This window comes from Dermacentor variabilis, chromosome 10 (genome assembly GCF_050947875.1).
Source record: "Dermacentor variabilis isolate Ectoservices chromosome 10, ASM5094787v1, whole genome shotgun sequence".
NCBI lineage: Eukaryota > Metazoa > Arthropoda > Arachnida > Ixodida > Ixodidae > Dermacentor > Dermacentor variabilis.
Genome location: NC_134577.1, coordinates 13,188,686 through 13,440,590, shown reverse-complemented (window position 1 = coordinate 13,440,590; position 251,905 = coordinate 13,188,686). Strand labels below are relative to the sequence as shown.

Genomic DNA, 251,905 nt, shown 5'->3' with positions numbered 1-251,905 from the left:
TGACGTTAAGGTCGGACTGGAGAGCGCGAGAATCAGCGTCGTCAGTAATAGGACGATAGATTACACAATCATCAGCAAATAAACGAATTTTGGAAGAACAACCTATCGGTAAGTCGTTAATGTATATTAAGAAGTGTAGTGGCCCCAGGACTGTGCCTCGTGGCACGCCGGAGATGACGGGTGATAAGGTAGACGAGCATTGGTTAGCGTAAACGAACTGCTGACGGTTAGTGAGAAAGTTGCGTATCCACTGGAGAACACAAGGGTTAAGATTAAGACATGATAGTTTTAGAAAGAGCCGTTCATGAGGAACCTTGTCGAAAGCCTTTTGGAAATCTAGAAAGAGGGCGTCTATGGGTATGTTTTGATCAAGATGCGAGCTGATGTCATTAACGAATAGAGCTAGTTGAGTCTCGCAGGACAAGCATTTCTTAAAACCGTGTTGATTAGGATTAAAGAAATTAGAGGATGTTAGGAAGTTTTCAATATGAGAATAAATTATATGCTCCATTAGTTTAGAACAAACACTGATGTGGGAAATTGGACGGTAATTGTGGCATGATGACGATGATCCTTTTTTTGGTACTGGAATTATCTTACCTATTTTCCAGTCTTGCGGCACCACTCCAGATGGTAATGATTGCTGAAAGATGTGGCATAAAAATACACTAGAGATGTGCGCAGTGTTCTTAAGCATTTTGGAATTGATTCCATCGGTGCCGGCTGAGGATGTTAATTTGAGGGATTCAATTAGCTTGGTGATACCATGTGCTTCGATTGTTATGTCTGGCATGGTTGGGTTGTTGAGGTAAGGACAGTCTGGGAGGTCAGCGTTAAGTTCAGAAGTGAACACGGAAGAAATGACAGAGTTTAGTACTTCAGATACTTTATGGTCTGGAACACGGTTATTATCGTTATCATATAATAATAATGGTTTACGGTTATTTGGGGTAATGTATTTCCAGAATTGTTTGGGATTGTTTTGCAGCATGTTAGGGAGTGTAGTTGAGTAGAAGGTTCATTTATCTGTGGCGGCCAAGGAATCAAACTCCTTTTTAGTGACGTAATATTTTGCCCAGGCCGGAGCGGTATTGGAACGCTTTGCTTTACGAAACAATCTTTTCTTTTTATTGTTTAGTCGTTTTAATGTGTTGTTGAAACATGGAAACGAAGGTCGCTCTGTTAAAATGATAGTTGGTATGTAAGTCGTAGGGAGTTCGATCATTTTATTTTTAAAAAGCGTCCAGTTGGCGTCTACTGTGCGCCTCGGGAAATCTATAATGTACCAGTTGTAAAACTCGGTTAGTGCATTGTTGATGCTGATGTAATCACCTTTATCGTAGAGTGTTATTTTCTTTGATTTTTTGCACTGAGGTAGCTGCCAGGATAATTCTGCATGCAGTATGGGAAAGAACCAAAGTTATGTATTATGGGAAAGAAGCAAAGTTATGAACAGTGGAGATTACGTTCCCCATGCTGCATTATTAGTGAGACCAGTGTATCGTAAACATACTGTTTCCACCTGTGTCTGTTTCCCTCGTGGGCGATCCTTGAAACATTTCTTCCTTGTGCGATATGTAACTTCTGTCTTACGTTCACTTCTGTTTGTGGCTTTGGGGAACTCGGTTTACACTTCTCTCATCACGTAATTTTTGTAAGTTAATTGTGGACTGCAGGTATTTTTGTTACATTTAATTATAAACATGTAATAATAATAATAATAATAATAATAATAATAATAATAATAATAATAATAATAATAATAATAATAATAATAATAATAATAATAATAATAATAATAATAACAATAATAATAATAATAATAATAATAATCAGTGATGGCGACATGCGTTGCCCGGCAACGACAAGATTACAACGCAACGACGTTGACATAACGACGTGACAAGGTGGCATGACCACTTAACTGCTGATGCAGGGAAACGTTGCAACTTTAAATTTGTACAGAGCGTGCGTCGTCATTGAAGCATCGGCGCAGCAGCGCGCACCGTGATGTGTCTGTGGTTGCGCCTTCTAGCGAAAAGCTTTTCAGGGCCTTGGAACTTTTCAGGGACTACTCAGTGTATTGAAATATCAGGAGTAGAAAGCAGACCGTTACATGTGGCCTTTTTAGACATTACAAGAGCCTATGACAACGTAGACCGCAACATTTTGTGGGATATTCTGGAAGGGAAAGGCTTAGGTAACGATTGTCTACAGCGTTTGAGAGAGATTTACCTAGAACATACCGTTCGCGTTGAATGGGAAGGGATGAGGCGCGAGGAGAAACTTCATATCAACAAGGGACTGAGGCAGGGGTGCCCTTTATCGTCGCTGCTGTTTATGATGTACATGGTGAGGATGGAGAGTGCGCTAGAAGGAAGTAATATCGGGTTTAATCTCTCATACAAACAGGCGGGTACAGTAGTAGAGCAGCAGCTTCCAGGTTTATTTTATGCGTACGATATTGTGTTGCTACCTATCAAGCAAAGTGATTTGAAACGTCTGGCTAATATCTGTGGGCAGGTAGGCAACAATTTAGGTTTGAAAATTAGTGTTAGAAAATCAGGTGTTATGGTATTCAATCAAAACAGTGGACAGTGGCGATACAGGGCCAGGAAATACCTTGGGTAAAAGAACATAAATACCTTGGTATGTGAATAAACGAAGACAATAGATGTATAGAAAACAGGAAAAAACAATAACAGCAAAGAGGAAGAGAAACGCAGCCCTAATGAAGCATAGATCGCCATAGGGATACAATAGGTACGAGGTGCTCAGGGGTATGTGGAAAGGTGTAATGGTTCCAGGACTAACCTTTGGAAATGCGGTTGTTTGCTTGAAATCAGACAATCAGGACTCGGTGGAAACCAAAGGTCAGTGGGACGCCTCGCATTGGGCGCTCACGGGAAGACTAAAAATGAAGCTGTACAGGGTGATATGGTCTGGACAAGTTTTGAAGTGAGGTAAGCTCACAGTAAAATTAATTGTGAAGAGTGACTGAGGAATATGGAAGAAAGTAAATGGGCTGGGATAGTGTTCAGATATTTCCAGAGAATAACATTGATTCATAGTGGAGAAAAAGAACTAGGAAGCTTACCAGCAAATAGGCTGCCTGTAGGGTGAGCAACATGGTAACAAAGAACGTGAAGCTGAAAGACAGGGAGGCTGAAATTATGTCATGGGTGGCGGCAATGGAAAAGAAGCCTGCCATGAGTAATTGCTTGAGGAAAAAAATGAAATTAGGAAAGAAACAGTTTATAATAACTGAAAGGGACGCTCATTACTTTTCGAAGCAAGATCAGGATGCCTTAGAACGCGCACCTATAAAGAGATATAAGAAGGACGAAGAAGCATGTGCTTGGCGGTGGTAAAGCTAGGGAAACGATGGAGCATTTTTTATCAGATTGTGAAGATATCTGCCCTGCTGTCGATTAAGGCACCCCTGGCCTCCTTGAAGCCCTTGGGTTCAGCGAGAGCAGGGGGAAAGTAAAGATATCCGCAATAGAGATTAGTAAGAGACAATTGGAAGAGGGGCGGAAGATAAGTAGGGAAACGACAAAAAACGGGAGACGTACAAAAGTAAAGTTCTCAATAGGGGGCCAGAAAATGTGGTTGTGGGTGTTGATAGTGTTTTTTTCTTCTTTTTTATCTTAGGTAGGACATTAGGCCGTATAATAGAAAGAGATTGGTAGTGCAGCCCACTGCCCCGTTCCAAAGGGGATGTTAATAATATCCATCCATCCATCCATATTTGATCTATAAACGCGCATACAAAAACTGACAACCATAGTTAACATGCCATTTTTTGCAAAATAAGCAGGCTACTGATTTTGTTAGAGTTCTATTATTATAGTCTATGGCTTATTACTTGAATAAAGGTTTTGATACCTCACTGGCGTGTGATAAGCAGCAGCTAATTGGTATCGATTGCAGTCCGGGACGCTTATGGATTCAAATCGCACGGCAGTAATATTTGTGAACGGGATGTTCGTTTCCTTTGAGCAGCATAATGCAGGCTCGTTTGAAAGAAGTTTTCTGTAGATGAGAGTAATACCTCAGTCAGTTAATGCGTCTAGCATTCGATAGCCGCCACCAAGCGATAGCCGCCACCATTTCAAAGAATATGAATATTATCAGCTGCGGCGTTTCACTGACATAACGGCCACACGTTTTCCATGGTTATTCATCTGCCGCGTCTGGCGGCATAATGACATATTGATAAAAAAAAACACGCTAGCTAGTGCAGAAGTTCATCACTGGAACCGAACGCAATTTGCTTGGAGACTACCTTGGAGACGAAAGCGGATTAACCTTGCAGCCTTTGGCCGTGTGCATCGGTGAGTAAAAAAACAGTGCTTCGCTTTTTCAACCTTGAATTTCTTTGTATGCGAGAGGATATGCGAGAGGAGAGACGGATAAAACAGATGGCTGTAGTCATTTCTTAAAAGTGCGAGATAATAATAATTACATAATTATTGCTTTCCAAAAGTAATTCAAATGAGGCTTTTGTTATTTTGCAAGATTGCTAAAATTTCTAACATGGAGTACAGTGTAAATAATAGATAGTTAGGATGTTTCTTCATAAATGTTACACAACGATAAATTCAATGCGCATTAGTGGAAAATGTACTTCTGGTAGAAGAGTTAGATTGATTGCATTTTATACATAATTAAATATTACTGGTATCTGGCAGAAACAATTCTAATCTGATAGAGGCTTGACTAAGCGCAGCCGAATCAAGTGCACCTTTAAAACAAATGTACGCGCAAAACAGTGTTGTGTGTGCGTGTGCTTTTCTGTCATGGAGCGTTTTCTTCATCGCTCTCAGGGATACATGGATCACAAACTCACCCACACTTCCACTATAGTAATTGAAGCTTTTCCTTCCAACACCAGCCTCCAAGTCGCTGCTGATATTTGTTCACCCCTTTGGATTTTATTGTCTCCGGACATACAATTGAGAATGTGTAACCACTGGAATTAACAAGGGCCAAAATCCTGACAAGGTGCGTTTCTGTACACTTCACCTAGAACCGTGATTTGTTCATTTATTGGAAACACATTTGTTTCATAATTTTTTTGCTTGCATATTTGTCATGGCTTCATTATTTTTCAGGAAGACTGACAAAAGAGAGATGATTGGTGTGCCAGCTGCCCACGCCAATCCATCAGAAGCTTAAGGGTCAACATAATGACAACGGGTCCTCTTGAACTGTGCCTCAACATGAAATGTTTGCAAGTTTAAAAGAGTGCAAGTTTGCACCACCACCTTGCAAATTTGCAAGATGAGGAAAGAAGCAGTCTACAGTTTTTTTTGTCGTACCGAGAGGAAATCTTAAAATGTGAAATACAAGCTGACTTGCTTTTAAAGCCGCTTGATGACAAACGAAACAGTAACACGTTGGGTTCGAAGTTTCTTTTTTTAGTCAGAACCACGAGAAGTAGAACAAAACAAGATAGAAAGCTCGTACTTGCTAATGCACAAACTCTGTTATCTGCTCTTTGCAAATTAGCTTATCTGGCAATAGCATCAACTATTACATGCTTCAGCAAAATTTTACACTGCGCGATGAAGACAGGAATTGAACAGAGACACAGACGTACAGATTAAAATTCGTCTTATCGCGGTCGTCTTGTTGACATCATCGCAGTGTTCGGGCTATCAATGTCAACAATACGTCCTCGCCATTTGTGCCATAGTTCGATGCTGTTGTCATCGTTTAATATGTGTGGTCTTCGTTAAAGCTTTGTCATCTCAATTTGTGTTTCCTTATCTCTTTCTCTCTCACACGCACACACGTGCACATGCATACACAAATTCACCTTACTCTAAGAAGTTGAATCATCTAGTAACACGGCGAATGTCTACCTACCTAGGTGCGAGACAGGTAGACATGCAGACGGCTATCCGCACAGTGGAGACTAGTGTAACGATCACGTGAACAACCTCAATAGTGTAGTAAGACCAACCTTTACATGCGCAATCCACGATAAGTGTGTAGATAGGAGTGTGAATTAAAGTGGAGCTTTCTTCGCCTTCCATGCCGTGTTTGGTGCGGCTGCTGCTGCTGGGTCGTTCGGCTACTCGGTGTGTGTGTGTGTGTTTATATATATATATATATATATATATATATATATATATATATATATATATATATATATATATATAAACACAGACGTCCTAATGAATGAGCCCATAATGATAAACTGATTCTTTACTGCACTTGATTTTCTTTGAATTAGCCGTTCGGTATGTTCCACTGCGTATGTCACTGACACTAGCAGTACAGAATACTAAACGTATCTAGACATGCGCCATACTTTTCTGTGCATACACCTGTCATCGCCATTCTTGCATCGCCAAGCATCATAAGTTGCTTTTGTCCACGTGACATCTCAGCGTAAATTTCTAATACTCCGTAGCAGCCTGATTCGATGTTTGAGTTTGGTCATAGCTTCTGAATGGTGTTGTCTATAGAAATAAAATATTGCACGAGATTGAAATTGTGACCACTGTGGTCGATAAACATAAAGTATATGGGATTAAATGCCGCACAGGATAAAAGTAAGAAGTTTTATACATCGCCGTTCCATCTATAGCATTTAATTACATGCTTCACTTCAGCTTCGCTTGACATAGATTCCAAGATGTACATCGGATCTGCATTTTTTTTTTCGTCTCTCATGCATCAGACATTTCGGGGCGTGAATATGGGCCGATTGGTTCAATTCAGGTTGTACAACAGCGTGACAATTCAGGAAACAAATTTCGCCTCCAAAATATTGATTTACCTTTTTTTGTACTCTCTTACTTTTCATCTGCCGTGTTTTGTTTATTTATAACCCAATGACATTTATTCTGCACCGTTCTGAGCAAAACCACCAATGCCTAGTCAGAACATGCTTTCATTTCTTGCTGTTCATCTCGCCACACAAGAAACCACGTTATCGTACTTAATTCATGGCTCATCATTCATACTATCAGCGCAGCCAAGTAATCGATGGGGGCGAAATGCGAAAACACCCGTGTGCTTAGATTTAGGTGCACGTTAAAGAACCCCAGGTGGTCAAAATTTCCGGAGTCCTCCACTACGGCGTGCCTCATAATCAGAAAGTGGTTTTGGCAGGTAAAACACCAATTATTATTATTATTATTATTAGCCAAGTGATCGCAGTTGCGAAATTGACTGTCGAAAGCATAGAAATTTGTCAGGGGAATGAAACAGAAGTCTAGTTGCGCTTTTCACCTCTTGCGATATTGTAAAGCAGAAATTTTGGTCTATACATTTGGAGCGGTTTGTACGATGCATTAGAGTTTTCCTGATAGTCATGCAACACTGGGCTCTCTATTAGTCGAAATGGAATGACGCTGTCGCCATTTTCTTGAATAAAAACGTTACGACTTTGCAGGTTGGCTATGAAATACAAATATTCTGACAGTGCAAAAATGGACAAATGCAAGCGATGCGGACTAATTAACACAGCGCAATTTCGAGGCAAATAATAGAAAATGTAAAATGAGCCTACGTCATGATTATGGGTTACCATAACTAGTTATGCAATAGAGCCACATCTTCCACGCTCACGCACGACAAAACCAACCTGCATATCTCCTTTCTTTATGACCAATTATCGCTTTTCTTAGTTTTTTCTTTAACGGACTCCGTCGGTTCGTCTGGTTACCCATTACACTTCTTAGCGTCAGTTGCCGAAGGTGACCTTAAAGAATGGAATCAATATAGGAAGCGAGTCCCCAGATATATATTTATAGCTGTCATCATCAACATCGCTATGAGCGTGTTTACATTGTTCTACCAGCGTCTTCCCATAACCCTTATCTGGCGCCGTCTGATTACGTCTTATGTTTGCAAACTTCCTTACAGCCCTAATTCTCTGCAGTAAAAGACGTGTCGCGGTTGGGTTTGTCATGGGTTAGTATCGCATGAGTTCGGTTATACTGTCACGTCAGGAATTGCGGTGTCATGGAATGAATGGCCTTGGCCCTTCGATACAACCTACTATTTCGCGCTCTATTCCTCCGTTTTCATTTTTTCTTTGATGTGACATAGTACTTATCCTGGCCTATTCCTGAGTGATTCATTTGGTCGGAGTTGGCGCTATGTTTCTCTGCTTCACTTGCGTTTACCTGTGATTGTTTCGCAGTTCTTCATTAACTGTCCAGCAGCATATTAATGTGTAAAGTCTTGCCAGAAAGCACCACGGTCCATACATTTGCATTTAAGCTTACCTGATTGTATATGGGACAAGGTGTGAATGACTATCCTCGAGGCGCGGACAGCCAGTGGTACCGGAGCAACATCTGGGATGAGCACTACTCGAGCGATCACTTTCAGAGGCGGGAACACCGACTCTGTGCGAATGCACGGTTGAAGGCGTTTCTGAATTTGTGCCGAGTTCTCTGTCTGGTGGTGTACAGAAAAGACGCGTCGGGTCCTCATCTCTTCCACCGTGCTTCTCACACATGCATGCGATGTCTTTTTTTTTTTTTCATCGGCGCTGAAAACGAACCGAGCGAGATGTACATGGTCGTGTCCTGCACGCATCTTTCGGGCGAAGACGATGCTGGCTTTTCATGTCTTGCCTTTTAAAGAAACATATAATTCCCGAGCAGTTTCACATCAAGGAAAATCAAACAACTTGTTCTCATTTATTTCTGGCCATGGAGAGTACAGGTGCGGACAAAAGTAATTGAAACACGGGACCTGTGGTCGAACTGCGTCTCAATGCTCTCTAGCAGACTCATGGGAAAGCAAGAAATTGCATCACGCATGCTCGCGGCGATCGTAATAGTTCAATCCCAGTTCCCTCTAGCAGCTTTGAGGCTGCCGGAAGGTGTTAGGCATTGCAATGCAGTCGGCTGCAGCTCCTGTGTTTCAATTAGTTTTGTCCGCACATGCACGCTTGTACAAAAAGATTACAATGAAATGTTGTTCCTGCAAAATCCCACTTGGTATAGAATTATTTGTCGGTAATTTGCTTTTGCGCTTCCTGCAGCTGCAACCTTGCTCCAGCGAATTTTTAAAAAACCTTTGGAATGATTAAATACGCTACTATAGACTATAAGATAAGTTTCCCTTGACTAAATTAAAAATTTGACCTCCGAAACTTGACGTACTATAAAAATGCATTGGGTATTGCAGCGTTCAGGCTCACCTTCTGTAGAAGTGTAGGATCTAGGAGGTCTATTCACATCGAATCTTTCTTGGACAGAGCATATAACGTTAATTTCAGCTAATGCCTCCCAATCGTTGGCGTACTTGCGACGCAACTTAAGAAATGATCCTTCAAATGTTCGCAAGCTAGCCTACCTAACTCTCGTTCGTCCCAAGCTCGAGTATGCATCTCCCATTTGGTCCCCTCGCCAGAAATACCTAATTGAAACACTAGAACGGATCCAGAACGGAGCAAGCCGCTTCATCATAAACGATTACAGTTACCAGTCTAGTGTAACACAAATAAAACTTAAGCTTCCATTACAACCCTTGAACACTCGTCGAGACATTGCCATTTTATCACTGTTCCACAAATTCCTTCACTCCACTCGAACTGCTTGAAATGCATGCTTGAAATGACCCTACTCCACGTCACATAGGCTCCATAATCATTTCAGCTATGCCCGCGTTTACGGTTCTACAAAAGCATTCCATTATTTTGCTCTTCCTCGTGCTATCAGAATATGGAATTCGCTCCCGGACAGCATTGCATGCCAGTACAACTACGATTCATTCCGTGATGCCTTGACTGAATGCATGACTAAAGAAATGTGAAGTTTTACTTTGTCGCACAATGCTTTCTATACTTGCACTATCTTTAACAGCTTATTGTTGCATTATTACCGTTATGTCGCTATGTTACCGTTCCGTTGGAATGTCGCGTCCGTAACTTTTCTGTTATTTCTTTTCATTGTTACTGTTTAACACTCTCATGTTAATTACACTAATTAACTGAAAGTAATCTGTGGGATTTATTCCTTGTTACTGTATTATGTTTTCCTCTTTTCCCTAGTGAATCGTGAACTAAATCATTCTTTTTTCATCTCGGTTGCACTTGCGGTTGTAGGTTGTAAACAGATACGGTTTATAGATGTCTTGTATTCTATGTATTTTCTATGTACTGCCCCCCTTACTCAATGCCTCACTTTGAGGCCTGTAAGGTATTTTTAAATAAATAAATAAATAAATAAATAAATAAATAAATAAATAAATAAATAAATAATATAGGCAAGTCTCGCGAGCACCGACGCGCTCGCATTGGAGCGATTGATAAGATGGGGTGAACGGCGCGAACCGTGCACGTATATAAGATTGTGACAGCGGCCGGCTGACACGCAAGCGAAACCCGCGAGGGTGTTTTTCGTTATATGCATATACAATTATGTGTGGCCCCCTTCTCGGGAACGCCCTAGGTTCAAGCACGTTTGTCAGATGACGCTGATGGAAGGTGTCGCGTAATCTCGTTGTCTTCGAGAAAGTTCGAGACCTTTATAGTAACCACGCCCTAAGCACGAGGAGGGCATAGAAAATCGTGAGCGACTTGGTAATGTGGCGGCAGGAAAATTTGCTTCTTGCGGACGCCTAGTGCCTCCGTGTGAACTGTAGTACAGAAAAAAAAAAGAGGACGCTTAAGCTTCGCCTTTGCGAGTGGAACGCGATAGCCTTCAAAGATCCCTGACTGCTTCTTACGCTAACGGGTAAGTGCAGGTTATACGTAACCGTGATGTTTACCGAGAAACGCTGGTGGCGAAATCTATACACGAAGGCGAGCTTTCTGGTGGAAGCGCGGTCACTTGCACAGGCCGATATTCTGTTGTTGTTCCGCACTTTTGATATTTCCGTCTGAGAAGATTTAACGTAAAAGGGATGCGCTGTCGGTGTTTTGTTTCTTGGAATTTGTAGGCTGCCATTATCAAAATTCCGAGGAATAACTTTGTAAGGGCTCATTCACACTCATTCTCACTAGGCAAACACGACACTGATTTCGGTCTACCGACTGTCGGCGACAGCGGTTTTTCCTTCCTGACGGCGTCTTTGTCACATTGTGCCGACGCTGACTGTCCGCAGATTGTTGGCGTCGGTATAGTGTGACAGAGGCGTCGACATGAAGCAAAAGACGCCGTCGCCGACAGTCGGGAGACCAAAAACGGTGTCGTGTTAGCCTAGTATGAATGAGCCTTAAACAACGTAAGACAAGATATGGACAACTTTAGTTCCGTATAAAATATGCGTGGTTCGGGATGACTTTTTCGGCCGCGGACGTCGGCGCCGACGCCTACGCCCGATTTTCTGCGACAGGGGGCCCTCAACGCTGTCGCTTTAAAACGGCACCCGCCGAAACACTGTAGAGAACGATTTTTTCTCAAGAGCAACCAGCCGGCAAGTGCGTCAGTGAGGTGCATCTTTATGGTTTGAGCCCGCCTCTAAAAAGTTTGGCAGTATGTTACACTTCTGTGACACGTAAGGGTGAAAGCCTGTTGCTTACGTGGTAGTGCATTAAGTTATGCAATCGAAGGGGTGAGACTTCTTGCCAGACACAATGAGCCCCAATGTGAAGTAAACGTACGGCGCTGTAGGTCGACCTCCCCAACGACACATGCGAGCACCTAATGCAATAACTAAAGTTCTTTCATTCTTTCTATCGCTCTTTCTTTCCGCCTGTCCTTTCTTTCTTCGGGTCTTTCTTTCCTTCATTCTTTCGTTTCTTCATTCATATTCAGTCTGGTGTTGGGCTGCTGAGCACGAGGTCGCGGGATCGAATCCCGGCCACGGCGGCCGCATTTCGATGGGGGCGAAATGCGAAAACACCCGTGTGCTTAGATTTAGGTGCACGTTAAAGAACCCCAGGTGGTCAAAATTTCCGGAGTCCTCCACTACGGCGTGCCTCATAATCAGAAAGTGGTTTTGGCACGTAAAACCCCAAATATTATTATTATTATTCATATTCAGTCATTGCATCTTAGCTTGCTTAAGGCGCTATGAGCCATTCCTGAAGATATTCTTTGTCTCACTTGAAGCTAAACATTTCGATAGAATTACCTGTCTGCTTGGGTAGCCTTTGTCTCGCTGGACTACACGCCGCTTTTTTCGGATATATGCCATTTCAGAGAGGCACTTAAGGCTTTCGCCTTGAAATGTGGAAGAGAGGTGGCGATTTGCAAAATTTGCTCGTATAGGGACAGCTGTTAATTGCAGGCTGCTCTTAATTTGAAGAAACAAATAAATTGTTTTTCTTCGTAATGGCCAACCGAATGCCTAGTAAGGTTTGTGTATTCTGTTAGTGACTGGTCCTGAATAAGTATGCAGACCCATTCACCTAAGTGTATAAAGCGCGAGCAGCTTGCATTCAAACAAACTTACACAACTGCCTGGCCACGCATAAACATGGGCGCAGTTTGCAAATATAAGAACACTTCGCTGTCTTCCTTTCTTCTGTCCCTTTTCAAGAAATGTATTTTGCGCCACAAAGTATACCTAGGAAATAAAAACATGTGTACACTTCATTTTGTAAATATACAAAGAAATTGCCGAAATCAAACAGCGCGAAAAGGATGAAGAGAAATACGCTGATGTGTATGATTTTAGTCTAACAACGCACACGGTGTGCCGTTTTGAGAAAGAAAATGCAATAGAAAAAGAGAATGAAAGTATCTTTTGTAACGTTCGATTCCTTAGCGTGTACGTGACTTTGTGATGACCAGCAAACAAAAGACGCGTCTTATTTCTATTTTGCAGTACATAGTCGCCGCATCTTGTTGAATATAGGCCAACGAGCTTGTTTCAGATAATCGAAGTAGAATGGATGCAGGAAACCGGTTCTTACGCACTCTGTACACGCGTCTTCCCATATTTGAGTAGTGTACTACATACATAAGTGTGTGTGTTAAAGTGGCACTTTCTTCGCCTTCCACGCCATGTTTGGTGCGGCTGCTGCTGCTGGGTCGCTAGACTAGACACAAGGAAACAGAAGACTAGTTGTGCTTTTCACCTCTTGCAACATTGTAAAGCGCGTCGCCGTTCTAAATTGGTCGAATAAAAACGTTACGATATTTCTAGTTGGCTATGTAATAGAAATATTTTGACAGGGCAAAAAATGGGCTAATACAAACGATGCGTGCGAACACAGCGCAATTTTAAGACAAATAATTGAAAATGTATAAATAAGCCCATGTCATCATTCTGGGTTGCCATAACTAGTTATGCGATAGAGCCACGTATTCCACACTCACGTACGACAAAACCAACCTGCATATCTCATTTCTTAGTGAGCATTGGTCGCTTTTTGCTAGATCTTGTTCAAACTGACTCCCTCGGTTCGTCTGGTTAAGATGGTCGAGTTTCGTGTCCTCATCTCTTTCACCGTGCTTCTCACATAGGCATGCGATGTCTTTCTTTTTGTGTCATCGGTGCTGAAAACGAACCGCACGAGATCGACGTGGTCGTGTCGTGCACTCATCTTTCGGGCAAAGACGGTGCTGGCCTTTCACGCGTCATCACCGGGCCAAGCGTCAGTGCAACACGGTGACCTACTGCTCGAGTCGGCTCGCCAAGGTGAGCGCTACCAAGACGTGACGTATTGCATCGTAATCTTTCCATTGCCTTTCGCTCTGCCGATTGCCTATAAAACACTTTCACATACACTAAAATTGAGTACGCCAATGCTTCTTGTATTTCTTAGGAATGAAGTGTGAACAAGACGCTCTAAATAATAATTTTCTAATTTCTATACAAACATTGATCAAATAAATATGTATAACTAGCGATGCCACAATCGATCCACGTGAATACTGCTATTAATACCAAAAATTGCAGACAGGGTGAGCTTGAGCTCATCCAGTGAAGCAGCGCATCAAGAACAGGACATGAAGAAAGTAGATGTGCGCTGCCTAATAAATGAATGTTAATTGAAAAATAGCGTGAAAGCATCCGCGTCGTTTACAGCATATATGTGGTGCTGGTGTACGGTTAACTTTCGGTTACCAGCAAACGATCAACTGTTCCGTGTGCGCCGCTTCAATGACTACATTTATCACTCCATGGAGAGTCCCAGCACTGAAATCTCCATTGCCCACCCAATCCGCTTTCATGTCGTAGAACCTCTAGTCAAAATTAGTCCATATCTACCAAACGTGGCACTCCTAATAATTCCCGAGTTTTTTGTATATTATAGATTAATTTAAAGCGGCAGCAAAAAGGTAACACCTCAAGATATTCCAGGCTCGTGTCTGATCGGCGGTAACGTAAGCTCATTCGGCGTAAATCTGCCGCACGTGCTTGCCATCGGCATTTATACCGAACGAAGCTGCACATATTCAAATGAGAGAAGAATTAAGAGTACATGACTGTGGGGAATTGAGGCCCAGAGTAGTTTGAACTTAATGGCTCGCAAGTGATTGAGCCCACCGACTTAACACTGATAGTATTCTAAAGGATAACGGCACAACCGCGAGAATATTCCAGTTATTGCCCTCTAGTTGGCTACAATTGTACTCTCTAATGATTGCAGTTAGAATTCCTCGGTAACTTCACCACAGTTTTGGATATGTTTGTTTCTCTGTTCGTTTGTTTATCCATATATAAGCTGTTTTACACTTCCTTCTGTCCCGACAATCCGTAGTCTAACAGTTACAATAAATCGGTGCTGAGGGAACAGGGTTTGAAAGCAACCTTCGTTTCTGAGTGGTTGCTCATGAACTTGAATTGTGATATCTGCCAAAGACAACTTTTAAAGATTTTTGAAAGTGTTCGCTGAAACACCCTGTATATACGGTGCACCGTTTTGAACAATACTATCAGTTGACAGGCATCGGAAGCATGTAGTCTCTGCTCTTCGCCTTGCTATTCAAGAAGGCAAATTATCATACTCAATTCTCGGCTGCTTGTTCTTAGATTATACTTGTAATTATTTTTACTTATTGTACTTATTTCTTGTACTTTTCATTTTACAAGTGGCCAGTGGACCGCAGGCATGGGCCATTTCTCATTGAAGCCTGGCTGCGATATTCTGTGTAGACTGGTGCATCCGATCATAATGAATTATTCAAAGAAATTTGAATATCAAATTCTCGGATAATTTCTTTCCACGCACTACTACATTCAACTTGGATTCGAAATTTTGATTGTTCATGCACTCGCACAATATGAACAAGTGCTTGGAACACTAAAGGAGTAAAGTTGAATTGTTTATTGTCTATTGCTTTGGAAGCACTTGCAATTCAAAAGTAGGTGACTCTATCTTATATGAAGGTGGTTGCCGTAGCTGTGTAATCGCACAGTAGTGCAGAGAAGTCTCTTGGCGGCTAAAATAACTACGATCTTTGTCGACCCAGTACTGATGCGCGTATGTGGGAAGTAAATATCTTTATCACGCACACGCAAGAAAGCGTATCCTGACAATTCATAGATTCTCTATACAAGATCATGCAAAGTGTTCGTGAAGGTAGGTTTTACGGAAACGTTAACAAGGATTGTCACAAAGATCTGAGAGTCGGAGATCGCAGAAAGATTTTCATTATGAAAGCATTCACTCACGTCCGCAGCGCCAGCATCTGTCCAAAGAATCCCGCCCTGTACACGTCCGTGGGCGCGTTGGTCGGAGGGTCCTGGTCGGAGAGCCCCCATTGTCGGCACCGGAACGCCTCGACCAAGTTCTGGACTCGCTGCCTGTACTCCAGCATGGCATCTGGAGACATATTGTCCAGCGTGGCCAGGTGGACTGCGGTGTGCAAGGTATGCTGGAAAATCTTTTGTGCATCACTGTTTTACTTTAGCCTCGTTAATAAGTCTTCTCAGTTCTCCCCTCTTTCCTTCCTTTTCTTTTTTGGCTTTACTGCTATCATTCGCACTCATCAGTGAGCCCTGAGTAGGCGAATAAACTGCTTATGTTCTCAAATTGCTTCAGTTCAGCATTTAGTAATCAGAAATCTAAAGAGTGCAATGCAATCGCAGAAATTTAGGACTGTTTGGAATGTATTTGGATTTGAAGCCCACTCTCTAATAATGGTGAGAACAGGAGTTCCTCATTCGAGAACTATTCGAAAATTAGTCCATATTCAATTCCTTTCGCTTCTGACGCTATCTGATTCGTATTTGACTCGGTTTTGAAAATTACTGCTCACACACCCCAGTGAAAGTCGAATACAAGGAAAATAGTGAATGAGAAAGAAGGTGGGTGTTATGGTTGTCCCCAAGATATAGGAGGCATCCATCGTGTTCATTCAAAGCTCGTGCAACGACTGCCTATGACGTGGGGCGCCCTTAGGTTTTAGTGGCCCTAATTTCCAGAGATACATACTTTAATAGCGGGGAGCAACGTAGGCTCACAGTAATAGCCGGAGGGGTTCTTGAAAGCCGGGCAAGGAAAGTCTATGTAGGAGAAGTACGGGAGCAGGCAACGTCGCTTGACCGTGGTACATCATGCAACCGGTCGATATTGGGGCCACTGGAATATCAGAGACGGTAGCGATGTAGAACTTGACTTTTTTATTTTGTGAAATGGCTAGATTCAAACTGAGCACTGAGTAGCCATCTAAATATTGATGGCTGCTTGCGTCACTGAATTACATTTGGCGTTAGTACTAGTTGTAATACTGTGCGCAATTATATATACTGTTCGCCTTGCATGTGCTGCAAGACAAGACTGCAATTACACTATGTAGAAACTTTGCTGGCAGAGAAACATGACATGGTAACCAAACTTTATAATGACGTTTGGGGAATACATCATGTATACACCAACTCGGGTGCATTGTAAAATCGAATGCTCACTATGACTGGTCAGCCCATCGTTGAACTCGCAAGGCTACTTACAGATAGCCAATACGTATGTAAACAAAAAGGGAATTGATGCAAATGGCGCATAAGAGTGTTTCTTTTTGTTTTATTGTGCGATTTCTCGTTTCCACGTCAAATAAAAGTAATCTTGTAAAATAATATTAGCCGCACTTCACTAATGCGCCATCCTACATTTCGTGCAATCAGGTCTTTTGCAAATGAAGTTGATCATGGGCTATGACATGTAAAATGTCAGAATAGTACCCTATACTTTGAATGAAATGTTCACACACTGTGTGTTACGTCATTATGGTGTTATTGCATTCTGGTCTTCCATTTCTGTGTTGCTGTCACCTCCCTTCAGAAGAGCAGGCAGGCGTTGTGCCCCTTTCGGTGGCAGTTGCCAGCCTGCTCCTCGCTTTCCCTTTCCTGTTAACTGTGTATATGTGTATATGTGTTCAAAACAAATAATAATAATTGCAAATACTGTGAAAGCCGAGAACCATGAATAAATTACTTGTTCTGATTTCTTCATTTTCTAAAATTAAAAACCGATTTGCATTGGCAGAACCAGGAAATTTCCTTTCTTTATTTTTTTGTATCCTTTGCAGTATGTACCAATGAAACAGGAGATCCTCGCATACAATTGTTCTGGGTTTATATAGCAATTCTTTTCTGCGCATAGCTGGTTGGCGCTCAAGAAAAAGACCATTTGTTTCTGCAACTAAACATCAATGGGTGAAACATGTACTGGTTTTTTTTTTTTTGGCGTCAACAACAGATTGATTCAACGACTACCCATTCTTGAGTAATCGCCGCTACGAGTTACAATACTTCAGACAGCAACATCTCATGACTTGCAGTCTTTCAATAAAACTCGTCCAACTGAATTTAATTGCTTTATTCATAGCCGCAGCCTTATCTCTGCATACGATGCAGTCAAGGTTCTTTGCCCAATCGGCAACACAGTTGGCAGAGCATTACCGCCTTCTCCCGATATCGCATATTGCAGGTAATCTACACGGCTGTATGCTGCAGACGGCGATCTACCTTGTGCGTTCTTGATGAAGATCTCTTAGGTGGGTGGGTGGACATGGTCATGATGACGATGCGACCTCTGGCGGCCCACTGTCATAGACAGTCAATGAGGAAGAAGCTGTCGTGGATGTCTATGCCGAAAATGAACTGGTCTAGCAACACATCTGCATTAAGAAATGAAATGTTGCTGCGTGGACGATATAGACATTGCAGTTGATATGTGTGCTCTATCCGCAGTCATCTTCAGTGGACAACATTGCAGATTGAAAAGTGGGCGAGTTAGGACCTGTCCAATCTTGGCCATCGAACACACAAGCGAAGTACGAGAAAGTAGACAGGGCAAGCGCTATAGTCTAACGATTGAAAGGGTTCATTCCAAGAAAAAGGTTATATACTCAACATGGATGAAATGTAAAAAATCATCATACTCTCAGGAGCGATAACTGGACGTGATCTCTTCTTTTGATCCCTTTCTCGTATTTCGTTTGGGTGTGCTCTTCCTGAGACTGGAGTACGTATATTGCCAGGCAGGCAGCCCAGACTGTGAGCTGCTTGGTGTACCTCCATCCAACACGACCAGTGAATTTCCGGTAAGCACTGAAAGTTTTTTTCCCCATCTATTTCTCATTTCCTTTTTCACATTACTTTAGGTGCTGTTTTAATTCGCCGGAAATATATCCTGTATCTAGCCGCGTTCATGACCGCATGGGTACAGGAGACTACGAAATCACGATGTTAGAACCATTGAGAAATTATATGCCGTACCACCAGCCGCAATCAGCAAAACCCGTATACCGCGGGTAATTCAAGCATGTTTTCAGAAATTTGAGATAGACGAAATTAACTTACACTGACTCTACTGACATGCCTTGCGCTGACTTTCCAGTCAAAGGCTGCCCCCCCCCCCCCCCCCTAAAAAAGGATAAGTTCTCGCGCAAAAGAAAGAGAAAAAAGTGATGAGAAGGTTTTCAGTGTCGCGCAAACAATAAGAGAGTGAACTTTAATGAAAACCAGCAGTTTAGTCGGCTGGGCCTAAGCCCCCCAAGATGGGAACAATAAGAAACAATAAGAAAAAAAAAATAACGTAGCGACATTTGCAAAGTTTACATAAAGATTTTCATCAAGTAAAAAAGTCGTGGGTTGTGCCCATTTGTTTCTTCTACTCTTGCACCTATATATGTTTTCGCGGGTTTCGCTTTGTGCTCCTGTAGATCACGAGCATGTATTCATTACTGCTAAGTTGCAAGTATTGCAAGTGCGGTGGCAAGAGACATGCCGATAGCTTCCCCGCGCGAAGTGTACAAACAATGCATAACTGAGCGCAGACGCATACACTGTAGCTTAAAGCAGGCGTCGTGTAAGCGCTTTGCAACCATATTGCAAGGCCACTTCCAAGGTCGCCTATATTACGCGTGGCTCCGAACCATATTGTTTGGGGGCCCGTCTCGTCACTCTGAGGATTCGCCCTTTGAGCGAAGTCGCTGCCAATGCACCCTACTCACATGCGGCGCCTCAGCCTTGGGCGGCGCTTCGGTATCAGTTCCGTTTCGTTCGGAAAGACTTCTGCGACGCCTGAGTGCGGTTCTAAGTGCTGTTCGAGTTCGCATATCGTGTATCTCGGTAGGCGTTGAAACCTTTCCCCCTTTTCTTACTTTTTTTCACAAAAGTTTTAAGTGCTGTTCAAATCCGGCGAAAATATATCGTGCACCTAAGCGCTTTCACTGGCCGCTGGCGTGCGTGAGATTCGGGACCCACGGTATTAGGACCACTTAAATTTGACACTATATCGTGCAACATATCGTGCAACGTTGATTTATCCGCCGATGGCGGATAAATCAAAGGATCTCTTAGGCATGCAGACCCCTCTGGGCTGTACGTTTCGGCGATAAGGTAGCCTCGACGCCTGCGGGATTATCTGATTGAACTATGTCGAATCCTCGGTTGCGGTAGTCGAAAGCTCGAGGCCATCTATGACATTTTATTTAATCTGTCGATGGTGAGCCTGAATTTGTCCTCTTCCTGTGCACTACACATCTGCAGGCTTGGAGCGACGCCCCACACCCGCAAAAGATGCCGAGAGCGAGTGGAACTATACTTATCCAGGTACACCCAAATTAGGATGGCCCACTAAGCTTCAACAAGACACTCCCTCACCAGAACAGAAATTGGCCTCACTGGTGCGGTATTCGGCCACTCCCTCCTTCATGATTCCTACAAGTAAACCATGGCCCTCAGTCCAAAGCAGCTTCGGAGCACTTGACCAAGGCGGTGGTCAGACCTGTAACGCAGCAGAGGGTGCTTACAATCTCTGAACACGGTCAGGCCGCCGATGGAAACTGATCCTGGCAACCTTTAACAGCCGAACTCTGTCAAGTGAGGCTAGCTTAGCAGGACTCCTTGGGGAACTGTCAGACATTATTTGGGATATCATTGGCCTTAGCGAGGTTAGAACTGGTGAGGTTTATACAGTACTGACTAACGGCCATGTCCTCTTCTATAGAGCTCTTCCAGATAAGAAGCATTACGGGGTAGGATTCCTAATCCATAAGGACATAGCGGGAAGCATTGACGAATTCTACAGCATTAATGATTGTAGCAGTAGTCGTAATAAAACTTAATAAGAGGTATAGATTAAAGGTAGTACAAGCCTACGCTCCAACATCCAATCACGATGACGTAGTAGATTAGTTTTATGACGATTTTGAATTAGCAATGAGAAAAGTACAAACTCAGTATACTGTAGTAATGGGAACTTCAATGCATAAGTGTGGAAAAAGCAGGCTGGTGAACAAGCAATTCGCAACTACGGCGTCTATTATAGGAACACTAGAAGAAAGATTATGGTAGAATTCGCAGAAAGGAATAAGCTGCGAATAATGAATACATTATTCAGGAAGTGTAGCAACAGAAAGTGGACCTGGAAAAGCCGTAAAGGTGTAGCAAGAAATAAAATTGATTTCATAATTTCTGCCGTCCCCAGCATAGTGCAGGATGTAGAAGAGATAGGGAGGGTAAAGTGCAGTGATAATAGGCTAGTGAGGGCTAGGATTCACCTCAATTTCAAGAGAAAAATAGTAAAATTGGTCAAGAAGAAACAGGTCAACCTAGAGGCAGTAAGGGTAAAAGCAGACAAATTCAGGCTGGTACTTGCAAACAAATATGCTGCCTTAGAACGGAGAGATTAAGATGACATCGAGATAATGAATGAAACCGTAACTAGGCTGGCTTTCGAGGCAGTAATAGAAGTGGGATGCAAGGCATCAAGACAACCAGTAGGCAAGCTCTCGCAATGAACAAAGGACATAATAAATAAAGAAACGAGAAAGAATGAAAGTGTCTAACTCAAGAGGTAAGATAGAATTTGCGGAACTGTCAGAACTGATCAACAAGGCGAAAATAAGTGATATTCTAAATTATAACGTAAGAAAAACAGAAGCAGCCGTAAAAAATGGACGCAGCCTGAAATCAGGGAGAAGGAAACTTGGCCTAGGGCAAACCAAATGTATACACTGAAAGATAAGCAGGGTAATATCATCAGCAATCTCGAAGGTATAGTAAAAGCAGCGGAAGAAGTCTATATTGACCTGTACAGTACCCAGAGGACTCAGGATAACTCCACTCGAAACTGTAATGAACAGCATACAGAGACTCCTCCTATAACTAGCGATCAGGTCAGAAGGGCCTTGCAAGACATGAAACGGGGAAGAGCGGTAGGAGAAGATGGAATAACAGTCGCTTTAATCAAACATGAAGACAGTGCTTTGAAAACCGGCGGCACTGCATACGAAGTGTCCATCGACGGTAAGGGTCCCAGAAAACTGGAAGAATGCAATCATTACGCTAATCCACAAAAAGGGAGGCGTTAAAGAATGGAAAAATAATAGACCCATTATCTTACTCCCAGTATAATATAAAATATTCACCAAGGTAATTTCCAATAGAAGAAAGCCAACACTGGACTTTAGCCAAACAAGGGAACAGGCTGGCTTCAGGAAGGGATCCTCTACAATGGGTCGCGTTCCTATCATTAATCAGGTAATCGAGAAATCCGCAGAGTACAATCAGCCTCTCCATATGGCTTTCAGAGATTATGAAAAGGCATTTGATTCAGTAGAGATACCAGCAGTCATACATGCATTACGTAATCGAGGAGTAGAGACCGCATATGTAAATACCTTGGAAAATATCTACACAGATTCCATAGCTACCTTATACTACACAAAAAAAGTAGGAAGATACCTATAAAGAAAGGAGTCAGGCAAAAAGACACAATCTCTCCAATGCTATTCACTGCGTGCTTAGAAGTATTCAAGCTATTAAACTGGAAAGGCGTAGGAGTAAGGATCGACGGTGAATATCACAGCAACCTTCGGTTTGCCGATGACACGGTTCTATTCAGCAACAGTGCAGACGAAGAGAAGGAAAGCGCACTCAAGGATGAAACTGGAAATTCGCGGGCGCTAGTTGGAATGGGTTGGAGCAAGACAGGGGTGATTGGCCCATAGCTCGTGCGATTGTCTAGCATGGACTCCTGTCGTACGGCTCCCATTGCACAGCGGATATGTGGGTTGCATAGGCTACCCGCAGGTGTCCCACTTTACGTGTAGAATTGTATTTCTCTTCCCCTGCCCCCCGTTTTAAAGCGGATGCCAAATAAACGTCATCATCATCATGGTGGGCACCAGGGGCTGACACTTTTCATACCGGTTATGCTATAGAACACTAATGCCGATTCCAATGGCATAGGATAATCATGTGAAAGACAAAACTAAAGGTGAAGCTCTTTTGCACCAATTTTTATATGTGCCCTTCTTGCACCGTTTGCCAGTCAACGTATTAGCGCAGTGACAATTTGTTGTTTGGTCAAATGAATAAAGGAATGAAGGGCACGAAATTACTGCTGACTGCGCTGTAAAACGGCTGTAACTGTTTAGCAATGAATCAATAAACACATTAAGACACGTAGGCTGCGATTCTCACTCGGCCTTTGGTGTCCCTCCCAGGTCAAGCTGGTTCCTGGAGCAGCGAGGTAAACAGCATCCGCAGCCTCACGCTCATGTCATGCCACAGGTGCCAGTTGCGAGCAATGCAGGTGGCACAGTGCCTTGCCGGTGGCATGAACAGTCCGTTGAAGATGTCTCCGCGCAGCCGACCACACTAGCTGGGATGTCAGTTGGCGAAGATGTCCAGATGGGCGGAAACTTCTTGCTCTGCATGTCCAAGTGCAAAGATATGTAACGAACTATCGGATATAACAACTAATTGGATATAGCGAAGTGATTAAAATTCTCAAATTTTTTCGGCGTTATCAACGTGTATGCTTATAACAAATATCACATAAATGTGTTATGTCGGGTGGTACATTATGACGAGGTTCGACTATATCATACGACCACATTATTTGTAGAAGTCGTCACAATACTGTAATACGACATTGTCAATCATAATTTTTGCCACACACATTGTCATTGTTTTCCTGCGGGGATTCTATTAAAACAATCCAAAACCATTAGAACTTATAATGAATTTCTTTGAATATGATAAAAGTCAAGGCTCACAAAAATATTAGTACGCATTCCATAGCATATACGCTCATATAAGCAAAATAAGTAAATTTTAGACTTTCTTAGTCATATTCAATACAATAAAACCTTTCAATAGCAAAGGCGGAGGAAAAAGCAGAATTAATTTGTCATATCCACTATTTGGTCATATCAATGATAGCATGTACTTCAGTATGAATCTACAAGAAATTTCAAAGCAAATTTTCCTTCGTTATAGCCGTTATTAGTTCACTGTCACTTTGCTTTTTACAGCACACATGTATCATATATGTGTTCTTCTGCACTTGACCCTATGTTATCCTTAACAACAAAAAGCCTCCCTTACACTACCCTCCGATAAAGAGCATGTAATCTGCAAATAAATAAATAAATAAATAAATAAATTGTAGTATAGTTGAGATGCTGTTGTCGGCGTTCCGTAAGTAGCTTTAGAAACCGAGGTCTGTAAATTTCGTCTTCCCGCTGTCTGTAGCAGCGACTGTCTTTCGAACAGCATGCAAGTTGCTGAAAAGCGAGTCAAACATGCGACAACTACGTATTTCTGCCTGAAGGAGTTGCCAGCCCTCTCATATATTTGTTGCTTTTTTTCTTTTTCGACTATTCCAGGGCGACGTGCTCGCCGAAAGTGGCGATGATGGCGAGGATGTCCCCATCGCAGACTTCGGACGAGACTCCCTAGAGTAGGAGCAACTTGGTGCGCGTTCAGACCCACAGCCGCTGACCCAGGCTGTAGAGCTTGAGCCCTAACTTCAGGTCTCGAACCTGCGTCAGAGCAGCCACATTGTCATCATGACGACGTAGCCATTGGGACCATTGCCCGCAATTCTTGGCAAACGCGTACCTTGGCGTTTCTTGGCATTCTTGGAAAACGCGGCCCGCTGTCTTGCTGACTCCCCTGCGGACATGGAGGCCAGGCCATCGAGCACGATGGTGTCTGACGACCTGCCCTGCCAACCTGGTGGCCTGGTGTCCTGGTGCCCACCTGGTGGTCCTACTGAACAACTTGACGGTACGCCCAACATTTTTTTTGTCACCATCTAGTGACATGGTACCTCGCTTCCCGACCTGCTGAACTGGTGTCCAGCTATTCTATCTGCGCAATGTCTTGCTGCGCAGCCTGTAGACCTGGTGGTTAGCTGTTCTTCTCGCCTGCTAGGCTGCTGATCATAAGATCACGCGTGCGTGGAGGAATCACAGTTGGCAAAGGTTTTTTTCTACTACAATTTCATTGTCAAAAAGACAATTTGACAATTTGGGCGAGTTGTTTAACATACGAAAAATCAACATCTGTGTTCACTTCATTCTTTACGCGCTGTTTGATTTCTGCCATTACTTTGTATTTAAAGAATGTCTTCATTGCAATGCGGGCGATGTAGCTGCAATCGATATCGGGCGTTGATTTCGCGTTGGCTGTCATTTTGCCATTGACCGTGCATGTGGTTGCGCGAATGAGTGCTCACATCTTGTCATGAAAAGGTTTAGCCTTTAATGCGTTGACGTAACTCACGCCGTGTTTTTGAAGACACCATGAACTGGGTGCATCGATTCTCATTTATCTGTTATCTAGGACACATCCGTGGCTTTTTGTTTACACTACACGAGGACGTAGAGCCATGCCAAGTTCCTCTTCCTAGCAGACAACGTAAGCACCATCCATGCGTCTGTTTTGCGGCAATCGCGCAAAATACTTTCCGTTGCTGTAACTGCTTTCTTTTTTGTGCTCGTGAAGTTGGCGTATCTGTGATTAGACAAATGGACTACACCTGTTTTCTCAGTGCAGCACGTCCTTGAATAAGATGTTGCGCAGTGGGGCCGTGCCTGGTCCTATGGTGTGGCCTGCATCTAAGCTTGCAGTCCACAACAGTGGACATTAAAGTTTTCTCTCTCTCTCTCGTTGTTTAAAGAAATAATCGGTTTGTTCCTTGTTCGAAAACACAATTCAAAACTTGTTGATACATTATTATAGGAATATTTCAGGCAGGTTTAAATTTGCTGGGGTTTAACATTGTTTGTGATTGTTTCTCTCGTGGTAGCATCAGTGGAGAATAATGCTGACAGCACGCAGATGTTGTAATCGATTTGAAGCGAAGCTTTTTTTTAAATGACGATATGCAATTAGGGGCGATCTGCACAATTATTTTATTTCTTCCTATGGAACGCTATATCGATGCAATATTTACGCCCAGCCTTCTCCTTAAATTTTTAGAATATTGCGCTACACCGTTCAAAATCATAGCGGAATGCAAACGCAAATAAGGCGAATGCGCAGCATGAGACACCTGTGTAGCGATGTGACGAGTACGAAGACGATGTGTGATGTTTACTTAAGGAAAATTCTGATGACAGTTGTGTTCACGTGCAAGCAGGACGAATTGATAATATGTATTCTTTACATATCCGTGGAAATTGCAATCTTTAGAAAGCGCAGTTAGGGAGCTTTGTAAAGACAGTCACCGAGGGCCATGTACTCTCTGCTGTGGCGTCTACAACCTTATGTCCCTGAGTATCTGAAGAGCGATGGTATAATACGGGAGCATAGGATTTCCTCGGCGTTGGCCAAGGAACTTAATAAAATTAAGAAACAATCGCGTTTGCCGTGCCCACGCTGCATTATTAGTGAGACCAGTGTATCTTCTATCATTGTTACTTCCCGTGTATGTTTTTGTCTTTCTTTGTGGGCGATCCTTAAAAGTTTTCTTTGTGTGTGACATGTACAATCTGTAATTTCACCGCTTCTGTTTGTGGCTTTGTAGAACTCCGTTTTCACTTCTACTTTTGCTTCATGCTTTAGAGGTTAAATGTGGACTAAGAATTTCATAATAATGACAGTGTCATTCGAAGGACAAGGTTACGACACAACGACCTTGACATGAAGAAGTGATTATAACCATGTCAATGCTGGCATGACTACTTAACTGCTTTGGGAGGTTAGAGCTGGAACTCTAAACATGTTCGGCGCGTGCGTCGTCTTTGAAGTTGATGCAGCAGCGCGCTGTGCAATGCTCATGGTTGCAAACTTCTGAGCGAATAGCTTCTTGGGTTTTTTCGTCTGTTTTCGTCGTTGGTCGGTGGTCCCGCTCGGCAAGGAATTCTTCGTTTTTTCGTTCCATTGTCGTTCGTTGGCTCATTCGTTAGTTAATTCTCGGTGAAATCGTATATTCCTTCGTTCTTCCGCTCTTTCAGGCATTCGTTCGTTCGTTTTTGCTATTGGCTTACATTGAGACTCGTACAATTTTTTTGCGACAGCCCTTAAGTAGTCATGCCACCAATGTCATAGTTCACCATTAAACAGTCGTCGTATCGCTTTAGTTTTCAGTCTTGTGCTTGTCGGGCTGAGCATGTCGGTGTCGTCGTTATCCACCTGCCACTGTTGCCATGTCGTCATCGTTGTCGTATCTGACTGTCCTAGTTATTGTCCTGTCTTCATCGCAGGCCTGTAGGGCTTCTTCGTCACAGCCAAGTCAGCTTCACCGCAGTCATCACCTTCACGGCCGTGTCGCCGTTTTACCACGGTCGTCTTCGCAACATCATCGTAGTGTTCGTGTCGTCGCTGGCAGCATTACGTCCTCGTCTTTTTTGTCGCTATTCAACGTGGTCTAGTTGTGGTACCATTGCCTTGTGATTGTATCTTTCCTTTGCATGCACACGCGCACACACACATTTACCTGACAAAAAAGGATGAAGTATGTCGTAAGACGGTGCGGAGCTAGTGATTAGGGTGCGAGATGGGTAGCCAGATAGGTAGCCTCCGGCAGAGTGGAGAATAGCGTAACATTAGCGTAAGCCACATAACCAATATAACAGGGGCAGCTTTGATGAGTACACGCCACTGGTTTCTCAATTCTTAAGATACCTGTATGATTTAATTCGAAGCTTTGCTCACCTGCCTTGCCATGCTTGGCGTGACCACTACTGCTTCTGGGTCGGCCATTATCTCGGTGGATGCATTTGTGGATGTATATGCGAGGGATATATGCACTCCGAATGCAAGTACCTGTGACTGCGCTTGTTATAACACTTGTACACTGATCGACGAAGTAGTGCCAGTAGGCGCACCTGTCTTGTGCGTAATAAAAAAAAAAACAATTCATGCGTATCATATGTGAAAATAAGTACCTCTGAAGCGCAGAGGCGTCCTAGGAATTAAAACGTTCATAGCCATCCTGCGTGTTCCACTGGGTGTGCGCCTATTCTTCGCCGATTCTGCAGAAGGGTTAAGCACCAGGGTTACGAAATCCTAAATGTTATCTAAACACATATCGTACTTCTCTGTGCATATACTTGTCATCGCCATTCATGCATCGCTAAACATAGGTTGCCTTTGCCCTCATAACATCGCTTATGAATTGTGTAGTTTACAAATACGAGAAATTGCAAATACAGAAAATGTATGACCTTTGTGGTGGATAAACGTCGTATGGATTTAGACGCTCCAAACCATGAATATAAACATTTGTAGCTCTTAGTTGTATAGAACTTGAATGCACGCTTCATTTAAGGTTCGAAAATTCCAACGTGTGCGTGGGGTTTGCATAAATTTGTTTTCATGTGGCCTACGTCAGTTTTCTAATTGCTAATTTGGGCGAACTGAGACATTATAGGTTGTACAACAGCGTGGCGATATGGGATGCAAAACTGTTCTCCAGTCCATCCATTGACATATTGTGCTTCATTATTTGTCATATACCGTGTTCGTTCTTTCTAAGTCAATTATATATATGCTGCACCGTTTTGAACAACAGCATCAGCTGATGAGGTGTGCAGGCATTTAGCATCTTCTCTTCACCTTGCTATTCCAGATACCACGTTAACTTGGTAAATTTTTCACTCCATGTATTTACAATGTACTTGTACTTGCCTTCTTGCAAGTATAAAACTGCTGCTAAAGATATTTACGACTAATAAATGCAAGTACATGTAAGTAAATATAAAGAAAGTGCATAAATGAACTAATAGAAGCGAAGTACGCAAGCATAGCTGGATCTTCTATCAACATAAGTAAAAAATGCAAACACCATGCTATATGTCATCCATTCCGAGATATCATAACTCCTTACGCAGTAGCGCAACTAATGCAGCGCTCAAGCTCGATAAAAACCAACCGAAATATCTGTAATGTGGTGCCCTATCGGGGTCACTAAATTATAGCAAATGATATGTCCTTTCTTCTCGAGTGTGTATCGCTTAATTTTTTTGGTTATTGCTCCAACTTACCGCGTTTTTTTCGCTTGTTTACATGTTGCACTTCATTGCGTCTATGAGTGAATGTGACCCTAAAGAGTTAACGAAAAAAAAAGCTAACCTCACGAAAAAAAAACTCATCATCATTATCACCAGCAGTTTCCAAGAACATATACCAGCAATTTGCTATAATTTGCTATAGTTCCCTTGCCTTTCGGGAACTGATTTAACTTATGCCTGCCAAACTTGTATATTTAACAATTCACGTAATTGCCTACCGTCCTCGATAGCATTTTACTTGGAACCCATTGTGTAACTCGAATTAACCACCGGTTATCTGTACAACTTATTACGTGGCCAGCCAGCAGTATGTTTTCCTCTTAATGTCAACCAGAATAACGGTTAGCCCTAAAAATCCACTCGGCTGTCTTCCTGTCACTGAACGAGAGGTCGAACATTTTTCTTCTCAAGGTTCTTTTTTGATCCCAATATGTTAGCATCAGCAGAAAACAATGATGAACACAGTTTCAAGGTACCGGTAAGCTGCCGGTCATTAAAGAAAGCATTAAAGAAAAGAAATGCGCGCAAGGCATGGCGATTCTTGCTGTGGGACAAGGCAAGCCGCGATGGGTGCAAACTCTTTTACGAGAATGTGGTCATGGATGCCGTTGCCTGTAAGCCAACACGTTTCTAGCGACGATGTTTTGACAAATGTATCACTACGTACGCGTGTAGTTCCACTATGCATGATGACGCAATGTCATTTAGCTGATTAACAAAACAAAATACTCAAACGCGCACACCGAGTTAAAGCAAGTAGCAACCTCGTTAGTGTCTTCTTAGGACATCTTACAATGTACTCATTTCATCGCCAATTTTCAAAACAAATTAGTTTCGTCTTGGCCCATTTGCACTCGTTCCACAGAACGAAATGTGCCTGGTAGTGAGGCTTCACCGCTTCTAAATTTCATCACTAGTGACTGATTCGCATACATAGGCTGCATTCAGGCATCTACTCCAGTTTGTCCGACCATAAGTTGGTGTTGTAATATTTGGCCAAACTATGGCGCATCGCTATGTAATTTATCGCGAAAGTGTATACAATACTTAGATGCCGATTTACAACAAAGGTGTGGGGATGTGCGAACACGAACCACTTGCCCTTTCTTAGGCTACAGTGGCCAAAGCGTTCCAGTTCGAACAGGTCGTACGCGCAATGTCTGCGCCACGTTTTGCTAGCGATTGGGCATCGGAAGGCGTCACCGCGCGCGCCGGTTATCGCACGGTCATCGTGAAACGATACGCTGACAGCTAGCTAGGGCGGCGATGATTTGGGCTTGTTCAGTCTGCATGTTGCTATCGTGAACCAACGCGCGTATTATTTCAGTGAGCGAGCGAGACCCATCGCGAGTGCGGATTTCGCAGCCCCAACCTGCGTCGCTGCCTTATCAATTTCTCAGCGCAGCACCAGAGGCTAAAGCAACAGTAGTTCAGGTCCGTACGTCAAAAAGCATTGCGTTGGCGATGCGCCAGTTTTTCTTCGCAGGTGCTTACTATAAGCGTTTTTTTTTCTTCTTCTTTCTTTAGTGTAGCAACACTAAGCCGGTGTTGCTGCAAAAGCGGTTATTGGAATACGAAAACCGGATACCCGGAGTAATTGGTTACGCTGTCTCTCTTTGGCTGTAGTATTGGTATATCCCCTTCAGTAACGAATTACGTTTGACTTTCGATAAATGTGTGAAATTAACATAATTTTATGCCAAGGTGCTGAAGACTCCATAGAAAGCAATCCAAGGTGGGATACGAATAACTGTGCATTTTATAGACAGCCACCATAGTTACATAGTAATTAATTATTCATTTATTGCACACTCAGTCATGCTGCGTTTCTTCATTAAAAACCATGAATCAGCCGCCCGAATTACAAGCACAGGTTAGTTGTTGGGTGGAAGGATTGCAACGAGGAAAAATCTTTTGCAATCACTACCAAAACGCCCCACTTCATATGTCCCGTCAAACAGGCTAGTGCCTTCGCCAAAGCGGTCGTCTGAAGCAATAAAATTCTCTCAGAAGTGAAATGGGTGTACCTTAGGAAACCGGAATGTCCAATACACTCAAAACTTAATGTTGTTTGTCAATTACTTGCAACTAGTGCACAGTAATGGCAAAACTAAGTCGCGTCCACCAACGTGTACGCCATGACTGAAGGGGCTATGGTAACTTCCGTTCGTAGCATTCGGGAGTTTGGATTCACCTCATACTTTAAAAGTCAATTGTAGACCACAATTCTTTAATGCATTCTCCTAGCAACCAATAATAATAATAATAATAATAATAATAATAATAATAATAATAATAATAATAATAATAATAATAATAATAATAATAATAATAATAATAATAATAATAATAATAATAATAATAATAATAATAATAATAATAACAACAACAACAACAACAACAACAATAATAATAATAATAATAATAATAATAATAATAATAATAATAATAATAATAATAATAATAATAAATTCGGTGCTATAATAGCCGAGATAGATGTATTTCAGTGCCGCGAACCCATGATTTCAGGAGGCGAGCTCCACTACCAAGTGAGACACTCTCTCCACTCGCCCCGTCTAGCCTCCGCCAACGGAATTCCTTCCCATGCGTTTTCCCATACCGGGCCTGGAAGATCGCGTGACGCACACGTCACGTTCCCATCCTTCCTTTTTTTCCTCCTTCTTTCTTCTTTTTCTCTTTTTTTTTTTTGCGGCGTTGCACACTTCCGCTGATGGAGTTAGTTGCGCGCGTGCGGTTTTGATTACCTCGTTTCGCGCAGCACATGATTTTGCGCGCTGTGCACAACGACACATGATTACTGGTATAGTTCGGTGCTACACGAATACTGACGCAGAACAAGCGGATCGCAGAGCATGATCACGCGCTGGAACACGCTAGAAAATGGCAGTTTCGGTACTTGCGCACGTGACTGCATGACCTTGGGAACAAACAGACGAAGCGGAAGTACATCTCTCTCGCTTCGGTGCGAAGTAAAACAAAAAAAAAACATGGAGACATTCCGCTTGTGTGTTTTATTATTTCTCTGTACTTGAGTTCACCAAATCAAGCAACAGATCACACGAATAACAGATGTTGCCTTCAATAATTCTCGAAGTCACGTGTTACCACGAGCGACGTCACACGGCGGAGACGAGTACGTAGGCGCAGGGACACGAGTATGTCGCCGTCCGGCTTGGAGCGCGGAGGCCGCAAGGGAAACGGAAAACGGCGTTCGGATTAAAATTTCAGACTTTTCCACGGCGCTTAACGATGTAGTACTTTACAAACACAATTGTTAGCGCGCATTGTATGCACTGCTCTAGTCAGCTCAAGATGGCCGGACCTGGTCAGGGGCCCTTTACGCTTTCCTTGGCACCATATTTATGGGGAGGGTTCTTCTAAAGGGGAGAGGGGGTAAGGGGGTGGCTGAGGTACCGACCAAAGGTGTGTTAGCGCGAAGGAGGGGGGGGGGGGTGGGGGGACTGACTGCTTCGCTGGAGGTCAGTTAGCTATCGTCTCTCTGAAAGAGATTAACAGCAGGGGCAAAAAATTGTGCTCGTGGGACGAAAATTTCTGAAATGGAATGAATATATAAATTAAAATATAAAAGTTGGGAAGAAAAGAAAAAAACAAAAAATATCGAAACACTAAGCAACCAAATAAAAATAACTATTGTTACCTATAGCTTTGCATTTTGCATAGCAATAAGATTCTAACGATCCCTTTGAAAATGTTATACCTATTAGTTACAATGTCCTGAAATTAATTATGGGTGAGGTATGACTCGCTGCATTTTCCTTCTCACGCAGAAGGGAACCTGTAAGATGTGGCGCTTAAGTTCATCTAAGTTATGACCTTGTTGGTTGAAATGTTGGGCGACGGTTTTGGGAAGCTTTTTAGCTTTGTCCGTTTGATGTCCATTTAATCTGACGTTCATTCTTTTTCCCGTTTCACCGATGAATTGTTTCTAGGAGAGGGAACATTCAAGCATATAAAACATCCGAACTAGTACAGTTAAAAATAGTTTTCACTTAGTGTATATGATTTTTTGCGGTGCTTTTAATTGTAATGTCACATTGAAGGTGCCTGCATTTTTTGAACCTGGGACAACATGCTTTTATTATGGGGGAACGATGTTGGCTGACTATTTCCTGCACTAACATGTCTAAGGTTTCTGTTGGTGCGGTAGGTCACCCTTGGCCCCACCGGGAACGCTTTTCTCGGATGTTCGTTACCTTAAAATATTGGGTGGTATTTTCGTAGGATGTTTATGTTGGGAGTGCATTACAATATTTGGTTATAAAAGCTGGTGGTCTTTCATATTCTGGTGTATCCTGTTTCTTAGCTATTTCTGACGGCCTCTCCAATCTTGACGCGATGTCATAAGCTCTGTCTGAAGGAAATTGTTGATAGTTTCTTTTTGCTAGCGTTGCTTTAAGGTCATTTAGGTGGTGGATATAGTCGTTATCTTCGCTGCAGATTTGTCTTAGTCATTTCGTTTGACCGACAAAAATTCCTCGCATGCAGTGTCGCGGGTTATGACTGTGTTAGTCTAAAGATTTCTGGCTATGCGTAGAAAGTGTCGTTCTCAGTTTTCCATTTTCTTCGTAGACCGTCGTGTTGAAGGAGTTGATTTGTCTGGGAAAGTGGTGAGCAGTAAGTTTAATACTCGATTGAAAGCGGTTGAAATGCTTATGCCGTGTTCCCATATTATAATTATATCGTCAATGTAACGAAGATAGGTGTGCAATTTTAAATGGTAGGATTTCAACAGGTCTGCTTCAAACTGTCCCATGAAAATATTCGTATACGTGGGAGTGAATAGTGTTCCCATGCTAGTCCTGAAGTTTGCAGGTAGTGAATAAAATAGAATTCACGCCGATGGGAGGGTGGTGGGTGGCGAAATATTTGAGCGTGAGAACTAACCTAAGGAGTGACAGGTAAACTTCAGGAGTGTGCGCTTGGGGATTGACTGCGAGGGATTTCTATACAGCTTCAATTCCTTCACTCAGGTTGGTGTAAAGGGCAGAAACATGTAAAGTGACTAGAATAGCGCGGTCGGGAAGGATTTGGTTCGCATTAATGTCGCGGATAATTCTATGTAAGCGTGGCGTGTCTTGAACGAAAGATGGGAGGGTGGTGGGGAAGTTTGACAGGTGGTGATTTAGGAATTTAGATAGTGACTACATAGGCGTGTTGTTATTAGATCCGATAGGCCGACCTGCGATTTGTGCTCTATATATTCCTTCTGCGGGAACATTGCGTGTTTTAGGAAGGAGATAAAAACGGCCTGTTTCTTTGTTCTTCGGCATCGTGAAGCGATATTCAGACTGGGTGATGAGTGCGCTGGACAGGAGCTCCGCTATTGTTCTTTGCACAATATTGCTGTAGTCTGAAGTTGGCTTAGAGACGTGCTTCGTGTAATATATGTGGTTAATCTGTTGTTTTGACGCCTCATTCTTGTATTCTACAGGTCAGATTACCATACTGCCGTTTTTTGCCTGCTTCTTTTATTACAACATCATTTCTTTCCGCAAGTGCTTTAACAATTTGCGTGCTGAGCGCGGGGGTGAATTACTGTCACCTAAATGCGGAAGGAAATGTGGAAGCTTCCGAACAAACGCAAGTTGTTGACATTGAAAGCTGAATGATAAAAGAACAGCCTTCAATCGCGAGGATTATTGCCCTGTCGCTGCTGCAGCTATAATAGCTCTTTACGCAAACAATCACGCTGGAGACACCAATAAATGTAGCGATGTTTTTCCCGGTCGCGTTAAGACACGCCGAACGGCACCACGTGTTAAACTTATTTTCGTGTCCAGGGCTGTGCTTTTGACATTGGTTTATGCAATGGCCGAGTCCCTTATGAAGACAAGCTAGAGATGTTCTGGTCATTCAGAAGTTACGCTATATTATCACATTCGCCATTTTTCCTTGCGCGATTGGCTCATAGGGGAACTAAGCCCTCTCCGATTGGCCGAGAAAAAAAGGAATATTGTGGTGTTTGATGGTGTCCAGACTAGCAGCCCAGTGTCTCGTATCATCACATTTTTTTTTCGCCGTTCCTGTCACATACGCAAATCACGTTTTCTTTTGTTTTCTTTCGTTCATCACGGCCATGAATGGCCGGCACGAGGTGGACCCGGTCGTGTCGAGCATCCATCTGTCGGACAAGGACGACGGCGGAGTTTAGTGCTTCGTCACCGGGTCAAGCGTGGGAGGCAGCACCGTGGCCAACTGTACGAGCCAGAGCAGCAAGGTGAGGTCATCAAGAGGAGACTTTTCTTGCGTTCTAATCTATCCAACGCCTTTCGCTCTGCAAGGTAAATTGCCTGTAAAATTATTTCACAAGCTCTACACTCGAGCAGCATATCGTCACCAGGTCGACTGCTGTATGCAAGATGCACTGCGAAGTCCGTTATTTATCATTTCTTTACTTCAGCATCTTTAATGTGTCATGTCGTTCCTTCCCACTTTCCGTCCTTTTTTTCTAGGCTGCTGTCATTCGCAGTGATGAATTAATACTGAGCTTGCGAATGAACTGCTTATTTGCATATTGTTTCATTTCTGCTATTCATAAACTGCTCTTCAAAACGTGCAATCCAATGACAGTTTAGTAATGTTGTGAATATATTTGCATGTGAAGGCCGCTTTCTATAGGTGGTGAGAACGGAAGTTCCTGGTTCGAGAACTATTCGAAAATTATGCTATAGTCAAGTTGTTTTGCTTCTGACACTGTTCGATTGGCATTTGATTTGGTTATGAAAATTACTACTCGCACACCCCTAATGAAACTCAAATACAAGCAAAATAGCCAATGAGAAAGATCAACGTTGGCGTTATGATTCTCACCGAACGATAGGAAGTGCCCACGGTGCTTATTTCAAAGCTCGTGCAACGATTCCTTGTGATATGATTCGCCATTAACTTGCAGTCGTGCTAGCTTTCAGAGGAATATACTTTAAAAGTGGGAAGCAACGTTTGCGTAGGGTTTATCATCCACAGGGGTTCTTGAAAACCGGACAACGAAAGTCCATGTAGGAAAAATACGGAAGCAAGTGACGTGGCTTTCCATGGTACACCATGAGACCCGCCGATCACTCGACCACTGCAATAAGAAAAAGAGAAAGTTCTGATGTAGAACTTTTTTCGAGCCCGTTGGATAGATGCAAACTACGAAAGCACGTATTACCTATCTAAATATTGATGGCTGCTTGCGTCACTCAGCTACACTTTTCAATTAGTACTAGTTGTAAAACTGCGCGTAATGTATACAGGCTGTTTCATCGAACGCATTCAATAATTTTTGAAGTTTACCTGTGGAAGATGGCGCAATTCTGGTTCATGAGGTAGTCTACTCGAAGCGGTGGACACTGCTTGAGCAAAAAGAATGAAATGCATAATCATCTCGTTAACCAAATTAACTAATTAAATTTCGAAGTAGTTGCCTTATGACCCACATTGCAATTAACAAATTCTAGCCGTGGAGTTCGTGAGGCGGATCCACTTGGAGCGAATTCTCAGGATGAGACCAGTTACTTCTGTGCTTTAAATCCAAAAAAGGCGTTTTGTTAAGAAAGTAATGCATATAAATATAATGAAGGGCGCGAAATCGCTGTTCACTGCGATGTAACGTGACCCAAAGTGTTTTGCGCGGTCAACGAATCAATAAGCTCATGACGACACGAAGGATCCAATTCTCAGTCTGGCCTTGGTGTCTCTCCCAGGTCCACCTGGCTCCTGGAGCGGCGGGGTGAACAGCAGCTATTGCCGCACGCTCCTGTCAGGTCACAGGTAACAGGCGTGCAACTTTGGGGACACAGTGTTTCAGACTTTCCGGGGGAATGAACATTCCGTTGAACATCATGTCGCCGCGCAGCCGGCTACCCCACTTTGGGTGCCTGTTGGCCAGGATATCCAGCAGGGCGGAACCTTCTAGCACTGCCTGTCGAAGTGCAAATATATATAATGAATCATCAGTTATAACAAATTATTGGATATGACGAAGTAGGGAAAAAATGTTCGAAGTTTCTTCAACATTATCGACGTGTACGCTTATAACGAATGCATTGTGTTATCTGGTGGTACTTTGTTATGACGAGATTCGGCGGTAATATATGACCACAATAATTGTAGAGGTGTTCATACTGTGCTACGAAGTTGTATCAGTCACAACTCTGGCCACCATCATTATTGCGTTGTTTTACTAAAGGACTCTAATAAAACAATCAAAAACATGTTGTAAATCATAAATAATCCCTATAAATTGGCTAAAAATCAAGGCCTATAGAAAGGTTAGCATGCATGCTATAGCACAAATGCAAATATTGACAAAAATGATCAGTGAATTTTAGGCTTGCTTCGTCATATTCAATAAAATAAGAACCCCTCATAGGAAAGCTGGAGGGGAGACAAGGATTACTTTCTCATATCCATTACTTAGTCATATCAATTATTACATGTACTGCACTATGAATCTTTAGGGGATTTCAAGGGAAATTTCACTGAGTTCGTCACATCCATTATTTTGTAATATCTCGTTTCGCTATAACAAAATTTTACAATTTCCTTATGCCGTTATTCATTGTATCGAGGTTCAGCCGCACATGCTGAGCCACTAACTAGCACATTGTCGCTTGTTTTGTGTCCACTGGGCAGGGCGAAGGCCTCTCCCATCGATCTCAGATTAGCCCTGTCTTAAACTAGCTGATTCGAACTTGCGCATGCAAATTTCCTAATGTCACCAGCCCACATACTTTTCTGTTGTCCTCGACTTCGCTTTCCTTCCGTTGGCACCCATTCTGTAACTCTAATGGTCCGCCAGTTATCAACCCCACTCATTACATGGCCTCCTTAGATGCATTTTTTTTCTTAATGTCAACTAAAATATCGGCTATCCCCTGTTGCTCTCTGATTCGCACCGCTCTCATCCTGTGTCTTAACGTTACGCCTAACATTTTCCGTTCGATTGTTTCGCGTGGTCCTTAACTTGTTCTCAAGGTTCTTTGCTTACCTCCAAGTTTCTAACACATATATTGGCGCCGATACAATTCAATGATTGTACACTTTTCAACGACAGGGATAGGCTATTTTTCACCATTGGATAATGTGTACCGTATGCACTCCAACACATTTTTATTCTTGTGTAAGTTCTCGTCTCGTCGTTAGTGTCACCTGTGAGTAATTGATCAAGATAAATGTACTCCTTCACAGACTCTAAAGGCTGACTGCCGATCATAAATTCTTGTTTCTTTGCCAGGCTTTTTAACATTACCTTTCTCTTCTTATTATTAATCTTCAAACCCACTCTTGCACTCAAACTGATAAAGATGTCTTATTGCTTCCTCGTCATCTTCATGCAACCAGTGTGAAAAACTTGCGTAACTATATCAATCTGTATAACATGCCTGTGTCTTCTGCGCTCATGGTGCCTACACGTGAATATGCAGTTTCATTTTGTTCGTTTTGGGTTAGCTGTGGCAGGAAAAGTTTGCAACTGTTTTCACTCTTACAGAACCACTCCTACAGAATTTATGAGGGTTGTGCTTCTGATCTGGATATTCCTGTAGGAATTAGTAAGGAAATCATGCTGTAAATTACTTTTCTTTTTTGAGGTAAACATTTCCGGTATTACCCTGGGCATATTTTGCAAGTACTGAACACCATAAAGCACAACTGGAGGTATCATCAGCGTAAATTGAAGCATCAACCATCCTGAAAATATTACGACTTATTATTGCGTTGCCAAGTTCATCTGCATTTATAAATGTCGTCTGTAATGTAAATGCATGTAATGCACCTGTATGTAAATGTGTAAATGAGGTTCCAGAACGTACACTGGAGACTGCTAGTATATGCTTAAAAACTGGCTACAGCGCAATTAGAATGCATGACTAATTCATGAAGTCGCATCCTTAAGGCAGTGAAAATTCATACCCGTAACAGGCATTCTAGTCGGGTATTCCCGGGTCACCTTTTTATTTATGCTGACACTACAGTGATTCAAATGTGAATTTGTGTAGACCATTTGCAAAAATTAGGCCCTCATATTTACAGTATAGAATTGCTAGACCGCATATGAAATGCTTCGTTAAGCTAGCTTGATGTTGCAGCTGAAGTTATAGCAGCCTGGGGTGTTGCAGCCTGCCCTGCGAACCTGGTAATAAACCCGTCTAGTACGATGGGGTCTGGAAGCTCCGTGCTGTCTTGCTGGCCAGATTTTCCAGCAGCCTGGTGTCTTGATGCCCACCCGGTGGATCCACTGACCAGCTCACCTAGCGAGCTGGTATTTCGATACAGGCCCTGCTAACACGGTGGGAGCTCTTGTGGCCGCCGAGGCATCTGATGAGAAGATCACGCGTGCGTTACGGAATCACAAGAGGTAAAAGCTTTCTTCAAGCACAATTTCTTCGTGAAAAACACAAAACAAAAGTTGGGCGAGTTCACATACACAAGTTTAGCGCCTGTGTATACTTCGTTTTTTACTCGCTGTTTAATTTCACCCATTACTTTGTATTTAAAGATTGTCTTCAGTGCAATCACGGGAGATGTAGTCTGACTCGATATTGCGGGTTGATTTCGCATTGGCTGCCATTGGACCAATAACAGTGCATGGGGTTGCGCGAGTGAGTGGTCACAAGTTTTCCTGAATAACTTTAGCCTTTAACGCGTGAACGCAACTCGCCCCACTTTTCTGAAGACACCAAGAATTTGATCGATAAATTCTCACTGCTCATTAACATAGGATATCCCCATGGTCTTTGGTTCCGAGAGCACGGGACGTAACCCCGGGCAAAGTTCCATTTCCTAGCGTACGAGGTAAGCGCAATGGGTTATGGGCTGATGCTTTCAACCACAACAACTCATTTGGGCAAATTAGTTTTTCAGTCCTGTAAGTTAGCTTTTCAGATATATGAGTGAACAGCAGTGCGTTGAGATACGAACAGCCTATAGCTTGATGTTATTTTTGCGCCATAACTAATATGTGAATGTTCGTTTATCAATCGTTTAGGTTAGTGTCATCATATGTTCATTTCCACGGGGCGTAAAGATTGCGTAGAAATCCAGCTTTTCAGCAGGGAACAGGAGCGCGTCGAGGTTCTAATGGGTTATAGGCTGATGCTTTTAACCACAACAACTCATTTGGGCAAATTGGTTTTTCAGTCATGTAAGTTAGCTTTTCAGAGATATGAGTGAACAGCAGTGCGTTGAGATACGAACAGGCTATAGCTTGATGTTATTTTTGCGCCATAACTAATATGTGCATGTTCGTTTATCAATTGTTTAGGTTAGTGTAACCGTATGTTCATTAGCACGGTGCATAATGTATGCTTAGAAGCTCAGCTTTTCAGAAAAGTGAGCGAACAGGAGCGCGTCGAGATTCTAATGGGTTATGGGCTGATGCTTTTAACCACAACAACTCATTTGGGCAAATTGGTTTTTCAGTCATGTAAGTTAGCTTTTCAGAGATATGAGCGAACAGCAGTACGTTGAGATACGAACAGGCTATAGCTTGATTTTATTTTTGAGCCATACCTAATATGTGCATGTTCGTTTATCAATCGTTTAGGTTAGTGTCAGCATATGTTCATTTCCACGGGGCGTAAAGATTGCGTAGGAATTCAGCTTTTCAGCAGGGACCAGGACCGCGTCGAGGTTCTAGTGGGTTATAGGCTGATGCTTTTAACCACAACAACTCATTTGGGCAAATTGGTTTTTCGGTCATGTAAGTTAGCTTTTCAGAGATATGAGTAAACAGCAGTGCGTTGAGATACGAACAGGCTATAGCTTGATGTTATTTTTGCGCCATAACTAATATGTGCTTGTTCGTTTATCAATCGTTTAGGTTAGTGTAACCGTATGTTCATTTCCACGGGGCGTAAAGATTGCGTAGAAATTCAGCTTTTCAGCAGGGAACAGGAGCGCGTCGAGATTCTAATGGGTTATAGGCTGATGCCTTTAACCACAACAACTCATTTGGGCAAATTGGTTTTTCAGTCATGTAAGTTAGCTTTTCAGATATATGAGTGAACAGCAGTGCGTTGAGATACGAACAGGCTATAGCTTGATGTTATTTTTGCGCCATAACTAATATGTGCATGTTCGTTTATCAATCGTTTAGGTTAGTGTCAGCATATGTTCATTTCCACGGGGCGTAAAGATTGCGTAGAAATTCAGCTTTTCAGCAGGGAACAGGAGCGCGTCGAAGTTCCAATGGGTTATAGGCTGATGCCTTTAACCACAACAACTCATTTGGGCAAATTGGTTTTTCAGTCACGTAAGTTAGCTTTTCAGAGATATGAGTGAACAGCAGTGCGTTGAAATACGAGCAGGCTATAGCTTGATGTTATTTTTGCGCCATAGCTAATATGTGCATGTTCGTTTATCAATCGTTTAGGTTAGTGTCAGCATAAGTTCATTTCCACGGCGCGTTAAGATTGCGTAGAAATTCAGCTTTTCAGAAGGGAACAGGAGTGCGTCGAGGTTCTAATGTGTTATAGGCTGATGCTTTTAACCACAACAACTCATTTGGGCAAATTGGTTTTTCAGTCATGTAAGTTAGCTTTTCAGAGATATGAGTGAACAGCAGTGCGTTGAGATACGAACAGGCTATAGGTTGATGTTATTTTTGCGCCATAACTAATATGTGCATGTTCGTTTATCAATCGTTTAGGTTAGTGTCAGCATATGTTCATTTCCACATGGCGTAAAGATTGCGTAGAAATTCAGCTTTCCATCAGGGAACAGGAGCGCGTCGAGGTTCTAATGGGTTATAGGCTGATGCCTTTAACCACAACAACTCATTTGGGCAAATTGGTTTTCAGTCATGTAAGTTAGCTTTTCAGAGATATGAGTGAACAGCAGTGCGTCGAGATACGAACAGGCGATAGCTTGATGTTATTTTTGCGCGATAACTAATATGTGCACATTCGTTTATCAATCGTTTAGGTTAGTGTAACCGTATGTTCATTAGCACGGTGCATAATGTATGCTTAGAAGCTCAGCTTATCAGAAAAGTGAGCGAACAGGAGCGCGTCGAGATTCTAATGGGTTATGGGCTGATGCTTTTAACCACAACAACTCATTTGGGCAAATTGGTTTTTCAGTCATGTAAGTTAGCTTTTCAGAGATATGAGTGAACAGCAGTGCGTTGAGATACGAACAGGCTATAGCTTGATGTTATTTTTGCGCGATAACTAATATGTGCACGTTCGTTTATCAATCGTTTAGGTTAGTGTCATCATATGTTCATTTCCACGGGGCGTAAAGATTGCGTAGAAATCCAGCTTTTCAGCAGGGAACAGGAGCGCGTCGAGGTTCTAATGGGTTATAGGCTGATGCTTTTAACCACAACAACTCATTTGGGCAAATTGGTTTTTCAGTCATGTAAGTTAGCTTTTCAGAGATATGAGTGAACAGCAGTGCGTTGAGATACGAACAGGCTATAGCTTGATGTTATTTTTGCGCCATAACTAATATGTGCATGTTCGTTTATCAATTGTTTAGGTTAGTGTAACCGTATGTTCATTAGCACGGTGCATAATGTATGCTTAGAAGCTCAGCTTTTCAGAAAAGTGAGCGAACAGGAGCGCGTCGAGATTCTAATGGGTTATGGGCTGATGCTTTTAACCACAACAACTCATTTGGGCAAATTGGTTTTTCAGTCATGTAAGTTAGCTTTTCAGAGATATGAGCGAACAGCAGTACGTTGAGATACGAACAGGCTATAGCTTGATTTTATTTTTGAGCCATACCTAATATGTGCATGTTCGTTTATCAATCGTTTAGGTTAGTGTCAGCATATGTTCATTTCCACGGGGCGTAAAGATTGCGTAGGAATTCAGCTTTTCAGCAGGGACCAGGAGCGCGTCGAGGTTCTAATGGGTTATAGGCTGATGCCTTTAACCACAACAACTCATTTGGGCAAATTGGTTTTCAGTCATGTAAGTTAGCTTTTCAGAGATATGAGTGAACAGCAGTGCGTCGAGATACGAACAGGCGATAGCTTGATGTTATTTTTGCGCGATAACTAATATGTGCACATTCGTTTATCAATCGTTTAGGTTAGTGTAACCGTATGTTCATTAGCACGGTGCATAATGTATGCTTAGAAGCTCAGCTTATCAGAAAAGTGAGCGAACAGGAGCGCGTCGAGATTCTAATGGGTTATGGGCTGATGCTTTTAACCACAACAACTCATTTGGGCAAATTGGTTTTTCAGTCATGTAAGTTAGCTTTTCAGAGATATGAGTGAACAGCAGTACGTTGAGATACGAACAGGCTATAGCTTGATGTTATTTTTGCGCGATAACTAATATGTGCACGTTCGTTTATCAATCGTTTAGGTTAGTGTAACCGTATGTTCATTAGCACGGTGCATAATGTATGCTTAGAAGCTCAGCTTATCAGAAAAGTGAGCGAACAGGAGCGCGTCGAGGTTCTAATGGGTTATAGGCTGATGCCTTTAACCACAACAACTCATTTGGGCAAATTAGTTTTTCAGTCCTGTAAGTTAGCTTTTCAGATATATGAGTGAACAGCAGTGCGTTGAGATACGAACAGCCTATAGCTTGATGTTATTTTTGCGCCATAACTAATATGTGAATGTTCGTTTATCAATCGTTTAGGTTAGTGTCATCATATGTTCATTTCCACGGGGCGTAAAGATTGCGTAGAAATCCAGCTTTTCAGCAGGGAACAGGAGCGCGTCGAGGTTCTAATGGGTTATAGGCTGATGCTTTTAACCACAACAACTCATTTGGGCAAATTGGTTTTTCAGTCATGTAAGTTAGCTTTTCAGAGATATGAGTGAACAGCAGTGCGTTGAGATACGAACAGGCTATAGCTTGATGTTATTTTTGCGCCATAACTAATATGTGCATGTTCGTTTATCAATTGTTTAGGTTAGTGTAACCGTATGTTCATTTCCACGGGGAGTAAAGATTGCGTAGAAATTCAGCTTTTCAGCAGGGAACAGGAGCGCGTCGAGGTTCCAATGGGTTATAGGCTGATGCCTTTAACCACAACAACTCATTTGGGCAAATTGGTTTTTCAGTCATGTAAGTTAGCTTTTCAGAGATATGAGTGAACAGCAGTGCGTTGAAATACGAGCAGGCTATAGCTTGATGTTATTTTTGCGCCATAACTAATATGTGCATGTTCGTTTATCAATCGTTTAGGTTAGTGTCAGCATATGTTCATTTCCACGGGGCGTAAAGATTGCGTAGAAATTCAGCTTTTCAGCAGGGAACAGGAGCGCGTCGAGATTCTAATGGGTTATAGGCTGATGCCTTTAACCACAACAACTCATTTGGGCAAATTGGTTTTTCAGTCATGTAAGTTAGCTTTTCAGATATATGAGTGAACAGCAGTGCGTTGAGATACGAACAGGCTATAGCTTGATGTTATTTTTGCGCCATAACTAATATGTGCATGTTCGTTTATCAATCGTTTAGGTTAGTGTCAGCATATGTTCATTTCCACGGGGCGTAAAGATTGCGTAGAAATTCAGCTTTTCAGCAGGGAACAGGAGCGCGTCGAAGTTCCAATGGGTTACAGGCTGATGCCCTTAACCACAACAACTCATTTGGGCAAATTGGTTTTTCAGTCACGTAAGTTAGCTTTTCAGAGATATGAGTGAACAGCAGTGCGTTGAAATACGAGCAGGCTATAGCTTGATGTTATTTTTGCGCCATAGCTAATATGTGCATGTTCGTTTATCAATCGTTTAGGTTAGTGTCAGCATAAGTTCATTTCCACGGCGCGTTAAGATTGCGTAGAAATTCAGCTTTTCAGAAGGGAACAGGAGTGCGTCGAGGTTCTAATGTGTTATAGGCTGATGCTTTTAACCACAACAACTCATTTGGGCAAATTGGTTTTTCAGTCATGTAAGTTAGCTTTTCAGAGATATGAGTGAACAGCAGTGCGTTGAGATACGAACAGGCTATAGGTTGATGTTATTTTTGCGCCATAACTAATATGTGCATGTTCGTTTATCAATCGTTTAGGTTAGTGTCAGCATATGTTCATTTCCACATGGCGTAAAGATTGCGTAGAAATTCAGCTTTCCATCAGGGAACAGGAGCGCGTCGAGGTTCTAATGGGTTATAGGCTGATGCCTTTAACCACAACAACTCATTTGGGCAAATTGGTTTTCAGTCATGTAAGTTAGCTTTTCAGAGATATGAGTGAACAGCAGTGCGTCGAGATACGAACAGGCGATAGCTTGATGTTATTTTTGCGCGATAACTAATATGTGCACATTCGTTTATCAATCGTTTAGGTTAGTGTAACCGTATGTTCATTAGCACGGTGCATAATGTATGCTTAGAAGCTCAGCTTATCAGAAAAGTGAGCGAACAGGAGCGCGTCGAGATTCTAATGGGTTATGGGCTGATGCTTTTAACCACAACAACTCATTTGGGCAAATTGGTTTTTCAGTCATGTAAGTTAGCTTTTCAGAGATATGAGTGAACAGCAGTACGTTGAGATACGAACAGGCTATAGCTTGATGTTATTTTTGCGCGATAACTAATATGTGCACGTTCGTTTATCAATCGTTTAGGTTAGTGTAACCGTATGTTCATTAGCACGGTGCATAATGTATGCTTAGAAGCTCAGCTTATCAGAAAAGTGAGCGAACAGGAGCGCGTCGAGGTTCTAATGGGTTATAGGCTGATGCCTTTAACCACAACAACTCATTTGGGCAAATTGGTTTTCAGTCATGTAAGTTAGCTTTTCAGAGATATGAGTGAACAGCAGTGCGTTGAGATACGAACAGGCTATAGCTTGATGTTATTTTTGCGCGATAACTAATATGTGCACGTTCGTTTATCAATCGTTTAGGTTAGTGTAACCGTATGTTCATTAGCACGGTGCATAATGTATGCTTAGAAACTCAGCTTTTCAGAAAAGTGAGCGAACAGGAGCGCGTCGAGATTCTAATGGGTTATGGGCTGATGCTTTCAACCACAACAACTCATTTGGGCAAATTGGTTTTCAGTCATGTAAGTTAGCTTTTCAGAGATATGAGTGAACAGCAGTGCGTTGAGATACGAACAGGCTATAGCTTGATGTTATTTTTGCGCGATAACTAATATGTGCACATTCGTTTATCAATCGTTTAGGTTAGTGTAACCGTATGTTCATTAGCACGGTGCATAATGTATGCTTAGAAGCTCAGCTTATCAGAAAAGTGAGCGAACAGGAGCGCGTCGAGGTTCTAATGGGTTATAGGCTGATGCCTTTAACCACAACAACTCATTTGGGCAAATTGGTTTTCAGTCATGTAAGTTAGCTTTTCAGAGATATGAGTGAACAGCTGTGCGGTGAGATACGAACAGGCTATAGCTTGATGTTATTTTTGCGCGATAACTAATATGTGCACGTTCGTTTATCAATCGTTTAGGTTAGTGTAACCGTATGTTCATTAGCACGGTGCATAATGTATGCTTAGAAACTCAGCTTTTCAGAAAAGTGAGCGAACAGGAGCGCGTCGAGATTCTAATGGGTTATGGGCTGATGCTTTTAACCACTACAACTCATTTGGGCAAATTGGTTTTTCGGTCATGTAAGTTAGCTTTTCAGAGATATGAGTGAACAGCAGTACGTTGAGATACGAGCAGGCTATAGCTTGATGTTATTTTTGCGCCATAACTAATATGTGCTTGTTCGTTTATCAATCGTTTAGGTTAGTGTAACCGTATGTTCATTAACACGGTGCATAATGTATGCCTAGAAGCTCAGCTTTTCAGAAAAATGATCGAACAGGAGCGCGTCGAGATTCTAATGGGTTATGGGCTGATGCTTTTAACCACAACAACTCATTTGGGCAAATTGGTTTTTCAGTCATGTAAGTTAGCTTTTCAGAGATATGAGGGAACAGCAGTGCGTTGAGATACGAACAGGCTATAGCTTGATGTTATTTTTGCGCGATAACTAATATGTGCACATTTGTTTATCAATCGTTTAGGTTAGTGTAACCATATGTTCATTAGCACGGTGCATAATATATGCTTAGAAGCTCAGCTTCTCAGAAAAGTGAGCGAACAGGAGCGCGTCGAGATTCTAATGGGTTATGGGCTGATGCTTTTAACCACAACAACTCATTTGGGCAAATTGGTTTTTCAGTCATGTAAGTTAGCTTTTCAGAGATATGAGTGAACAGCAGTACATTGAGATACGAACAGGCTATAGCTTGATGTTATTTTTGAGCCATAACTAATATCTGCATGTTCGTTTATCAATCGTTTAGGTTAGTGTCAGCATATGTTCATTTCCACGGTGCGTAAAGATTGCGTAGAAATTCAGCTTTTCAGCAGGGAACAGGACCGCGTCGAGGTTCTAGTGGGTTATAGGCTGATGCTTTTAACCACAACAACTCATTTGGGCAAATTGGTTTTTCAGTCATGTAAGCTTTTCAGAGATATGAGTGAACAGCAGTGCGTGAAGATACGAACAGGCTATAGCTTGATGGTACTTTTGCGCCATAACTAATATGTGCATGTTCGTTTATCAATCGTTTAGGTTAGTGTCAGCATATGTTCATTTCCACAGGGCGTAAAGATTGCGTAGAAATTCAGCTTTCCAGCAGGGAACAGGAGCGCATCGAGGTTCTAATGGGTTAAAGGCTGATGCCTTTAACCACAACTACTCATTTGGGCAAATTGGTTTTTCAGTCATGTAAGTTAGCTTTTCAGAGATATGAGTGAACAGCCGTGCGTGTAGATACGAACAGGCTATAGCTTGAAGTTATTTTTGCGCCATAACTAATATGTGCATGTTCGTTTATCAATCGTTTAGGTTAGTGTCAGCATATGTTCATTTCCACGGGGCGTAAAGATTGCGTAGAAATTCAGCTTTTCAGCAGGGAACAGGAGCGCGTCGAGGTTCTAATGGGTTATAGGCTGATGCTTTTATCACAACAACTCATTTGGGCAAATTGGTTTTTCAGTCATGTAAGTTAGCTTTTCAGAGATATGAGTGAACAGCAGTGCGTTGAGATACGAACAGGCTATAGCTTGATGTTATTTTTGCGCGATAACTAATATGTGCATGTTCGTTTATCAATCGTTTAGGTTAGTGTCAGCATATGTTCATTTCCACGGGGCGTAAAGATTGCGTACAAATTCAGCTTTCCAGCAGGGAACAGGAGCGCGTCGAGGTTCTAATGGGTTATAGGCTGATGCCTTTAACCACAACTCATTTGGGCAAATTGGTTATTCAGTCATGTAAGTTAGCATTTCAGAGATATGAGTGAACAGCAGTGCGTGTAGATACGAACAGGCTATAGCTTGATGTTATTTTTGCGCCATAACTAATATGTGCATGTTCGTTTATCAATCGTTTAGGTTAGTTTCAGCATATGTTCATTTCCACGGGGCGTAAACATTGCGTAGAAATTCAGCTTTCCAGCAGGGAACAGGAGCGCGTCGAGGTTCTAATGGGTTATAGGCTGATGCCTTTAACCACAACAACTCATTTGGGCAAATTGGTTTTTCAGTCATGTAAGTTAGCTTTTCAGAGATATGAGTGAACAGCAGTGCGTTGAGATACGAACAGGCTATAGCTTGATGTTATTTTTGCGCCATAACTAATATGTGCATGTTCGTTTATCAATCGTTTAGGTTAGTGTCAGCATATGTTCATTTCCACGAGACGTAAAGATTGCGTAGAAATTCAGCTTTTCAGCAGGGAACAGGAGCGCGTCGAGGTTCTAATGGCTTATAGGCTGATGCTTTTAACCACAACAACTCATTTGGGCAAATTGGTTTTTCAGTCATGTAAGTTAGCTTTTCAGAGATATGAGTGAACAGCAGTGCGTTGAAATACGAGCAGGCTATAGCTTGATGTTATTTTTGCGCCATAACTAATTTGTGCATGTTCGTTTATCAATCGTTTAGGTTAGTGTCAGCATAAGTTCATTTCCACGGCGCGTTAAGATTGCGTAGAAATTCAGCTTTTCAGAAGGGAACAGGAGCGCGTCGAGGTTCTAATGTGTTATAGGCTGATGCTTTTAACCACAACAACTCATTTGGGCAAATTGGTTTTTCAGTCATGTAAGTTAGCTTTTCAGAGATATGAGTGAACAGCAGTGCGTTGAGATACGAACAGGCTATAGGTTGATGTTATTTTTGCGCCATAACTAATATGTGCATGTTCGTTTATCAATCGTTTAGGTTAGTGTCAGCATATGTTCATTTCCACATGGCGTAAAGATTGCGTAGAAATTCAGCTTTCCATCAGGGAACAGGAGCGCGTCGAGGTTCTAATGGGTTATAGGCTGATGCCTTTAACCACAACAACTCATTTGGGCAAATTGGTTTTCAGTCATGTAAGTTAGCTTTTCAGAGATATGAGTGAACAGCAGTGCGTCGAGATACGAACAGGCGATAGCTTGATGTTATTTTTGCGCGATAACTAATATGTGCACATTCGTTTATCAATCGTTTAGGTTAGTGTAACCGTATGTTCATTAGCACGGTGCATAATGTATGCTTAGAAGCTCAGCTTATCAGAAAAGTGAGCGAACAGGAGCGCGTCGAGATTCTAATGGGTTATGGGCTGATGCTTTTAACCACAACAACTCATTTGGGCAAATTGGTTTTTCAGTCATGTAAGTTAGCTTTTCAGAGATATGAGTGAACAGCAGTACGTTGAGATACGAACAGGCTATAGCTTGATGTTATTTTTGCGCGATAACTAATATGTGCACGTTCGTTTATCAATCGTTTAGGTTAGTGTCATCATATGTTCATTTCCACGGGGCGTAAAGATTGCGTAGAAATCCAGCTTTTCAGCAGGGAACAGGAGCGCGTCGAGGTTCTAATGGGTTATAGGCTGATGCTTTTAACCACAACAACTCATTTGGGCAAATTGGTTTTTCAGTCATGTAAGTTAGCTTTTCAGAGATATGAGTGAACAGCAGTGCGTTGAGATACGAACAGGCTATAGCTTGATGTTATTTTTGCGCCATAACTAATATGTGCATGTTCGTTTATCAATTGTTTAGGTTAGTGTAACCGTATGTTCATTAGCACGGTGCATAATGTATGCTTAGAAGCTCAGCTTTTCAGAAAAGTGAGCGAACAGGAGCGCGTCGAGATTCTAATGGGTTATGGGCTGATGCTTTTAACCACAACAACTCATTTGGGCAAATTGGTTTTTCAGTCATGTAAGTTAGCTTTTCAGAGATATGAGCGAACAGCAGTACGTTGAGATACGAACAGGCTATAGCTTGATTTTATTTTTGAGCCATACCTAATATGTGCATGTTCGTTTATCAATCGTTTAGGTTAGTGTCAGCATATGTTCATTTCCACGGGGCGTAAAGATTGCGTAGGAATTCAGCTTTTCAGCAGGGACCAGGAGCGCGTCGAGGTTCTAATGGGTTATAGGCTGATGCCTTTAACCACAACAACTCATTTGGGCAAATTGGTTTTCAGTCATGTAAGTTAGCTTTTCAGAGATATGAGTGAACAGCAGTGCGTCGAGATACGAACAGGCGATAGCTTGATGTTATTTTTGCGCGATAACTAATATGTGCACATTCGTTTATCAATCGTTTAGGTTAGTGTAACCGTATGTTCATTAGCACGGTGCATAATGTATGCTTAGAAGCTCAGCTTATCAGAAAAGTGAGCGAACAGGAGCGCGTCGAGATTCTAATGGGTTATGGGCTGATGCTTTTAACCACAACAACTCATTTGGGCAAATTGGTTTTTCAGTCATGTAAGTTAGCTTTTCAGAGATATGAGTGAACAGCAGTACGTTGAGATACGAACAGGCTATAGCTTGATGTAATTTTTGCGCGATAACTAATATGTGCACGTTCGTTTATCAATCGTTTAGGTTAGTGTAACCGTATGTTCATTAGCACGGTGCATAATGTATGCTTAGAAGCTCAGCTTATCAGAAAAGTGAGCGAACAGGAGCGCGTCGAGGTTCTAATGGGTTATAGGCTGATGCCTTTAACCACAACAACTCATTTGGGCAAATTAGTTTTTCAGTCCTGTAAGTTAGCTTTTCAGATATATGAGTGAACAGCAGTGCGTTGAGATACGAACAGCCTATAGCTTGATGTTATTTTTGCGCCATAACTAATATGTGAATGTTCGTTTATCAATCGTTTAGGTTAGTGTCATCATATGTTCATTTCCACGGGGCGTAAAGATTGCGTAGAAATCCAGCTTTTCAGCAGGGAACAGGAGCGCGTCGAGGTTCTAATGGGTTATAGGCTGATGCTTTTAACCACAACAACTCATTTGGGCAAATTGGTTTTTCAGTCATGTAAGTTAGCTTTTCAGAGATATGAGTGAACAGCAGTGCGTTGAGATACGAACAGGCTATAGCTTGATGTTATTTTTGCGCCATAACTAATATGTGCATGTTCGTTTATCAATTGTTTAGGTTAGTGTAACCGTATGTTCATTTCCACGGGGAGTAAAGATTGCGTAGAAATTCAGCTTTTCAGCAGGGAACAGGAGCGCGTCGAGGTTCCAATGGGTTATAGGCTGATGCCTTTAACCACAACAACTCATTTGGGCAAATTGGTTTTTCAGTCATGTAAGTTAGCTTTTCAGAGATATGAGTGAACAGCAGTGCGTTGAAATACGAGCAGGCTATAGCTTGATGTTATTTTTGCGCCATAACTAATATGTGCATGTTCGTTTATCAATCGTTTAGGTTAGTGTCAGCATATGTTCATTTCCACGGGGCGTAAAGATTGCGTAGAAATTCAGCTTTTCAGCAGGGAACAGGAGCGCGTCGAGATTCTAATGGGTTATAGGCTGATGCCTTTAACCACAACAACTCATTTGGGCAAATTGGTTTTTCAGTCATGTAAGTTAGCTTTTCAGATATATGAGTGAACAGCAGTGCGTTGAGATACGAACAGGCTATAGCTTGATGTTATTTTTGCGCCATAACTAATATGTGCATGTTCGTTTATCAATCGTTTAGGTTAGTGTCAGCATATGTTCATTTCCACGGGGCGTAAAGATTGCGTAGAAATTCAGCTTTTCAGCAGGGAACAGGAGCGCGTCGAAGTTCCAATGGGTTACAGGCTGATGCCTTTAACCACAACAACTCATTTGGGCAAATTGGTTTTTCAGTCACGTAAGTTAGCTTTTCAGAGATATGAGTGAACAGCAGTGCGTTGAAATACGAGCAGGCTATAGCTTGATGTTATTTTTGCGCCATAGCTAATATGTGCATGTTCGTTTATCAATCGTTTAGGTTAGTGTCAGCATAAGTTCATTTCCACGGCGCGTTAAGATTGCGTAGAAATTCAGCTTTTCAGAAGGGAACAGGAGTGCGTCGAGGTTCTAATGTGTTATAGGCTGATGCTTTTAACCACAACAACTCATTTGGGCAAATTGGTTTTTCAGTCATGTAAGTTAGCTTTTCAGAGATATGAGTGAACAGCAGTGCGTTGAGATACGAACAGGCTATAGGTTGATGTTATTTTTGCGCCATAACTAATATGTGCATGTTCGTTTATCAATCGTTTAGGTTAGTGTCAGCATATGTTCATTTCCACATGGCGTAAAGATTGCGTAGAAATTCAGCTTTCCATCAGGGAACAGGAGCGCGTCGAGGTTCTAATGGGTTATAGGCTGATGCCTTTAACCACAACAACTCATTTGGGCAAATTGGTTTTCAGTCATGTAAGTTAGCTTTTCAGAGATATGAGTGAACAGCAGTGCGTCGAGATACGAACAGGCGATAGCTTGATGTTATTTTTGCGCGATAACTAATATGTGCACATTCGTTTATCAATCGTTTAGGTTAGTGTAACCGTATGTTCATTAGCACGGTGCATAATGTATGCTTAGAAGCTCAGCTTATCAGAAAAGTGAGCGAACAGGAGCGCGTCGAGATTCTAATGGGTTATGGGCTGATGCTTTTAACCACAACAACTCATTTGGGCAAATTGGTTTTTCAGTCATGTAAGTTAGCTTTTCAGAGATATGAGTGAACAGCAGTACGTTGAGATACGAACAGGCTATAGCTTGATGTTATTTTTGCGCGATAACTAATATGTGCACGTTCGTTTATCAATCGTTTAGGTTAGTGTAACCGTATGTTCATTAGCACGGTGCATAATGTATGCTTAGAAGCTCAGCTTATCAGAAAAGTGAGCGAACAGGAGCGCGTCGAGGTTCTAATGGGTTATAGGCTGATGCCTTTAACCACAACAACTCATTTGGGCAAATTGGTTTTCAGTCATGTAAGTTAGCTTTTCAGAGATATGAGTGAACAGCAGTGCGTTGAGATACGAACAGGCTATAGCTTGATGTTATTTTTGCGCGATAACTAATATGTGCACGTTCGTTTATCAATCGTTTAGGTTAGTGTAACCGTATGTTCATTAGCACGGTGCATAATGTATGCTTAGAAACTCAGCTTTTCAGAAAAGTGAGCGAACAGGAGCGCGTCGAGATTCTAATGGGTTATGGGCTGATGCTTTCAACCACAACAACTCATTTGGGCAAATTGGTTTTCAGTCATGTAAGTTAGCTTTTCAGAGATATGAGTGAACAGCAGTGCGTTGAGATACGAACAGGCTATAGCTTGATGTTATTTTTGCGCGATAACTAATATGTGCACATTCGTTTATCAATCGTTTAGGTTAGTGTAACCGTATGTTCATTAGCACGGTGCATAATGTATGCTTAGAAGCTCAGCTTATCAGAAAAGTGAGCGAACAGGAGCGCGTCGAGGTTCTAATGGGTTATAGGCTGATGCCTTTAACCACAACAACTCATTTGGGCAAATTGGTTTTCAGTCATGTAAGTTAGCTTTTCAGAGATATGAGTGAACAGCTGTGCGGTGAGATACGAACAGGCTATAGCTTGATGTTATTTTTGCGCGATAACTAATATGTGCACGTTCGTTTATCAATCGTTTAGGTTAGTGTAACCGTATGTTCATTAGCACGGTGCATAATGTATGCTTAGAAACTCAGCTTTTCAGAAAAGTGAGCGAACAGGAGCGCGTCGAGATTCTAATGGGTTATGGGCTGATGCTTTTAACCACTACAACTCATTTGGGCAAATTGGTTTTTCGGTCATGTAAGTTAGCTTTTCAGAGATATGAGTGAACAGCAGTACGTTGAGATACGAGCAGGCTATAGCTTGATGTTATTTTTGCGCCATAACTAATATGTGCTTGTTCGTTTATCAATCGTTTAGGTTAGTGTAACCGTATGTTCATTAACACGGTGCATAATGTATGCCTAGAAGCTCAGCTTTTCAGAAAAATGATCGAACAGGAGCGCGTCGAGATTCTAATGGGTTATGGGCTGATGCTTTTAACCACAACAACTCATTTGGGCAAATTGGTTTTTCAGTCATGTAAGTTAGCTTTTCAGAGATATGAGGGAACAGCAGTGCGTTGAGATACGAACAGGCTATAGCTTGATGTTATTTTTGCGCGATAACTAATATGTGCACATTTGTTTATCAATCGTTTAGGTTAGTGTAACCATATGTTCATTAGCACGGTGCATAATATATGCTTAGAAGCTCAGCTTCTCAGAAAAGTGAGCGAACAGGAGCGCGTCGAGATTCTAATGGGTTATGGGCTGATGCTTTTAACCACAACAACTCATTTGGGCAAATTGGTTTTTCAGTCATGTAAGTTAGCTTTTCAGAGATATGAGTGAACAGCAGTACATTGAGATACGAACAGGCTATAGCTTGATGTTATTTTTGAGCCATAACTAATATCTGCATGTTCGTTTATCAATCGTTTAGGTTAGTGTCAGCATATGTTCATTTCCACGGTGCGTAAAGATTGCGTAGAAATTCAGCTTTTCAGCAGGGAACAGGACCGCGTCGAGGTTCTAGTGGGTTATAGGCTGATGCTTTTAACCACAACAACTCATTTGGGCAAATTGGTTTTTCAGTCATGTAAGCTTTTCAGAGATATGAGTGAACAGCAGTGCGTGAAGATACGAACAGGCTATAGCTTGATGGTACTTTTGCGCCATAACTAATATGTGCATGTTCGTTTATCAATCGTTTAGGTTAGTGTCAGCATATGTTCATTTCCACAGGGCGTAAAGATTGCGTAGAAATTCAGCTTTCCAGCAGGGAACAGGAGCGCATCGAGGTTCTAATGGGTTAAAGGCTGATGCCTTTAACCACAACTACTCATTTGGGCAAATTGGTTTTTCAGTCATGTAAGTTAGCTTTTCAGAGATATGAGTGAACAGCAGTGCGTTGAGATACGAACAGGCTATAGCTTGATGTTATTTTTGCGCGATAACTAATATGTGCATGTTCGTTTATCAATCGTTTAGGTTAGTGTCAGCATATGTTCATTTCCACGGGGCGTAAAGATTGCGTACAAATTCAGCTTTCCAGCAGGGAACAGGAGCGCGTCGAGGTTCTAATGGGTTATAGGCTGATGCCTTTAACCACAACTCATTTGGGCAAATTGGTTATTCAGTCATGTAAGTTAGCATTTCAGAGATATGAGTGAACAGCAGTGCGTGTAGATACGAACAGGCTATAGCTTGATGTTATTTTTGCGCCATAACTAATATGTGCATGTTCGTTTATCAATCGTTTAGGTTAGTTTCAGCATATGTTCATTTCCACGGGGCGTAAAGATTGCGTAGAAATTCAGCTTTCCAGCAGGGAACAGGAGCGCGTCGAGGTTCTAATGGGTTATAGGCTGATGCCTTTAACCACAACAACTCATTTGGGCAAATTGGTTTTTCAGTCATGTAAGTTAGCTTTTCAGAGATATGAGTGAACAGCAGTGCGTTGAGATACGAACAGGCTATAGCTTGATGTTATTTTTGCGCCATAACTAATATGTGCATGTTCGTTTATCAATCGTTTAGGTTAGTGTCAGCATATGTTCATTTCCACGAGACGTAAAGATTGCGTAGAAATTCAGCTTTTCAGCAGGGAACAGGAGCGCGTCGAGGTTCTAATGGCTTATAGGCTGATGCTTTTAACCACAACAACTCATTTGGGCAAATTGGTTTTTCAGTCATGTAAGTTAGCTTTTCAGAGATATGAGTGAACAGCAGTGCGTTGAAATACGAGCAGGCTATAGCTTGATGTTATTTTTGCGCCATAACTAATTTGTGCATGTTCGTTTATCAATCGTTTAGGTAAGTGTCAGCATATGTTCATTTCCACGGGGCGTAAAGATTGCGTAGAAATTCACCTTTTCAGCAGGGAACAGGAGCGCGTCGAGGTTCTAATGAGGTTATAGGCTGATGCTTTTATCACAACTCATTTGGGCAAATTGGTTTTTCAGTCATGTAAGTTAGCTTTTCAGAGATATGAGTGAACAGCAGTGCGTTGAGATACGAACAGGCTATAGCTTGATGTTATTTTTGCGCCATAACTAATATGTGCATGTTCGTTTATCAATCGTTTAGGTTAGTGTCAGCATATGTTCATTTCCACGGGGCGTAAAGATTGCGTAGAAATTTCGCTTTCCAGCAGGGAACAGGAGCGCGTCGAGGTTCTAATGGGTTATAGGCTGATGCCTTTAACCACAACTACTCATTTGGGCAAATTGGTTTTTCAGTCATGTAAGTTAGCTTTTCAGAGATATGAGTGAACAGCAGTGCGTGTAGATACGAACAGGCTATAGCTTGATGTTATTTTTGCGCCATAACTAATATGTGCATGTTCGTTTATCAATCGTTTAGGTTAGTTTCAGCATATGTTCATTTCCACGGGGCGTAAAGATTGCGTAGAAATTCAGCTTTCCAGCAGGGAACAGGAGCGCGTCGAGGTTCTAATGGGTTATAGGCTGATGCCTTTAACCACAACAACTCATTTGGGCAAATTGGTTATTCAGTCATGTAAGTTAGCATTTCAGAGATATGAGTGAACAGCAGTGCGTGTAGATACAAACAGGCTATAGCTTGATGTTATTTTTGCGCCATAACTAATATGTGCATGTTCGTTTATCAATCGTTTAGGTTAGTGTCAGCATATTTTCATTTCCACGGGGCGTAAATATTGCGTAAAAATTCAGCTTTTCAGCAGGAAACAGGAGCGCGTCGAGGTTCCAATGGGATATAGGCTGATGCCTTTAACCACAACTAATTTGGGCAAATTGGTTTTTCAGTCATGTAAGTTAGCTTTTCAGAGATATGAGTGAACAGCAGTGCGTTGAGATACGAACAGGCTATAGCTTGATGTTATTTTTGCGCCATAACTAATATGTGCATGTTCGTTTATCAATCGTTTAGGTTAGTGTCAGCATATGTTCATTTCCACGGGGCGTAAAGATTGCGTAAAAATTCAGCTTTTCAGCAGGAAACAGGAGCGCGTCGAGGTTCCAATGGGATATAGGCTGATGCCTTTAACCACAACTAATTTGGGCAAATTGGTTTTTCAGTCATGTAAGTTAGCTTTTCAGAGATATGAGTGAACAGCAGTGCGTGTAGATACGAACAGGCTATAGGTTAATGTTATTTTTGCGCCATAACTAATATTTGCATGTTCGTTTGTCAATCGTTTAGGTTAGTGTCAGCATATGTTCATTTCCACGGGGCGTAAAGGTTGCGCAGAAATTCAGCTTTTCAGCAGGGAACAGGAGCGCGTCGAGGTTCTAATGGGTTATAGGCTGATGCTTTTAACCGCAACAACTCATTTGGGCAAATTGGTTTTTCAGTCATGTAAGTTAGCTTTTCAGAGATATGAGTGAACAGCAGTGCGTTGAGATACGAACAGGCTATAGCTTGATGTTATTTTTGCGCCATAACTAGCATGTGCATGTTCGTTTATCAATCGTTTAGGTTAGTGTCAGCATATGTTCATTTCCACGGGGCGTAAAGATTGCGTAGAAATTTCGCTTTCCAGCAGGGAACAGGAGCGCGTCGAGGTTCTAATGGGTTATAGGCTGATGCCTTTAACCACAACTACTCATTTGGGCAAATTGGTTTTTCAGTCATGTAAGTTAGCTTTTCAGAGATATGAGTGAACAGCAGTGCGTTGAAATACGAGCAGGCTATAGCTTGATGTTATTTTTGCGCCATAGCTAATATGTGCATGTTCGTTTATCAATCGTTTAGGTTAGTGTCAGCATATGTTCATTTCCACGGGGCGTAAAGATTGCGTAGAAATTCAGCTTTTCAGCAGGGAACAGGAGCGCGTCGAGGTTCTAATGGGTTATAGGCTGATGCTTTTAACCACAACTCATTTGGGCAAATTGGTTTTTCAGTCATTTAAGTTAGCTTTTCAGAGATATGAGTGAACAGCAGTGCGTTGAGATACGAACAGGCTATAGCTTGATGTTATTTTTGCGCGATAACTAATATGTGCACATTCGTTTGTCAATCGTTTAGGTTAGTGTAACCGTATGTTCATTAGCACGGTGCATAATGTATGCTTAGAAGCTCAGCTTATCAGAAAAGTGAGCGAACCGGAGCGCTTCGAGATTCTAATGGGTTATGGGCTGATGCTTTTAACCACAACAACTCATTTGGGCAAATTGGTTTTTCAGTCATGTAAGTTAGCTTTTCAGAGATATGAGTGAACAGCAGTACGTTGAGATACGAACAGGCTATAGCTTGATGTTATTTTTGCGCCATAACTAATATGTGCATGTTCGTTTATCAATCGTTTAGGTTAGTGTAACCGTATGTTCATTAGCACTGTGCATAATGTATGCCTAGAAGCTCAGCTTTTCAGAAAAGTGATCGAATAGGAGCGCGTCGATATTCTAATGGGTTATGGGCTGATGCTTTTAACCACAACAACTCATTTGGGCAAATTGGTTTTTCAGTCATGTAAGTTAGCTTTTCACAGATATGAGGGAACAGCAGTGCGTTGAGATACGAACAGGCTATAGCTTGATGTTATTTTTGCGCGATAACTAATATGTGGACATTTGTTTATCAATCGTTTAGGTTAGTGTAACCATATGTTCATTAGCACGGTGCATAATCTATGCTTAGAAGCTCAGCTTTTCAGAAAAGTGAGCGAACAGGAGCGCGTCGACATTCTAATGGGTTATGGGCTGATGCTTTTAACCACAACAACTCATTTGGGCAAATTGGTTTTTCAGTCATGTAAGTTAGCTTTTCAGAGATATGAGTGAACAGCAGTACGTTGAGATACGAACAGTCTATAGCTTGATGTTATTTTTGCGCGATAACTAATATGTGCACATTCGTTTATCAATCGTTTAGGTTAGTGTAACCGTATGTTCATTAGCACTGTGCATAATGTATGCCTAGAAGCTCAGCTTTTCAGAAAACTGATCGAAAAGGAGCGCGTCGATATTCTAATGGGTTATGGGCTGATGCTTTTAACCACAACAACTCATTTGGGCAAATTGGTTTTTCAGTCATGTAAGTTAGCTTTTCACAGATATGAGGGAACAGCAGTCCGTTGAGATACGAACAGGCTATAGCTTGATGTTATTTTTGCGCGATAACTAATATGTGCACATTTGTTTATCAATCGTTTAGGTTAGTGTAACCATATGTTCATTAGCACGGTGCATAATCTATGCTTAGAAGCTCAGCTTTTCAGAAAAGTGAGCGAACAGGAGCGCGTCGACATTCTAATGGGTTATGGGCTGATGCTTTTAACCACAACAACTCATTTGGGCAAATTGGTTTTTCAGTCATGTAAGTTAGCTTTTCAGAGATATGAGTGAACAGCCGTGCGTGTAGATACGAACAGGCTATAGCTTGAAGTTATTTTTGCGCCATAACTAATATGTGCATGTTCGTTTATCAATCGTTTAGGTTAGTGTCAGCATATGTTCATTTCCACGGGGCGTAAAGATTGCGTAGAAATTCAGCTTTTCAGCAGGGAACAGGAGCGCGTCGAGGTTCTAATGGGTTATAGGCTGATGCTTTTATCACAACAACTCATTTAGGCAAATTGGTTTTTCAGTCATGTAAGTTAGCTTTTCAGATATGAGTGAACAGCAGTGCGTTGAGATACGAACAGCCTATAGCTTGATGTTATTTTTGCGCCATAACTAATATGTGCATGTTCGTTTATCAATCGTTAAGGTTAGTGTCAGCATATGTTCATTTCCACGGGGCGTAGAGGTTGCGTAGAAATTCAGCTTTTCAGCAGGGAACAGGAGCGCGTCGAGGTTCTAATGCGTTATAGGCTGATGCCTTTAACCACAACAACTCATTTGGGCAAATTGGTTATTCAGTCATGTAAGTTAGCATTTGAGAGATATGAGTGAACAGCAGTGCGTGTAGATACGAACAGGCTATAGCTTGATGTTATTTTTGCGCCATAACTAATATGTGCATGTTCGTTTATCAATCGTTTAGGTTAATGTCAGCATATGTTCATTTCCACGGGGCGTAAAGATTGCGTAGAAATTCAGCTTTTCAGCAGGAAACAGGAGCGTGACGAGGTTCCAATGGGTTATAGGCTGATGCCTTTAACCACAACAACTAATTTGGGCAAATTGGTTTTTCAGTCATGTAAGTTAGCTTTTCAGAGATATGAGTGAACAGCAGTGCGTTGAGATACGAACAGGCTATAACTTGATGTTATTTTTGCGCCATAACTAATATGTGCATGTTCGTTTATCAATCGTTTAGGTTAGTGTCAGCATATGTTCATTTCCACGGGTGGTAAAGATTGCGTAGAAATTCAGCCTTTCAGCGGGGAACAGGTGCGCGTCGAGGTTCTAATGGGTTATAGGCTGATGCTTTTAACCACAACAACTCATTTGGGCAAATTGGTTATTCAGTCATGTAAGTTAGCATTTCAGAGATATGAGTGAACAGCAGTGCGTGTAGATACGAACAGGCTATAGCTTGATGTTGTTTTTGCGCCATAACTAATATGTGCATGTTCGTTTATCAATCGTTTAGGTTAGTGTCAGCATATCTTCATTTCCACGGGGCGTAAAGATTGCGTAGAAATTCAGCTTTTCAGCAGCGAACAGGAGCGCGTCGAGGTTCGAATGGGTTATAGGCTGATGCCTTTAACCACAACAACTCATTTGGGCAAATTGGTTTTTCAGTCATGTAAGTTAGCTTTTCAGATATATGAGTGAACAGCAGTGCGTTGGGATACGAACAGGCTATAGCTTGATGTTATTTTTGCGCCATAACAAATATGTGCATGTTCGTTTATCAATCGTTGAGGTTACTGTCAGCAGATGTTCATTTCCACGGGGCGTAAAGGTTGCGTAGAAATTCAGCTTTTCAGCAGGGAACAGGAGCGCGTCGAGGTTCTGATGGGTTATAGGCTGATGCTTTTAAGCACAACAACTCATTTGGGCAAATTGGTTTTTCAGTCATGTAAGTTAGCTTTTCAGAGATATGAGTGAACAGCAGTGCGTGTAGATACGAACAGGCTATAGCTTGATGTTATTTTTGCGCCATAACTAATATTTGCGTATTCGTTTGTCAATCGTTTAGGTTAGTGTCAGCATATGTTCATTTCCACGGGGCGTAAAGGTTGCGTAGAAATTCAGCTTTTACGCAGGGAACAGGAGCGCGTCGAGGTTCTAATTGGTTATAGGCTGATGCTTTTAACCACAACAACTCATTTGGGCAAATTGGTTTTTCAGTCATGTAAGTTAGCTTTTCAGAGATATGAGTGAACAGCAGTACGTTGAGATACGAACAGGCTATAGCTTGATGTTATTTTTACGCCATAACTAATATGTGCACGTTCGTTTATCAATCGTTTAGGTTAGTGTAACCGTATGTTCATTAGCACGGGGCGTAAAGATTGCGTAGAAATTCAGCTTTCCAGCAGGCAACAGGAGCGCGTCGATGTTCTAAGGGGTTATAGGCTGATGCCTTTAACCACAACTACTCATTTGGGCAAATTGGTTTTTCAGTCATGTAAGTTAGCTTTTCAGAGATATGAGTGAACAGCAGTGCGTCGAAATACGAGCAGGCTATAGCTTGCTGTTATTTTTGCGCCATAACCAATATGTGCATGTTCGTTTATCAATCGTTTAGGTTAGTGTCAGCATATGTTCATTTCCGCGGGGCGTAAAGATTGCATAGAAATTCAGCTTTTCAGCAGGGAACATTAGCGCGTCGAGGTTCTAATGGGTTATAGGCTGATGCTTTTACCGCAACAACTCATTTGGGCAAATTGGTTTTCAGTCATGTAAGTTAGCTTTTCAGAGATATGAGTGAACAGCAGTGCGTTGAGATACGAACAGGCTATAGCTTGATGTTATTTTTGCGCCATAACTAATATGTGCATGTTCGTTTATCAATCGTTTAGGTTAGTGTCAGCATATGTTCATTTCCACGGGGCGTAAAGATTGCGTAGAAATTCAGCTTTCCAGCAGGGAACAGGAGCGCGTCGAGGTTCTAATGGGTTATAGGCTGATGCCTTTAACCACAACAACTCATTTGGGCAAATTGGTTATTCAGTCATGTAAGTTAGCATTTCAGAGATATGAGTGAACACCAGTGCGTGTAGATACGAACATGCTATAGCTTGATGTTATTTTTGCGCCATAACTAATATGTGCATGTTCGTTTATCAATCGTTTAGGTTAGTGTCAGCATATGTTCATTTCCACGGGGCGTAAAGATTGCGTAGAAATTCAGCTTTTCAGCAGGAAACAGGAGCGCGTCGAGGTTCCAATGGGTTATAGGCTGGTGCCTTTAACCACAACAACTAATTTGGGCAAATTGGTTTTTCAGTCATGTAAGTTAGCTTTTCAGAGATATGAGTGAACAGCAGTGCGTTGAGATACGAACAGGCTATAGCTTGATGTTATTTTTGCGCCATAACTAATATGTGCATGTTCGTTTATCAATCGTTTAGGTTAGTGTCAGCATATGTTCATTTCCACGGGGCGTAAAGATTGCGTAGAAATTCAGCTTTTCAGCAGGGAACAGGAGCGCGTCGAGGTTCTAATGGGTTATAGGCTGATGCCTTTAACCACAACAACTCATTTGGGCAAATTGGTTATTCAGTCATGTAAGTTAGCATTTCAGAGATATGAGTGAACAGCAGTGCGTGTAGATACGAACAGGCTATAGCTTCATGTTATTTTTGCGCCATAACTAATATGTGCATGTTCGTTTATCAATCGTTTAGGTTAGTGTCAGCATATGTTCATTTCCACGGGGCGTAAAGATTGCGTAGAAATTCAGCTTTTCAGCAGGAAACAGGAGCGCGTCGAGGTTCCGATGGGTTATAGGCTGATGCCTTTAACCACAACACCTAATTTGGGCAAATTGGTTTTTCAGTCATGTAAGTTAGCTTTTCAGAGATATGAGTGAACAGCAGTGCGTTAAGATACGAACAGGCTATAGCTTGATGTTATTTTTGCGCCATAACTAATATGTGCATGTTCGTTTATCAATCGTTTAGGTTAGTGTCAGCATATGTTCATTTCGACGGGGCGTAAAGGTTGCGTAGAAATTCAGCTTTTCAGCAGGGAACAGGAGCGCGTCGAGGTTTTAATGGGTTATAGGCTGATGCTTTTAACCACAACAACTCATTTGGGCAAATTGGTTTTTCAGTCATGTAAGTTAGCTTTTCAGATATATGAGTGAACAGCAGTGCGTTGAGATACGAACAGGCTATAGCATGATGTTATTTTTGCGCCATAACTAATATGTGCATGTTCTTTTATCAATCGTTTAGGTTAGTGTCGGGATATGTTCATTTCCACGGGGCGTAAAGATTGCGTAGAAATTCAGTTTTCCAGCAGGGAACAGGAGCGCGTCGAGGTTCTAATGGGTTATAGGCTGATACCTTTAACCACAACTACTCATTTGGGCAAATTGGTTTTTCAGTCATGTAAGTTAGCTTTTCAGAGATATGAGTGAACAGCAGTGCGTTGATATACGAGCAGGCTATAGCTTGATGTTATTTTTGCGCCATAACTAATATGTGCATGTTCGTTTATCAATCGTTTAGGTTAGTGTCAGCATATGTTCATTTCCACGGGGCGTAAAGATTCCGTAGAAATTCAACTCTTCAGCAGGGAACAGGAGCGCGTCGAGGTTCTAATGGGTTATAGGCTGATGCTTTTAACCACAACAACTCATTTGGGCAAATTCGTTTTTCAGTCATGTAAGTTAGCTTTTCAGAGATATGAGTGAACAGCAGTGCGTGTAGATACGAACAGGCTATAGCTTGATGTTATTTTTGCGCCATAACTAATATGTGCATGTTCGTTTATCAATCGTTTAGGTTAGTATCAGCATATGTTCATTTCCACGGAACTTAAAGGTTACGTAGAAATTCAGCTTTTCACATAATTGAGGGAACAGGAGCGCGTTGATGTTCTAATGGGCTATAGGCTGATGCTTTTAACCACAACTCATTTGGTCAAATTGGTTTTTCAGCTATGTTAGTTAGCGTGAGTGTTATCGCGTTTGCTGAGGCAGTGTTTTATGCGTCCAATTTGAGCTTTTCAGAGCTATGAGTAAACATCAATGCGTTGAAATACGCATTGATGTTTTTTTCACGCGATAACTAATATGTGCATGTTTCGTTATCGGTCGTTTAATTTAGTGTCAGCATATGTTCATTAAAACGGGGCGTAAAGATTGCGTAGAAATTCAGCTTTTCAGAGAAGTGAGGGAACAGGACAGCGTCAAGTTTCTAATGGGCTGTAGGCTGATGCTTTTAACCAGAACAACCCATTTGGCCAAATTGGTTTTTCAGTGATGTCAGTTAGCGGGAGTGTTCTTGCGTTTGCCGAGGCAGTGTTTTATGCGTCCAATTTGAGCGTTTCAGGGCTATGAGTGAACATCAATGCGTTAAGATACGCATTGATGTATATTTTTACGTGATAAGTAATATGTGCGTTTTCGTTTACCAGTCTTTTAATTTAGTGTCAGCATATGTTCATTTCCACGGGGCGTAAAGAATTCGTAGAAATTCAGCTTTTCAGAGAAATGAGGGAACAGGACCGCGTCGACGTTCTAATGGGCTATAGGCTGATGCTTTAAACCACAATAACTCATTTGGGAAAATTGGTTTTTCAGTGAGGTCAGTTAGCGTGAGTGTTATTGCGTTTGCTGAGGCAGTGTTTTATGAGACCAATTTGAGCTTTTCAGTGATATGACTGAACATCAATTCGTTGAGATACGAACAGGCTACAGCTTCATGTGTTTTTTACGCGATAACTAATATGTGCATGTTCGTTGATCGGTCGTTTAGGTTAGTGTCAGTATATGTTCATATCCACGGGGCGTAAAGATTGCGTAGAAATTCAGCTTTTCAGAGAAGTGAGGGAATAGGACCGCGTCGAGGTTCTAATGGGCTATAGGCTGATGCTTTAAACCACAATAACTCACTTGGGCAAATTGGTTTTTCAGTGATGTCAGTTAGCGTGAGTGTTATTGCGTTTGTTGAGGCAGAGTTTTATGAGACCAATTTGAGCTTTTCAGTGATATGAGTGAACATCAATTCGTTGAGATACGAACAGGCCATAGCTTGATGTTTTTTTACGCGATAACTAATATGTGCATGTTCGTTTATCGGTCGTTTAGGTTAGCATCAGTATATGTTCATTTCCACAGGGCGTAAAGATTGCGTAGAAATTCAACTTTTCAGAGACGTCAGGGAACAGGACCGCATCGAGGTTCTAATGGGCTATAGGCTGATGCTTTAAACCACAATAACTCATTTGGGCAAAATGGTTTTTCAGTGATATCAGTTAGCGTGAGTGTTATTGCGTTTGCTGAGGCAGTGTTTTATGAGACCAATTTGAGCTTTTCAGAGATATGAGTGAACATCAATTCGTTGAGATAAGAACAGGCTACAGCCTAATGTGTTTTTACGCGATAACTAATATGTGCATGTTCGTTGATCGGTCGTTTAGGTTAGTGTCAGTATATGTTCATTTCCACGGGGCGTAAAGATTGCGTAGAAATTCAGCTTTTCAGAGAAGTGAGGTAACAGGACCGCGTCGAGGTTCTAAAGGGCTATAGGCTGTTGCTTTTAACCACAACAACTCATTTGGGCAAATTGGTTTTTCAGTGATGTCAGTCAGCGTGAGTGTAATTCCGTCTGCTGAGGCAGTGTTTTATGAGACCAATTTGAGCGTTTCAGAGCTATGAGTGAACATCAATGCGTTGAGGTACGAACAGGCTATAGCTTGATGTTTTTTTACGCGAGAACTAATATGTGCATGTTCGTTGATCGGTCGTTTAGGTTAGTGTCAGTATATGTTCATTTCCACGGGGCGTGAAGTTTGCGTAGAAATTCAGCTTTTCAGAGAAGTGAGGGAACAGGACCGCGTCGAGGTTCTAATGGGCTATAGGCTTATGCTTTAAACCACAATAACTCATTTGGGAAAATTGATTTTTCAGTGATGTCAGTTAGCGTGAGTGTTATTGCGTTTGCTGAGGCAGTGTTTTATGAGACCAATTTGAGCTTTTCAGTTATATGAGTGAACATCAATTCGTTGAGATACGAACAGGCTACAGCTTAATGTGTTTTTTACGCGATAACTAATATGTGCATGTTCGTTGATCGGTCGTTTAGGTTAGTGTCAGTATATGTTCATTTCCACGGGGCGTAAAGATTGCGTAGAAATTCAGCTTTTCAGAGAAGTGAGGGAATCCGACCGCGTCGAGGTTCTAATGGGCTATAGGCTGATGCTTTAAACCACAATAACTCTTTTGGGCAAATTGGTTTTTCAGTGATGTCAGTTAGCGTGAGTGTTATTGCGTTTGCTGAGGCAGTGTTTTATGAGACCAATTTGAGCTTTTCAGTGATATGAGTGAACATCAATTCGTTGAGATACGAACAGGCTACAGCTTAATGTGTTTTTACGCGATAACTAATATGTGCATGTTCGTTTATCGATCGTTTAGGTTAGTGTCAGCATATGTTCATTTCCACGGGGCGTAAAGATTGCGTAGAAATTCAGCTTTTCAGCAGGGAACAGGAGCGCGTCGAGGTTCTAATGGGTTATAGGCTGATGCTTTTAACCACAACAACTCATTTGGGCAAATTGGTTTTTCAGTCATGTAAGTTAGCTTTTCAGAGATATGAGTGAACAACAGTGCGTTGAGATACGAACAGGCTATAGCTTGATGTTATTTTTGCGCCATAACTAATATGTGCATGTTCGATTATCAATCGTTTAGGTTAGTGTCAGCATATGTTCATTTCCACGGGGCGTAAAGATTGCGTAGAATGTCAGCTTTTCAGCGGGGAACAGGTGCGCGTCGAGGTTCTAATGGGTTATAGGCTCATGCTTTTAACCACAACAACTCATTTGGGCAAATTGGTTTTTAAGTCATGTAAGTTAGCTTTTCAGAGATATGAGTGAACAGCAGTGCGTGTAGATACGAACAGGCTATAGCTTGATGTTATTTTTGCGCCATAACTAATATGTGCATGTTCGTTTATCAATCGTTTATGTTAGTGTCAGCATATGTTCATTTCCACGGGGCGTAAAGATTGCGTAGAAATTCAGCTTTTCAGCAGCGAACAGGAGCGCGTCGATGTTCCAATGGGTTATAGGCTGATGCCTTTAACCACAACAACTAATTTGGGCAAATTGGTTTTTCAGTCATGTGGCGCTAATATTCTAAAGAGCTAATGCGTTCTGCTCCTAACGGGGAAACTTTTTTGCGCAAATTCGTTTTTTCTTCGCTTAAATAATTGCTTGAAAAAGGGACCTTAGGGTAGGAATGATCTATGCGTTGATTCGGCGCTGTTAGGAAAAGTGATAGAGGTCGCATTAATATTCTTTAGGGCTAGAGGCTTCTCCTTTTTACGTGGCAAATTATTTTTCGAAATTCGTTTGTTAGTCGACTAAATATTTGTCTCAGAAAGTGACTTTCAGGTGGGATTGATCTATGCGTTAAATCAGAGCTGTTAGGAAAAGCGATAGAACACATTGGCGCTGATATTCTAAAGGGCTAATGCGTTCTGCTCCTAGCGGGGAAACTAATTTGCGCAAATTCGTTTTTTCATCGCTTAAATAATTGTTTGAAAAAGGGACCTTAGGGTAAGAATGATCTATGCGTTGATTCGGCGCTGTTAGGAAAAGTGATAGAGGTCGAGTTAATATTCTATAGGGCTAGAGGCTTCTCCTTTTTACGTGGTAACTTATGTTTGGAAATTCGTTTTTAGTCGAGTAAATAGTTGTCTGAGAAAGTGACTTTCAGGTGGGATTGATCTATGCGTTGAATCAGAGCTGTTAGGAAAAGCGATAGAACACATTGGCGCTAATATTCTAAAGAGCTAATGCGTTCTGCACCTAACGGGGAAACTTTTTTGCGCAAATTCGTTTTTCCTTCGCCTAAATAATTGCTTGAAAAAGGGACCTTAGGGTAGGAATGATCTATGCGTTGATTCGGCGCTGTTAGGAAAAGTGATAGAGGTCGCGTTAATATTCTATAGGGCTAGAGGCTTCTCCTTTTTACGTGGTAACTTATTTTTGGAAATTCGTTTTTAGTCGAGTAAATAGTTGTCTGAGAAAGTGACTTTCAGGTGGGATTGATCTATGCGTTGAATCAGAGCTGTTAGGAAAAGCGATAGAACACATTGGCGCTAATATTCTAAAGAGCTAATGCGTTCTGCTCCTAACGGGGAAACGTTTTTGCGCAAATTCGTTTTTCCTTCGCTTAAATAATTGCTTGAAAAAGGGACCTTAGGGTAGGAATGATCTATGCGTTGATTCGGCGCTGTTAGGAAAAGTGATAGAGGTCGCGTTAATATTCTATAGGGCTAGAGGCTTCTCCTTTTTACGTGGTAACTTATTTTTGGAAATTCGTTTTTAGTCGAGTAAATAGTTGTCTCAGAAAGTGACTTTCAGGTGGGATTGATCTATGCGTTGAATCAGAGCTGTTAGGAAAAGCGATAGAACACATTGGCGCTAATATTCTAAAGAGCTAATGCGTTCTGCTCCTAACGGGGTAACTAATTTGCGCAAATTCGTTTTTTCATCGCTTAAATAATTGCTTGAAAAAGGGACCTTAGGGCAGGAATGGTCTATGCGTTGATTCGGCGCTGTTAGGAAAAGTGATAGAGGTCGCGTTAATATTCTATAGGGCTAGAGGCTTCTCCTTTTTACGTGGCAAATTATTTTTGGAAATTCGTTTGTTAGTCGAGTAAATAGTTGTCTCAGATAGTGACTTTCAGGTGGGATTGATCTATGCGTTGAATCAGAGCTGTTAGGAAAAGCGATAGAACACATTGGCGCTAATATTCTAAAGGGCTAATGCGTTCTGCTCCTAACGGGGAAACTAATTTGCGCAAATTCGTTTTTTCATCGCTTAAATAATTGTTTGAAAAAAGGACCTGAGGGTAGGAATGATCTATGCGTTGCTTCGGCGCTGTTAGGAAAAGTGATAGAGGTCGCGTTAATATTCTATACGGCTAGAGGCTTCTCCTTTTTACGTCGTAAACTATTTTTGGAAATTCCTTTGTTAGTCCAGTAAATAGTTGTCTCAGAAAGTGACTTTAAGGTGGGATTGATCTACGAGTTGAATCTGAGCTGTTAGGAAAAGCGATAGAACACATTGGCGCTAATATTCTAAAGAGCTAATGCGTTCTGCACCTAACGGGGAAACTAATTTGCGTAAATTCGTTTTTTCATCGCTTAAATAATTGTTTGAAAAAGGGACCCGAGTGTAGGAGGGATCTATGCATTGATTCGGCGCTGTTAGGTAAAGTGATAGAGGTCGAGTTAATATTCTATAGGGCTAGAGGCTTCTCCTTTTTACGTGGCAAATTATTTCTGGAAATATGTTTGTTAGTCGAGTAAATAATTGTCTCAGAAAGTGACTTTCAGGTGGGATTGATCTATGCGTTGAATCTGAGCTGTTAGGGATAGCGATAGAACACATTGGCGCTAATATTCTAAAAGGCTAATGCGTTCTGCTCCTAACGGGGAAACTAATTTTCGCAAATTCGTTTTTCCTTCGCTTAAATAATTGTTTGAAAAAGGGACCTTAGGGTAGGAATGATCTATGAGTTGATTCGGCGCTGTTAGGAAAAGTGATAGAGGTCGCATTAATATTCTATAGGGCTAGAGGCTTCTCCTTTTTACGTGGCAAATTATTTTTCGAACTTCGCTTGTTAGACGAGTAAATATTTGTCTCAGAAAGTGACTTTCAGGAGGGATTGATCTATGCGTTGAATCAGAGCTGTTAGGAAAAGCGATAGAACACATTTTCGCTAATATTATAAAGGGCTAATGCGTTCTGCTCCTAACGGGGAAACAAATTTGCGCAAATTCGTTTTTTCATCGCCTAAATAATTGCTTGAAAAAGGGACCTGAGGGTAGGAATGATCTATGCGTTTTTTCGGCGCTGTTAGGAAAAGTGATAGAGGTCGCATTAATATTCTATAGGGCTACAGGCTTCTCCTTTTTACGTGGCAAATTATTTTTCGAACTTCGTTTGTTAGTCGAGTAAATATTTGTCTCAGAAAGTGACTTTCAGGTGGGATTGATCTATGCCTTGAATCGGAGCTGTAAGGAAAAGCGATAGAACACATTGGCGCTAATATTCTAAAGGGCTAATGCGTTCTGCTCCTAACGGGGAAACTAATTTGCGCAAATTCGTTTTTTCATCGCCTAAATAATTGCTTGAAAAAGGGACCTTAGGGTAGGAATGATCTATGCGTTGATTCGGCGCTGTTAGGAAAAGTGATATAGGTCGCGTTAATATTCTATAGGGCTAGAGGCTTCTCCTTTTTACGTGGTAACTTATTTTTGGAAATTCGTTTTTAGTCGAGTAAATAGTTGTCTCAGAAAGTGACTTTCAGGTGGGATTGATCTATGCGTTGAATCTGAGCTGTTAGGGATAGCGATTGAACACATTGGCGCTAATATTCTAAAACGCTAATGCGTTCTGCTCCTAACGGGGAAACTAATTTTCGCAAATTCGTTTTTCCTTCGCTTAAATAATTGCTTGAAAAAGGGACCTTAGGGTAGGAATGATCTATGAGTTGATTCGGCGCTGTTAGGAGAAGTGATAGAGGTCGCATTAATATTCTATAGGGCTAGAGGCTTCTCCTTTTTACGTGGCGAATTATTTTTCGAACTTCGCTTGTTAGTCGAGTAAATATTTGTCTCAGAAAGTGACTTTCAGGAGGGATTGATCTTGGCGTTGAATCAGAGCTGTTAGGAAAAGCGATAGAACACATTGGCGCTAATATTATAAAGGGCTAATGCGTTCTGCTCCTAACGGGGAAACAAATTTGCGCAAATTCGTTTTTTCATCGCTTAAATAATTGTTTGAAAAAGGGACCCGAGTGTAGGAGTGATCTATGCGTTGATTCGGCGCTGTTAGGAAAAGTGATAGAGGTCGCGTTAATATTCTATAGGGCTAGAGGCTTCTCCTTTTTACGTGGCAAATTATTTTTCGAAATTCGTTTGTTAGTCGAGTAAATAGTTGTCTCAGAAAGTGACTTTCAGGTGGGATTGATCTATGCGTTGAATCAGAGCTGTTAGGAAAAGCGATAGAACACATTGGCGCTAATATTATAAAGGGCTAATGCGTTCTGATCCTAACGGGGAAACAAATTTGCGCAAATTCGTTTTTTCATCGCTTAAATAATTGTTTGAAAAAGGGACCCGAGTGTAGGAGTGATCTATGCGTTATTCGGCGCTGTTAGGAAAAGTGATAGAGGTCGCGTTAATATTCTATAGGGCTAGAGGCTTCTCCTTTTTACGTGGCAAATTATTTTTCGAAATTCGTTTGTTAGTCGAGTAAATAGTTGTCTCAGAAAGTGACTTTCAGGTGGGATTGATCTATGCGTTGAATCAGAGCTGTTAGGAAAAGCGATAGAACACATTGGCGCTAATATTCTAAAGGGCTAATGCGTTCGGCTCCTAACGGGGAAACTAATTTGCGCAAATTCGTTTTTTCATCGCTTAAATAATTGTTTGAAAAAGGGACCTGATGGTAGGAATGATCTATGCGTTGATTCGGCGCTGTTAGGAAAAGTGATAGAGGTCGCGTTAATATTCTATAGGGCTAGAGGCTTCTCCTTCTAACGTGGCAAATTATTTTTCGAAATTCGTTTGTTAGTCGAGTAAATAGTTGTCTGAGAAAGTGACTTTCAGGTGGGATTGATCTATGCGTTGAATCAGAGCTGTTAGGAAAAGCGATAGAACACATTGGCGCTAATATTCTAAAGGGCTAATGCGTTCTGCTCCTAACGGGGAAACTAATTTGCGCAAAATCGTTTTTTCATTGCTTAAATAATTGTTTGAAACAAGGACCTGAGGGTAGGAATGACCTATGCGTTGATTCGGCGCTGTTAGGAAAAGTGATAGAGGTCGCGTTAATATTCTATAGGGCTAGAGGCTTCTCCTTTTTACGTGGTAAATTATTTTTGGAAATTCGTTTGTTAGTCTAGTAAATATTTGTCTCAGAAAGTGACTTTCAGGTGGGATTGATCTATGTGTTGAATCTGAGCTGTTAGGAAAAGCGATAGAACACATTGGCGCTAATATTCTAAAGGGCTATTGCGTTCTGCTCCTAACGGGGAAACTAATTTGCGCAAATTCGCTTTTTCATCGCTTAAATAATTGTCTGAAAAAGGGACTTCAAGGTGGGAATGATCTTTGCGTTGATTCGGCGCTGTTCGGAAAAGTGATAAAGAGGTGGCGGTAATTTCCTAAAGGGCTAGAGGCTTCTCCTTTTTACGTGGCAAATTCTTTGTGGAAATTCGTTTGTTAGTCGAGTGAATATTTGTCTCAGAAAGTGACTTTCAGGTGGGATTGATCTATGCGTTAAATCTGGGCTGTTAGGAAAAGCGATAGAACACAGTGGCACTAATATTCGAAAGGGCTAATGCGTTCTGCTCCTAACGGGGAAACTAATTTGCGCAAATTCGTTTTTTCATCGCTTAAATAATTGTTTGAAAAAGGGACCCGAGTGTAGGAGTGATGTATGCATTGATTCGGCGCTGTTAGGTAAAGTGATAGAGGTCGAGTTAATATTCTATAGGGCTAGAGGCTTCTCCTTTTTACGTGGCAAATTATTTCTGGAAATATGTTTGTTAGTCGAGTAAATAATTGTCTCAGAAAGTGACTTTCAAATGGGATTGATCTATGCGTTGAATCGGAGCTGTTAGGAAACGCGATAGAACACATTGGCGCTAATATTCTAAAGGGCTAATGCGTTCTGCTCCTAACGGGGAAACTAAATTGCGCAAATACATTTTTTTATCGCTTACAAAATTGCTTAAAAAAGTGACTTGAGGGTAGCAATGATCTATGCGTTGATTCGGCGCTGTTAGGAAAAGTGATAGAGGTCGCGTTAATATTCTATAGGGCTTGAGGCTTCTCCTTTTTACGTGGCAAATTATTTTTGGAAATTCGTTTGTTAGTCGAGTAAATAATTCTCTCAGAAATTGACTTTCAGGTGGGATTGATCTATGCGTGTAATCTGAGCTGTTAGGAAAAGCGATAGAACACAGTGGCACTAATATTCGAAAGGACTAACGCGTTCTGCTTCTAACGGGGAAACTAATTTGCGCAAATTCGTTTACTCATCGCTTAAATAATTGTCTGAAAAAGGGACTTGAGGATGGGAATGATCTATGCGTTGATTCGGCGCTGTTAGGAAAAGTGATAAAGAGGTAGCGTTAATTTTCTAAAGGGCTAGAGGCTTCTCCTTCTTACGTGGCAAATTATTAGTGGAAATTTGTTTGTTAGTCGAGTAAATAATTCTCAGAAAGTGACTTTCAGGTGGGAATGATCTATGCGTTGAATCTGAGCTGTTAGGAAAAGCGATAGAACACAGTGGCACTAATATTCGAAAGGGCTAACGCGTTCTGCTTCTAACGGGGAAACTATTTTGCGCAAATGCGTTTTTTCATCGCTTAAATAATTGCTTGAAAAAGGGACCTGAGGGTAGGAATGATCTATGCGTTGATTCGGCGCTGTTAGGAAAAGTGATAGAGGTCGCGTTAATATTCTATAGGGCTAGAGGCTTCTCCTTTTTACGTGGTAACTTATTTTTGGAAATTCGTTTTTAGTCGAGTAAATAGTTGTCTCAGAAAGTGACTTTCAGGTGGGATTGATCTATGCGTTGAATCTGAGCTGTTAGGGATAGCGATAGAACACATTGGCGCTAATATTCTAAAAGGCTAATGCGTTCTGCTCCTAACGGGGAAACTAATTTTCGCAAATTCGTTTTTCCTTCGCTTAAATAATTGCTTGAAAAAGGGACCTTAGGGTAGGAATGATCTATGAGTTGATTCGGCGCTGTTAGGAAAAGTGATAGAGGTCGCATTATATTCTATAGGGCTAGAGGCTTCTCCTTTTTACGTGGCAAATTATTTTTCGAACTTCGCTTGTTAGTCGAGTAAATATTTGTCTCAGAAAGTGACTTTCGGGAGGGATTGATCTATGCGTTGAATCAGAGCTGTTAGGAAAAGCGATAGAACACATTGGCGCTAATATCATAAAGGGCTAATGCGTTCTGCTCCTATCGGGGAAACAAATTTGCGCAAATTCGTTTTTTCATCGCTTAAATAATTGTTTGAAAAAGGGACCCGAGTGTAGGAGTGATCTATGCATTGATTCGGCGCTGTTAGGTAATGTGATAGAGGTCGAGTTAATATTCTATAGGGCTAGAGGCTTCTCCTTTTTACGTGATAAATTATTTTTGGAAATTCGTTTGTTAGCCGAGTAAATAATTTTCTCAGAAAGTGACTTTCAGGTGGGATTGATCTATCCGTTGAATCAGAGCTGTTAGGAAAAGCGATAGAACACATTGGCGCGAATATTCTAAAGAGCTAATGCGTTCTGCTCCTAACGGGGAAACTTTTTTGCGCAAATTCGTTTTTCCTTCGCTTAAATAATTGCTTGAAAAAGGGACCTTAGGGTAGGAATGATCTATGCGTTGATTCGGCGCTGTTAGGAAAAGTGATACAGGTCGCATTAATATTCTATAGGGCTAGAGGCTTCTCCTTTTTACGTGACAAATTATTTTTCAAACTTCGTTTGTTAGTCGAGTAAATATTTGTCTCAGAAAGTGACTTTCAGGTGGGATTGATCTATGCGTTGAATCGGAGCTGTTAGGAAAAGCGATAGAACACATTGGCGCTAATATTCTAAAGGGCTAATGCGTTCTGCTCCTAACGGGGAAACTAATTTGCGCAAATTCGTTTTTTCATCGCCTAAATAATTGCTTGAAAAAGGGACCTGAGGGTAGGAATGATCTATGCGTTGATTCGGCGCTGTTAGGAAAAGTGATAGAGGTCGCATTAATATTCTATAGGGCTAGAGGCTTCTCCTTTTTACGTGGCAAATTATTTTTCGAACTTCGTTTGTTAGTCGAGTAAATATTTGTCTCAGAAAGTGACTTTCAAATGGGATTGATCTATGCGTTGAATCGGAGCTGTTAGGAAACGCGATAGAACACATTGGCGCTCATATTCTAAAGGGCTAATGCGTTCTGCTCCTAACCGGGAAACTAAATTGCGCAAATACATTTTTTTATCGCTTAAAAAATTGCTTAAAAAAGTGACTTGAGGGTAGCAATGATCTATGCGTTGATTCGGCGCTGTTAGGAAAAGTGATAGAGGTCGCGTTAATATTCTATAGGGCTTGAGGCTTCTCCTTTTTACGTGGCAAATTATTTTTGGAAATTCGTTTGTTAGTCGAGTAAATAATTCTCTCAGAAATTGACTTTCAGGTGGGATTGATCTATGCGTGTAATCTGAGCTGTTAGGAAAAGCGATAGAACACAGTGGCACTAATATTCGAAAGGACTAACGCGTTCTGCTTCTAACGGGGAAACTAATTTGCGCAAATTCGTTTACTCATCGCTTAAATAATTGTCTGAAAAAGGGACTTGAGGATGGGAATGATCTATGCGTTGATTCGGCGCTGTTAGGAAAAGTGATAAAGAGGTAGCGTTAATTTTCTAAAGGGCTAGAGGCTTCTCCTTCTTACGTGGCAAATTATTAGTGGAAATTTGTTTGTTAGTCGAGTAAATAATTCTCAGAAAGTGACTTTCAGATGGGAATGATCTATGCGTTGAATCTGAGCTGTTAGGAAAAGCGATAGAACACAGTGGCACTAATATTCGAAAGGGCTAACGCGTTCTGCTTCTAACGGGGAAACTAGTTTGCGCAAATGCGTTTTTTCATCGCTTAAATAATTGCTTGAAAAAGGGACCTGAGGGTAGGAATGATCTATGCGTTGATTCGGCGCTGTTAGGAAAAGTGATAGAGGTCGCGTTAATATTCTATAGGGCTAGAGGCTTCTCCTTTTTACGTGGTAACTTATTTTTGGAAATTCGTTTTTAGTCGAGTAAATAGTTGTCTCAGAAAGTGACTTTCAGGTGGGATTGATCTATGCGTTGAATCTGAGCTGTTAGGGATAGCGATAGAACACATTGGCGCTAATATTCTAAAAGGCTAATGCGTTCTGCTCCTAACGGGGAAACTAATTTTCGCAAATTCGTTTTTCCTTCGCTTAAATAATTGCTTGAAAAAGGGACCTTAGGGTAGGAATGATCTATGAGTTGATTCGGCGCTGTTAGGAAAAGTGATAGAGGTCGCATTATATTCTATAGGGCTAGAGGCTTCTCCTTTTTACGTGGCAAATTATTTTTCGAACTTCGCTTGTTAGTCGAGTAAATATTTGTCTCAGAAAGTGACTTTCGGGAGGGATTGATCTATGCGTTGAATCAGAGCTGTTAGGAAAAGCGACAGAACACATTGGCGCTTATATTATAAAGGGCTAATGCGTTCTGCTCCTATCGGGGAAACAAATTTGCGCAAATTCGTTTTTTCATCGCTTAAATAATTGTTTGAAAAAGGGACCCGAGTGTAGGAGTGATCTATGCATTGATTCGGCGCTGTTAGGTAATGTGATAGAGGTCGAGTTAATATTCTATAGGGCTAGAGGCTTCTCCTTTTTACGTGATAAATTATTTTTGGAAATTCGTTTGTTAGCCGAGTAAATAATTTTCTCAGAAAGTGACTTTCAGGTGGGATTGATCTATCCGTTGAATCAGAGCTGTTAGGAAAAGCGATAGAACACATTGGCGCGAATATTCTAAAGAGCTAATGCGTTCTGCTCCTAACGGGGAAACTTTTTTGCGCAAATTCGTTTTTCCTTCGCTTAAATAATTGCTTGAAAAAGGGACCTTAGGGTAGGAATGATCTATGCGTTGATTCGGCGCTGTTAGGAAAAGTGATACAGGTCGCATTAATATTCTATAGGGCTAGAGGCTTCTCCTTTTTACGTGACAAATTATTTTTCAAACTTCGTTTGTTAGTCGAGTAAATATTTGTCTCAGAAAGTGACTTTCAGGTGGGATTGATCTATGCGTTGAATCGGAGCTGTTAGGAAAAGCGATAGAACACATTGGCGCTAATATTCTAAAGGGCTAATGCGTTCTGCTCCTAACGGGGAAACTAATTTGCGCAAATTCGTTTTTTCATCGCTTAAATAATTGCTTGAAAAAGGGACCTTAGGGTAGGAATGATCTATGCGTTGATTCGGCGCTGTCAGGAAAAGTGATAGAGGTCGCATTAATATTCTATAGGGCTAGAGGCTTCTCCTTTCTACGTGGCAAATTATTTTTCGAACTTCGTTTGTTAGTAGAGTAAATATTTGTCTCAGAAAGTGACTTTCAGGTGGGATTGATCTATGCGTTGAATCGGAGCTGTTAGGAAAAGCGATAGAACACATTGGCGCTAATATTCTAAAGGCCTAATGCGTTCTGCTCCTAACGGGGAAACTAATTTGCGCAAATTCGTTTTTTCATCGCTTAAATATTTGCTTGAAAAAGGGACCTGAGGGTAGGAATGATCTATGCGTTGATTCGGCGCTGTTAGGAAAAGTGATAGAGGTCGCGTTAATATTCTATAGGGCTAGAGGCTTCTCCTTTTTACGTGGTAACTTATTTTTGGAAATTCGTTTTTAGTCGAGTAAATAGTTGTCTCAGAAAGTGACTTTCAGGTGGGATTGATCTATGCGTTGAATCTGAGCTGTTAGGGATAGCGATAGAACACATTGGCGCTTATATTCTAAAGGGCGAACGTGTTCTACTTCTAACGGGGAAACTAAATTGCGCGAATTCGTTTATTCATCGCGTAAATAATTGCCTGAACAAGAGACTTGAGGGTAGTAATCATCTATGCGTGGATTCGGCGCTGTTAGGAAAAGTGATAGAGGTCGCGTTATTATTCTATAGGGCTTGAGGCTTCTCCTTTTTACGTCGTAAACTATTTTTGGAAATTCCTTTGTTAGTCCAGTAAATAGTTGTCTCAGAAAGTGACTTTCAGGTGGGATTGATCTATGCGTTGAATCTGAGCTGTAAGGGATAGCGACAGAACACATTGGCGCTAATATTCTAAAGGGCGAACGCGTTCGGCTCTTAACGGGGAAACTAATTTGCACAAATTCGTTTTTTCATCGCTTAAATAATTGTCTGAAAATATGACTTGAGGGTGAGAATTATCTATGCATTGATTCGGTGCTGTCAGGAAAAGTGATAGAGGTCGCGTTAATATTCTAAAGGGCTAGAGGCTTCTCTTTTTTACGTGGCAAATTATTTGTGGAAATTTGTTTGCTAGTCGAGTAAATAATTGTCTCAGGAAGTGACTTTCAGGTGGGATTGATCAATGCGTTGAATCTGAGCTGTTAGGGATAGCGGTAGAACACATTGGCGCTAATATTCTAAAGGGCTAATTCGCTCTACTTCTAACAGGGAAACTAAATTGCGCAAATTCGTTTATGCATCCCGCAAATAATTGCCTGAAAAAGGGACTTGAGGGTAAGAATGGTCTGTGCGTTGATTCGGCGCTGTTAGGGAAAGTGATAATGAGGTGGCCTTAATTTCCTAAAGGGCTAGAGGCTTCTTCTTCTTACGTGGCAAATTATTTGTGGAAATTCGTTTGTTAATCGAGTAAATAATTGTCTCAGAAAGTGACTTTAAGCTGGGATTGATCTATGCGTTGAATCAGAGCTGTTAGGGAAAGCGATAGAACACATTGGCGCTAATATTCTAAAGGGCTAATGCGTTCTGCTCCTAACGGGGAAACTAATTTGCTGAAATTCGTTTTTTCATCGCTTAAATAATTGTGTGAAATAGGGACTTGAAGGTGGGAATGATATTTGCGTTGATTCGGCGCTGTTAGGAAAAGTGATAAAGAGGTTGCGGTAATATTCTAAAGGGCTAGAGGCTTTTCCTTTTAAGTGGCAAATTATTTGTGGAAATTCGTTTGTTAGTCGAGTAAATAATTGTCTCAGAAAGTAACTGTCAGGTGGGATTGTTCTATGCGTTGAATCTCAGCTGTTAGGGATAGCGATAGAACACATTCCCGGTAATATTCTAAAAAGCTAATGCGTTCTGATCATAACGGGGAAACCAATTTGCGCAAATTTGTTTTTTCATCGCTTAAATAATTGTCTGAATTCGGGACTTGAAGGTGGGAATGATATTTGCGTTGATTCGGCGCTGTTAGGTAAAGTGATAGAGGTCGCGTTAATATTCTATAGGGCTAGAGGCTTTTCCTTCTTACGTGGCAAATTATTTGTGGAAATTCGTTTGTTAGTCGAGTAAATAGTTGTCTCAGAAAGTGACTTTCAGGTGGGATTGATCTATGCGTTGAACCAGAGCTGTTAGGAAAAGCGATAGAACACATTGGCGCTAATATTCTAAAGGGCTAATGCGCTCTGCTCCTAACGGGGAAACTAATTTCCGCAAATTCGTTGTTTCATCGCTTAAATAATTGCTTGAACAAGGGACCTGAGGGTAGGAATGATCTATGCGTTGATTCGGCGCTGTTAGGAAAAGTGATAGAGGTCGCGTTAATATTCTATAGGGCTAGAGGCTTCTCCTTTTTACGTGGCAAATTATTTTTCGAAATTCGTTTGTTAGTCGAGTAAATATTTGTCTCAGAAAGTGACTTTCAGGTGGGATTGATCTATGCGTTAAATGAGAGCTGTTAGGAAAAGCCATAGAACACATTGGCGCTAATATTCTAAAGGGCTAATGCGTTCTGCTCCTAACGGGGAAACTAATTTGCGCAAATTCGTTTTTTCATCGCTTAAATAATTGCTTGAAAAAGGGACCTTAGGGTAGGAATGATCTACGCGTTGATTCGGCGCTGTTAGGAAAAGTGATAGAGGTCGAGTTAATATTCTATAGGGCTAGAGGCTTCTCCTTTTTACGTGGTAACTTATTTTTGGAAATTCGTTTTTGGTCGAGTAAATAGTTGTCTCAGAAAGTGACTTTCAGGTGGGATTGATCTATGCGTTGAATCAGAGCTGTTAGGAAAAGCGATAGAACACATTGGCGCTAATATTCTAAAGAGCTAATGCGTTCTGCTCCTAACGGGGAAACTAAATTGCGCAAATTCGTTTTTTCATCGCTTAAATAATTGTTTGAAAAAGGGACATGAGGGTAGGAATGATCTATGCGTTCATTCGGCGCTGTTAGGAAAAGTGATAGAGGTCGCAATATTATTCTATAGGGCTACAGGCTTCTCCTTTTTACGTGGAAAATTATTTTTGGAAATTCGTTTGTTAGTCGAGTAAATAGTTGTCTCAGAAAGTGACTTTCAGGTGGGATCGATCTATGCGTTGAATCGGAGCTGTTAGGAAAAGCGATAGAACACATTGGCGCTAATATTCTAAAGGGCGAACGTGTTCTACTTGTAACGGGGAAACTAAATTGCGCATATTCGTTTATTCATCGCGTAAATAATTGCCTGAACAAGAGACTTGAAGGTGGGAATGATCTTTGGTTTGATTCGGTGCTGGTAGGAAAAGTGATAGAGGCCGCGTTAATATTCTACTGGGCTAGAGGCTTCTCCTTTTTACGTGGCAAATTACTTGTGGAAATTCGTTTGTTAGTCGAGTAAATAATTTTCTCAGAAAATGACTTTAAGCTGGGATTGACCTATGCGTTGAATCTGAGCTGTTAGGAAAAGCGATAGAACACATTGGCGCTAATATTCTAAAAGGCTAATGCGTTCTGCTCATAACGGGGAAACTAATTTGCGGAAATTCGTTTTTTCATCGCTTAAATAATTGTCTGAAAAAGGGACTTGAAGGTGGGAATGATCTTTGCGTTGGTTCGGCGCTGTTCGGAAAAGTGATAAAGAGGTGGCGGTAATTTCCTAAAGGACTAGAGCCTTCTCCTTGTTACGTGGCAAATTCTTTGTAGAAATTCGTTTGTTAGTCGAGTAAATATTTGTCTCAGAAAGTGACTTTCAGGTGGGATTGATCTATGCGTTGAGTCTGAGCTGTTAGGGATAGCGATAGAACACATTCCCGCTAATATTCTAAAAGGCTAATGCGTTCTGCTCATAACGGGGAAACCAATTTCCGCAAATTCGCTTTTTCCTCGCTTAAATAATTGTCGGAAAAAGGGACTTGAAGATGGGAATGATCTTTGCGTTGATTCGGCGCTGTTCGGAAAAGTGATAAAGAGGTGGCCTTAATTTCCAAAGGGCTAGAGGCTTCTCCTTTTTACGTGGCAAATTCTTTGTGGAAATTCGTTTGTTAGTCGAGTAAATAATTGTCTCAGAAAGTGACTTTCAGGTGGGATTGATCTATGCGTTGAATCTGAGCTGTTAGGGATAGCGATAGAACACATTGGCGCTAATATTCTAAAAGGCTAATGTGTTCTGCTCATAACGGGGAAACTAATTTGCTGAAATTCGTTTTTTCATCGCTTAAATAATTGTGTGAAATAGGGACTTGAAGGTGGGAATGATATTTGCGTTGATTCGGCGCTGTTAGGAAAAGTGATAAAGAGGTTGCGGTAATATTCTAAAGGGCTAGAGGCTTCTCCTTTTTACGTGGCAAATTATTTGTGGAAATTCGTTTGTTAGTCGAGTAAATAATTGTCTCAGAAAGTAACTGTCAGGTGGGATTGTTCTATGCGTTGAATCTCAGCTGTTAGGGATAGCGATAGAACACATTCCCGGTAATATTCTAAAAAGCTAATGCGTTCTGATCATAACGGGGAAACCAATTTGCGCAAATTTGTTTTTTCATCGCTTAAATAATTGTCTGAATTCGGGACTTGAAGGTGGGAATGATATTTGCGTTGATTCGGCGCTGTTAGGTAAAGTGATAGAGGTCGCGTTAATATTCTATAGGGCTAGAGGCTTTTCCTTCTTACGTGGCAAATTATTTGTGGAAATTCGTTTGTTAGTCGAGTAAATAGTTGTCTCAGAAAGTGACTTTCAGGTGGGATTGATCTATGCGTTGAACCAGAGCTGTTAGGAAAAGCGATAGAACACATTGGCGCTAATATTCTAAAGGGCTAATGCGCTCTGCTCCTAACGGGGAAACTAATTTCCGCAAATTCGTTGTTTCATCGCTTAAATAATTGCTTGAACAAGGGACCTGAGGGTAGGAATGATCTATGCGTCGATTCGGCGCTGTTAGGAAAAGTGATAGAGGTCGCGTTAATATTCTATAGGGCTAGAGGCTTCTCCTTTTTACGTGGCAAATTATTTTTCGAAATTCGTTTGTTAGTCGAGTAAATATTTGTCTCAGAAAGTGACTTTCAGGTGGGATTGATCTATGCGTTAAATCAGAGCTGTTAGGAAAAGCCATAGAACACATTGGCGCTAATATTCTAAAGGGCTAATGCGTTCTGCTCCTAACGGGGAAACTAATTTGCGCAAATTCGTTTTTTCATCGCTTAAATAATTGCTTGAAAAAGGGACCTTAGGGTAGGAATGATCTATGCGTTGATTCGGCGCTGTTAGGAAAAGTGATAGAGGTCGAGTTAATATTCTATAGGGCTAGAGGCTTCTCCTTTTTACGTGGTAACTTATTTTTGGAAATTCGTTTTTGGTCGAGTAAATAGTTGTCTCAGAAAGTGACTTTCAGGTGGGATTGATCTATGCGTTGAATCAGAGCTGTTAGGAAAAGCGATAGAACACATTGGCGCTAATATTCTAAAGAGCTAATGCGTTCTGCTCCTAACGGGGAAACTTTTTTGCGCAAATTCGTTTTTCCTTCGCCTAAATAATTGCTTGAAAAAGGGACCTTAGGGTAGGAATGATCTATGCGTTGATTCGGCGCTGTTAGGAAAAGTGATAGACGTCGCGTTAATATTCTATAGGGCTAGAGGCTTCTCCTCTTTACGTGGTAACTTATTTTTGGAAATTCGTTTTTAGTCGAGTAAATAGTTGTCTCAGAAAGTGACTTTCAGGTGGGATTGATCTATGCGTTGAATCAGGGCTGTTAGGAAAAGCGATAGAACACATTGGCGCTAATATTCTAAAGAGCTAATGCGTTCTGCTCCTAACGGGGAAACTTTTTTGCGCAAATTCGTTTTTCCTTCGCTTAAATAATTGCTTGAAAAAGGGACCTTAGGGTAGGAATGATCTATGCGTTGATTCGGCGCTGTTAGAAAAAGTGATAGAGGTCGCGTTAATATTCTATAGGGCTTGAGGCTTCTCCTTTTTACGTGGTAACTTATTTTTGGAAATTCGTTTTTAGTCGAGTAAATATTTGTCTCAGAAAGTGACTTTCAGGTGGGATTGATCTATGCGTTGAATCAGAGCTGTTAGGAAAAGCGATAGAACACATTGGCGTTAATATTCTAAAGAGCTAATGCGTTCTGCTCCTAACGGGGAAACTTTTTTCCGCAAATTCGTTTTTCCTTCGCTTAAATAATTGCTTGAAAAAGGGCCCTTAGGGTAGGAATGATCTATGCGTTGATTCGGCGCTGTTAGGAAAAGTGATATAGGTCGCGTTAATATTCTATAGGGCTTCTCCTTTTTACGTGGTAACTTATTTTTGGATATTCGTTTTTAGTCGAGTAAATAGTTGTCTCAGAAAGTGACTTTCAGGTGGGATTGATCTATGCGTTGAATCAGAGCTGTAAGGAAAAGCGATAGAACACATTGGCGCTAATATTCTAAAGAGCTAATGCGTTCTGCTCCTAACGGGGAAACGTTTTTGCGCAAATTCGTTTTTCCTTCGCTTAAATAATTGCTTGAAAAAGGGACCTTAGGGTAGGAATGATTATGCGTTGATTCGGCGCTGTTAGGAAAAGTGATAGAGGTCGCATTAATATTCTATAGGGCTAGAGGCTTCTCCTTTTTACGTGGCAAATTATTTTTCAAAATTCGTTTGTTAGTCGAGTAAATATTTTTCTCAGAGAGTGACTTTCAGGTGGGATTGATATATGCGTTAGATCAGAGCTGTTAGGAAAAGCGATAGAACACATTGGCGCTAATATTCTAAAGGGCTAATGCGTTCTGCTCCTAACGGGGAAACTAATTTGCGCAAATTCGTTTTTTCATCGCTTAAATAATTGCTTGAAAAAGGGAAGTGAGGGTAGGAATGATCTATGCGTTGATTCGGCGCTGTTAGGAAAAGTTATAGAGGCCGCATTAATATTCTATAGGGCTAGAGGCTTCTCCTTTTTACGTGGCAAATTATTTTTGGAAATTCGTTTGTTAGTCGAGTAAATAGTTGTCTCAGAAAGTGACTTTCAGGTGGGATTGATCTATGCGTTGAATCAGGGCTGTTAGGAAAAGCGATAGAACACATTGGCGCTAATATTCTAAAGGGCTAATGCGTTCTGCTCCTAACGGGGAAACTAATTTCCGCAAATTCGTTGTTTCATCGCTTAAATAATTGCTTGAAAAAGGGACCTGAGGGTAGGAATGATCTATGCGTTGATTCGGCGCTGTTAGCAAAAGTGATAGAGGTCGCGTTAATATTCTATAGGGCTAGAGGCTTCTCCTTTTTACGTGGTAAATTATTTTTGGAAATTCGTTTGTTAGTCGAGTAAATATTTGTCTCAGAAAGTGACTTTCAGGTGGGATTGATCTATGCGTTGAATCTGAGCTGTTAGGAAAAGCGATAGAACAGATTGGCGCTAATATTCTAAAGGGCTAATGCGTTCTGCTCCTAACGGGGAAACTAATTTGCGCAAATTCGCTTTTTCATCGCTTAAATAATTGTCTGAAAAAGGGACTTCAAGGTGGGAATGATCTTTGCGTTGATTCGGCGCTGTTCGGAAAAGTGATAAAGAGGTGGCGGTAATTTTCTAAAGGGCTAGAGGCTTCTCCTTTTTACGTGGCAAATTCTTTGTGGAAATTCGTTTCTTAGTCGAGTGAATATTTGTCTCAGAAAGTGACTTTCAGGTGGGATTGATCTATGCGTTAAATCTGGGCTGTTAGGAAAAGCGATAGAACACAGTGGCACTAATATTCGAAAGGGCTAATGCGTTCTGCTCCTAACGGGGAAACTAATTTGCGCAAATTCGTTTTTTCATCGCTTAAATAATTGTTTGAATAAGGGACCCGAGTGTAGGAGTGATCTATGCATTGATTCGGCGCTGTAAGGTAAAGTGATAGAGGTCGAGTTAATATTCTATAGGGCTAGAGGCTTCTCCTTTTTACGTGGCAAATTATTTTTCGAAATTGGTTTGTTAGTCGAGTAAATATTTGTCTCAGAAAGTGACTTTCAGGTGGGATTGATCTATGCGTTGAATCAGAGCTGTTAGGAAAAGCGATAGAACACATTGGCGCTAATATTCTAAAGAGCTAATGCGTTCTGCTCCTAACGGGGAAACTTTTTTGCGCAAATTCGTTTTTCCTTCGCTTAAATAATTGCTTGAAAAAGGGACTTGAGGGTAGTAATGATCTATGCGTTGATTCGGCGCTGTTAGGAAAAGTGATAGAGGTCGCGTTAATATTCTATAGGGCTTGAGGCTTCTCCTTCTTACGTGGCAAATTATTTTTGGAAATTCGTTTGTTAGTCGAGTAAATAATTCTCTCAGAAATTGACTTTCAGGTGGGATTGATCTATGCGTTGAATCAGAGCTGTTAGGAAAAGCGATAGAACACATTGGCGCTAATATTCTAAAGGGCTAATGCGTTCTGCTCCTAACGGGGAAACTAATTTGCGCAAATTCGTTTACTCATCGCTTAAAAAATTGTCTGAAAAAGGGACTTGAGGGTGGGAATGATCTATGCGTTGATTCGGCGCTGTTAGGAAAAGTGATAAAGAGGTAGCGTTAATTTTCTAAAGGGCTAGAGGCTTCTCCTTTTTACGTGGCAAATATTTTGTGGAAATTCGTTGGTTAGTCGAGTAAATAATCGTCTCAGAAAGTGAACTTCAGGTGGGATTGATCTATGCGTTGAATCTTAGCTTCTTAGGAAAAGCGATAGAACACATTGGCGCTAATATTCTAAAGGGCTAACGCGTTCTACTTCTAACGGGGAAACTAATTTGCGCAAATTCGTTTATTCATCGCGTGAATAATTGTGTGAAAAAGTGACTTTCAGGTGGAAATACTTTATGAGTTGAATTTGAGTTGTTAGGAAAAGTGATAAAGGACTTTTCTAAAGGCTATAGGCGTATGCTTTTAAAGGGGAAGCCAATTTATGCAATTTCGTTTAATTGTCGCCTAAATATTTGTCAGTAAAAGTTTATTATCTGGGGGAATGATCTATGCTGTCAATCTTAGTTGTTAGAAGTTATAAAGCAAATGGAGAGATTACTCTAAAGGGCTATAGGATTCTGCTTTTAACACGGAAAGTGATTTCTGCAAATTCGTTTTTTTATCGCATAATTTTCAGTGAAAGTGCATTTACTGGAGGAATGATCTATGCGTTGAATCTGATCTGTTAGATTAATCTCTCCACCGTGTTTTAAAGCTTCTAAGGGGCTGTAGCTTCTTGTTTTAACGCGGAAAGTTATTTACAGAAATTCGGTTATTCATCGAGTAAATAATTGTCAGTAATAGATTATTTCCTGGGGAATGGTCTATGCGTAGAATCTGAGATGATGGAACTTTGAAAGTAAGCGTAAATATTATTCTATAAGGGCTATAGGCTTCTGGCTTTAACGTGGAAGGTAACCTATGGAAATTTGTTTTTTTTATCGCGTAGGTAATTGTCAGTAAAAGTGCATTTGCTGGTGGAATGATCTATGCTTTGAATCTTAGCTGTTAGAAGTTATAAAACACGGCGAAGAAAATATTCTCAAGTGTTATAGGCCTCTGCTTCTAAACGGAAAGTAATTTACGCAGAAGCGTTTATTCGTCACGTAAATAATTGTCATTAAAAAGGCATTTGCTGGTGGAATGATTTATGTATGGAATTTAGCTGTGAGAAATTATAAAGTAAGGCGGAGAGAATATTTAAATGCTTATAGGCTTTTGCTTTTAACGCGGAAAGTAACTTACGCAAATTCGTTAATTCATCGCGTAAATCATTGTCAATAAAATTTTTTTCCAGGAGGAATGATCTATGCGTTGAATCTGAGCTGTTTGATTTTATAAAGCAACCGGAGAGATTATTTTAAGGGCTATATGCTTCTGATGTTAAAGCGCAATGTAATGTACACAAACAAGTTTATTCATCACGTAATTAAAAGTCACTAAAAGTGTAGAAACGATATTCCCAGTAGACTTTCTCTTCTTTTAATCTTTCCGTCCCCTTTTCCCTTTCCCCAGTGTAGAGTAGCCAACCGGGCTCAGTCCTGGTTAACCTCCCTACCTTTCATTTATCATTTGCTCTCTCTATCTTTAGGGGGAATGACATTCACTCATGAATGAATGAGTGACATTGCATGTCATCTGACTTCTCTGTCTGTGAATTATTCTTTCGATAAAAATCGTCCAGCTAGATTTAATTGTTTAATTTTAGCCCTAGCTTTATGGGAGCATGTGATGCCGTCAACTTTCTTTGCCTATCCACCAACGCAGTTGGCAGTATATTAAAGTAGTGTGCCTATCGACACGGCTGTTTACTGCAGACGGCGATCTACCTCGCGTCGTTATGGTGAAGATGTCATAGTTGGATGGATGGACCGTCATGATGACGATGCCCGCCCTGGTGGCCTGTTGGACAAAATCAGTTTAGAACGTCAGTCAAAAATGGGTTGGTTTAGCAAGGCTACATCTGCATGAAGGAGATAAACATCACTGAAGTTAAATGTGTCATCAGCAGCAGGCATCATCATCAGTAGACATTTCGCCCGGAAATGCAATCCAATAGGCATTGGCAAGTGCTATTAGCAGTTAAGAGTAGGCGAGAACATATGGTGCCATTTATTGTCATGGAATGCCACTGACAGCTCTGCACAGAGGTCGGGGGTTTGCCTCGCATCGAGTCATGTCGTATAAAGAACAGCGGGTAGGTGGTTTGCATAGACTGCCCACAGGCGTCGCACCTATTACCTGGTGTATTGTAGGGCCAAAGTTGTTTCAAATGTTTCATGCTGGTTATGCTATATAACACTAATAACGACTGCAAAAGGTTTTGACAGTCATGTGAAAGACAAACCTAAAGGTATCGCTCTTTTGCACTAGCTTTTATATGGACACATACTGTAGTGTTTGCCAGACGATACAGTACCCCTGTGGTAATCCGTTGTTTATTGAAATAAAGGAATGAACGACGCAAAATTACTCCTGATTGCTCTCTAATGTGGCGGTAACTGTTTACCCTGGTCAATTATTCAATAAACTCAGAAAGACGAGTATATGTCATTCTCACTGTTGCCTTGGCATCATCCCAGGTCGACCTGACTTCTGCAGCAGCGAGTTGAACATCTCCTGCAGCATGCTCATCTCAAGCCACATGTTGCAGTTGCGAGCAACGTAGGTGCCACAGTGTTCACGCCACTGGCAAAGCTGGAGCACACTCTGCTGTCCTTGCGCAGCCGGATGCTCCACTTTGGACGTCGGTTGGCCAGGATGTCCAGCAAGGTTGAACCTTCTTGCTCAGCGTTTTTAAGTGCAAAAGTATTTTGTTTAATTGACTCGGCCGCTGATATTTGCAGATGTGTACGTTTTGCTACGTTTTCACATTTCATGTCAGCGATGCACCGTTTCTACATTTCACGCTAACAATCAACGACCCGTGGATGTAGATGTCAATGTAAACAAATGCACCGCTTCGGTTAATCTGACTCGCAAGGCTGCGCGCTAAGACTTATTCAATATGCGAAAGGTCTAAAGTATGTGTAAAAATTATACAGAGCGAGTTCCAACTGGTGAAATCAGCGACAACAAACTCTAAGGCAGCCGCGTCCACAGACGGAACTCGGCACGCCTTTAACGGCCGCATTGCTGGCACGAGAGCGCGCTCAGGCTTGCTCATCCGGTGGTCGATGATTGCGACGTGGCTTCCAGGTACGACATTGCTTCCATGAAGAAGCCAGTCGCGATCGACGAAACGCGTAACCAATGCAGACTCAACATGCGTGCAGCTCCACAAATCGAAGGGCGAAAGCCCCGGCTCCCTTCCAAAGCGTTGCCAGCGGCATGCGACAGAGCGCAGCACAGAAAAGTGAAAAAGTCGGATTAGAAACGAACGCATGCTGTAAACTACTTTTCCTTGGTGAGCTGAACATTTTCGGTCTAATCCTGAGCTTCGGAATAATTTGCTAGTACTGAAGCAAGTAAATCACAATTGGGGGCAGCATCAGCGTAGTTTCAAACGTGAACAATTCTGAAAATACTCGGGCATATCGTCCCGTTCCCAAGTTCACCTGTATTTGTTTATGCGATTTGAATTAAGACACCAAAACCTACACTAAAGACTACTGCTACATGCTTAAACAGAGGCTACATAGCAATTATATTCCATGTACCTACCTCACCAGAAATTCGATTCGGTTATTTTCTGATCAGGTTTGTATTTATGCTGATGGTACAGTGGTTCCGCATTAAAATCTAGTTAAAGCCCATTGGCTAAACTTAGGCCCTCAAGTTAACAGTGCGTAATTGCGGGTCTGCGTATGAAACATCTTCAGCTAGCTTAATGTGAGCCTTCCAATCGGAGCGGATAAGAAGCACTCGTTTCTGTATCGGAATTCGTACTCCGCCGATTCATTACTTGGACTCGTGCTTTTGACACACACTGGCTCGCTTCACAAATGAGCAGCGTGCCACTGACAGGTTCCTATTTGAAATATTCAGTTCTTTGCAATTAATAAGGCGGGCCATGAAATGGCGTATATATTCTGGCTGGAATTGTCCCCTATGTAGCACGTGGGTCGATCTGTGCTTTTGAAGCGAAACGCCGACTAGATGCATGCGCAACAGCACGAGAACGTTGTGGCGTTCAAAAGTTTAGATAATGTCCAGTCGTCTAGTTTATATGAACTCTGTTGTGTATTCGCTTGATGAAGAGCATTGGGATTGTATTATTTTTCGTACATAGCCAATATATGTATGTTTCTTTCAATACTCGTCACCATATTACTAACCACGTAAAGCCCCCTTACATATTGATCCGATCAGCAGCCTGTTAGATACTGCAAATAAATAAAAAATTAAATACATAAATAAAACGGACTATAATTGGGCTATATCCTGCGTAAGCGGCGCTAGGAAGCAGGGTCTGTAAATTTCGCCCTTCCACTTTCCATAGCACTAACTTGGCATCGAACAGTATGCGAATTCCTGACAACTGAGGAAAACACGCGGGAAACATTGATTTCTGCCTGAAGAAGTTGCCAGCCCACTCAATTTTTCTTTTTTTTTTGTTAGTTCCAGAGCAGCGTGCTCACCGGAAGTGGCGATGATGGCGAGGATCTCCCCACCACAGACTTCGGAGAATCCCTCAATCTGAAGCAACCTGGTGCGCGAGCCACCGAGCAGCCGCTGACCCAGACTGGGGAGGTTCAGCTCGAACGCCAGGTCTCGAACTCGCGTCAGCGAGTCCAGTTTCACTGTCACGATGACGTGGCCATTCGCACCGTTGCTGAAAAGTACGACAAGCGCTTGGTTCCGCACACACAAAAATAAAGTCTGAAAACACCGCAGGCCAAAAGGCCAGAAGACGACGACGATGGCGACGTTTAACGCCCATGACGTGCAAGATGTCTTACACTTCACGTACCACGACTCGAGCTAATAAGTGTTTCCGGGGTACGTCCTGGGTAGCTTGAGGTGAGTTACGGGCGGGTCTTCGAAATAGAGCACCGATAGCACGGCGGCTTACCGAGTTATCTAGTTGGTGAAGGGGGGAGGGGAAGACAAGGAGTGGAATGTTGGTGGAGTGCATGACTAGCTGAAATAACGAAAAACCCACGTACGACTGCAAAATTTGCCGGAGACTTTCGCGGTGGCGTATGTTAGTCGCCTACTGTTATTCAATAAGCGAAGAGCTTCGTTCAGGATCCTTTTTAACCCTGCAATACATAACGCAATGCAATGATTACTGCGCCGTTCGAGACTGAATTTCAAATTTCTGCACGTGAAAGAGAAGTAGCGACATATATTGCAGCGCTAGTTTCACACGTGAACAGCTTAGGAATGTAACTACTAGCTGCAGTGCTCGTTATGTTTGCTGAAGCTATCTTCAGTATAACTTTGCGCTCCATGGCGAGAAATCAAGTTGTACTTATTTCGTGTAAAGCGCTGTTTGGGCATTGCAGGGTTTAGTGCGCCCAAATACGTTTGGTGTCGGTGTTGTTGGATGCTCTGAACAGCGAACTCGTCGAAGTAAGTACTTGAAAAACTGTAGCAATGGATAGCGAAGCCTGAAAGGACACCACACCACGCTACTGCAAAATTTGGAGTTCGTCTGGGAGGCATACCGCAGGTTGAGTAGAATAGAAGACGTCGGGATAATTTATCACTCTGAACTGGCGCCTGTGTTGTGTAGCAGGCAAACTTACGCGTGACATTAGGATGTTAAGCAATCGCCGTATAAGAACGAAAAAGCTTGTTGAGCATCGGAAGTACTTTCGTGCTGTTCTGTAGTTTTTCGCGTACTTGTGTCTCGCGTTCCACAATCCTCGCGAACAGCCGTGCGCCGGGCTTATTAGCCGGAGGCAGAGTTTCTCACTATAACACCTAGAGGGTGATCTGGCGCCACCGTCTATGGGAGTTTCTTAAAGGGGCACCGTGCCGTCTGCGAGGCTGGTGTTGTCTGGTGTTGTAAGAGGCTTCGTCTAAAACGTGGATATGGCTACGCAAATAACGCGTTCTCCAAGTAAAATCTTCAAAATGTTTCCATTCACGCATATTACATCTGTACTCTCCCACGATGCATGACCAAGCGAAGAAAAGCAAGAACAGACGACGAACTGTTTCCAAGCGAGCGCGAACCTTGTCTGTCCAACTTTTGCGGCCCGCTGATACTTTTTTACGGAACATGTAGTCGTACGCACAATAACAAGTTCTCATAGTTAAACAAGACATGTTTTCGCGTAATAATAAAGCTAAAACAGCTTTTCACGTGCTGTTCTAGTAGAAAATCAATCGTGACAGACTGAACGGTACTTGCCAAGCGCATCTTCAAAGTGTCTTGCCTCTACGAGAACGATGCCAATCTGAATCCACAATATACAGTCATTCCCATGCATACCACAGCGCAGCAGCGCCAGATTTCCCTCTAGGTAATGTAGTGAGAAACTCTATGGCCGGAGGCTTCCGTTAAGCTGTTCCAAACGTACCTCTAGAATGGATTTCGTTTTCTCGCACAGATACAGCCTTCTGGGTTTTACGATCTCCAGGACTTCGGAATTGCCACTAAGAATTTGTGATAGTATTTGTTTTCCCCTGCCAGCGTTACTTTCTACTCCCGGCACCTGTCGTCCTAGTAGTGAATTCGATGTCATATTTGTGAGAAATTTGCACTTTCGGCGTCATGTGCGCGCATGTATACGGCGTAAATTAAGGTGAGAATGTTCGGTTTTTTATCGTGCCTCAATTTTGTTTTTACAGGGCCGGAGGAATGCTTTTTGCTGGTGTACGAATGGTTAAGAGCTTCGAAATAAAGTTACGGTGTGTGGAATTAACGCCCGTGCGTGTCTGGTCTCTTCGCTAGCATTTTCTTTCAGCGTGGACAAGCGTCCGAGTGTGGCCAGTCAATCGACAACTAATTCTGTCAAAGGGGGACGTGGGTCTTCTCATAAAAGGAATTGAACAGCTTGCTATAACCGCTCCTCGCAGTGCTACTAAACCGGGTCAAGGATTCAAATAACTACAGCGTGTTCAGTGACGCCGAATACAGTTCCGCTACGCTGCTGCAAAGTGTACACAGAGTGTAGCGTAATGCGCACATGAGCACGCGGATAGAGCATGTGGTATGTTGTCGGCAGAACGGACTATGTGAGCGTAGGCCGCGACAGCGGCCCAGCTGGCCAAGCTACTGGTCGACAAATAAACAGGGTTCGATGTGCCGTTCCGGTAGCCGAGCGGCTTGAGTGTTGAACTCGTATCCTTCAGGACGGTGGTTCGATTCCCGCTGCCTGCATCGCTGAAAAAAAAAAAGGCAGCGATGCGGATGCCGGGGCTCGAAGTGCCATCCATGAAGGTTCGAGGTGGACCGTTAAGGCTGGGTCTCGGACCCCAGAGGACCTCCTGCATCGTAGTACCGGCGTACGCATGGCCAGTGCGCGGATTGAAGGCGGTGCGGACGTCGGCACTATGAGGCAGGTGACCCCCTGGGAGTCACGGTGCCGTACAACTGGGTGCCGGAACTCCAAGTGCCGGAACTGGGAGTTCCGGCACCCAGCTGTGCTCTCGGCCACCGGAATGTGGCGGATAAGAGGGAGTTTTGTGTCATGGTGCACACTATTTCCTCTCGCTATCCCCCGGGTATCCTAAGAGGGTGGATACCTGTTGCTTTTGTGGGAAGTGCGAAGCGCACCCCACGGAGTACAACAGAAGAACACCCCTAGAGGAAAAACCCACCTGTAAGAGACCCCCCCCCCCCCAATAGAGAAAACCGACCCGGCTCACCTTTCGGATACCTAACCCCACCCCCTAGAGAAACCGCCGACCCGGCCCGACCGAACCCCCCCCCCTAGAGAAAGCCGACCCGGCTCCCACTTCTAAGAGAACCCCGGCTTCGCTCTTTTGCCGCGAGAGGAGCCCACCTCTATAGAGATCACGCGGCAAAAGAGGTCGGCTCCTCTCGCGGCAAAAGAGCGAAGCAGAGGTTCTCTTAGAAGTGGGCCGGGTCGGCTTTCTCTGGGGGCGGGGGGGTTCCGTCGGGTCGGCGCTTTCTCTAGGGGGTGGGGTTGGGTCTGTTAAAGGTGGGCCGGGTCGGTTTTCTCTATTGGGGGGGGGGGTCTCTTACAGGTGGGTTTTTCCTCTAGGGGTGTTCTTCTGTTGTACTCCGTGGGGTGCGCTTCGCACTTCCCACAAAAGCAACAGGTATCCACCCTCTTAGGATACCCGGGGGATAGCGAGAGGAAATAGTGTGCACCATGACACAAAACTCCCTCTTATCCACCACATTCCGGCGGCCGAGAGTACAGCTGGGTGCCGGAACTCCCAGTTCCGGCACTTGGAGTTCCGGCACCCAGTTGTACGGCACCGTGACTCCCAGGGGGTCACCTGCCTCATAGTGCCGACGTCCGCACCGCCTTCAATCCGCGCACTGGCCATGCGTACGCCGGTACTACGATGCAGGAGGTCCTCTGGGGTCCGAGACCCAGCCTTAACGGTCCACCTCGAACCTTCATGGATGGCACTTCGAGCCCCGGCATCCGCATCGCTGCCTTTTTTTTTTCAGCGATGCAGGCAGCGGGAATCGAACCACCGTCCTGAAGGATACGAGTTCAACACTCAAGCCGCTCGGCTACCGGAACGGCACATCGAACCCTGTTTATTTGTCGACCAGTAGCTTGGCCAGCTGGGCCGCTGTCGCGGCCTACGCTCACATAGTCCGTTCTGCCGACGAGATAACGCGTGCTCTATCCGCGTGCTGGCACCCGCTCATGCGCACCGGCCGCGGTCAGTCACGTTGGCTGCGCTGCGATGCTAGACTCTGCGTCCACATTGCAGTGGCTGAGAGTAATAGCGCCGCGCCTGGCATGCAGCCGAACCATTATACACGCTTGAATTATGTTGCAATTTGTGATCCGGTTTGGCACACTCCACAAACAGTTGCACCTATTGCGGTGTATGTTTGCCACACAAGAATTACCATCATTTGTATTTCCCGCATTTGTTTTCTTTAGCGCTGCGAGCCCAGTACTTGCAAGTTACGAACTGCATGCGCGTTGTCAGCCTGCCAGAGCGTTCTGGACTGGAAAGTAACGAGCGCAGCGTTTTCAAGAAAAGGAAACGCAACCAAGGCCGATGATGATTATTATTGTGTGGAAAATATACACACCAAAGGGTGCAAGTGTTCCTACATTGAAGTGCTGTGACATGCTGCCATGTTCGGTGATAAGGTGTTAGAACAGGTATCCCTTTGACAGAACAATTCATTTGTTTGCCCTCTCCGCTTGGCTGGTGCCATTTTGTCCACGCTTAAAGAAAACTCCACACGGAAACGTAAATATGAACGTGCTATTTTGTAGGTAGTGAACGGGTCCTTCGTATGAGATACTATTCGTGCGGAAAACGAAGTGAGAATGGACACGCACGGCCTTCATTCAACGAAATTTTATTTCCAAGCTCTTAAATGTATCGTTTGGACACATGCACACACAAAGCGAAGAGGAGGCCGCCTATAAGCAAACGAATCTTCTCACCCTTTACTTAATGCAGTGCACATGCGCACACGACGCAGCGAGTACGAAAATACGTTATGGATGTGATTTTGCGTCACGTACGTCGAAATTAACAATGGCACGGAAATCGAAACACTTTCAGAACGTCTTAGCGGAGACTCGTAAATCGTGAAGAGCGTCCGTAAGAGCATAAAGACGGTAGCTGCACGAGGGAAGGAAGCAGCGATTCTAGAGGCAGAAACTTCAAACAGCATTAGCGAAGCGTTGGGCTAATCACCACGCACACCTGTTCTTACCAAGAGGGTGGAGCACCCAAAAGAAAAGCACGCGATAAAACCACAAGACAGCCCGAAAGTACATGCAATGAAATTCGTGCATTCGAGTGGCTGAACCTTCAGGGGGCCAAGACCTCGTCAGGCTTTCTCGCCTTTAGTCTGCCTCCCGCAGGGAAATTGTGTGTACTTCCTGCAAGACAAGCATGTTTGATTGACTGACCGACTGACTGTTATACGGCGATTGCACATACGCCAGTTTGGAGCAGCACGCTCATAAGGCATCCCTCATTTTCTCTAACGTACCCATCCTGTGCCATGTGAAGGGACACCGTAAATACTGCAGTGGAAGTCACGTGTCTCACTCCAGGCTTCGTTGTCCATGGCTGCTGTTTTCAGATACCTACTTTGACGAGTTTGCTGTTCAAAGCACCAACCACTGAAACGAACAGTACTTGGGAGTACTTAAACCTGCACTTCTCAAAAACGGTTCTACATTCGTCGAATTTTGGTTTCACGCTATGTAGTGCAAACTTTTACTAAAGATAGTAGAATTTGTGAGTAAAGATAATTAGCGCTGTAGTTGGTAATTTCATTCCTGAGCTATTCAAAACCGAAACTTGGCTTCCACGAATATAGATTATAAAGTTTTACCTGCACAAATTTGAATTTAGAAGCCGCAAACGGCGCAGTATACAGAAGGTGCGTTATGTATCACAGGTTTAAAATGGTCCTGAACCACCTTGGTGGGTTTGCAAAAAACACAGCAGGCGAATAGCATGCGCTGCTGTGAACATCGCCAAGCTTTGCAGTCGTACGTGGTTTTCCGTTCAGATTATCATGCATTCCACCAACATTCCACTCCTTGTCGTTCCTCTCCCTCTACCCACTGTATAACTCTGTAAGCCGCCGTTATCGGTGCTCTACTTCGATGACCCACCCCAAACTCTGCTCAGCCTAGTCAGGACCTACCCCGCAGACACTTATTAGTTCGAGCCGTGGTGCGTGAAGTGTGAGCGATCTTGCACGTCATGGGCGTTACACGTCGTCATCGTCGTAGTCGTCCTCTTCTGGGCTTCTGGTCAGCGGTGTTTTCAAACTTTATTTTTGTGTGCGGAGCCACGCGTTTGTCGTAATTTTCAGCAACGGTGCGAATGGCCACGTCGTCGTGACAGTGAATGTGGCTGCTGTGACGCAGGTTCGAGTCCTGGCGTTCGAGCTGAACCTCTCCAGACTGGGTCAGCGACTGTTCGGTGGCCCGCGCATCAGGTTGCTCCAAATCGAGGGATTCTCCGAAGTTCGTGGTGTGGATATGTTCGCCATCATCGCCACTTCCAGTGAGCCACGCTGCTCTGGAACTGTAACAAAAAAAGAAAAGAAAAATGGAGAGGGCTGGAAACTCCTTCAGGCAGAAATAAATGCTTGCTTCGCGTTTTCCTCAATTATCAGCAATTTGCATACTGCTCGACTGACAGTCGGTGCTGCGGAGAGCGAGAAGAAATTTACGGACCCCGCTTCCTAGCGCAGCTAAAGTCGTATCTAACCTCAGTATAATTGACTAATTTATTTCTCGTCTTTCCTTTCTTTCTATATTTATTTATTTATTTACAGTACCTTACAGGCTCCTCACCGGAGTGATGTGTAAGGGGCCATTACATTGTTAATGAGAAGGTATGGTGAAAGGTACAGAAAAAAGATAACATGATACACAATGGGCGGTAAAAAGCCAAGTGATACTCAAACCACAACGCATCACAACACGCGAAAAATAAGCAAGAACGTCCCCTAGGCTGTCTACGAAAAAAAAAATATTTATAATCAGAATGCTCATCGTCAAGCAAGGATGCAAATAGAACAGTGCGTATCAACTAGACTAGACATTATAAAAATCTTCGAACGCTGCAACCCACGTGCTCCACGCCGGACAATTCTAGCATGGAAAGACAGGCCATTTTATTGCCCGACTTATTAACGGACAACTCGAAATATTTCATATATTTCCCTGTCAATGGCATACTTGTGCTTTGTCAAGGCAGCCGAAGTGTGTCAAAAGCATGAGTACAAGTAATGAATCGGCACAGTATGTAAATTGTGATACAGAGACGAGTGCTTGTTGTCTGCTCCAATCACAAGACACACATCAAGCTAGTTCAATGAAACGTTTCCTAGCCAGTGCAATAAATCCATAAAATTAGCATGAAGACCAAATTTTTACTACTGTGCAACGCTTCACATCTGAATCATTGCACCATCAGCATAAATAGAAACCGAGACACAATATAACCGATTGCCATGCCTGTTAAGGTAATTATGGAATCTAATTACTACGCAGTCAGTTTTAAACATGGATTAGTAGTACCTAGTGTACGTTTCGGACTCTTATGAAAAACACATTTACAAATGCAGGTGAACTTGGAAACGGAACAATGTTTGAATAATTTCAGGATTGTTCTCGTTTGGATTTGCGCTGATGCTGCCCCCAATTGTGCTTTATTAAGCTCGCTATTAGCAAATTATTCCCATGCTCATGATTCGACCGAGAATGTCCAGCCTACGAAAGAAAAGCAGTTTACATCATTCTTTCGTTACTAATCCACCTTTCTCAGTTTTATGGGCTGCACTCTGTTCCATGCCGCTGGAAACTTTTTGGAAGGGAGCCGGGGCTTAAACCCGTTGATTTGTGCACCTGCACCCATGTTGAATGTGCGTCGGTTACGCGTTTCGTCGATCGCGGCTGGCATCTTTGTTTTAGCAATGCCGTACCTGGAAGCTGCGTTGCACCCACCGACCACTGGATGAGCAAGCCTGAGCGCTCGGTTGTGCCAGCAGTGCGGCCATTAAAGGCGCACCGAGCTCTGTCCGCGAACGCGGCTGCCTTGGAGTTTGTTGTCGCTGATTTCCGCACTTGAAACTCGCTCTTTGTATCACTTTTGTACATACTTAAGGCATTTTGCATTTCCAATAAGTCTTAGCGCGCAGCCTTGCGTGTCGGATTAACCAAAGTGGTGCATTTGTTTGCATCCACATCTACATCCAGAGATCGTTAATTGTTAGCTTCAAATATCCTGGAAACGGCGCATCGCTGGCATAAAATATTGTCAAAAGGTAGCAAAAGATACATATCTGCAAATATGAGTGGCCGAGACACATAAACAATATATTTTTGCACTTCAGGATGCAGGGTAAGAAGGTTCGACCCTGCTGGACATCCTGGCCAACCAACATCCAAAGTGGAGCAGCCGGCTGCACGATGACAACAGAGTGTTCATGTCACCGGCAAGGCTGGAGCACTGTGTCGCCTACGTTGCTCGCAAATGGCACATGTGGCCCGACATAAGCGTACTGCAAGGGATGTTATTCACCTCGCTGCTACGGAAGTCAGGTCGACCTGGGATAATGCAGAGGCAACAGTGAGAATGACATATACTCGTCTTTCTGAGTTTATTGACTATTTGACCAGGTTAAACAGTTACAGCCACGTTAAACTGCAATCAGGAGTAATTTCGTACCGTTCATTCCTTTATTTCAATAAAAAATCGATTACCACAGGGTTACTATAAACTGACAAATACTATAGCATGGGTCCACATAAAGGGAAGTGCAAAATAGCGTCGCCTTAGGTTTGTCTTTCACATGAGTGTCATAAACTTCTGCAGTCGTCATTAGTGTTCTATAGCATAACCAGCATGAAACATGTGAAACCACCTTGCCCCTACCATACCAGGCAATAGGTGCGACGCCTTTGGGCAGTCTATGCAAACCAGCTATCCGCTGCACTCCATACGACATGACTCGATGCGAGGCAAACCTCCGACCTTTGGGCGAAAATGTATGTGGAATTCAATGAGATTAAATGGCACCATATGTTGTCGTCTACTCCTAACTGCTAAAAGCACTTTCCACAGCCTTATGCATTGCATTTCTGGGCGCAATGTTACCTACTGATGAAGCCTGCTGCTAATAACACATTTAACTTCAGTGATGTTTATATCGGTCAAGCAGCCACGTTTCGTTTGTTAATGCAGATATGGTATTGCTAGAACAGCCGATTTCTGTCTTGAACATCCTAGGCGGCTTCATGCTCATCAAGTATGTGCGACAGGCCGCCAGGACGCGAATCGTCATCATGACCATCCACCAACCCACATATGATATCTTTACCATGATGACACGAGGTAGGTCGCCGTGTGCAGTAAGCCGTGTTGAATGTCTGGAGTGTGCGATAACGGGAGAGTGAGGTAATATACTGCCAACTGTGCTGGTGAATGGGCAAAGAAAGTTGAGTGCATCACAGGCTGCGGCAACGAATAAAGCAATTATATGCAGTTGGACGACTTTTATAGAAAGACTTCATGTCATTAGCCTTCTCTGTCTGTTAACTAATCTCTCGCAGAACAGCGGATACCCGAGTATGGATAGTCAGTGACTCGATCTGCTTTTGTTACCTCGATGCGCCAGATCTCGTGTAAATACGAAGTCTTTGCTCAATGTCACTATTACTTTTGTTTGTCATGTCATGTTTGCCAGCAAAGTTTTCTCGTAGACGTCATTTTAGGCTTGTCTTGCAGCACACGCAAGGCAAACAGTATATTTACATTGCGTGTAGTATTACAACCAGTACTAATTGCGAACTGTAGTTCCGTGACGCAAGCAGCCAAGAATATTTGGATGGGTACTAAGTGTTCACCTAATTTGCATCTAATCGCGTGTATAAATAAAGAAGTGTCCAGTTCTACATCAGTACCTTCTCTTTCTTCTCTCCAGAGGCATTATGTTGATGGGTCGCATGGTGTACCACGGCAAGCAACGTGGTTTACTGCCGTAGTTTTACTACATTGACTATCCTTGTCCGGCTTTCTAGAACCCCTCCGACAACAACATGAGCCTACGTTGCTTCCTGGCTATTAAAATATATGCCTATCAAAACTAGTGCCACTGAAAGCTAATGGCACACCAGGTCACAGGCAGTCGTTGAACGTGATTTTAAAGAGCACAATAGGTGCCTCCTATATTTTGGGGACAATCATAACATCAGCTTTCATCTTTCTCATTCACTATTTTGCCTGTATTTAACTTTCAATAGGAGTGTGTGAGTAATGATTTTCAAACCCGAATCAAATACTAATCGAATAGCGTCAGAGTTGAAAGTAATTTAATATAGAATACATTACGAATAATTCTCTATGAATAATAAATAATTATTAATAGATACCTAATATTATAATAATAAAACTAATAATAGAGAACTTTATGAACAGTTCTATATTAACGATGAAAACTTCCGTTTTCAGCATTAATATGTAGTAGTCTTGACATCGCAATATATTCACGCCATTACTAAATTTGTGTGAACAGATTGCATGTTTCGAATTGCAGTTTATTAAAAGCACAAATAAAGCAACAAGGTCACATAGGCAGTTTATTATCATACTCAGGACTCTTAGATAAGTGGGGAAGATAGCAGTCTACCACAACAAAAAGGGAAGGAAAGCGGAAAGAAAGCACAAGACACATTAAAGAGGCTAAAGTAAAACAATGATGCATAAAGAATTTTACGCTATACCTTACACACCGCAGTCGACCTTGTGACGCTGGACAACATGCCACCAGAGGCGGTGTTCGAGTCCAGCCAGCGAGCCGAGAAATGTGTTGAGGCGCCGGCAAGGGACGCTTTCCCACCCGGATCTTCATGGCAATGTGCCCATGGACGTCTCCAGGGCGGGGTTCTTTGGACAGCTGCTGGCCCTGTGGTTATCAGTGCACGCTTTCATAATCACAATCTTTCTATGATCTTCTGCTCTCTGATCTTTATGAGAACCCTCGTTAACCTTTCCGTAAAGCCTGCCTTCCTGAACATATTAAATTATCTTCTATAAAAAATCTATAAAGGATTGTCGAAAGCTTTTTGTGTGAGAAAGATGTTTGGTTGCTGCTGGCGTGCGTCAGCACAAGGGTGACAAAGATTGTTAATACTTTTAGTCACCTAGGACACTTCAGATTCAGATTCAGATTTATTGGTTCCAAAAAAAAAAGAAGTAATTACATGACAAATATACAGACGAGGGTCCCAAAGTGAAAGAACTGTAGTGGGATCCTCGGTTAATAACAACATTGATGGTGATATCGACAGTCAGCAAATTAGCGTATTATAAACAACATCTACAGATTAAATACATCATTATACATGTCATTTACAATCAAATACGAAAAAGCACGTTATAAAAGAAAGTCGGAAGAAAGCATGGATGAAATACAAGAAATGTCATGCGAGATAAAAGTCAAAGGTACACCGCCAGATCTTAGTTAAGTTATCGCAGGAAATTATGCTTAAGGGGATGTTTAAAAATTGCAAGAGAAGTACAGGATTTTATGGTTCATGGTAATTAATTCCAAAGAGAAATTGCAGCGAAGGAAGATGCTTTTTTTTTTTGCCGTAATTGGTATGAACCATGGGTAACAAGAAATTGTTGTTAGCCTCAAATCTGGTCATACTTTTATTCTGCAAAAGGTCAGTTGCAATGAACGGGAACGTAAGGTTATTATGAAGCAACTTGTGGAGTAAGACGAGTGTGTTAAACTGGAACAAATTATTAATAGGCAAGATATTATACGCGCGAAGTAACAAAGAGGCATTGGATTGCATGGAGCTAGAAGTGATAATGCGTATTGACTGATTTTGGATATGTTGAATTGATGATAAGTGACAAGCATACGTGTTGCCCCATGAAACAATGCCGTAATTAATGTGACTATGAATGAACGCATAATACAACGCTAGCAGAGCCTCACGAGAAAAAAAAAGGCGAGCTTTGATTAATGCACGTATACCAAACGCAGTCTTGCGCTTGAGATGTTGGAAGTGAGAGCAAAATGTAAGGTTAGGGTCAAGATGTATGCCAAGAAAAGTGACATCGGTGCTAACGGGAATTGAATGAATTCCAAGCTTTACTTCAGGATTAGAAGTTAAGGCCCTTTGAGCACTTTTGAATAACATAAATTTAGTTTTTAAATGATTAAGAACTAAGTAATTGTTGCTACACCATTTTATAATCTTACTTGATGCAATATTTAACTTAGAAGTAAGAGTACTAACATATTTGTCAGATGAAGATGTGGTTGTGTCATCTGCGTATAAAATGCAATGAACGTAGTTGGTGGAGTTAAGAGAATCCGGAAGATCATTAATATATCAAAGGAAAAGCAAAGGGCCCAGAACTGATCATTGTGGTACACCTTGGTTAATACATTTTGTTACTGAGAAAGTATTTGCTGCATGTACTGTGTATGGCCGGTCAAGTAAATAATTTTTAAGAATGTTAGCACAGGACAGGTTATACCATCAAGTTTATTAAACAGGACTTGATGGTTAACTGTGTCATAAGCTTTACTGAAGTCTAAAAATACAGATCCGACTAAGTTTCCCGAATCAATACATTTTTTTATGTAGTCAATTAGAGATAGAACAGCTAGATTGGTGGAACTTCCTGGGCGGAAACCAAATTGATTGTTCTTTAGCAATTTAAACTTTGTTAAGTAGTTATTAAGACATTTAACAAATAATTTCTCAATGAGTTTACTAAGGCAGGAAATAATTGCAATTGGTCGGTAAGTATTAACTGTGTGTTTGTCGCCTTTTTTTAAAAACGGGAATAATCTTGGAATTTTTTTTTTTAAATGAAGGGAATGCACCTTCTTTGAACATAAGGTTGATAATATTACAGAGCGTGTCGCAAACTAAATGCGCAACGAGTTTTAAATGCCTGACAAAAATATTGTCTAAGCCAGGCCCTGTATTTTTAAGGTTAGCAATCGTGGAGCACACTTCATTTGGTGTAGCTGGTAACAAGAAGAATGATTGTGTCGTACGTCTCAAAGCATTATGCAACTGCGCATGTACGTTGTTATTAGCGTAAACAGAAGAAAAGTAGTCCGAAAAAGCATTAGCAATTTCGCTGGGCTCAGAAAGAGTGAGACCATTGTAATTTATTTTGGTTATAGAGGCATCAACAGACCATTTGTTAAGAAAAGAGTTCAGTAACGGCCATTGCTTTTGGGGGTCATCCTTATTCTGATAAAATTTATTTTCGTATTACTTATTTTTCGCCTGTTTAAGTAAAACATTCAGTAATTTACAGTACCTACTATAGCGCCTAGCTAGTCTAGTATTAAAGGGCTGACGTTTAGTTTTCTTGTACATGTTTTCCTTCTTTCTTAAACTTTCTAGAAGACCGTCCGTCATCCATGGGTTGCGCGGATATTTATACTTTTTCCCACATTGTACAGTGCGTGTGTTACTCGAAACGGCCAGTAAAAATAAAGTGCAGAATTTGTTTAGTGCTTCTTCGGGATCAGACATAGAATAAATTGGCGACCAATCAGTTTGACTGATGGCTTCAATAAAGGTATCTGCACTAAATACGGAAGTAAAGTAGCTATTATCGTTCTCTTGTATTTCATTGCTAAATGTAAGAAAAACAGGAAAATGATCGGTTATGTCAGTGTTAATAACCCGGGAGCAAGGCGATGGTGATATGTTAGATAACACGGGATCAATAAACGTACTGCTCCCACGAGAGGCTACCCTAGTTGGGCAGTCAATGAGTGATTCAAAACTGAATCCAGCAAAACAATCTGTGTAAGTTGTGTACGAGGTAGCTTATGTGTCAAGTAAGTTAATATTAATATCACCTACAATCACGACATTCTTATTTTCAAAAGCTAGCTTGGACAATACTGCATCAAGAGAAAGCAAGAAATCGTTAAGGGAAGATGACGGTGAGCGATAAATGCAACCAAGGATCAAGTTCTTATTGTTATTAAGGAATGACCGGTCGACTGCTGTCCACACTGACTCACAATAATTCACGTTAACTGCTAGATCAAATCTGCGAGCGTAGGTGACAGCTTGTGAAACAAAAATGGCAGCGCCAACATGACTGTTAGTTGGACGATGACAATACTCGGGTTGATAAGATGGAAAATCGCTCATGTTGTTGTCGGAATCGGAAAGCCAAGTCTCCGATATGCAGATAAAAGTGAAGACATGGTGAAGTGAGGCAATGAAGTTATTAATTCCATCTATTATAATGTGTTATTAGTGTGTTATTAATGTGTGCATTATTGTGCCATCAGACCACTCCGGCAACCACCTTAACCTACCATAGACTCATCACAGTTTGGAAATACAAGTGCTATTAAAGTCAAGGACAATAACCATTTCAGCTATACTCTAGTTTTTCAAGTACATGTTTATATTGTGCAAGTGCATGAAGCCCAAATTTTGAATCCAAGTTGCATGTAATACTGTGCCGAAACAAATTAAGCAATACGAGAATTGGGTATTGAAAATTTCTTTAAATGTTTCGTTAGGATCCAATGCAACAGTGCAAAGAAGTGGACAACATGAACGCCGTATCTGCACACGAATGCCTTGTCTGCACGCCTTACGCCTTTTTTGCTTATGAATCCTTACCAACTATATCAGCTTGCTGTCGTTCTAATGCAACAGTGCACTTAGAATATCGGAGTCCGACTTCCATAAAACTATGGTCCATGCCTGCGGTCTCCTAGAGTTTTGTACGTACAACCATTTCCAAGCCATCCATATATATTGAAGAGCTCTCTTTTTGCTCTTACATGATCTGCCTTTAACATACGTACTCTGCAATGGAATTTGTGGACATTTACTTTTCACATTGAAATTATTCAAGTTTCACCTACTCCATCCTTCTTAAGGGTGATCGCTTAGTAGTCATCAGAAAGTTCTGTTCAAACTCGACACTTCTGCAACAACCAGTTCTTTAAATCTGAGTACGTGTCCGCTTTGACATTGAAACCACCTGCCCGGCGTCATATCGCTTACACCACATCTAAGCTAAGTTGGCTTGTTAACGTGCTGGTCATTTATTTAAGATTTAGTGAAGGCGCTGCTGTGTCTTTTAATATGGAAAATGATATGCAAGGAAACAAAACTTCATTTTGTTAAGCACTCGTACTGATATTTTAGGCCTTAAATCTGTAGAATTAAAGGTATCTGAGAAACCTGTTTGGATATATAGGATCGTCTATTTTAATAGAAGCATAATTAAAGGTCCCTTGAGGTCTCAATTTTACCAAATCAGCTTAGATTATTTCATAGGTGGACAATACTTGCAATACAAATTTAAAAGCGATGTTAACTCATTACCAATACTTCACTTCCTGACTTTTAAGTTGTGAAGTTTTGTTGATAATGTTGGGATTGCCATTAGTCAGGTTGGTGAACTTTAGTACACAGTTTAAAATGAGAGATTCGAGCTTAACTGGAATAAGCAATATTTGAGCGAAACTTCGTTGCTTAGCAATCTGTTGTTAAATGAACTGGTGCTCCAGTTGACACTGTAAACACTGCATAAAACGGACTGTTTACAAGTTTCAACCAGACAATCATTGCATTTCACCACAGATATTTCTTAAGACTAGGACTAACCACTCGCGTTCACACTAAACTGAAGTTACTTCATACTTCATTACTTCCACTGATTAAATTCCACAAATAGGACATATATGCTAACATAATTATTTAACTTCAGTTATCCAATTTGGTCAGTTAATACCACTTTGAAATTTGTTTGGAAGTAGTATGCACCTCTTCAAGAAACATCGCCCATGTCACACAGGTCAAATATCCACCAGGTGGGATCGTTAATGAACTTGTTTACATTACAACAGGCAACCTGGCATACTACGGCGCTGTATGCGGCAGTCAGAGTGCAGCGCGCATCACGAAGAAAAGGACACAAATTGTTTGTTGTAACGACTACATTTACAATACTTTCCCGCCATTCTGACACAAGCTCTGAAAATTGACTTCCATGTCCATCACCTATAGCTGCAGTGTCTCAGACAAATGTCTGTTTAATTCCAGTTTGGCGAGAAAAGGTGTACGTGTCATGAGATATCGAGGAAAGGCTGTACAATAGCATTGCATACTTCATATCCAATCAAACAATTGTGCGGATCGCCATTGTAACGTCTATTAAAGGAAGCTTCGCCTCGAATAGAATATACGATCTGCATGTGGTCAACATTATTCGCCACTTATGGTGCCACGAGAGAAACATTCAAAAACAAAGTGAAACATTAGCAAATGTAAAGCTGGCTGCAGTATTTCTAGAATACTGTACCGCCAAGTTTTGAATTCTGTTTTGTGACAAGGAACGAACAGAGTATTTCTTTAAACCGCGCGGCAACAAATTGAAGGGCGTGCTGCCTTGAACAATACATGTAGGGCTTTTGTCAACCCACACATGGACGCCAACTTCCCGAGCACAAAATAGAGAGCGGTCACAACAAAAAGCAGTGGGAGGTACTTAGTGTGGTTGACACACCAAAAATTGATAAAGCGAAACTAATTCAAAACAGTCGGGAGAATTGGGATTACCTCGTCTTCCAGGAAGAGGAACTTCGCCCGACACTTCGTCCCCGCGTTGCTCGAACCAAAAGCCCCGGAGATCTCCTACATAAAAGAGAAGCGATCATTGTTTCTTCCAGTTCGTGGTGTCTGCAAAAACGCGGCGTGAGTTGCATCAACGCGTTAATGGCTAAAGCTATTCACGACAGCATGTGAGCATGTGTGCACAGTCAGTGGCATAATGGCAACCGACGCGAAGTAAACCAGGGACATCTTTCCGGCTAAATCACCCGCTATTGCAGCGAATCCAATATTTAAAGACAAAGTAATCGCAAATATCAGACAGGGCAAAAAGAACGAAGTTAACACAGACGTTCGTTTTGCGTTCGTTAAACAAGTCGCTCGTCTTGTCTCTTTGATAAACTGTAGCACGGAAGAAGTTTGGGCGTGTTGGTAGTTCACTCGTAAACTGGGATACCTAGCGCAAAAACCGACACAAGGACGAAGCAGGAACACGGGACGAGCACTCGTGCCGTGTTCCTGCTTCGTCCTTGTGTCGGTTTTTGCGCTGTGTATCCCAGTTTACGAAACAAACTGTGATGGGGAAAAAAATTTGCTACCAGTGATTCCTTCATGCACCAGTGATCTTATGATTAGCAGCTGAGGAGGCGACAAGAGCAGCTGGCTACCAGGTCTACAGGGTGCACAGCAGGACATCATGCATCTAGAATAGCTGGACACCAGGTCCGCAAGGCGGACACCGAGGTACCATGTCGCTAGGTCAGTAGATCCACAGGATGGGCATCAAGACACCAGGCTGCTCAAACAGCTTGCAAAAGGTCATCAGGGCGGGCTGCCAGACACCATCATGCTGGAAGGCCTGGCCACCAGGCCCGCAGGGAGGCAGCATGACAACGGGCTGCTATAGAACAGCCCAATGACCCAAGACAGTGTGAAAGAGAATCATTGTAATGCGGCGTCTACAGAGGGGTACATACCAAGTTACCGAAGTTTGGCCTTAAGCATATTGATTGAATGGCAGCACGCACGCAGCGGCACATAAAACAAATTGAAGCCTCGGCGTTTTCGTGCGGAAACAACCATATGATTGTGAGGTACGCCGTAGGGGGGGGGGGGGGGGGGTTCGAATTAATTTTGACCACCTGGGGTTAATAACTGTGCACCCAATGCACGGTTATCGCGAATGCATATCGTCCCCATCTAAACGTACTTTTCTGTGCCTTTACAGTGAGCAAAGTTGCTGTAAAATAGGTTTAGTGATGAGGGGCATGTACACAGTGACCCAAAATAGCACGAAAGAAGTTCATTGAGGTGTGTCACATACCGTCACATAGCCAGTTATCCAAGTTGGCACCGCAGCTCTCTACCCGATGTTCTACCCATCAGACCTAGGACTACCCCGTGACACAAGTAAGCGTGGAACAGGTTAGATACGGATAAAAAACAACAGACAGATAAACATACCACAAACACGTTGAAGTTAAGGAATACTAAGCGCAACAACTAAAAGGTACAATTGTAACGCGCAAGAGTGCAACTGCAATATTGTCATGTTAAGGCTTTGCCTTGTGTCGTTATCTCTTAGAATGCCATCAGTATTGAGTAGGCGGGTAAGCGACTTCCGAGTCTAACTGAAAACGACTCTGGGACCCAATTTACTGCAGTCATGTAATCTTCATTATTTTTCTTGATCGAAAATGTGCGGCTTTATTGAATATATTGACCAATGGCAAGCGTGGGTGGCAGATTTACGCGGAATGGGCTTGCGTTATCGCTTATCAGGGAAGTTCCCGGAAAACCGGAGGTGTTTACTTTTGCTGTACTTTACATATGCCTTTACTAGACGAAATGAACTCTGAGATTATGAGCGACGCCTTATTGTCTGGATAAGGGCTAATTTTACCAGATATTTTAAGGCGGGAAAGCGAAGCAGGTAGACGAAAGTCATTTCACTGCTGGAATTCTGCAATTACACAAGTAGCCATTGAAGCCGCACCCACAAAACTGCAAAAAAAAGCTATCGTTGATCATAATTACAGAAGCATTGGCGTACTCGAGTTAGCCGTGAAATTGTGTTATAGGCAACTGGCACTGCGAAAGGCAATGGAAAGATTACGATGCAAGATATTATTTATATATTTCCATGCGCTCACCTTTCTGAGCAGTTCGTACAGTCTGGCCACCCGCGTAGCGCTGCCTCCCACGACGCACCAAAGGCCAGCATCGTCTTTGCCCGACTGACGTAAGCACGGCACGACCACGTCGATCTCGTGCTGGTCGTGCTCGGCACGAACGAAAAAAGAAAAGACATCGCACGTGTATGTGAGAAGCGCGTTGAAATAGATGAAGACGTGAAACGTTGACCTCCTATTCTGTACATCATCAGATACTGAGCTTGGTACGAAGGCAGAAACGCTTTCGGCCATATACGCGTACACATCCGGTGTGATCGTCCCTCACGATGATTTCTAACCACTGGCTGTTTCACGCCTGGATGATAGTTTTAGACCCGCCGTGGTTGCTCAGTGGCTATGGTGTTGGGCTGCTGAGCACGAGGTCGCGGGATCGAATCCCGGCCACGGCGGCCGCATTTCGATGGGGGCGAAATGCGAAAACACCCGTGTACTTAGATTTAGGTGCACGTTAAAGAACCCCAGGTGGTCAAAATTTCCGGAGTCCTGCACTACGGTGTGCCTCATAATCAAAGTGGTTTTGGCACGTAAAACCACATAATTTATTTTTTTAGAGTCTGCACTGGGTTCCGTTTATCCAGGTCAGTTATTGACAGGTGAGCCTTGCCGTGGGAAGGAAACTTACACAAAAATAAAAGTGGGTTGTAGTGTATATGGTATGCATTATCAAATACTTACTGGGAGCTTACCACTGTCGTTAAATATAAGAAAATATGCAGAATCACTGAATTGTACGGGTGCTAACACGTGAGGCAGAAACTTGAAGGTTAACAAGGAAGCTCGAGAAGAAGTTAAGGACCGCGCAAAGCGATGGAACGGAATATCTTAGGCGCAACGTTAAGGCACAGCAAGAGAGCGGTGTGAATCAGAGAGCAAAAAGGGACAGCCAACATTCTAGTTGGCAATCTGAGAAAAAAATTACAGCTGGAATATTAGAGTTACAGAATGAGTTCCAGGGTAGAGAAGCGCAGTAGAGGACGGCAGAAAATTAGGTGGAATGATGACATTAGGAAATTTGCATGCGCATGCTGGAATTAGCTAGCGCAAGACAGGGCTAATCGGAGATCATCCGAAGAGGCAGTCGCCCTGCCCAGTGGACATAAAAATACGATGATGAACACGATCAGTTTGACGGTAGTAGCATGCACAACAAGTGAAAATGTGCTAGTTAGGAGCTCAGCATACACCTTTGAACCTCAATACAATGAATGGGGGTTCTGCTGCAGAAGTATAAGGAATAAGCAAAACTGTGTTATGACGAAACGGGGCATAACGAAATGATGGATATAACAAAGTTGGTCAAATTCCCCTTCAAATACCCAGGAGATTCGTAGTGCAGTACACGTAACAATCGATATGACGTAGTAATGGATTTAAGGAAGTAATTTCTTCCCCTTCCAACTTTGCAATAACTGGGTTTTATTGTATTGAATATGATGAAGCAAGTCAAATGTGCACTAAAAGTGCACTATTGGCATGTATGCTATAGCATACATGCTAATATAACAGCTTTTATTATATTCAAAGGAATTATTGATGGGTTTTAACAGGTTTTGGAATGTTTTAGTAGACTCTGTGCAGTAGAACAATGGCAACAATGTCGGTGTATGATCGATACAGCAACGTTATACAGTATGATCCCGGCCACAAATAATGTGGTCGTAAATTACAGTCGAACCTCGTCCTACCAAACCACCACCTGACACTACAACACAATTGTTATACATATGATAATCGCTATAAGCGTTCATAGCTTCGAAAAAGTTTAGAGCAACTTTTTTCGTGGTTCCTTATATCAAATATTAAGTTCTAGCTGATGACTCGTTATGTGTATTTGCACTTTGACATGCAGAACATGAAGGTTGCGCCCTGTCGAACATCCCTGCCAACCGACGTCAAACGTGGAGTAGCCCGCTGCGCGTAGACATCATGTTCGGCGGGCTGTTCATGCCACCGGCGAAGCTGAAGCACTGCGTCGCCTAGGTCGCTCGCCTGGCACATGTGGCCTGACATGAGCGTGCCGCAACGGATGCTGTTCACCTTGCTGCTCCAGGAGCCAGGTGGACCTGGGAGGGACACGGACGCCAGAGCGGGGATCTCAGCCTTCGTGTCTTCCTGAGCTCATGATTCATTGGCTGCGCTAAACAGTTGCACCGACGTTACAGCGCAGTCGGCCGCAATTTCCTGCCCTTCATTCCTCGACACGTTTGTTTAAATAAACGTATCGTCCATTAGTGTTCTATGGAATAACCAGTATGAAGGTTCTGGGCCCCTTGCCCCTGCAATACGAGAGGTGCGACGCCTGTGGGCAGTATATGCAACCTACCTATTCACTGTACAATGGGCACTATTCAAGCGAACTCCATGGAAGACAATCCCACGAGCTCTGGGCAAAGCTGTCAACGCTACTGCACATTCGTTGTCATTCACGGGCACCGTGTGTTCTAATATAATCTTATATGCAGCATATACTCGTATATGCTGTGGCCACTGCTCAGAGCACTTGCCACAACATTAGGCTTTGCTTTTCCAGTCTGGGAAGCAATGCTGCCTACTGATAATGTCCGCTGCTCACAACACATTTAACAACTGCAGTGATATTTATAACGTTCATGCAGGAACTTTTTACTTCTTAATGCAGATATTATATTGCTTGACAAGCCCGTCTCTGGCATGTACATCCTCCTCAGCTTCTTCCTCATCCACTATGTCCGATGGCGGACCGCCACGAGTAGCATCGTCATCATGACCATCCACTCATCCACTCACCAATGAGATCTTCATTATGACACGAGATAGATCGTCGTTTGCAGTATACAGCCGTGTGGACTATCCCCTACACGCGATATCGGGAGATTGTGGTAATATGCCGCCAACTGTGTTGCCGAATATGCAAAGAAAGCTGACCACCTCACTGGATCACAGACGCAGATGAGTCTGCGGCTGTGATTAGACGGCCAAATCACGTTGCACCAGCTTTACAAAAAGCCTCCATGTCATCAGACTTTTCTATCTGAATGGGATTCATAGCAGTTATCTTCCTTCTCCCTTAATCCAGTGGCGATCACATCGACACGTCGCATGGTGTACCAGGGCAAGTGACGGGACCTCCTTCAGTACTTCTCCTACAGGGACATACCTTGTCCGTCTTTCAAGAACCCCTCTGACTACAACAGCACGCCTACGTTGCTTCCCGCTATTAAAATATATGCCTCCGAAAACCACCGCCACTAAAAGCAAATGGCGCACCAGTCACAAGGAGTCTTTGCACGAACGTTGAACGAGCACGCTGGGCGCCTCCTATCCTTTGAGGATGAACATAACACCCACCGTAATTCTTCTCATTCAATATTTTGCTTGTATTTCAATCTCACGGTGTGTGAGTAGCAGTACTACAAAACTGTATTAAATACGAATCGAAAAGTGTCAAAAGCGAAACGAATTGAATATGGAATAATTTTCGAGTAGTTCTCGAACGAGGAACTGCCGTTCTCTCTATTAATATAAAGCATTCTTCACATCCCAAAATTCTCGAAACATTGAAATTTCAGTGATTATAATGCAAGTTTCGAAGTGACGCTTATTAAAAGCACAAATGATCGAATCGGAGCAAATAAGCAGTTTATTCGCATGCTCAGGATTCGTTGATGAGTGCGAACTATAGCACTCAAGCCAGGAAAAAAAAGCGAGTGAAAGAGGGAATAAACGACAAGATCCATTAAAGAGGCTAAAGTTAAAAAATGATGCGTAACAGACTTTGCAGTCGACCTACGCGGTCGACCTTGTGAAGCTGGGCTGCTCGAGTATAGAGGTTCCGAACTAATTTTACAGGCAATTTGCCGTGCAAAGCGAGAGGTATTGGAAAGATTTCGACGCAACAAATGTGTTCGAGGAGCTCACCTTGTTGTTCTGACTCGCACAGCTGCCCCAAGTGGTGCCTCTTGACCTGGTGACGAAGCACGAAACCCCGGCGTCGCCTTTGCCCGACAGATAGGTGCACAACACGACCGGGTCCATGTCGTGACGGCCGATAACGGCAGTGATGAACGAAAGCAAACAAAAGAAAACGTGGTTTGCGTATGTGACAGGAACGGGGAAAAATGTTTCATGATATGAGACACTGGGTTGCTAGCCTGGTCACCATCAAACTCAAGCTTGTTCTCAGGTTCCGTCATCTCCTTTCTTTTAATTGCGACAGCAATTACATGGACTCTACAACAGAAGTATTGCCATCGGTGGCACAAATGCACGTATATAGATACTAACTTACATAGTTGTTAAACTCATTTACGCAAATTACTTACAGAGCAAAAAAAAAACAAGCATTCAGCCAGTTAAAACCTACGCTACGTCGTGCTAACTCAGTTCTCCGTAACACTCAAACTCAACGCATCCATCACGCCCCTTACAACTACACGTGTGCAGACACATGAATGATAAATCAATTTGCGCAAATTACTTATCGAAGAAGAAATATCAGCCTGTAGCATGCCAAAACCGCAGCGACGTCGCGTTAACTCCACTGTAAAGCTTAAATTCGATCCATCCAACACTACCCCTGCACATGCACGTACACAAACTTGCATCAATATCAAAAGAATATGCGCAAGTACGCCATCACGGAAACCACGGCAGTCTACAGCCCGACAGAACGTCTGCGCTGTCGTGTTAACTTATCTGTAAAGCTGAAATTGCACACATCAATCACTCCCTCTGCAAATGCACATACACAGACGCTAACTACACGATTATTAGGCGAATTTGAAGACATTTGTTGTCGCGGAAAAGGGCATTCTCAGCCCATTCATGTTATCCATCACTCCCCCTCCAAACAAACGCACGCAGTTACTAAATTACATGCCGATAAGCTAAATTTCCGCAAATTACTTTTCTTGGGAAAAAAACGTAAACTAGAGCCAGTTAGAACCTCAGCCATGTCGTCTGAAACAAAATCTCTGAAAGGGTCAAATTCGACACATCCATCACTCCGCATGCAAAAGGCCGTATGCAGACACTAATATACATTAACATTAAACGAATATGCACAAATTTATATTCGCGGAAAGAACGTAAGTCTATAGCCCCATAGAACCCTTGCGCAGTCGTGCTAACTCACTTTTCTCTCAACCTGAAATTTGACGCATCCATCACTTCACCTCAATGCACGTACATAGACAATAAATGCATGATTACTAAGGGAATTTGCGCAAATTACATATTGCGGAAAAAACATCAGCCTCTAATAGTATGTTAGAATCTCAGCTCAATCCTGTTAACTCAGTTGTATGTGAAGCTCAAATTTCGCCCACCCCTCACTGCTCCTGCAAATGCACGCTTACAGACACTAACTTACTTGATTATTAAACGAATTTGCGCAAATATCTTATCGTCGAAAAAACATCAGCCTATGATAGTGTGTTAGAGCCTCAGCTCAGTCGTGTTAGCTCAATTCTATGTGAAGCTCACATTCAACCCATCCATCACTCTCCCTAGAAATGCGCGTTTATAGATACTAACTTGATTATTAACGAATTTCTGCAAATAACATATTGTCACCCAGCTATTGCAACTAAAACAGTTGACCACCGACAGATTGGGAAGAAACGTCTGCCTTTAGCGATGGCTGGTCCTCGGAGAGACAGCGCGCAACCACGAACTTCGTCGTTCTCGCCTTAAGGGTCCCGTGACAACACGTGCAAACTTATTTCGCGTCATTATAGCGTACAAAAACCTCAGCTTATAATAGTACACTTTAATATGAGGCTCAAGTTCCACCCATCCGTCACTCAACCCTCAAATGCACGATTACGGACAATAACTTACTTGATTAAAAAACAAATTTACGCAGACAACTTATAACGGACAAAAACATCAGCCTACAATAGTATATTTCTGTGTCAATCTCAAATTCTACACATCCATCACTACCCCTGCAAACATGTTTACAGATATTAGCTTAACTGATTAATAAACGAATTTGCGCAAGTAAATTATAGGGGAAAGAACATCAGCTTATAATAGTATAGTTCTATGTGAAGCTCAATTTCCACCCCTCCATCACTGCCCCTGCAAAGCGTGTTTACAGCTACTAGATTAAATGATTCATAAACAAATTAGCGCAAGTAAATTATAAGGAAAAGAACATCAGCTTATAATAGTATAGTTCTATGTGAAGCTCAAATTCCACCCATCCATCACTGCCGCTGCCAAGCATGTTTACAGATACTAGCTTGACTGATTAATAAACCAATCTGCGCATGTAACTTATAGAGGAAAGAACATCAGCCTATAATGGTATAGTTTCATGTGAAGCTCAAATACCACCTATTCATCACTTCCCCTGCAAAGCGTGTTTACAGATACTAGCTTAACTGATTAATAAACGAAGTTACGCAAGTAAATTATAGGGGAAATAACATCAGCCTGTAATAGTATAGTTCCATGTGAAGCTCAAGTTCCAGCCATCCACCACTGCCTATGCAAAGCTCGTTTACAGATACTAGCTTTTTTTGCTTAATAAACGAATTTCCGCAAGTAAATTAAAGGGAAAGAACATCAGCTTATAATAGTATAGTTCTATGTGAAGCTCAAGTTCCACCCATGCATCACTGCCCCTGCAAAGCATGTTTACAGATACTAGATTAACTGATTAATAAACCAATCTGCGCATGTAACTTATAGGGGAAAGAACATCAGCCTATAATGGTATAGTTCCATGTGAAGCTCAAATTCCACCCATCCATCACAGCCTCTGCAAAGCACGAGCATGTTTACATAAACTAGCTTAACTGATTAATAAACGAATTTGCGCAAGTAAATTATAGGGGACAGAACATCAGCCTATAATAGTATAGTTCCATGTGAAGCTCAAATACCACCCATTCATCACTCCCCTGCACAGCATGTTTACAGATACTAGCTTAACTGATTATTAAACGAATTTGCGCAAGTAAATTATAGGGGAAAGAACATCAGCCTATAATAGTATAGTTCCATGTGAAGCTCAAATTCCACCCATCCATCACTGCCCCTGCAAACATGGTTACAGAGACTAGCTTAACTGATGAATAAACGAAGTTACGCAAGTAAATTATAGGGGAAAGAACATCAGCCTGTAATAGTATAGTTCCATGTGAAGCTCAAGTTCCAGCCATCCACCACTGCATATGCAAAGCTCGTTTACAGATACTAGCTTTTTTGCTTAATAAACGAATTTCCGCAAGTAAATTAAAGGGAAAGAACATCAGCCTATAATAGTATAGTTCTATGTGAAGCTCAAATTCCACCCATCCATCACTGCCCCTGCAAAGCATGTTTCCAGATGTTAGCTTAACTGACTAATAAACGGATTTGCGCAATAATTGGGAAAGAACATCAGCCTATGATATTATAGTTCTATGTGAAGCTCAAATACCACCCATCCATCACTTCCCCTGTAAATGCACGTTTACAGATACTTACTTGAATAATAAACGAATCTGCGCAAATAACTTATAGCGGACAAAAACACCTGCCCACAATAGTATAGTTATATGTGAAGCACAAATTCGATCCATTCATGACTCCCCCTGCAACTCGTTAGAGACACTAACTTGATTCATAAACAAGTTTGCGTAAATAACTTATAGCGAAACAAAAATACATTAGCTTAGACGAGTATGTAAGAACCTCAGCTCAGTCGTGTTAGCTCAGTGTTATGTGGGGCTCAAATTAGACCCAGCCATCGCTCCCCGTGCAAATACCCGCTTAGAGACACTAACTTACTTGATTAATGAACGAATTTCAGTAAATAAGTTATAATGGGAGAAATCCTCAGCCTATAATAGTATAGTTCTATGTGAAGCCCAAACTCCCCCCATTCATGAATCCCCCCGCAAAGCATGTTCACAGATGCTTACTTGATTGATAAAGGAACTTGCGCAAATAAATTATAGCGGACAAAAACGCCAGCCTACAATAGTATAGTTCTATGTGAAGATCAAGTTCGACCCATCCATCACTCCCACTGCAAATGCTTACACACACTAACTTTATTCATAAAGGATTTTGCGCAAATAACTTATAGCGAAAAAAAGAACATCAGCTATGTTAGAGCCTAAGCTCGATTGCTTTATCGCAGTCCTTTGTGAATCTCGAATTCGGGAAATTGTGGTAATATGTCGCCAACCGTGTTGGCGAATATGCAAAGAAAGCTGACCACCTCACTGGATCACAGACGCAGATGAGGCTGCGGCTGTGATTAAACGACCAAATCACGTTCCACCAGCTTTACAAAAAGCCTCCATGTCATCAGACGTTTCTATCTGAATGGGATTCATAGCAGCTATCTTCCTTCTTCCTTACTCCAGTGGCGATCACGTCGACTGGCTGCATGTTGTACCACCGCAAGCGACGGGACCTGCTTCAGTACTTCTCCTACAGGGGCATACTTTGTCCGACTTTCAGGAAGCCCTCTGACTAAACAGAACGCCTACATTGCTTCCCGCTATTAAATTATGTGCCTCTAAAAACCACCGCCACTGAAAGCAAATCGCGCACCAGTCACAAGGACTTTTTCCACCAACTTTGAACGAGCACGCTGGGCGCCTCCTATCCTTTGAGGACCATCATAACACCCACCGCAATTCCTCACATTAGCTAGTTTGCTTGTATATGAATTTTGCTGAGGGTGTGTGAGTGCAATATGACAAAACTGAATCAAATACAAATCGAATAGTGTCAAAAGCGAAACGAATTGAATATCGAATACTTTTCGAATAGTTCTCGAACGAGGAACTACCGATCTCTCCATGAATATAAAGAGGTCTTCACATCCCAGTATACTCGAAACAATACCGAAATTTCTGTGATTATAATGCAAGTTTCAAAGTAAAGCTTATTAAAAGCACAAATGATGGAATAGGAGCCGATAAGCAGTTTTTTCGCACGTTTAGAACTGATTGATCAGTACCAACTATAGCATTCTAGCTAGAAAAGAAAAGCGAGTGATAGCGGGACGCAACGACAAAATACATTAAAAAGGATGAATTTAAAAAAAAATTATGCATAACGGCCTTTGCAGTATCCTTGCACACCGCAGTCGACCTTGTGACACTGCGCTGCTCGAATATAGAGCTACCGAAATAATTTTACAGGCAATTCACCGTGCAGAGCGAGAGGTATTGGAAAAATTACGACGCAAGAAAACTGCTCGATGAGCTCACCTTGTTGCCCTGACTCGTATAGATGCCCCCGGTGCTGCCTCCCACGCTTCACCTGGTGACGAAGCCGCAAAACCCGGCATCTTCCTCGGGCAGCAGATGATTGCACAACACGACCGGGTCCATGTCGTGCCGGCCGTTCTCGGCAGCGATGGACGAAAGCAAACAAAAGAAAACGTGGTTTGCGTATGCGACAGGAACGGGAAAAATATTTCGTGATACGAGACACTGGGTTGCTAGCCAAGACACCATCAAACTCGAACTTGTTCTCAGATTCCGCCATCCCCTTTCTTTTAATTGCGGTAACATTTATGTAGACAGTACATGACCATTATTAATATCGCTGGCACCAAATGCACCTATATAGAAACTAACTTATACGGTCATTAAACTCATTTGCGCAAATTACTTATAGAGCAAAATACAAGCATTTAGCCCGTTAGAACCTACGCTACGTCGTGCTAACTCAGTTCTCTGTAACGCTCAAGCTCAACGCATCCATCACGCCCCCTACAAATGCACGTGTCCAGACACGTAAATGATAGATAAATCAATTCGCAGAAGAAACACCAGCCTACAGCATGTCAGAACCTCAGCAACGTCGTGTTAACTCACTTCACCGTAAAGCTTAAATTCGAACCATCCATCACAACCCCTGCAAATGCGCGTATACAAACTTGCACCAATATTAAACGAATATGCGCAGTACGTCATCGCGGAAAGAACGTATGTCTATAGCCCGATAGAACGTCTGCGCTGTCGGAATTACTTATATATAAAGCTCAAATTTCACACATATTTCACTCCCGCTGCACAGCTAACTGCACGATTATAAAGCGAATTTCAAGAAATTATAGTTGTCGCGGAAAACTGCAACCAGCTCATTTGTGGTAAATCACCTCCATTAAAAGCTGAATCTCGACGTATCCATCACTCCTTCCGCAAACACACGTACGCAGTTACTAAATTACATGACTATTATATAAATTTGCAAAAATGACTAATTTCGGAAAAAAAATATAGAGCCCGACAGAACGTCAGCCACGTTGTCTGACCCAAATCCCTGAAAACCTCAACTTAGACGCATCTATCACTCCCCCTTCAAAAGCCCGTATGCTTACACTGACATCCGTTAATATTAAACGAATATGCACAAATTTCTGTTCGAGGAAAGAACATCAGTTTATAACCCATAGAACCTCAGCGTAATCGTGCTAACCTATTTTTCTCTGAAGCTGAAACTTGATGCATCCATCCCACCGCTTGAACGCCCGCACAAAGGCAATAAATACATGATTATGAAGCGGTTTTGCGCAAATTACATATTGCGGAAAACGCATGAGCATATAGAATGTTAGAACCTCAGCTAAGTCGTGTTGGCTCAGTTTTATGTGATGCTCAAATTTGACGCATCCAACACTTCCTCAGCAAATCTCCCGCTTACAGACAAACTCACTTGATTAATAAATTAATTTCCGCAAATATATTATAGTGGAAAAAACATCAGCCTATAATAGTATGTTAGAAACTGCCCACATTGGTGCAAGCTGAGATCTAAGTCACGCTCAAATTCGATCTATCCATTACTGATCCTGCAAATGCCCGTTTACAGACACAAACTTGCTTGATTACTTGATTAAAAACGAAGTTGCGAAAAAAATTATAGCGGAAAAAACAGCAGCCTATATTAATATGTTAGAACCTATGCTCAGTAGTGTTAGCTCAGATCCATGTCACGCTCAAATTGGATCTATCAGTCACTGCCCCTGCAAATGCACGCTAAGAGACACTTTCTTGATTAATGAAGGAATCTGCGCAAATAATTTAAAATGGTAGAAAACATCAGCCTCTTACAGTATAGCTCTATGTGAAGCTCAATTTCCACACATCCACATCTCTCCTTGCCCCCCCCCCCCCCACCCAAATGCCCACTTGCACACTCTAACTTACTAGATTTTCTGAAACGAATTTGTGAAAATAACTTATAGCCGAAGCAAACATCAGCCTATAATAGTATCAATCCTTGTGAAGCTAAACTTCTGCCCATTTATCACTCCCCCTGCAAATGCCCGCTTACACACACTAAGTTATTTCATTAAGGAACTAATTTGCGCAAATAAATTATAGCGGAAAGAACATCAGCCTATAATAGTATAGTTCTATCTGAAGCTCACCGCCCATACATCACTTCCCCTAAAAATGCACGTTTAAAGTGACATACTTGATTAATAAACGAATTTGCATAAATAAGTTACAACGGACGTAAAGATCAGCCCACAACAGTATAGTTCTGTGAAACTCAAATTGCACACATGCATCCCTCCCCCTGCAAATGCATGTTTACTTGTACGACCTTACTTGATCAACAAACCAATTTGCGAAAATAACTTATAGCGCAAAAACATCAGCCTATAATAGTATAGTTCCATGTGAAGCTCAAATTCCACCCCTCCATCACTGCCCCTGATAAGCGTGTTTACAGATACTAGCTTAACTGATTAAGAAACGAATTTGCGCAAGTAAATTATAGGGGGAAGAACATGAGCCTATAATACTATAGTTCTATGTGAAGCTCAAATACCACCCATCCATCACTTCCCCTGCAAAGCATGGTTACAGATGTTAGCTTAACTGATTAATAAACAAATTTGCGCAAGTAAATTATAGGGGAAAGAACATCAGCCTGTAATAGCATAGTCCCATGTGAAGCTCAAATTCCACCCATCCATCACTTCCCCTGCAAAGCATGTTTACAGATACTAGCTTAACTGACTAATCAACGAATTTGCGCAAGTAAATTATACGGGAAAGAACATCAGCCTATAATAGTATAGTTCCATGTGAAGCTCAAATTCCACCCCTCCATCACTGCCCCTGCAAAGCGTGTTTACAGAAACTAGCTTCACTGATTCATAAACAAATTTGTGCAAGTAAATTATATGGGAAAGACCATCAGCCTATAATAGTATAGTTCCATGTGAAGCTCAAGTTCCACCCATCCATCACTGCCCATGCAAAGCATGTTTACAGATACTAGCTTAACTGATTAATAAACAAATTTACGCAAGTAAATTATAGGGGAAACAACATCAGCTAATAATAGTATAGTTCCATGTGAAGCTCAAATTCCACCCATCCATCACTGCCCCTGCAAAGCACGTTTACCGATACTAGCATAACTGTTTAATAAACAAATTTGGGCAAGTAAATTATAGAGGAAAGAACATCAGCCTATAATAGTATAGTTCCATGTGAAGCTCAAATTCCACCCATCCATCACTGCCCCTGCAAAGCACGTTTACAGATACTAGCTTAACTGATTCATAAACAAATTTGCGCAAGTAAATTATAGGGGAAAGGACATCAGCCTATAATAATAGAGTTCTATGTGAAGCTCAAATACCACCCATTCTTCACTTCCCTTGCAAAGCATGTTTACAGACACTAGCTTAACTGATTAATAAACAAATTTGCGCAAGTAAATTATAGGGGAAAGAACATGAACCTATAATAGTGCAGTTCCATGTGAAGCTCAAACACCACCCATTCGTCACTTCCCCTGAAAACCTTGGTTACAGACACTAGCTTAACTGATTAATAAACGAAGTTGCGCAAGTAAATTATAGAGGAAAGAACATCAGCCTATCATAGTATAGTTCCATGTGAAGCTGAAATTCCACCCATCCATCACTGCCTCTGCAAAGCATGTTTACAGATACTAGCTTAACTGATTAATAAACAAATGTGCGCAAGTAAATTATAGGCGAAAGAACATGAACCTATAATAGTGCAGTTCCATGTGAAGCTCAAACACCACCCATTCGTCACTTCCCCTGAAAACCTTGGTTACAGATACTAGCTTAACTGATTAATAAACGAAGTTGCGCAAGTAAATTATAGGGGAAAGAACATCAGCCTATCATGGTATAGTTCCATGTGAAGCCCAAATTCCACCCATCCATCACTGCCCCTGCAAAGCATGTTTACAGATACTAGCTTAACTGATTAATAAATGAATTTGCGCAAGTAAATTATAGGGGAAAGAACATCAGCCTATAATAGTATAGTTCTATCTGAAGCTCAAATACCACCCATTCATCACTTCCCCTGCAAAGCATGTTTACAGATACTAGCTAAACTGATTAATAAACGAGTTTGCGCAAGTAAAGTATAGCGTAAACAACATCAGCCTATAATAGTATAGTTCTATGTGAAGCTCAAATATTACCCATTCATCACTTCCACTGCAAAGCATGTTTGCAGATACTAGCTTAACTGATTAATAAACGAATTTACGCAAGTAAATTATAGGGGAAAGAACATCAGCTTATAATAGTATAGTTCTATGTCAAGCTCAAATTCCACCCATCCATCACTGCACCTGCAAAGCGTGTTTACAGATACTAGCTTAATTGATGCATAAACAAATTTGCGCAAGTAAATTATAGGGGAAAGAACATCAGCTTATAATAGTATAGTTCTATGTGAAGCTCAAATTCCACCCATTCATCACTGCCCCTGCAAAGCATGTTTACAGATACTAGCTTAACTGATTAATAAACAAATTTGCGCAAGTAAATATAGGGGAAAGAACATCAGCCTATAATAGTATAATTCCATGTGAAGCTCAAATTCCACCCATCCATCACTGCCCCTGCAAAGCACGTTTACAGATACTAGCTTAACTGATTAATAAACGAATTTGGGCAAGTAAATTACAGGGGAAAGAACATCAGCCTATCATAGTATAGTTCCATGTGAAGCCCAAATTCCACCCATCCATCACTGCCCCTGCAAAGCATGTTTACAGATACTAGCTTAACTGATTAATAAATGAATTTGCGCAAGTAAATTATAGGGGAAAGAACATCAGCCTATAATAGTATAGTTCCATGTGAAGCTCAAATACCACCCATTCATCACTTCCCCTGCAAAGCATGTTTACAGATACTAGCTAAACTGATTAATAAACGAGTTTGCGCAAGTAAAGTATAGCGTAAACAACATCAGCCTATAATAGTATAGTTCTATGTGAAGCTCAAATATTACCCATTCATCACTTCCACTGCAAAGCATGTTTGCAGATACTAGCTTAACTGATTAATAAACGAATTTACGCAAGTAAATTATAGGGGAAAGAACATCAGCTTATAATAGTATAGTTCTATGTCAAGCTCAAATTCCACCCATCCATCACTGCACCTGCAAAGCGTGTTTACAGATACTAGCTTAATTGATGCATAAACAAATTTGCGCAAGTAAATTATAGGGCAAAGAACATCAGCCTATAATAGTATAGTTCCATATGAAGCTCAAATTCCACCTATCCATCACTGCCCCTGCAAAGCATGTTTACAGATACTAGCTTAACTAATTAATAAACAAATTTACGCAAGTAAACTATAGGGGAAAGAACATCAGCTTATAATAGTATAGTTCCATGTGAAGCTCAAATACCACTCTTTCATCACTTCCCCTGCAAGATGGTTACAGATACTAGCTTAACTGATTAATAAACGAAGTTCCGCAAGTAAATTATAGGGGAAAGAACATCAGCCTATAATAGTATAGTTTCAGGTGAAGCTCAAATTCCACCCATCCATCACTTCCCCTGCAAAGCATGTTTACAGATACTAGCTTAACTGACTAATCAACGAATTTGCGCAAGTAAATTATACGGGAAAGAACATCAGCCTATAATAGTATAGTTCTATCTGAAGCTCAAATTCCACCCCTCCATCACTGCCCCTGCAAAGCACGTTTACAGATACTAGCTTAACTGATTCATAAACAAATTTGCGCAAGTAAATTATAGGAGAAAGAACATGAACCTATAATAGTGCAGTTCCATGTGAAGCTCAAACACCACCCATTCGTCACTTCCCCTGAAAACCTTGGTCACAGATACTAGCTTAACTGATTAATAAACGAAGTTGCGCAAGTAAATTATAGAGGAAAGAACATCAGCCTATAATACTATAGGTCCATGTGAAGCTCAAGTTCCACCCATCCATCAATGCCCCTGCAAAGCATGTTTACAGATACTAGCTTAACTGATTAATAAATAAATTTCCGCAAGTAAATTTTAGGGGGAAGAACATCAGCCTATAATAGTATAGTTCCATGTGAAGCTCAAATTCCACCCCTCCATCACTGCCCCTGCAAAGCACGTTTACAGATACTAGCTTAACTGATTCATAAACAAATTTGCGCAAGTAAATTATAGGGGAAAGGACATCAGCCTATAATAATAGAGTTCTATATGAAGCTCAAATACCACCCATTCTTCACTTCCCTTGCAAAGCATGTTTACAGACACTAGCTTAACTGATTAATAAACAAATTTGCGCAAGTAAATTATAGGGGAAAGAACATGAACCTATAATAGTGCAGTTCCATGTGAAGCTCAAACACCACCCATTCGTCACTTCCCCTGAAAACCTTGGTTACAGACACTAGCTTAACTGATTAATAAACGAAGTTGCGCAAGTAAATTATAGAGGAAAGAACATCAGCCTATCATAGTATAGTTCCATGTGAAGCTGAAATTCCACCCATCCATCACTGCCTCTGCAAAGCATGTTTACAGATACTAGCTTAACTGATTAATAAACAAATGTGCGCAAGTAAATTATAGGCGAAAGAACATGAACCTATAATAGTGCAGTTCCATGTGAAGCTCAAACACCACCCATTCGTCACTTCCCCTGAAAACCTTGGTTACAGATACTAGCTTAACTGATTAATAAACGAAGTTGCGCAAGTAAATTATAGAGGAAAGAACATCAGCCTATCATAGTATAGTTCCATGTGAAGCCCAAATTCCACCCATCCATCACTGCCCCTGCAAAGCATGTTTACAGATAGTAGCTAAACTGATTAATAAACGAGTTTGCGCAAGTAAAGTATAGCGTAAACAACATCAGCCTATAATAGTATAGTTCTATGTGAAGCTCCAATATTACCCATTCATCACTTCCACTGCAAAGCATGTTTGCAGATACTAGCTTAACTGATTAATAAACGAATTTACGCAAGTAAATTATAGGGGAAAGAACATCAGCTTATAATAGTATAGTTCTATGTCAAGCTCAAATTCCACCCATCCATCACTGCACCTGCAAAGCGTGTTTACAGATACTAGCTTAATTGATGCATAAACAAATTTGCGCAAGTAAATTATAGGGGAAAGAACATCAGCTTATAATAGTATAGTTCTATGTGAAGCTCAAATTCCACCCATTCATCACTGCCCCTGCAAAGCATGTTTACAGATACTAGCTTAACTGATTAATAAACAAATTTGCGCAAGTAAATATAGGGGAAAGAACATCAGCCTATAATAGTATAATTCCATGTGAAGCTCAAATTCCACCCATCCATCACTGCCCCTGCAAAGCACGTTTACAGATACTAGCTTAACTGATTAATAAACGAATTTGGGCAAGTAAATTACAGGGGAAAGAACATAAGCCTATAATAGTATAGTTCTATGTGAAGCTCCAATTCCACCCATCCATCACTGCCCCTGCAAAGCATGTTTACAGATACTAGCTTAACTGATTAATAAACGAATTTGCGCAAGTAAATTATAGGGGAAAGAACATCAGCTTATAATAGTATAGTTCTATGTGAAGCTCAAATTCCACCCATTCATTACTGCCCCTGCAATGCATGTTTACAGATACTAGCTTAACTGATTAATAAACGAATTTCCGCAAGTAAATTATAGGGGAAAGAACATCAACCTATAATAGTATAATACCATGTGAAGCGCAAATTCCACCCATCCATCACGGCCCCTGCAAAGCACGTTTACAGATACTAGCTAAACTGATTAATAAACGAATTTGCGCAAGTGAATTACAGGGGAAAGAACATCAGCCTATAACAGTATAGTTCCATGTGAAGCTCAAATACCACCCATTCATCACTTCCCCTGCAAAGCATGTCTACAGGTACTAGCGTAACTGATTAATAAACGAATTTGCGCAAGTAAATTATAGGGGAATGAACATCAGCCTATAATAGTATAGTTCCATGTGAAGCTCAAATTCCACCCATCCATCACCGCCCCTGCAAACATGGTTACAGATACTAGCTTAACTGATTAATAAACGAATTTGCGCAAGTAAATTATAGGGGAAAGAACATCAGCCTATAATAGTATAGTTTCAGGTGAAGCTCAAATTCCACCCATCCATCACTTCCCCTGCAAAGCATGTTTACAGATACTAGCTTAACTGACTAATCAACGGATTTGCGCAAGTAAATTATAGGAGAAAGAACATCAGCCTATAATAGTATAGTTCCATGTGAAGCTCAAATACCACCCATTCATCACTTCCCCTGCAAAGCATGTTTACAGATACTAGCTTAACTGACTAATAAACGGATTTGCGCAATAATTGGGGAAAGAACATCAGCCAATAATAGTATAGTTCTATGTGAAGCTCAAATACCACCCATCCATCACTTCCCCTACAAAGCATGTTTACAGATACTAGCTAAACTGATTAATAAACGAGTTTGCGCAAGTGAATTACAGGGGAAAGAACATCAGCCTAAAATAGTATAGTTCCATGTGAAGCTCAAATACCACCCATTCATCACTTCCCCTGCAAAGCATGTCTACAGATACTAGCGTAACTGATTAATAAACGAATTTGCGCAAGTAAATTATAGGGGAAAGAACATCAGCCTATAATAGTATAGTTCCATCTGCAGCTCAAATTCCACCCATCCATCACCGCCCCTGCAAACATGGTTACAGATACTAGCTTAACTGATTCATAAACAAATTTGCGCAAGTAAATTATAGGAGAAAGAACATCAGCCTATAATACTATAGGTCCATGTGAAGCTCAAATTCCACCCATCCATCAATGCCCCTGCAAAGCACGTTTACCGATACTAGCATAACTGTTTAATAAACAAATTTGGGGAAGTAAATTATAGAGGAAAGAACATCAGCCTATAATAGTATAGTTCCATGTGAAGCTCAAGTTCCACCCATCCATCACTGCCCCTGCAAAGCATGTTTACAGATACTAGCTTAACTGATTAATAAACGAATTTGCGCAAGTAAATTATAGGGGAAAGAACATCAGCTTATAATAGTATAGTTCTATGTGAAGCTCAAATTCCACCCATCCATCACTGCCCATGCAAAGCATGTTTACAGATACTAGCTTAACTGATTAATAAACAAATTTTCTCAAGTAAATTATAGGGGAAAGAACATCAGCCTATAATAGTATAGTTTCATGTGAAGCTCAAATTCCACCCATCCATCACAGCCCCTGCGAAGCATGTTTACAGATACAAGATTAACTGTATAATAAACGAATTTGCGTAAGGAAATTATAGGGGAAAGAACATCAGTTTATTATAGTATAGTTCTATGTCAAGCTCAAATTCCACCCATCCATCACTGCACCTGCAAAGCGTGTTTACAGATACTAGCTTAACTGATGCATAAACAAATTTGCGCAAGTAAATTATAGGGGAAAGAAAATCAGCTTATAATAGTATAGTTCTATGTGAAGCTCAAATTCCACCCATCCAACACTGCCCCTGCAAAGCATGTTTACAAATACTAGCTTAACTGATTAATAAACAAATTTGCGCAAGTAGATTATAGGGGAAAGAACATCAGCCTACAATAGTATAATTCTATGTGAAGCTCAAATTCCACCCATCCATCACTGCCCCTGCAAAGCACGTTTACAGATACTAGCTTAACTGATTAATAAAGAAATTTGCGCAAGTAAATTATAGGGGAAAGAACATCAGCCTATAATAGTATAGTTCCATATGAAGCTCAAATTCCACCTATCCATCACTGCCCCTGCAAAGCATGTTTACAGATACTAGCTTAACTAATTAATAAACAAATTTACGCAAGTAAACTATAGGGGAAAGAACATCAGCTTATAATAGTATAGTTCCATGTGAAGCTCAAATACCACTCTTTCATCACTTCCCCTGCAAACATGGTTACAGATACTAGCTTAACTGACTAATCAACGAATTTGCGCAAGTAAATTATACGGGAAAGAACATCAGCCTATAATAGTGCAGTTCCATGTGAAGCTCAAACACCACCCATTCGTCACTTCCCCTGAAAACCTTGGTTACAGATACTAGCTTAACTGATTAATAAACGAAGTTGCGCAAGTAAATTATAGAGGAAAGAACATCAGCCTATAATACTATAGGTCCATGTGAAGCTCAAATTCCACCCATCCATCAATGCCCCTGCAAAGCATGTTTACAGATACTAGCTTAACTGATTAATAAATAAATTTCCGCAAGTAAATTATAGGGGGAAGAACATCAGCCTATAATAGTATAGTTCCATGTGAAGCTCAAATTCCACCCCTCCATCACTGCCCCTGCAAAGCACGTTTACAGATACTAGCTTAACTGATTCATAAACAAATTTGCGCAAGTAAATTATAGGGGAAAGGACATCAGCCTATAATAGTAGAGTTCTATATGAAGCTCAAATACCACCCATTCATCACTTCCCTTGCAAAGCATGTTTACAGACACTAGCTTAACTGATTAATAAACAAATTTGCGCAAGTAAATTATAGGGGAAAGAACATGAACCTATAATAGTGCAGTTCCATGTGAAGCTCAAACACCACCCATTCGTCACTTCCCCTGAAAACCTTGGTTACAGATACTAGCTTAACTGATTAATAAACGAAGTTGCGCAAGTAAATTATAGAGGAAAGAACATCAGCCTATCATAGTATAGTTCCATGTGAAGCTGAAATTCCACCCATCCATCACTGCCTCTGCAAAGCATGTTTACAGATACTAGCTTAACTGATTAATAAACAAATGTGCGCAAGTAAATTATAGGCGAAAGAACATGAACCTATAATAGTGCAGTTCCATGTGAAGCTCAAACACCACCCATTCGTCACTTCCCCTGAAAACCTTGGTTACAGATACTAGCTTAACTGATTAATAAACGAAGTTGCGCAAGTAAATTATAGAGGAAAGAACATCAGCCTATCATAGTATAGTTCCATGTGAAGCCCAAATTCCACCCATCCATCACTGCCCCTGCAAAGCATGTTTACAGATACTAGCTTAACTGATTAATAAATGAATTTGCGCAAGTAAATTATAGGGGAAAGAACATCAGCCTATAATAGTATAGTTCCATGTGAAGCTCAAATACCACCCATTCATCACTTCCCCTGCAAAGCATGTTTACAGATACTAGCTAAACTGATTAATAAACGAGTTTGCGCAAGTAAAGTATAGCGTAAACAACATCAGCCTATAATAGTATAGTTCTATGTGAAGCTCAAATACTACCCATTCATCACTTCCCCTGCAAAGCATGTTTGCAGATACTAGCTTAACTGATTAATAAACGAATTTACGCAAGTAAATTATAGGGGAAAGAACATCAGCTTATAATAGTATAGTTCTATGTCAAGCTCAAATTCCACCCCTCCATCACTGCCCCTGCAAAGCACGTTTACAGATACTAGCTTAACTGATTCATAAACAAATTTGCGCAAGTAAATTATAGGGGAAAGAACATCAGCCTATAATAGTAGAGTTCTATATGAAGCTCAAATACCACCCATTCATCACTTCCCCTGCAAAGCATGTTTACAGACACTAGCTTAACTGATTAATAAACAAATTAGCGCAAGTAAATTATAGGGGAAAGAACATGAGCCTATAATAGTATAGTTCCATGTGAAGCTGAAATTCCACCCATCCATCACTGACCCTGCAAAGCATGTTTACAGATACTAGCTTAACTGATTAATAAACAAATGTGCTTAAGTAAATTATAGGCGAAAGAACATGAACCTATAATAGTACAGTTCCATGTGAAGCTCAAACACCACCCATTCGTCACTTCCCCTGAAAACCTTGGTTACAGATACTAGCTTAACTGATTTATAAACGAAGTTGCGCAAGTAAATTATAGAGGAAAGAACATCAGCCTATCATAGTATAGTTCCATGTGAAGCCCAATTCCACCCATCCATCACTGCCCCTGCAAAGCATGTTTACAGATACTAGCTTAACTGATTAATAAATGAATATGCGCAAGTAAATTATAGGGGAAAGAACATCAGCCTATAATAGTATAGTTCCATGTGAAGCTCAAATACCACCCATCCATCACTTCCCCTACAAAGCATGTTTACAGATACTAGCTAAACGGATTATTAAACGAGTTTGCGCAAGTAAAGTATAGCGTAAACAACATCAGCCTATAATAGTATAGTTCTATGTGAAGCTCAAATATTACCCATTCATCACTTCCACTGCAAAGCATGTTTGCAGATACTAGCTTAACTGATTAATAAACGAATTTACGCAAGTAAATTATAGGGGAAAGAACATCAGCTTATAATAGTATAGTTCTATGTCAAGCTCAAATTCCACCCATCCATCACTGCACCTGCAAAGCGTGTTTACAGATACTAGCTTAATTGATGCATAAACAAATTTGCGCAAGTAAATTATAGGGGAAAGAACATCAGCTTATAATAGTATAGTTCTATGTGAAGCTCAAATTCCACCCATTCATCACTGCCCCTGCAAAGCATGTTTACAGATACTAGCTTAACTGATTAATAAACAAATTTGCGCAAGTAAATTATAGGGGAAAGAACATCAGCCTATAATAGTATAATTCCATGTGAAGCTCAAATTCCACCCATCCATCACTGCCCCTGCAAAGCACGTTTACAGATACTAGCTTAACTGATTAATAAACGAATTTGGGCAAGTAAATTACAGGGGAAAGAACATAAGCCTATAATAGTATAGTTCTATGTGAAGCTCCAATTCCACCCATCCATCACTGCCCCTGCAAAGCATGTTTACAGATACTAGCTTAACTGATTAATAAACGAATTTGCGCAAGTAAATTATAGGGGAAAGAACATCAGCTTATAATAGTATAGTTCTATGTGAAGCTCAAATTCCACCCATTCATTACTGCCCCTGCAATGCATGTTTACAGATACTAGCTTAACTGATTAATAAACGAATTTCCGCAAGTAAATTATAGGGGAAAGAACATCAACCTATAATAGTATAATACCATGTGAAGCTCAAATTCCACCCATCCATCACGGCCCCTGCAAAGCACGTTTACAGATACTAGCTAAACTGATTAATAAACGAATTTGCGCAAGTGAATTACAGGGGAAAGAACATCAGCCTATAATAGTATAGTTCCATGTGAAGCTCAAATACCACCCATTCATCACTTCCCCTGCAAAGCATGTCTACAGATACTAGCGTAACTGATTAATAAACGAATTTGCGCAAGTAAATTATAGGGGAAAGAACATCAGCCTATAATAGTATAGTTCCATGTGAAGCTCAAATTCCACCCATCCATCACCGCCCCTGCAAACATGGTTACAGATACTAGCTTAACTGATTAATAAACGAATTTGCGCAAGTAAATTATAGGGGAAAGAACATCAGCCTATAATAGTATAGTTTCAGGTGAAGCTCAAATTCCACCCATCCATCACTTCCCCTGCAAAGCATGTTTACAGATACTAGCTTAACTGACTAATCAACGGATTTGCGCAAGTAAATTATAGGAGAAAGAACATCAGCCTATAATAGTATAGTTCCATGTGAAGCTCAAATTCCACCCATTCATCACTTCCCCTGCAAAGCATGTTTACAGATACTAGCTTAACTGACTAATAAACGGATTTGCGCAATAATTGGGGAAAGAACATCAGCCAATAATAGTATAGGTCTATGTGAAGCTCAAATACCACCCATCCATCACTTCCCCTACAAAGCATGTTTACAGATACTAGCTAAACTGATTAATAAACGAGTTTGCGCAAGTGAATTACAGGGGAAAGAACATCAGCCTATAATAGTATAGTTCCATGTGAAGCTCAAGTACCACCCATTCATCACTTCCCCTGCAAAGCATGTCTACAGATACTAGCGTAACTGATTAATAAACGAATTTGCGCAAGTAAATTATAGGGGAAAGAACATCAGCCTATAATAGTATAGTTCCATGTGCAGCTCAAATTCCACCCATCCATCACCGCCCCAGCAAACATGGTTACAGATACTAGCTTAACTGATTCATAAACAAATTTGCGCAAGTAAATTATAGGAGAAAGAACATCAGCCTATAATACTATAGGTCCATGTGAAGCTCAAATTCCACCCATCCATCACTGCCCCTGCAAAGCACGTTTACCGATACTAGCATAACTGTTTAATAAACAAATTTGGGCAAGTAAATTATAGAGGAAAGAACATCAGCCTATAATAGTATAGTTCCATGTGAAGCTCAAGTTCCACCCATCCATCACTGCCCCTGCAAAGCATGTTTACAGATACTAGCTTAACTGATTAATAAACGAATTTGCGCAAGTAAATTATTGGGGAAAGAACATCAGCTTATAATAGTATAGTTCTATGTGAAGCTCAAATTCCACCCATCCATCACTGCCCATGCAAAGCATGTTTACACATACTAGCTTAAATGATTAATAAACAAATTTTCTCAAGTAAATTATAGGGGAAAGAACATCAGCCTATAATAGTATAGTTTCATGTGAAGCTCAAATTCCACCCATCCATCACAGCCCCTGCGAAGCATGTTTACAGATACAAGATTAACTGTATAATAAACGAATTTGCGTAAGGAAATTATAGGGGAAAGACCATCAGTTTATTATAGTATAGTTCTATGTCAAGCTCAAATTCCACCCATCCATCACTGCACCTGCAAAGCGTGTTTACAGATACTAGCTTAACTGATGCATAAACAAATTTGCGCAAGTAAATTATAGGGGAAAGAAAATCAGCTTATAATAGTATAGTTCTATGTGAAGCTCAAATTCCACCCATCCAACACTGCCCCTGCAAAGCATGTTTACAAATACTAGCTTAACTGATTAATAAACAAATTTGCGCAAGTAGAATATAGGGGAAAGACCATCAGTTTATTATAGTATAGTTCTATGTCAAGCTCAAATTCCACCCATCCATCACTGCACCTGCAAAGCGTGTTTACAGATACTAGCTTAACTGATGCATAAACAAATTTGCGCAAGTAAACTATAGAGGAAAGAACATCAGCTTATAATAGTATAGTTCCAGGTGAAGCTCAAATACCACTCTTTCATCACTTCCCCTGCAAACATGGTTACAGATACTAGCTTAACTGATTAATAAACGAAGTTCCGCAAGTAAATTATAGGGGAAAGAACATCAGCCTATAATAGTATAGTTTCACGTGAAGCTCAAATTCCACCCATCCATCACTTCCCCTGCAAAGCATGTTTACAGATACTAGCTTAACTGACTAATCAACGAATTTGCGCAAGTAAATTATATGGGAAAGAACATCAGCCTATAATAGTATAGTTCCATGTGAAGCTCAAGTACCACCCATCCATCACTTCCCCTGCAAAGCATGTTTACAGATACTAGCTTAACTGATTCATAAACAAATTTGCGCAAGTAAATTATAGGAGAAAGAACATCAGCCTATAATACTATAGGTCCATGTGAAGCTCAAATTCCACCCATCCATCAATGCCCCTGCAAAGCATGTTTACAGATACTAGCTTAACTGATTAATAAATAAATTTCCGCAAGTAAATTATAGGGGGAAGAACATCAGCCTATAATAGTATAGTTCCATGTGAAGCTCAAATTCCACCCCTCCATCACTGCCCCTGCAAAGACGTTTACAGATACTAGCATAACTGATTCATAAACAAATTTGCGCAAGTAAATTATAGGGGAAAGGACATCAGCCTATAATAGTAGAGTTCTATATGAAGCTCAAATACCACCCATTCATCACTTCCCTTGCAAAGCATGTTTACAGACACTAGCTTAACTGAATAATAAACAAATTTGCGCAAGTAAATTATAGGGGAAAGAACATGAACCTATAATAGTGCAGTTCCATGTGAAGCTCAAACACCACCCATTCGTCACTTCCCCTGAAAACCTTGGTTACAGATACTAGCTTAACTGATTAATAAACGAAGTTGCGCAAGTAAATTATAGAGGAAAGAACATCAGCCTATCATAGTATAGTTCCATGTGAAGCTGAAATTCCACCCATCCATCACTGCCTCTGCAAAGCATGTTTACAGATACTAGCTTAACTGATTAATAAACAAATGTGCGCAAGTAAATTATAGGCGAAAGAACATGAACCTATAATAGTGCAGTTCCATGTGAAGCTCAAACACCACCCATTCGTCACTTGCCCTGAAAACCTTGGTTACAGATACTAGCTTAACTGATTAATAAACGAAGTTGCGCAAGTAAATTATAGGGGAAAGAACATGAGCCTATAATAGTATAGTTCCATGTGAAGCTGAAATTCCACCGATCCATCACTGACCCTGCAAAGCATGTTTACAGATACTAGCTTAACTGATTAATAAACAAATGTGCGTAAGTAAATTATAGGCGAAAGAACATGAACCTATAATAGTACAGTTCCATGTGAAGCTCAAACACCACCCATTCGTCACTTCGCCTGAAAACCTTGGTTGCAGATACTAGCTTAACTGATTAATAAATGAATTTGCGCAAGTAAATTATAGGGGAAAGAACATCAGCCTATAATAGTATAGTTCCATGTGAAGCTCAAATACCACCCATTCATCACTTCCCCTGCAAAGCATGTTTACAGATACTAGCTTAACTGACTAATAAACGGATTTGCGCAACAATTGGGGAAAGAACATCAGCCTATAATAGTATAGTTCTATGTGAAGCTCAAATACCACCCATCCATCACCTCCCCTACAAAGCATGTTTACAGATACTAGCTAAACTGATTCTTAAACGAGTTTGCGCAAGTAAAGTATAGCGTAAACAACATCAGCCTATAATAGTATAGCTCTATGTGAAGCTCAAATACTACCCATTCATCACTTCCACTGCAAAGCATGTTTGCAGATACTAGCTTAACTGATTAATAAACGAATTTACGCAAGTAAATTATAGGGGAAAGAACATCAGCTTATAATAGTATAGTTCTATGTCAAGCTCAAATTCCACCCATCCATCACTGCACCTGCAAAGCGTGTTTACAGATACTAGCTTAATTGATGCATAAACAAATTTGCGCAAGTAAATTATAGGGGAAAGAACATCAGCTTATAATAGTATAGTTCTATGTGAAGCTCAAATTCCACCCATTCATCACTGCCCCTGCAAAGCATGTTTACAGATACTAGCTTAACTGATTAATAAACAAATTTGCGCAAGTAAATTATAGGGGAAAGAACATCAGCCTATAATAGTATAATTCCATGTGAAGCTCAAATTCCACCCATCCATCACTGCCCCTGCAAAGCACGTTTACAGATACTAGCTTAACTGGTTAAGAAACGAATTTGGGCAAGTAAATTACAGGGGAAAGAACATAAGCCTATAATAGTATAGTTCTATGTGAAGCTCCAATTCCACCCATCCATCACTGCCCCTGCAAAGCATGTTTACAGATACTAGCTTAACTGATTAATAAACGAATTTGCGCAAGTAAATTATAGGGGAAAGAACATCAGCTTATAATAGTATAGTTCTATGTGAAGCTCAAATTCCACCCATTCATTACTGCCCCTGCAATGCATGTTTACAGATACTAGCTTAACTGATTAATAAACGAATTTCCGCAAGTAAATTATAGGGGAAAGAACATCAACCTATAATAGTATAATACCATGTGAAGCTCAAATTCCACCAATCCATCACGGCTCTGCAAAGCACGTTTAGAGATACTAGCTAAACTGATTAATAAACGAATTTGCGCAAGTGAATTACAGGGGAAAGAACATCAGCCTATAATAGTATAGTTCCATGTGAAGCTCAAATACCACCCATTCATCACTTCCCCTGCAAAGCATGTCTACAGATACTAGCGTAACTGATTAATAAACGAATTTGCGCAAGTAAATTATAGGGGAAAGAACATCAGCCTATAATAGTATAGTTCCATGTGAAGCTCAAATTCCACCCATCCATCACCGCCCCTGCAAACATGGTTACAGATACTAGCTTAACTGATTAATAAACGAATTTGCGCAAGTAAATTATAGGGGAAAGAACATCAGCCTATAATAGTATAGTTTCAGGTGAAGCTCAAATTCCACCCATCCATCACTTCCCCTGCAAAGCATGTTTACAGATACTAGCTTAACTGACTAATCAACGGATTTGCGCAAGTAAATTATAGGAGAAAGAACATCAGCCTATAATAGTATAGTTCCATGTGAAGCTCAAATACCACCCATTCATCACTTCCCCTGCAAAGCATGTTTACAGATACTAGCTTAACTGACTAATAAACGGATTTGCGCAATAATTGGGGAAAGAACATCAGCCTATAATAGTATAGTTCTATGTGAAGCTCAAATACCACCCATCCATCACTTCTCCTACAAAGCATGTTTACAGATACTAGCTAAACTGATTAATAAACGAGTTTGCGCAAGTGAATTACAGGGGAAAGAACATCAGCCTATAATAGTATAGTTCCATGTGAAGCTCAAATACCACCCATTCATCACTTCCCCTGCAAAGCATGTCTACAGATACTAGCGTAACTGATTATTAACGAATTTGCGCAAGTAAATTATAGGGGAAAGAACATCAGCCTATAATAGTATAGTTCCATGTGCAGCTCAAATTCCACCCATCCATCACCGCCCCTGCAAACATGGTTACAGATACTAGCTTAACTGATTCATAAACAAATTTGCGCAAGTAAATTATAGGAGAAAGAACATCAGCCTATAATACTATAGGTCCATGTGAAGCTCAAATTCCACCCATCCATCAATGCCCCTGCAAAGCATGTTTACAGATACTAGCTTAACTGATTAATAAATGAATTTGCGCAAGTAAATTATAGGGGAAAGAACATCAGCCTATAATAGTATAGTTCTATGTGAAGCTCAAATACCACCCATCCATCACTTCCCCTACAAAGCATGTTTACAGATACTAGCTAAACTGATTAATAAACGAGTTTGCGCAAATAAAGCCTAGCGTAAACAATATCAGCCTATGATAGTATAGTTCTATGTGAAGCTCAAATACTACCCATTCATCACTTCCCCTGCAAAGCATGTTTGCAGATACTAGCTTAACTGATTAATAAACGAATTTACGCAAGTAAATTATAGGGGAAAGAACATCAGCTTATAATCGTATAGTTCTATGTCAAGCTCAAATTCCACCCCTCCATCACTGCCCCTGCAAAGCACGTTTACAGATACTAGCTTAACTGACTAATAAACGGATTTGCGCAATAATTGGGGAAAGAACATCAGCCTATAATAGTATAGTTCTATGTGCAGCTCAAATACCACCCATCCATCACCTCCCCTACAAAGCATGTTTACAGATACTAGCTAAACTGATTCTTAAACGAGTTTGCGCAAGTAAAGTATAGCGTAAACAACATCAGCCTATAATAGTATAGTTCTATGTGAAGCTCAAATACTACCCATTCATCACTTCCACTGCAAAGCATGTTTGCAGATACTAGCTTAACTGATTAATAAACGAATTTGGGCAAGTAAATTACAGGGGAAAGAACATAAGCCTATAATAGTATAGTTCTATGTGAAGCTCCAATTCCACCCATCCATCACTGCCCCTGCAAAGCATGTTTACAGATACTAGCTTAACTGATTAATAAACGAATTTGCGCAAGTAAATTATAGGGGAAAGAACATCAGCTTATAATAGTATAGTTCTATGTGAAGCTCAAATTCCACCCATTCATTACTGCCCCTGCAATGCATGTTTACAGATACTAGCTTAACTGATTAATAAACGAATTTCCGCAAGTAAATTATAGGGGAAAGAACATCAACCTATAATAGTATAATACCATGTGAAGCTCAAATTCCACCAATCCATCACGGCTCTGCAAAGCACGTTTAGAGATACTAGCTAAACTGATTAATAAACGAATTTGCGCAAGTGAATTACAGGGGAAAGAACATCAGCCTATAATAGTATAGTTCCATGTGAAGCTCAAATACCACCCATTCATCACTTCCCCTGCAAAGCATGTCTACAGATACTAGCGTAACTGATTAATAAACGAATTTGCGCAAGTAAATTATAGGGGAAAGAACATCAGCCTATAATAGTATAGTTCCATGTGAAGCTCAAATTCCACCCATCCATCACCGCCCCTGCAAACATGGTTACAGATACTAGCTTAACTGATTAATAAACGAATTTGCGCAAGTAAATTATAGGGGAAAGAACATCAGCCTATAATAGTATAGTTTCAGGTGAAGCTCAAATTCCACCCATCCATCACTTCCCCTGCAAAGCATGTTTACAGATACTAGCTTAACTGACTAATCAACGGATTTGCGCAAGTAAATTATAGGAGAAAGAACATCAGCCTATAATAGTATAGTTCCATGTGAAGCTCAAATACCACCCATTCATCACTTCCCCTGCAAAGCATGTTTACAGATACTAGCTTAACTGACTAATAAACGGATTTGCGCAATAATTGGGGAAAGAACATCAGCCAATAATAGTATAGGTCTATGTGAAGCTCAAATACCACCCATCCATCACTTCCCCTACAAAGCATGTTTACAGATACTAGCTAAACTGATTAATAAACGAGTTTGCGCAAGTGAATTACAGGGGAAAGAACATCAGCCTATAATAGTAAATGTTCCATGTGAAGCTCAAATACCACCCATTCATCACTTCCCCTGCAAAGCATGTCTACAGATACTAGCGTAACTGATTAATAAACGAATTTGCGCAAGTAAATTATAGGGGAAAGAACATCAGCCTATAATAGTATAGTTCCATGTGCAGCTCAAATTCCACCCATCCATCACCGCCCCTGCAAACATGGTTACAGATACTAGCTTAACTGATTCATAAACAAATTTGCGCAAGTAAATTATAGGAGAAAGAACATCAGCCTATAATACTATAGGTCCATGTGAAGCTCAAATTCCACCCATCCATCACTGCCCCTGCAAAGCACGTTTACCGATACTAGCATAACTGTTTAATAAACAAATTTGGGCAAGTAAATTATAGAGGAAAGAACATCAGCCTATAATAGTATAGTTCCATGTGAAGCTCAAGTTCCACCCATCCATCACTGCCCCTGCAAAGCATGTTTACAGATACTAGCTTAACTGATTAATAAACGAATTTGCGCAAGTAAATTATAGGGGAAAGAACATCAGCTTATAATAGTATAGTTCTATGTGAAGCTCAAATTCCACCCATCCATCACTGCCCATGCAAAGCATGTTTACAGATACTAGCTTAACTGATTAATAAACAAATTTTCTCAAGTAAATTATAGGGGAAAGAACATCAGCCTATAATAGTATAGTTTCATGTGAAGCTCAAATTCCACCCATCCATCACAGCCCCTGCGAAGCATGTTTACAGATACAAGATTAACTGTATAATAAACGAATTTGCGTAAGGAAATTATAGGGGAAAGAACATCAGTTTATTATAGTATAGTTCTATGTCAAGCTCAAATTCCACCCATCCATCACTGCACCTGCAAAGCGTGTTTACAGATACTAGCTTAACTGATGCATAAACAAATTTGCGCAAGTAAATTATAGGGGAAAGAAAATCAGCCTACAATAGTATAATTCTATGTGAAGCTCAAATTCCTCCCATCCATCACTGCCCCTGCAAAGCACGTTTACAGATACTAGCCTAACTGATTAATAAACGAATTTGGGCAAGTAAATTATACGGGAAAGAACATCAGCCTATAATAGTATAGTTCCATGTGAAGCTCAAGTACCACACATTCATCACTTGCCCTGTAAAGCAAGTTTACAGATACTAGCTTAACTGATTAATAAAGAAATTTGCGCAAGTAAATTATAGGGGAAAGAACATCAGCCTATAATAGTATAGTTCCATATGAAGCTCAAATTCCACCTATCCATCACTGCCCCTGCAAAGCATGTTTACAGATACTAGCTTAACTAATTAATAAACAAATTTACGCAAGTAAACTATAGAGGAAAGAACATCAGCTTATAATAGTATAGTTCCAGGTGAAGCTCAAATACCACTCTTTCATCACTTCCCCTGCAAACATGGTTACAGATACTAGCTTAACTGATTAATAAACGAAGTTCTGCAAGTAAATTATAGGGGAAAGAACATCAGCCTATAATAGTATAGTTTCACGTGAAGCTCAAATTCCACCCATCCATCACTTCCCCTGCAAAGCATGTTTACAGATACTAGCTTAACTGACTAATCAACGAATTTGCGCAAGTAAATTATACGGGAAAGAACATCAGCCTATAATAGTATAGTTCCATGTGAAGCTCAAGTACCACCCATCCATCACTTCCCCAGCAAAGCATGTTTACAGATACTAGCTTAACTGATTCATAAACAAATTTGCGCAAGTAAATTATAGGAGAAAGAACATCAGCCTATAATACTATAGGTCCATGTGAAGCTCAAATTCCACCCATCCATCAATGCCCCTGCAAAGCATGTTTACAGATACTAGCTTAACTGATTAATAAATAAATTTCCGCAAGTAAATTATAGGGGGAAGAACATCAGCCTAAAATAGTATAGTTCCATGTGAAGCTCAAATTCCACCCCTCCATCACTGCCCCTGCAAAGACGTTTACAGATACTAGCATAACTGATTCATAAACAAATTTGCGCAAGTAAATTATAGGGGAAAGGACATCAGCCTATAATAGTAGAGTTCTATATGAAGCTCAAATACCACCCATTCATCACTTCCCTTGCAAAGCATGTTTACAGACACTAGCTTAACTGAATAATAAACAAATTTGCGCAAGTAAATTATAGGGGAAAGAACATGAACCTATAATAGTGCAGTTCCATGTGAAGCTCAAACACCACCCATTCGTCACTTCCCCTGAAAACCTTGGTTACAGATACTAGCTTAACTGATTAATAAACGAAGTTGCGCAAGTAAATTATAGAGGAAAGAACATCAGCCTATCATAGTATAGTTCCATGTGAAGCCCAAATTCCACCCATCCATCACTGCCCCTGCAAAGCATGTTTACAGATACTAGCTTAACTGATTAATAAATGAATTTGCGCAAGTAAATTATAGGGGAAAGAACATCAGCCTATAATAGTATAGTTCCATGTGAAGCTCAAATACCACCCATTCATCACTTCCCCTGCAAAGCATGTTTACAGATACTAGCTAAACTGATTAATAAACGAGTTTGCGCAAGTAAAGTATAGCGTAAACAACATCAGCCTATAATAGTATAGTTCTATGTGAAGCTCAAATACTACCCATTCATCACTTCCCCTGCAAAGCATGTTTGCAGATACTAGCTTAACTGATTAATAAACGAATTTACGCAAGTAAATTATAGTGGAAAGAACATCAGCTTATAATAGTATAGTTCTATGTCAAGCTCAAATTCCACCCCTCCATCACTGCCCCTGCAAAGCACGTTTACAGATACTAGCTTAACTGATTCATAAACAAATTTGCGCAAGTAAATTATAGGGGAAAGAACATCAGCCTATAATAGTAGAGTTCAATATGAAGCTCAAATACCACCCATTCATCACTTCCCCTGCAAAGCATGTTTACAGACACTAGCTTAACTGATTAATAAAGAAATTAGCGCAAGTAAATTATAGGGGAAAGAACATGAGCCTATAATAGTATAGTTCCATGTGAAGCTGAAATTCCACCCATCCATCACTGACCCTGCAAAGCATGTTTACAGATACTAGCTTAACTGATTAATAAACAAAGGTGCGTAAGTAAATTATAGGCGAAAGAACATGAACCTATAATAGTACAGTTCCATGTGAAGCTCAAACACCACCCATTCGTCACTTCCCCTGAAAACCTTGGTTGCAGATACTAGCTTAACTGATTAATAAATGAATTTGCGCAAGTAAATTATAGGGGAAAGAACATCAGCCTATAATAGTATAGTTCCATGTGAAGCTCAAATACCACCCATTCATCACTTCCCCTGCAAAGCATGTTTACAGATACTAGCTTAACTGACTAATAAACGGATTTGCGCAATAATTGGGGAAAGAACATCAGCCTATAATAGTATAGTTCTATGTGAAGCTCAAATACCACCCATCCACCACCTCCCATACAAAGCATGTTTACAGATACTAGCTAAACTGATTCTTAAACGAGTTTGCGCAAGTAAAGTATAGCGTAAACAACATCAGCCTATAATAGTATAGTTCTATGTGAAGCTCAAATACTACCCATTCATCACTTCCACTGCAAAGCATGTTTGCAGATACTAGCTTAACTGATTAATAAACGAATTTACGCAAGTAAATTATAGGGGAAAGAACATCAGCTTATAATAGTATAGTTCTATGTCAAGCTCAAATTCCACCCATCCATCACTGCACCTGCAAAGCGTGTTTACAGATACTAGCTTAATTGATGCATAAACAAATTTGCGCAAGTAAATTATAGGGGAAAGAACATCAGCTTATAATAGTATAGTTCTATGTGAAGCTCAAATTCCACCCATTTATTACTGCCCCTGCAATGCATGTTTACAGATACTAGCTTAACTGATTAATAAACGAATTTCCGCAAGTAAATTATAGGGGAAAGAACATCAACCTATAATAGTATAATACCATGTGAAGCTCAAATTCCACCAATCCATCACGGCTCTGCAAAGCACGTTTACAGATACTAGCTAAACTGATTAATAAACGAATTTGCTCAAGTGAATTACAGGGGAAAGAACATCAGCCTATAATAGTATAGTTCCATGTGAAGCTCAAATACCACCCATTCATCACTTCCCCTGCAAAGCATGTCTACAGATACTAGCGTAACAGATTAATAAACGAATTTGCGCAAGTAAATTATAGGGGAAAGAACATCAGCCTATAATAGTATAGTTCCATGTGAAGCTCAAATTCCACCCATCCATCACCGCCCCTGCAAACATGGTTACAGATACTAGCTTAACTGATTAATAAACGAATTTGCGCAAGTAAATTATAGGGGAAAGAACATCAGCCTATAATAGTATAGTTTCAGGTGAAGCTCAAATTCCACCCATCCATCACTTCCCCTGCAAAGCATGTTTACAGATACTAGCTTAACTGACTAATCAACGGATTTGCGCAAGTAAATTATAGGAGAAAGAACATCAGCCTATAATAGTATAGTTCCATGTGAAGCTCAAATACCACCCATTCATCTCTTCCCCTGCAAAGCATGTTTACAGATACTAGCTTAACTGACTAATAAACGGATTTGCGCAATAATTGGGGAAAGAACATCAGCCTATAATAGTATAGTTCTATGTGAAGCTCAAATACCACCCATCCATCACTTCTCCTACAAAGCATGTTTACAGATACTAGCTAAACTGATTAATGAACGAGTTTGCGCAAGTGAATTACAGGGGAAAGAACATCAGCCTATAATAGTATAGTTCCATGTGAAGCTCAAATACCACCCATTCATCACTTCCCCTGCAAAGCATGTCTACAGATACTAGCGTAACTGATTAATAAACGAATTTGCGCAAGTAAATTATAGGGGAAAGAACATCAGCCTATAATAGTATAGTTCCATGTGCAGCTCAAATTCCACCCATCCATCACCGCCCCTGCAAACATGGTTACAGATACTAGCTTAACTGATTCATAAACAAATTTGCGCAAGTAAATTATAGGAGAAAGAACATCAGCCTATAATACTATAGGTCCATGTGAAGCTCAAATTCCACCCATCCATCAATGCCCCTGCAAAGCATGTTTACAGATACTAGCTTAACTGATTAATAAATGAATTTGCGCAAGTAAATTATAGGGGAAAGAACATCAGCCTATAATAGTATAGTTCTATGTGAAGCTCAAATACCACCCATCCATCACTTCCCCTACAAAGCATGTTTACAGATACTAGCTAAACTGATTAATAAACGAGTTTGCGCAAGTAAAGCCTAGCGTAAACAACATCAGCCTATAATAGTATAGTTCTATGTGAAGCTCAAATACTACCCATTCATCACTTCCCCTGCAAAGCATGTTTGCAGATACTAGCTTAACTGATTAATAAACGAATTTACGCAAGTAAATTATAGGGGAAAGAACATCAGCTTATAATCGTATAGTTCTATGTCAAGCTCAAATTCCACCCCTCCATCACTGCCCCTGCAAAGCACGTTTACAGATACTAGCTTAACTGATTAATAAACAAATTTGCGCAAGTAAACTATAGGGGAAAGAACATCGGCCTATAATAGTATAGTTCCATGTGAAGCTGAAATTCCACCCATCCATCACTGCCCCTGCAAAGCATGTTTGCAGATACTAGATTAACTGATTAATAAACAAATGTGCACATGTAAATTATAGGCGAAAGAACATGAACCTATAATAGTACAGTTCCATGTGAAGCTCAAACACCACCCATTCGTCACTTCCCCTGAAAACCTTGGTTACAGATACTAGCTTAACTGATTAATAAACGAAGTTGCGCAAGTAAATTATAGAGGAAAGAACATCAGCCTATCATAGTATAGTTCCATGTGAAGCCCAAATTCCACCCATCCATCACTGCCCCTGCAAAGCATGTTTACAGATACTAGCTTAACTGACTAATAAACGGATTTGCGCAATAATTGGGGAAAGAACATCAGCCTATAACAGTATAGTTTTATGTGAAGCTCAAATACCACCCATCCATCACTTCCCCTACAAAGCATGTTTACAGATACTAGCTAAACTGATTAATAAACGAGTTTGCGCAAGTAAAGTATAGCGTAAACAACATCAGCCTATAATAGTATAGTTCTATGTGAAGCTCAAACACTACCCATTCATCACTTCCACTGCAAAGCATGTTTGCAGATACTAGCTTAACTGATTAATAAACGAATTTACGCAAGTAAATTATAGGGGAAAGAACATCAGCTTATAATAGTATAGTTCTATGTCAAGCTCAAATTCCACCCATCCATCACTGCACCTGCAAAGCGTGTTTACAGATACTAGCTTAATTGATGCATAAACAAATTTGCGCAAGTAAATTGTAGGGGAAAGAACATCAGCTTATAATAGTATAGTTCTATGTGAAGCTCAAATTCCACCCATTCATCACTGCCCCTGCAAAGCTTGTTTACAGATACTAGCTTAACTGATTAATAAACAAATTTGCGCAAGTAAATTATAGGGGAAAGAACATCAGCCTATAATAGTATAATTCAATGTGAAGCTCAAATTCCACCCATACATCACTGCCCCTGCAAAGCACGTTTACAGATACTAGCTTAACTGATTAATAAACGAATTTGCGCAAGTAAATTATAGGGGAAAGAACATAAGCCTATAATAGTATAGTTCTATGTGAAGCTCCAATTCCACCCATCCATCACTGCCCCTGCAAAGCATGTTTACAGATACTAGCTTAACTGATTAATAAACGAATTTGCGCAAGTAAATTATAGGGGAAAGAACATCAGCTTATAATAGTATAGTTCTATGTGAAGCTCAAATTCCACCCATTCATCACTACCCCTGCAATGCATGTTTACAGATACTAGCTTAACTGATTAATAAACGAATTTCCGCAAGTAAATTATAGGGGAAAGAACATCAACCTATAATAGTATAATTCCATGTGAAGCTCAAATTCCACCCATCCATCACGGCCCCTGCAAAGCACGTTTACAGATACTAGCTAAACTGATTAATAAACGAATTTGCGCAAGTGAATTACAGGGGAAAGAACATCAGCCTATAATAGTATAGTTCCATGTGAAGCTCAAATACCACCCATTCATCACTTCCCCTGCAAAGCATGTCTACAGATACTAGCGTAACTGATTAATAAACGAATTTGCGCAAGTAAATTATAGGGGAAAGAACATCAGCCTATAATAGTATAGTTCCATGTGAAGCTCAAATTCCACCCATCCATCACCGCCCCTGCAAACATGGTTACAGATACTAGCTTAACTGATTAATAAACAAATTTGCGCAAGTAAATTATAGGGGAAACAACATCAGCCTATAATAGTATAGTTCTATGTGAAGCTCAAATACCACCCATTCATCACTGCCCCTGCAAACATGTTTACAGATACTAGCTAAACTCAATAATAAACGAATTTGCGCAAGTGAATTATAGGGGAAAAACATCAGCCCATAATAGTATAGTTCTATGTGAAGCTCAAATACCACCCATTCATCACTTCCCCTGCAAAGCGTGTTTACAGATACTAGCTTCACTGATTAATAAACGAATTTGCGCAAGTAAATTATAGGGGAAACAACATCAGCCTATAATAGTATAGTTCCATGTCAAGCTCAAATTCCACCCATCCATCACTGCCGCTGCCAAGCATGTTTACAGATACTAGCTTGACTGATTATTAAACGAATTTGCGCAAGTAAATTATAGGGGAAAGAACATCAGCCTATAATAGTATAGTTCAATGTTAAGCTCAAATACCACTCATTCATCACTTCCCCTGCAAAGCATGTTTACAGATACTAGCTAAACTGATTAATAAACGAATTTCCGCAAGTAAAATATAGGGTAACGAACATCAGCCTCTAATAGTATGGTTCCGTGTGAAGGTCAAATTCCACCCATCCATCACTGCCCCTGCAAAGCACGTTTACAGATACTAGCTTAACTGATTAATAAACAAATTTGGGCAAGTAAATTATAGGGGAAAGAACATCAGCCTATAATAGTATAGTTCTATGTGAAGCTCAAATACCACCCATTCATCACTGCCCCTGCAAACATGTTTACAGATACTAGCTTAACTGCTTAATAAACTACTTTGCGCAAGTAAATTATAGGGGAAAGTACATCAGCCTATAATAGTATAGTTCCATGTGAAGCTGAAATTCCACCCATCCATCACTGCCCCTGCAAAGCATGTTTACAGATACTTGCTTAACTGATTAATAAACAAATGTGCGCAAGTAAATTATACGCGAAAGAACATGAACCTATAATAGTACAGTTCCATGTGAAGCTCAAACACCACCCATTCGTCACTTCCCCTGAAAACCTTGGTTACAGATACTAGCTTAACTGATTTATAAACGAAGTTGCGCAAGTAAATTATAGAGGAAAGAACATCAGCCTATCATAGTATAGTTCCATGTGAAGCCCAAATTCCACCCATCCATCACTGCCCCTGCAAAGCATGTTTACAGATACTAGCTTAACTGATTAATAAATGAATTTGCGCAAGTAAATTATAGGGGAAAGAACATCAGCCTATAATAGTATAGTTCCATGTGAAGCTCAAATACCACCCATTCATCACTTCCCCTGCAAAGCATGTTTACAGATACTAGCTTAACTGACTAATAAACGGATTTGCGCAATAATTGGGGAAAGAACATCAGCCTATAATAGTATAGTTCTATGTGAAGCTCAAATACCACCCATCCATCACTTCCCCTACAAAGCATGTTTACAGATACTAGCTAAACTGATTAATAAACGAGTTTGCGCAAGTAAAGTATAGCGTAAACAACATCAGCCTATAATAGTATAGTTCTATGTCAAGCTCAAATTCCACCCATCCATCACTGCACCTGCAAAGCGTGTTTACAGATACTAGCTTAATTGATGCATAAACAAATTTGCGCAAGTAAATTATAGGGGAAAGAACATCAGCTTATAATAGTATAGTTCTATGTGAAGCTCAAATTCCACCCATTCATCACTGCCCCTGCAAAGCATGTTTACAGATACTAGCTTAACTGATTAATAAACAAATTTGCGCAAGTAAATTATAGGGGAAAGAACATAAGCCTATAATAGTATTGTTCTATGTGAAGCTCATATTCCAACCATCCATCACTGCCCCTGCAAAGCATGTTTACAGATACTAGCTTAACTGATTAATAAACGAATTTGCACAAGTAAATTATAGGGGAAAGAACATCAGCTTATAATAGTATAGGTCTATGTGAAGCTCAAATTCCACCCATTCATCACTGCCCCTGCAATGCATGTTTACAGATACTAGCTTAACTGATTAATAAACGAATTTCCGCAAGTAAATTATAGGGGAAAGAACATCAACCTATAATAGTATAATTCCATGTGAAGCTCAAATTCCACCCATCCATCACGGCCCCTGCAAAGCACGTTTACAGATACTAGCTAAACTGATTAATAAACGAATTTGCGCAAGTGAATTACAGGGGAAAGAACATCAGCCTATAATAGTATAGTTCCATGTGAAGCTCAAATACCACCCATTCATCACTTCCCCTGCAAAGCATGTCTACAGATACTAGCGTAACTGATTAATAAACGAATTTGCGCAAGTGAATTATAGGGGAAAAAACATCAGCCCATAATAGTATAGTTCTATGTGAAGCTCAAATACCACCCATTCATCACTTCCCCTGCAAAGCGTGTTTACAGATACTAGCTTCACTGATTAATAAACGAATTTGCGCAAGTAAATTATAGGGGAAACAACATCAGCCTATAATAGTATAGTTCCATGTCAAGCTCAAATTCCACCCATCCATCACTGCCGCTGCCAAGCATGTTTACAGATACTAGCTTGACTGATTATTAAACGAATTTCCGCAAGTAAATTATAGGGGAAAGAACATCAGCCTATAATAGTATAGTTCCATATGAAGCTCAAATTCCACCCATCCATCACCGCCCCTGCAAACATGGTTACAGATACTAGCTTAACTGATTAATAAACGAATTTGCGCAAGTAAATTATAGGGGAAACAACATCAGCCTATAATAGTATAGTTGTATGCGAAGCTCAAATACCACCCATTCATCACTGCCCCTGCAAACATGTTTACAGATACTAGCTTAACTCAATAATAAACGAATTTGCGCAAGTGAATTATAGGGGAAAAAACATCAGCCCATAATAGTATAGTTCTATGTGAAGCTCAAATACCACCCATTCATCACTTCCCCTGCAAAGCGTGTTTACAGATACTAGCTTCACTGATTAATAAACGAATTTGCGCAAGTAAATTATAGGGGAAACAACATCAGCCTATAATAGTATAGTTCCATGTCAAGCTCAAATTCCACCCATCCATCACTGCCGCTGCCAAGCATGTTTACAGATACTAGCTTGACTGATTATTAAACGAATTTGCGCAAGTAAATTATAGGGGAAAGATCATCAGCCTATAATAGTATAGTTCAATGTTAAGCTCAAATACCACTCATTCATCACTTCCCCTGCAAAGCATGTTTACAGATACTAGCTTAACTGATTAATAAACAAATGTGCGCAAGTAAATTATAAGCGAAAGAACATGAACCTATAATAGTACAGTTCCACGTGAAGCTCAAATACTACCCATTCATCACTTCCACTGCAAAGCATGTTTGCAGATACTAGCTTAACTGATTAATAAACGAATTTACGCAAGTAAATTATAGGGGAAAGAACATCAGCTTATAATAGTATAGTTCTATGTCAAGCTCAAATTCCATCCATCCATCACTGCACCTGCAAAGCGTGTTTACAGATACTAGCTTAATTGATGCATAAACAAATTTGCGCAAGTAAATTATAGGGGAAAGAACATCAGCTTATAATAGTATAGTTCTATGTGAAGCTCAAATTCCACCCATTCATCACTGCCCCTGCAAAGCATGTTTACAGATACTAGCTTAACTGATTAATAAACAAATTTGCGCAAGTAAATTATAGGGGAAAGAACATAAGCCTATAATAGTATAGTCCTATGTGAAGCTCCAATTCCACCCATCCATCACTGCCCCTGCAAAGCATGTTTACAGATACTAGCTTAACTGATTAATAAACGAATTTGCGCAAGTGAATTATAGGGGAAAGAACATCAGCCCATAATAGTATAGTTCTATGTGAAGCTCAAATTCCACCCATTCATCACTGCCCCTGCAATGTATGTTTACAGATACTAGCTTAACTGATTAATAAACGAATTTCCGCAAGTAAATTATAGGGGAAAGAACATCAACCTATAATAGTATAATTCCATGTGAAGCTCAAATTCCACCCATCCATCATGGCCCCTGCAAAGCACGTTTACAGATACTAGCTAAACTGATTAATAAACGAATTTGCGCAAGTAAATTATAGGGGAAAGAACATCAGCCTATAATAGTATAGTTCCATGTGAAGCTCAAATTCCACCCATCCATCACCGCCCCTGCAAACATGGTTACAGATACTAGCTTAACTGATTAATAAACGAATTTGCGCAAGTAAATTATAGGGGAAACAACATCAGCCTATAATAGTATAGTTCTATGTGAAGCTCAAATACCACCCATTCATCACTGCCCCTGCAAACATGTTTACAGATACTAGCTAAACTCAATAATAAACGAATTTGCGCAAGTGAATTATAGGGGAAAAAACATCAGCCCATAATAGTATAGTTCTATGTGAAGCTCAAATACCACCCATTCATCACTTCGCCTGCAAAGCGTGTTTACAGATACTAGCTTCACTAATTAATAAACGAATTTGCGCAAGTAAATTATAGGGGAAACAACATCAGCCTATAATAGTATAGTTCCATTTCAAGTTCAAAATCCACCCATCCATCACTGCCGCTGCCAAGCATGTTTACAGATACTAGCTTGACTGATTATTAAACGAATTTGCGCAAGTAAATTATAGGGGAAAGAACATCAGCCTATAATAGTATAGTTCAATCTTAGGCTCAAATACCACTCATTCATCACTTCCCCTGCAAAGCATGTTTACAGATACTAGCTAAACTGATTAATAAACGAATTTCCGCAAGTAAATTATAGGGGAACGAACATCAGCCTCTAATAGTATGGTTCCGTGTGAAGGTCAAATTCCACCCATCCATCACTGCCCCTGCAAAGCACGTTTACAGATACTAGCTTAACTGATTAATAAACAAATTTGGGCAAGTAAATTATAGGGGAAAGAACATCAGCCTATAATAGTATAGTTCTATGTGAAGCTCAAATACCACCCATTCATCACTGCCCCTGCAAACATGTTTACAGATACTAGCTTAACTGCTTAATAAACTAATTTGCTCAAGTAAATTATAGGGGAAAGAACATCAGCCTATAATAGTATAGTTCCATGTGAAGCTGAAATTCCACCCATCCATCACTGCCCCTGCAAAGCATGTTTACAGATACTAGCTTAACTGATTAATAAACAAATGTGCGCAAGTAAATTATAGGCGAAAGAACATCAACCTATAATAGTACAGTTCCATGTGAAGCTCAAACACCACCCATTCGTCACTTCCCCTGAAAACCTTGGTTACAGATACTAGCTTAACTGATTAATAAAGGAAGTTGCGCAAGTAAATTATAGAGGAAAGAACATCAGCCTATCATAGTATAGTTCCATGTGAAGCCCAAATTCCACCCATCCATCACTGCCCCTGCAAAGCATGTTTACAGATACTAGCTTAACTGATTAATAAACGGATTTGCGCAATAATTGGGGAAAGAACATCAGCCTATAATAGTATAGTTCTATGTGAAGCTCAAATACCACCCATCCATCACTTCTCCTACAAAGCATGTTTACAGATACTAGCTAAACTGATTAATGAACGAGTTTGCGCAAGTGAATTACAGGGGAAAGAACATCAGCCTATAATAGTATAGTTCCATGTGAAGCTCAAATACCACCCATTCATCACTTCCCCTGCAAAGCATGTCTACAGATACTAGCGTAACTGATTAATAAACGAATTTGCGCAAGTAAATTATAGGGGAAAGAACATCAGCCTATAATAGTATAGTTCCATGTGCAGCTCAAATTCCACCCATCCATCACCGCCCCTGCAAACATGGTTACAGATACTAGCTTAACTGATTAATAAACAAATTTGCGCAAGTAAATTATAGGAGAAAGAACATCAGCCTATAATACTATAGGTCCATGTGAAGCTCAAATTCCACCCATCCATCAATGCCCCTGCAAAGCATGTTTACAGATACTAGCTTAACTGATTAATAAATGAATTTGCGCAAGTAAATTATAGGGGAAAGAACATCAGCCTATAATAGTATAGTTCTATGTGAAGCTCAAATACCACCCATCCATCACTTCCCCTACAAAGCATGTTTACAGATACTAGCTAAACTGATTAATAAACGAGTTTGCGCAAGTAAAGCCTAGCGTAAACAACATCAGCCTATAATAGTATAGTTCTATGTGAAGCTCAAATACTACCCATTCATCACTTCCCCTGCAAAGCATGTTTGCAGATACTAGCTTAACTGATTAATAAACGAATTTACGCAAGTAAATTATAGGGGAAAGAACATCAGCTTATAATCGTATAGTTCTATGTCAAGCTCAAATTCCACCCCTCCATCACTGCCCCTGCAAAGCACGTTTACAGATACTAGCTTAACTGATTAATAAACAAATTTGCGCAAGTAAACTATAGGGGAAAGAACATCGGCCTATAATAGTATAGTTCCATGTGAAGCTGAAATTCCACCCATCCATCACTGCCCCTGCAAAGCATGTTTGCAGATACTAGATTAACTGATTAATAAACAAATGTGCGCATGTAAATTATAGGCGAAAGAACATGAACCTATAATAGTACAGTTCCATGTGAAGCTCAAACACCACCCATTCGTCACTTCCCCTGAAAACCTTGGTTACAGATACTAGCCTAACTGATTAATAAACGAAGTTGCGCAAGTAAATTATAGAGAAAAGAACATCAGCCTATCATAGTATAGTTCCATGTGAAGCCCAAATTCCACCCATCCATCACTGCCCCTGCAAAGCATGTTTACAGATACTAGCTTAACTGACTAATAAACGGATTTGCGCAATAATTGGGGAAAGAACATCAGCCTATAACAGTATAGTTTTATGTGAAGCTCAAATACCACCCATCCATCACTTCCCCTACAAAGCATGTTTACAGATACTAGCTAAACTGATTAATAAACGAGTTTGCGCAAGTAAAGTATAGCGTAAACAACATCAGCCTATAATAGTATAGTTCTATGTGAAGCTCAAACACTACCCATTCATCACTTCCACTGCAAAGCATGTTTGCAGATACTAGCTTAACTGATTAATAAACGAATTTACGCAAGTAAATTATAGGGGAAAGAACATCAGCTTATAATAGTATAGTTCTATGTCAAGCTCAAATTCCACCCATCCATCACTGCACCTGCAAAGCGTGTTTACAGATACTAGCTTAATTGATGCATAAACAAATTTGCGCAAGTAAATTGTAGGGGAAAGAACATCAGCTTATAATAGTATAGTTCTATGTGAAGCTCAAATTCCACCCATTCATCACTGCCCCTGCAAAGCTTGTTTACAGATACTAGCTTAACTGATTAATAAACAAATTTGCGCAAGTAAATTATAGGGGAAAGAACATCAGCCTATAATAGTATAATTCAATGTGAAGCTCAAATTCCACCCATACATCACTGCCCCTGCAAAGCACGTTTACAGATACTAGCTTAACTGATTAATAAACGAATTTGCGCAAGTAAATTATAGGGGAAAGAACATAAGCCTATAATAGTATAGTTCTATGTGAAGCTCCAATTCCACCCATCCATCACTGCCCCTGCAAAGCATGTTTACAGATACTAGCTTAACTGATTAATAAACGAATTTGCGCAAGTAAATTATAGGGGAAAGAACATCAGCTTATAATAGTATAGTTCTATGTGAAGCTCAAATTCCACCCATTCATCACTACCCCTGCAATGCATGTTTACAGATACTAGCTTAACTGATTAATAAACGAATTTCCGCAAGTAAATTATAGGGGAAAGAACATCAACCTATAATAGTATAATTCCATGTGAAGCTCAAATTCCACCCATCCATCACGGCCCCTGCAAAGCACGTTTACAGATACTAGCTAAACTGATTAATAAACGAATTTGCGCAAGTGAATTACAGGGGAAAGAACATCAGCCTATAATAGTATAGTTCCATGTGAAGCTCAAATACCACCCATTCATCACTTCCCCTGCAAAGCATGTCTACAGATACTAGCGTAACTGATTAATAAACGAATTTGCGCAAGTAAATTATAGGGGAAAGAACATCAGCCTATAATAGTATAGTTCCATGTGAAGCTCAAATTCCACCCATCCATCACCGCCCCTGCAAACATGGTTACAGATACTAGCTTAACTGATTAATAAACAAATTTGCGCAAGTAAATTATAGGGGAAACAACATCAGCCTATAATAGTATAGTTCTATGTGAAGCTCAAATACCACCCATTCATCACTGCCCCTGCAAACATGTTTACAGATACTAGCTAAACTCAATAATAAACGAATTTGCGCAAGTGAATTATAGGGGAAAAACATCAGCCCATAATAGTATAGTCCTATGTGAAGCTCAAATACCACCCATTCATCACTTCCCCTGCAAAGCGTGTTTACAGATACTAGCTTCACTGATTAATAAACGAATTTGCGCAAGTAAATTATAGGGGAAACAACATCAGCCTATAATAGTATAGTTCCATGTCAAGCTCAAATTCCACCCATCCATCACTGCCGCTGCCAAGCATGTTTACAGATACTAGCTTGACTGATTATTAAACGAATTTGCGCAAGTAAATTATAGGGGAAAGAACATCAGCCTATAATAGTATAGTTCAATGGTAAGCTCAAATACCACTCATTCATCACTTCCCCTGCAAAGCATGTTTACAGATACTAGCTAAACTGATTAATAAACGAATTTCCGCAAGTAAAATATAGGGTAACGAACATCAGCCTCTAATAGTATGGTTCCGTGTGAAGGTCAAATTCCACCCATCCATCACTGCCCCTGCAAAGCACGTTTACAGATACTAGCTTAACTGATTAATAAACAAATTTGGGCAAGTAAATTATAGGGGAAAGAACATCAGCCTATAATAGTATAGTTCTATGTGAAGCTCAAATACCACCCATTCATCACTGCCCCTGCAAACATGTTTACAGATACTAGCTTAACTGCTTATTAACTACTTTGCGCAAGTAAATTATAGGGGAAAGTACATCAGCCTATAATAGTATAGTTCCATGTGAAGCTGAAATTCCACCCATCCATCACTGCCCCTGCAAAGCATGTTTACAGATACTTGCTTAACTGATTAATAAACAAATGTGCGCAAGTAAATTATACGCGAAAGAACATGAACCTATAATAGTACAGTTCCATGTGAAGCTCAAACACCACCCATTCGTCACTTCCCCTGAAAACCTTGGTTACAGATACTAGCTTAACTGATTTATAAACGAAGTTGCGCAAGTAAATTATAGAGGAAAGAACATCAGCCTATCATAGTATAGTTCCATGTGAAGCCCAAATTCCACCCATCCATCACTGCCCCTGCAAAGCATGTTTACAGATACTAGCTTAACTGATTAATAAATGAATTTGCGCAAGTAAATTATAGGGGAAAGAACATCAGCCTATAATAGTATAGTTCCATGTGAAGCTCAAATACCACCCATTCATCACTTCCCCTGCAAAGCATGTTTACAGATACTAGCTTAACTGACTAATAAACGGATTTGCGCAATAATTGGGGAAAGAACATCAGCCTATAATAGTATAGTTCTATGTGAAGCTCAAATACCACCCATCCATCACTTCCCCTACAAAGCATGTTTACAGATACTAGCTAAACTGATTAATAAACGAGTTTGCGCAAGTAAAGTATAGCGTAAACAACATCAGCCTATAATAGTATAGTTCTATGTGAAGCTCAAATACTACCCATTCATCACTTCCACTGCAAAGCATGTTTGCAGATACTAGCTTAACTGATTAATAAACGAATTTACGCAAGTAAATTATAGGGGAAAGAACATCAGCTTATAATAGTATAGTTCTATGTCAAGCTCAAATTCCACCCATCCATCACTGCACCTGCAAAGCGTGTTTACAGATACTAGCTTAATTGATGCATAAACAAATTTGCGCAAGTAAATTATAGGGGAAAGAACATCAGCTTATAATAGTATAGTTCTATGTGAAGCTCAAATTCCACCCATTCATCACTGCCCCTGCAAAGCATGTTTACAGATACTAGCTTAACTGATTAATAAACAAATTTGCGCAAGTAAATTATAGGGGAAAGAACATAAGCCTATAATAGTATTGTTCTATGTGAAGCTCATATTCCAACCATCCATCACTGCCCCTGCAAAGCATGTTTACAGATACTAGCTTAACTGATTAATAAACGAATTTGCACAAGTAAATTATAGGGGAAAGAACATCAGCTTATAATAGTATAGGTCTATGTGAAGCTCAAATTCCACCCATTCATCACTGCCCCTGCAATGCATGTTTACAGATACTAGCTTAACTGATTAATAAACGAATTTCCGCAAGTAAATTATAGGGGAAAGAACATCAACCTATAATAGTATAATTCCATGTGAAGCTCAAATTCCACCCATCCATCACGGCCCCTGCAAAGCACGTTTACAGATACTAGCTAAACTGATTAATAAACGAATTTGCGCAAGTGAATTACAGGGGAAAGAACATCAGCCTATAATAGTATAGTTCCATGTGAAGCTCAAATACCACCCATTCATCACTTCCCCTGCAAAGCATGTCTACAGGTACTAGCGTAACTGATTAATAAACGAATTTGCGCAAGTGAATTATAGGGGAAAAAACATCAGCCCATAATAGTATAGTTCTATGTGAAGCTCAAATACCACCCATTCATCACTTCCCCTGCAAAGCGTGTTTACAGATACTAGCTTCACTGATTAATAAACGAATTTGCGCAAGTAAATTATAGGGGAAACAACATCAGCCTATAATAGTATAGTTCCATGTCAAGCTCAAATTCCACCCATCCATCACTGCCGCTGCCAAGCATGTTTACAGATACTAGCTTGACTGATTATTAAACGAATTTCCGCAAGTAAATTATAGGGGAAAGAACATCAGCCTATAATAGTATAGTTCCATATGAAGCTCAAATTCCACCCATCCATCACCGCCCCTGCAAACATGGTTACAGATACTAGCTTAACTGATTAATAAACGAATTTGCGCAAGTAAATTATAGGGGAAACAACATCAGCCTATAATAGTATAGTTGTATGCGAAGCTCAAATACCACCCATTCATCACTGCCCCTGCAAACATGTTTACAGATACTAGCTTAACTCAATAATAAACGAATTTGCGCAAGTGAATTATAGGGGAAAAAACATCAGCCCATAATAGTATAGTTCTATGTGAAGCTCAAATACCACCCATTCATCACTTCCCCTGCAAAGCGTGTTTACAGATACTAGCTTCACTGATTAATAAACGAATTTGCGCAAGTAAATTATAGGGGAAACAACATCAGCCTATAATAGTATAGTTCCATGTCAAGCTCAAATTCCACCCATCCATCACTGCCGCTGCCAAGCATGTTTACAGATACTAGCTTGACTGATTATTAAACGAATTTGCGCAAGTAAATTATAGGGGAAAGATCATCAGCCTATAATAGTATAGTTCAATGTTAAGCTCAAATACCACTCATTCATCACTTCCCCTGCAAAGCATGTTTACAGATACTAGCTTAACTGATTAATAAACAAATGTGCGCAAGTAAATTATAAGCGAAAGAACATGAACCTATAATAGTACAGTTCCACGTGAAGCTCAAATACTACCCATTCATCACTTCCACTGCAAAGCATGTTTGCAGATACTAGCTTAACTGATTAATAAACGAATTTACGCAAGTAAATTATAGGGGAAAGAACATCAGCTTATAATAGTATAGTTCTATGTCAAGCTCAAATTCCACCCATCCATCACTGCACCTGCAAAGCGTGTTTACAGATACTAGCTTAATTGATGCATAAACAAATTTGCGCAAGTAAATTATAGGGGAAAGAACATCAGCTTATAATAGTATAGTTCTATGTGAAGCTCAAATTCCACCCATTCATCACTGCCCCTGCAAAGCATGTTTACAGATACTAGCTTAACTGATTAATAAACAAATTTGCGCAAGTAAATTATAGGGGAAAGAACATAAGCCTATAATAGTATAGTCCTATGTGAAGCTCCAATTCCACCCATCCATCACTGCCCCTGCAAAGCATGTTTACAGATACTAGCTTAACTGATTAATAAACGAATTTGCGCAAGTGAATTATAGGGGAAAAAACATCAGCCCATAATAGTATAGTTCTATGTGAAGCTCAAATTCCACCCATTCATCACTGCCCCTGCAATGTATGTTTACAGATACTAGCTTAACTGATTAATAAACGAATTTCCGCAAGTAAATTATAGGGGAAAGAACATCAACCTATAATAGTATAATTCCATGTGAAGCTCAAATTCCACCCATCCATCATGGCCCCTGCAAAGCACGTTTACAGATACTAGCTAAACTGATTAATAAACGAATTTGCGCAAGTAAATTATAGGGGAAAGAACATCAGCCTATAATAGTATAGTTCCATGTGAAGCTCAAATTCCACCCATCCATCACCGCCCCTGCAAACATGGTTACAGATACTAGCTTAACTGATTAATAAACGAATTTGCGCAAGTAAATTATAGGGGAAACAACATCAGCCTATAATAGTATAGTTCTATGTGAAGCTCAAATACCACCCATTCATCACTGCCCCTGCAAACATGTTTACAGATACTAGCTAAACTCAATAATAAACGAATTTGCGCAAGTGAATTATAGGGGAAAAAACATCAGCCCATAATAGTATAGTTCTATGTGAAGCTCAAATACCACCCATTCATCACTTCGCCTGCAAAGCGTGTTTACAGATCCTAGCTTCACTAATTAATAAACGAATTTGCGCAAGTAAATTATAGGGGAAACAACATCAGCCTATAATAGTATAGTTCCATTTCAAGCTCAAAATCCACCCATCCATCACTGCCGCTGCCAAGCATGTTTACAGATACTAGCTTGACTGATTATTAAACGAATTTGCGCAAGTAAATTATAGGGGAAAGAACATCAGCCTATAATAGTATAGTTCAATCTTAGGCTCAAATACCACTCATTCATCACTTCCCCTGCAAAGCATGTTTACAGATACTAGCTAAACTGATTAATAAACGAATTTGCGCAAGTAAATTATAGGGGAAAGAACATCAGCCTATAATGGTATAGTTCAATGTTAAGCTCAAATACCACTCATTCATCACTTCCCCTGCAAAGCATGTTTACAGATACTAGCTAAACTGATTATTAAACGAATTTCCGCATGTAAAATATAGGGGAACGAACATCAGCCTCTAATAGTATGGTTCCGTGTGAAGGTCAAATTCCACCCATCCATCACTGCCCCTGCAAAGCACGTTTACAGATACTAGCTTAACTGATTAATAAACAAATTTACGAAAGTAAACTATAGGGGAAAGAACATCAGCTTATAATAGTATAGTTCCATGTGAAGCTCAAATACCACTCTTTCATCACTTCCCCTGCATAGTATGTTTACAGATACTAGCTTAAGTGACTAATAAACGAATTTGCGCAAGTAAATTATAGGAGAAAGAACATCAGCCTATAATACTATAGGTCCATGTGAAGCTCAAATTCCACCCATCCATCAATGCCCCTGCAAAGCATGTTTACAGATACTAGCTTAACTGATTAATAAATAAATTTCCGCAAGTAAATTATAGGGGGAAGAACATCAGCCTGTAATAGTATAGTTCCATGTGAAGCTCAAATTCCACCCCTCCATCACTGCCCCTGCAAAGCACGTTTACAGATACTAGCTTAACTGATTCATAAACAAATTTGCGCAAGTAAATTATAGGGGAAAGAACATCAGCCTATAATAGTATAGTTCTATGTGAAGCTCAAATACCACCCATTCATCACTGCCCCTGCAAACATGTTTACAGATACTAGCTTAACTGCTTAATAAACTAATTTGCGCAAGTAAATTATAGGGGAAAGAACATCAGCTTATAATAGTATAGTTGTATGTGAAGCTCAAATTCCACCTATCCATCACTTACCCCTGCAAAGCATGGTTACAAATACTAGATTAACTGACTAATAAACAAATTTGCGCAAGTTATAAGGGAAAGAACATAAGCCTATAATAGTATAGTTCCATGTGAAGCTCAAATTCCACCCATCCATCACTGCCCCTGTAAAGCATGTTTACAGATACTAGCTTAACTGATTAATAAACAAGTTTGCGCATGTAAATTATAGGGGAAAGAACATCAACCTATAATATTATAGCTATATTTGAAGCTCAAATACCACCCATTTATCACTTCCCCTGCAAAGCATGTTTACAGATACTAGCTTAACAAATTTGCGCAAGTAAATTATAGGGGAAAGAACATCAACCTATAATAGTGTAGTTCTGTTTGAAGCTCAAATACCACCCATTTATCACTTCCCCTGCAAAGCATGTTTACAGATACTAGCTCAACAAATTTGTGCAAGTAAATTATAGGGGGAAGAACATCAACCTATAATAGTATAGTTCTATGTGAAGCACGAATACCGCCCACCCATCACTTCCCCTGCAAAGCACGTTTACAGATACTAGCTAAACTGATTAATAAACGAATTTGCGCAAGTGAATTACAGGGGAAAGAACATCAGCCTATAATAGTATAGTTCCATGTGAAGCTCAAATACCACCCATTCATCACTTCCCCTGCAAAGCATGTCTACAGATACTAGCGTAACTGATTAATAAACGTATTTGCGCAAGTAAATTATAGGGGAAAGAACATCAGCCTATAATAGTATAGTTCCATGTGAAGCTCAAATTCCACCCATCCATCACCGCCCCTGCAAACATGGTTACAGATACTAGCTTAACTGATTAATAAACGAATTTGCGCAAGTAAATTATAGGGGAAACAACATCAGCCTATAATAGTATAGTTCTATGTGAAGCTCAAATACCACCCATTCATCACTGCCCCTGCAAACATGTTTACAGATACTGGCTAAACTCAATAATAAACGAATTTGCGCAAGTGAATTATAGGGGAAAAAACATCAGCCCATAATAGTATAGTTCTATGTGAAGCTCAAATACCACCCATTCATCACTTCCCCTGCAAAGCATGTTTACAGATACTAGCTTCACTGATTAATAAACGAATTTGCGCAAGTAAATATAGGGGAAACAACATCAGCCTATCATAGTATAGTTCCATGTCAAGCTCAAGTTCCACCCATCCATCACTGCCGCTGCCAAGCATGTTTACAGATACTAGCTTGACTGATTAATAAACCAATCTGCGCATGTAAATTATAGGGGAAAGAACATCAGCCTATAATAGTATAGTTCTATGTGAAGCTCAAATACCACCCATTCATCACTGCCCCTGCAAACATGTTTACAGATACTAGCTTAACTGCTTAATAAACTAATTTGCGCAAGTAAATTATAGGGGAAAGAACATCAGCCTATAATAGTATAGTTCCATGTGAAGCTGAAATTCCACCCATCCATCACTGCCCCTGCAAAGCATGTTTACAGATACTAGCTTAACTGATTAATAAACAAATGTGCGCAAGTAAATTATAGGCGAAAGAACATGAACCTATAATAGTACAGTTCCATGTGAAGCTCAAACACCACCCATTCGTCACTTCCCCTGAAAACCTTGGTTACAGATACTAGCTTAACTGATTAATAAACGAAGTTGCGCAAGTAAATTATAGAGGAAAGAACATCAGCCTATCATAGTATAGTTCCATGTGAAGCCCAAATTCCACCCATCCATCACTGCCCCTGCAAAGCATGTTTACAGATACTAGCTTAACTGATTAATAAATGAATTTGCGCAAGTAAATTATAGGGGAAAGAACATCAGCCTATAATAGTATAGTTCCATGTGAAGCTCAAATACCACCCATTCATCACTTCCCCTGCAAAGCATGTTTACAGATACTAGCTTAACTGACTAATAAACGGATTTGCGCAATAATTGGGGAAAGAACATCAGCCTATAATAGTATAGTTCTATGTGAAGCTCAAATACCACCCATCCATCACTTCCCCTAAAAAGCATGTTTACAGATACTAGCTAAACTGATTAATAAACGAGTTTGCGCAAGTAAAGTATAGCGTAAACAACATCAGCCTATAATAGTATAGTTCTATGTGAAGCTCAAATACTACCCATTCATCACTTCCACTGCAAAGCATGTTTGCAGATACTAGCTTAACTGATTAATAAACGAATTTACGCAAGTAAATTATAGGGGAAAGAACATCAGCTTATAATAGTATAGTTCTATGTCAAGCTCAAATTCCACCCATCCATCACTGAACCTGCAAAGCGTGTTTACAGATACTAGCTTAATTGATGCATAAACAAATTTGCGCAAGTAAATTATAGGGGAAAGAACATCAGCTTAAAATAGTATAGTTCTATGTGAAGCTCAAATTCCACCCATTCATCACTGCCCCTGCAAAGCATGTTTACAGATACTAGCTTAACTGATTAATAAACAAATTTGCGCAAGTAAATTATAGGGGAAAGAACATAAGCCTATAATAGTATAGTTCTATGTGAAGCTCCAATTCCACCCATCCATCACTGCCCCTGCAAAGCATGTTTACAGATGCTAGCTTAACTGATTAATAAACGAATTTGCGCAAGTAAATTATAGGGGAAAGAACATCAGCTTATAATAGTATAGTTCTATGTGAAGCTCAAATTCCACCCATCCATCACGGCCCCTGCAAAGCACGTTTACAGATACTAGCTAAACTGATTAATAAACAAATTTGCGCAAGTGAATTACAGGGGAAAGAACATCAGCCTATAATAGTATAGTTCCATGTGAAGCTCAAATACCACCCATTCATCACTTCCCCTGCAAAGCATGTCTACAGATACTAGCGTAACTGATTAATAAACGAATTTGCGCAAGTAAATTATAGGGGAAAGAACATCAGCCTATAATAGTATAGTTCCATGTGAAGCTCAAATTCCACCCATCCATCACCGCCCCTGCAAACATGGTTACAGATACTAGCTTAACTGATTAATAAACGAATTTGCGCAAGTAAATTATAGGGGCAACAACATCAGCCTATAATAGTATAGTTCTATGTGAAGCTCAAGTACCACCCATTCATCACTGCCCCTGCAAACATGTTTACAGATACTAGCTAAACTCAATAATAAACGAATTTGCGCAAGTGAATTATAGGGGAAGAAACATCAGCCCATAATAGTATAGTTCTATGTGAAGCTCAAATACCACCCATTCATCACTTCCCCTGCAAAGCGTGTTTACAGATACTAGCTTCACTGATTAATAAACGAATTTGCGCAAGTAAATTATAGGGGAAAGAACATCAGCCTATAATAGTAAAGTTCTATGTGAAGCTCAAATACCACCCATTCATCACTGCCCCTGCAAACATGTTTACAGATACTAGCTTAACTGCTTAATAAACGAGTTTGCGCAAGTAAACTATAGCGTAAACAACATCAGCCTATACTAGTATAGTTCTATGTGAAGCTCAAATACTACCCATTCATCACTTCCACTGCAAAGCATGTTTGCAGATACTAGCTTAACTGATTAATAAACGAATTTACGCAAGTAAATTATAGGGGAAAGAACATCAGCTTATAATAGTATAGTTCTATGTCAAGCTCAAATTCCACCCATCCATCACTGCACCTGCAAAGCGTGTCTACAGATACTAGCGTAACTGATTAATAAACGAATTTGCGCAAGTAAATTATAGGGGAAAGAACATCAGCCTATAATAGTATAGTTCCATGTGAAGCTCAAATTCCACCCATCCATCACCGCCCCTGCAAACATGGTTACAGATACTAGCTTAACTGATTCATAAACAAATTTGCGCAAATAAATTATAGGAGAAAGAACATCAGCCTATAATACTATAGGTCCATGTGAAGCTCAAATTCCACCCATCCATCAATGCCCCTGCAAAGCATGTTTACAGATACTAGCTTAACTGATTAATAAATGAATTTGCGCAAGTAAATTATAGGGGAAAGAACATCAGCCTATAATAGTATAGTTCTATGTGAAGCTCAAATACCACCCATCCATCACTTCCCCTACAAAGCATGTTTACAGATACTAGCTAAACTGATTAATAAACGAGTTTGCGCAAGTAAAGCCTAGCGTAAACAACATCAGCCTATAATAGTATAGTTCTATGTGAAGCTCAAATACTACCCATTCATCACTTCCCCTGCAAAGCATGTTTGCAGATACTAGCTTAACTGATTAATAAACGAATTTACGCAAGTAAATTATAGGGGAAAGAACATCAGCTTATAATCGTATAGTTCTATGTCAAGCTCAAATTCCACCCCTCCATCACTGCCCCTGCAAAGCACGTTTACAGATACTAGCTTAACTGATTAATAAACAAATTTGCGCAAGTAAATTATAGGGGAAAGAACATCGGCCTATAATAGTATAGTTCCATGTGAAGCTGAAATTCCACCCATCCATCACTGCCCCGGCAAAGCATGTTTGCAGATACTAGATTAACTGATTAATAAACAAATGTGCGCAAGTAAATTATAGGCGAAAGAACATGAACCTATAATAGTACAGTTCCATGTGAAGCTCAAACACCACCCATTCGTCACTTCCCCTGAAAACCTTGGTTACAGATACTAGCTTAACTGATTAATAAACGAAGTTGCGCAAGTAAATTATAGAGGAAAGAACATCAGCCTATAACAGTATAGTTTTATGTGAAGCTCAAATACCACCCATCCATCACTTCCCCTACAAAGCATGTTTACAGATACTAGCTAAACTGATTAATAAACGAGTTTGCGCAAGTAAAGTATAGCGTAAACAACATCAGCCTATAATAGTATAGTTCTATGTGAAGCTCAAACACTACCCATTCATCACTTCCACTGCAAAGCATGTTTGCAGATACTAGCTTAACTGATTAATAAACGAATTTACGCAAGTAAATTATAGGGGAAAGAACATCAGCTTATAATAGTATAGTTCTATGTCAAGCTCAAATTCCACCCATCCATCACTGCACCTGCAAAGCGTGTTTACAGATACTAGCTTAATTGATGCATAAACAAATTTGCGCAAGTAAATTATAGGGGAAAGAACATCAGCTTATAATAGTATAGTTCTATGTGAAGCTCAAATTCCACCCATTCATCACTGCCCCTGCAAAGCTTGTTTACAGATACTAGCTTAACTGATTAATAAACAAATTTGCGCAAGTAAATTATAGGGGAAAGAACATCAGCCTATAATAGTATAATTCCATGTGAAGCTCAAATTCCACCCATACATCACTGCCCCTGCAAAGCACGTTTACAGATACTAGCTTAACTGATTAATAAACGAATTTGCGCAAGTAAATTATAGGGGAAAGAACATAAGCCTATAATAGTATAGTTCTATGTGAAGCTCCAATTCCACCCATCCATCACTGCCCCTGCAAAGCATGTTTACAGATACTAGCTTAACTGATTAATAAACGAATTTGCGCAAGTAAATTATAGGGGAAAGAACATCAGCTTATAATAGTATAGTTCTATGTGAAGCTCAAATTCCACCCATTCATCACTACCCCTGCAATGCATGTTTACAGATACTAGCTTAACTGATTAATAAACGAATTTCCGCAAGTAAATTATAGGGGAAAGAACATCAACCTATAATAGTATAATTCCATGTGAAGCTCAAATTCCACCCATCCATCACGGCCCCTGCAAAGCACGTTTACAGATACTAGCTAAACTGATTAATAAACGAATTTGCGCAAGTGAATTACAGGGGAAAGAACATCAGCCTATAATAGTATAGTTCCATGTGAAGCTCAAATACCACCCATTCATCACTTCCCCTGCAAAGCATGTCTACAGATACTAGCGTAACTGATTAATAAACGAATTTGCGCAAGTAAATTATAGGGGAAAGAACATCAGCCTATAATAGTATAGTTCCATGTGAAGCTCAAATTCCACCCATCCATCACCGCCCCTGCAAACATGGTTACAGATACTAGCTTAACTGATTAATAAACAAATTTGCGCAAGTAAATTATAGGGGAAACAACATCAGCCTATAATAGTATAGTTCTATGTGAAGCTCAAATACCACCCATTCATCACTGCCCCTGCAAACATGTTTACAGATACTAGCTAAACTCAATAATAAACGAATTTGCGCAAGTGAATTATAGGGGAAAAACATCAGCCCATAATAGTATAGTTCTATGTGAAGCTCAAATACCACCCATTCATCACTTCCCCTGCAAAGCGTGTTTACAGATACTAGCTTCACTGATTAATAAACGAATTTGCGCAAGTAAATTATAGGGGAAACAACATCAGCCTATAATAGTATAGTTCCATGTCAAGCTCAAATTCCACCCATCCATCACTGCCGCTGCCAAGCATGTTTACAGATACTAGCTTGACTGATTACTAAACGAATTTGCGCAAGTAAATTATAGGGGAAAGAACATCAGCCTATAATAGTATAGTTCAATGTTAAGCTCAAATACCACTCATTCATCACTTCCCCTGCAAAGCATGTTTACAGATACTAGCTAAACTGATTAATAAACGAATTTCCGCAAGTAAAATATAGGGTAACGAACATCAGCCTCTAATAGTATGGTTCCGTGTGAAGGTCAAATTCCACCCATCCATCACTGCCCCTGCAAAGCACGTTTACAGATACTAGCTTAACTGATTAATAAACAAATTTGGGCAAGTAAATTATAGGGGAAAGAACATCAGCCTATAATAGTATAGTTCTATGTGAAGCTCAAATACCACCCATTCATCACTGCCCCTAAAAACATGTTTACAGATACTAGCTTAACTGCTTAATAAACTACTTTGCGCAAGTAAATTATAGGGGAAAGTACATCAGCCTATAATAGTATAGTTCCATGTGAAGCTGAAATTCCACCCATCCATCACTGCCCCTGCAAAGCATGTTTACAGATACTTGCTTAACTGATTAATAAACAAATGTGCGCAAGTAAATTATACGCGAAAGAACATGAACCTATAATAGTACAGTTCCATGTGAAGCTCAAACACCACCCATTCGTCACTTCCCCTGAAAACCTTGGTTACAGATACTAGCTTAACTGATTTATAAACGAAGTTGCGCAAGTAAATTATAGAGGAAAGAACATCAGCCTATCATAGTATAGTTCCATGTGAAGCCCAAATTCCACCCATCCATCACTGCCCCTGCAAAGCATGTTTACAGATACTAGCTTAACTGATTAATAAATGAATTTGCGCAAGTAAATTATAGGGGAAAGAACATCAGCCTATAATAGTATAGTTCCATGTGAAGCTCAAATACCACCCATTCATCACTTCCCCTGCAAAGCATGTTTACAGATACTAGCTTAACTGACTAATAAACGGATTTGCGCAATAATTGGGGAAAGAACATCAGCCTATAATAGTATAGTTCTATGTGAAGCTCAAATACCACCCATCCATCACTTCCCCTACAAAGCATGTTTACAGATACTAGCTTAACTGATTTATAAACGAAGTTGCGCAAGTAAATTATAGAGGAAAGAACATCAGCCTATCATAGTATAGTTCCATGTGAAGCCCAAATTCCACCCATCCATCACTGCCCCTGCAAAGCATGTTTGCAGATACTAGCTTAACTGATTAATAAACGAATTTACGCAAGTAAATTATAGGGGAAAGAACATCAGCTTATAATAGTATAGTTCTATGTCAAGCTCAAATTCCAGCCATCCATCACTGCACCTGCAAAGCGTGTTTACAGATACTAGCTTAATTGATGCATAAACAAATTTGCGCAAGTAAATTATAGGGGAAAGAACATCAGCTTATAATAGTATAGTTCTATGTGAAGCTCAAATTCCACCCATTCATCACTGCCCCTGCAAAGCATGTTTACAGATACTAGCTTAACTGATTAATAAACAAATTTGCGCAAGTAAATTATAGGGGAAAGAACATAAGCCTATAATAGTATTGTTCTATGTGAAGCTCCAATTCCAACCATCCATCACTGCCCCTGCAAAGCATGTTTATAGATACTAGCTTAACTGATTAATAAACGAATTTGCACAAGTAAATTATAGGGGAAAGAACATCAGCTTATAATAGTATAGGTCTATGTGAAGCTCAAATTCCACCCATTCATCACTGCCCCTGCAATGCATGTTTACAGATACTAGCTTAACTGATTAATAAACGAATTTCCGCAAGTAAATTATAGGGGAAAGAACATCAACCTATAATAGTATAATTCCATGTGAAGCTCAAATTCCACCCATCCATCACGGCCCCTGCAAAGCACGTTTACAGATACTAGCTAAACTGATTAATAAACGAATTTGCGCAAGTGAATTACAGGGGAAAGAACATCAGCCTATAATAGTATAGTTCCATGTGAAGCTCAAATACCACCCATTCATCACTTCCCCTGCAAAGCATGTCTACAGATACTAGCGTAACTGATTAATAAACGAATTTGCGCAAGTGAATTATAGGGGAAAAAACATCAGCCCATAATAGTATAGTTCTATGTGAAGCTCAAATACCACCCATTCATCACTTCCCCTGCAAAGCGTGTTTACAGATACTAGCTTAACTGATTAATAAACGGATTTGCGCAATAATTGGGGAAAGAACATCAGCCTATAATAGTATAGTTCTATGTGAAGCTCAAATACCACCCATCCATCACTTCCCCTACAAAGCATGTTTACAGATACTAGCTAAACTGATTAATAAACGAGTTTGCGCAAGTAAAGTATAGCGTAAACAACATCAGCCTATAATAGTATAGTTCTATGTGAAGCTCAAATACTACCCATTCATCACTTCCACTGTAAAGCATGTTTGCAGATACTAGCTTAACTGATTAATAAACGAATTTACGCAAGTAAATTATAGGGGAAAGAACATCAGCTTATAATAGTATAGTTCTATGTCAAGCTCAAATTCCACCCATCCATCACTGCACCTGCAAAGCGTGTTTACAGATACTAGCTTAATTGATGCATAAACAAATTTGCGCTAGTAAATTATAGGGGAAAGAACATCAGCTTATAATTGTATAGTTCTATGTGAAGCTCAAGTTCCACCCATTCATCACTGCCCCTGCAAAGCATGTTTACAGATACTAGCTTAACTGATTAATAAACAAATTTGCGCAAGTAAATTATAGGGGAAAGAACATAAGCCTATAATAGTATAGTTCTATGTGAAGCTCCAATTCCACCCATCCATCACTGCCCCTGCAAAGCATGTTTACAGATACTAGCTTAACTGATTAATAAACGAATTTGCGCAAGTAAATTATAGGGGAAAGAACATCAGCTTATAATAGTATAGTTCTATGTGAAGCTCAAATTCCACCCATTCATCACTGCCCCTGCAATGTATGTTTACAGATACTAGCTTAACTGATTAATAAACGAATTTCCGCAAGTAAATTATAGGGGAAAGAACATCAACCTATAATAGTATAATTCCATGTGAAGCTCAAATTCCACCCATCCATCATGGCCCCTGCAAAGCACGTTTACAGATACTAGCTAAACTGATTAATAAACGAATTTGCGCAAGTAAATTATAGGGGAAACAACATCAGCCTATAATAGTATAGTTCCATGTCAAGCTCAAATTCCACCCATCCATCACTGCCGCTGCCAAGCATGTTTACAGATACTAGCTTGACTGATTATTAAACGAATTTGCGCAAGTAAATTATAGGGGAAAGAACATCAGCCTATAATGGTATAGTTCAATGTTAAGCTCAAATACCACTCATTCATCACTTCCCCTGCAAAGCATGTTTACAGATACTAGCTAAACTGATTATTAAACGAATTTCCGCATGTAAAATATAGGGGAACGAACATCAGCCTCTAATAGTATGGTTCCGTGTGAAGGTCAAATTCCACCCATCCATCACTGCCCCTGCAAAGCACGTTTACAGATACTAGCTTAACTGATTAATAAACAAATTTACGAAAGTAAACTATAGGGGAAAGAACATCAGCTTATAATAGTATAGTTCCATGTGAAGCTCAAATACCACTCTTTCATCACTTCCCCTGCATAGTATGTTTACAGATACTAGCTTAAGTGACTAATAAACGAATTTGCGCAAGTAAATTATAGGAGAAAGAACATCAGCCTATAATACTATAGGTCCATGTGAAGCTCAAATTCCACCCATCCATCAATGCCCCTGCAAAGCATGTTTACAGATACTAGCTTAACTGATTAATAAATAAATTTCCGCAAGTAAATTATAGGGGGAAGAACATCAGCCTGTAATAGTATAGTTCCATGTGAAGCTCAAATTCCACCCCTCCATCACTGCCCCTGCAAAGCACGTTTACAGATACTAGCTTAACTGATTCATAAACAAATTTGCGCAAGTAAATTATAGGGGAAAGAACATCAGCCTATAATAGTATAGTTCTATGTGAAGCTCAAATACCACCCATTCATCACTGCCCCTGCAAACATGTTTACAGATACTAGCTTAACTGCTTAATAAACTAATTTGCGCAAGTAAATTATAGGGGAAAGAACATCAGCTTATAATAGTATAGTTGTATGTGAAGCTCAAATTCCACCTATCCATCACTTACCCCTGCAAAGCATGGTTACAAATACTAGATTAACTGACTAATAAACAAATTTGCGCAAGTTATAAGGGAAAGAACATAAGCCTATAATAGTATAGTTCCATGTGAAGCTCAAATTCCACCTATCCATCACTGCCCCTGTAAAGCATGTTTACAGATACTAGCTTAACTGATTAATAAACAAGTTTGCGCATGTAAATTATAGGGGAAAGAACATCAACCTATAATATTATAGCTCTATTTGAAGCTCAAATACCACCCATTTATCACTTCCCCTGCAAAGCATGTTTACAGATACTAGCTTAACAAATTTGCGCAAGTAAATTATAGGGGAAAGAACATCAACCTATAATAGTGTAGTTCTGTTTGAAGCTCAAATACCACCCATTTATCACTTCCCCTGCAAAGCATGTTTACAGATACTAGCTCAACAAATTTGTGCAAGTAAATTATAGGGGGAAGAACATCAACCTATAATAGTATAGTTCTATGTGAAGCACGAATACCGCCCACCCATCACTTCCCCTGCAAAGCACGTTTACAGATACTAGCTAAACTGATTAATAAACGAATTTGCGCAAGTGAATTACAGGGGAAAGAACATCAGCCTATAATAGTATAGTTCCATGTGAAGCTCAAATACCACCCATTCATCACTTCCCCTGCAAAGCATGTCTACAGATACTAGCGTAACTGATTAATAAACGTATTTGCGCAAGTAAATTATAGGGGAAAGAACATCAGCCTATAATAGTATAGTTCCATGTGAAGCTCAAATTCCACCCATCCATCACCGCCCCTGCAAACATGGTTACAGATACTAGCTTAACTGATTAATAAACGAATTTGCGCAAGTAAATTATAGGGGAAACAACATCAGCCTATAATAGTATAGTTCTATGTGAAGCTCAAATACCACCCATTCATCACTGCCCCTGCAAACATGTTTACAGATACTGGCTAAACTCAATAATAAACGAATTTGCGCAAGTGAATTATAGGGGAAAAAACATCAGCCCATAATAGTATAGTTCTATGTGAAGCTCAAATACCACCCATTCATCACTTCCCCTGCAAAGCATGTTTACAGATACTAGCTTCACTGATTAATAAACGAATTTGCGCAAGTAAATATAGGGGAAACAACATCAGCCTATCATAGTATAGTTCCATGTCAAGCTCAAATTCCACCCATCCATCACTGCCGCTGCCAAGCATGTTTACAGATACTAGCTTGACTGATTAATAAACCAATCTGCGCATGTAAATTATAGGGGAAAGAACATCAGCCTATAATAGTATAGTTCTATGTGAAGCTCAAATACCACCCATTCATCACTGCCCCTGCAAACATGTTTACAGATACTAGCTTAACTGCTTAATAAACTAATTTGCGCAAGTAAATTATAGGGGAAAGAACATCAGCCTATAATAGTATAGTTCCATGTGAAGCTGAAATTCCACCCATCCATCACTGCCCCTGCAAAGCATGTTTACAGATACTAGCTTAACTGATTAATAAACAAATGTGCGCAAGTAAATTATAGGCGAAAGAACATGAACCTATAATAGTACAGTTCCATGTGAAGCTCAAACACCACCCATTCGTCACTTCCCCTGAAAACCTTGGTTACAGATACTAGCTTAACTGATTAATAAACGAAGTTGCGCAAGTAAATTATAGAGGAAAGAACATCAGCCTATCATAGTATAGTTCCATGTGAAGCCCAAATTCCACCCATCCATCACTGCCCCTGCAAAGCATGTTTACAGATACTAGCTTAACTGATTAATAAATGAATTTGCGCAAGTAAATTATAGGGGAAAGAACATCAGCCTATAATAGTATAGTTCCATGTGAAGCTCAAATACCACCCGTTCATCACTTCCCCTGCAAAGCATGTTTACAGATACTAGCTTAACTGACTAATAAACGGATTTGCGCAATAATTGGGGAAAGAACATCAGCCTATAATAGTATAGTTCTATGTGAAGCTCAAATACCACCCATCCATCACTTCCCCTAAAAAGCATGTTTACAGATACTAGCTAAACTGATTAATAAACGAGTTTGCGCAAGTAAAGTATAGCGTAAACAACATCAGCCTATAATAGTATAGTTCTATGTGAAGCTCAAATACTACCCATTCATCACTTCCACTGCAAAGCATGTTTGCAGATACTAGCTTAACTGATTAATAAACGAATTTACGCAAGTAAATTATAGGGGAAAGAACATCAGCTTATAATAGTATAGTTCTATGTCAAGCTCAAATTCCACCCATCCATCACTGAACCTGCAAAGCGTGTTTACAGATACTAGCTTAATTGATGCATAAACAAATTTGCGCAAGTAAATTATAGGGGAAAGAACATCAGCTTATAATAGTATAGTTCTATGTGAAGCTCAAATTCCACCCATTCATCACTGCCCCTGCAAAGCATGTTTACAGATACTAGCTTAACTGATTAATAAACAAATTTGCGCAAGTAAATTATAGGGGAAAGAACATAAGCCTATAATAGTATAGTTCTATGTGAAGCTCCAATTCCACCCATCCATCACTGCCCCTGCAAAGCATGTTTACAGATGCTAGCTTAACTGATTAATAAACGAATTTGCGCAAGTAAATTATAGGGGAAAGAACATCAGCTTATAATAGTATAGTTCTATGTGAAGCTCAAATTCCACCCATCCATCACGGCCCCTGCAAAGCACGTTTACAGATACTAGCTAAACTGATTAATAAACAAATTTGCGCAAGTGAATTACAGGGGAAAGAACATCAGCCTATAATAGTATAGTTCCATGTGAAGCTCAAATACCACCCATTCATCACTTCCCCTGCAAAGCATGTCTACAGATACTAGCGTAACTGATTAATAAACGAATTTGCGCAAGTAAATTATAGGGGAAAGAACATCAGCCTATAATAGTATAGTTCCATGTGAAGCTCAAATTCCACCCATCCATCACCGCCCCTGCAAACATGGTTACAGATACTAGCTTAACTGATTAATAAACGAATTTGCGCAAGTAAATTATAGGGGCAACAACATCAGCCTATAATAGTATAGTTCTATGTGAAGCTCAAGTACCACCCATTCATCACTGCCCCTGCAAACATGTTTACAGATACTAGCTAAACTCAATAATAAACGAATTTGCGCAAGTGAATTATAGGGGAAGAAACATCAGCCCATAATAGTATAGTTCTATGTGAAGCTCAAATACCACCCATTCATCACTTCCCCTGCAAAGCGTGTTTACAGATACTAGCTTCACTGATTAATAAACGAATTTGCGCAAGTAAATTATAGGGGAAAGAACATCAGCCTATAATAGTAAAGTTCTATGTGAAGCTCAAATACCACCCATTCATCACTGCCCCTGCAAACATGTTTACAGATACTAGCTTAACTGCTTAATAAACGAGTTTGCGCAAGTAAACTATAGCGTAAACAACATCAGCCTATAATAGTATAGTTCTATGTGAAGCTCAAATACTACCCATTCATCACTTCCACTGCAAAGCATGTTTGCAGATACTAGCTTAACTGATTAATAAACGAATTTACGCAAGTAAATTATAGGGGAAAGAACATCAGCTTATAATAGTATAGTTCTATGTCAAGCTCAAATTCCACCCATCCATCACTGCACCTGCAAAGCGTGTCTACAGATACTAGCGTAACTGATTAATAAACGAATTTGCGCAAGTAAATTATAGGGGAAAGAACATCAGCCTATAATAGTATAGTTCCATGTGAAGCTCAAATTCCACCCATCCATCACCGCCCCTGCAAACATGGTTACAGATACTAGCTTAACTGATTAATAAACGAATTTGCGCAAGTAAATTATAGGGGAAAGAACATCAGCCTATAATAGTATAGTTTCAGGTGAAGCTCAAATTCCACCCATCCATCACTTCCCCTGCAAAGCATGTTTACAGATACTAGCTTAACTGACTAATCAACGGATTTGCGCAAGTAAATTATAGGAGAAAGAACATCAGCCTATAATAGTATAGTTCCATGTGAAGCTCAAATACCACCCATTCATCTCTTCCCCTGCAAACCATGTTTACAGATACTAGCTTAACTGACTAATAAACGGATTTGCGCAATAATTGGGGAAAGAACATCAGCCTATAATAGTATAGTTCTATGTGAAGCTCAAATACCACCCATCCATCACTTCTCCTACAAAGCATGTTTACAGATACTAGCTAAACTGATTAATAAACGAGTTTGCGCAAGTGAATTACAGGGGAAAGAACATCAGCCTATAATAGTATAGTTCCATGTGAAGCTCAAATACCACCCATTCATCACTTCCCCTGCAAAGCATGTCTACAGATACTAGCGTAACTGATTAATAAACGAATTTGCGCAAGTAAATTATAGGGGAAAGAACATCAGCCTATAATAGTATAGTTCCATGTGCAGCTCAAATTCCACCCATCCATCACCGCCCCTGCAAACATGGTTACAGATACTAGCTTAACTGATTCATAAACAAATTTGCGCAAATAAATTATAGGAGAAAGAACATCAGCCTATAATACTATAGGTCCATGTGAAGCTCAAATTCCACCCATCCATCAATGCCCCTGCAAAGCATGTTTACAGATACTAGCTTAACTGATTAATAAATGAATTTGCGCAAGTAAATTATAGGGGAAAGAACATCAGCCTATAATAGTATAGTTCTATGTGAAGCTCAAATACCACCCATCCATCACTTCCCCTACAAAGCATGTTTACAGATACTAGCTAAACTGATTAATAAACGAGTTTGCGCAAGTAAAGCCTAGCGTAAACAACATCAGCCTATAATAGTATAGTTCTATGTGAAGCTCAAATACTACCCATTCATCACTTCCCCTGCAAAGCATGTTTGCAGATACTAGCTTAACTGATTAATAAACGAATTTACGCAAGTAAATTATAGGGGAAAGAACATCAGCTTATAATCGTATAGTTCTATGTCAAGCTCAAATTCCACCCCTCCATCACTGCCCCTGCAAAGCACGTTTACAGATACTAGCTTAACTGATTAATAAACAAATTTGCGCAAGTAAATTATAGGGGAAAGAACATCGGCCTATAATAGTATAGTTCCATGTGAAGCTGAAATTCCACCCATCCATCACTGCCCCTGCAAAGCATGTTTGCAGATACTAGATTAACTGATTAATAAACAAATGTGCGCAATAAAATTATAGGCGAAAGAACATGAACCTATAATAGTACAGTTCCATGTGAAGCTCAAACACCACCCATTCGTCACTTCCCCTGAAAACCTTGGTTACAGATACTAGCTTAACTGATTAATAAACGAAGTTGCGCAAGTAAATTATAGAGGAAAGAACATCAGCCTATAACAGTATAGTTTTATGTGAAGCTCAAATACCACCCATCCATCATTTCCCCTACAAACCATGTTTACAGATACTAGCTAAACTGATTAATAAACGAGTTTGCGCAAGTAAAGTATAGCGTAAACAACATCAGCCTATAATAGTATAGTTCTATGTGAAGCTCAAACACTACCCATTCATCACTTCCACTGCAAAGCATGTTTGCAGATACTAGCTTAACTGATTAATAAACGAATTTACGCAAGTAAATTATAGGGGAAAGAACATCAGCTTATAATAGTATAGTTCTATGTCAAGCTCAAATTCCACCCATCCATCACTGCACCTGCAAAGCGTGTTTACAGATACTAGCTTAATTGATGCATAAACAAATTTGCGCAAGTAAATTATAGGGGAAAGAACATCAGCTTATAATAGTATAGTTCTATGTGAAGCTCAAATTCCACCCATTCATCACTGCCCCTGCAAAGCTTGTTTACAGATACTAGCTTAACTGATTAATAAACAAATTTGCGCAAGTAAATTATAGGGGAAAGAACATCAGCCTATAATAGTATAATTCCATGTGAAGCTCAAATTCCACCCATACATCACTGCCCCTGCAAAGCACGTTTACAGATACTAGCTTAACTGATTAATAAACGAATTTGCGCAAGTAAATTATAGGGGAAAGAACATAAGCCTATAATAGTATAGTTCTATGTGAAGCTCCAATTCCACCCATCCATCACTGCCCCTGCAAAGCATGTTTACAGATACTAGCTTAACTGATTAATAAACGAATTTGCGCAAGTAAATTATAGGGGAAAGAACATCAGCTTATAATAGTATAGTTCTATGTGAAGCTCAAATTCCACCCATTCATCACTACCCCTGCAATGCATGTTTACAGATACTAGCTTAACTGATTAATAAACGAATTTCCGCAAGTAAATTATAGGGGAAAGAACATCAACCTATAATAGTATAATTCCATGTGAAGCTCAAATTCCACCCATCCATCACGGCCCCTGCAAAGCACGTTTACAGATACTAGCTAAACTGATTAATAAACGAATTTGCGCAAGTGAATTACAGGGGAAAGAACATCAGCCTATAAAAGTATAGTTCCATGTGAAGCTCAAATACCACCCATTCATCACTTCCCCTGCAAAGCATGTCTACAGATACTAGCGTAACTGATTAATAAACGAATTTGCGCAAGTAAATTATAGGGGAAAGAACATCAGCCTATAATAGTATAGTTCCATGTGAACCTCAAATTCCACCCATCCATCACCGCCCCTGCAAACATGGTTACAGATACTAGCTTAACTGATTAATAAACGAATTTGCGCAAGTAAATTATAGGGGAAACAACATCAGCCTATAATAGTATATTTCTATGTGAAGCTCAAATACCACCCATTCATCACTGCCCCTGCAAACATGTTTACAGATACTAGCTAAACTCAATAATAAACGAATTTGCGCAAGTGAATTATAGGGGAAAAACATCAGCCCATAATAGTATAGTTCTATGTGAAGCTCATATACCACCCATTCATCACTTCCCCTGCAAAGCGTGTTTACAGATACTAGCTTCACTGATTAATAAACGAATTTGCGCAAGTAAATTATAGGGGAAACAACATCAGCCTATAATAGTATAGTTCCATGTCAAGCTCAAATTCCACCCATCCATCACTGCCGCTGCCAAGCATGTTTACAGATACTAGCTTGACTGATTACTAAACGAATTTGCGCAAGTAAATTATAGGGGAAAGAACATCAGCCTATAATAGTATAGTTCAATGTTAAGCTCAAATACCACTCATTCATCACTTCCCCTGCAAAGCATGTTTACAGATACTAGCTAAACTGATTAATAAACGAATTTCCGCAAGTAAAATATAGGGTAACGAACATCAGCCTCTAATAGTATGGTTCCGTGTGAAGGTCAAATTCCACCCATCCATCACTGCCCCTGCAAAGCACGTTTACAGATACTAGCTTAACTGATTAATAAACAAATTTGGGCAAGTAAATTATAGGGGAAAGAACATCAGCCTATAATAGTATAGTTCTATGTGAAGCTCAAATACCACCCATTCATCACTGCCCCTGCAAACATGTTTACAGATACTAGCTTAACTGCTTAATAAACTACTTTGCGCAAGTAAATTATAGGGGAAAGTACATCAGCCTATAATAGTATAGTTCCATGTGAAGCTGAAATTCCACCCATCCATCACTGCCCCTGCAAAGCATGTTTACAGATACTTGCTTAACTGATTAATAAACAAATGTGCGCAAGTAAATTATACGCGAAAGAACATGAACCTATAATAGTACAGTTCCATGTGAAGCTCAAACACCACCCATTCGTCACTTCCCCTGAAAACCTTGGTTACAGATACTAGCTTAACTGATTTATAAACGAAGTTGCGCAAGTAAATTATAGAGGAAAGAACATCAGCCTATCATAGTATAGTTCCATGTGAAGCCCAAATTCCACCCATCCATCACTGCCCCTGCAAAGCATGTTTACAGATACTAGCTTAACTGATTAATAAATGAATTTGCGCAAGTAAATTATAGGGGAAAGAACATCAGCCTATAATAGTATAGTTCCATGTGAAGCTCAAATACCACCCATTCATCACTTCCCCTGCAAAGCATGTTTACAGATACTAGCTTAACTGACTAATAAACGGATTTGCGCAATAATTGGGGAAAGAACATCAGCCTATAATAGTATAGTTCTATGTGAAGCTCAAATACCACCCATCCATCACTTCCCCTACAAAGCATGTTTACAGATACTAGCTAAACTGATTAATAAACGAGTTTGCGCAAGTAAAGTATAGCGTAAACAACATCAGCCTATAATAGTATAGTTCTATGTGAAGCTCAAATACTACCCATTCATCACTTCCACTGCAAAGCATGTTTGCAGATACTAGCTTAACTGATTAATAAACGAATTTACGCAAGTAAATTATAGGGGAAAGAACATCAGCTTATAATAGTATAGTTCTATGTCAAGCTCAAATTCCACCCATCCATCACTGCACCTGCAAAGCGTGTTTACAGATACTAGCTTAATTGATGCATAAACAAATTTGCGCAAGTAAATTATAGGGGAAAGAACATCAGCTTATAATAGTATAGTTCTATGTGAAGCTCAAATTCCACCCATTCATCACTGCCCCTGCAAAGCATGTTTACAGATACTAGCTTAACTGATTAATAAACAAATTTGCGCAAGTAAATTATAGGGGAAAGAACATAAGCCTATAATAGTATTGTTCTATGTGAAGCTCCAATTCCAACCATCCATCACTGCCCCTGCAAAGCATGTTTACAGATACTAGCTTAACTGATTAATAAACGAATTTGCACAAGTAAATTATAGGGGAAAGAACATCAGCTTATAATAGTATAGGTCTATGTGAAGCTCAAATTCCACCCATTCATCACTGCCCCTGCAATGCATGTTTACAGATACTAGCTTAACTGATTAATAAACGAATTTCCGCAAGTAAATTATAGGGGAAAGAACATCAACCTATAATAGTATAATTCCATGTGAAGCTCAAATTCCACCCATCCATCACGGCCCCTGCAAAGCACGTTTACAGATACTAGCTAAACTGATTAATAAACGAATTTGCGCAAGTGAATTACAGGGGAAAGAACATCAGCCTATAATAGTATAGTTCCATGTGAAGCTCAAATACCACCCATTCATCACTTCCCCTGCAAAGCATGTCTACAGATACTAGCGTAACTGATTAATAAACGAATTTGCGCAAGTGAATTATAGGGGAAAAAACATCAGCCCATAATAGTATAGTTCTATGTGAAGCTCAAATACCACCCATTCATCACTTCCCCTGCAAAGCGTGTTTACAGATACTAGCTTCACTGATTAATAAACGAATTTGCGCAAGTAAATTATAGGGGAAACAACATCAGCCTATAATAGTATAGTTCCATGTCAAGCTCAAATTCCACCCATCCATCACTGCCGCTGCCAAGCATGTTTACAGATACTAGCTTGACTGATTATTAAACGAATTTCCGCAAGTAAATTATAGGGGAAAGAACATCAGCCTATAATAGTATAGTTCCATATGAAGCTCAAATTCCACCCATCCATCACCGCCCCTGCAAACATGGTTACAGATACTAGCTTAACTGATTAATAAACGAATTTGCGCAAGTAAATTATAGGGGAAACAACATCAGCCTATAATAGTATAGTTGTATGCGAAGCTCAAATACCACCCATTCATCACTGCCCCTGCAAACATGTTTACAGATACTAGCTTAACTCAATAATAAACGAATTTGCGCAAGTGAATTATAGGGGAAAAAACATCAGCCCATAATAGTATAGTTCTATGTGAAGCTCAAATACCACCCATTCATCACTTCCCCTGCAAAGCGTGTTTACAGATACTAGCTTCACTGATTAATAAACGAATTTGCGCAAGTAAATTATAGGGGAAACAACATCAGCCTATAATAGTATAGTTCCATGTCAAGCTCAAATTCCACCCATCCATCACTGCCGTTGCCAAGCATGTTTACAGATACTAGCTTGACTGATTATTAAACGAATTTGCGCAAGTAAATTATAGGGGAAAGATCATCAGCCTATAATAGTATAGTTCAATGTTAAGCTCAAATACCACTCATTCATCACTTCCCCTGCAAAGCATGTTTACAGATACTAGCTAAACTGATTAATAAACGAATTTCCGCAAGTAAATTATAGGGGAACGAACATCAGCCTCTAATAGTATGGTTCCGTGTGAAGGTCAAATTCCACCCATCCATCACTGCCCCTGCAAAGCACGTTTACAGATACTAGCTTAACTGATAATTAAACAAATTTGGGCAAGTAAATTATAGGGGAAAGAACATCAGCCTATAATAGTATAGTTCTATGTGAAGCTCAAATACCACCCATTCATCACTGCCCCTGCAAACATGTTTACAGATACTAGCTTAACTGCTTAATAAACTAATTTGCGCAAGTAAATTATAGGGGAAAGGACATCAGCCTATAATAGTATAGTTCCATGTGGAGCTCAAACACCACCCATTCGTCACTTCCCCTGAAAACCTTGGTTACAGATACTAGCTTAACTGAAACGAAGTTGGGCAAGTAAATTATAGAGGAAAGAACATCAGCCTATCATAGTATAGTTCCATGTGAAGCCCAAATTCCACCCATCCATTACTGCCCCTGCAAAGCATGTTTACAGATACTAGCTTAACTGATTAATAAATGAATTTGCGCAAGTAAATTATAGGGGAAAGAACATCAGCCTATAATAGTATCTTTCCATGTGAAGCTCAAATACCACCCATTCATCACTTCCCCTGCAAAGCATGTTTACAGATACTAGCTTAACTGACTAATAAACGGATTTGCGCAATAATTGGGGAAGGAACATCAGCCTATAATAGTATAGTTCTATGTGAAGCTCAAATACCACCCATCCATCACTTCCCCTACAAAGCATGTTTACAGATACTAGCTAAACTGATTAATAAACGAGTTTGCCCAAGTAAAGTATAGCGTAAACAACATCAGCCTATAATAGTATAGTTCCATGTGAAGCTGAAATTCCACCCATCCATTACTGCCCCTGCAAAGCCTGTTTACAGATACTAGCTTAACTGATTAATAAACAAATGTGCGCAAGTAAATTATAAGCGAAAGAACATGAACCTATAATAGTACAGTTCCACGTGAAGCTCAAATACTACCCATTCATCACTTCCACTGCAAAGCATGTTTGCAGATACTAGCTTAACTGATTAATAAACGAATTTACGCAAGTAAATTATAGGGGAAAGAACATCAGCTTATAATAGTATAGTTCTATGTCAAGCTCAAATTCCACCCATCCATCACTGCACCTGCAAAGCGTGTTTACAGATACTAGCTTAATTGATGCATAAACAAATTTGCGCAAGTAAATTATAGGGGAAAGAACATCAGCTTATAATAGTATAGTTCTATGTGAAGCTCAAATTCCACCCATTCATCACTGCCCCTGCAAAGCATGTTTACAGATACTAGCTTAACTGATTAATAAACAAATTTGCGCAAGTAAATTATAGGGGAAAGAACATAAGCCTATAATAGTATAGTCCTATGTGAAGCTCCAATTCCACCCATCCATCACTGCCCCTGCAAAGCATGTTTACAGATACTAGCTTAACTGATTAATAAACGAATTTCCGCAAGTGAATTATAGGGGAAAAAACATCAGCGCATAATAGTATAGTTCTATGTGAAGCTCAAATTCCACCCATTCATCACTGCCCCTGCAATGTATGTTTACAGATACTAGCTTAACTGATTAATAAACGAATTTCCGCAAGTAAATTATAGGGGAAAGAACATCAACCTATAATAGTATAATTCCATGTGAAGCTCAAATTCCAACCATCCATCATGGCCCCTGCAAAGCACGTTTACAGATACTAGCTAAACTGATTAATAAACGAATTTGCGCAAGTAAATTATAGGGGAAAGAACATCAGCCTATAATAGTATAGTTCCATGTGAAGCTCAAATTCCACCCATCCATCACCGCCCCTGCAAACATGGTTACAGATACTAGCTTAACTGATTAATAAACGAATTTGCGCAAGTAAATTATAGGGGAAACACCATCAGCCTATAATAGTATAGTTCTATGTGAAGCTCAAATACCACCCATTCATCACTGCCCCTGCAAACATGTTTACAGATACTAGCTAAACTCAATAATAAACGAATTTGCGCAAGTGAATTATAGGGGAAAAAACATCAGCCCATAATAGTATAGTTCTATGTGAAGCTCAAATACCACCCATTCATCACTTCGCCTGCAAAGCGTGTTTACAGATACTAGCTTCACTAATTAATAAACGAATTTGCGCAAGTAAATTATAGGGGAAACAACATCAGCCTATAATAGTATAGTTCCATTTCAAGCTCAAAATCCACCCATCCATCACTGCCGCTGCCAAGCATGTTTACAGATACTAGCTTGACTGATTATTAAACGAATTTGCGCAAGTAAATTATAGGGGAAAGAACATCAGCCTATAATAGTATAGTTCAATCTTAGGCTCAAATACCACTCATTCATCACTTCCCCTGCAAAGCATGTTTACAGATACTAGCTAAACTGATTAATAAACGAATTTCCGCAAGTAAATTATAGGGGAACGAACATCAGCCTCTAATAGTATGGTTCCGTGTGAAGGTCAAATTCCACCCATCCATCACTGCCCCTGCAAAGCACGTTTACAGATACTAGCTTAACTGATTAATAAACAAATTTGGGCAAGTAAATTATAGGGGAAAGAACATCAGCCTATAATAGTATAGTTCTATGTGAAGCTCAAATACCACCCATTCATCACTGCCCCCGCAAACATGTTTACAGATACTAGCTTAACTGCTTAATAAACTAATTTGCGCAAGTAAATTATAGGGGAAAGAACATCAGCCTATAATAGTATAGTTCCATGTGAAGCTGAAATTCCACCCATCCATCACTGCCCCTGCAAAGCATGTTTACAGATACTAGCATAACTGATTAATAAACAAATGTGCGCAAGTAAATTATAGGCGAAAGAACATCAACCTATAATAGTACAGTTCCATGTGAAGCTCAAACACCACCCATTCGTCACTTCCCCTGAAAACCTTGGTTACAGATACTAGCTTAACTGATTAATAAAGGAAGTTGCGCAAGTAAATTATAGAGGAAAGAACATCAGCCTATCATAGTATAGTTCCATGTGAAGCCCAAATTCCACCCATCCATCACTGCCCCTGCAAAGCATGTTTACAGATACTAGCTTAACTGATTAATAAACGGATTTGCGCAATAATTGGGGAAAGAACATCAGCCTATAATAGTATAGTTCTATGTGAAGCTCAAATACCACCCATCCATCACTTCCCCTACAAAGCATGTTTACAGATACTAGCTAAACTGATTAATAAACGAGTTTGCGCAAGTAAAGTATAGCGTAAACAACATCAGCCTATAATAGTATAGTTCTATGTGAAGCTCAAATACTACCCATTCATCACTTCCACTGCAAAGCATGTTTGCAGATACTAGCTTAACTGATTAATAAACGAATTTACGCAAGTAAATTATAGGGGAAAGAACATCAGCTTATAATAGTATAGTTCTATGTCAAGCTCAAATTCCACCCATCCATCACTGCACCTGCAAAGCGTGTTTACAGATACTAGCTTAATTGATGCATAAACAAATTTGCGCTAGTAAATTATAGGGGAAAGAACATCAGCTTATAATAGTATAGTTCTATGTGAAGCTCAAGTTCCACCCATTCATCACTGCCCCTGCAAAGCATGTTTACAGATACTAGCTTAACTGATTAATAAACAAATTTGCGCAAGTAAATTATAGGGGAAAGAACATAAGCCTATAATAGTATAGTTCTATGTGAAGCTCCAATTCCACCCATCCATCACTGCCCCTGCAAAGCATGTTTACAGATACTAGCTTAACTGATTAATAAACGAATTTGCGCAAGTAAATTATAGGGGAAAGAACATCAGCTTATAATAGTATAGTTCTATGTGAAGCTCAAATTCCACCCATTCATCACTGCCCCTGCAATGTATGTTTACAGATACTAGCTTAACTGATTAATAAACGAATTTCCGCAAGTAAATTATAGGGGAAAGAACATCAACCTATAATAGTATAATTCCATGTGAAGCTCAAATTCCACCCATCCATCATGGCCCCTGCAAAGCACGTTTACAGATACTAGCTAAACTGATTAATAAACGAATTTGCGCAAGTAAATTATAGGGGAAACAACATCAGCCTATAATAGTATAGTTCCATGTCAAGCTCAAATTCCACCCATCCATCACTGCCGCTGCCAAGCATGTTTACAGATACTAGCTTGACTGATTATTAAACGAATTTGCGCAAGTAAATTATAGGGGAAAGAACATCAGCCTATAATGGTATAGTTCAATGTTAAGCTCAAATACCACTCATTCATCACTTCCCCTGCAAAGCATGTTTACAGATACTAGCTAAACTGATTATTAAACGAATTTCCGCATGTAAAATATAGGGGAACGAACATCAGCCTCTAATAGTATGGTTCCGTGTGAAGGTCAAATTCCACCCATCCATCACTGCCCCTGCAAAGCACGTTTACAGATACTAGCTTAACTGATTAATAAACAAATTTACGAAAGTAAACTATAGGGGAAAGAACATCAGCTTATAATAGTATAGTTCCATGTGAAGCTCAAATACCACTCTTTCATCACTTCCCCTGCATAGTATGTTTACAGATACTAGCTTAAGTGATTAATAAACGAATTTGCGCAAGTAAATTATAGGAGAAAGAACATCAGCCTATAATACTATAGGTCCATGTGAAGCTCAAATTCCACCCATCCATCAATGCCCCTGCAAAGCATGTTTACAGATACTAGCTTAACTGATTAATAAATAAATTTCCGCAAGTAAATTATAGGGGGAAGAACATCAGCCTGTAATAGTATAGTTCCATGTGAAGCTCAAATTCCACCCCTCCATCACTGCCCCTGCAAAGCACGTTTACAGATACTAGCTTAACTGATTCATAAAAAAATTTGCGCAAGTAAATTATAGGGGAAAGAACATCAGCCTATAATAGTATAGTTCTATGTGAAGCTCAAATACCACCCATTCATCACTGCCCCTGCAAACATGTTTACAGATACTAGCTTAACTGCTTAATAAACTAATTTGCGCAAGTAAATTATAGGGGAAAGAACATCAGCTTATAATAGTATAGTTGTATGTGAAGCTCAAATTCCACCTATCCATCACTTACCCCTGCAAAGCATGGTTACAAATACTAGATTAACTGATTAATAAACAAATTTGCGCAAGTTATAAGGGAAAGAACATAAGCCTATAATAGTATAGTTCCATGTGAAGCTCAAATGCCACCCATCCATCACTGCCCCTGTAAAGCATGTTTACAGATACTAGCTTAACTGATTAATAAACAAGTTTGCGCATGTAAATTATAGGGGAAAGAACATCAACCTATAATATTATAGCTCTATTTGAAGCTCAAATACCACCCATTTATCACTTCCCCTGCAAAGCATGTTTACAGATACTAGCTTAACAAATTTGCGCAAGTAAATTATAGGGGAAAGAACATCAACCTATAATAGTGTAGTTCTGTTTGAAGCTCAAATACCACCCATTTATCACTTCCCCTGCAAAGCATGTTTACAGATACTAGCTCAACAAATTTGTGCTAGTAAATTATAGGGGGAAGAACATCAACCTATAATAGTATAGTTCTATGTGAAGCACGAATACTGCCCACCCATCACTTCCCCTGCAAAGCACGTTTACAGATACTAGCTAAACTGATTAATAAACGAATTTGCGCAAGTGAATTAACGGGGAAAGAACATCAGCCTATAATAGTATAGTTCCATGTGAAGCTCAAATACCACCCATTCATCACTTCCCCTGCAAAGCATGTCTACAGATACTAGCGTAACTGATTAATAAACGTATTTGCGCAAGTAAATTATAGGGGAAAGAACATCAGCCTATAATAGTATAGTTCCATGTGAAGCTCAAATTCCACCCATCCATCACCGCCCCTGCAAACATGGTTACAGATACTAGCTTAACTGATTAATAAACGAATTTGCGCAAGTAAATTATAGGGGAAACAACATCAGCCTATAATAGTATAGTTCTATGTGAAGCTCAAATACCACCCATTCATCACTGCCCCTGCAAACATGTTTACAGATACTGGCTAAACTCAATAATAAACGAATTTGCGCAAGTGAATTAAAGGGGAAAAAACATCAGCCCATAATAGTATAGTTCTATGTGAAGCTCCAATACCACCCATTCATCACTTCCCCTGCAAAGCGTGTTTACCGATACTAGCTTCACTGATTAATAAACGAATTTGCAGCAAGTAAATATAGGGGAAACAACATCAGCCTATCATAGTATAGTTCCATGTCAAGCTCAAATTCCACCCATCCATCACTGCCGCTGCCAAGCATGTTTACAGATACTAGCTTGACTGATTAATAAACCAATCTGCGCATGTAAATTATAGGGGAAAGAACATCAGCCTATAATAGTATAGTTCTATGTGAAGCTCAAATACCACCCATTCATCACTGCCCCTGCAAACATGTTTACAGATACTAGCTTAACTGCTTAATAAACTAATTTGCGCAAGTAAATTATAGGGGAAAGAACATCAGCCTATAATAGTATAGTTCCATGTGAAGCTGAAATTCCACCCATCCATCACTGCCCCTGCAAAGCATGTTTACAGATACTAGCTTAACTGATTAATAAACAAATGTGCGCAAGTAAATTATAGGCGAAAGAACATGAACCTATAATAGTACAGTTCCATGTGAAGCTCAAACACCACCCATTCGGTACTTCCCCTGAAAACCTTGGTTACAGATACTAGCTTAACTGATTAATAAACGAAGTTGCGCAAGTAAATTATAGAGGAAAGAACATCAGCCTATCATAGTATAGTTCCATGTGAAGCCCAAATTCCACCCATCCATCACTGCCCCTGCAAAGCATGTTTACAGATACTAGCTTAACTGATTAATAAATGAATTTGCGCAAGTAAATTATAGGGGAAAGAACATCAGCCTATAATAGTATAGTTCCATGTGAAGCTCAAATACCACCCATTCATCACTTCCCCTGCAAAGCATGTTTACAGATACTAGCTTAACTGACTAATAAACGGATTTGCGCAATAATTGGGGAAAGAACATCAGCCTATAATAGTATAGTTCTATGTGAAGCTCAAATACCACCCATCCATCACTTCCCCTAAAAAGCATGTTTACAGATACTAGCTAAACTGATTAATAAACGAGTTTGCGCAAGTAAAGTATAGCGTAAACAACATCAGCCTATAATAGTATAGTTCTATGTGAAGCTCAAATACCACCCATTCATCACTTCGCCTGCAAAGCGTGTTTACAGATACTAGCTTCACTAATTAATAAACGAATTTGCGCAAGTAAATTATAGGGGAAACAACATCAGCCTATAATAGTATAGTTCCATTTCAAGCTCAAAATCCACCCATCCATCACTGCCGCTGCCAAGCATGTTTACAGATACTAGCTTGACTGATTATTAAACGAATTTGCGCAAGTAAATTATAGGGGAAAGAACATCAGCCTATAATAGTATAGTTCAATCTTAGGCTCAAATACCACTCATTCATCACTTCCCCTGCAAAGCATGTTTACAGATACTAGCTAAACTGATTAATAAACGAATTTCCGCAAGTAAATTATAGGGGAACGAACATCAGCCTCTAATAGTATGGTTCCGTGTGAAGGTCAAATTCCACCCATCCATCACTGCCCCTGCAAAGCACGTTTACAGATACTAGCTTAACTGATTAATAAACAAATTTGGGCAAGTAAATTATAGGGGAAAGAACATCAGCCTATAATAGTATAGTTCTATGTGAAGCTCAAATACCACCCATTCATCACTGCCCCTGCAAACATGTTTACAGATACTAGCTTAACTGCTTAATAAACTAATTTGCGCAAGTAAATTATAGGGGAAAGAACATCAGCCTATAATAGTATAGTTCCATGTGAAGCTGAAATTCCACCCATCCATCACTGCCCCTGGAAAGCATGTTTACAGATACTAGCATAACTGATTAATAAACAAATGTGCGCAAGTAAATTATAGGCGAAAGAACATCAACCTATAATAGTACAGTTCCATGTGAAGCTCAAACACCACCCATTCGTCACTTCCCCTGAAAACCTTGGTTACAGATACTAGCTTAACTGATTAATAAAGGAAGTTGCGCAAGTAAATTATAGAGGAAAGAACATCAGCCTATCATAGTATAGTTCCATGTGAAGCCCGAATTCCACCCATCCATCACTGCCCCTGCAAAGCATGTTTACAGATACTAGCTTAACTGATTAATAAACGGATTTGCGCAATAATTGGGGAAAGAACATCAGCCTATAATAGTATAGTTCTATGTGAAGCTCAAATACCACCCATCCATCACTTCCCCTACAAAGCATGTTTACAGATACTAGCTAAACTGATTAATAAACGAGTTTGCGCAAGTAAAGTATAGCGTAAACAACATCAGCCTATAATAGTATAGTTCTATGTGAAGCTCAAATACTACCCATTCATCACTTCCACTGCAAAGCATGTTTGCAGATACTAGCTTAACTGATTAATAAACGAATTTACGCAAGTAAATTATAGGGGAATGAACATCAGCTTATAATAGTATAGTTCTATGTCAAGCTCAAATTCCACCCATCCATCACTGCACCTGCAAAGCGTGTTTACAGATACTAGCTTAATTGATGCATAAACAAATTTGCGCTAGTAAATTATAGGGGAAAGAACATCAGCTTATAATAGTATAGTTCTATGTGAAGCTCAAGTTCCACCCATTCATCACTGCCCCTGCAAAGCATGTTTACAGATACTAGCTTAACTGATTAATAAACAAATTTGCGCAAGTAAATTATAGGGGAAAGAACATAAGCCTATAATAGTATAGTTCTATGTGAAGCTCCAATTCCACCCATCCATCACTGCCCCTGCAAAGCATGTTTACAGATACTAGCTTAACTGATTAATAAACGAATTTGCGCAAGTAAATTATAGGGGAAAGAACATCAGCTTATAATAGTATAGTTCTATGTGAAGCTCAAATTCCACCCATTCATCACTGCCCCTGCAATGTATGTTTACAGATACTAGCTTAACTGATTAATAAACGAATTTCCGCAAGTAAATTATAGGGGAAAGAACATCAACCTATAATAGTATAATTCCATGTGAAGCTCAAATTCCACCCATCCATCATGGCCCCTGCAAAGCACGTTTACAGATACTAGCTAAACTGATTAATAAACGAATTTGCGCAAGTAAATTATAGGGGAAACAACATCAGCCTATAATAGTATAGTTCCATGTCAAGCTCAAATTCCACCCATCCATCACTGCCGCTGCCAAGCATGTTTACAGATACTAGCTTGACTGATTATTAAACGAATTTGCGCAAGTAAATTATAGGGGAAAGAACATCAGCCTATAATGGTATAGTTCAATGTTAAGCTCAAATACCACTCATTCATCACTTCCCCTGCAAAGCATGTTTACAGATACTAGCTAAACTGATTATTAAACGAATTTCCGCATGTAAAATATAGGGGAACGAACATCAGCCTCTAATAGTATGGTTCCGTGTGAAGGTCAAATTCCACCCATCCATCACTGCCCCTGCAAAGCACGTTTACAGATACTAGCTTAACTGATTAATAAACAAATTTACGAAAGTAAACTATAGGGGAAAGAACATCAGCTTATAATAGTATAGTTCCATGTGAAGCTCAAATACCACTCTTTCATCACTTCCCCTGCATAGTATGTTTACAGATACTAGCTTAAGTGATTAATAAACGAATTTGCGCAAGTAAATTATAGGAGAAAGAACATCAGCCTATAATACTATAGGTCCATGTGAAGCTCAAATTCCACCCATCCATCAATGCCCCTGCAAAGCATGTTTACAGATACTAGCTTAACTGATTAATAAATAAATTTCCGCAAGTAAATTATAGGGGGAAGAACATCAGCCTGTAATAGTATAGTTCCATGTGAAGCTCAAATTCCACCCCTCCATCACTGCCCCTGCAAAGCACGTTTACAGATACTAGCTTAACTGATTCATAAAAAAATTTGCGCAAGTAAATTATAGGGGAAAGAACATCAGCCTATAATAGTAGAGTTCTATGTGAAGCTCAAATACCACCCATTCATCACTGCCCCTGCAAACATGTTTACAGATACTAGCTTAACTGCTTAATAAACTAATTTGCGCAAGTAAATTATAGGGGAAAGAACATCAGCTTATAATAGTATAGTTGTATGTGAAGCTCAAATTCCACCTATCCATCACTTACCCCTGCAAAGCATGGTTACAAATACTAGATTAACTGATTAATAAACAAATTTGCGCAAGTTATAAGGGAAAGAACATAAGCCTATAATAGTATAGTTCCATGTGAAGCTCAAATTCCACCCATCCATCACTGCCCCTGTAAAGCATGTTTACAGATACTAGCTTAACTGATTAATAAACAAGTTTGCGCATGTAAATTATAGGGGAAAGAACATCAACCTATAATATTATAGCTCTATTTGAAGCTCAAATACCACCCATTTATCACTTCCCCTGCAAAGCATGTTTACAGATACTAGCTTAACAAATTTGCGCAAGTAAATTATAGGGGAAAGAACATCAACCTATAATAGTGTAGTTCTGTTTGAAGCTCAAATACCACCCATTTATCACTTCCCCTGCAAAGCATGTTTACAGATACTAGCTCAACAAATTTGTGCTAGTAAATTATAGGGGGAAGAACATCAACCTATAATAGTATAGTTCTATGTGAAGCACGAATACCGCCCACCCATCACTTCCCCTGCAAAGCACGTTTACAGATACTAGCTAAACTGATTAATAAACGAATTTGCGCAAGTGAATTACAGGGGAAAGAACATCAGCCTATAATAGTATAGTTCCATGTGAAGCTCAAATACCGCCCATTCATCACTTCCCCTGCAAAGCATGTCTACAGATACTAGCGTAACTGATTAATAAACGTATTTGCGCAAGTAAATTATAGGGGAAAGAACATCAGCCTATAATAGTATAGTTCCATGTGAAGCTCAAATTCCACCCATCCATCACCGCCCCTGCAAACATGGTTACAGATACTAGCTTAACTGATTAATAAACGAATTTGCGCAAGTAAATTATAGGGGAAACAACATCAGCCTATAATAGTATAGTTCTATGTGAAGCTCAAATACCACCCATTCATCACTGCCCCTGCAAACATGTTTACAGATACTGGCTAAACTCAATAATAAACGAATTTGCGCAAGTGAATTAAAGGGGAAAAAACATCAGCCCATAATAGTATAGTTCTATGTGAAGCTCAAATACCACCCATTCATCACTTCCCCTGCAAAGCGTGTTTACAGATACTAGCTTCACTGATTAATAAACGAATTTGCAGCAAGTAAATATAGGGGAAACAACATCAGCCTATCATAGTATAGTTCCATGTCAAGCTCAAATTCCACCCATCCATCACTGCCGCTGCCAAGCATGTTTACAGATACTAGCTTGACTGATTAATAAACCAATCTGCGCATGTAAATTATAGGGGAAAGAACATCAGCCTATAATAGTATAGTTCTATGTGAAGCTCAAATACCACCCATTCATCACTGCCCCTGCAAACATGTTTACAGATACTAGCTTAACTGCTTAATAAACTAATTTGCGCAAGTAAATTATAGGGGAAAGAACATCAGCCTATAATAGTATAGTTCCATGTGAAGCTGAAATTCCACCCATCCATCAGTGCCCCTGCAAAGCATGTTTACAGATACTAGCTTAACTGATTAATAAACAAATGTGCGCAAGTAAATTATAGGCGAAAGAACATGAACCTATAATAGTACAGTTCCATGTGAAGCTCAAACACCACCCATTCGTCACTTCCCCTGAAAACCTTGGTTACAGATACTAGCTTAACTGATTAATAAACGAAGTTGCGCAAGTAAATTATAGAGGAAAGAACATCAGCCTATCATAGTATAGTTCCATGTGAAGCCCAAATTCCACCCATCCATCACTGCCCCTGCAAAGCATGTTTACAGATACTAGCTTAACTGATTAATAAATGAATTTGCGCAAGTAAATTATAGGGGAAAGAACATCAGCCTATAATAGTATAGTTCTATGTGAAGCTCAAATACCACCCATCCATCACTTCCCCTAAAAAGCATGTTTACAGATACTAGCTAAACTGATTAATAAACGAGTTTGCGCAAGTAAAGTATAGCGTAAACAACATCAGCCTATAATAGTATAGTTCTATGTGAAGCTCAAATACTACCCATTCATCACTTCCACTGCAAAGCATGTTTGCAGATACTAGCTTAACTGATTAATAAACGAATTTACGCAAGTAAATTATAGGGGAAAGAACATCAGCTTATAATAGTATAGTTCTATGTCAAGCTCAAATTCCACCCATCCATCACTGCACCTGCAAAGCGTGTTTACAGATACTAGCTTAATTGATGCATAAACAAATTTGCGCAAGTAAATTATAGGGGAAAGAACATCAGCTTATAATAGTATAGTTCTATGTGAAGCTCAAATTCCACCCATTCATCACTGCCCCTGCAAAGCATGTTTACAGATACTAGCTTAACTGATTAATAAACAAATTTGCGCAAGTAAATTATAGGGGAAAGAACATAAGCCTATAATAGTATAGTTCTATGTGAAGCTCCAATTCCACCCATCCATCACTGCCCCTGCAAAGCATGTTTACAGATGCTAGCTTAACTGATTAATAAACGAATTTGCGCAAGTAAATTATAGGGGAAAGAACATCAGCTTATAATAGTATAGTTCTATGTGAAGCTCAAATTCCACCCATCCATCACGGCCCCTGCAAAGCACGTTTACAGATACTAGCTAAACTGATTAATAAACGAATTTGCGCAAGTGAATTACAGGGGAAAGAACATCAGCCTATAATAGTATAGTTCCATGTGAAGCTCAAATACCACCCATTCATCACTTCCCCTGCAAAGCATGTCTACAGATACTAGCGTAACTGATTAATAAACGAATTTGCGCAAGTAAATTATAGGGGAAAGAACATCAGCCTATAATAGTATAGTTCCATGTGAAGCTCAAATTCCACCCATCCATCACCGCCCCTGCAAACATGGTTACAGATACTAGCTTAACTGATTAATAAACGAATTTGCGCAAGTAAATTATAGGGGCAACAACATCAGCCTATAATAGTATAGTTCTATGTGAAGCTCAAGTACCACCCATTCATCACTGCCCCTGCAAACATGTTTACAGATACTAGCTAAACTCAATAATAAACGAATTTGCGCAAGTGAATTATAGGGGAAGAAACATCAGCCCACAATAGTATAGTTCTATGTGAAGCTCAAATACCACCCATTCATCACTTCCCCTGCAAAGCGTGTTTACAGATACTAGCTTCACTGATTAATAAACGAATTTGCGCAAGTAAATTATAGGGGAAAGAACATCAGCCTATAATAGTAAAGTTCTATGTGAAGCTCAAATACCACCCATTCATCACTGCCCCTGCAAACATGTTTACAGATACTAGCTTAACTGCTTAATAAACGAGTTTGCGCAAGTAAACTATAGCGTAAACAACATCAGCCTATAATAGTATAGTTCTATGTGAAGCTCAAATACTACCCATTCATCTCTTCCACTGCAAAGCATGTTTGCAGATACTAGCTTAACTGATTAATAAACGAATTTACGCAAGTAAATTATAGGGGAAAGAACATCAGCTTATAATAGTATAGTTCTATGTCAAGCTCAAATTCCACCCATCCATCACTGCACCTGCAAAGCGTGTTTACAGATACTAGCTTAATTGATGCATAAACAAATTTGCGCGAGTAAATTATAGGGGAAAGAACATCAGCTTATAATAGTATAGTTTTATGTGAAGCTCAAATTCCACCCATTCATCACTGCCCCTGCAAAGCATGTTTACAGATACTAGCTTAACTGATTAATAAACAAATTTGCGCAAGTAAATTATAGGGGAAAGAACATAAGCCTATAATAGTATAGTTCTATGTGAAGCTCCAATTCCACCCATCCATCACTGCCCCTGCAAAGCATGTTTACAGATACTAGCTTAACTGATTAATAAACGAATTTGCGCAAGTAAATTATAGGGGAAAGAACATCAGCTTATAATAGTATAGTTCTATGTGAAGCTCAAATTCCACCCATTCATCACTGCCCCTGCAATGCATGTTTACAGATACTAGCTTAACTGATTAATAAACGAATTTCCGCAAGTAAATTATAGGGGAAAGGACATCAACCTATAATAGTATAATTCCATGTGAAGCTCAAATTCCACCCATCCATCACGGCCCCTGCAAAGCACGTTTACAGATTCTAGCTAAACTGATTAATAAACGAATTTGCGCAAGTGAATTACAGGGGAAAGAACATCAGCCTATAATAGTATAGTTCCATGTGAAGCTCAAATACCACCCATTCATCACTTCCCCTGCAAAGCATGTCTACAGATACTAGCGTAACTGATTAATAAACGAATTTGCGCAAGTAAATTATAGGGGAAAGAACATCAGCCTATAATAGTATAGTTCCATGTGAAGCTCAAATTCCACCCATCCATCACCGCCCCTGCAAACATGGTTACAGATACTAGCTTAACTGATTAATAAACGAATTTGCGCAAGTAAATTATAGGGGCAACAACATCAGCCTATAATAGTATAGTTCTATGTGAAGCTCAAATACCACCCATTCATCACTGCCCCTGCAAACATGTTTACAGATACTAGCTAAACTCAATAATAAACGAATTTGCGCAAGTGAATTATAGGGGAAAAAACATCAGCCCATAATAGTATAGTTCTATGTGAAGCTCAAATACCACCCATTCATCACTTCCCCTGCAAAGCGTGTTTACAGATACTAGCTTCACTGATTAATAAACGAATTTGCGCAAGTAAATTATAGGGGAAAGAACATCAGCCTATAATAGTAAAGTTCTATGTGAAGCTCAAATACCACCCATTCATCACTGCCCCTGCAAACATGTTTACAGATACTAGCTTAACTGCTTAATAAACTAATTTGCGCAAGTAAATTATAGGGGAAAGAACATCAGCTTATAATAGTATAGTTGTATGTGAAGCTCAAATTCCACCCATCCACCACTGCCCTTGCAAAGCATGGTTACAGATACTAGCTTAACTGATTCCTAAACGAATTTGCGCAAGTAAATTATAGAGGAAAGTACAGCAGCCTATAATAGTATAGTTCTATGTGAAGTTCAAAAGCACCCACACATCACTCCCCCGCAAAGCACGTTTACATATACTAGCCTAACTGATTAATAAACGAAGTTCCGCAAGTAAATTATAGGGGAAAGAACATCAACCTATAATAGTATAGTTTCATGTGAAGCTCAAATTCCACCTATACATCACGTGCCCTGGAGAGCACGTTTACAGATATTAGCTTAACTGACTAATAAATGGATTTGCACAATAATTGGGGAAAGAACATAAGCCTATAATAGTATAGTACCATGTGAAGCTCAAATTCCACCCATCCATCACTGCCCCTGCAAAGCATGTTTACAGATACTAGCTTAACTGATTAATAAACAAGTTTGCGCATGTAAATTATAGGGGAAAGAACATCAACCTATAATATTATAGCTCTATTTGAAGCTCAAATACCACCCATTTCTCACTTCCCCTGCAAAGCATGTTTACAGATACTAGCTTAACAAATTTGCGCAAGTAAATTATAGGGGAAAGAACATCAACCTATAATAGTGTAGTTCTATTTGAAGCTCAAATACCACCCATTTATCACTTCCCCTGCAAAGCATGTTTAAAGATACTAGCTCAACAAATTTGTGCAAGTAAATTATAGGGGGAAGAACATCAACCTATAATAGTATAGTTCTATGTGAAGCACGAATACCGCCCACCCATCACTTCCCCTGCAAAGCACGTTTACAGATACTAGCTAAACTGATTAATAAACGAATTTGCGCAAGTGAATTACAGGGGAAAGAACATCAGCCTATAATAGTATAGTTCCATGTGAAGCTCAAATACCACCCATTCATCACTTCCCCTGCAAAGCATGTCTACAGATACTAGCGTAACTGATTAATAAACGAATTTGCGCAAGTAAATTATAGGGGAAAGAACATCAGCCTATAATAGTATAGTTCCATGTGAAGCTCAAATTCCACCCATCCATCACCGCCCCTGCAAACATGGTTACATATACTAACTTAACTGATTAATAAACGAATTTCCGCAAGTAAATTATAGGGGAAACAACATCAGCCTATAATAGTATAGTTCTATGTGAAGCTAAAATACCACCCATTCATCACTGCCCCTGCAAACATGTTTACAGATACTGGCTAAACTCAATAAAAAACGAATTTGCGCAAGTGAATTATAGGGGAAAAAACATCAGCCCATAATAGTATAGTTCTATGTGAAGCTCAAATACCACCCATTCATCACTTCCCCTGCAAAGCGTGTTTACAGATACTAGCTTCACTGATTAATAAACGAATTTGCGCAAGTAAATATAGGGGAAACAACATCAGCCTATAATAGTATAGTTCCATGTCAAGCTCAAATTCCACCCATCCATCACTGCCGCTGCCAAGCATGTTTACAGATACTAGCTTGACTGATTAATAAACCAATCTGCGCATGTAAATTATAGGGGAAAGAACATCAGCCTATAATGGTATAGTTCCATGTGAAGCTCAAATTCCACCCATCCATCACTGCCTCTGCAAAGCACGAGCATGTTTACAGATACTAGCTTAACTGATTAATAAACGAATTTGCGCAAGTAAATTATAGGGGAAAGAACATCAGCCTATAATAGTATAGTTCCATGGGAAGCTCAAATACCACCCATTCATCACTTCCCCTGCAAAGCACGTTCACATATACTAGCTTAACTGATTAATAAACGAAGTTCCGCAAGTAAATTATAGGGGAAAGAACATCAGCCTATAATAGTATAGTTCAATGTTAAGCTCAAATACCACGCATTCATCACTTCCCCTGCAAAGCATGTTTACAGATACTAGCTTCACTGATTAATAAACAAATTTGCGCAAGTTATAAGGTAATGAACATCAGCCTGTAATAGTATAGTTCCATGTGAAGCTCAATTTCCACCCCTCCATCACTGCCCCTGCAAAACGTGTTTACAGACACTAGCCTAAATGATCCATAAACAAATTTGCGCAAGTAAATTATAGGAGAAAGAACATCAGCCTATAATAGTATAGTTCTATGTGAAGCTCAATTTCCACCCATCCATCACTGCCCCTGCAAAGCATGTTTCCGGATGTTAGCTTAACTGACTAATAAACGGATTTGCGCAAGTAAATTATAGGGGAAAGAACATCAGCCTATAATAGTATAGTTCCATGGGAAGCTCAAATACCACCCATTCATCACTTCCCCTGCAAAGCACGTTCACATATACTAGCTTAACTGATTAATAAACGAAGTTCCGCAAGTAAATTATAGGGGAAAGAACATCAGCCTATAATAGTATAGTTCCATGTGAAGCTCAATTTCCACACCTCCATCACTGCCCCTGCAAAGCGTGCTTACAGATACTAGCTTAAATGATTCATAAACAAATTTGCGCAAGTAAATTATGAGGGAAAGAACATCAGCTTATAATAGTATAGTTCTATGTGAAGCTCAAATTCCACACATCCATCACTGCCCCTGCAAAGCACGTTTACAGATACTAGCTTAACTGATTAATAAACGAATTTGCGCAAGTAAATTATAGGGGAAAGAACATCAGCCTATAATAGTATAGTTCAATGTTAAGCTCAAATACCACTCATTCATCACTTCCCCTGCAAAGCATGTTTACAGATACTAGCTTAACTGATTAATAAACAAATTTGCGCAAGTTATAAGGGAAAGAACACCAGCCTGTAATAGTATAGTTCCATGTGAAGCTCAATTTCCACCCCTCCATCACTGCCCCTGCAAAACGTGTTTACAGACACTAGCCTAAATGATTCATAAACAAATTTGCGCAAGTAAATTATAGGAGAAAGAACATCAGCCTATAATAGTATAGTTCTATGTGAAGCTCAATTTCCACCCATCCATCACTTCCCCTGCAAAGCATGTTTACAGATGTTAGCTTAACTGATTAATAAACGAATTTACGCAAGTAAATTATAGGGGAAAGAACATCAGCCTATAATAGTATAGTTCCATGTGACGTTCAAATTCCACCCATCCATCACTGCCCCTACAAAGCAAGTTTACAGATACTAGCTTAACTGATTAATAAACGAATTCGGGCAAGTAAATTATAGGGGAAACAACATCAGCCTATAATAGTATAGTCCTATGTGAAGCTCAAATACCACCCATTCATCACTTCCCCTGCAAAGCATGTTTACAGATACTAGCTTAACTGATTAATAAACAAATTTGCGCAAGTAAATTATAGGGGAAAGAACATCAGCCTGTAATAGCATAGTCCCATGTGAAGCTCAAATTCCACGCATCCATCACTGGCCCTGCAAAGCATGTTTACAGATACTAGCTTAACTGATTAATAAACGAATTTGCGCAAGTAAATTATAGGGGAAAGAACAACAGCTTATAATAGTATAGTTCTATGTGAAGCTCAAATTCCACCCATCCATCACTGCCCCTGCAAAGCATGTTTACAGATACTAGCTTCACTGATTAATAAATAAATTTGCGCAAGTAAATTATAGGGGAAAGAACATCAGCTTATAATATTATAGTTCTATGTGAAGCTCAAATTTCACCCCTCCATCACTGCCCCTGCAAAGCGTGTTTACAGATACTAGCTTAACTATTTATTAACGAATCTGTGCAAGTAAATTATATGGGAAAGAACATCAGCCTATAATAGTATAGTTCCATGTGAAGCTCAAGTTCCACCCATCCATCACTGCCCCTGCAAAGCACGTTTACAGATACTAGCTTAACTGATTAATAAACGAATTTGGGCAAGTAAATTAGAGGGGAAAGAACATCAGCCTATAATAGTAGAGTTCTATGTGAAGCTCAAATACCACTCATTCATCACTTCCCCTGCAAAGCATGTTTACAGATACTAGCTTAACTGACTAATAAACGGATTTGCGCAATAATTGGGGAAAGAACATCAGCCTATAATAGTATAGTTCTATGTGAAGCTCAAATACCACCCATCCATCACTTCCCCTACAAAGCATGTTTACAGATACTAGCTTAACTGATTAATAAACAAATTTGCGCAAGTAAATTATAGGGGAAAGAACATCAGCCTGTAATAGCATAGTCCCATGTGAAGCTCAAATTCCACGCATCCATCACTGCCCCTGCAAAGCATGTTTACAGATACTAGCTTAACTGATTAATAAACGAATTTGCGCAAGTAAATTATAGGGGAAAGAACAACAGCTTATAATAGTATAGTTCTATGTGAAGCTCAAGTTCCACCCATCCATCACTGCCCCTGCAAAGCACGTTTACAGATACTAGCTTAACTGATTAATAAACGAATTTGCGCAAGTAAATTAAAGGGAAAGAACAGCTTATAATAGTATAGTTCAATGTGAAGCTCAAATTCCACCCATCCATCACTGCCCATGCAAAGGATGTTTACAGATACTAGCTTAACTGATTAATAAACAAATTTGCGCGAATAAATTATAGGCGAAAGAACATGAGCCTATAATTGTACAGTACCATGTGAAGCTCAAATATCACCCATTCATCACTTCCCCTGAAAACCTTGGTTACAGATACTAGCTTAACTGATTAATAAACGAAGTTGCGCAAGTAAATTATAGAGGAAAGAACATCAGCCTGTAATAGCATAGTCCCATGTGAAGCTCAAATTCCACGCATCCATCACTGCCCCTGCAAAGCACGTTTACAGATACTAGCTTAACTGATTAATAAACGAATTTGCGCAAGTAAATTATAGGCGAAAGAACATCAGCTTATAATAGTATAGTTCTATGTGAAGCTCAAATTCCACCCATCCATCACTGCCCATGCAAAGCATGTTTACAGATACTAGCTTAACTGATTAATAAACAAATTTGCGCGAGTAAATTATAGGCGAAAGAACATGAGCCTATAATTGTACAGTACCATGTGAAGCTCAAATATCACCCATTCATCACTTCCCCTGAAAACCTTGGTTACAGATACTAGCTTAACTGATTAATAAACAAATTTGCGCAAGTAAATTATAGGGGAAAGAACATCAGCCTGTAATAGCATTGTCCCATGTGAAGCTCAAGTTCCACGCATCCATCACTGCCCCTGCAAAGCATGTTTACAGATACTAGCTTAACTGATTAATAAACGAATTTGCGCAAGTAAATTATAGGGGAAAGAACATCAGCCTATAATAGTATAGTTCCATGTGAAGCTCAAGTTCCACCCATCCATCACTGCCCCTGCAAAGCATGTTTACAGATACTAGCTTAACTGATTAATAAACGAATTTGCGCAAGTAAATTATAGGGGAAAGAACATCAGCTTATAATAGTATAGTTCTATGTGAAGCTCAAATTCCACCCATCCATCACTGCCCATGCAAAGCATGTTTACAGATACTAGCTTAACTGATTAATAAACAAATTTGCGCGAGTAAATTTTAGGCGAAAGAACATGAGCCTATAATTGTACAGTACCATGTGAAGCTCAAATATCACCCATTCATCACTTCCCCTGAAAACCTTGGTTACAGATACTAGCTTAACTGATTAATAAACGAAGTTGCGCAAGAAAATTATAGAGGAAAGAACATCAGCCTATGATAGTATAGTTCCATGTGAAGCTCAAATTCCACCCATCCATCACTGCACCTGCAAAGCGTGTTTACAGATACTAGCTTAACTGATGCATAAACAAATTTGCGCAAGTAAATTATAGGGGAAAGAACATCAGCTTATAATAGTATAGTTCTATGTGAAGCTCAAATTCCACCCATCCAACACTGCCCCTGCAAAGCATGTTTACAAATACTAGCTTAACTGATTAATAAACAAATTTGCGCAAGTAGATTATAGGGGAAAGAACATCAGCCTACAATAGTATAATTCTATGTGAAGCTCAAATTCCACCTATCCATCACTGCCCCTGCAAAGCACGTTTACAGATACTAGCCTAACTGATTAATAAACGAATTTGAGCAAGTAAATTATACGGGAAAGAACATCAGCCTATAATAGTATAGTTCCATGTGGAGCTCAAGTACCACACATTCATCACTTGCCCTGTAAAGCAAGTTTACAGATACTAGCTTAACTGATTAATAAAGAAATTTGCGCAAGTAAATTATAGGGGAAAGAACATCAGCCTATAATAGTAGAGTTCCATATGAAGCTCAAATTCCACCTATCCATCACTGCCCCTGCAAAGCATGTTTACAGATACTAGCTTAACTAATTAATAAACAAATTTACGCAAGTAAACTATAGGGGAAAGAACATCAGCTTATAATAGTATAGTTCCATGTGAAGCTCAAATACCACTCTTTCATCACTTCCCCTGCATAGTATGTTTACAGATACTAGCTTAAGTGACTAATAAACGAATTTGCGCAAGTAAATTATAGGAGAAAGAACATCAGCCTATAATACTATAGGTCCATGTGAAGCTCAAATTCCACCCATCCATCAATGCCCCTGCAAAGCACGTTTACAGATACTAGCTTAACTGATTCATAAACAAATTTGCGCAAGTAAATTATAGGTGAAAGAACATCAGCCTATAATAGTACAGTGTATATGAAGCTCAAATACCACCCATTCATCACTTCCCCTGCAAAGCATGTTTACAGATACTAGCTTAACTGACTAATAAACGGATTTGCGCTATAATTGGGGAAAGAACATCAGCCTATAATAGTATAGTTCTATGTGAAGCTCAAATACCACCCATCCATCACTTCCCCTACAAAGCATGTTTACAGATACTAGCTAAACTGATTAATAAACGAGTTTGCGCAAGTAAAGTATAGCGTAAACAACATCAGCCTATAATAGTATAGTTCTATGTGAAGCTCAAATACTACCCATTCATCACTTCCCCTGGAAAGCATGTTTGCAGATACAAGCTTAACTGATTAATAAACGAATTTACGCAAGTAAATTATAGGGGAAAGAACATCAGCCTATAATAGTATAGTTCCATGTGAAGCTCAATTTCCACACCTCCATCACTGCCCCTGCAAAGCGTGCTTACAGATACTAGCTTAAATGATTCATAAACAAATTTGCGCAAGTAAATTATGAGGGAAAGAACATCAGCTTATAATAGTATAGTTCTATGTGAAGCTCAAATTCCACACATCCATCACTGCCCCTGCAAAGCACGTTTACAGATACTAGCTTAACTGATTAATAAACGAATTTGCGCAAGTAAATTATAGGGGAAAGAACATCAGCCTACAATAGTATAGTTCAATGTTAAGCTCAAATACCACTCATTCATCACTTCCCCTGCAAAGCATGTTTACAGATACTAGCTTAACTGATTAATAAACAAATTTGCGCAAGTTATAAGGGAAAGAACACCAGCCTGTAATAGTATAGTTCCATGTGAAGCTCAATTTCCACCCCTCCATCACTGCCCCTGCAAAACGTGTTTACAGACACTAGCCTAAATGATTCATAAACAAATTTGCGCAAGTAAATTATAGGAGAAAGAACATCAGCCTATAATAGTATAGTTCTATGTGAAGCTCAATTTCCACCCATCCATCACTTCCCCTGCAAAGCATGTTTACAGATGTTAGCTTAACTGATTAATAAACGAATTTACGCAAGTAAATTATAGGGGAAAGAACATCAGCCTATAATAGTATAGTTCCATGTGACGTTCAAATTCCACCCATCCATCACTGCCCCTACAAAGCAAGTTTACAGATACTAGCTTAACTGATTAATAAACGAATTCGGGCAAGTAAATTATAGGGGAAACAACATCAGCCTATAATAGTATAGTCCTATGTGAAGCTCAAATACCACCCATTCATCACTTCCCCTGCAAAGCATGTTTACAGATACTAGCTTAACTGATTAATAAACAAATTTGCGCAAGTAAATTATAGGGGAAAGAACATCAGCCTGTAATAGCATAGTCCCATGTGAAGCTCAAATTCCACGCATCCATCACTGCCCCTGCAAAGCATGTTTACAGATACTAGCTTAACTGATTAATAAACGAATTTGCGCAAGTAAATTATAGGGGAAAGAACAACAGCTTATAATAGTATAGTTCTATGTGAAGCTCAAATTCCACCCATCCATCACTGCCCCTGCAAAGCATGTTTACAGATACTAGCTTCACTGATTAATAAATAAATTTGCGCAAGTAAATTATAGGGGAAAGAACATCAGCTTATAATATTATAGTTCTATGTGAAGCTCAAATTTCACCCCTCCATCACTGCCCCTGCAAAGCGTGTTTACAGATACTAGCTTAACTATTTATTAACGAATCTGTGCAAGTAAATTATATGGGAAAGAACATCAGCCTATAATAGTATAGTTCCATGTGAAGCTCAAGTTCCACCCATCCATCACTGCCCCTGCAAAGCACGTTTACAGATACTAGCTTAACTGATTAATAAACGAATTTGGGCAAGTAAATTAGAGGGGAAAGAACATCAGCCTATAATAGTAGAGTTCTATGTGAAGCTCAAATACCACTCATTCATCACTTCCCCTGCAAAGCATGTTTACAGATACTAGCTTAACTGACTAATAAACGGATTTGCGCAATAATTGGGGAAAGAACATCAGCCTATAATAGTATAGTTCTATGTGAAGCTCAAATACCACCCATCCATCACTTCCCCTACAAAGCATGTTTACAGATACTAGCTTAACTGATTAATAAACAAATTTGCGCAAGTAAATTATAGGGGAAAGAACATCAGCCTGTAATAGCATAGTCCCATGTGAAGCTCAAATTCCACGCATCCATCACTGCCCCTGCAAAGCATGTTTACAGATACTAGCTTAACTGATTAATAAACGAATTTGCGCAAGTAAATTGTAGGGGAAAGAACAACAGCTTATAATAGTATAGTTCTATGTGAAGCTCAAGTTCCACCCATCCATCACTGCCCCTGCAAAGCACGTTTACAGATACTAGCTTAACTGATTAATAAACGAATTTGCGCAAGTAAATTATAGGGGAAAGAACAGCTTATAATAGTATAGTTCAATGTGAAGCTCAAATTCCACCCATCCATCACTGCCCATGCAAAGGATGTTTACAGATACTAGCTTAACTGATTAATAAACAAATTTGCGCGAATAAATTATAGGCGAAAGAACATGAGCCTATAATTGTACAGTACCATGTGAAGCTCAAATATCACCCATTCATCACTTCCCCTGAAAACCTTGGTTACAGATACTAGCTTAACTGATTAATAAACGAAGTTGCGCAAGTAAATTATAGAGGAAAGAACATCAGCCTGTAATAGCATAGTCCCATGTGAAGCTCAAATTCCACGCATCCATCACTGCCCCTGCAAAGCACGTTTACAGATACTAGCTTAACTGATTAATAAACGAATTTGCGCAAGTAAATTATAGGCGAAAGAACATCAGCTTATAATAGTATAGTTCTATGTGAAGCTCAAATTCCACCCATCCATCACTGCCCATGCAAAGCATGTTTACAGATACTAGCTTAACTGATTAATAAACAAATTTGCGCGAGTAAATTATAGGCGAAAGAACATGAGCCTATAATTGTACAGTACCATGTGAAGCTCAAATATCACCCATTCATCACTTCCCCTGAAAACCTTGGTTACAGATACTAGCTTAACTGATTAATAAACAAATTTGCGCAAGTAAATTATAGGGGAAAGAACATCAGCCTGTAATAGCATTGTCCCATGTGAAGCTCAAATTCCACGCATCCATCACTGCCCCTGCAAAGCATGTTTACAGATACTAGCTTAACTGATTAATAAACGAATTTGCGCAAGTAAATTATAGGGGAAAGAACATCAGCCTATAATAGTATAGTTCCATGTGAAGCTCAAGTTCCACCCATCCATCACTGCCCCTGCAAAGCATGTTTACAGATACTAGCTTAACTGATTAATAAACGAATTTGCGCAAGTAAATTATAGGGGAAAGAACATCAGCTTATAATAGTATAGTTCTATGTGAAGCTCAAATTCCACCCATCCATCACTGCCCATGCAAAGCATGTTTACAGATACTAGCTTAACTGATTAATAAACAAATTTGCGCGAGTAAATTTTAGGCGAAAGAACATGAGCCTATAATTGTACAGTACCATGTGAAGCTCAAATATCACCCATTCATCACTTCCCCTGAAAACCTTGGTTACAGATACTAGCTTAACTGATTAATAAACGAAGTTGCGCAAGAAAATTATAGAGGAAAGAACATCAGCCTATGATAGTATAGTTCCATGTGAAGCTCAAATTCCACCCATCCATCACTGCACCTGCAAAGCGTGTTTACAGATACTAGCTTAACTGATGCATAAACAAATTTGCGCAAGTAAATTATAGGGGAAAGAACATCAGCTTATAATAGTATAGTTCTATGTGAAGCTCAAATTCCACCCATCCAACACTGCCCCTGCAAAGCATGTTTACAAATACTAGCTTAACTGATTAATAAACAAATTTGCGCAAGTAGATTATAGGGGAAAGAACATCAGCCTACAATAGTATAATTCTATGTGAAGCTCAAATTCCACCTATCCATCACTGCCCCTGCAAAGCACGTTTACAGATACTAGCCTAACTGATTAATAAACGAATTTGAGCAAGTAAATTATACGGGAAAGAACATCAGCCTATAATAGTATAGTTCCATGTGGAGCTCAAGTACCACACATTCATCACTTGCCCTGTAAAGCAAGTTTACAGATACTAGCTTAACTGATTAATAAAGAAATTTGCGCAAGTAAATTATAGGGGAAAGAACATCAGCCTATAATAGTAGAGTTCCATATGAAGCTCAAATTCCACCTATCCATCACTGCCCCTGCAAAGCATGTTTACAGATACTAGCTTAACTAATTAATAAACAAATTTACGCAAGTAAACTATAGGGGAAAGAACATCAGCTTATAATAGTATAGTTCCATGTGAAGCTCAAATACCACTCTTTCATCACTTCCCCTGCATAGTATGTTTACAGATACTAGCTTAAGTGACTAATAAACGAATTTGCGCAAGTAAATTATAGGAGAAAGAACATCAGCCTATAATACTATAGGTCCATGTGAAGCTCAAATTCCACCCATCCATCAATGCCCCTGCAAAGCACGTTTACAGATACTAGCTTAACTGATTCATAAACAAATTTGCGCAAGTAAATTATAGGTGAAAGAACATCAGCCTATAATAGTACAGTGTATATGAAGCTCAAATACCACCCATTCATCACTTCCCCTGCAAAGCATGTTTACAGATACTAGTTTAACTGACTAATAAACGGATTTGCGCTATAATTGGGGAAAGAACATCAGCCTATAATAGTATAGTTCTATGTGAAGCTCAAATACCACCCATCCATCACTTCCCCTACAAAGCATGTTTACAGATACTAGCTAAACTGATTAATAAACGAGTTTGCGCAAGTAAAGTATAGCGTAAACAACATCAGCCTATAATAGTATAGTTCTATGTGAAGCTCAAATACTACCCATTCATCACTTCCCCTGGAAAGCATGTTTGCAGATACTAGCTTAACTGATTAATAAGCGAATTTTGGCAAGTAAATTACAGGGGAAAGAACATAAGCCTATAATAGTATAGTTCTATGTGAAGCTCCAATTCCACCCATCCATCACTGCCCCTGCAAAGCATGTTTACAGATACTAGCTTAACTGATTAATAAACGAATTTGCGCAAGTAAATTATAGGGGAAAGAATATCAGCTTATAATAGTATAGTTCTATGTGAAGCTCAAATTCCACCCATCCATCACTGCCCCTGCAATGCATGTTTACAGATACTAGCTTAACTGATTAATAAACGAATTTCCGCAAGTAAATTATAGGGGAAAGAACATCAACCTATAATAGTATAATTCCATGTGAAGCTCAAATTCCACCCATCCATCACGGCCCCTGCAAAGCACGTTTACAGATGCTAGCTTAACTGATTAATAAACGAATTTGGGCAAGTAAATTATAGGGGAAAGAACATCAGCCTATAATAGTATAGTTCTATGTGAAGCTCAAGTACCACCCTTTCATCACTTGCCCTGCAAAGCATGTTTACAGATACTAGCTTAACTAATTAATAGACGAATTTGCGCAAGTAAATTATAGGGGAAAGGATGATAGTATATGATAGTATAGTTCTATGTGAAGCTCAAATTCCACCCAACCATCACTGCCCCTGCAAAGCATGGTTACAGATACTAGCTTAACTGACTAATAAACGTATTTGCGCAATAATTGGGGAAAGAACATCAGCCTATGATAGTATAGTTCTATGTGAAGCTCAAATTCCACCCATCCATCACTGCCCCTGCAAAGCATGGTTACAGATACTAGCTTCATCATCATCATCATCATCATCACCAACCTAGTTACGCCCACTGCAGGGCAAAGGCGTCTACCATACTTCTCCAACTACCCCGGTCATGTACTAATTGCGGCCATGTTGTCCCTGCAAACGTCTTAATGTCATCCGCCCACCTAAGTTACTGCCGCCCCCTGCTACGCTTCCCTTCCCTTGGAATCCAGTCCGTAACCCTTAATGACCATCGGTTATCTTCCCTCCTCATTACATGTCCGACCCATGCCCATTTCTTTTTCTTGATTTCAACTAAGATGTCATTTACCCGCGTTTGTTCCCTCACCCAATCTGCTCTTTTCTTATCCCTTAACGTGACACCCATCATTCTTCTTTCCATATCTCGTTGCGTCGTCCTCAATTTCAGCAGAACCCTTTTCATAAGCCTCCAGGTTTCTGCCCCATATGTGAGTACTGGTAACACACAACTGTTATACACTTTCCTTTTGAGGGCTAGTGGCAACCTGCTGTTCATGATTTGAGAATGCCTGCCAAACGCACCCCAGCCCATTCTTATTCTTCTGGTTATTTCAGTCTCATGATCCGGTTCCGTGGTCACTACCTGCCCTAAGTAGATGTATTCCCTTACCACTTCCAGTGCCTCGCTACCTATCGTAAACTGCTGTTCTCTTCCGAGACTGTTAAACATTACTTTAGTTTTCTGCAGATTAATTTTCAGACCCACCCTTCTGCTTTAACCGATTAATAAACGAATTTGCGCAAGTAAATTATAGCGGAAAGAACATCAGCCTATAATAGTGTAGTTCCATGTGAAGCTCAATTTCCACCCATCCATCACTGCCCCTGCAAACATGGTTACAGATACTAGCTTAACTGATTAATAAACGAAGTTGCGCAAGTAAAATATAGGGGAAAGAACATCAGCCTATAATAGTATAGTTTCAGGTGAAGCTCAAATTCCACCCATCCATCACTTCCCCTGCAAAGCATGTTTACAGATACTAGCTTAACTGACTAATAAACGGATTTGCGCAATAATTGGGGAAAGAACATCAGCCTATAATAGTATAGTTCTATGTGAAGCTCAAATACTAACCATTCATCACTTGCCCTGCAAAGCATGTTTACAGATGCTAGCTTAACTGATTAATAAACGAATTTACGCAAGTAAATTATACGGGAAAGAACATCAGCCTATAATAGTATAGTTCCATGTGAAGCTCAAATTCCACCCATCCATCACTGCCCCTGAAAAGCACGTTTACAGATGCTAGCTTAACTGACTAATAAACGGATTTACGCAATAATTTGGGGAAGAACATCAGCCTATAATAGTATCGTTCTATGTGAAGCTCAAATACCACCCGTCCATCACTTCCCCTGTAAATGCTTGTTTACAGATACTTATTTGAATAATAAACGAATCTGCGCAAATAACTTATAGCGGACAAAAACACCTACCCACAGTAGTATAGTTATATGTGAAGCACAAATTCGACCCATTCATGACTCTCCCTGCAACTCGTTAGAGACACTAACTTGATTCATAAACAAGTTTGCGTAAATAACTTATAGCGAAAGAAAAATACGTTAGCCTACACGGGTATGTAAGGACCTCAGCTCAGTCGTGTTACCTCAGTGTTATGTGGAGCTCAAAATAGACCCAGCCATCGCTCCCCGTACAAATGCCCGCTTAGAGACACTAACTTACTTGATTAATGAACGAATTTCACTAAATAAGTTATAATGGAAGAAATCCTCAGCCCATAGTAGTATAGTTCCATGTGAAGCACAAACTCCCCCCATTCATGAATCCCCCCGCAAAGCATGTTCACAGATACTTACTTGATTGATAAAGGAATTTGCGCAAATATATTATAGCGGACAAAAACGCCAGCCTACAATAGTATAGTTCTATGTGAAGATCAAGTTCGACCCATCCATCACTCCCCCTGCAAATGCTTACACACACTAACTTGAGTCAGGAAGGATTTTGCGCAAATAACTTGTAGCGAAAAAAAAAACATCAGCTATGTTAGAACCTTAGCTCGATTGTGTTAGCGCAGTCATTTGTGAAGCTCAAATTCTGGAGATTGTGGTAATATGCCGCCAACTGTGTTGGCGAAAATGCAAAGAAAGCTGACCACCTCACTGGATCACAGACGCAGATCAATCAATCAATCAATCAATCAAATCTTTATTTCCAACGACAGTTGGGGCTCCCTTAGGCGAAAAGCGGTAGTAGCACCACTTGAAAATACCTAAAGGGCCACGTACATGACAGCGGTATTACGATTCATACGTTCAAAAACAAATTTACAATAACCAAGTAAAATATGCAGTTCAAAAAAAAATTAAGAGGTTGTGCAAATGCAACAACGGAACAATAGAACAAATAATATCAATATATAAGTACACTCCAGAACAGTTGTACATTATAGTTCTAATATTCAATGTTCACGTGAACACACATCATAAAATGACGAAAATAAACGTGTTAGAAGGAATAATGAAACATACTTGATCATGTTCGGGCAGTACAAAACACATTAGACAAGAGTTAGAAAAAATTCACGCATTTCTTTTTTTGTAAACGTAGAAAAGTTGGCGTCTTTCTCTTCATATTTATTAAGTAGGGACGGCAGTGTGAATCGAAGAGACTGCAAAAAATAGGCCGTGCGGGAACGAGGAACAAGCCACTTGTCGGTGCTGCGGGTGCGTGAATCAGTGTAATACATGCTTATATTAGATAAATCCTTAATAAAAACTTTGAATTGCTCGTTTGAAAAGAAATAAGCATACATTAAACGAAAATCGAACATGCGTTTCACACTGAATATTTTATAGCGGGTAAACAATGTAACTGTAGAACTATTGCGCGGGACGTTTGCAATATACCGAAGAGCTCTTTTCTGCAATAGGTGAATTGCATTTATGTTACTAAGGGTTGTGGTGCCCCAGACTAACAGGCAGTAATTTATATGGGAAGAAAACAGAGCATGATAAATCTGAAGTTTAGCATTTTCTGGAAGAAAGTGCCTACATCGTGACAGAACACCAGCAGCACGTGATAACGATTTAGTCAGTGATTCAATATGACACGTCCATGTCATATGAGCAGAAAAAGTCACGCCCAGAAGTTTATGTTTCTCCACTATTTCGACGGGTATTCCCGTCGAAATAGTGGAGATTGAATCACCGACTAAATCGTTATCGCGTGCTGCTGGTGTTCTGTCACGATGTAGGCACTTTCTTCCAGAAAATGCTAAACTTCAGATTTATCATGCTCTGTTTTCTTCCCATATAAATTACTGCCTGTTAGTCTGGGGCACCACAACCCTTAGTAACATAAATGCAATTCACCTATTGCAGAAAAGAGCCCTTCGGTATATTGCAAACGTCCCGCGCAATAGTTCTACAGTTACATTGTTTACCCGCTATAAAATATTCAGTGTGAAACGCATGTTCGATTTTCGTTTAATGTATGCTTATTTCTTTTCAAACGAGCAATTCAAAGTTTTTATTAAGGATTTATCTAATATAAGCATGTATTACACTGATTCACGCACCCGCAGCACCGACAAGTGGCTTGTTCCTCGTTCCCGCACGGCCTATTTTTTGCAGTCTCTTCGATTCACACTGCCGTCCCTACTTAATAAATATGAAGAGAAAGACGCCAACTTTTCTACGTTTACAAAAAAAGAAATGCGTGAATTTTTTCTAACTCTTGTCTAATGTGTTTTGTACTGCCCGAACATGATCAAGTATGTTTCATTATTCCTTCTAACACGTTTATTTTCGTCATTTTATGATGTGTGTTCACGTGAACATTGAATATTAGAACTATAATGTACAACTGTTCTGGAATGTACTTATATATTGACATTATTTGTTCTATTGTTCCGTTGTTGTATTTGCACAACCTCTTAATTTTTTTTTGAACTGCATATTTTACTTGGTTATTGTAAATTTGTTGTTGAACGTATGAATCGTAATACCGCTGTCATGTACGTGGCCCTTTAGGTATTTTCAAGTGGTGCTACTACCGCTTTTCGCCTAAGGGAGCCCCAACTGTCGTTGGAAATAAAGATTTGATTGATTGATTGATTGATTGATTGATTGATTGATTGATTGATTGATTGATTGATTGATTGATTGATTGATTGATTGATTGATTGATGCTTTTTTTTTGATCGCCATTTTGCGATCACAGCGCCGTCTACTGTCCGGCGCCATGCTGGTATGGGAGATCGCGATGCAGAGTGCACGACAAACGTGCTGTCGACGGCGAGAAGCAAGTTTTCGCAGTTTTCTACGGGTGTCAGCAAGTTGATTTGAATGCAAAACTTCAAAGCGTGTTCATCAAAAAAAGCTTCGATATAGCCGCAATATCAAACGGCAACGGGCCTAGAGGCGCTCCCGCAGCTCTGCCCACGATCGAAGTAGGAGGCGAGTCAACTCTGAACATTGTCGATACGTAACGTATATATTTAACGTGTTATTATTGTATGTCTAGCCATGATCTCTATTAAACTCTATTATCACTCAGGCGAAGATTATCACGCTGGTGCGGTGAGCCGCACCAGCGTACATCCCAATCGCGGTAACTGCCTCCTCGAGGGAGCTGAAAAACGAAGAACTACTCTTTGCAACAGCAACTTTATTTTCTGCAGCAATACAGCGCGCGATCAGCGGCGTCAACAGCTTGCCGGCGAGATTCGGAAGCACGGGAGAGCCCGTGTGAACTAGCGCTGGCCGGAACGCGGTAGGGATGGCTTTGGTAACAGAACGGAAAAGAACACACCTTCATTTCTTAGTTGGCCCGTAGTGTTTTCATAACACGTCCTCGGTCAACTTCCACGAGAAAGTTGGTTGCCAAGCATGATAATCTTAGAACACGTTTGAACAGAATAATGTTATGTCTGTGCGCAAAGAAATAGTTAACTTCGTCCATTCGCAATAGTTGACCGACTCGAATACGCACTTTCTTTCATATCCCAGTTTCATCATGGGTGCGAATTTAGAGTTCGTTGCCGAGCGCTCACTGAGAACAACACCTTCCGAACATACACGCGATAGAATCAAGTCCTTTCTGTTTACGCTGGCAATACAAACCGGACGCTTCTCCGGTATCGCCGCGGTGGTGTTCACGAAGTCGCCGCGGCTGAAGACGCACTTAACCCTTGCTTCCCAAAGTTATTTTTGCGGCCGAATACAGCAGCGTGGTAGCCCGTCGAGCTTGAATCGTCTGATATCGCAGAAATCCCAGACAGAACACGTTAGAATCGTATTAACTCGTAATTAAACCGATACCTTTGCAAGCTGCCACGGGGAGCTAGAAAACGGAATCCGCACGAACCAGTGCGAGGAGGAGAGCGGCGCGGCGCGCTGGTTCGAGGCTACGTTCCTCCTCGCCGATAAAACAGTCTATAGAAAAGCTTAGGCCATTCATTCCATGATACTACAATTCCTGACGTGACAGCGTAATCGAAACCATGCAATACTAATGCAGGGCAAACCTACCCACCATACATCTTTTACGGCTGCGAATTAGTAGTGAAAGGAAGTCTGCAAGCATAAGACGGGATCAAACGGCGCAAGACAAGGGTTATGGGAAATCACTGGTAGAGCATAAACACGCTGATAGTGATGGTGATGACAGCTATAATTATTTTCCTGGAGGCTGGCTTCCTATATTGCTTCCATTTTTAAAGGTCACCGACGACTGACGCTAAGAGGTGTAATGGGTAACGAGACGAACCGACGGCGTCCGTTTAAGAAAGAACTGAGAAAAGTGACAATTGCTCATAAAGAAAGGAGATGTCGTGCGTGAGCGTGAAAGACGTGGCTCTGTTGCATAACTAGTTATGATAACCCAGAATGATAACATAGGCTTATTTGTACATTTTCAATTATTTGTCCTTAACATTGCGCTGTGTTCGCCCGCATCACTTGTATCTGCCCGTTTTTGCACTTTCTTAATATTTGTATTACATAGCCAACTAGGAATGTCGTAACTTTTTTATTCGACAAACTTAAAATGGTGAGGCAATCGTGCCATTTCGACTAATAGAGAAACCAGTGTGACATGACTGTCAGGAAAACTGTAATGCATCGTATAAACCACTCGAATGTATACAAGAAAATTTCTGCTTTACAACATCGCAAGAGGTAAAAAGCAGAACTAGACCTGTTTCATTTCTCTGAGGCATTTCTAGGCGTTCGACTGTCCCAATTTCGCAACTGCGATCGCTTGGCTACGCTCATCGTAGGAATAATCACCCATGAGTTAAGTAGGACAACGTGGTTTCTCGAGTAGTAAGATGAACAGCAGGAACCGAACACCTGTTTTGACTAGGAATTGATGGTTTTGCTCAGAACGGTGTAGAATAATGTCATTGCCTTATAAATATAAAAAAGACGGCAGACGAAAAGTACGAAAGTACAAAAAAGTCAATATCTTGGAGTCAAATTTTGTTTCCTGAATGAACACGCTGTTGTAAAACATGCAATAAACCAGTCGGCCCAAATTCTCGCCCCGATATGTCTGATGCATGACAGATGAATAAAATATGCACATCCGATGCACTTTTCGTAATCTCTGTCAAGCGAAGCTGAAGTGAAGCGTGTAAATATGTGCTATAGACGAAAGGGCGATGCATAAAACTGTTCTCACTTTCATCCTGTGCCGCATTTAATCCCATTAAAATGTATGTTTCTCAAACACAAGGGTCACAATTTCAATCTCGTGCAATATTTCATGTTTATCGACTACACCGTTCAAAAAAAAGAAAAGCTATGAGCACATTCAAGCATAGAGTCAGGCGGCTACGGAGCATTAGAAATTTACGCTGAGATGTCACGTGGACAAATGCAACTTATGATGCTTGTCGATGCAAGAATGGCGATGACAGGTGTATGCACAGAAAATTATGGCGCATGTCTAGATACGTTTATGATTATGTACCTCTTATGTCACAGCGACATACCCACCGGAACATACCGAATGGATAATTCAAATAAAATGAAGTGCACCAAAGCATCAGCTTATTATAATGTGCTAATTCGTTAGGACCGTCTGTGCTTCGGAGATACACATCTGCCGAGATGCCGACCGACAAGGAAGCAGCAACCGCTGCCACGCCAAACCCGGGAGGGTAGGCAAAGAAACCTTTGCTTTAAAATACACACTTATCTAAATGTTTGCGCAACCTATGGATTGCTCATATAAAGGTTGGCCCTACCACACCTTTGAGGTTGTTTGCGTAATCGTTACGCTATTCTCCACTCTGCGGTTAGCCGTCTGCATGCCAACCTATCTCGCACATTAAGGCGAGCCTCCGCGCCGCATGTTACCAGATGGTTTAACCTCTTAGTGTAAAGTGAATAACTTGTGTATCTTTGTGCGCGCCCGTGAGAAGAATAGAAAAAGACAGATTGAGAAGACGAAGGTCTAACGACGACCGCACATTGTGAAGGACGAAAACGGCGCTGAAGTACGGCAGAAACGGCGAGGACGTCGTGCTGACGACAGTAGCAAGAACACTGTTATGATGTCCCAAAGAAGACGTCGGCAAGACGACGACAACACCGCCATGGTGATGGCGAGGGTGACAAAGCTTTAATGTAACGGCAGCATGACGTAGATGACACGACCACTAAAGTGGTCTGGCGAAGACAGCACGATAACAGCGACAAAAATACCGAAATGACGACGACGACATGGCAACATTAACAATATGACGAAGACGTTGACGCGCTGAGCACAACCACAATATTACAAAACGACGGCGATGTGACGAATATGTAATGGTCACTATGACGTCAGGGCATGACTACAGTGCTGTGCAGAAATCACCGCAGAATATTTCCAATGTAAGCGAAAAGCCCGAATGAGCAAACGAACCAATGGGTCAACTAATGAACCACTGAAAGAGGGAACTAGGAAATGAACTAATGAACTACTGAACGAACGAACGAACGAACCACTGAATGACAAAAGTGGCGAAAGGTCCAATGAGCGTTTACCTTGCAGAGTCCGAACACCTACCACTGACCATCCACGAAAACGGGTGAAAGCGGCAAAACAAAAAAAATTATTCACAAGAAGGTGCAACCACAAACATTCCATCGCGCGCTCTTGAGCCGCTGCCTAATTATAATCATCAATGACTATGTACGCGCTGTACAAAATTCAGGGTTGCAACTTTTTCCTGCCACAGCAGTTCAGTAGTCATGCACCAATGGCAGCCATCGTCACGTCGTCCTGTCAGCGTCGTTGTGCAGTAATATTGCTTTCGGGCGCAGCATGTCGCTATCGCTGATTATCATATTATTATTATTATTATTATCATTATTATCATTATTATCATTATTATCATTATTATTAATATTATTATTATTATTATTATTATTATTATTATTATTATTATTATTATTATTATTATTATTATTATTATTATTATTATTATTATTATTATTATTATTATTATTATTATTATTATTATTATAGGTTTATAAATGAATGTAACACAAAGAACTACGGGCCAGAATTTTTTAAAATGGCCTGACGAGACAAGAGTTCGCGAAAGCCGCAAACAGAAGTGACCATAAGACACTAGGTACATATCGCACACGAAGAAAGGTTTCAAAGATCGCCCACGAAAGAAACAGGCACGTGCAGAAGCAATATGTTATATGATATAATGGCCTCACTAATTAAGCAGAAGGGGCAAAGCAGTCTCGATTGTTCAAAATTTTAACCTAATGCCTACAGTGGTGCCTGGTGCTGACGTGACGGGAACGGGTGAAACAGGCAAAAGAAACAGCTGTTCGCTTAAATTTTGCAGCCATAAACATTCTACAGCCAACACTGCAACTTTTTCCTGCCACAGCAGTTAAGCAGTCTTGTCACCGACGACATAGTCATCACCACGTCGTCGTGTTAACGTCGTTGCATCGTAACCTTGGCGCGCATCATTGATGAATGACATGCTGACATATTAACGATTTCTTAATACTAAAATGTATCACAAATTCCAAAGACCCACACATAACTCCTAAACAATGATGTGACAAGTGAAAACAGAGTTGCCGAAAGCTACTAACAGAGAGCCCATAGTGCACACAAAGCAAAGCTTCAAAAAAAAAATAAATTAAGTTATGGGGTTTAACGTGCCAAAACCACTTTCTGATTATGAGGCACGCCGTAATGGAAGACTCCGGAAATTTCGACCACCTGGGGTTCTTTAACGTGCGCCTAAATCTGAGCAGCAAAGTTTCAAGGATCTTCCAAAATGAAAACAAGCACGGGCAAGAACAAAGTGGTATGCAATGCCCTGTATTCGCCCTTAAAGCAGCATGGACAACGTAAACTCGATTGTTCCTAATTTTAACCTGGTGCGTCCTCGAATACCGAAGAAACTCTTTCCCATAAAGATACGATCGCTCTTCAGTGACGCTCAGGGACATAAGCACGTAGCCGCAACAGATGAGCGTAGATTGCCGTCTGTGACCGCCTACGCAGAACTGCCGAACCACGCTTTCTTTCAACGCTACAGCTCTCCCGAAGACGCGTGACTGCAAATCCTTCTTTGTGTGTCAGCAGCATTCTTATCCCTCGACAAGCATCGCACGTCGTCCACGTGACATCGCTACGCAGGCGTGCCACACTGGGCGCATCCACCTGATTGGTTGCTTGCATTTCGTAATAGCTTCGGGACGGTTTAGTGCGGTTATAAAAATTGTCCGAGGTGAACTTTTTGCATAAACATTGCATAAATTGGCCCGTTGCATAGGATGAAATAAAACGATTGTACGCATCGCCGTTAATCGTATGGCATCTATATATAAAGTGTTGCTTCAAATAGATTGCAGCATGTGCCTTGGACCTGCAAAAATTATATATATATATATATATATATATATATATATATATATATATATATATATATATATATATATATATATTCTTTTTTTTTGCGGCATAACTTTATTGCTCTTGGCATGCACCTGATTCGGCATATTTTCCACCGATGATGCCACGGCAGAAACTAGCAAAAACATCACAAAACGTCGGCCAACGTGCAATAATGCTTTAATGCGCCTTTAGCAATTTTTGAATTGCGTTTCCAAATATGGAGCGAAAAGGTTGTTTTCAACGCGCCGACATTACATTCGGCGAGATGCTGCGCTAAACTGGCAGCTCCAGTGCACTGGTCTAATGGTTGATAGGGCCGGAAAAAAGCGCTTTACAGCAAAAATCAACCAAAGGTAAGCACCGCATAGCTCCTACACAAAAATTTCAGTAACCGAAATTACTTCACTTTAAAGAAATAGAAACGATTGCGCTCACCTTGTCTCCTAGGAAACAGAACTTGGCCCGGCTGTGCGTCCTCCCGTTGTTCGAACCATGAGCCACGAGGTAGTCCTACACACACAAGCAGCCAACATTCTTTCAGTCAATTTGTGGCGCCTTCGAACATGTTCAGGCCTGGCGGCACAAGCTAAAGTTATTCACGAAAACAGGTAAGCCTTCTTGCGCTCAGTCACATGCACCCACGAATGGCGAAATGGCAGCCAACGCGAAATCAAGTCGCGATATTAGAGTAGGCTACGTCGCCTGCTGCTGTGGCAAAGTCAACGTTTACGTACGAAGAATTGGCCGAACTAATAAAACGCGGTGGGGACGAAATTATTTTTTTCAGCACATCGACATAAAATTCCGTGGCCTGTTGCACTGGACTGGCAATTGTAATGCGTTTGTCTAACGGTTGATAAGCATATTTGGGGACCAGGAAAAAGAAAGCGTTTCGCAGCAAGAGGAGTAGAAGGCATTTAGCATAGGTGCTGCGCGAAATATTGATTGCCGTATTTTTTTTCAAAACCGTTGCAAGAATTGGTCTCACCTCGCCTCCTGAGAAACGCAGCTTGGCCCCGCTGTCCGAACCCGCGTTGTTCGAGCCAGCGGAATGTAACTGAAGTGAAGAACGCATTCTTTCTGTCACTTCTTGATCCCTTCGAAAGAGCGGCGCGGGTTGCGGCTCGGCGGCAGAAGCTATACTTCACGAAATCAGGGGCGCGATCGGAGATCGGTTGTTCGGAGCGCGCGGATTGGCCTAGACCGCGCCGACTTCATCAGGCGCGCCAAGTCGGCACTCTCGCACGCAATCGCACAACCCGACAAAGGTCAAAATGGCAGCCAAGGTCAAAGCTAGCCGCGATATCAGTGAAGGCTACATCGCCTGCTATTGCGGCGAAGTCCCAGTGCAAAGAAATTGCCTTAATCAAACAGCGCCAAAGGAATGAAGAAAAAGTTGCCGATTTGGGCGATGGTAGGCTACCAAGTCTCCCAACTTGCCGTCTTGCGAAAGAAATTACGATTGGTAGAGAGGGAAACAATCTTTTGCCACCTGTGATTATTTAGCGTGCGCGTTAATTTGTGATTACTAGCACAACTAAAAACATAGGCCTGACTTGTATGCTTCAGCACGTACTTGCTGTATATATATAGTTGAATATATACCAAGGTCCTTATTTAAGATACCCGAAGCATAATGGGTTCAAGAAACCGGCTCTTAGGAGAGCTTTGCATGCGTCTTTAACGCCGTTAACTCTTCCTATCAATCGTGCCAATGTGCCGAGCAACTGTGCGCTCACGCGTGTCGTAGCTCATGAGTCTTGACTGTGCAATTATTATCTTGTAAAGCTGAGCCTTAGCCCTGTAAGGCCCAGCCTATCGTTTATATTAGACGCTGAGTTTTAGAGCTCAAAATCAAGTTTAAACAAATGAACTTAACTCATATCCAGCACCAGCGTCTTTAATGCGCTGGAGCGAGGTTTCAGCCATGGATTGTGTAAAACAATAATTACTAAATAAATCATTACTATACTAAAACAAAATTTTAATCTCCCTTTTCTAATTTTTTTGTGCAGATGCACTCTCCATTGCCAGAAAAGAAAGGCGAAGCTTTTATTTACCTTAAAATGTAACTGCGTTTGAGAATTATAGGTTTAATTTCACTTCAGTTTATTTTCAACACAATTGTGGGGGTCCTCAAGGCAAAAAAGTTGTCATAGACAACTTGAAGGGACCTGTGGACCATACAGACAGCAGGCAAAGTGATATATTCATAAAATGAAAATTTGAAAGACTTTACATCGCTGGGTATCTTGAAATAGTGAAAATAATATGCAATGCAAGATAAAAACAAATACAGTTATGGCAACTACGAACACCTTTTCATGTACATTCAAAATATAGAAACGTGAAAAATTAATATGCACTTCTGTTAAAGGGTTTTTAACTTATTCAACAAAACAACCTTATTTGCGATTTGAATTGATAATGTTGGCATGTTGAAATGTATTTGTGAATTCACACGTTTTATTAATGCGTGTATTTGATAGGCGACGACAGCCTTTCCATAATTTGTGCGTGTTCGTGGTGTTGTCATCCGTTCGTAACGCAGTCCATAACGAGCTGGCGTTGTCTGTGCTGAATGTAACAGGTTATGTTTGCGTAGGTGCAGCAGGAGTTTGTGGCCAAATATTTTACTCGCCTTAAGCAAATTGTGCTTAATAAACAAAGGATTAGTTCTTAGATCTTTGGGTTCACCAGGATAATTCTCAAAAATCCTCACTATTTTCTTTTGCAATACCTCCAGTTTGTCATAATTCGTAGTCGTTGTAGTACCCCAAGCAAGTGTGCAATAGGATAAACGGGATTAGAAGTGGGCATAGTATATCGCTTTCTTTAACTGCAGAGGAATTAGATCCGACAATTTGAGGAATAAACCAGCTGTTCTGCTTAGTTCTGAGGTTAGTTTGGTTATGTGTGTAGTCCACGACATACTTTCTTCAAAACACACACCTAGAAATGTTTTACACTTTATGCACGCTATATGACGGTGTCCTAATGTCAGCGTGAGTTAATTGTCACATGCTTTGTTAGTGGGTTTGAACTAGACGTAGTTAATTTTTTTTTTCAGCGCTAATTTATTTGCATGAGGCCAACTATCAAGCTGCATTATGTAGTTGCTTATCGTGTTCTGAAGGTCATTAAGTGTACGCGCAGAAAACGATATATTGGTATCATCCGCGTAAATTACTAACTTTGGTGAGTTATGTATATCAAATATATCGTTTACGTAAGGTATAAATAACAAGGGCCCTAGAATCGGCCCCTGAGGCACTACTTGTTTTACCGTAGTAATTGGGGAAATAATATCACCAATTTTTACGCACTGTTTTCTGTGTGAAATATATTTTTAAATCTAAGGCAACGCCGCGAATGCCGTAATCATGAAGTTTAAATAATAAAATATCATGGTTAACCCAATCAAACGCTTTCTTAAGATCAATGAAGAGACCAACGGTGCAAAGCTTATTTTCAATGTCATTCATTATTTTATCTTTAACGCATAATAACGCTAGTTCAGTTGTTTTATTTTTCTGATAGCCGTACTGTGCGTCATTTATTACGTGGTGTTCAGTTATAAAATTCACGAGACGCGTGTTAATAATATTTTCAAGGACATTAGATAGCACGGGCAGCATTGAGGTTGGCCTGTAATTACATATGCCACTAAGGGCCCCACACTTGTGTATTGGGCATATGCGGGCAAGCTTAAGATCGGAGGGGAAGAGTTTAGTTTCCGGCTTTCGATTAATTATATGCGTTAGCGGTAGAGATAACAGATGCAACATATTTAAGGGGTACAACGCACAGGTCATCAATTCCTGCCGAGACGTTGTTTTTTATTTTACCCAATAAGTTTTCCACCTCTTGTGGACTTGTCGGAAAGAACAAAATTCAGTGTATCAAGCTTACGCGTTTCTGCACTGAATGAAGTCCTATTACCATGAGCAAAAGCTGCAATGGTAATAGGACGCTTCACTTTCGAACTGTTGGAAAAATTGTTAACCTAGTTCCAAAGCCTTCTCGGATCAATAAAAACCCTAGCAAAAAGGCATTGATAACAGCAAGTCTTAGTATTTTCAAATCGGCATTTAATTTATTTCGGCACTTTCGGAGTTGTTCCCTAGTTTTCCTCGTCGTTGCGAGCTCCCGCGCAAGGCCTTGATTTCTTCCGAGAGCACGTTGACATTGTCACAAGTTTCACTACAGTGATCGACACTCTGTTCGAAACCTCGGAGTTCAGCACGAATTTCTCTCAAATTCCACGAGCGCTTCGTTAATATCCTTCGCCATGACATGAAACACAAGCACTATTGTTTGGCAGCAGTGCAAGGGACAGCGCCCTTATCGTATAAGGCAAGTGAAACAAAACTCACCTGCGTAAATAACGTAGCGTACAAAACGATGTGAAGTCGTTGCGCACTGCAGCCACACTGAAGATCCCACAAGCGGATGGTCCCTTTGTATATGCAGGGTCGAGGAACCGTTGTGCACCGCGCCGTAGCAGTGACCTCGCCTCACACAGGCCGATGATGACTGATGTGATCGCCGGTATAAATGGGACAGATCCTCGCTTGATTCCGGGGGCAGTTTCGTTGTGGACACGCTTGAAGCAGGCTGCGCAAAGAACGTAGTGAATAAAACGATGTGAAGTCGTTGCGCACAGCTGCCTAACTGTCAAACATGAACATCAAGATATTGTTTGTATTAAATGAGAGTATTGTATTAAATACGTTTTTATTGACTAAGAAATAATTTGCAAAATCAAGTTTCCTCAATATATAATAGCTGTTTGATATAAGGGGAAGTTGTAATTTAGCAGTAAAAGTAAGCCAGTGCTTTAAGTGAAACAGTTTATTAGAAGCATTGTGTCTTGCAATGTTTCGCAAAATGCACTTTTTCAAAATATGCGACGACATGCACTGCTGCTCGAGCAACCTTTCCGTAGTGTGCATTTACGTTGGCTGCGGGAACGCATTCACTGCAACAGCAAACCGCTTCCCGGCACATTGCGATTCTCGAAGCTGGCACGAGTCACAGAATTTCAAGCAGAGGATAGAACTTTCAGTCGTAGCTGGCATCAACTCTGCAATTACACCAGACATTATGAAAGAAATCTTAAAACCCGAAATTCAGTTTCTCTAGTTCTCTTGCCTGAGCGAAATTAACGAGTCATTCTACACATGGAATATACTTGTATTGCTTATTTTTGCACTGTAGTCATTGTATCAACAGTTATTGCGAAAATAAGGATTTCCACCATTTCTATGAAGTACGGGCCGTAATAATTATTTTCTCAGGAACCCCGTTTTTGTTCGTTTTTTTTTTTCATTATTATTATTACGAATCTGAGGCAGGCTTCGCCGAAAAACACGGAAATAAGGCAACGAACAATTTTTTATCGACAAATACAATAAGCAGTTCACTTTTTTAACTAACGCACTGTCTCTCTCGCATTCATTTTATTCCACACTCGTTTGAGTAGTCCTCAAACTTTAACTGAGCAGACGTACGCAGTAAATTCCTCGAATTTGCGAGTGTTTTCCTCCACAGAACACGCCAAAACTGAAAGGTGCCGAATGCTTAGGGCTCATATTCCTACGTCGAGTATAATAACAACTGGAAAAGCTTAGCAACTGCATTATAAGAAGTGGGACACGAGAAAATTGAAGTAAAAAAATATAGCAACGGTACTCGCCGTCGACTTCTGGTTCCCGCCCATGGCCGGTAGTGCTCGGGCCCTTATGCAAACGCCGGCTAGAATCCGCAGCTTTTCTAATGCTAGTTTCTCTTCCGCTGATGCTGCCGGTTTGTCTTCTCGTAAAACACCGTTAAAACGCAGACAAATAAAAAAGTTCTTACATTCCTGAAGGCAAGGCAGCCGAGCAACGCCCTCCGCTGTAGAACGCCATTTGCAAACTGAGGGAACGGATGTTGTCAAGCAAATCCTACTTCCGGTAAGATTACTCAAAATAAGAAAATAATTTCGCGTATTTCACGCGCCAAAACACTATCTGGTTATGATGCACGCCGTGGCCGAGTTTCCCAGATTAGTATTTTACTAATCGACGTGCGTGGAATGCTCTCGCTTTGCGCTCTCATCGGTATGGCAGCGGGGATCGAACCCGCGACCTTACGCACAGCAGCGTGGCGCCTTAACCACTGCGCTACCGCCTCGCCCTTTGTTTGATGGGAATAGCATTTCTGAAGACCTTTCTGTTGGGTGACTAAGCGTATTCGTGACTATCACTATGGCACAGAAGCAAACAAAGCGCACACAAACGCTCGGAAACGTGCCCCGATACAGTGTTAACAGCGCCATATCCCGCACCAGCAATTCGAGCTTTGTGATAAATTTCCTTTCTACAGTAAATAAAAAAAGCAACAGTGTCTGTGGGAGAGGTAGCCTGCTAAGCCAGAAAAGACGCGAGGACAAATGACGGGTGTGGTGCACACGCAAGGTGACATGACCATGTAATGGCTCCGCTCGGGCTTGGTTAATTTTTCATCGCTAATTATGGAATAGATCACATTCCAAAAGAGCCAAAGAGTGAACTCAGCAAGATTTAGCAGCTTTTAACGAGCCAGAACGGCACAAATAGCAAAACGATATTTGAAGATCCAAGATCTACGGACAATGATCTACGGCCTGGACCCAGTGTAATGCGGTCCTTAACCAAGCCCGCGACCTTGTGGTCCGGGAGGAAACAGCGCAGCCGCTACACTACTGAGGCGGATGAAAGAAGCCGTACTCATTTAGGGCATTCGGTGACAGTTTACGGTTGGCTTAGGCGCTGCTACGCCGCAAAGAGTAATGCGAAGGGAGGCTCTCGACTTTTATATTTTTTTATTGACGCGATACAAAGAGACGTTGGCGCACAAGCATGGTGCAGGCGACTTCTTCGCTATTGAATGCAACACACACTTGCAACCTACAACACATGAAAATTAACATGCAGTCGCCTTATCACGTGCAAGTCAAATAGCACCACGACATTACAAAGACATGCTTAGGGTAATAATGCCAACAACAGTAGCACATAAGGAAACCTCAAGCAACGTTGCCAGTTAATTTAGGCCACCTTCATGAGGTCGACCCAAAACGCGGACACATGCGTTCTCTCGCCAAGCCCCCAAACGGAATGCGGCCCGCGCAGTTGGGAAACGAACGGGCGACCTCGTGCTCAGCTGCAGCCACTCGATTAACATAAATGTTTACTCGTAAAGGCTATCCTGAGCTGGGAGGAATTATTTGTCGGCGCAGAGCCTGCGGTCCTGGCCACCTCACGGAGTGCCGTGTTCAACGAGTTGTACCGAAGATCGTAGCCGAGCGATTTAATACGCACTCACTTTATTTCCCTGCTCTCATGTGTAGCTTGTGCGGCTTTGCTGCTATCCACTGACCGCCAACCTTCTAGAGTCACTTTCAGGATAATGGCGAAAGGAATTCTATAAAAACATAGAGCGTTAAAGGAAATACGGCATCTTGTGCTGTTGCTGCGTTGAGCACGTATATGCTCACGAATGGTGGGCAGGCCATTTCTTGTTCCTTTTTTAGAACGATGTGGTACGCACGCACGCACGCACGCAAGCACGCAAGCACACACACACACACACGCACGCACACACACACACGCACGCTGGGAGACTCAATTACTGCGCACAGCAGTAATTGAAAACAGCTCGGAGGAGAAAATAAAGGGAGAACGCAAGGATACTAACCAGAAATGCGAGTGGTTGGCTACCGAAATGCGCGTAGTCAGTTCTGCATCGGTGCATAGTAAGAAATGAAAGTACGCTCACGCGAAATGCGGTTTAACTTGATAGAACGACGGTCGTTTTTCTTTCTAATCGTTCTTTCTTTCTTTTATGCTCGTCTCTAGCATCGCAGTCACCATGTCGAAGTCCTTTCGTACGGCGTATCGTTCTGCGCATCCCGTTAATTCCTCTCAGCCGAGAATGACACATTGAGCTTATCTCGCGGCTAGCAACGGCTGATTAGGTATGCGCGTAGTAGTGGTTATAGTGCACAGCTTAGAGTCACGTTACCGCTGGTTTGGTTCATCATGCCAACGCGCGTTCTTCAATTTTTTTTTATTGTTTAATGAATATCGTTTAAAATGTGTTCGAATGGGCGAAACGACAAAGCGCATTCATTAGCTAATAAGGCGGTTGCTCTCAGGAACACTGGTGGGCTTTTACCGCGAACGACACTTATGAGCTAGGAAATGGGCCGATCATGTTTACCCGTTTCCTATAGCCATGGTCTGAGCCTAGCTCGGCACGCCCGTTACCTGAAGTAAGAAGAATGATAGTATCGAACATATACCCACGTCTACGAAAAATTCGCGACGCGCTGAAATCGAACCAGTAACCTCGCCTTCACTTTATCAGGTAACTTGATCAACGTTCGCCGAAACCACTCGGCTACAGCTGAAACAATTACTCCGCACCATGAGTAGGCATCATGAGTTTGATCAGGTGGCCACGTTACGAAAACAGCAATTTTTAAACAAGCGTGCGACGAATGTAAGGACGAGCAATACGCATTCTAACCTTTCCTCGCCTTGTTATGTGCAAAGTAAGCCCCTTCTTTCCAAGTTTAATTTGAACTTTCCATTGCTTACGGGAGTTACGGTGAGCCATTCGCGTTAATAACGTTATAACACACAGCCAGTCATTTCATTTATTACTCTGATTAGGAAACAGACTTTTGATAATGTAAATATCCCGCCAGTAAAATGTATATATGGCAAACGTCTGCTAGTGTTTATTGGAATTAAACTATAGAATAGCATACTACGTAAAATTAGTATCTCGCAGAATTCGTTAAAAGAACTGAAAAATTATTATCTTTGGCTAATGTTTTCTGCTTCCTTATATGATGGGTGGTTGTGTTTTGATTTTGTCAATTCCTGTGCAATTATTTTTATGATGTAGTCTTGTGCTTATTTTCAAGTGTTTTGTACTACTATTCTATTATATTTATCAGCCGAAGAGCCTCAACGCGACCTCTGTGCTGAACCGTGCTCCCTCAAGGACAGCCGAAGGCAGTGGCAATCACTCCCTTCTTCATAAAGAAACATTTCTATCTCTCTCTCTAACGTATCCATTTTCTCTTCTTTTTTTCTTTTGTTCTCTATTGTGCGACATGTCTCTGTATCTCCTCGTAATTAACTCCAATTTCCGTATTCGCTGTATTATTGTATTGACAGCTTTTAAAATGTATTTTTGTACCCGTGCTAGCCATTGGCTATGGGACTGCAGATATGTTGTGTACTCCTTGCGTCATAAGACACTAATTAATAATAATAATGATAATACGTTGTGTACTTTTTCAAATAAAGTGATCGCAATAAACAACTCAGAACTTTATCGTCGTTTCTTGACTAGCTTCTCCAGCGAGGTGGAAGCGAATTCAATGAACTTCGCAAAATCCCTTCAACATTCCTATCGGCAGAGTAGTTTGTTAAAAAGTCGACTTCCTTATATGCATTTACTGAATAATACAGACATGCGTCCTTGCGCGAACTACATCTAGATATGCACCAAAGACAGAAATTAACCTGGAGCCCACACTCACTCAACACGTGACCAACACGCGGGTCTGGGTGCTTTTGTTGGAGTTGGCATCGGATGGTGAGCAGCATGTCTTCGCAGTTCGCGAGAACGTCGGTGGGAGGCAGCTGGTGGGTACTCGTCGGCGTTCTCGTTGCCGAAGTATTTTGTCGCAAACGTGAAACGGAGTGATCACAAAGGTGACAGTTAATGGATGTTAGCGTCGCGCCCACACGAAAATGGCTACGTTCAAGAGATATTTCCGTGTCGTTGAAACGCGTGGTCACTTGACAAAATGGACCGCAGAATTGAACGCACGTGAATTGGCTTCGGTGTGCTGTGCCCCATGGCAGCTGCCTTGGGCTCAACAGATAAAGTGAGCAAAGATGTCATGGACGTTGAATAAAGTGTGTGTGCGTGTGTGTGTGTGTGTGCGTCTGTGTCAAGAAAATTCGTTCCGTTATGGATAGCAATGGGAAAGCAGTGCTAAACAAACTTCTGCTAAATTTTGAATATTAGCCACTTCCATTGCATGCATGGGTGCCGATGTCGACGTGAGCACAAGAACTGGCCGCAGAAACAGGCGGAAACGCAGCTTAAATCGAAGCGAAGGCGCGAAAATCGCCAACGCGATGCGCAGGGTATTGCTGCTCACTGGGACTGCGCATCGACTGTACTGCAAAACAAGACACTGCAACTAGTGGGCTTCACCACAGCTCACACGATGGGAAAAACAGTTTGGCCAGTTTGGTTAAAAGTTAAGCCTCGCAATGAATGAGTATATCCTCTCTGCTATTACATATATCCCAGTAATCTCACTCATCTACCTCCCTCTCTGGTGACAGTCGTTCATGTGTAAGCAGCACTATGGTATATGATTAGAGCGTGGGCCTACAGTAATTTCCATCTCTCCCTCCGTTTTAGTTTATTTTTTTTTATTTTAATACTCTATACTACTACGTACATTTTATACTACACATTGGTTTCACTGCAAGTCAAGACACTGCAAGTAGTCGGCTTCACTACAACACAGACCGTGGGAAAAAATTTTTGGTTTGATTTTGCGAAAGATAAGCTTCGCACTGAGTAAGTAATGCCACCATTTAAAGTTTCGCGCCATAATTTTTTCTCCACCTTTCTCCTTTCCTCGGGCCTCACTCTCCCTTGAATTACTGTATATGCTACCGCAGGTAGCAGAGTTGCGCGTCTGTTTTATCACGCCGCTAACGCCCCTATTGGCAGAGCGTCATCACGTGGTAGTCAAGCAACCGAGCATTGCGGAGAAGCAGATGCCCGGGCCAATTTTTGTATTTCCCGACGCCGCCGCTGCAGCGAACTGGATTGACACAAGTTATCGCCAGTCAAATTCAAAGCGAATCCGGCCGATCTTGGCGTTCGCTGTTCGCGTGCGCACAAGCTGCGGAGAAACAACACAACGTGCGCTGCGCATCTCACAGTTGGTTCATCGCAGTGTCCGCGCAGTCCCATCGGAATGATATAATGACCGGGTGCTCTGCTCCCGTCTGCTCGAATCGCTCTGAAAGCGAAAAAGCTTTTTATTCGATCCCATTCAAACCCATGCACCACACTGCTTTCACAGAACTGTCATAAAAAATCCAGCTCACATTTTCAGGATAATGCACTGCTTTGGTTGCTGTTTCTGAACATAAAAAGGTTACACAACTAAGTAAAGATATCTCATCTACTACTGCTTATGTGAAGCAGGATGCAAGAGGAATTAATGTCGGTATTTACCATACGGTAAGGGCCTTTACTGTGTTTTGCATTATTACCCATATTGTAGCTATGTCAATCCTGTGAGAGAAAAACTTTCACTACACTCCCACAGAAGGTTACTTTTCGAATCCCTGCAGTGAAAAGGCACATAATGAAGTGGCACTTGAAGGTGTGGCTGATATCCAGTGACTGCTAGTAGGTGGGTACGTTTCTACAGCAAATTTAATGGGGTACCAGAGTCGAAATACTAATGGTTGGTCATTTATTCACCAGTAATATTTAAGACTGCCTACACGTTGAGAGCTTTGGCACATAAGCAGGTATGCCTATTGCAAAACCCAGTATCCAGTGTCCACACTGCAGCGCCGGATTATGGACCCAGTGCCGCGCGCTGGATGCTGGGGTGCTGGGCAGGCGCGGCGTACTGGGAGGCACTGGGTACTGGTGCGAAAAACTGCTCTAGCGCGTTAAATACGCGGTGCCTGGACACCGTATATATATTTTTTTGAGAACAGAAAGAGAGAGCATTTTGGCGCAATAAAAAAAAAAACAAAAAGCTCCCACCAGGATTCGAACGTCGGACCTGCAAATCCCAAGCCCGGTACTTTACCACTACGCCACGCCAGAAGCCGTGCATCGGCGCATGATTTTCTACGTCAAGGACCAAGAAGCAGTTTTAGTTTCACAGAAGTCTCGCTCAGTCATGGTAGATGCGCTATCGCCCAGCAACTAAAGCTCACGCCTGTACCACAAAGAAAATTTAGCTGTCCATATTCAGCAGCTTGCTCGGAAGTGCCACAACACCGATTTTCACTTGGGATTGGCATTTTAACTTCGAAAAAAGACCTAAATGAACCACTGACCCGGGACGCTGTATGGGCTGTTACTACCGATTTGGATAGCCGTTTGTTGTTCTTCACGCGAAGGATATGCAACGTTTTCTTAGTTCAGTGATGCCTTTCAGTCGACACGTCTGTCTATTCATATATCTTCGTCAGAGAAGCGCAGGCTAGGACTGTGATCGTTCGGCGACAGCACATATATACCTGTGTTCATGACGCGTCACATCGGCGCTCATCGCTACTTGTGCTGTTTGTGCGCTCATGCTACTTGTGTTTATTTAAGGACACTGATGCGAAAGCTGAAATATGGTGATTTATCCTTGTTAGACTTCTTGATTCCTGAGCCTAGACGCGCCGAGAGCGTGCAGATGGATTCGGCGGATACGCTTGGCATAAGCTTCGGTGGGGACCGATCTCGGCGCCTTTTCTTGACGATCTTATTCAGTCAGCTGTTTCGATGCACTTTGTTTGCGATTAGGCGGAAAAGCAGTCCACAAGCGATGCAAAAGCGCCCACGGTTGATCGACAATACGGTAGGCAAGTTGCCTGCAAAAACAGAGTGCGGCTTCGCCGCATAGATTTCGTTGCTTGCCAGGCAAGATGGCGGACCTACGCGCAACTCTGCTACCTGTGGTAGCATATACAGTAACTCTAACCCTCCCGTTCGCCTTCTTCGTATTCGACCAAACGTCACGTGACGCCCCTCCTTTCTTTCTTATTTATCGCCTCTCCGGTAGGGGGCGCTGCTTAACTTTACTAAAGCGTGGACATGATTCATCATATTGCCGTGCAACGGGCTTTGACGGTCACATGGTCGTAAAAGCATTCGTAAAGGTGTGCTACATCACGTGATGGTTGCAGTCCAATAGGAATAAGCGAAGTATGAGCACGTGTAGAGGGTGCATGAGAAAGAAAGGTACTTTGGCGCCAAGTTTAAAAGGATGGAACTGGGTATGTACTGCGGGGCTTCAAATGGGCCCCCGAAACGACATATAAAAGTTTTTCCCACGGTCTGTACTGTGGTGAAGCCCACTTCTGGTAGCGCTTTGTATTGCGGCGGAGCCGACGCACCGAAGCGTACTTTTGGCTGAAATGACATGAACATTTTTCCGCAGCCTTTATAATGTATATTGCGGTGAGGCCGATGTATGCTCTCACATGGCGTTAGCATCTTTGTGACGTCAATCGGGATACTCTGATCCACATCGACTGTGATGTTAATAGATGTTTTTAAACCTGGGGCCTTGATATTTTAAGCGATAACCCCAATCACCCCTTGGCGTATGTATTTGTCCGTTTGCAGACACAATTAGCGACAACAGTTATTCAAAATTGCTACAGTGTGTTCAAGGGGAGGACAATCGTGAGCTTTACTTTCGTTAACATTCGAGCCGTCGTATGAAATAGCGAAGCGCTGCATGGCCTTGGAGCTTCTTTACGCAATCATTCACCCGGAACTTATGGCGCATATATTGCCCTGTGTAGCCATTAATTAAATATGAGCGGAACTACATTTAAAAAATGCAGCAATGAAAATGCAAAATCCCCGGAATCGAACCCGTGACCTCGCCTTCATCTCATCTGAGAGTATGATCAACGTTCGTCGAAACCACTCGTCCACGACCTGACTGGATGCTTGGGCTCAGCAATAGGCTCAGATGGATAACCTTGCGTTTGATTTATTGAGCACGTTACGAAGACAGCAATTCTTGAGCACGTTTTCTATCATTTTGCTAGTAGCTGTTGCAGCGAACGGAAAGCGGACCCATTCGAAGTGCGTGAAGACCTTGCAACATTACAATCGGCGCAGTAGCTCGCTCGAAAGTCGATTTTTTTTCTTTGCTCAGAATGCTTCTAAATATCCCCACGCCCGTTTTCTTAAACCCTCGTTACTTTAAACTTCTCAAGCCTATATGGGACATTTGTTTAATAGTAAGGAACAGTGCAGCTCATTAGGGATGCGGGGATAAACAATGGAGTATCAGTTAGCCTTTATTAAAATAAAAAAGGAGAGGGAAAAGGGAAGAGTGGGAGTATGACGTCAGGCAGCTAATTTCCGCAACTCCCCCTTCGATACACCAGCGACATCAGCTCTAGATTTCTCTATAGCGAGTTTTGTTGCTCTCTTCATGGTTCGTGGTAACTCCTATAGCGACGCCTGTGTCACGCTGTCCGCACTCTCTGGAATGCGTGCCTATCTTGTGGCACCTTCTTGTTTTTCCAAATCGATTCCTTTACATTTTTCACGACCGGCCTTCAAAATTGTTTGGTAACACTCTCTCACAAAGTGACATACTAAGACTGTTCTGGTAAGGACACTACTGCCCGACTTATATTTATGCATATATGTGCCGACCAATTATGTTCGCTCATTTAAGTGACGTCATGGCGGAGGTGCCATTTCTCTGTTCGTTATCCAACAGTTAAAATCATCTGGAACATACGAGCTGACCTCCTTGAGTATCTTATACATGACATCCCGATTATCAAGGCCCAGCCATAAAATATAATGAATGTTTGCCGCATAGGGACGCCACTGGTTTCTTTCTTTTTTTAACCTTTCTTGACGGTTCGCCTCTTTTGAAAGATCGTGGAGCCTAGTCTAATTTGCCTTACCATTGCACAGAGGTTGCAGTCTGCGCTGCACTTGCTCGGGTGTCCATCGCTGTTTTTGGATGATCTTGTACTTACCTTGTTTCTTGTCTTGCCTTGAAATAACCGCTTTCGTTTGCGTGCTGTTTCTTTGTTGGTAAGGACGTGCCTTCGTAAGTCTCAGGTACGATTTTGATGTACAGTCTGAGCGACACTTGTCTAGAGTGGTCAATCGGTCTTCTTGACTGTCGTTTACAAAAAAAAAAGAATAAGCATAGGCCAACGCCGCAACGAGGCCACGCACGGTCAATTCGCATGCTAGGTCCATGCGCTATAGGACCCACATAAGTGAAACCTTGCAGCTACCTCATGGTAGTAACTGCGGACGCTGGCGGCCGCTCGACCACTCTGTACAAGTGCGATTCAGTGCTATAATGACTCCCTATAGTGACTTCCCCTTATCCCTTGCAATTACGTGCGAGCGCTGGAGAGTGGCAAAGTGAACATTTTCTCTCTATTCCTATGTTATGGAATTCCTTAAGCATCAGTGTAAAGTGTGCAAGGAAAGATGCAACACTAAATACTGGTGGAAATGCTTCTTTGGACATACTGTAGTAGTTCAAGGTCGCTCCATGGGTTTGAGAGTGCCTGCTTGGGGATATTTGTTTATTGATAAACAATTACGTTACATTTCCTCCAAACGCAGCCAGAGGCTTGTGCTGACAATTTTCGTAAATGTCTGGACAAGAAAAAAAAAGGAGCCAAAGACGGGAAAAGAGTGAAATTTATGAAGTTTGCAAGGCTGTTTAAAAATAAAAGGAAGCTGGGCCTTCAGCTCTCCCGCTCTAACATTCATCCTTCATCCCCTAAATAAATAAAATCAGCAGGAAGAACACTTTACCGGTACAATTTCACTCTGTGTCTCTCTTTATTTGTATTTTCAAATGAAATCACAGTGATCGAAGGACCCACTACACGAGTACAATTTGTGTCGGTGTTTTCTTTTTATTTGTTTCTTTAAAATCAAGATTGTGTCACTACGTGTGAGTGGGGCGACTGGCGCCTTGTATGCCATCTGCCTTTTGTCTCCTGCCTGAGCGCTGTCCGCAGATTTCCCGACGTTCCTCGGCCGTGGTGAATTGGTATGGGACCTCGGCTGTAGCTTTCGGGGCGGGTCTGGGCCTCGGTGGGCACTGCTGCTTCGTGGTGCTCGGGAAGTGGTCCCCGGCCAGCGCCTAGATCAGCTGCAAGCATACGGATGCTAACTAATGAAATCAACTTAAGTCGGTGCTTCTCTAGAGTGTCTCACTAATAAACTGAGGTATTTCGTTGCAGTCATTCATTCATTCATTCATTCATTCATTCCATTCATTCATTCCATTCATTCATTCCATTCGTTCGTTCGTTCGTTCATTCATTCATTCATTCATTCCATTCGTTCGTTCGTTCATTCGTTCATTCATTCATTCATTCCATTCGTTCGTTCGTTCATTCATTCATTCATTCATTCCATTCGTTCGTTCGTTCATTCATTCATTCCGTTCGTTCGTTCATTCCATTCATTCCATTCGTTCGTTCATTCCATTCATTCCATTCGTTCGTTCATTCCATTCATTCCATTCGTTCGTTCATTCCATTCATTCCGTTCGTTCGTTCATTCCATTCATTCCGTTCGTTCATTCATTCCATTCATTCATTCCGTTCGTTCGTTCATTCCATTCATTCATTCCGTTCGTTCGTTCATTCCATTCATTCATTCCGTTCGTTCGTTCATTCCATTCATTCATTCCGTTCGTTCGTTCATTCCATTCATTCATTCCGTTCGTTCGTTCATTCCATTCATTCCGTTCGTTCGTTCATTCCATTCATTCATTCCATTCATTCATTCCGTTCGTTCGTTCATTCCATTCATTCATTCCATTCATTCATTCCGTTCGTTCGTTCATTCCATTCATTCATTCCGTTCGTTCGTTCATTCATTCATTCATTCATTCCGTTCGTTCGTTCATTCATTCATTCATTCATTCCGTTAGTTCGTTCGTTCATTCATTCATTCATTCATTCCGTTCGTTCATTCCGTTCATTCATTCATTCATTCATTCATTCCGTTCGTTCATTCCGTTCGTTCATTCCGTTCGTTCATTCATTCATTCCGTTCATTCATTCCGTTCGTTCATTCATTCATTCATTCATTCATTCATTCATTCATTCATTCGTTCCGTTCCGTTCCGTTCCGTTCGTTCGTTCGTTCGTTCGTTCGTTTCGTTTCGTTTCGTTTCGTTCGTTCGTTCGTTCGTGCGTTCGTGCGTTCGTTCGTTCGTTCGTTCGTTCGTTCGTTCGTTCGTTCGTTCGTTCGTTCGCTCGCTCGCTCGCTCGCTCGCTCATCCGTCCAGTCATTAGTTGTTTGGTTCGTTCAGGCAATTAGTTCACATTGACGTTCACTGTCGATGATTTCTGTAAAACTTATTCCCGCCACAGCACTTACGTGAGTGTGCCACCGACGTCATAGTCGCCATCACATAGCCGTCACATCGCCATCGTTTTGAAATCTCGTGGTTGTCGGTGCTAGCATGCCGATGTCGTCGTCGTCTGCTTGTCAATCTCGCTATGCCGTCGTCGTTATTGTGTTGTTTTCGTCACACCACTGTGGTGGCTTTGTAATCCCCGTCACGTTTGCGTCGCAGTCAAGCGTCGTCGCCATCGTCACCGCCGTTGCTGCCGTGCCGCCGTTTTGCCACAGTCGTGTTCATGACTTCATCGCAAATTTCATGCTAACACTGCCATCATGACGCCCTCGTCATTCTTCGGCGCCTTCTTTATCCTTCCCATTGTGTCGTAGTCGTTCTGTTTTTGTCTTCTCATGCTGCGTTTCTCTCTCTCTCTCTCTCGATTTCACATAAGCGCGCGCTTGGACACGCACACGCAATCATGCATTAATTATTCGACTCACGCGAAGAGTTTAAATCATTTATAGGAACACGACGCTGGGCTTCAGTTTAAGGTGCGAGATAGGTAGGCATTCAAAGCCCGCACAATGGAAGATAAAGTATTAAAGTGAGAAACTCTATGCAACGTTATATATGAGAAAGTGTAGATCAGTGCCCGTCTGTGCAGACAAGAAAACAAGGGAGAACACCACAGGCTATACTATGCCATGTTTCTTTGCCTTCGAATTTATTTCTAATTTTATGTATAATCAGCATAATCCAGTGTGGCAAGTAGTTTAATTGTATGACTAGTGGCTACGGCATTGTGCTTCTGTGCTCGAGGTTATGCGTTAGATACCTGTGGCAGTGATATTTCGACAAAGACGAAATTTAGACACTCTCGTGTACTTAGGCTTAGGTGCACGCTAGAGATCCCCAGCTCGTTAAATTAACCCCGAGTCTCCCCCTACGGTGTGCTTCATAATAATATGCTGGTCACGACAAATTAAACTCCACAATTCATTTTTTACAGCAAAGCTCTACGCCTAGGATACCGGGGTTTCTTCGTTGCCTAAGGCTGACAGAAAACAATCATCTATGGCTCATACCCCCAAATGCAATGCCTGATACCTCCGTAATGCAGATGCTACAAGCACTCGGCGAAGTGGAGTGAACAGCGTTTGCATTCTTTGGAATTACGCGTGCAACATACAGAAGAGCATACGTTTCCATAAATAGCAAGGTCAAAACTAACATTAGACCCACATAATTGATAAGGCGCGTCAGTGCCTTATGGAAGCACGTAGTGCTCTCCGCATGTGTTTGCCGGTAGAGATTAGTGTTGCGCAAGGTGCCGTGGCGCCGGTAACTTGGCTGTAGCATACGAATAAGGGAATGATGTAAATACACTTTCGTACCTAAAACAACCCTTCTTGCAATTGATTTGCATTGTGACAGTGCTATGGAAAGGCCACGTAAGTGAGGACTCCTGAAGAGCAGCGCGCATCTGAGGCGCGGCAAATTCCTCTTCTCTCTGGTCCAGTCACAGCAGATGCCCGTAGTAGCCGCGCAAGCCAAGTCGCAGGTCGGTGAAAAACGTCTTAGGCTAATAATTAGATAAAGTACATATTAATGTCGCCACGTGAATAATTTGAATCTACGTCGCAATGGGTACTCGCTCTAGTTTGCGCTTATAGCTTCGCGGTCCAACTATGCCTTCACAGCGTGGATCGAAGACCGTTTTTTTCACAGCAAGTGCTCGATAGTGCTAGTAACAAAGGCTTAATGCCATGCCAGCCAATGATGAAGGACGAAAAGAACAAAAAAGTATTAGGCTTGTTACTTGATATTACCACAGGATGCAAATGTAAATATTGTGTTGGTCACTTGATATTGTCCCAATCATAGGTGTCAGAGCAAAGGTTACACCACGCAAATTACTAGGGAAAATATGCGTAAAGAACGTATTGAACGAAAAGGAAGTGCGCTTTCTTTGCATACCCTTTTGTTCTTAGTAACACATGTAGCACAACCTTCACTCGCGCATAAAATAATTAGCATGTTTACAAGCTTTGTTAACCTAGATGCTATGTGAGGGATACGAACACGTACAGGTAATTTATGAAGTATGAAAGCGCACACCTACTCCAATTTAAAGAACTGGTAGCAAAAGCGTGAGTTCGAACAGAACTTCCTGACGGTTACTAAGCTATCATTGTGAAGAATAATGGGTCAAATGAGACTTTATTAATTTCAACGTGAAAAGTAAACGCCAATAAATTTCATTTAAAATTAAATCTGTTCAAATAGGCAGACCATGTATGAGCAAAAAGTGAGCTTTCCACTACACATCGTTGACTTGTAAATGGCTATAGGAGTGTCCAGTGAGCAGCAGGCATGGGCAATGTTTATTGAAGACTGGCTCCAATATTCCTTGTAGACTCGTGAATTCCATCATAATGGAATATTCAAAGAAATTTGAATATCAAATTTTTGGACAATTGCTTACCAGACAATATTACATTCAATTTAGATTCAAAATTTCGATTATTCGTGAGCTCGCACAATAAAAACAAGTTCTTGAAGAATTGAAGTAACAGAGTTGAAGGATTTATTGATCATGGTTTTAGAAGCACTTGCAATTGGAAAGTGGGATGCGTCTATTGTATGTTAAGGTGGTTGGGTGAGCTGCGTGATGACAAAATAAGGCAGACAAGTATCTCTTGGCTACCAAAATAAGGAACAATCCTTGTCGCCCCAGTGCTGATACGCGTATGTAGAAAGTAAATATCTTTTGAAAAATAAAAAAAGAACATCTCTTGACGATCCTTCATTGATTTTTATACATGGTGATACAAAGCGTTCGAGAAGGTAGGTTTTACGGAAAAGTTAACAAGGATTGTCATAGATATCTGAGACTGGGAGATCATAGAAAGATTGTCGTTACAAAGCATGCACTCACATCCACAGGGCCAGCGTCTGTCCGAAGAATCCCGGCCTTTAGACGTCCATTGGGGCGTTGCCCAGAGGACCCGGGTCGGAGAGCGCCCCTTGTCAGTGCCTTAACACCTCGACCAAGTTCTGGACTCGCTGACTGGAGTCGAGTATCGCCTCTGGAGATATATTGTCCAGCGTGTCCAGGTCCACTGCGGTGTGCAAGGTACACTGTAGAATTCTTTGTGCGTAATTGTTTCACTTTATCCTCCTTAATTTGTTCTTCCTTCCCCCTTTCTTGCCATTTTTTTTGGCTTTGCTGCTATCATTCGCGCTCATCAGTGTGTCACAGTAAGCGAATAAACTACTTATGTGCTCCGAATGCTTCATTTGTGCATTTAATAAACTGCATTTCAAAGCGTGCAATCTAATCACCGGAATTTAGTAATGTGAATATATTTGGATTTAAAGACCGCTCTGTATTAATGATGAGAAGGGAAGTTCCTCACACGGGAACTATTCGAAAACTATTCGAAATCCATTCTATAACCAATTACTTTCGCTTCCGACACTATGCGATTTATAAATTATTCGGTTTTTAATATTACTACTCACACACGCCGAGTGAAAATCAAATACAAGCGAAATTGTGAATGAGAAAGATGAGGGTAGGACTCATGATTGTCCCCAATATATAGCAGAATCCTATCGTGCTCGTTCAAAGCAGGTGCAACGACTGCCTGTGACCTGGCATGCAAATAACTTTCAGGGGCGGTAGTTTTCAGAGGCATATATTTTAATAGGGGGAAGCAACGTAGGCTCACGTTGTCTTCGAAGAGGTTCTAGAAAGCCGGATAAGGATAGTCAAGGTGGGAGAAGTACGGGAGCAGTCCCCGTTGCTTGCTGTGGTAGACCATTCGGCCCGTCGATAGGATGGCCACTGGAAGGAAAAAAAAGACAGCGATGTAGAACTTGGCACTTTATTTATACACGTGGCTAGATGCAAACTATGAAAGCACTTCGCCCCCATCCAAATATTCAAGGCTCCTTTCTTCACTGAACTACAGTTGCAATTAGTACTAGTTGTAATACAGCACGCAATCTATATATACTGTTTGATTTGCATGTGCTGCAAGACGAACCTAAAATTAAATTTAGGACGAAACTTTGCTGATAGGCAAATCTGACATGGTAACCAAAAGTTCTAGTTACATTAAAGGAAGGCTTCGTATTTACAACAAGTCTGGTGCATCCACGCAACAAGAGCAGATCGAATGACTGACTATCCTTACTTGGTATTCACCCGTTTGCCAAGAATAATTAAGATGGAAAATCATAATGACATGTAGTTCTTCGATAAAAGTCGTCCAACTTGATTTGTTTGCTTTAATCGTATACGCAGCCTTCTCTGTGCATGTTATGCAATACACTTTATTCGCCCAGTTGCCAGCACAATCGGCAGTATATTACCGTATTCTCACATTTCAGATGGTTTACACGGCTGTATCCTGCAGATGGCGATCTACCTCGTGTCACTGTGGCGACGATGTTATAAGGTGGGTGGGTGGATTGTCAATATGACGATCCACATATGTTGATCGTCATATTGTGGGTGGATCGTCATATAGTGGGTGGAACGTCACATCTCACCCACTATGTGGATCGTCAATATCACGATACACATAGTCATGAGTAAGAATTCGTCATAGTCGATGAGCAAGCAGCTGTCGAGGATGTCCATGCCAGAAATTGGAGTGTCTGGCAATACCATATCTGCTTTAACTAATGAGAAGTGGCTGCATGAATGATATGAACATCACTGAAGTTAAGTGTGTTATCATCAGCAAGCATCATCAGTAGACAACATTGCACCCAGATTTGAAATGCAATGCGTAAGGCCATGAAGGACTGTTAGCAGTTAGAGTAGAAGAGAACGTATGGTGCCATAGAATGTCATTGAATGCTCATTAGCGGTGACAGTTTTGCGCAGAGCTCGTGGGATTGTCTCGCATGGAGTCACGCCGTATGTAGTACAGCGGATAGGTGGCTTGCATAGACTGCCCACAGGCGTCGCACCTCTCGCTTAGTATGGTAGGGGCAAGGTGATCGCATGTTTCATACTGGTTATGCCATAGAACACTAATGACGACTGCAAAAGGTTAGGATACTAATGTGAAAGAGAAGCCTAGAGGGAAGCTCTTTTGCACTAGCTTCTATATGGGCCCAAGCTGCACTGTTTGCCAGTTCATGTCGTACCGCAGCGGTAACTGGTTGCTTATTGAAATAACGTAATGAACGGCACGACATTACTGCTGACTGCACCCTAACGTGGCTGCAATTGTTTAGCGCGGTCAATGAATCAATAAGCTCAGGAAGACACGTAGGCTGCGATTCTCACTGTGGCCTTGGTATCGTCCTAGGTCCACCTGGCCCCTGTAGCAGTGACGTGAAATGTATCCGCTGCCGCACGCTCATGTGAGGCCACGGGTGCCAGTTGCCAGCAACGGAGGCGGCACATTCCTCCAGTCTTGCCGGTGATACGAACACTCCGCGATGTCTCCCCGAAGCCGGATGCTCCAATTTGTATGTCGCTTGGTAAGGATGTCCAGCAGGGTAGAACCTTCTTGCTCTGCATTTTCAAGTGCAAAGAGTGCTCATATGAGTGACTCGGCCACTCATATGCGCCGATATGTACGTTTTGTAACGTTTCGACACTATTTTATGCCAATGGTACGCAGTTTCCACAATATTTGAAGCTAACAATTAACGATCTCTGGCTGCACATGTCGATATAAGCGAATGCACCGCTTTGGTTAATCCGACACGCAAGGCTGCGCTTTAAGACTTATTGAATATGCGAAATGTCTGAACAATGTGTGAGAGGGATACAAAAAGCGAGCTTCAGGCGCATATATCAGCATCAGCAAACAAGGCAGCCGCTTCCGCTGACGGAACTCAGCGCGCCTTTATACACCGCAGTGCAGGCACAACCGCGTGCTCAGGCTTGCTCATCCAGTAGTCGGTGAGTGCGACATGGCTTCCAGGTGCGAGATGCTTCCCCGGAGAAACCAATCGCGATCTACGAAACGCATAACCGACGCACACTCGACGTGGGCGCAGCTGCACAAATCAACGAGCGAAATCCCCAGCTCCGTTACAAAGCGTTTCCAGTGGCATGCGACAGAGGACAGCACAGCAACGTGAAAAGAGGCAGATTAGTAACAAAAGCATGCTGTAAGCTACTTTTATTTTGTGAGCTGGACATTTTCGTTCTAATTCTGAGCTTCGTAATAATTTGATAGCACTTCAGCACTATCAAGGGCAGCATCAACGTAAATTCAAACGTGACCTATTCTGAAGATATTCAAACATGTTCCGTTTCAAAGTTCGCCTGCACTTATAAATGTGCTTTAAACTAGGATTCTAAAATGAACGCTCGCGACTTCTACTCCATGCTTAACAACAGTCTACCTAGTAATTAGATTCCATGCAATATTGTTAACAGGCATTGCAGTCGGTTATTTTTTGGTCATGTTTCTATTTATGCTGATGGTACAGGGATTCAAATGGGAAATATAGCCAATTTAGAAAAAATAGGCCTTCGTTGTAACAGCGTGGAATTTCTCGACCGCCTATGAAACGCTTCGTTAAGCTAGTTTGATGTGCGCCTTGCAATCGGAGTAGATAAGAAGCACTCGTCTCTGCATCAGAATTTACATACTGTGCGGTTTTATTACTTGGGCTCATGCTTTTGACACACTTCGGCTGCCTTCACAAAGCTGAAGTATGCCATTGACAAGTCAATATTTGAAATATTCAGAGTTCTTTCCAATTAATAAGACGGGCAAAAATATGGTCTATATTTCCAGGCTAGAATTGTCCCGCATGGACCATGTGGGTTGTAGTGTTCGAAAGTTTAGGTAGTCTCTTTGTCTAGTTTATATGAACTCTGCTATTTTCATCCTTGCTTGCCGATGAGCAATCTGATTATGAGTATTTTTTCGTAGACAGATTCGGGCATGCTATTACTAATTTTTGGCATGTTATGATGCGTTATAATTTGAGTGTCACCTTGTTTTTTACCGTACATTCTGTATCATATGTTTTTTTTTTTGTACTTATCGCCCAGAACTGAATAGATCAAGGAGCCCAATAGAGGCTGAAGTACAATTCAGGACTGAAGTTAGGAATAACAGCAGAACCAACCCTCTCTCCAGAAACATGCATCCAGAATATGTATCAAAAGTAGAAAGGCAAGAGCTAAATCACTCTTGCAGTAAATAGAGCAGCAGAACCAAATGGCAGGTATAGTTTATGCTACCTGGGTGAAAGGTAAAGAAGCATATACGGTCATTGTGTCAAATTCTCAACGGAAGGTGCAAGACGCTTTCACTTTTTATCAAAGACCACATGGTGGCAGAACAAGCGGCAATTGCTCTTGCCATCAGGAGTAATAAGTGGGCTTGTATTTTCAGTGATGCAAAAGCCGCTATATAGAGAGAGAGAGAAAACAAGGGTAGAAAAGGCAGGGAGGTCAAGCAGAACAGCATCCGGTTTGCTACCCTACACTGGGGGTGGGGGAAAGGGGAATAGAAAGAGGAAGAAAGGGAGAGAGTAAGTACTGAGAAAGGTTTTGATAAAGGCTACGTACACTCTTAAACCAAATTACACCACCCTTTGGGTCGTATCTTGCCACACAACAATGATCGTCGTCTGCCTTGCCCGAATTTCTTTTCTTTAACGATGGTAGCCTGGAACGTCCAAATGACGAACGGCATGCGCGTTATCAGCATGACAGCATTCTCGAGAGGAAAGTAATGAGCCCAGCGTTTTCAAGAAAGGATCCTTTGTAGTAAATGATGCATGGAAGCGATACAGAGCGTTGTCTCTCTGTTATACAAACAATGCAGAATCGGTCAATTCTCTCGGACAACTTTGAACGCAAACGAGAGCAAATACAGGTGCATAGTGAAAATGGGGAAGGATTATGTAGGCAATGTTCTGAAGAAGTGAAATGTGAAATGAATAACTAACACCCTTTGTTAAAATTGTTTAGCGAGCGCTAAACCGACCAGACAATTAGTAAGTTATACAGAGGCAACAGTTCAAGGTACGTGATTTAATTACAGCCAACAGATATTCTTACTGTAACACTAAAGAGAAACACCTTTGCTGGGTTCTGTCGTGCAAGTTCGCTGCATCTTCTTTTTTTTTGCTACATTAAAGCGACTTGCGGTTACTTAACTGATTTAAACTATGGTTTTCGTATCTTGGGGGCGAGAAACTATAATATTTCGCTAAATGTTTACATTATTACAGCAACGCTGATTGACAGAAGAAAAAAATGAAAAAGAAAAACGTTATATGCAAGTTTCCACGGTTTCATGAAAAAAGTAATGGCACACAAAGTCTATAATTTTTTGGAATGTGGTGATTCTTAAAAGTAATAGGAAGGCAACTTTTGAAATGGCTGGGTTAATTAGTTATTAAGTGAATTTTGGTAAAACCTCGTTTCCGGCTTGTCTATAAGTGTTATAAGAGCCGCCTAAAAAACTCCTCTGTTGGAGGTCTATAAATGGCAGAGAGAGAGAGAGAGAGGAAAGGGGAAAGGCAGGGAGGTTAACCAGAGAAAGAAGATCCGGTTGGCTACCCTACGCTGTGGAGAGAGGGGAAGGGGAGGTAAAGTGGTAACAAAGTAGAGATAAGGAAAGGAAGGAGCATAGACACACAATCACAATCGGTCACTGTAACCGAATACTGTCATCGCACAGCACAGTGACACTTGCAGCTCTATCAACATCTGTTCAGGCTACAGCCGCCTGTCCAATTCTGTCGCCCTCAAAAACCGCAACAGTGCCCTCGCCACCCTCTGCTGCGATGGCTTATGATGGCGGTATTTTAAAATAAGTTCCTCTGGCTAATGGCAGAGATTTCATATTTACAGTGAATCTGGAGCCATCATGTGGGTGACGTGTATTGAAAGTTAGAAGTGCCTGGAGCAATATTGTGCTTTGAAAATTACTGAATACTCGTCTCTTTGGTGAAATATGCAAGGCATGGTGTTTATATTTCATTGAAGTACGAAGCGCGTCATGCGATGAGCGATAAACGTGCCAAGTAATTTGCAGCCTAATGAAAGACTTCGTAGAACTTTGAGTTATAAAAGCATTCGAGAGTGCCCTGCTGTCATTATTCACATATCTTCTCAAATTCTTAAAACTAGACGAGGCACCAACTTCAAGTTCGCTGAAAACCATGGCAATGTGTAGTGTAATCTCTATGGAAACTTTAGCATTTCTTGTTTGAATAGACATATTGCAAATAATTACTGAACCCACGTATCTTTCCAATTTTGATGTATCATACAAAGGTCTGTAAGTTTCCCCGGTGCCCTTGCCGAACTAGGTGGGGCACATTGTTTATATTTCATGAAAATAACGAAAATGTTATGGCTAATACATACTCAAAGTTGAAATAATGTGGTTTAATTTTGGTATTTGCAGTAAGATATGTATGAGACTGCTCAGGTGGGTTCTGAGTATCATATGTATTACGGCTACCACAAAATTTACCCCGCTACCATGGCATAACTACATATGTGACTAAGATTAAACCTACCAGACAGGTCTAAAAAAAAATGTCACGCACAGTTTACTGCGTGTCTTTAAACTTATAGCCTTTATTGAGGATAAGTTGTTTTTCTTTAGAGTTTTCTGAATGCTGGCTTTGTGTGTGTGTGTGTGTGTGTGTGTGTGTGTGTGTTTACGGTTTCGTTTGACGCTGTCTCGGTCCCACAACACAGGTCCAAGGAGGCCCAGCCTTTCCACCAGTCGAGCTCAATCACGCCCCCTTCAAGCAACACAATAAAGGGTGATGTCAGCATGTTCGTGGCTTCAGTGTTCCACCAGTCACATAAGTAAGACTGTATGCCTCGTACACCTTTACTAAACTGCGTCGCGTACACAGCAAGAAAAATTATGTGTCGCGGAATCTGCTTCCTGGCTCGAAATGCCACTGAAGACATCATTGGTGTCTGCGTCCAGTGGCATATAGTGGCCCCTGTACGCAATAGGCTGTTCCGAAATCCTTTGTGGGAAAACAGTTGACAGCAGGTGTGTTTAATTAAGCCATTTTCGCCCTCAGATTAAGCACTTCAGCGCCGCGCCTGGGTATAATAAATACTATATGCAGTAGGTTCCCATTAAAACTAACTCGAAGGAATTGCGAATATCTGCTCGCCGAATGAAAAGTTGGCTTTAACAGAAAGGATCTAAATAAAAGAACTCATTATTCCTGGCAAACCACACAAACCAAAAAATGAAGCTGAGCCAATATCAAAAAGCGGATGTAAAAAATTAAATAGTTCGATTTTCGTGATGCAGAACGTCGCTTTAAGAACACTTAAACTCGCAAGTAAATGTTGCTTGCCGGCATTTCGCAAACCTGTGCGCTGTCACGAAAGCTGGAGTTTCACTTACTTTGCAAAAAATGTCTTTGTTCCCCTCATGTTGCTGAAAAAATACGCCAAAGGATCCAGGCCATTATCAGCTAGATAATGTGTGAGCACCGCTGAACGATGTCCTCACCATAACTTTATAGGCTGCAGGGGCACATCGAGGACTTCCTTAATCACCCTTTTCGCCATCAGCCTTGCAGGTTTCCATATCCTCGTCGACATGTGCGTAGCTGTCTGTGTCTACAGAATCACCATTAGCTTCTTAGGTAGCTAGCATCACTTCTTCAAAGTTTGCCAATGAGGACATCTCGCTAGACTGAGTGGCAGGTATCGGGAACGACTGCGGAAGTTCGATTTAACCGAATTAACGTTTCCTTTTAAGCAGATTGCTTTTGCGTTGGACCTGTCTGAAACCAACCAAATGTACAGTGTTCTGCGTACCCCCAAATTCGCCTTAACCGGGATCGTCTTAACAGCAGCTTACTGTAAGAGAAAATGGTAAGGGTTGGCATGCGGGTAGAAGCAGCAAACTTCGAGTATGTCTGAAGAATAGTGATGTTGCTGCCACATGGCGTGGACGTGCTCCAGGTCTTCGTGGCATCGGGCCACATCTCGGTGCCATTTCTGCATGCACGCTTGTACTACATCTACCGCTACTCCTCTTCAATATCACAGTTCATTGTCTTAAAACGCAAGTCGTAACGCCTGCCCACCGAAATGCGTGATAATTGATAGTGACTCACTCCCCCCCTCTCCCCTCCCAGTGTGTTCTGCAAATGGGAGAATGGCCTTTAGTAGTACACCGAATGAATGAATGAATGAATGAATGAATGAATGAATGAATGAATGAATGAATGAATGAATGCAACGAAATACCTCAGTTTATTAGTGAGACACTCTAGAGAAGCCCCAACTTAAGTGGATTTTGTTAGTTTGCATCCGTATGCTTGCAGCTGATCTAGGCGCTGGTCGGGGACCACTTCCCGAGCACCATGAAGCAGCAGTGCCCACCGAGGCCCAGACCCGCCCCGAAGGCTACAGCCGAGGTCCCATACCAATTCACCACGGCCGAGGAGCGTTGGGAAATCTGTGAACAGCGCTCAGGGAGGAGACAAAAGGCAGACGGCATACAAGGCGCCAGTCGCGCCACTCAAACGTAGTGACACAATCTTGATTTTAAAGAAACAAATAAAAAAAAAACACCCACACAAATTGTACTGGTAAAGAGGGTCCTTCAGTCACTGTGATTTCATTTAAAAGTACAAATAAAGAGAAACACAGAGTGAAATTGTACTGCTAAAGTGTTCTTCCTGCTGATTTTATTTGTTTAGGGGGATGAAGGATGAATATTAAAGCGAGTGACCTGAAGGCCCAGCTTCCTTTTATTTTTAAACAGCCTTGCAAACTTCATAAATTTCACTCTTTTTCTCATCTTTGGCTCTTTTCTTTTTCTTGTCCAGACATTTACGAAAGTTGTCAGTACAAGTCTCTGGCTGCATTAGGAGGAAATGTAATGCAATTGTTTATCGATGAACAAATATCCCCAAGCAGGCACTCTCAAACCCATGAAGCAACCTTGAACTACTACAGTATCTCCAAGGAAGCATTTCCACCAGTATTTAGTGTTGCATCTTTCCTTGCAGACTTTAGACTGATGTTTAAGGAATTCCATAACGTAACAATAGAGAGAAAATGTTCACTTTGCCACTCTCCAGCCCTTGCACGTAATTGCAAGGCAAAAGGGGAAGTCACTATAGGGAGTCATTAAAGCACTGAATTGCACTTGTATAGAGTGGTCCAGTGGCCACCAGCGTCCACAGTTACTACCTCGAGGTAGGTGCAAGGTTACACTTATGTTGGTACTATAGCGCATGGACCTAGCGTGCGAACTGACCATGCGTGGCCTCGTTGCGGCGTTTTCCTGTGCTTTCTTTTTTTTTTGTAATCGAGAGTCAAATAGACCGATTGACCACTCTAGACAAGTGCGGCTCCGAGTGTACATCAAAATCGTCCCTGAGACTTACGAAGAGACGTCCTTACTAACAAAGAAACATCACGCAAACGAAAGTGGTCATTTCAAGGAAAGACAAGAAACAAGGTAAGTACAAGATCATCCAAAAACAGTGATGGACACCCGAGCAAGCACAGCGCAGACTGCAACCTCTGTGCAATGGTAAGGTAAATTAGACTAGGCTCCACGATTTTCAGAAGAGGCCAAACCATGGAGACAGGTAAAAAAAACACACACAATAAAACCTACGGCGTCTCTATACAGCAAACATTCATGGCATTTTATGGCTGTGCCTTATTAATCAAGATGCCATAAGATGCTCGAGGAGGTCAGCTCGTATGTTCCAGAGTATGATTTTAACTGTTAGATAACGAACAGCGAAATGGCACCTCTTCCATGACGTAACTTAAATGAGCTAACATAATTGGTCGGTGCATATATGCATTTATACAAGTAGGGCAGTAGTGTCCTTACCAGAACAGTCTTAGTATGTCATTTTGTGATTGAGTGTCACCAAAATATTTAGAAGGCTGGTCGTGAAAAATGTAAAGGAATGGATTTGAAAAAAGAAGAAAGTGCCACAAGATAGGCTCACATTCCAGAGAGTGCGGACAGCTTGACACAGGCGTCACTATAAGAGTTGCCACGAACCATGAAGTTTGCTACAAAACTTGCTATAGAGAAATCTAGAGCAGGTGTCACTGGTGTGTCGAAGGTTGACTTGCGGAAATTAGCTGCCTGACGTTATAGGCCCTCTCTACCCCTTCTCCCTCTCCTTTGTTTAGTAAAGGAGCATTAAAGGTCATTGATACTCCTTTGTTTTTCCCCGTAACCGAGATCAGCCCCACTGTTCTTTACGAATCAAAATTTGTTCGGAACTCGCTCGAGAAATTTGAAGTAACGAGGGTTTAGGAAAAGGGGGCGTGGATATTTAGAAGCATTCTGAGCGAAGAAAAAAATGACTTTGGAGCGAGCTACTGCGCCGATTGTAATATCGCAAGGTCTTCACGCACTGCTCGCTGCAACAGCTACTCGCGAAACGATAGAAAGCGTGCTCAAAAATTCTTGTCTTGGTAGCGTGCGCGCTAAATCAAACGCAAGATTAATCATTTGAGCCTGTTGCTGAGCCGATGTATCCATTTGCGTCGTGGACGAGTGGTATCGAAGAACGTTGATCATACTCTATGAAGAAGGCGAGGTCACGGGTTCGATTCAGGAGCTTTGCATTTTTCATCTCTACTTTTTTTAATATAGTTCCGCTCATATTAATTAATGGCTACATAGGGCAGTAGATGCACCATCAGTTCCGGGTCAATGACAGCTTAAAGAAGCTCCAAGGCCATGCAACGCTTCGCCATTTCATACCACCGCTCAAATGTTAACGAAAGCAAAGCTCACAATTGTACTCCCTTTGAACGCACTCTAGTGGCGTTGAATAACTGTTGTCACTAATTGTGCCTCCAAGTGGACAAATACATACACCAAGTGGTGGTTTAGGTTATCGCTTCAGCTTTAAAAACGTCTATTCCCGTTGAAATTATTGCTGATCACGATTCCGACGATGTGGGAGAGCATGCGTCGGCCTCACCGCAATATGTATCCTAAATGCTGCGGGAAAAATACGCTTCGGTGCGTCGCCTGCACCGCAATACAAAGCCGTACAGGTGGCCTTTATCGCAGCACAAACCGTGAGAAATTTGTTTACGCCGTTTCAGGACGATCTGAAGCCCCTCAGTGCGTACGCAGTTCCATCCTTTTAAACTTGGCGCCAAAGTGCCTCTTCCTTATTCATGTACGCTTCACACGCGCTCATATTTCACTCCTTCCTATTGGACTACGCCCATCACGTGATGTAGCACCCTTTACGCATGCTTTTACGCCCTTGTGTCTGGCAAAGCCCGTTGCAAGGTAATACGATGAATCATGCCGACGCTTTAGTAAGGTTAAGCAGCGCCATCTACTGGAGATACGATTAAAAAAAGAAGAAAGAAGTGGCGACACGTGACGTATAGTCGAACAGGAAGAAGGCGAGCGCGAGGGTGAGGTCCTAGGAAAGGAGAAAGACGGGGAAACAGTTTAGTGGCGCGAAACTTCAAACGGTGGCCTTACTTACGCAGTGCGAAGCTTATCTTTCGCAAAATCAAGCCAAAAATTTTTTCCCACGGTCTGTCTTGTAGTGAAGCCGACTACTTACAACGTCTTGTCTTACAGTGAAGCCAATCCATGGTAAAGTTAAGTAGCGCTCTCTACCGGACAGGCGATTAAAAAAAAGATAGGTGTGGCGTCACGTGACGTATAGTCGAGTAGGAAGAAGGCGAGCGGGAGGGTGAGGCCCGAGGAAAGGAGAAAGACGGGGAAACTGTTTAGTGGCGCGAAACTTTAAACGGTGGCCTTACTTACGCAGTGCGAAGCTTATCTTTTGCAAAATCAAGCCAAAAATTTTTTCCCACAGTCTGTCCTGTAGTGAAGCCGACTATATACAGTGTCTTGTCTTGCAGTGAAGCCAATGTGTAGTATAATATGTACGTGCTTGTCTATTAAAATATAAAAATAAAATAAAAGAGGCAAATTACTGCAGACCATGCTGTAATCATCTACCGCGAGGCTGCTGACCCCTGAAAGACTGCCACCAGAGTGGAAGGTAGAGGAGTGAAAGGACTGGGATATATGGAATAGCAGAGAGGACACACTTATCCATTGCAAGGCTAATCTTTTGACCAAACTGGCCTAACTGTTTTTCCCATGGTGTGTGCTGCTGCCCACTACTTGTAGTGTCTTGTCTTGCAGTGCAGTCGATGTGCAGTCCCGGTGAGCAGCACTGCCCTGCGATTCGCGTTGGCAATTTTCGCGCCTTCGCTTCCATTTAAGCTGCCTGTTCGCCTGTCCTTGCCGCCAGTTTTTGTTCCCACGCCGACAGCGACACCCAGGCAGGTAATGGAAGTGGCTAATATTCAAAAATTAGCAGAAGTGTGTGAGCACTGCTTTTCTATTGCTATCCATAACGCAACTAGCTTTCCTAACAGACACACACACACACACACACACACACACACACACACACACACACACACACACACACACGCGCACACACACACACACACGCACACACACACACACACACACACACACACGCACACGCACAAACACACACACACACACACACACTTTATTCAACGTCCATGACATCTTTGCTCACTTTATCTGTTGAGCCTAACATAGCGGCCACGGGACATTGCATACCGAAGCCAATTCACGTACTTACAATTCTGCAGTCCATTTTGTCAAGTGACCACGCGTGTCACCGACATGAAGACATCTTTTGAATGTAGCCATTTTCGTGTGGACGCGATGCTACCGTCCATTACTGTCATCTTTGTGATCACTCCGTTTCACGTTTGTGACAAAATACTTCAGCAACGAGAACGCCGACGAGTACCCACCAGCTGCCTCCCACCGACTTTCTCGCGAACAGCGAAGACATGTTGCTCACCATCCGACGCCTACTGCAACAGCACCCAGACCCGCGTATCGGGCACGGAGACAAGCGCCCCGCGGTCACCGCATGGAATAATCAGCGGAAACAACGGGTGATGTTGCTGCAGTTCGCGTGTTGGGTGAACTCCAGGTGAACTTCTGTCTGTGATGCATATGCAGGTGTAGTTCGCGCAAGGACACATGTCTGCATTATTCAGTAAATGATTATAAGAAAGTCGACTTTTGAACGAATTACTCTGCCGGTAGGAATGTTGAAGGGATTTTGCGAGTTTCATTGAATTCGGTTTCACCTCGCTGGAGCAGGTAGTCAAGAAACGACGATAAAGTCCCGAACTCTTTTTTGCGCATCACTTTATTCGAGAAAGTACACAACATACCTGTGGTCCCATAGCCAATGGCTAGTGCGGTTACAAAAATACATTTAGAAAGCTCTCAGTACAGTAATACAGCCAACACGGAAATTG

The 251,905-nt window shown here is 40.7% G+C and overlaps 1 protein-coding gene and 1 long non-coding RNA gene across 5 annotated transcripts; one reads left to right on the top strand and one right to left on the bottom strand.

Annotated features, from left to right (window-relative positions):
* Window positions 1-94,334: 94,334 nt before the first annotated feature.
* Window positions 94,335-219,509, bottom strand: LOC142559932 (uncharacterized). 4 transcript variants are annotated; one of them, XM_075671631.1, is made up of 5 exons: window positions 219,379-219,509; window positions 218,826-218,900; window positions 106,647-106,721; window positions 100,788-100,969; window positions 94,335-96,582 (listed from the first exon to the last, which is right to left on the bottom strand). In XM_075671631.1, exons 1-5 carry the CDS (start codon window positions 219,463-219,465, stop codon window positions 96,273-96,275), a joined length of 729 nt encoding a protein of 242 aa, XP_075527746.1. In that variant the 5' UTR covers window positions 219,466-219,509; the 3' UTR covers window positions 94,335-96,272. The 4 variants fall into 4 exon arrangements, with proteins under 4 accessions (XP_075527746.1, XP_075527744.1, XP_075527745.1 ...); XM_075671629.1 differs by lacking the exons at window positions 106,647-106,721; window positions 218,826-218,900; window positions 219,379-219,509 and adding exons at window positions 112,730-112,806; window positions 118,033-119,223; XM_075671630.1 differs by lacking the exons at window positions 218,826-218,900; window positions 219,379-219,509 and adding an exon at window positions 108,791-110,641.
* A 19,010-nt stretch (window positions 219,510-238,519) lies between these two features.
* Window positions 238,520-247,115, top strand: LOC142559437 (uncharacterized). Its single transcript, XR_012823112.1, has 5 exons — window positions 238,520-238,705; window positions 239,968-240,035; window positions 240,900-241,074; window positions 245,282-245,395; window positions 246,889-247,115. It is a non-coding gene; the product is annotated as an uncharacterized LOC142559437 (long non-coding RNA).
* The last annotated feature ends 4,790 nt before the right edge of the window (window positions 247,116-251,905 follow it).

Coding starts and splice junctions, on each gene's coding strand:
- LOC142559932 (XM_075671629.1), bottom strand. CDS start 118,312: ATGGCGGAATCTGAGAACAAGTTCGAGTTTGATGGTGTCTTGGCTAGC. Junction 112,807..118,032: donor ATACGAGTCAGGGCAACAAG/GTGAGCTCATCG, acceptor TGTCGGGCAAAG/GCGACGCCGGGGTTTCGTGC. Junction 100,970..112,729: donor GTGCGAGTCAGAACAACAAG/GTGAGCTCCTCG, acceptor TGATAACCACAG/GGCCAGCAGCTGTCCAAAGA.